The sequence below is a fragment of the Onychomys torridus genome, chromosome 1 (genome assembly GCF_903995425.1).
Source record: "Onychomys torridus chromosome 1, mOncTor1.1, whole genome shotgun sequence".
NCBI lineage: Eukaryota > Metazoa > Chordata > Mammalia > Rodentia > Cricetidae > Onychomys > Onychomys torridus.
The window spans coordinates 117,937,102-118,225,459 of NC_050443.1; the positions used below are offsets into that span (position 1 = coordinate 117,937,102).

Sequence of the window (288,358 nt, forward strand, 5' to 3'; positions counted from 1 at the left end):
TCCAAACAGTGCGAGGCTTGCTTTTTCACTCAACAGTGAACTCACAGTCAGGTTCAGCTCTCTGCTTGGCTCCTTTTCCTTCAGGTCAAGGCTTGCCCTTACTCCACCTCACAAGTCTGTCAGGAAGCATGTTATATCATCAAGAACACTTCCTGTTTTATGTCACCATACTGTCCTTTATGGGATACCATGGAAGAAAGCCAGAATCCAGTAGATTTTTATTGTAATTTATATCCTGAGGATTATGAAAGAATACGGATCCTTTAAGGGCAAAAGTCTTTGCTGTTGACACCAAGGGAGGCATTTCAGTTTTTCAGAGACAAACCCGGGTGACTTTATGGGAGAAACAGGCTTGCCAAGGAGGTAGCCAGGAGGATTTGAGCTGCTGGGGATGGGGCTCCTTCATGGTGGAGAATTGGCCTGACATTTCTCCTAGAGCTTTAAATTTAAAATGTGGGCACACCCCACCCCCCCTTTTCTTTTGAGACAATATTTCACTCTGTAGTCCAGGCTGGCCTTGGACTTTCTATTCTGCCTTAGTCTCACAAGTGCTGGAGTTACTCTGTGTGTGAGTGTGTGTGTGTGTGTGTGTGTGTGTGTGTGTGTGTGTGTGAGAGAGAGAGAGAGAGAGAGAGAGAGAGAGAGAGAGAGAGAGAGAGAGTTAGTTAGTTAGTTACTGGGATTAAACCCAAGGCTTCCTGCATTCAAGGCAACCATTATAACATTGAGTTACATGTCAGCCCTTTTGAGATAGGGTCTCTTTTAAGGTAGCGCCCTCCATCATTAGCTGGTATCACAGGTCTGTTCTAGGAGCAGCTATGTTTACCTTTAGTCTTGCATTGATGAACACTTCAGTTTCACTGTATTAATGGGATTGTAGTCAGTACTTGGAATAGTTACATTAAAATGTGTCACACTTGAAAAGAAAATGAAGGCATTACATACATAAAGTGGAACACTTGAAAGTTCTTAGAAAGGCCCTAGAACTAAGAGGGGACAACTAAATTTCATTACATTGATTTATATGAGGGAAAAATAGAACTTTGTTTTTTTAGACAGGGTCTCATGTAGCTCAGGCTGGCCTTGAACTTCTGACCTCCTGGCTTCCATCTCTCAAATGCTAGGATTACTATGATTCCATCATACCTGGTAGAAACTTCTAATTTAAAGTTTTCTTTTTAGTTTTTGTAGAGCAGGCTACAAAGTGAGATATGGTCTTAAAAGGGGGGGAAAAAACCAAAGAAAAAAAAAGGGGCCCAGATTTTAAAGTTTACATTCCTAGGCTCATCAGGCCAACTTCCCACTGTGGAGGAATCCCGTTTCCTACTGCTAGCAGCTCAAATCCTCCTGGCTTCTCTGCGAAAACCTAGAATTGGGGGCATGCTAGGATCCTCCACCCTATATCCTCAAACCTGAAATATTTGGAATGTAGTGAAAAATCTCCAGATTGGGACTGGAGAGACAGCTTGGAGGTTAAAAATGCTTGCTGCTATTACAGAGGACTCAAGTTCCGTTCCCAACACCCAGTCATACCACTCAAAACCACCTGTAATTCCGGGTCCAGAGGATCCACTGTCCTCTGGCCTCTAGGGGTACCTGAATGCGCGTGGCATACACAAACACTTCAAATAAACATAAACAAAGTTAAGCCTCGTTGCTGTTGTTTTTCCGGTCTCACCATGTATCTCTGGCTGACCTGGGATCCTCTCTGTAGACCAGGCTGGTCTCAAACGCAGAGAGCCACTTGCCTGCCTTTGTCTCTCCCGTGCTGGAATAAAAGGTGTGTGTCACCACATCTGATGTAAGAAACAAATATTACAAAAACTCAATAATGTCTCCTCATAAAAGAAAAAAAATATTCAAATTACTCAAAAGAACCTCATGTAACCCCAGGAATCCAGAGAATGGGACAGCATAGGGCCGCCTAGACACACCGGTCCCGCCCACCCTGCGAGCTCCGACTCAAGCGCATGCGTAGTCGCGCACGGAACCCTAGAGCACCGGAACTCTGAGAACTGATTCAGGTTTTCACGGTGTCGGTCCGTCAGAGAGCGCTTCCGACACCAGCGCTACCAGCACTATGAGGTTGTGGCCGCAGGCATGGGGTGCCGTCCGGACCGCCTGGCGCGAGTGCTTCCCTCTGCAAGGTCACGACGTGGCACGCTGGTTCCCCGGCCACATGGCCAAGGGTGAGGCCAGCGGGAGGCGCGGGCGGCCAGGACGCTGGCTCTGGGAGGCCTCTTTGGTCGCCTTCCTGGCCTCGGGTTGGAGAATGTTCTGTGCTTGATATTTTGAATCGCACTGAGTGGTCTGTGAAGGCACATGCACGCTGTTACACCTGATTAATGTCTGAGTTTAGAGATCACAACCTGCCCCCAGAGAGACACCTGGCATAGTGCGTCCCTAGGCTGCTGGTTGCTGTGGTCCTGCTGCCGCTGCTATGCGAGGTGGTAGTGTGGCAGGAAGGCGCCAGGCGGGTGGCTGTTGTGTGTGTGTGTGTGTGTGTGTGTGTGTGTGTGTGTGTGTGTGTGTGGTAGTGTGGCAGGAAGGCGCCAGGCGGGTGGCTGTTGTGGGTGTGTGTGTGTGTGTGTGTGTGTGTGTGTAGTGTTCTGCCCAGAGCTACTGTTGTGGGTGTGTGTGTGTGTGTGTGTGTGTGTGTGTGTGGTAGTGTGGCAGGAAGGCGCCAGGCGGGTGGCTGTTGTGTGTGTGTGTGTGTGTGTGTGTGTGTGTGTGTGTGTGTGTGTGTGTGTAGTGTTCTGCCCAGAGCTACCTAGGGTACCCCAAGGCTCAGTATGCTGCCTTCTTTATCTCTGTGTGCCCTGATGGGTTCTCATATGTATTTCCTTAGGAACACTTAAATCTGCCTCCTTGGGCTATTTCCTTAGTGCACTTCTACCTTCTAGGACTAAAGAAGATGCAGAGCAGTCTCAAGCTGGTGGATTGTGTTATCGAGGTTCATGATGCTCGGATATCCTTTCATGCAGTAGGACAGCACTTCTGCTAGGCTGTAGATGCAGCAGGAAGATTTCCTGCTCTTCATCCATCTCCTTTGGGCAATCTAGTCTGTTCTGCCTCTGGTCCATTCATATGTCTACAGCTGCCAAAAGCGTCTTTTGTAATTACTGATCCCTAAAGGGGGGCTTTCCAGCTCTCATTATACATCACAATTACTGGGAGGCTTTTACATCAATCACTAAGCCCCCTTTAAAATCAGAATCCATGGGATGGGGTCCAGCCTATATGTGTGTGTGTGTGTGTGTGTGTGTGTGTGTATGCGTATGTATGTATGCATGTATTTATGCATTCATTCATTTATTTATTTATTGGTTTTTTGAGAGAGGGTTTCTCTGTGTAGCTTTGTGCCTTTTTCCTGGAACTCACTTGGTAGCCCAGGCTGGCCTTGAACTCACAGAGATCCGCCTGGCTCTGCCTCCTGAGTGCTGGGATTAAAGGCATGCACCACCACCGCCCAGCACGTATTTTTATTTTTAAGTCCCCGTCTGATACATTATTTGTTTTAGCCTCTGTCTGATTTACTTTGATATTTTTAGGAATAAATTATGAAACCTGAGATTAAATGGTCCTGCCAACTTGGGCTTTTCTCCTGTCCTTAAGTGAAGAATTGGCAAATCATTATCATGTCCATTGATACTTGCTTCTTGGACCATTTTGTTGCATTTAAGCTGTGTTTAGTTTCTGTGATGCAGTCATTGGCATGTGAGTTCTTCCTCTTCCTGCCTACTCAGCCTGAGAAGAGCATGGGGATGCCAGACCAAGAGGCCCAGGCCCTTGCAACAGCTGGTGGTGGGTGTGAGGCCCTTCTGCCACTGGTGGGAGTCTCTGGAAATAGTAATGGAGTATGAGGGACTATTTCAGCTTTCGGAGTTGGAACTTTAGCAATAACACATCTAGTGTATTTGTTTTCAGCTATAAATATCTATTAATTCACCTAATATCACATACTGCCAGATGTGATGATTATTATTGTTGTTATTGTTATTTTGAGACAGGGTCTTGCATTATAGCCTTGACTGGCCTGGAGACTCACTATACATAGTGATGACCTGGAACTCACATAGATCTGCTTGCTGGGATTAAAGGTGTGCACTTCCATTCCTGGCTATATTTGATTATTAAAAAAGTGAAACATGGTTATTTTTCAGCATAGATGATGAGAAGACTGTTCTCCTTTAGTCTCTGGAACATTCAACTGCATCTAGGAGGTGGCAGCAGGTCTGTGTTGCACAGTGGTGTCTGTAGCATTTTAGGAGAGGAACCTGGAGACTTGGGTTTATGAGAGAAGGACCATTTGGGTGGAGATAGTAGCTTACCTGGGTGCCCAAATGGGGAAGGTGGAGGCCTTGGGACTCTTGTACTAGACCTTACTGGGAGGGCTGAAGGGGCAGCCTATGTTAATGTCACATGATGTAGCCCCATATTAGCTGGGGTAGCTGAGGATAGCTGGAAGGAAGTGGCATCTTCAGAAGCCAGGATGGGTAGTGTTCAAGGTAATTCAGTTAGGAATTTACTGGAATCACATTTTCTTAAGTGTTTAGGTCATTTCATTTTAAATTTAAATTCCTTGGCATCTAAACAGTGGCTTTTTTTCCAAATTATTATTTATTTATTATATATACAGTGTTTTGCCTGCATGTATGCCTGCAGGCCAGAAGAAGGCACCAGATCTCTTTATGGATGGTTGTGAGCCACCATGTGGTTACTGGGAATTGAACTCAGGACCTCTGGAAGAGCAGCTCGTGTTCTTAACCACTGAGCCATTTCTCCAGCCCCCAACAGTGGCTTTTCTTAGAACTTTGCTTTTATTCTTCCCACCATCTGTTTGGGTCACAAGGGCGACATCAGGATTGGCCTCCCAAGTCTGGGGACAGGAAGATGGGTTGTATGGTCGTACTTGCTCTGAGATGGGGTTTCTTCTTTGGCTTTAGCTCTTGGCTGAATGACGACTGGGAAAACTCAGTAGGAATTTTGCCTTAACATCAGCACATCCCACTTTCAGGTCGAAACCCTCTGTTCCAAGAGCTACTTGGTCTGAAGCCTCATTTGCTTGTCCTTAACAAAATGGACTTAGCGGATCTTACAGAGCAGCAGGTGAGTACCTTCTCACAGATGCCAGCAGCAGTGTGACCGTCACCGATACAGGAGTTTTGGTACGTCCCTGGGTAGGCTGTACTTTAAAACAGCCCCTGGCTTTGCAGGAGGCTTCTGGTCTGGCTTCTCAACAACAGCTGTTTTCCTCAAGTGTGAACTTATGGCCCAGATGCTCAAGATGGACATACCTCATGAGGAGAGTGGTTTGGTGTGAGTGGGAGCCCTGGTGACCACAGTAGCCACTTTGCACCCTGAGACTTTCTGGTGGATACTCTGTCTATTGTGTCCCATGTGGTCACCTTTGGCCACATGTGACCACCAAAGCAAAGGGACTGATTACATTTATTTAGCTTAAACTATTTGGGAGATTCACAAGGCAAAGGCTTGTAGCCCCTGGTCATCTTTGGTGTAGCCAGAGTTCCCTTGTGGTGGCTGCAGTGCCCCAGCTGGCTATGTATCCAGCCTGACCCCAGGTTTTCTGCTGCTAGTTATTTCTGCACACCCTGTGATCCAGAAATTGGAAGGGCTGAGTGAGCGTGGGACTGGGATATGAAAAGCTCTGACGGTCTCTCTAGAGCCGTGCTTCTCAACCTTCCTGATGCTGGGACCTTTTAATACAGCTCCTCATGTTGTGGTGACCCCCAACCATAACACTTTTATTACGACTTCATAACTGTAATTTCGCTACTGTTAGGAATTGTAATGTAAATACCTGTGTTTTCCGATGATCTGAGGTGCCCCCTGTGAAAGTGTTGTTCAACCTTGGACGGGGTTGTGACTCACAGGTTGAGAACCATTGCTCTAAAGCCAGGCAGAATTGGGCCCCAGGGCCGTGTATTTTCTATGTGGCCCAGAAGTAGAAAGTGATGGCAGGAAGTGTTACTTGAAGTCTTGAATCTACTTTTATGGCTGTGTTGTCAAATTCTTTGGAAAGAGGAATGTCAGGGTCTTGACTTCAAGCCAGTGTTTAAAAAGTTGTTAATGGTGCAGAAACTTTTCCTTTACCAAAGAACAGCAGAACTTGTATGGAAGGTCAGAAGGATAGCCAAGGCAGTGAGTGTCCCGTGGCAGCACCTGCCTGAGGCCTAGGGAGCTGATCCGAGCTCCCCTTGCTGTGCAAGCTTCTGGGCTTTGCCCCGTTCAGTTGTTTATCTTCAAGTGCCTTCCCGTTTTTTACTAGTTGAGACTTGATCTGTTAGAGATTGCTTCTCCACTTCAAAGGCTAGCCACAGACTGGTGGACACTGCCCTCTACTGGGCAGGTCCAGGAGGTGAGCGAGAAGTGCCCAGCTTCTGAAGAACCTTGGGCTCCATCCCCCTGGCCTATACCAGAGGGACATCTGAGTGAATCTTCACCGAGACCAGAGATCAGTGTGTCTCTGTCTTAACTAGTAACTTTTTGTCCCTCAAAGATTTATTTTATTTTATGTGTTTGAGTGTTTTGCCTGTGTATGTGTGTGTTTGTGCAGCACGTGTGTGCCTGGTGCTCGAACAGGGGCCCAAAGAGGGTGTTGGATCTCCTGGAATTGGAATTGAGAGTTGTGTGGGTGCTGGAAACCAAACTTGCAAGAGCATCAAGTGCATTTAACCTTTCCACCATCCTTCCAGCCCCGAAGGCAAGTGTCTTAATTATATCATATTAATGATATGAAGTATAATAACAAATAACTAAAAGTAACAAAAACTGCACCAATGAATTACTTTTGTTTATTTAAGCATTGACTATATTTTGTGGCCAATAATGACCAAAACACAATATTGATTTTTAACATGTATTGATAGATACAAATATAAATAAAATATGTACACTGATTATACTGAATGTTAAGTCTAATGACTTGATGTCAGCTTCAGTTTATATTGGGTTTATGGTGCTACTTGTTCTTTGTAATCAGACTGGGTTCAATATCATTTCACTTTAAAATGAAGTCTCATGCTGGGCGTGGTGGCACATACCTTTTATCCCCAAATGTGGGAGGCAGAGACAGGCAGATCTCCATGAATTCCAGGACAGCCTGATCTACATGGTGAATTCCAGGCCAGCCAAGGCTACGTAGTGAAAGCCTGTTTCAGTTTTCCCTCCCCCCCAAAGGGAGTCTCATATGACAGAGCACACGAAAGTGATGGCATTCCTCAGAGAAGCCAGCACCTAGGAGCTCAGTGCTGAGGCTCCAGAGTGACTTGGTTCTGTCCCATTTTATCTCCAGAAGCTTTGAAGTTCCTGTGAGCAGGCTGCATCTCCTCATCTTCACTCTGGCAGAGCTGAGGTACACAAGCAGCACAGCTGTGTCTGCCCTAGGGCTCTTCCCTCTTGCTCTCTGGGAGCCCCTGTCCTCTTCACTGTGTTTGCACCCACGCTTGTCGCCCAGCACCTGGAGTTTAAGTTGACTCTGAGCAGACGCGTCCGCCTGCAGTGTCCGTTCAAGCTTAGAGTCCTACTTAAATTTTTATTTATTTTTGAGACAGGCTCTCACTCACTGTAGTCCTTGCTGGTCTGGAACTTGCTGTGTTGAGATAAGGGTGGCCTCAGACTCACAGAGGTCCACCTCCGGCGCCTTCTGAGTGCTGAGAGTAAAGGAAAGTGACACCATATTCCTTTTTTAAAAACATTTTTTTTACATTTATTACTTTTTTACTCTGTGTGTGTGTGTGTGTGTGTGTGTGTGTGTGTGTGTGTGTGTGTGTGTGTGTGTGTGTGTATGTTCTATGGTATATATTTGGAGGTCAGAGGACAACTTGGGGGTGTCAGCTCTTTCCTTCTATTGTGTAGATCCCTGGGACTGACCACAGGTCGTTAGGCTTGGCATCCAGTACCTTACCAGCTGAGCTGTCTCACTGTCCCCAAGTTCAGATTCTTGAGTTTTAGTATCACACTGTGTTTGTGTGTGTGTGTGTGTGTGTGTGTGTGTGTAAGCATTTTTTTGTTGTTTGCTTGTTAACTTTTGTTTTTATTTTATGTATATGGGTGTTTTGCCTGCATGTATGTCTGTACACCACACTTACGCAGTGCCTATGGAAGCCAGAAGGTGGCATTGAATCCCCTGGGACTGGAGTTATAGGCTCTTGTCAGTTGCCATGTGGGTGCTAGGAATCAAACTCTGAAAGAGTAGCTAGTGCTCTTAATCATCTCTCTGGCGCTGATATATACACACAAACTCACAAACATGCACACATACCTACATACTTGCCTGCATTCATTCTCTCCCCCCCCCCCCCCTCTCACACACACACCCTAAAAATTTTATTTTATTTTATACAGGGTCTTTGTGTAGTATTGAGTTTAAAGGCATGTACTACCATGCTGGCATACCATTCATATTTTAATTTAGTGTTTAAAATAGAAACTAAAATTCTCTTTCAGAAAATTGTCCATCACTTAGAAGGAAAAGACCTGAAAAATGTCATTTTTACAAACTGTTTAAAGGATGAAAACATCAAGCAGGTGAGCCTCTCTACAATGTTGGTTGATAAATAATTGGGATAAAATCCTGAAATTGTATTTTGCTGCCCAGGGGTGCAGGATCTCCTGGGCCACCTGTCTGCTGTGTGGATGCTCACAGCCTGAGTCAGTTTTGAGGGAGTATTCTGGGATTCTAACTAATAAGAGCCTGTTGTAGAACCCAGTAACTTATTTTCCCAATTGTTTTGATGGAACTTCATGAGTTGATGTAGATACTGTCTAGTAGGTCATTACAGTTGCTGTAGAAGCCCTCCTGAGGTAGCCACCTTACTGTTTCATGGTGTGTGTGGTCAGTTGGGTTGGGTTGAGTTGGGAGTACATGGGTGAATCCAGTTAGCTGTGGCTCAGGTGGACAGTTGGATACCTATGATCTGGATGTCCAAGCTTTTATTTCTGCTCCCTAGTGAGGTATGTATGAGATCTTTGCCCTCCTAATCAAGGGCTAAGTATAAAGACAGAGTCCCTGATCGTGTTGTTTGGAAGTGGGTCAGTGCCAGGTGTGTGACCAGAAGATGTGGCTTGTTTGTTGCAGATCATCCCGAAAGTCACTGAACTGATCAGGTGCAGCTACCGCTACCATCGGGCAGAGGTTGGTTGGATGTAGAGCTGGGGGTGGGTATGTGGAGTTTCCCAGTCCCTTCCTGCCTGTCCATTCTGAGCCTTCTTCATTACAGAGGACTGGACTGTGTCCCAGCCAGGACCCAGGCTTTGTTCTTGCTTTCCTTTAGTGGGAAAGCTGGGCCAACCCTTTGGTCAGCACAGGGCCTCTGTGTTGATGTCCCCTTCCCCTGGGTTGTGGGTTCACAGCCTGGGTGGGATGAAGTTGAAGGCCCCTCCTCCCCCGCTGAGGACCGAACCCAGGGCCTTGGGCTTGCTAGGCAAGCACTCTACCACTGAGCTAAATCCCCAGCCCCAGTTGAAGCTCTTCTGCCTCCACAGAATCTGGAGTACTGCATCATGGTGGTTGGTGTCCCCAACGTAGGCAAATCCTCCCTCATCAACTCCCTGAGACGGCAGCACCTCAGGACAGGTAGGCAGTCACTGGTGTACTGACTTCCACTCCTAAAAGGCAGTGTAGGAGAGCGTGGCAGCTGTATGTTGCTCAGAGGCATTCCTTCCATAGCTCATGTCCTGTTCTGCTTGCTAAAAGGACAGTTAATGGTGTGAAGGAGGTCTATGTGGTAAAAAGCCATTGATTACACAGTGTATACTTACCACACTTTTTTTTTTAAAAAGATTTATTTATGATGTATACAGTGTTCTGCCTACATGTGTCCCTGCAGGCCAGAAGAGGGCACCAGATCTCATTATGGATGGTTGTGAGCCACCATGTGGGTGCTGGGAATTGAACTCAGCGATGGAAGAGCAGCCAGTGCTCTTAACCACTGAGCCATCTCTCCAGCCCAACTTACCATACTTTCACGTGCTCTTGGCTTTTATGCATTTTAGACTTTGGGATAAATTTGTATTGGCTTCATTTTTCACATCAACAGTACAGTGTTTATTTAAAAAATTTACAAATTGAGGTGTACTGGTACATGCCTTTAATCCAAGCACTTGGGAAGCAAAGGTGAGGCAGGTGGATCTGAGTTTGAGGTCAGCCTGAGCTACAGAGAGTTCCAGCACAGCCCGGATTACAATAAAAGCCATTTATAGCTGGGTGTGGTGGTGCACGCCTTTAATCCTAGCACTTGGGAGACAGAGGCAGGAGTATCTCTGTGAATTCAAGGCCAGCCTGGTCTACATAGCAAGTTCTAGGCTAACCAAAGCTACATAGTGAGATCCTGTCTCCAAAAGACAAAACAAAACTACAAAATAACAGTACCACCCATTTGTACTGTAAAGGTTGAGAGTTTGAAATCATGTTGTACTTTATTTTAGAAAGGGGGTGTTTTGGACATTAATTGGAGAACTGTCAAAATCATCTAATTTTTAAAGTTTATTTTCCTTTAAAGTGTGTCTCTTCTTTGTTTAGGGGTAGTAAGTTGTTTATAGGGTTGTTCAGGCATTCCCACTATCCAAACTTTAAATTACCCGAGACTGAAGCTTCAAACATATCGTCTTGTTCTGTGCCCCAGTGCTTGTCAGCCCTGTTCCATTTCTGTTCACCTGTGTCAGTAAAGCATGCTGGGATGGGCTTGTCTCACTTACTAATGGTTCAGGTCTGTCCATGTTGGAACAGTTCCCTCCTCTGTAGGTCCAAGTTATTCCACTGTCTATACCTCATTCCTTTGGTCATCTGTGACAGACACTTTGATCGTTTACTCCTGTGGTGTTTAGCAGTGACTAGGTAGCCTCTCTGGGGTGCCCTGGGCTGGGTCCCATGCCAGACAGCCACAGTGCTGGGATCAAGGGTGGTGCTGGCCTGCCTGCTGTGGAGTAGGTGAGTCCAGTAGAGGCTCTGAGAGGGAGGAGCAGGTCTGGGGCACCTTTCTGCACTGGGAGGTGAGCTCTGGGCATTTGTTAGCCCTTGGCCACTGTGCCTAGCTCTTTAAAACCCTTGCCATGTTTCTTTGGGACTCAGTAAGGAACAGATTATAATTTGACAGCTTATTGACCTCTGGTTTCTATTCTGCTTGCTGGATATGTTAGTTAAGTACATTTCATGACTGTTCTGTTGCTGTGTAAATATTTGATGGCCTCTCTCCTGTCTTTTCAGGAAAAGCTGCCAGAGTGGGCGGTGAGCCAGGGATTACCAGAGCTGTGACATCCAGAATCCAGGTAAGATCCTTGGTTGCTGAGCCCAGAGCTTTGCTGGCTCTACTGAGCCTGGCACCTTCGAGTACTGCCTCTGCCCTCCCTGCTTTCCCACCTTTCATGGTACTGCCAATGTTCTTACGGGATCTGTCAGGAAGGCAGCCTTCTCACCTGCCAGAGCCACACTCACATATGCCTTTCGATTTTTTATGGACCCTGGACTTTTATATGTCCTTCAAATTAGGCAGAAATTATACCCAATGGGGACTCTAAACCTCAGTGCAAAAGACAACTTATGTGGTGCGTTTATCCAGAGGCCTGCCTCAGAGTCTCTGACTTGGCTGTTGGGCAGAGGCTGCCTGCCTTGATCCACCTTCTGCTGCACAGGTATGTGAGCGTCCACTGATATTCTTGCTGGATACTCCTGGGGTGCTGGCTCCTCGGATTGAAAGTGTGGAGACAGGCCTGAAGCTGGCCTTGTGTGGTAAGCCCCTGCTAGGGATCGGTGTCCCTCTGCCTCACTGCTGACTTGGACTGTCCCCTAGGCAGGTGGAATTGTTACTTTCTCCACCTTTCCTGCTACCAGATGCTTTTCACAGTTTTGAGAGGAAGACTGGCTCACAGCATGCATGTGCTGGCTACCATGTGCTCTGTAATGGGGACGGACGGGGAGGTCATGCTTGGCAACCAAGTCGAATACCACATAGGAAGAAGGCCACAATTGTGAGCCATCCTGCTGGGATGTTCCTTAGTAGCTTGAGGTCGTCTGCCTTCAACTGGGAGGCATTTGGGCTTGGTGGGGTACAGATGTCCACTGTTCCATGGGCTTGCCTTAGCTGCTTGTCTTTCAGGAACTGTGTTGGACCACCTTGTTGGGGAAGAGACCATGGCTGATTACCTCCTTTACACCCTCAACAGGCATGGGCTTTTTGGGTGAGTGGCAGTGGGTGTGGGGGTTGCAGCCCCCTGCTTGCTTATCCTGTCTAGGGTTTAGAAATAAGTCATTAAAGTGTTAAATAGTCTTACATAATTACAAGTATGTGACTTGGTAAGTTTTGACATATGACCGTGTCATATTGTCAGACAAGATAGTGGGCACTCTGCTGGGTGTGGTGGGACATGTCCCAAATCCCAGTACTTGTGAGGCTGAGATAGGATCATAAGTTTGAGACCAGTCTGGGCTACATAGTAAGACCCTGGTTCACTTTGTCTCTTCCTTAATTTCTTGTGGGTGAGGAGAATTAGATGAGCATTCTGTCGATGAAATTGTACAGGATACATCCTCTCTCTCCCGACTTCCTCTACTGGGCATGATTGTTCTTAGTTATCCATGCTCTCCATTCCTTTTGGTGGCTGAGCTCTTTGTATATCACCCAGACATCTTGCACTTGGTTTATCTTTTCACTGGAGTGTGTGCCGTTCTTGGCTGTCACAGTCAAAGCTTCTGGAAACATGTGCAGTCTTTATGCGATGTGAGTTTCTACTTCTGGGTAAAACGCAGGAGAATGTCTTGACCACTTTGTAGAGGTGAGCTTTGGCTTCCTACAGAACTGCAGCACTGGTTTCCAGAACAGCTGCAATGGGCTACACTTTACCTAGCAGAGAACGGGGCCCAGGCTTTTCTGAATCCTCTTTACATTTGTGGCCAGCCTTTTATTTTATTATTTTAAGATTTTGTTATTTTATTTAGTGTTTGTGAGTTTTGCCTGCATGCATGTCTGTGCACTACATGTATGCATTCCCCGTGGAGGAAGGCATCCGGTTTCCTAGAACTGCCATCATAGATGGCTGTGGCAGTCATGTGGCTGCTGGGAATCTAACCTAGGTCTTCTGTAAGAACAGTAAGTGCTTCTTAGCCACTGAGCCATCTCTCAGCACTGGCCAGTTTTAATTTTAGTCTCACAGGTTGTGGTGTTTGCTGTACATTCCTAGTAGGTGATGCTGAACATCTTTTCCTGTGTTCGTTGGCCATCTGGGAAAATTTCTGTTCCTATCTTTTTCTCATTTAAAAATTTTGTATTTTATTTTATGTGTATGGGTGTTTTTCCTGCATATATACATGTGTGTGTGTGTGTGTGTGTGTGTGTGTGTGTGTGTGTGTCTGTGTGTTTGTGCACCATTGCATGACTGGTGCCCATGGAAGCCAGAAAAGGATGTCCACTCCCCTGGTATTACTGATGGTTGGACCATCATGTGGACACTGAGAATTGAACACAGATCCTCTGGAAGAGCAATGAGTGCTCATAACCACCCAGCCATTGCTCCAGACCTCCCCTCCCTTTTTGTTTTTGTTTTTTGAAACAGGGTATCTCTACAGAACTGACTACATGTACCAGGTTGCCCTGAAACACACAAAGATCTGTTTGCCTTTGCCTGCTGCATGCTGAGATTAAAGGCATGAAGCACCACGTTCATCCTCTTTCTTTGGTTTTTTTTTTTTTTTTTTTTTTTTTTCTTTCTTTCTTTTTATGCTGGGGATTGAATATAGTGGGCACATGCTTTACTGCTGAGCTACCTCCCAGTCCACTTTCTTATTTTCAAGTTACACTTCCTTACTTATTCTGAGGGATAAGTCTAGGCCTTGTCTTGTTATCACCATGTTTTAGGGAGTAATTTTGGAAGTCCGATTTAGTAACTAGATGCTTTATAATGGTGGTGGTGCTTCAGATCTAGAAATATGCCTAGCCTGAGGTCATCGAAGTTTGTTTTCTTCTTGAAGAGTGACAGCTTAGAGTTTACACTTAGGTACATGGCCCTCTTCTGATATGTATTAATATGCGCTTTGTGTATAGCACAAGTATGAAGTTCTTATTTTGCACATAGATGACCGGTTGTCCAGAAACATTTGTTGAAGATTTTTCCCTACTAATTGTCCTTCTGCCTTTTCTGGGAATCCGTGTTGTCTGTCTGTCTGTCTGTCTGTGGACTCTTCTGTCGCATTCTGTCGTGGTGATGGTACCTTTGGTGTACCTCAGCCTTGATTGTCTTTGAAGCAGTTTTATCTGTTTTATTTCCTCCATGTTCACAGATGAACTTTACAAATTTATCAGCTTCTACAAAGACCTATTTCTAGAGGTGAAGTGCTCATAGGTTTAAAAAAAAAAAAACTTGCCCGGCAGTTACAAGGACATAGGTTCAATCCTTAGCACTACCAAAAACCCCAAAACCAAACCAAAACTAAACACTGCTTTCCTTGGGAAGATCATTAAATTATAGGTCAGTTTGGAGAAAACTTGACAATATCATAACACTATTGAGTGCTGCATCTCATGAAGACAGTGTCTCCCTCCATCTACTTAGTTCATTTTTAGTTTTCAGCAAACAGATCGTTTACATCTTGCATATGTTTAATTCTTTCATGCTATCATATATGGCATTGTTATTAATTTTAATATTGTAATTGATATTGATAGTATATGAAAATTGTTGAATTTTGAATTTTTGCTGATTTTTTAAATTTTTCTTTGACGATTCGGGTGCCTTTCCTTCTCTTTCTTGCCTTACGTATTGCTGTAGCAGGACCTGCAGCTCGGTGTTGAGTGGAGTGATGAAGACGACTTTGTCTTGTCTCTGTGTCATGCAGAAGAGACTCTTGGGTAGGATGTCAGCTGGGGTGTTTCAAAGATGTCTTCCCAGGGTGAGGAGGTCAGTCTGGCAGGAAGCATATTGCTTTTATTCCTGAAAGGATCAGCTTAGTTGGTGTCCTCGGTTTTCTTTATTTTGAGTTTTTATTTTGCCAAGACCTGCTCTCTTGCCTCTGCTGCCTTAGTGCTGGGGTCACAGCAGGCCTCACCCCACCTGGCTTGATTCCCTCCCTCCTCCCCTCCCCGGCATCTTTCACATGTGGAGCAAGTACTCATTTCTTGAACTGTGCTCCCAGACTTTAGTTCCCTTGAGACAGTCTTGCATGTAACCCAGGCTGTTCTCAAACCTGTGTTCCTCCTGACTCAGTCTTCTGAGTCCTAGAAATGACTGCCCATGTTCACCAAGCCCAGCTGCCACTTCACAATGTCTGTTGGGTCTTTACGGTCTTTTCCTCATTTCTGTGTTGCTGGTTATCTGCCCATCTGTGCTGTGAATCATTAAGAAGAACATTTAAACTTCCAGCCATTACTGGATCTGCCGGCCTCCTGTTGGCATTTGCAACTCTGGTTTTTTATACTTTGAGGATGTTGTTAGGACACTACCACTGTGTAGTCCTTTTTGGCCTGTTACCTGTGACATTTTGTGAACAGGGTTCCCAGGGCACCTCAGTTATCATCCTGCAAGAGCCAGGTCCCATTTCCCTCACCCTACTCTGTGCACCACTATCATCATATGCTGCCTTGGCATGTTCTATGAACCCCAGAGACACTGCTGTTATCTCCTGCTATGTAGACAGTTATCATTATAAGAAGAGAGAGCCTTCCATACTCAGCTAGCATGTTACATACATGGTGTTGACTGTCTTTGTGGAGACCCAAAGAAGTTTCTACTTATGTTTCCTGAACATGAGATTTTCCTTACTATTAACTGTGGTGCAGGTCAGCACCGAATTTCCAAATGACCGAATTTTACCTGTGCCATAGTGCACAAAGGTCACCTGTGACCTCTCACCTCTGTGGTGGTGTAGGGTGGCTGTGACCTCTCACCTCTGTGGTGGTGCGGGTTGTCCGTGATCTCTCACCTCTGTGGTGGTGCAGGTTGTCTGTGACCTCTCATCTCTGTGGTGTGGGTTGTCTGTGACCTCTCACCTCTGTGGTGGTGCAGGTTGTCTGTGACCTCTCACCTCTGTGGTGGTGTGTGTTGTCTGTGATCTCTCACCTCTGTGGTGGTGTGTGTTGTCTGTGACCTCTCACCTCTGTGGTGGTGTGGGTGGCTGTGACCTCTCACCTCTGTCCTATGCAGGTGCCTGATTCACTAGTGGCCAGGCCCCGATGCACTCACTGCTCAAGATACTTTATTTCTGGTCTGCATTTGTAGTGTCCAGTCAACCATCTTCTCTGGCTTGGTGTCTATCTGTCTTTCTATTCCATTGTTCTTCAGCAATTTCCCCTAGAGAAGTTCACTTCAGGCCCTTTGCTCCTGGGCTTTGTCATAGCTTTGACTGTTCAGTGTGCAGTTATAACAACTGACTGGTTATTGCACTCACCATTTAACATCTGGCCACTGATGGGTCAGCTGAAGTTGACCGACTGTTCTCAGTTTGGTCTGTTCTACTTTGAAGGCCTGGTCCCTTTTGACTGGCTGTCAGACATTTGAATTTTACCTTGTTGGGTGATAAGTCTTTACTTTGTAAGAATTTCTGAGCCTTGTTCTGGAGCCCTGAGTTTCCTGGAAGCAGTCTGGTCCTCGCAGGAGCCCAGGAGCTGGCTCTTCTGAGGTGTGTGAGTGAGGATCCTCCTCAGGTGTGGAGCCTCACAGAAGTCTGACTGAGCTGTGGGCTTGCAGGTATGTGCAGCACTATGGCCTGGCCAGTGCCAGTGACCACATAGAGTGGGTGCTGAAGAATGTGGCTGTGAAGCTGAGGAAGACTCGGAAAGTGAAAGTACTCACGGGCACAGGTGAGTGAGGCTGCGCTGTATGCCATGGGCCCTTACTCTGCCCCCGCTGTGACTCTTGGCCCTTTCTGGAGGCCAGGAGTGAGACACAGAAGGGAACCCATGGGCAGCTGTCCTAGTATTAGAGCATGGGAATGGGAACTATGGAAATTTGAGGAGGAAGGACTTTGTAGTACAGGCCTCAGAGGGTGGTCCTAGCTCCGGACAGTGCTGGGTGGATATCCTGCCTGTGTTCTTTCTGAACATGCCTTGTCCCTCAGGTTTCACTGATGGTGCCCCGAGTGGTCTCTTAGAGCTGGGCTGTCCTTCGAGATCCCTTTCTCATCAGACCCTCTGTCCTCAGGTGATGTCAATGTTATCCAGCCTGATTATGCCATGGCAGCCCGGGACTTCCTCCGGACCTTCCGCAATGGGCTGCTGGGCCAAGTGATGCTGGACCGAGATCTTTTGCCTGCTTGCTGATGACACTGACCCCTGAACTGGCTAGCTGGAGTATAGTCTCCTGCATACTCCATGGAACTGTAGCTGGAGTGTTTAATGCTTGGAACTGTTCCTCTATCCAGACCTCTATGTGTGTTGGTACCCAAGACTCAGGCCCCAGCCAGAGGGCACTCTGTTCTCTTATCCACTAGAGCTGGATCAGTCCTGGTTACTACCATGGGCTCCCAGGAGTCCTGCAGCTCAGGAGGTTTTCTCTCAGTCTCAAGGAGAGGTTAATGCTATCTCAGAGGAGTCAAAGCTATAATCTGTAATTTAAGAAAACTGGGTTAAAAATTTTAAAGAAAATCTTTCTGTCTCTCATTTTATTTATTTATTTATTTGTTTGTTTGTTTATTTTTTTGTTATTTTGAGACAAGGTTTTGTTATATGTCTCAAACACAGATTCCTCCTGCCCCAGCCTCTAGAGTGCTGGGATTATACACATGTGTGCCATGACACCAGGTTAAAGCCCCATTTTCTGATGGCTTTTCATTGTGCACTTAGTACTTTGAGCCCATAAGTTAAGTCCCCTCCCACCAGTGAATGCTGAGGATTGGTAGATGAGGGACTGGGGTTCCTAATTCACATTCTCAAGACCTGCAATGAGGAAGAAGCTTGCTACCAGCAGAGGGCTTTATTTCACAATGAATTCTTCACTGATACATGTGTGCACAGACATCAACAGGAGGTTTGGAGTAGAAAAGCCCAGGAGTGTCCTCTCCCCTTGTACTTCAGAGCCTGTACCTCAGGAGGTCATCTGCTGTAGGCTCGACTTTGCACAGGCCAGAGGATCACTGGAAGGGGATTACCATCTAGCCACTGGACCCATGCGTTGCAGGATGTGGTGCCAAGGGTGTCCCAGCCTGGTTGACCTCCATATACCTGTAGGCATCTAAAGGATGTTGTTGCCAGCAGCTTGCTGTCTAGAAAGGAAAAGGGAAGGGACTGGTTGATAGAGACAGGAGATGCTGTTGGGCCATCTGGGCTGCACCCGCTCAGTAGTTCTAGTTTCTTCTGTCCGGTACTGATCTGGCCTTCCCATAGTTGCCTGAACTAGTGCTTGCGTGCTCAGTGGGCTCTCGGCTTCTTCTGGACAGCTGATAGAGGGCTAGCCTTCCACTCTTGCCTCTTGTGGCTATAGTATGATAAGCCTCCTCAGATTCTCCCTTAGCATCTTATGGTTCCTGCTGGTGGAGAAAGTATTCGAAGATGTGTAGCTGTGCCAAGTGCTAAACACTCTGGAGAAGTCAGATTGGTGTGTGAAATAATAATCAAAAGGCAGTGTTTCCCTTATGTCCAGAACTAACACATGGTGCTCTGGTACATGAAGGTCAGGTCCACATAGCACGTCCTCATAGGTGTTTGACCAGCTGAAGGGGCCCTAGTGGGTTTTCCTATACCAGACATGATGATACTTGCCTTTGAGGCCCTGAGTGGGCTTGGCCCTTAGCTTGCTGGTCTTGGTATTGAGCTTGGTCTGTAAGAGACAGAGAAGCATCTGGGCTGGCTGTGCCTAAGAGCACCGGCAGTGTGGAGAGAGGGTGCAGGGAGCTGCACCCTGCACCTTGTTGGTCAATAAATTGCTTGGCTAGGGTCCTGCCAATAGCCTTGAAACCTGAATACTAACCAGAGGCTAGCATTGTGTATACTGACTGAGCCCAGAGAGCCATCACTCCATGGGGCAAGGATGTGCTGGTGGGCCTTGGAGCAGTAAGGAACCTGTCTGCCCCAATGTAGATCCAAGTGAGGACTGTAGTGTATCTCTTTGAGGCCACCCTGGGCATCAGCTCTGTTATCAGGATGGATAGAGATGGTCAGAGAACTTTTAGTAGTGTTAACCCACACCCATAACCTGCTGAGGCTGCCTTTGCTGTGTCTGTTAGCTTTCCTCTGGCATCAGTGGGCCCGAAGAATTGTTGCCTTCTCCAATGTGCAGGCTGCCAGCTGCCAATTGTGCCATATTCGTTTACCTCCCTGGTCCATCTGTTTCCAAGGGAGAAAGAGGGTCTCCCAACACAAGATGTTGCTATCCACTGGCATTGTGTGAATCTTGCAGTTTGGGTCATGTACAAAGAAGGCTCCAGCAGGATTGGTATTGTATCCAAGTGACCCTCACTCATGAACCTAAAGTCAAAGGAAATGGAATGTTTCTGAATGTGGAACCCCTATTCTCAGTGGATCTTAGGAACAGTTAAGTGGTGCTTATGGTCAAATGGCTCCAAGTGGGGAACGCTTTTGACAGAAGATGTCTCAGGCAGTCTGTGAAGAAGAAACATAGTACCTTGGCCTTGGTAGCATGTTCAAGGAGGACCACAGCGGGTGTCCTGGGATGGGTATTTTCTGCTCTGGATGTTCCTGAGCTGTGACATCATTAGGACCTGCTCTGGGCAGGTGGTTAGCACCTGACATTTCTCACACTGCAGTCCAAGTGAATGTTCTCTTCTCCAAATTGTGAAGTCCAGAGGGAAGTGGTTCATTCCTTTTGCTTCCATAGAAGGCGCAAGGTCTTTTGAGCTTTAGTGGCAGAATCAGGCAGGCCCACCTGAGAATGGCCTCTTCCTGGTGGTCAGCATTAATTCATGTTCGTGTGTCCAGGGCAAGCACATAGGCATGGCCCGACACTTCCTCTTGGGCAGCTCTAGAGAGTGAAGGGCAGCCTGCCTCTCTGGCAGTGGAACTGTTCCTGCCAGGGTGGAAGATTGGGAGACTGGGATGGGCAAGAGAGTAGACAATGTCCACAAATTGCAAGAGAGCTTGTGGGTTCAGAATGCCCGGACTGTCACCTGGACTGGGGAACCATAGTCAGCAAAAGAAGTGGCTCTCTGGGCTAGCAGCCACTGGGATGGCCCCTAGGGCTCCTGATGACTCGGGCTAGGAGCCAGATCTGGGGCGGAGCTCAGCTTGATCTAGGGCCAAAGCCGTTCTAACGCACCAAGGGTGCCGCCCAGAAGCAGGCAAACACGTGGGCTGGGAATGGACCCGGAGCCCGAAGTCCAGGCCCAGTAGCTGTAGACTCCTCGGTCAGTTCCGTTGCCTCCAGTTGCCCCGTTCTCATCATCCTCCAGGCCTAGCTCGCCAGGCCCCGAGGTCCTCCTCCAGCCAGAGCCGGTGGCAAGGCCCGCAGCCACACCTGCCGCAGCCCCTGCGGCTGCCCCTGCAGCGGCCACACGCACCGAGGAGCCGTAGCGGGGGGCCGGCCTTACGCGCACTCTCGATGCCCCGCGCGCGCCTCCGCGTACCCCGCGGGCGCTGCCCCGAGCACCTCCCCGGCCGCCCTTGGCCGAACAGCTGTCACAGAGGAAGGCGGCGGCCAGCAGCAGAGCCCAGCACGTGGCAGCAGTCCAGTTCATCCTACTGGGCAGAATCTGTGAGAAGAGGGTGGAAGGGGCTTCAGCTTCTGTGAAGGGGGTGGAGCTTGGTTTAGGGCCTGGGCAGGGGGTTAACAGGGCCTGGGAATAGGCTCATCCGGTCCTGGGAACACGGACATCAGCCTGAAGGCAGAATGAGCCTCTGATTTTGTGGTAATCTGACAGTGGGCTCCCAGCATTTTGGAGGACTGTGGGCTCAGGGCTGGGAAAGGGGCTCTTTAATCTCCAGCACCAGGACTTTGGTTTGGGGTTCCTGCTATGTAATCGGGGGGGGGGGGGGGGGGGGGGGTGAAAGGGCTTAACAACAGGGCTGCCGTTTTACTGTTGTGGTAGGGTGGAGATGGGGTTCGCTGAGCTCCCTCAGTGGGGTTCAGGCCTTGGGGGGTGGAGGGCACAAATATCTCGCTCTGCACACGGGTCTCTGGAATGGCTGGGGATGGATTAGTGTATGGAGGACGCTAGTTAGGAACTGAGAGCCCTCAATACACCCAGATTAGGGTTAGAATGGGCAGCCTTGTGACTTGCTCTGGTATCCTAGATCTCCTGATGCCTCGCTTGAGCCTTTCAGCCAGAGGCTGCGTCTGCACGCACTGGTAGTGGTGGTGGTGGGGAGGGGGAACAGAATCTAGATCCGCGATCCTTGCAGCACAAACAACCAGCGCTGGGTGAAACGCCCGGCAGCCAGGACCCTGTCTTTCTCTTCCCCGCCCCAGCTCCACCCTTCCTGGGTTTGCTCAGGCCGTCAGTCTCGGCAGGTCATTGATCAGGATGGGTTCCGGCTGGCTGTGGATCAGCAGTATGGGTGGCGACTCCATCCTCCTCAGATCCTCTCTCCCCGCCCCCTCTCCTTTCCTCCCTCCCAACCTCACTGGGTTCATCCACCTCCCCGACTTACTGGTCACAGGTCTAGGTCGGAACAGCGGTACAGCACATAGCGCATAGGGGCGGTGGCCAGCCAAGCGGAAAGGTGCGGCGGCGAGGACCCTCTAGATCCTAAGGCAGAGCTCACGACTGGATTTTGCTGAAGCCTCCGCCTGAAGATTAGGGGCGGGCTGCCGCGGAGGCTCAGCCCCTAGAGACGCGAAGGGAGGAGGTACTGCAAGCTCAGAAAGGCACAGCCCCAGTCCTTCTGTTGCCCGGCCCCCATCCTAGCCGTGCTGCATACTGCTTCCTCCCACCCCATCTTCCCCCAACCCTCCAGCCCTGCCCGATCTCTCCTTTCCCTATGTCCACTAGCCCCACCACCCAGGACATCCAGCACGTTCTTGTCCCTGTTGGTCCAGCATCTTTGTTCATGGCCTCTCCCTCTTTGGTTCTCCCTGCCTGCCCATCTCATGAATTTTCTACCCCCTTTCCCATTCCTTTGATGTAACCCCAGCTCCACTGACTCCTCTTCTCCAGCCAAAAGGACCACGCACTGCCCTTCTAGGTATGTAGGGCTCCCAATAAGTTGGGGTGTGCCCAACACCCTGCCATATGGCCTTCCAGGCAGTTTGATCCACAGCTATGAGTGTTCCAACAGCACTAGAGTCCCTGCTGATCCGAACTTTTCCTGAACCTTCTGGAAATACGCCTCTGAAAAACCATCCCTCCTTAATTTTCAAGCTGACTGCCGTGCCTTTGTAGGGTTAGGGTAAATTCAGCTCCAGACAGCCATGAGGGTTTTCATCTGCACTGGACTTGCTTTCCAAGGCCCAAGATTACAGTCTGAGCTGCCAGGGGCAGCCCTGTCCTGGCCGAGGCTTAGTAGAGAACATTGGGAATCTGAGATGGATCTAGAGAGAAAGGGAGGTGGTCCTGGTAATCTGGGCTCAGCAATCCCTGGTTAGTGTATGGAGCTCCTCTAATTGAAGCTACTATGGTTTTGAGCTTTCTTTCACGTGTAGTTGAAAGGCTGTTAGCCCAAAGGCTGGCTGACGACCCCTTTTAGTTCAGGCAGGGAGAGCTCCCACGTGTTTCTTCCCTCCCCTACTTCATGTTAAATGTGAAGGACAAACACACTTTGTTAGACAGCCAAGGCCCACTGCAACACACAAGAAGAAGGCCAAGTATAAAAAAAGAACACAAGAGGTTTGAGGAAACAGAGGAAATCTTAAAATCCACCCCCCTTCTCTCTCTCTCTCTCTCTCACACACACACAACACACATACTCATAATGACCATGATGTTGATAACTAAGAAGAGGATGATGTAAAACAGGAATAAAAGCAACTAAAAAGGAATTTTCAGATCAAAACATTTTGTTCCCCTCAAAAGAAGAGAGGGGTTGAGTTTACAAAGCTAAGGCCATATCCTGCAAAAGATGAAGTCTGTGAGAGGAAAGATCATCAACCCAGGGGTCCAGTTTTGGGTTCTGACACTTGACGGTTATTCCAAAGATGAGAATGGAGAAGAAAGAGGATCAGAGACACAGTAGGAAACACGTGGTGGCTTCCCACTGGACTAGGCTGCAAGATGTGCATGCATGGAGGCAAGAACAGCATTCAGGACTTGATATTTGAATAGACATGGAAGTTCTTAAAATATTAGCCAAAAAAAAAAAAATCCTACTGGGCATTAGAAAGTGTTATCATAGAGTCAAAATCTGCCAACACCTGCTCCTGCTTGTGGACTAAGGAAAAAAAATGACCTTAATTGTTTCGAAGAGGAAGATAAAGCATTTGATTTTAGTCAACACCCCTCTATGGGGGCGGGGGAGCCAAGAAAACTAGTCATGGAAGTGAATTATTTACTTGAGAAGGGCTGTCTTAAACCCTGCAGCAAATATGCATCGTACAGAACCATTAGTCATGGACCACCAAGTTTGGTTATGTGGTACTGGGGGTAGAATCCAGAGCTTTGTGCATGTGAAGCAAATGCTTTACAAATAGAGCTGCATCCCTAGCCCTAAACTGGTTGTGCTGCTCGAAAAAGTATAGAAAAGCTAAGGAGGAGGAGGAGGAGGAGGAGGAGGAGGAGGAGGAGGAGGGGAGGAGGAGGAGGAGGAGGAGGAGGAGGAGGAGGAGGAGGAGGAGAAGAAGAAGAAGAAGAAGAAGAAGAAGAAGAAGAAGAAGAAGAAGAAGAGGAGGAGGAGGAGGAGGAGGAGGAGGAGGAGGAGGAGGAGGAGGAGTAGTAATACATTAGGGGTTAGAAAGATGGCTCAGTGGTTAAGAATGTTTTATTACTCTCAAAGACAGGCAGGACTGGTTTCCAGCACCCTCCTTTTGGCTCATAACCATCTGTAAATCTAGTTCCAGGGTAACAGCTGCATATAAACTTACACAGGCAAACACACATAAAAAGAAATCTTCAAAAAATACATTATAGGAACTGGAGAGATTGCTCAGTAGTTAGGAACACTCGCTGCTCAATCTTGCAGACTGGAGTTTAGACATCAACACCCACATCGGGCTCACAGTCTCCTATAACTGTAATTCTGAGAGATCTGACACCCTTTCCTGGCCTCCTTGAGCTTGTGTACACAAATGTGCACATGAGCACATGCATGCATGCATACATGCATGCACACAGACAGACACATATACCACAAATAAATCATCATAAGCAAAGTGGAGGAATGTACTGATTGTAAAAAAGAGGATAAGATTCTAGTCCTTACAGGGGTTGGTCATATGGAGAGCAGTGAAAGATGTTGACTGATGCTCTTCTGTGACCATTTGGACTCATACCACCTGGCGAGAATGGAGGCTGTGTCCTGTATGTCTTCATTTTATTATCTTGGTGGTGTTTGCTCAGCTACCCTGCATCCCAAGATAGGGCAGACTGCAGACTGCCAGCTGGTCCTAGTTTTTTGCATCTTCAAATGCCTGGTTGTGGGGTGGGGAAGTCCTATGGGGATGCAGCCTTTTGAACAAGCCCCCCTCTCCCAGACCTACGATTTCCCACAACTCAGCTCCCTATATAACGGTATGCAAGTGCTCCTCCCTCCTCTGGGAGCTTTTGCAGCAGCTTCCTGATTGAAGGCTCAAACCCATAAGTAACTGCCACTTCTCCCTTGACCTAAAGCAACTCCCTACCGTGTTTGTAATTCAGCCTTTCCTCTGTAGCTAGACCAGCTCTCCAGGTTGGCATTCCATGGCCCAGAGCAACTGTTCTTGGAGTTCTTGGAGATGGGATAACGCCAAGAACCTTTGACTCCTAAGGTGGCAGACTCAGCCCGACCCCAGATGGTTTCTCACACTGCATCATGTTGTATGTGCTGCTTGGAGTCTACAGTCCCTGATCTGAGTTAGACTGCAGTTCTGCATAGCACTGACAGTGTTAATTGTTTTTGGACTTTCTGTCTCCATTCTCCTACTTCTGCTTCTGGGAATATTCCCAGTGTGGAGATGGTCTTTCTCCATGCTTTGGTGCTTAAGTCATTGTTCTTCGACAGCTCCATATTGAAACTCTAGTGCCCGCCTATTGGCTTTACTAAGGCTAATACGGTGGCTGTTTTTCAGCTGTCCTGTCCTATTCCTAGAGGTGCCAGTTAGGGGGGTGCTGCTAGTCCATCTTCTCTGGACATTGCTAAGAACATCATTCATTTTTGACTCACATGTTTCTGGAAGATTCCATTTCTTGCCTGGAACTATTTAGATAAGACTAATAGAGATCCACTTGCTTCTGCCTCCCAAGTACTGGGATTAAAGGTGTGCCACCACGTCCAGTTTGGCCTATGAGTTTTTAATGCTGCCTCAAGAGTCAGATCTGTTCAGAACTTATCAACCTTTCCCAGAATGTCTCTAAGAGGCACTTGTTAGAAGTTGAGTTGCCCCATATGTATGTTGGATCCTAATCCCAAGCACCTCAGAATGTGGCTGTATTTCATAACAGGATATTTAAGGAAGTAACAGGGTCACAATCCAAGGATATTAGGTCACAGATTGTATAGAGACAAAGGGACCACTATGCATGGCATCCTTAAGGGAAGAAAAGGGTCCTTAGAAGATCCCAGTTATTAAGTTAAAATGAAAATTAATTTCTGTTGTTTAAACCACCTTGTTTATAAAATTGTACTAGAAAAAAAAAAGGCTGGGTGGTGGTGGTGCACGCCTTTAATCCCAGCACTCGGGAGGCAGAGGCAGGCAGATCTCTGTGAGTTCGAGGCCAGCCTGGTCTACAGAGCAAGATCCAGGAAAGGCGCAGAACTACACAGAGAAACCCTGTCTTGAAAAACCAAAAGAAAAAAAAAAGTACTAACAAGCTAATAAAGAATACAAGAGATCTCAAAGGTGACAAGGATAGACTTGGAACACTCAAGATAACTTCTAGAAGACCAAGGAGGAGGAGCTTATGCAAGATAATAAAGCTTTGGTTGGAGACATGGCTCAGCAGTTAGGAGCATTTTCTGCTCTTGCAGAGGACCTTGCTTCAGTTCCCAGCACCTATGTGGCAGCTCACAACCATCTATAGCTCCAGTTCCAAGGGATCTATTGCCCTCTTCTGGCCTCTATGGGCACCAGACGCTCACATGGTATGTATACATACATGCAGGTAAAACACTCATACACACAAAAGTAAATAGATCTTAAAGATATTAGGCATCCGCATATGGTTCTAGAAAGAACTCAGTTCAGTCTGGGTAAGGGACAGATAGTTCAGGAGACCCAGGGTACCACTTACAGACTCCTTGCCCACTGTGTCTCTTCATCTGTATCCCTTGTGATTCTTTTTCTATGCTGTGTGTGTGTGTGTGTGTGTGTGTGTGTGTGTGTTCACAAGTATGCAGGCACACATGCAAGTGCGTGTGTGTATGTGGGTGCATGTGGAGGCCAGACAAAAAACCTCAGGTGATGTTTTTCAGGAGTAATCATTTTGTGGTTTTGAGACAGAGTCTCTCCCTGTCCTGGAGCTTGCCAAATAGGTTTAGCTGGCTGACTAGTGAGCTCCAGGCACATGCCTATCTCTACTTCTCCAGCTCTAAGACTGCAAGCGTGTAGTACCATGCTTGGCTTTTCTTTTAAATGTGGGTTTGGGGGACTAAATGTATGTGTTTATGTTTGCAAGGCAAGAGCCTCACCAGCAGCCTTATCAGTCTGGTGCGGTTCTTTTAATAAGCTGGTACATGTAAGCAAATGCTCTAGAAAATTAGAAGATCCCAAGGAAGGGATTATGCAAAGCCCCATTTATAGCTGTTTTATGAGAAATATAGGTAAACTTCTTGGGCTTGAAGCTGGATTCTGAATTGGGTAGGACCGTCTGAGCATTCAGCTAAGACCTGTGGGAACTGAGATATGTCCAAGCAGTCAGTGTCAGGGTTGAACTGAATTAGAAGACCCTACCTTATATTAGCTGCAGAATTGCTTGATTGGTAAATGAGGACACTACCCTACACATTTGGTCACAGGTGTGTTCTGTCATGATCGATGATTATGAAAAAAAATGAGGGTTTTTTCAACTTGAAAAAGAACAAAATGAGAATTCTAGAATAAACAAAATAAAACCAAATATCCAGAATATTAGATATAGTTGGAGAGAGACTTGGGAACCTGGAAGATTGGAAGAAAGTATCCAGAAAAGGGAGTCTAAAGCTCAGAATATGAGGATACAGAGGGGCTGTAGGAAGAAGATCTGACACACATGTAGTTTTGGAGCAAACAAAGGGGAGAACAAGGCAGATGCAGTATTTAAGAAAGTTATGCCTGATGTGTTTCAAAAACTGATGACAATGCAAGCCGTGAGTTCTGGAAGCATCACACACACCAAAGGCAGCAAATACAAAGGGAAATACACACTTAAGACAGTTCCAAACCAAACAAAGCTCAGAGATTATCTGCAAAGCAGAGTTCTCAACAGAGAGCAGTTGGTGTGGCAGAAGCATGGTCTGTGCAGTCCCTGTGCAGCCGGCTGCAAATGGTGGTCAGGAGTAGAGAGAGTAGATTCAAAACGGGCAAAAAGAAAGTATGTATCCCACGGTTACCGAAAGGGAGATGATGAGGCTGTAGTAAATCATAGCAGAGTTCAAGCTCTAGGTGTCGAGGCAGACGTGCCAGAGACAGAGGGGTGCTTCCTCATCGTGAAGGGCTACATTTATGAACAAAACAGTCCTAAATATGGGTGCATCTTGATGTAACTTCAGAAGTGCAAGATAAAACACTGAGACACAGGCTACAAATGCAACACAAAACATTTACACAGACTTGAAGTATCTGTTAAATTCTTCCAAAGACACATGTGAAGCCCATTATTCTAGGTGGCTGTCCCGAAGGAAAAGGACAATCACAAAACCAAGAAAGAACTTGGCCAGGTTAACAGTGATAACTGCTGGGAAGGGAAATGCTTGCTTTACTGTTTCTACCCTCATGTCCCACAAAAGAAAGAAAAGGCAGATGCATGTGTGCCATTTACTCATCAGACCTACCAAGCTTTGTGCAAGAAGCTGCAATAAGCCATCCTTGTTTCTGAGAAATGGGAGCATCTGCATGTTCAGTAACGCTGCCTAGATTTGCTGGAACCCTCCCACCTGGCCGGGAGCTGGGACCTTATTCGAAGAAGGCCAGTCTTAGGGCCTCAGAAGTGGGGCATTCAAGGCTGGTCAGATCCTGACAGTAGACATGGAGCTTCCTTTGGGTTCTGTACTGAGATTTTAAGAACAAAGGACTTGCCTGGGATGCTAAAAAGAACAGCTGAGTTTTCTAGAAGGGCCCAGAGTCTCTAGGCTGTGGTCACCTTTCCTTCTTGTTTGTTGCTGGCTAATGGCCGTATTGTGCCCTTGGACACTCTGAATTGTCCACACTGATGAGGAAAAGCACACAGCCTTGACTGGCTGGTGGGCATGTCTGAGAGCAGAGAAGAGGGACCCATGGGTCCAGCAGGACATAACAACTGGTGTTCAGGAGAACCTGGGGTTCTGGAGGAGCTTGGTAAGTGCCTCCCTGATGTCACGATTCCTCAGGCAGTAGATTATAGGGTTCAGCAGGGGAGTCACTACCGAGTAGATCACAGATACCAGCTTGTTGAGGTCGAAAGAGCTTATGGCATGAGGCCGGGCATACATGAAGGTGGTGGTGGTATAGAAGATTAAGACTACCACCAAGTGGGAGGCACATGTGGAGAAAGCCTTCCTGCGGCCTGCTCCTCCTGGAATCCTCAGGACCGTGGCAAGGATGCGAGCATAGGAGACTGAGGTCACCATCAGAGAGGTTGCAAGTACTGCCAGAGCTGCCACAAAGTCCAGCATTTCAATGGCAGTGGTGTCTGAGCAGGATAGTTGCAGCAGGGGTGAGACATCACAGAAGAAGTGGTTGAGGGCATTGGGGCCACAGAACCGGAGGCGGGAGATGAGAGCTGTGGACACAAAGGAGGCCAAGAAGCCCCCAAGCCAGGCACTGAGAGCCAGATGTAGGCACAGTCTTGAATCCATAATAGCTGGGTAGTGCAGTGGGCGGCAGATGGCCAGGTACCGGTCACAAGCCATGGTGGATAGTAAGAAGCATTCAGAGGAGCCCAGTGAAAGAAAGAGGAACAGCTGGGTGAGGCACCCAGAGAAGGAGATGGCTTTAGCCCCTGCCAGGAGACCAGCAAGCAGCTTGGGCACTGTGACTGTGGTGTAGAGGGTTTCCAGCACAGACAGATTGGCCAGGAAGAAGTACATGGGTATGTGTAGCTGCCGGCTAGCACTGATGGTGCCCACGATGACCAAGTTCTCTAGGACGGTCACCACATAGATGATTAGGAATAACCCAAAGAGCAACCCTTGCAGGTGGCACAGCTCTGGGAAACCCAGAAGAACGAACTCTGTCACCAAAGTGTTGTTGCAGTTGCTCATGGCCCTTTCTGGCTGCAAGGCCACTTCTGAGGACCGTGGAACAGCAGGGATTCAAGCGCCCTGTGTGATGGGCCCAGGCCACTGTTCCATTGGTCCAAGCTGTTGGAGGCTCTGAGGCCCCTGCTAGGGTCTCAAAGGCAAGGGCTGCCGCAGTGTCTCAGGACTTCCCTGGGGGAGCTCCCGGGGCTGACCAGCCTTGTTTTCAGGGAGAGGTCAGTCTAGCAGAGAGGGCTCACTGTGTACTTTCAGGGTCTGCTGTGGTGCTTACCTGGCACGTCCACTGTGAAGATCACTTCCTCATTTACCAAGAGCTAACAGCTGAGCAACGGCTTAGGATCTGTGAACATCAACATGAGCAGGAACACCCCTCTTACATATTTATGAGTATGTGCTACCCTTCTTGACCCAATACACAAGTACACGCTTTCCAGGTGAACATGCACACATACATACTTCAGGTGTGTGCATGCATACACATGCACACTTGTACACACATGCTTATACCATGTTACATGCACACATACAGTTCCAAGAAAGCTTGCTTTGCCTTATATGTTGCTCAGAGGCTATAGGCTTGGATTTTGCATGCTATCTTGTCTGAAGACTCAGGTACCTTGGCAGGTTCATGCTTTTTTCTGTGGCTAGAGGATCCCTCATGCTGTAGGAAGGTCAGAGTGAAAGGCCACACCTTCACTAGTCACAGGACCACCAAATGGAGAGGGGAACAGAGCAAAGGGTTGCAGAGGAGAAGGCTCATCCTACTTTGTAATGGCATCTTCTTTCCTTTCTTCTCCTCTCCCTGAGACAGTTTCTGTAGCCAGGCTGACGGCAAACTCAGTATCTTCCTGCATCAGCCTCCTGAGTCCTGGGGCTACAGTGTGTGAGTCCGGCTGACTTCACCTTCACGTTTGATGTCCTAACATGGCCCAGACTCTGCTTAGCCAGAATTCATCTTTTTTCCAAGGAGCAAACTTATTGTTGGAGAATGAGTGGAAGGTGTCATCACCAATCTTCAAGTGAAATAAGCAGTTTGGGAATTTCCTGAGGGACATCTCTGTACCAAGGTGTCTGAGGGCACATGGGGTGACCTGGAGCAGAAGCCAGGCAGGGGTACCTATGCAGAAGTACTTCCTGGTTTCCTTGACCCATCTTGGAAGGAGTGCAGCCCCTCGATCACATTTAGCACCAGGCTGTCTGTTCCTGGACAGGCAGAGGAGGTTGGTGGAGGAACACAGTTCTTGGCACACTCAACAAGCAGCGCTTGCCACCACTGGTTCTCACCTCCTGGGTTGGGCAGTTGGCTCTTCTGGTTAGGTGAGTTCGCTGGCACCAGGCAGTGGCCCCCGATGAGTGCCAAAGCTGGTAGTTGGCGGTGGAGTCTGGAGTCGGCTGAGGGAGGCCCCACAGCTCAAGGTCTGTGGGAATCCTGGCTGATGGGAAGAGCTGAGCTGGGGAGGAGCCCAGGGGCTGTCTCCAGTCTCCTTTCAGCACTTCGGAAAGAGAGTGGGCCAGCCAAATAAGAAGGGGAACTGCTCGCAAGCGGACGGTGGAAGTCTGTCAGCCTGATCCCACACATGCTGGTGATGGGGTACCTGAGTGCCATCTAAGCCAGGGCAGCCTGGGACAGGATGGGTGCCACCCCTGCCTCTGGGCTGGGGGCTTTCCAGTTCTCAGGTCTGGTGTCATGGACTGGCTAGGCTCGTGGCAGCAGCTGAGGGGAGGCCCTGGAAGGTCTTGCTTGCCCTGGGCCCTTTGTCTCAGGTCTCAGCAAGCCTGGCAGGGTCCCTGCAGTGTCTCTAACTGCAGGTCTGGGGGAAGTGTTCCCCATCTCACAGGGCCTGATGCTTCGGGCCTCCCTGATCTCTACGCTCTCCTTAGTGGCCTTGCTCTCCCCAGTCCCGGGGACTGTAATTGTTCTCAGGACAATTTGTGGAGTTCTGTGGAGGTTCCTGCAGGCCCAAGGGGAATTGTGCTCAGCTGGGAAGCCTTCCTCCTTCTCTTCAGCACCAGGCTTCCCACAGGGTAACCTACACCAGAGAAGTCTGAGAATCAAGGCCCTCTCCCATCAGATTTCTCAGTGCCCTTTCATTGTGTTCCCACTCATTTGTTTTGCGAAGTGATAGGAAGAACGCTCAACACAAGAGGAGAAAATTGCGAAGTGACCCAGGCTCCCAGCCCCAGTCCCCGTGTCCCCTCAGAGAGCTGCTCACTGCTTAGCATACCTGACCTGTTGACAGCATAGGGCTCGGCTTGGCTTGAGTGGCAGAGGGTGTCACTCTGTGTTGTCTTTCAGTTCTTGCTTTTTGCTACCGAGATTCTTGTCCTTCCGGCCCACTCACTTCACTTTACCTTGTGTGCTGTCTGAAGTGTGGCCGTGATACACTTGGATTGTTTCCAGACTGTTACTGTTGGGAACAGCATTGGGTGACATCCCAGCACATAGATCCTGTTTGCTGTTTGAATCTTGCTCTTGGATACCTGAGCTGAATTTTGTCTGAAATTTTGCAAGAAAATGCCAGAGTCTTTCCCCAAAGTCACCACATTAGTAGTAGTGACCACATTAGTAGTAGTGACCATGTTAGGCCACACATCTACTATTGATACTTGCCCAGGTGGCATGGCCATATTCTGAACCTTTGCCAAGTTGGTGGGTATCAAATATCTCATTGTTCTGAGGCCTGGAGAGCTGGCCCAGTGGTTGAGAGCACTTGTTGCTCCTGCAGAGGACCCGGGTTCGGTCCCCAGCACCCACACAGTGGCTCACAACTGGAACTCCAGTTCCAGGGAATCAAATGACCATAACTGAGCTCCCTGAGCACCAGACACACGTGTTGTGCCTACACATATGTGAAGAGAATAAACTTCTATATGTAAAATCAAGCAAATAAATCTGAAAAATGTTTTTAAAATGTGTCTCATTGTGGTGATTTGTAAGTTCCCACTTCATGTTTTTGGTTTCTGTGAGATGTATCTTTTTTTTTTTTTTTTTTTAAAGATTTATTTATTTATTATGTATACAGTATTCTGCCTACATATATCCCTGCAGGCCAGAAGAGGACACCAGATCTCATTACAGATGGTTGTGAGCCACCATGTGGGTGCTGGGAATTGAACTCAGGACCTCTGGAAGAGCAGTCGGTGCTCTTAACCTCTGAGCCATCTCTCCAGCCCAAGATGTATCTTTTGCCCACTGCTTCCAGGAGCTGTCTGTCATCTTTTACGCATCATTTTTTAAAAGAGTTTTTTCTCATGTTTTCTAAGTGACTTTTTTATTAACATTTTTAAAAAATTGATTCTTTGGGAATTTCACATCATTCACCCCAATTCCCAGTCTTTCTATGTCCACCCTCCACCCTTGTAGCCTTCCCATACCCCAAAAGAAAAACAAATAAAAAACCAAAAACAATAACAAAACACTTTATTCCTCCATCTTTCCTGCTTCTCTGTCACATATTCATTTGTGGTAGTAGCCTTGGACACTTCAGTATGTCACACAGTACATCCTTTGGCCCAAACAGCTTTACTTGCAAATGTTCATTGCAGTGGGTTGTTGGTCTGGTTCAAGGCCTCTGGCTTCTGCTACACCATCAATACTAGACCCTCACCAAAACTTGTCTAGGATATACTGCTGTTGCCCTGAGTCATGGAGCTCCTGTGGCTATGGCTTCTCAGGACTGGTCCCTTCATGCACTCCAGCAGGTCATAACTGGGGTAGATGTTGGGGTGGGCCAACTCAAAGCCTTGGATGTTGGCCTGGGTAGTAGCTGAGTTGGTCAGTTCCGGCTTCCACTGGGACCACTCCTCTCAGGCAAGGGTCAGGGCCAGATCTCCTGTGAGGAGCAGGGCCAACTCTTCCAGGCCCACACCATCGGGGCCAGCTCTCCACCACTCATGGTGAGGGATGAGGCCAGCTTCCCTTCATGAAGGGCCAGTTATCCCAGTGGGGGGCAAAGGGGCAGTTTTCCCACAGAGGCAGGACCGGCTAGCTCCCTGGTGCCCAAACCTCCCAGAGCCAGCTCTTCCATGGCCCCCATAGTAACATAGGCCATGGATATCAACACAGACCTTGGCTACAGTAGGACCACAGACTCAGACATGGCCCTGAGCCACAGCTCTGGCCTGGACATTACCATGGCCCTGGTTGGCTGCACAGGTCATGCATTTCAGTATGGCCCCAGCAGCAGCATGTTCCTCAGACCTCAGGCAGTGGCCTAGTCCACTGGCATCTGCATGGCCCTCAGTGGTAACACAGCCCATGAACATCAACACAGACCTTGGCTGCAGTAGTGCCATGGACCCAGACAAGGTCTTTGGTGGCAGCACAGGCTTGAACGTCACATGACCCCAGGCGGCAGCATAGGCCACCGTGTCAAGCTGCTCCTCACTGCCTATGCATCTTCAGCTCTGTGTCTCTTCACAGTGCACGAAGCACTCCACTTCTCTCCCATTTCTCCACCACGTACCTGTTCATCATTTAGTGCCTGCCTGGCTTCTGGCTGGCTTCCACTCACCCAGGCTGCATGGTGCCAGGTGGGCCTGTGTGTCCAAAGTCACTCTTTAAGGTTGTATTCGTCTACTCTTCTTGTCTATGTGACCAAATATCTGACAAAGCAAAACTTGAGGAGGGAAGGGTCTCTTCTTGCTCAGTCCAGAGGAATGTAGTCTATTATGGCCTGGGCAAGGAAGCGCAACCCTTTGATTCAGTGTGTAACCAGAGCCCATGGGATGGTACCACTGACATTCAGGATGGGTCTTCCCTTCACAGTTCAATTTCCTTGGAAAGATCTACAAAAACACACTTAGAGGTATGTCTTCTAGGTTAAGTTGACTACTTTAGTCAAGGTTTTATAGAAGAACAGAACCAAGGACTGGATATACATATACATATTCATAAATATATGATATACACATCATATATATATATATATATTTATATGATCGCAATTAATGAAGAGACTCATTATTGATGTTCAGAGAACAAGAGACTGGAGTGTTTAGCTATAAGTGGGACATCTATATCACACTCTAAGTCTCAAGGATCATGTAGGAAGAGGAGTCAGAAAACATTGAAAGATCAGAGGGAGTAGACGTCTGTTGGGGGGACAGTATTTGCTGGCCATGACAGTGCAGTCAAGCGTGAACTCACAGTGCTGGGACTGTATGGGCAAGACCTGCACAAGAACAGGCCAGCCAATGATATAGCATGGTTGGGGAAGGGGCTGTTGGTAGCAGCTTCTTCCCAGATTGAAACATTCCATCCTGCAATCAAGCTCATTAAGACAGGAAATAAACAACTCAAAATAGCTTCAGGAAGTCCCTGAAACTGACCAGATTTACTAGGTCCCTCCCTCCCAAAGGGTGTGTGTGTGTGTGTGTGTGTGTGTGTGTGTGTGTGTGTGTGTGTGTGTGTATACATATATACACTGCTGAGAGATTCAGAAAAACCAAACTGTAAAGAAGACTTTTAGACAAGCCAGACAGCCTAGAAGTATAGACCAGCAGAGCAACCTGAAAGCTGCAGAGACCAGCTGAACTGCCTAGAAGAAAGAAAAGCCAGCCAGTCTACCTGGAAGAGGTTCAGACTAACTGTGCTACCTGGAAAGGACATTCTCCAGCCTGTTGAGTTGCTTGCAGGCTGTACAGTGTGCTCCATGTTCCAGCTTTTGTGAGTTGCCACACATGCTAGAGTGGACTTTGGTGATGAAGCTGCCTTTGAGTAATTTCTGTTTCCGTAAGTAACTACTCCCCCATATACCTGTGAGTAATCCCAGTGAAATCCATGGGTTCATCAAGGTGGACTTTGGTCTGTTTTGGGCTCCCTTTCTCAAGTAAGTAGACATATATTTTGCATCTCCCCAGGAAAAGTCTGTCACACAAGATCTGCATGAAATCCCAGCATAGATGGGTAGAGGCTCATGAAGTTCATCCTATCTCAGGAACTCCTGGAAGTTGATTGCTGTTGGAAGGAGAGTCAGTTTTCTTCAGTGATGCAGGCTCTGAGGGACTATCCATGCTCTAGTGATCGTCCTACACCCATGTACACACATTTAGCATTAAATGGATTCAGTGGGCATTAAAAAAGCTCATAAAGTTGAGAGGAAAAGTGGTGGGGGGATAGGAGAGGAAGTAGAGGGAGGAAATGTGAGGTGGATTTCATTCTCACTGGCAAAGATCATAAAGACTGAATGTGAAAGGATTCTATGCAATGCAATCACAAGCCCAGAATAAGCAGAAGCAGCTGTACTCAAGTCTGCAAAAATAGAATCCAGGGAAAACTCAGCCAGAAGAGAGAAAGAACATAACTACATACTAATAAATGTAGAAATCCTTTACAAAGATTAAAACAAATATTGTTCCTTGAACATTGGGACACCCAATGTTTATAAAGTTTCATAAAGTGAATACTATTGGACCTAAAGGGACAAATAATCCAAGACACATCAATCATAGGTGGCTTCAATACACTAATGTCACCAGTAGATACATTTTTTGGGCAAAAAAGTCAATAAAGAAACCACACAATTGAACTGTACCACAGACCAAAAGGCTGTAACAGGCATCTAGAGAATATTCCTCCCAACAACTGTGAATATTCATGCTTCTTAGTAGCCCATTGGTCATGAATTCTTTTAGTTTGTGCCTTCATTAGAAAGTCTTTATGCCTGCATTCATAGATAACTTGGCTGGATAGCATAATTTGTGTTAGCAGGCACTCACACTCAGGACTTGAGCTATATCCACCCACTCTTTTCTGATTTTTAGAATATCCACTGAGGGATCTGGTAACATTCTGATGGGCTTGCCTTTGTAAGCTGAAATTATCTGGAAGCTTTGCATACTGTTCCTTCGTTTTGTAGTCTTAGCATTTAACTACAACACAGAGAGTTCTTTTTGGTCATATGTATTCAGGGTTCAAAATGTTTCTTATACTTGAATGTCTGTATCTTACCCTAAATTTTGGAAAATTTCTTCTATAATTTTACTAAATAAGTTTCTATGCCTTTTATTATTATTATTATTTTGTTTTTTTGCAAGACAGGGTTTCTTTGTATAACTGCCCTTAGTGTCCTGGAACTCACTTCGTAGATCAAGCTGGACTCAAACTCACAGAGATCTGCCTGTGTCTGCCTCCTAAGTGCTGAGATTAAAGGTTTGCACCACCATGCATGGTTTATAATGTTGTTGTTATTGTTATTGCTATTATTACTATTATTATTGACATAGTCTCATGTGTCCCACACTGGTCTTGTACTCTCACTATGTAGGTAAAATGGCCTTGAACTTCTCCTGCCTCCATCCCCCAAGCCTGGGATTATAGGCAAAGGTCACTATGTCTAGTTTATGTGGGGCTAGAGATTGAGCCTGGGATTTATACATGCTAGGAAAGCACTTTGATCCTTAAACTATAGTCCCCGTTCATATTTAGCTTGTATTTTATTTCCTCAGAAGCCCATAGATTATTTTAGGTTTGGTCTCTTGAGAATGTCTTAGAGTTACTGAAAGTTAAGGCTATGCTTATTTATTTATTTATTTATTTATTTATTTATTTATTTGGTTTTTCGAGACAGGTTTTCTCTGTGTAGCTTTGCGCCTTTCCTGAATCTCACTCTGTAGCCCAGGCTGGCCTCGAACTCACAAAGATCTGCCTGCCTCTGCCTCCCAAGTGCTGGGATTAAAGGCGTGTGCCACCACCGCCCGGTGGCTATGCTTATTTTTTAAAAATTTTAAAATTTAGGGGCTGGAGAGATAGCTCAGAGGTTAAGACCACTGACTGCTCTTCCAGAGGTCCTGAGTTCAATTCCCAGCAACCACATGGTGGCTCACAACCATCTGTAATGAGATCTGGTGCCCTCTTCTGTATATATAATAAATAAATAACTCTTATAAAATTTTTTTTAATTTAAAATTTTAGTGTGTGGGGTTGGAGATTTAGCTTAGTAGTAGAGCACTTGCCTAGCAAGCGCAAGGCCCTGGGTTTGATCCTCAGCTCAAAAAAAAAAATTTTAGTGTGTGTGTGTGTGTGTGTGTGTGTGTGTGTGTGTGTGTACCACAGAACTTGTGGAGGTCAGAGGACAACTTGTGGGAGTCAGTTCTCTCCTTTCTACCACGTGGACTCCTGGAATTGAATTCATCTAGTCAAGGTTGCTGGCAGGTACCTTTACCGTCTGAGCAATCTCATGGATGCTTCTTTTTTTCCCCCCTTTGTCACTGTCTTTTTGTTCCTTTGTCAATCATTTGAGTATAATATTTCCTTGATTTAACCTCAGTCCCTGTCTTAGTTAGGGTTTCCATTGTTCTGAAGAGACACCATGACTTTTGAAACTTCTTTTATTGCTTTATTTAAAAAATAAAACTCAGGAGTTAAATATTAGAGAAATAAACTTGAGAGATCCATTTGGCAACAGAGAAAGGATCTCTCTTCTTCACCTTCCACACTCGAAAATGGACCACACATCTCCTTAGGCACCCCCCCCCCCTTTCTCAGTCCACCAGAAAACTCTATGGTCCACTCTGGCCAGCCTAGTGTGGACTTCACTCTTTGAGGACCAACTCTATTGGCAGTCTCAGAGTGGCAACACAAACAAATCTTCCATAACATACCCCCCTTTTTGTCTAAATTAAAAGGAAGAACTTTAACTTTAACATAGTAAAACTTTATACAATAAGAAATACCTTTACGGGGCTGGAGAGATGGCTCAGTGGTTAAGAGCACTGACTACTCTTCCAGAGGACCCGGGTTCAATTCCCAGCATCCACATGGCAGCTCACAACTGTCTGTAACTCCAGTTCCAGGGGACCGTCACACAGATATATACACAGGCAAAATATCAATGCACATAAAATAAAAATAGATAAACTATTAAAAAATAAATACCTTTACAATGTCCAGTCCATTGGTATTCTGCAAATTCAAAGAAAATACTACATTATCTATCCTATCTTGGTGAGTCCAAAGTTTTGTACCTAAAATTTACTTTCTATCATAACTATGGAAAAGTGTAACTATAACTATTTAATCTTCAATTCCATCAGAGACCCAAGAATAATATAATATTACCTGAGTAAACAGCAAGTGCAAAGCAAGCCACTTCCCAAACTCAGAAACAACAGAGACATCTGGCTGCCTGAACAGTCACCCCAAGATTCCTCTGCAGGCCTAGAATATCTGACATACTTTTCTATGAAGCATGAATTTTGAAGGACTGTCCTACCTTGTCTTGGTAAAATTCAACACTTGTTTTCTTTTGAGTCTTCCTTGTCCAATTGGAACAGCATACTGTCAGCAGTCGAGGCAAGGGTAGTTGCATGAGATTAGTGACAATAGAATAATCCCTTAATTTTTGTTTCCTTTTGTCCCATACCAGGTAGCTCTTTTGACATGAGACAGAGACTTTGGATTTTCTTTTAACAAGCATGCTTAGGCTTAGAGAAGAAGAGAGAGAGTCATGCTCCAACTCCAAAGCTAGATTTAAATTTTAATTGAGTTAGGACTACGAAAAGACCATTTGCCTTATATATCTATAGAGAACAGCAGAAAAAACATTTGGACTGATTTATGATTTTTTTTTTGTTGGAAATAAGCTATACCATTAAGACAATTTACTCTTTTTCTTGGAACATTTTTCTCTGGATGATTTGTTCTCTTTTTTAGATGTCTTATTTGTCCAGTGGTCTTCAAATTCTTTAGTTGGGTGCTTTTATTTTCCTGGAAAGACAAAAACAAAACTCTGCCCTTACCCTATCATTGGGGAGTTTCCTTTTGTGATCAGGTTATGTCTGATCAAATGAGAGACATTTGTTAGTCTTAAAAGTTAATTTAGATGGAATGCCCATGCAGTTTGATGAACTATCTTCTTCCTAATCAAGAGGGCTCTCCAGTTTGAATCTAATCTTTATCAATCTTGATGGTTTCCCTAGCTTTTCTTCTCCTATGGAAACAAAAGCAAAACCTCTTCCCCAACATAACACATACCCTAGTTTCCATTCTGAGGTCAACACATCTTTAAAGTACACAGGCTGATTTAATTCAGCAGTTTTTTTCTACTATCCAATGTCTCTCCACAGCTGTCATTCCTTTCTCATTAGCATTTGAAAAATTTAAAATTGATAAAGCATTGTACAATCTATCTCTAGGGGGTCTTTATTACCCCTTTCTGTTTATTAAGTGTATCTTTTAAAGTGTGATTTGTAACACAAATTGCTAAATGGTCTTTTTAATAAAAAATTCCAGATCCAGATATTGGGGTAAATGCTGAAAGATCAGAGAGACAAAGGAACTAGCCACTGCCACGTCTTACCTCTATGACTCCTCAGTTTGAAAAGGTTTCAGTTCCTGTCTCCTCTTACCTTATATACCTTTCTCCACTCAGCCATCACTTCCTTCTTAGTGCTAGCATTAGAGGAATGTGTGCTTCCTAAGCAAAGGCATGAGATCTCAAGTGATGGGATTAAAGGAATATGACTCTCAAGTATTGGGATTAAAGGTGTGTGTCACCACTGCCTGGCTCTCTTTTTCTCCTAGACTGAGTCAATCTCATGTAATCCAGGGTGGATTTGAACTCACAGAGATCCAGACAGGTTTCTGCCTCCAGAGTGCTAGGATTAAAGGTGTGTGCCACCCCTACCTGGCCTCTGTGTTTAATCTAGTGGCTTGCTCTGTCCTCTGATTTTCAGGCAAATTTTATTAGGGTACACAATATATCACCACAGTGATTAGATCTTTCTATAACTGCTTGTCCTGTAGGATTGTGTGCTATACTTGTAATATGCTTTATATTGTAACATGCAAAAAACTGTTTCATTTTACTAGAGACATATTCTGGAGCATTGTCAGTCTTAATTTGTACAGGTATACCCATCATGGCTATAACTTCTAACAAATGTGTAATTATAGAATCAGACTTTTCAGAACTCAAAGCAGGTGCTCATTGAAATCATGAGTAAGTATCCATGGTATGGTGCACATACTTTAAATTTCCAGACTGTGTAAAATGAAACACATCCATTTGTCAAATTTCATTTCTTTGAGTACCCTTTGGGTTACTTTCTGCAGACAGTGGAATTTGGTTATATAAAGAACAAGTAGGACATTTTCTTATAATTTCCTTGGCTTGTTGCCAAATGATAGAAAAATCTTTTTTTCAAATTTTTGCCTATTAACATGGTGTTTCTTATGAAATTCTGAGGCTTCTAGCACATTTCCTACCAATAGCTGATCAATTTCATCATTACCTGGTGTTAGAGGGCCTAGTAGGCCCTTATGGGATCTGATGTATATTATATACTAGGGATGATTTATATTCCTAATTATTTCTTGTAATTGAAATAGTAAAAAAATTAATTCTGAATCATCTGGAATAAATTCTGTGGTTTCACTCTGTAAAACAACTTTTTCTACACATTGAGAGTCAGTAACTGTATTAAGAGCTTTTGGGACATCTAATAATACCATGAAAATGACTTTTGAACAGAATTATAAGGACTTTGAGCCAATTTATAAATTTCCTGACTTATACCCTGTTTTTCCTGTTTTATTTGGCAGTCTAGGAGTATCAACAAAAACAAATCTCCTGCAACACATGACCACGGCAACTCTTATAAAGGAAAATATTTAATTGGGGCTAGCTTACAGTTCAGAGGTTTAGTCTATTGTTACCATGGCAGGATGTGGTGGTATTCAGGTGCTAGAGAAGGAGCTGAGAATTTTACAACTTGATCCTCAGGCAGGAGGAAGTTAACTGAGACACACTTCCTTCAACAAGGCCACCCCTACTCCAACAAGGCTACACTTCCTAATAGTGCCATTTTTTTATGGGACCCAATTACATTCCGACTACCACAGTTCTCAATGATCTTTCTTTTGCTTGATGTAGTCACTTGCTGGGTTTTCATCATTCTATAATATCTGTTTGAATTTTTATTTTTATTTTATTTTTTAAATTTATTTATTTTTATTTTATTTGCATTGTTGTTTTACTGCATGTATATAGACTGTGTGAAGGTGTCAGATCTTGGAATTACAGACAGTTGTGAGCTGCCATGTGGGTGCTGGGACTTGAACCCAGGTCCTCTGGAAGAGCAGTCAGTGCTCTTAACCACTGAGCCATCTCTCCAGCCCCTTGATTTTTTATTTAAAAAATTATCTATCATTTGTCTCTCTCTCTCTCTCTCTATTTTTTTTTTTTTTTTAATAGGGTCTCTCTATAGAGCCTTGTCTGCCCAGGAACTTGCTATATAGACCACGCTGGCCTGTACTCACAGAGATCCATCTGCTTTTGCCTCCCAAGTGCTGGGATTAAAAACATGTAACATCATGCCTGGCTTGGTTTTCTTTGTTGTTGTTCAGAATCTTACTTTCCTTTCTGTAGTTCTCATTCACGTTGCTATCAACATTGAGCCATCCTGAGCTGGGTGGGAGGCCTCTGGCTCACAGACATTGTTCTTAACTTTAAAACTGATTTTTTTTTTCCATTTTATCATAGAACTTGGGATGGGTTCAGGATAAGACTTGTTCTAATGCCTGTGGCAGGTGTGTTTGTACCCTAACACACACACATACACACACACACACACACACACACACACACACACACACACACCGTTAAAGGACATTTATCTGCACTGTTGTGTACTGTTCTTTACAAAAACAAAGCCAATGTGTGGTAGATCTCTTGGTGTTCTGTTACTGATCCTTGGGGCTGAGATTTGGGGAGGGCCCCATCTCATTTTATGGAGAATGGAATTCCAAAAGTTTGAGTGTCCTGTGAGTGCCAGGCTCCTTGTTCCCCAGCTTTCCCTTACATGAGAATAGTTATGTTAGTGGAGAGCTATGGACTTAATTCTAAATTAAACGATTCAACTGTCATGAGGGAATGTGTAGGAGCACCAGTCACAGCTAGGAAAATCAGTCTCCCATTGCCAATGTGTTCTTAAGCCACTGAGGTAACTGCAGCATGTTGCCTGAAACTTCATGTGAAAGGCTGGGTGACTCATGCTTTGTGTGTGTGTGTGTGTGTGTGTGTGTGTGTGTGTGTGTGTGTGTGTGTGTGATGAACCTTGAAAGCTGACATGGGAAAAATAAACCTAGGTCACGTGGAAGCAGCATCGAAAGTTCTGAGCTGTCTGCTGAGAAACCTTCCTTCTACTTCTTCATCCTTGAGAAGCCAGTATGTCATCATGGTGGGGGGATAGCATGTCCAGCCTAACAGAAGGCAGTCCTGCGTTTCCCCAGACCAGGCAGCTCCTGTGGCACGTGCCAATTGATGGGGCCTTGGAGAGACTTTGCAACAGTTTTTTAATGAGGTACCAATTAGGGCGTCCAGGGTCCTGTGTGGAGGTTGCATCCCCAGGGCAGTGTGACTCTTGATTGTGGCCCATTGAGGTCTCCATATCTCCTGAACAGCCTGAACTCGCTGTCCTGGGATCCCAGAGTTGTAGGGAAGAAACAGATTTCAGGTGGCAAGGGCATTCACACTACTCCAGGGTCCAACTTTGTGCAGCTTAGTCCCTGACACAAGGCCCAGATCCCATGTGATCAACTCCATACAACTCTGTGGCTATAAGCCTTGTGCTGGTTCTGGGTACCCTAAGGGAGTTCTAGAGGTATGGGTCTCGGGGTGGGGGTGGGGGTCTCAATGTTGATGCTCACAGAGCTCAGAGTTGGGCCATGTCCCAAGCCACATGCTCATCAGTGGCAGCTCCTTGCCTGGATCACAACTTAATTCCTGTACCCATGAGCAGAGGTATTCTCCCCTCAGAGGAGTAGCCCCAGTATGGACCAGGCAAAACCAATCTGGATTGCTGTGTGTTGCAACAGCTCTTTCTAAAAGGCTGTAGCCATGCTAGAAGAGGGACAGCTCACAAACTGTTTCCCAACCTGCAGGATGTCACTGCCCTACTTACACAGAGGGAAACTGAGGCACAGAAATCTTCCAGTGGCACCCAGCATCTGGTGGGCAGGTAAACTGCATCCTATGTGCATAGATCTGGCCACTGATCCACAGGTATGTAGGCACCTGGCCTGGATTTCAGTGTCAGGAGACATCCAGTGTGGGTGAGAAGTGTGGTGCAGCCCAAGGGCAGGAAGTCCGCCCTCGGGACTCTTCTAAGCCTCCAGGGCCTGGCTGTTGCCAGATACATAATTGGCAAAAGTGTCCTCACAGGCCTGGATTGGGGAAAGGCATAAAAAACCAAGTGCAAGAAGCTCTGTCTGCCAGGGCCAGGGCTGGCCTGGATCTCACGGGCAGGTAGAGACAACTACCACCTTATCCGATGCTTGCTGGCAAGGCTAGAGAGGATCACAGCAGCCTCAGGGTGGGTGCTGGCCGCTACACTACATGGCTGATGGCTGGAAGAGCTTGGTAGAGACACTATCTGATCAGGCCTCTTCCTTGGAAGAGCTATGTGGCTACTGTTTGAAGTGAGGCTGGAGGACAAGGAGCAGAGCATTGGAGATACAACAGCTCCCTTTCATGGTCCTTCATGCACTAGGCCTGACCTGGGTGGAGCTAGTAATGGTCACTCTCCAGTGATCACAGCCAGGGCTGCTTGAGCAGGGTAGTCTTGTGCACCAGGGGCCAGGCAGTCTGCCAAAGGGATATACTCAAATGCCAAGTAGGAAGCACTTCCCAGTATTTTTATTGGTAGGTCAAATCTACTATTGGTCACAGCAATGGATGGCTAAGGCAACAGGAGGAATTTAACTGCTCCTTAACTATCCAGAGTGGCCTGTGACTATGGCAGGTAAGTCAAACCCATAGAAAACCCCAGAACAAGTCAGAGGTCAGCTAGGCTCGAGGCTGTTCTCAGTGCACTTGGCCCGGGTGTATCCATGTCCAGAGAGTTTGGCATTGTTAATGCTGATCTTTATGGACTCTAGGATGCCTAGCGGGTCATGCTGAAGACCTGGGTGGGTAGTCCTGCATCCCTTACCTCCATACGGACTGAGGCCATCCCTGAGCTAACTTGGACAAGGGAGTTCTCAGGCTTGCAGGCCCATCCCTGATCCCTCAGGAACCAGGCCACTTTAGGATATGTGGTTGGTTAGTCATACTGCCTCTTGACCCATATGCACTATGCATTAGGTGATGGCCTCTACTCTGGCTTGGGACCAAGATCTGCAACTTCAAGCTTGTGTTCTGAGCCTTAGGGAACACCTGCCAGCTGCAATTGTGTGGGATGATGGCCAGGGTGACTCTAATGTCTGGGTGTCCTTCCGGTACAAGTAAGTAAAGCCCCCCTCCCCATCCACACATGGCTTTAGGGTGGGAGGGAAAGGAGAAGGCCTGAAACCTATCATTGTGTTTTGGATATAAGAAGAGGGAGACTATAAGAGTGCAATGTCACACCAGAGTCTCACCTTCCAGGAGCAGGGGTTGTCAGTGTCTTCCTCTTTTTGGACCTTGCATTATGATTGGCAACTGTGAAAAACACTTTTCTAAATGAGAAGCTTGTCTGAGTTTGGGCTAAGAGAAGATGACAGCATCATGGAGGTCAAGACTGACTCCCTGAGCTGGCATGCTGGAGGTACCCATGGGCTTGCCGGGGTGATGGCCAGGGAGGCTACTGGGGTTTCTCTCGAGCAAGAATGTAGCATGAATTGTTAGAAGGTCTTATTAATAAAAACAAACCCGGGAGCCAGATATTGGGGTGAATGCTGAAAGATCAGAGAAGCAGAGCAAGCCACAGCTAACCTCACTTCACCAATTCCTCAGCTGATCCTGTTTCCTCAAACTGGAAGCCTCTGTGTCCTCATCCAGAATGGATCTCAGCTGAACTGTTGCTCAAAAGCTTAAAAGCTTAACAAACCTAGTTCCTGGTCCTCATGTCTTATATACCTTTCTGCTTCCTGCCATCACTTCCTGAGATTAAAGGCATGTGCCACCATGCCTGGCTGTTTCCCGTGTGGCCTTGAACTCAGGGAGATCCGAATGGATCGCTGCCTCCCAAGTGATAGGATTAAAGGTGTGTGTGCCACAATTTTCTGGCCTCTATGTCTGTCTAGTGGCTGTTCTGTTCTTTGACCCCAGATAAGTTTATTAGGGTGCACAATATATTGGGGGACATAATATCACCACACAAGTATCTGGAATAGGCCTAAGATGGTACAATGTGTTTTGGTTGCAGATTTGTGCTGATTATGGACAGCTATGTAGGGCTGCTGTGACTATGGGGACAAGACTGCAGCCAAGGCACCCAAGGCATCTTGAGGTCTTCTGGGTGAGGAACTGTTGGCTTGTTGTCAGTAAGAGGGTAAGTACAGGCAACAAGAGCATGGTGGTCCAGAATGTGGGGCACGGGTCAGAGGGGTAGTTTAGGTGAATGCATGTGCGCGTGTATGTCTGCATAGTGTGCATTTGTGCATGGCTAGAAGAGGGAGAAATGACAGGAAGATGCCTCTGGGCTCTGAGCCAGAAGATTAGCCGATGTCTATGTAGTCAGCCCAGGAGCAGCTGGCTCTGGGAAGGGGTTGGGGGAATGTGCTGATACCCTGGGCTTTTTGGGTTGCAGGACCCATTAAACACCCTTTTTACCCACCAACACATCCATGCACACTGAAGCACCCAGGCCTTACCCAACAGCCTCTGGCCAGAGAAGTGAGAGCGACAGCTCAAAACTTATTTATTTATGTTATTCATTTGTGTGTGTGTGTGTGTGTGCGCGTGCGTGTGTGTGCGTGCGTGCGTGTGTGTGTGCGCGTGTGTGTGTGTGTGTGCGTGTGTGCGTGTGCGCGTGTGCGTGCGTGTGCGTGTGTGTGCGCGTGTGCGTGTGTGTGTGTGCGCGCGTGTGTGTGTGCGTGTGTGCGTGTGCGTGTGTGTGTGCGCGCGTGTGCGTGTGTGTGCGCGTGTGTGCGCGTGTGCATGTGTGTGTGCGTGCGTGCGTGCGTGTGTGTGTGTGTGTGTGTGCGCGTGCGTGCGTGTGTGTGAGTGTGTGTGTGTGTGTGTGTGTGCGCGCGTGCTCATGAGTCAGTTTTCTCTTTCCACCATGTGGGTCCTGATGATTGAAGTCAGGCTTGGCAGCAGATGCCTTTACCCACTGAGCCATTTCACAGGCTCAGAGTGACAGCTTTTTAAATGCAAATTTTAGGAAGCCTGGCTCAATCCTTTCTCAACTAACAGTTTAAGGTTAGAGCCTGAGACAAAGAGGAGGTAGAGGAGAAGGAGGAAGAAGAGGAGGTTTCCTGTGGGCTCTACTACTGAAGGTATTGTTCTCTGTGTGGGGCATTTCATCTGTTTGTTGGACGACAATGCTGGAGATCAAGCATTAATAACTTCACTTGTGGAAACTCAATAGTTCCTGTCTTTTTCTAGGTTCCTTGACTCTGGAATTAGGACTTCTCTCCCCCAGGTGACAGACACTGTAGGATAAGGACACGGTGTCCCCTCCTCTCCTAGGCGACAGGCAATGGCTAGAAGGCATGCACACCTGGCTGAGGGGCTCCCTGCTGCATGGACATCGTTTATGCTGCCTATCAAGTTACTCTAAGGGGGGTTGGGCTTACCTGGGTCCTGGGATTGTAGGACAAGGTGAGTAGACTCCACAGAGAACAGAAAAGGGCCAGACCCTTCACTTCCTGAGACCCCTTCTTGGAAGCTTGGTAGTCCATGTCCCCCAAATATTCAATGGCTTGGGGTGCTGGCCAAAACCTGTCCACACCTGGACCTTTCATCTTGCTGGGCTTCCCTGGGCCACGGAGCCTGCGCATTGGGCTTTTCCTACTTTTCCTGGTCATGTATCTGCTCACAGTAGCTGGAAACCTAGCCATCATCTCTCTGGTAGGAGCACACAGAGGCCTGCAGACACCCATGTACTTCTTCCTCTGCAACCTCTCCTTCCTGGAGATCTGGTTCACCACAGCCTGTGTGCCCAAGACCCTGGCCACTTTTGTTCCCCTGGGTGGAGCTGTCTCCTTGGCTGGCTGCGCCACACAGATGTACTTCGTCTTTTCTCTGGGTTGTACCGAGTACTTCTTGCTGGCTGTGATGGCTTATGACCGCTACCTGGCCATCTGCCTTCCACTACGCTATGGTGGCATCATGACACCTGGGCTGGCAACACGGTTGGCTCTGGGATCCTGGCTGTGTGGCTTTTCTGCAATCACAGTGCCAGCTGTCCTCATTGCCCGCCTCTCCTTCTGTGGCTCACGTGTCATCAACCATTTCTTCTGTGACATTGCACCCTGGATAGTGCTGTCCTGCACTGACACACAGGTGGTGGAGCTGGTGTCCTTTGGTATTGCCTTCTGTGTCATTCTGGGCTCATGTGGTATCACTCTGGTTTCTTACGCCTACATCATCACTACCATCATCAAGATTCCCTCTGCTCAGGGCCGGCACCGTGCCTTCTCAACCTGCTCATCCCACCTCACAGTGGTGCTTATTTGGTATGGCTCCACCATATTCTTGCATGTGAGGACCTCGGTAGAGAGCTCCTTGGACCTCACCAAGGCTATCACAGTGCTCAACACCATTGTTACACCAGTGTTGAACCCTTTCATATATACCCTGAGGAACAAGGATGTGAAGGAGGCTCTGCGCAGAACAGTGCAGGGAAAGTGAGCCACTGCCTGCATGCATTTCCCCTCTGAGGCTGCTCTGCAGGACTTGCATTGACTGTCCTATGGGCCAGTGTCAATGTTCAGTACATTTCCCTCTCCACGGCTTAGAACAACAACCATTCCAGTTTCTACTCTCAGGGCTTTGTCCAGTAATGCTTGCTGTGATGCTCCTCCCCAACCCCTGCCCCCCAGCTTCAGGAATATTCTGGAAGGGAAAAAGAGAAACAGGGTTCTGGGTTCCTAGGAGATCCCTCTCAAGGAATATAAATATTGGACACTGCACCAGACTGGCCAGACTCCTTACTAGATCTTCCTCTTGGTCCAATAAAATCTTCACCAACCTACAGATGTCAGCAAGCCGTATCTGGGTCTCCAAGAAGGATATGCTAGGCTATCATGAGTCCATGCTTGCAGAAATTAACCATAGTGGCAAAAACCAAAACCAAACCAAAACAAAAAAGCCCCCAAACCAAGCATAGAAAGCTGAGAGGAAGCTGGCATCCTGCAAGGACTCTCTGGGCTCACACTAGGGTCTCAGGGCACATCCATCACATGTCATACCTTTTTGGGAGTGGAGGTACAGGAAGGGGTCAAAGGGATCATGGGGCCCTGGATACCTGTGTGGCTTCAGGCTCTGGTTGGAATTGAGGAAGGAACTGGGGTAATTCTCTCGTACATTGGTACTCATTCTTGGAGCAACACAGAAGGGATTTGTCACATCACTATTCTGAACCTGTGTCTTCATCCACAAATGGGACCATGACAGTACTGTCCCAAGGAACCCTTGTGAGTATGAATGACTGAGTGTGTCCAGAGTGCTTTGAGCAGGGGCCAGAAAACGCCTTTGATATTGTTTCATAATTTAGTAGATAAAGCCGTGTAGACTGTTTTATTTGTTTATTTAGAGACATTGACTAATGTGACTCAGGCTGGCTTCAGACTTGCTGTGTAGCTTAGGATGACCTGGAACTTCTGATCCTCTTGCCTCCAGCTCCCAATTGTTGAGTTTACAGGGGTGCACCACCAATGCTCAGGTTGTGGTGCTGGGACTTGAAGCCAGGGCTTCGTGAATACTAGACAAGTGCTCTACTGACCAAGTTATTCCCCCAGCTTGCAGACTGTCCTGTTCCCTCATTTTATCTTAGACAACCAATAGAGCCTGTGAGCTCTATCTTGTCCACCCTCATCTCTCAGCCCTGAGGAACCCTAGAGAGAGAGAGCTGGACTCCTTGGGGGGCTGCATTGAAAACAAGCGGTCCCTCATCTGAATTTGGAGAGGACCAGTGGCTCTGAGAGAGTTCGCACTTTCGGCTTTTTGAGGGCTGTGGCCAGATCATCTCTTGTCCACGTTGAGACATGAGCTGCCTGAGCCTGCCTGGCCTGTATATAGGGCTCAGCTATATACTGACCCCTGCCCAGAATGGAGCATAGGTGCAGACACCACCCACCTAGAATCCCCCATCATCCAAGATCTGGAGCCAGAGGATGTGCTGACCCTATGGCTTACACACACTCAACTGGACTTGTGCACACAGGCATCTCTGCTGCTGGCACTTGCGTGTCTTGTTTTTGTGGTTACTTTCTAAATGATGAATTAAAGAGCATCGGGTTCAGCCATTCATGTGTAATGGGTCCAAGCTCAGCACGCAACTTACTCAGGAGGGACTATTGGGTAACAGGGTGCTGGAGCAGGTCTACTGACTGGTAGGCCCTCCATATCCTCTCCAATATCACTTCTGGGCCTAATCACAGGCTGCCTCATTTAACACTCATCTGGCCCCATGTCCTAACTTCTTTTTTTTTTTTTTTTTTTTTTTTAACTTAAAAGACTTGTGGTTTATTTGGGGCCATGGTTTACAGAAGTCAGTCTATGGTTACTTGGCCACATTGGTTTGGGCCTAATAACAAAAGAACATTATGCCGGGCATGCCTTTAATCCCAGCACTTGGGAGGCAGAGGCAGGCAGATCTCTCTGAGTTCAAGTCCAGCCTGGTCTACAGAGTGAGTTCCAGGAAAGGAGCAAAGCTACATGGAGAAACCCTGTCTCAAAAAAACCCCAAAAAAACCAACCAAACAAACAAACAAAATTTCATTATGGTGGAAACACATGACAGAGAAAGGTGTTTGCTTTATAACCACAGAAACCCAAAGGGAGAGAAGGAGGCTCACTACCCCTTCAAGGGCATACCCCCAATGTCCTAACTTACTTCCCCTAGGCCCCACCTGCTTGAGGTTCCACCAGCATCCTATAGCAGCACCTGGGAACCAACCCGCTAACAGTGGGTGTTCAGAGGGTGTTTCAGATTGAAGCTATAACACACACTATTTATAAAACACTTTAGGAAACAGGAGCTGTAAAGAAATATTGGAAAGGTCATAAATTTAGTTTCATAAGAAGTCCCCGATATAAGTGGATATTTTCACCCCCAGAGATATCCTTGCCTACTCTAAAGTGTAAAAACAGCAAGGACAGGAAATTAGAATAAGAGGACACCAAAACCCACCCTACACTGCCCATGGAGTCAACCATGTGTTCCGTGGCAGCACAATGGCACATACAGCCAATGGTGAACTATACGATAGGGCCTCTTCTCAGAGATGGCTGTGTTCAAACACCAACACAGTTGATCATGAGTTTTTCAGCTGTGGCCACACTGTTTGCCTAGGGGCCATATCTTGTTTCACGGCAAATTGTACCAGAAGAAAACACTTCTGTGTCAATATTGAAGGTGTCTTAAGTGATTTGGTTACAAAATTCAGAGTAGGTTTGTGGAAAGTGAACTCTCCCCATCAGTGGGTGTTGCTGTATTCACAGGTGTCTGGGTGCATGCTTTGTCTGTGTATCCCATCTCTGGCACAGCTGTGGACACAGACCAGATTTTACTTTGCTTTTCCGAACAACAAGCTGGGCTGTGACCACAGCTCTACCTTTTTCAAGGTTTTCTAAACAGGACATCGTGTTTTGATTTTGTGCTTATTTATTTTGCTACTGTAAGAACTCCTGTCCTCTTAAGTTGTCAAAGAGTAACCCTTGGGCATAAATAATATAACGTGGAAATAACCACATGAGCTGTCTTGGCTGTGGTCCTGAAGTCAGGGACACAAGATGAAGCAGCTAAGTATTATTCTCCCTTTGGTGAAGTAGCTGCTATAGAACAAAGAGGAACAATCTCTATGGGAAGAAGCAAGATCCCAGTTGGCCAGCTAACCTAGCAATGTGGACCACCAAGGCCACCCAAAGACAGAAAGTGTCTAACGTGAAAGACTGGAACACATAGACCACCAATCACTTGGTTACTCTCACATGTCTCTTCTAGGTTCCTGACCATGATAGTCTGATGAGACCCAACTATCAGGGTAAGATTAGACCTACTGGGGAGGTACCCAGTGAGATATGGGGGGTCTTTAGACCACAATGAAGGTCTGATAGTCATGGAAGAAGAAATAGACTGGGGAAGAATTGATCAGGAAGGCCCATGCCGTAACTTTTATGCTTCCCTGATCTGTCCAACCCAAGGCCAAGGCCTGTATGATCCACTCTGACTTTTCTCTTTACTGTCTTCCAGAAGGGAAGCTCAAGGAGGGCATAGAAGCTCTTCTCTGCAGTGACCCCTGCCCAGAATGGAGCATAGGTGCAGACACCACCCACCTATAATCCCCCATCATTCAAGACCTGGAGCCAGAGGATGTGCTGACCCTAAGGCTTACACACTCAACAGGACTTGTACACTCAGGCACCTCTGCTGCTGACAATTGTGTATTTCATTTTTTGTGGTTACTTTCCAAATGATAAATTAAAGAGCATCAGGTTCAGCCATTCATGCTTGATGGAGACACCAATCACACACTACACCAATGTGGTTTCATGACTTCCAGCCTCTCTCAGGGGATAGGGGTAGTGGCAAGGATAGAGGGGGCTGTTCAGTGTCTGTGTTCTGCTGTGCAACAGCCTCTTTGCTGCTGGCTAACTAGACACTCTGAGATCCTAGTGATACACCTGAGGCATATATCAGGAATAGCGCCCGGGGACTCCTTAGTCCCCTCCTCCGTCATTCTGACATGGAACTGCTTTCACGGACTTCTTTACCAATTCCTCTCCTTGGAAACTGTGGCCACTAGTGGGTGGCCCCAAGAGAGACAGCATAGGTGATTGGGTGCAGGGAGGCAATCAGTGCCTTCCTGGCCACCTCACTTTGGGTCAAGGTGCTGGATGTAGCCTTGGGTGGAGGGTCCCACCTTTGTGCTTAACCTGGCAGAGGTCATCAAGTACCTCTCATCTTTGATAATGTTCTAGATTTTTATGGGCTGTGACAAGAGGCCACATTGTGCAGTGCTCAGGGTTTTGAATGGGCCCTGCAGTGTGCTCTGAACAGTAGTTCTGGGGAGTCCAGAGCCCCCTGGGACCTGCAGGTCTGTGCTTCCTGGGCCTCACATTTCCCAAGAAAGCATTTCCTGGAAATTCAACATTTTGGCACAGAATTTATTTCCTAGACTTAGAAATTACATGATTTTTGAATGGTGAAAGGGAAAACCCATTATTTTCTCATGACTGATTTTCCCCATATGATGAGTGTATTAGTCAGGGGTGTCTCTAAAGCAGATGTTCTCAACCTGTGTGTTGTGACCCCTTTGGTGGTCAAACGACCCTTTCACGGGTGTCACATATCAGATATTCTGCATATCAGATATTTACATTATGACTCCTAACAGTAGCAAAATCACAATTATGAAGTAGCAATGAAAATTTATGGTCGTGGGGGTCACCATAGCATGAAGAACTGTATTAAAGGGTCACAGCATTAGGAAGGCTGAGAACCACTGCTCTAAAGGAAAATAGCTGACAGGATGAACACACACACACACACACACACACACACACACACACACACACACAGGATTTATTGGAGTGCCTTGAATTTCCACATCACAGTCCTTCCCTAATGTGTCCAGGGCAGGAACTCAATGCAGGAAACTGGAGACAGGAACTAAAGTAGAAGCCATGGAGGAGTGTTGTTTACTGGATTGCACTTTCTCATTTGCTCTGTTTGTTTTCTTATCTATCCTAAGACAACTTGCCCAGGGGTGACATCACCCATAGTGGACTGGGATCTTCCACATTAATCCTTAATCAAGAAAATGTCTTACAGACTTTTCCATAGGTAATCTGGATGAAGGCATTGTTTCAATTTCAGTTCCTCTTCCCAGATAACTCTACCTTATGTCAGGTTGAAAAAAAATCTAACCAGAACAAAGAAAAAAATCTCATAGCTGTGTTGTTTTAGGCCAGTGGGCAGGAGCCATATTTCCATGGCAACAAGGAGGCTGTGTAGTGATTGATGGTTTGCATTTACTGATCTTCCTTGGTTGTCTGTTCATTCATTCATTCATTCACACATAAATACTTACTTATATTTTCAGGTTTTATTTACTTTTATTTTTTTAAAGATTTATTTATTTATTACACATACAGTGTTCTGTCTACATGCCAGAAGAGGGCACCAGATCTCATTATAGATGGTTGTGAGCCACCATATGGTTGCTGGGGATTGAACTTGGGACCTCTGGAAGAACAGCCAGTGCTCTTAACCTCTGAGCCACCTCTCATTTTTTTGAGAAAGGGTCTCATTATGTAGCCCTGGCTACCCTCAAACTCACAGAGATTCACCAGCGTCTGACTCCATGTGCTGGGATCAAAGATGTGTACCACCACACCTAGCCCCACCATTTACAATTTTTAAGCACTTATTTACTAATATGTATCTTTTAATTTATTTCTGATTAATAATAATTGTGTGTACTGTTGAAGCTCAATGTAATACTTTAAGGACATGTTCACAATTTCAAATGAGCAAGATATGTCAGTATTCTGTTGGGAATTTTTGTGTCTGTGCCCATGGGAGATGCTCACATGTAGTCCCCCCTCATAAAGTCCTAGTCAGGATTGAGTGGTCAGGTGATACTGGTCTTGCAGAATGAGTCAGGAAATGTCTCTTAGAGAGATTTTTACAGAACTGTATAACTGTATAACTTAAACATGTTTGGCAGAATTCACTAAGGAACATGGCTGGGTCTGGGGCTTTCTCATTTGAAAGATTGTTGATTGGTTCAATTTTTTTCAGGGGACATGTGAAACTTTTAAAGAATTTGAGAAACCCTAATTGATTTGCATCATCATCATCATCATCATCATCATTATTATTATTAGTAGTAGTATTTGTTTTTTTGAGACAGGGTTTCTCTGTAGCTTTTGGAGTCTGTCCTAGACTAGCTCTGTAGATCAAGCTGGCCTTGAACTCACAGAGATCCACCTGCCTCTGCCTCCCGAGTGCTGGGATTACAGGCGTGCACCACCACTGCCCGGCTTTGCCGTATTATTAAAGCACACATGTCCATGCATGTTAGTAGTTTAGTGTATGTTTAGATGGTTTAGAGACATTTCCTTATTCACCCATAAAAATGTAATCACAGTGCTAGAATTTTGTACCCTCCTAGAAAATACTGATGTTTATTTGCCAGTATCAATTCTTCCTAGACAGAGGATCCTGAGAACAGATCAGCAGTTCTTATCTGTGTCAACCGTTAACACTGTCATCCAACCATCCCCCAGCTCAATAAGTCAGCTACCCATCCAGCCACCCACCCATTTACCTATGTCTCTGTTTGTTCACCCACACATCCATCTATCCACTCACCAACTCATCAATGGATCCAACGATCCATCAGTCCATCCATCCATCCATCCATCCATCCATCCATCCATCCATCCATCCACTCACTTACCCATTCATCTGTCCACCCATCCATTCACCCACCCATACCTCCCTCCACTAATCCAACAATCTATAAACTCACCCACTTACTATTTACACACCCATCCATTCACCTGCCTATTCATCCATCATCCATCCATTAATCTATCCACCTATCCACTCTTCCACACATCCATTTGTTTATCTATCTATCTATCTATCTATCTATCTATCTATCTATCTGTCTATCCACCCTCCATTCATCCACCAACCCACCCACTCTTTGAAGGTTAAATCTTTTAGTCTCTAGGACAGGGTTGAAGTAAAGAAAGATTCTTCCTGCAGGACCCATAGACTCTGGATGCTGTTCATCTGCATCTGTTATTCCAGTATCATTTCCTTTAAGTGTGATATAGTCTTAATCTTGATCTCATGTGTTCCTTGTCAGTTCTTAATTTAAAAGGGTATTGTTGGTAGGCTACTTTCTCTCCTAAGGTTTATGTGAGATTTGCTTGAACAAACACTAATATTGAGATCTAAGGAAGCTGTGTGCTCCAGTTCAATTTTATTTATGAGTTGTATCTTTGTCTTTACTTTAATTATTGTTTATGGACATATCCAGTCAATTATCAGTCAATAAAGACTTGAATAACCCTGTGTTTGCCAGAGCCTAGGTTAAGGGAATGGGTTACTATTGCTCCAATTCCATGGTTCTGGCTCTGGATTCCTGTCTCATTATGGATGTGTGGGATGAAGGTTCACAAGTCAGTTTGAGAATGTGCCTTTGCTCCCGTTGAGATACAGAATATACTCATATTTAAGATAAGAATTCATAGTGTATTGGCACATGTCTGTAATTCCAGCCCTTGGAGGGGCTAAGGCAAGAAGATTGTCCTGAGTTCCAGGCCAGCCTGGGCTATGTATGAAGACCTTGCCTTAAAACAAAGCAAAACAAAACAATGAAACAGATCAGGATCCATATTAAATGTTAAAATTTCCATCTTTGTTCATTGTTTTCTTTATTCTAGGTGTAGGAATGTTCTGTCAGGTTAGTGCTCACCTTGCTTTGGGACACTGTTCCTCCCTGGGACAAAGTGGTCTTCCTTAGGTTGCTCAGGACTGTGGTTCCTGCTCAGGCCTGTCCAGCTAACCTGCCTGGCTGTGGACATGGTTGAGAGCTCAGCCCATCAGAAGGCAGCATTTCTCACTTCTGTAAATACAGATTCACAAGTGGAGTTCAGAATTCACAGGCAACTCAGGCCAGGCTCAGGTCAGGTTCTCCACAGGACATCAAAGGCCCAACTCACCTCCAGTGGTGTTTTGTGGGCAAAGGGTGGAGATTCTGAAGCCATTCTGCGGACAGAATCTTCAGGTGGCCCCATAAGCAGGTGGGAGGTTGGCATTAGTTAGGCCTTTTCTCAGAGGTATTCATACAGTAGGAGGGTGCCAGGGGCTGCCCATTTCCTTCTTGACATGCTGGTTTGCTTGGATTTGCTCCCAGAGTTAAGTAAGTAAACCCTTGTTCAGTTTATTAGGACCAGTAACTGTCCACACCCGTTTCTTTCCAAAGCCTTACCCCAGACGAAACAGAAAATGAACAAAAGAATTAAGGATGCTGGCCTGCTGGGTCTGTCTCTGCTCTTTGGGAACAGTTGTGATCTGGCCATGGCAGACCCCATGCTACTACAAAAGTCCCTGCAGGGTCTGGAGAGATGGCTCAGCAGTCAAGAGCACTGGTTGCTCTTCCAGAGGACCCAGGTTTGATATCCAGCACTCACATTACAGCTTACAACTGTCTCTTAGTCCATTTCCAGGAGATCTGGTACCCTCTTCTGGCCTCCATGGGCACCAGGAATGCAAGTGGTACCCAGACATATATGCAGACAAAACACCTATACACACTGAGAAATAGATACATAAATAAAAGAACCACTGCAAAGGCGGCACTTGCATTGTTGGAGACACAAGAGGATACTCCAGGTGCTCTTCCTGACAGGCCCCACAGCTTAAACTTCTGTGGGGGTCTCACCAAAGGGTGGGCCAAGTTTGCTCTTTTGACAATGGTCTGACAAGTGCCTATGGAGTTTTAGAGTTGGTCTGGGGGTTGAACCCTTGAACTGAGGCTGAGCCCGTGACCTTTCACATGTTGAGTGAGTGCCGCACCACTAAGGTACATATCCAACCTCTCTTCCCAAATTAAAATAAAGTCATCTCACAAAGTAATGGATGTCTCTGTGGTGTTTTCATGTGTACATGCCATTCTATTTTGTTCTGATGTGTATCCCGAATCCCTCCCTGTTGCCTCTGTTCCTCTCATGTTGGTCCATTGTCTCTCTGCAAATAGTTGATGCTGTCCTGTGACATGCACTCAACTCCGTAACCTCCGCTTAAGAGCTGTCTTAAGATCATGTCTTAAGATCAAGATGGCTTCAGCTCCTTACATTTATTTTTTTATTTAAAATTTTATTTATCTTTTATTTATGTGTCTGTGGATATCCCCCTAACAGTGTGTGTGTGTGTGTGTGTGTGTGTGTGTGTGTGTGTGTGTGAATGTCCGTGCATGCGTGTGTGAATTTGAGTGTGTGTATGAGCGAATCTCTCTCTCTCTCTCTCTCTCTCTCTCTCTCTCTCTCTCTCTCTCTCTCTCTCTCTGTGTGTGTGTGAATGTCCATGCATGTGTGGGTGTCAGTGGAGGCCAGAAGAAGGTTGGATTTCCTGGAGTTGGAGTTACATGCAGCTGTGAGCTGCTTCTGTGGGTGCTGGGAACAAAATTCCAGTCCTTTGGAAGAGCAGTGAATACCCCTAACCACTTGACAATATCTCCAGCCTTCTAAATTTATTTTAATTATTACTTTGAGACAATGATTTTTTTTTTCTAACTTGCCCATTCTGAGTTTGAACTTTCTCTGTAAACAAGACAGGTATTAATTTACAACCTTGCTGCCTTGGTCTCTGGAGTAGCCAGATTTCAGGTCTGTACTACCATGCTTAGCCAGAACACTCACTTTGTGGCAGAGATTTGAAGGTAGAGTTTGAAGGGACAAAAACAGGGCCAGGTGTTACTTGGGAAATAATCCAGGCTGGCAGAGGAAGGCACAGGATCTGCTGTCTTCTGGATCCCAGGAAAGACAAGGAGTACAGGGGAAGATATTCTCAATACAGACTCTGCTAAATATATCCTTCTGGATGTCATCAGTCATGGTAGAGAATAAGCCATCACAAACCCTTTGAACCATATGCTTCAGTAATTATGAACAGTAGATGTGAATACTGCTCCCCTCTGTCTTAAGCGAATTGATATATGATAAAGCTAACTTACACAGGGAACTCTGAGTCAAGGGCATGTTTTGAAAAGACAACAATATCATTATTGCTTCTGAAGTAATTGTGGTGATCTAATGGACCACCATTATTCATATTTCTTCAGCACTGAGACTGTTTTTCACGGCAGAACCTTCTAAATCAGGATCAAAGCATAGTCTGTGTACAAGAACCTTCATGGCCCTGAGCATCTGGGATGTGTGGTGTGTCAGCTAGGGCATGGAGAGATGCTGGGTGACCCATCTGGGAGGCTGGGGGTGCCTCACACTTTGCAGATGGCAAGGACTCCTACAGACTTTAGGGCCTGCTGGCCACTTCCAGAGTTTCCCCATGCAGCTGGAAATGTGAGCTGCTGACGTCCCATGTGAATGACTGGGCAGTGGGTACGTTTGGCCACCTGCTGGTTGCTCCTGGTGCCAGACCACTTTTATATATTTTATATAAAAGTCCTTTTCCAATTTCTCTACTGCCCAGCAAGTGGGTGCTCCTTAGCCCACAAAGCCAGTGATGGGTTACAGTTTCTTCCCCAAGTGGTCTATGGGCCAAAAGGGGCACCCACTGACGGGACTCTTGCTAAGGGGCAATCCCCCCCGCCAAGGGGATGCTTGTTGAGAGATCTATACCAAAAGACATTTGCTGAGTACATACTCACTAAGGGGACACTTGCTCAGGCTCACTCTTTGAGGAGACATTGGCGAAGGATACTTGCTGAGCAGGCGTTAGCTGAGGGGACATTTTTCTCCCGGGACAGCCTCTCAGGGGATGCTGGCTACGAAGGCACCAAGGGGCCCATCTTCTCTAAGCACTTGTTGAGGGACTTCTGCTGAGACCCTGCCCCTGACTGCTAGAGGGCCCTCCCCACACCTAAATCTAGCGACTCTTGCGCTAAGGAACCTCAGCGTTCCTGCTGCTGCAGCTAACAGGCCTGTGTAGGCAGCAGGTGGCAGTAGTTCACCTCTGGGGAGCGTGGGAGAGCAGCTCTGCTCCCTGTGCTCAAGCCCCTGCTATCATCACTCACACAGGGGAAGCCTCACTCTTGTCTCTTCCTTAACCTGCTCTCCCCGAGGGACTGGCAGCACTGTATGAGGAATGCTGCTTTTATTATGATTATTTTATTTTGAGCTTTGTTTCTGATAAAAAGTTCATGGGCTTTTGGTAACTGGGGAATAATGTACAAACCTCTTGGTGCCCAATCAGACTTACAGCGTGCAAAGGTTTCAGCCAACTTCTGTGAGAAGTTTTAAGAGCCAGGGGACTACCTGCTGCTTTCCCTGGGGCTCCATTAAAAAGCAGGTGGGAGGGGCTGTGGGAGGCTGAGCAGCCATGGGGCTGGCCACCTTGCCAGACTCTAGGTCCATCAGGAAATCAGTGCTTCTGGCTCGTTAGGCAAAAAGAGTTCCGGGTACCATCATGGATGGCGAAAACTATTCCAACTAATAATGTTTCAAATTCATCAAGGAATTAATTATTTCAGAGCATTTAATTAATTTTAAACAAGCAATTATATATCAGGCAACAAGCCTTCCTGAAGGGAAATGGCAGATTGAGGTGAACTCATTTATGTAGAGGTTGTTCCTCTCAAAATGCCACCCAGGGGAGGGGCAGTGAGAAGATGGTCCTGGCTTGGCAGCCATCTTGCTTCCCGTCTTTGTGGAATTTGCCTCCTGCCTGCTGGCTGCACTGTAGCTCACCTGGAGTCTCCAGTATGTCACAGAATAAAGCATGCCCTCATGTACGTGGAATCTGGCCTTTCCTGGACACAACCAAACCATAGAAAGGGCTCTACACGCTGCTCTTCAGGATGTTGGGGATTTCCAGCCATTTCTTTTACGATCCATATTTTAAAGGAACCACATCCTTTTTCTAGGTGTGCAAACTATTTATTGAAGTGCATCATACACTTAGCAAAGTGCCAGAGCTGTAAAGGTAGGATTTGATAAGTTTCATAAACTGAGCATGTGGACGTATCCGGTCGAGAACTGGCGGAGCAAGCTGCTGGCCCCAGTCTCCCTTGTCTCCATCTGTGTGGTCTGCAGGTTCTCTGTGTTGTTCTGTGGGATGTTGACCACTTCTCACTGATGACTGTATCTGTTGCCTTGGCTGGGAGCAGTTGCATTTCCTCCATTATTTGGCTATTAAACATGATATTTTGGGCCGGGTGGTGGTGGCGCACGCCTTTAATCCCAGCACTCGGGAGGCAGAGCCAGGCAGATCTCTGTGAGTTCGAGGCCAGCCTGGGCTACAGAGCGAGGTCCAGGAAAGGCTACACAGAGAAACCCTGTCTCGAAAAACCAAAAAAAAAAATGATATTTTGATGGTAACTATATGAATGGGGGAGATGTGCATGTTGGCTGTGTCTGAGAGCACAAATATGTGGCCATTGGGATGTAAGTAGTTATCCAAAGTCCTATTCTGTTGTCCAGGCCTTTGGGAGTGCATATGTTCTTATCCTCTCACTGACCTGGATCTTGCAAATGGTAATCCATGCAGTCATCACTTCATACCTTCCTCTTGTTGACCATTTGAAATGAATGTATCCGTCTGACAAGCTCCACTGAGGTCTTCAGACATGCTGTGTGGGGCCATCCATGAGTGTCATGAGCCTTACTATGAGTGTCTGCTCAGAGGCTATGAAAACTTTCTTCATGCATGGATAGCCTGGGTAGAGTCGAGGTTCTATGGCCCTGAGCAAACCTACAGGCTTTAGTTTCTCATCTGGACTCCAGTGTGGTTATCATACTATATAGTCTTTGTATTGATCCAGTGAGAGAGATGGAATCCCCTTGCAGTGGAATCTCAGGGTCTGGGGTCCAAGCATCTGTGCACACATCCATTCCACCCACATAGAGCATTTCCTTTATGGCTGGCTTTGGCTGAGAGGAGGAATTGATGGAGACACATTGCTATGTGGTCCCAGCTTGGCGATGGGAGGATCATGATGAGTTTTCTTCATTCTGGGGAAAATTCATGACCCTGGCTGCTTAGTGATTTGAGAGCTTGTCTGGGGATACTGTTTGCCTGATTTGTTGCTGGGCTGCTCTGCACACAATCTTTTATGTAAAAATGTTCTTTTTGGCAGAAACCCCCATTTAATCTATGCTTACTCATTAGCCATCGTGATCACTGTTGCTATGATTCACACCTACATTAACCATTTTCTTTATGTTGCTGTGCATGTGAGCCTCTGTGGGGAGCAGGCTGGTGAGTTTAGATCTGGGCTGAGGCTTTTGATATGCAGGGGTCTTGGGTCACAGGTACCAGAGTACTGGGTCAGACAAGTACCAGAGCCTCTCCTAGGCAGGAAAAGAAATCCCTGCTTATCTCTGTTGCTCAGATATCAGTTTATATAATACACTTTGTGATGGACAGATAAGTTCTCCAGTCCTTAAGTGAGCTGGAAGTAAACTATCTCTGGCCATAGTGGCTTACTTTGGAAATACAGCATGGAAGTGTCCCACATAAGCATTTAAACACAAACTTAATGTGACCCAGCAACTCCATAGCCAGGTATTTAGCTCTTATCCTTCTGTGCAAAGACATTATGTATGTTTTAAAATTATATTTTAACTAACAATAATAGCTAATGTGGATATCATAGAGTGATAGATTAGGTTGATTAAGATATTAGTCATTACAGCTACAAGCCAAATGTAGTCTACAGCACTCAGCCTGTGAGGTGAAACACTCACAACATAGGTGAAATGCAAATAGCCTGTTAAGTGAAACATGAAGGATGCTGTGTCAGTCAGTCTCTTTGTGTGTGAAGAGGAAGATGGAGGGGGAGAGGCAGGACAGAGCTTGTGGGCAGAGGAAACCGGGTGTTTAGCTACAGGGGGTTGTAGGATCAGGGACAATCCTGATTTGATTACAGTGCACACATTATATTTTACTCAGTGACCAGAGTCCATTACACTATACATTTCACAGAGTGAATTTTATTGCATGCCAATAATACATTAATAAGAACTGGGATGGCTTAAAGATGCCATTGCAATCTCATAAAATGAAATCCTCCAGTTTGCTGCAGAGTCCACCAGCCACCACAGGGCAGCTTGGCCACATCCTGGGAGCTCAAGCCTCATTGGGCACCTGCAGGGCAGAGTTGGCTGCTATCAAGTGTGGTCTTTCTTCTTCTCAGCCTTCAGGTTATTTGTGACCCTGGATCTATCCAGTTAGTCTGTCTCTTCTCATGGTGTGGTTGGGTTCTAAGCAAATGGCAAGAGAACAAGTTCATAAATGACAAATGGAAACACTCACAGCTCTAATCTTCTCCCCAAGGCACATCTGTAGACTTTCTGTTGGTCAAGAACATGCTGTGCCTGCACACAGAATCTGGTTGGAGGGGACTCAAAGTTTAGAGACTCAAGGAAGTAGGTCTTGGGTCATGTCATTGATCTTGACCCAAGGATGACAAAGAATACTTGGAAGCAGAGGTGGGACTGTAACATCTCCACTGCCACTTCAGGGACTGAGCAGCTGGAACCAATCACCTGCAGCTGCTGTTGCTCCTCAAAAACACTCAGTCTTTATCGACTTATGTTGAGCTGTGCCAGACCTCACAGCTCAAAGGTCCTGGGTGTGGCAGGAGATGACCCCTTATAGACAAGCAGATCCAAATACCCCAGTGTTGACCTCCTCCCTTATGAACCACTCATTTTCTTAAGATGATAATCTCATAAGAGATAGATATTCTCTCAAAACATAGCATGCCCTCAGATAAGAGGAAAAGGCAAGATGCATGCCAGTGTCTCAATTCTTCTGCAGACTGCTTTCACACAGAATATACTTGAAAAGTTGGAGTGGTGGCTGCCACATCCAGGTTTTTGGAGACTATCCGTGGCATTTGCTAATTATAGCCCCATGATTCCTCTGAGTTAATGCTATTATCATCCTTGCTTTGCAAGTGGAAAGTGGAAGAAGCCATGCTAGGTGCTGTCTGAGCAATGTACAACCAAGATTAAGTTGTCACAGCTGAATGACAACGGATGTGACCCAAGCAGGCTGTCTTCCACACTGCCCTTATGCTATGCTGGAAACACCATGACTGCTTAGGACTCTGTAGTAACTAAGTACATGGCATTGTTTCCCCTGGAGGTCACAGAGGCCACTGTTACTGTCCTGTAGATCAGGAAGACGAGGCTCCATGGAATTATGGAGGAAAAGATAGTATAATAACAGGAAGTGCAGATGGCTTTTGCCAAGTGTTCCTTGCACACCAGTTATACCAGTGCACAGTATTATTTAATTCCCACAATGCCCACACCTATCCTCAGCCTGGCATCAATGCAGTGGGTGGGAGTTCCTTATGTTGCTGATGCTAAGACAGCAGAGGCTTCTCCCATGTGAGGCCAGGATGGATAGTCAGTTATTGCCCCTCTAAGAGCGGGGTTAATTTGGTGTGATGCTGCACTCCGTGCCCTCTGTGTTCAGTTGAGCATGGTGCTGTACCTCAGGGTGACTCTTCAATGGTTAAAAATGGATTTGCAAGAAAAGTGATTAAAGGCATGTTAGGGTCCTTTCATTTTTTTGTTTTTTTGTTTTTGTTTTTTTTTGATAATCATAGGAATTGATCTTCCCATGCTGAGAAATCTGGAAGATCCAATAGCAGCCATAAAAGCCCGACTTCTCAAAGGCCTCAGAAGCTTGCAGTTTCTATGTTCTAAAGAGCAAGAATACAAGAGAGGGAAGCCCTAAATGAGAACCCTAAAACCCAGGGCCACTTTCCCCTGGAGGTAACTTCTGACTGTCTGAGACAGGTGGGGAGGGCAGAAACTGGGACTCAGAGCCTGGGATTATCCCTGATTTGGTCTTGACAAGGAGGGACATGTACCTAGAGGGAGAGGAAACTGGAAGTAGATTAGCCTTTTGAGACAGGGCCAGCTTTGGGTTACCTCAGCTGCTGAAGGTCCCTGGGGATTTGGACCTGTCAGTGATCCATCATAGTCACTGTCCAGGAACCAGGAGGAACCTTCTTTAGAGGATGACAATCCATTCAGAGCCTCAAATCATCTCTACAATAAAAAAATGCATGCTGTCTGTGATATTAGTGGGGGCACGGCAACTGGAGAGAGCAAATGGTGTGAGTCCCTCCATGTTCAAGTATGTGTTGACATTTAGGCAAGGCGGCCCTTGAGGTGTTGCTCACAAAGGGTTTGTTGGGGACCAAGAAATATTTTCTGATATTTGTTAAGATTGGCAGGTGTTTATGGAGACATTGCCAGTTAAACCCATGATGTGCCAATTTAATCAAGAATATCTTGAGATAAATGCATCATACAACTGAAATGTGCCAGTCTGCCACTTTTCTACCTGGAAGATAGCTTGTATTTGGAAGACTTCTGCCCCTTAAATACGTATGTTATCAAATGAACCACACCATGGTTTAATAAGTTGCATATAATTTCCTGTATGTCCCTTCAGAAACTAAGTAATTTGCATATTATTGATTTTTAGAGGATCTTGAAGCTAGGGTTTGTCTGTTATTAAGATCAAAGTATAAGCATATGTGTATTTGTATACACATGTATTTGCATATTTGTATGTATCTGCATATGCATGTATATGTGCATATATGTGTATATGTATATGTACTGTATCTTTAATTTTCAAATGGAAATTTCCTAAACATTTATTAAAGAAAATGTTGTTTTGCCATGTGGTTTATTACAAATGCATATTTAATGCCAAACCCCATTACAATAGCCAAACTGATGAGCAAAGAAGACACATTGAAAACTAAGAAAACAGATGGTAACAGGATAGTCCTCCACAATGGGGCTAATCAGAGGGAATTTGACGCACTTGTGTATAACACATGTGGAGGGTTGAACAGACACAGGTATAACACATGTGGAGGGCTGAACAGACACACATATAACACATGTGGAGGGTTGAACAGACACACGTATAACACATGTGGAGGGCTGAACAGACACACGTATAACACATGTGGAGGGCTGAACAGACACACGTATAACACATGTGGAGGGCTGAACAGACACACGTATAACACATGTGGAGGGTTGAACAGACACATGTATAACACATGTGGAGGGCTGAACAGACACACGTATAACACATGTGGAGGGCTGAACAGACACATGTATAACCCATGTGGAGGGTTGAACAGACACACGTATAACACATGTGGAGGGTTGAACAGACACACGTATAACACATGTGGAGGGCTGAACAGACACACGTAGAACACATGTGGAGGGTTGAACAGACACACATATAACACATGTGGAGGGTTGAACAGACACACGTAGAACACATGTGGAGTGTTGAACAGACACATGTATAACACATGTGTAGGGTTGAACAGACACACGTAGAACACATGTGGAGTGTTGAACAGACACACGTATAACACATGTGGAGGGTTGAATGGACACACATATAACACATGTCTAGGGTTGAACGGACACACGTATAACACATGTGGAGTGTTGAACAGACACACGTATAACACATGTGGAGGGTTGAACAGACACACGTATAACACATGTGGAGGGTTGAACAGACACACGTATAACACATGTGGAGGGTTGAACAGACACACGTATAACACATGTGGAGGGTTGAACAGACACACGTATAACACATGTGGAGGGTTGAACAGACACACGTATAACACATGTGGAGGGTTGAACAGACACATGTATAACACATGTGGGGGGCTGAACAGAAATAACACATGTGGATGGTTGAACAGATACATGTATAACACATAGGGAGTGTTGAACAGACACATGTATAACACATGTGGAGGGTTGAATAGACACACATATAACACACGTGGAGGGTTGAATAGGGAATTGAAGAAGTTAGCAGAACATTGGAAACAAAACCAAAAATTAAACAAACTCCTTCATGCCTTTAGAAATCATAGAACTGAAAACCACAGAAGTTGAAATAAAGAGCACAATGGATAGGTTTGGCAGAGGACCTAGCTAAGCAGTGCATCAGGGAAGAGGAAGATGGATGAAAAGGAAGCACCGTGACGGCGGCAGAGAGAAACACAAGAGTCATGGGAGGTCTCCCGAGATGGGTCAGCAGGCAAGGCACTTGCTGCTGAGGCTGGTGGCCTAAGTTTGGTCCCCGAACATTGTGACAGAAGGGAGGACCTGGTTCTGCAGGTTATCTTCTGACTTGGGTATGTACACAGTGACACATGTGTCTCCCCCAAATAAATAAATGTAGTAAATATGAAAGGAAAAATCACAGGTGGTGCATCCATCACCCCTGTGAGCCCAAGAACACACTTTCTTTTCCTTTTTGGTGTTTATCCAACCATTTGGTGTCTACAGTTCATCTCTGCCTTGTCTATGTTTTAAACATCTGTATTCTCTCCTGCCACATGGCACCCCCTCCAAGTGTATAGACCCACAGTGAAAACAACTGATTATTTCTCTGGATTCTGCAGACTGATGGGCATTTCCTAGGTTGCCCTCTCCTGGCTTCACCTCTGACATGACCTCTGGGCATAGGCTGGGGTAGAGGCAGCCAAGCTGCTCTTACAGTCTCTCACCTGGACACTTTTGTGGCATGGTGATCTCAGGTCTTTCTAGAGTGACAGCTCCTAATAGAATGCCACTTAGTGCCATGTCACAGCATGCCCAAGACCAGTCCAGAATGCAGTGTGAAGAAGCAGTTTTCACCTCTGGGTATATGAGCATCCATGTTACCCCACAGAGGCATTCAGTGTGGTAACAGAGCTCAGGACCATGTCTGGAACTGTATGGCTCCTCCATTTAGGCAGTTGTAGCTACCATGGCCAGCTTCCCAGGTTCTTGTGAGTCAAAGCTTTGCTCATAGCTACCTTCCCTCAGTGTTGGGCCTGTGGAGTTCATCTCTTAGATGTCACTGTCCTTGACTCTTCATTGACACAATGGCTATCTACTGATGAAACCCCAGCCTGATGGGCATTAGACTGTTTCAAGTGCAGCTGTTCAGATGCTGAGACCAAGCGTCCTTGTGTTTGGTGCCTGAGGTTGCATAGGATAGATGGCCTCTTGCTTGGGAGCCCAGCAGGACGAGGCCTTGCCTGTCCATGTTTATGGCGCCTGACCACCTCCTGAGGAGCACTAGTTATATCCGTGTGGCAGAGAGGGAATGTCCTTATCACTCTGTAGATTTGCCCCTGCTTGGCATTTCTGGTCTTTTTGCTTTTGTTGGTCACAGAGTCTTTGAACAGTTTCCTTCCTATTTTCTCAATTCTCAGTGAGGCTGAGGACCTTCAAGTCTGTTGACCTTCAGCTACCATCTTCTGTGAACTGTCTTTTTTTTTCTAACAGATCACCTCTGTTAGAGATAATTCTATCTTCACACATCCTAGATTTTTGTCAGTGAGGCAGGTAATTTCTTCTCCAACTTTGTGTTTGCTTTCAGACTTTTTGGTGTTTGTGGAAGTAGAGATGTTCGTAGTTCTATTTTTATTCATCTAATTTCTTTTAAGGGTAGTGCAGTCCCCCTGCCCCAAGATATAGTCACATTTTGTTTATGCCACAAACCTCACTGTGCCCATGGGTGCAGCTAACACACCACCAGGCTAAGCTCTGGTGTTTGAAAATGAGCTCTTTCCCCTCTGTTCTCAAACCCAATCTCCTCTGAGCATGGGGTTCACAGCATTAGGTTTCTGCACCATGACAGCACCACCGCACTGGCTTCTGACTTCCCAGGGAGCTTTCCTTTCTGTCTCCGGAGTTTCTTCTTGGACGTAGTGCTCTGCATGCCAAATGAGATGCTGTTCATCTTAAGTATGCAATGCCTCCAGGAACCTATGAATTTGTTTTGTGTCAATTCTGGAATGTTTTCATTCACCATCAAACATTTCTACATTCTTACATTCCAACAAAGATTTTTCTGGAGAAGGTTGGCCAGATAATCGCTATTTTCAACATTGGGCATCACTCACTTGCATTCCTCTCTACCACAGGATGGACATTAAAATGTTTTCACCTTCTGCTTTTCCATCTTCTGGCTGTTTCTCTGTGGTTATGTGAGCTTCCAAATAAAAAAAAAATTAAAGTGTAGATGATGGGGTAAACTGAATATAATTAAAGGAATTGTTCTAAGTCTCGCCAGTGAAACTGTCATTAAAATGAAGACGATGAGAAGTCTGTGTCCTGGGTGGAAAGCTGGGTCCTCAGTCTTCTTGTCACCTACCCCCAAACAACCACAGGCAGCTACTGATCTGTCACCATCTCTGCTGATCAGATTGTACCTCTTAGAGTTTTATATTGATAGAATCATGCACTGTCTGTTCTCCCTTCAACTATTTCTTCCTTCAGTATAGTTATCCTGACTTCACCTCTGTTGTGTGAATTGATGGTCCATTCTCCATGGCTGAGTGTTTCACGAGTTGCTCATGGTAAGGATACATCAGGCTTTGCTTACTCAGCCCCCTTCTGACGGACGTCTGAATTTTTCCACTTTCAGATTATTCTGCATGAAGCTGCTACGGTCTCACAACTTTACAAGGACCTATGTCCTCATGCTTCTTACAAGAAAAATGGCTGTGCTCTATCTTGGTTGTATGTTTAGGATTTAGAAAACTTCTACTCATTTTTCCAAGTGGCCGTTCTGTTTGTTTTCTGACAGCCATCCTGTGAGGCCCAGGTCTCCCAGAGCCTCACTCAAACTTGAGTGGTCAGCCTGTAATCTAAGCCACTGTACCAGATGTTAAGTGGTTTCTCGTTATGGTTTTCATTTGTGGTTCCTTAACGACTAGAGATGTTCATCATATTATTGTGTCTCTATTTTCTTTGTAAAATGCTCATTCAAATTGTCCATTTAGAAACACTTGAATTTTGCTTAACTCGAGATAGAGTCTTTTTTTCATGCGTATTTTATATTGGAAGTTTAGATTTTACATTTAGGCCTATGATCACATTTTTTAAAAAATATATGTGAATCTTTGTATGTGTTCGTATGAATACAGTGCTCACAGGGGCCAGAAGCTAGAGTTACAAGTGATTGTTAACCACCTAACATGGGTGCTGGGACCTGAACTTGGGTCCTGCTGAACCATTTCTTCAGTTTCCTTCCCCACCCCATGTAATGTGATGTAACCCAGACTGACCTGGAATTCACTATATAGCCTAAGCTAACCTTAAACTAACAGCACTCCTCCTGCCTCAGCCTCCCAAGTGCTGGGGTAAAAATCCATCATGAGCTATCATACCTTTTACACCTACTGACTGTTCTGGGGTGCTATTTTGAATTTACTTGTGTAGATGATGTGAGGTATTGAAGCCCATGTTTTGCAATCTGGGTATTTGTTGATTTTTTTTCCAGCATAATTTTTGGAAAAAGAAGTTCCTTTCTATACTGAATGCCCTTGAACCTCTGTTCAAGCCTATTGGTCTTGTTGGTGTGGTTCGTTTGTGCAGCCTCTGCATGGCTGTGGCTCATTTGTCTCCTTTACACCTCACTGCCTTGGCCATCACCTTCCCCAAAAGTCTGAGAACAGTCCTAAAAGTTGTCTGACTTTGTTGATGCTTTGGAGGTTGTTTTCAACATTCCAGATCCTCTGCTAAGGGTTTCTGAGAGAAGTCTGATGAGATTTTGATTGATGCTGTGTTTATGCCAGAGACTAATGTGGCATCGTGATAATATGAGACTTTTGATCATGAAGACAGCTTACTGCTTTACTCTTGTAGGTCTTTTGTAACTTTCTCTGCAAAGAATCACGTGAAATTAAATTTGATAAATCAATTAAAAATAAAATCATGAATTTAATTTTTATATGAAATAGGTTTCATTATAGGTTTTGAATGTCTTTTGTGAGATTTATACTTAGCTATTCTATGATTTTGGTTCTAGCAACAATATTTAAAAATTTCCTATTGCTTGTTGGTGATATGTAGACACATTTGAATTATGAGCATATGCCTCGTATCCTGCAAACTTGCTGAACAATCTGTTATCTCTACCAGCTTTAGATTTTATTTTAGATTCTGTTAGAGCCTCTGCATGGCTTATCTTGTCAGCCATGACAAGGGATTGTGCCTCTTTCTTTCCTATCAGAATTCCATTTCTGGCCTTTCTGGACTGTCGGTAGACTAGTGTAGTGTTGGAGTGGTGAGTACTGTTTTGCTCTTGACATTGAATGAAAGTGTCTGGACTCTCAAGTGTGGAGTCAATCAGGCTTCCTGTAGGAAGAGCACCTCTCAAGGTCTTATTTTGAAGCGAACTGTTTTTTTTTTTTCAGGCACAGATGTTATATTTTCTCTGTTTTTATGCATTGAATGAGACATCAAAGCATTTGTCTTTTAAAATTTGTTGCTTTGATGGATTGCACTGAGTCTTTCTGAGACTTAAACAATGTGTCTCTGTGTGGGTATGTGTATACAGATGCCTCTGGAAGTCAGAAGAGGATGCTGACTCTGGAATCCCTGGAGTTGTGAGCCACCCATTGTGGGTCAGGGGAGCTGTCAGGAGAGCTGAACTGTGATCCTTTGCAAGAGCAATAAGTTCTCTTAACCAATGAACCCTCTCTCTAGCCTTCAAGCCATGATTGATTGATTGATTCTTTCCTTCCTAACTTCTTTCCTTCCTTCCTTCCTTCCCTCCCCCCTCCCTCCCCCCCTCCTTCCCTCCCTCCCTCCCTTCCTTCCTTCCTTCCTTCTTTTCTTTCTGACAGGAAGTCACTATTTAGCCCAGGCTAGCCTGGAACTCACCAGGTAGAATTTGAACTCACAGAGATCTGCCTGCCTCTGCCTCCTAAGTGCTGGGCTCAAAGGGCCATAGCCCCATGTACTGATTGGTTTTCAAATGTTAGTCCAACCTGACATCCTAGTACAAACTTTACTTGATCGGGTGTATTATGCTTTCTACCTGTGGAATTTACAGACTACAATTTACCTAGAAATCTTGCACCTATAGTCATGAGAAATATGGCTTATAGTTTATTTTGCAATTTTTTCTTTTGAATCAAAGTAGTGCTTCCTTAGGATGGCTTGGGAAGTATTTTCTTCAATTATCTCAAGAGGTTTGTGTGTTATTATTTCTTGGATTAACTAGCAAAGCTACCTTTCCTAAAGTATTTTCCAAGGGGTAAATTTATTTGCTTACAAATTTAAGGTATTTAGATTTCATATTTGTGTCTTCAAGCAGTTTTCTACTTAATCTAAGTTGTCAGTTTATTGTCTTAAAGCCATCTATGATATTTCCTTAGAATCTTTCTAAAGTCCATGGGGTCTGTGGTGATGTCTCTATTTCAACCTTATCCCCAATCATTTGTATGTGATCTCATTTAATTTTTAATTTTTCCTGATCAGGTTGGTTAGAGATTTATTGGTGTCTCTGACTTTATCAATGAACACCATTGGTCTTAATTAATTTGGTGTATTTTCATTTCTGTTTTATATTTAATTGCTTTCTGCTCTGACTGTTAGTACTTCATTTTTCTTGTCTTCTGCTTATTGGTATATTTCTTACAGTAGAGGCTGAGCTTACTGATTTAGCCCTTTTTGCTTTCTATTGGTCTGTGGTACTTCCTTTAAGTACTGTTTTTGTAGTGTCTCATTAATTAAAAAACTTTAAAGTTTTATTGATTTTTACTTTGTCTGTATGGGTGGTTTGCCTACTTGTAGGTATGTCTGCACTCTATGCGTGCATTATCAATGGAGGCCAGAAGAGGGTGTCAGATTCCCCTGGAATTAGCATTACAGATGGTTGTGAGCTGCCATGTGGGTGCTACGAATTGAACCTGGGTCCTCTGGAAGAGCAGCCAGTGCTCTTAACTGCTGAGCCTTCTCTCCAGCCCACATCTCATATCATTTACTTATTGTTTGTTTGGACTTTTACTGATTCTTTGTGATTTTCATATCATGCACTCCGATCCCACTTATTTCTCCATCTCCTTGCATCTGCCCTCTATCTTACAATGCCCCCCGATCAAAACCAAATGTAAAAGAAAACCCAAAACAAAAGAAAACAAAGAAATAAACAAGACAAACAGCAAAAGAAGAATCTCACCATGAAAGCTGTGGCGTGGCCTGCTGAGTCACACAGTTTATTTATCCTTCAGTCCATTCATCTTCCAAGTGTTCATTGCCTGGAATCATTGGTCTGGCTCAGGCCTCAGGCTTCTGCTACACCACTTGTAATGGGCTCTCCTGGGACTCCTCCTGGATATCCTGCTGTTGTCCTGTGTCATGGAGATCCTGCCATTTGGGATCTGTAGGTTCATCCCCTTCACACACTCCAATTTTCTTTATTGTAATTTCAAATCATGTTCTAATTTCTTTTTTTTAATTTTTGTTTGCTTAAAAATGTGCTGTTTCTGAATATTTGGAAAATTTCTAGAAAGATTTCTCTTTCATTGTTTTTTGTTTGTTTATTTTGATTATGTGGCAGTCAGAAAACACACGATGGACTACTTCTAATTATTTTAGATTTGAGATTTATTTCACAGCCTAGAATGTAGGTTTGTTTTGGTAAATGCCCCATGAACACCACAAAAGAATATGTAGTTACATTAGGATGGAAGATGAACAACACAGGATCCAACACTTGTGGACCTAGACCCTGCCAACCAGAGACCCTAGCCTAGCCGTCTACCCTGTGTGTGGCAAAAGTCCAGTCATGTGACTTCATGTTTAATTGTGTATCTTAGTATTCTAACTAATGATCCTAAGTTATCCTGGATCCTGGCTTACTGGTTTTGGGGTTTACATGGGTCAGGATTGGGCTTTGCCAGGTTCTAGGATGGAGAAGGAACTGATTTGATGTGTCCAGGCATCAGACCAGATCCTCCATTCTCTGAGAAGCTTCCAGGACAGCTAGCTACCCCTGCTATTCACCTCCTGTAGCCGGAAGTTTTTCTGGTCCTGCCAGGGCTTGTGGTTGGGAGGAATCTCTCCCACCTGCATCCCTCAGCTGCTTGGTCCCAAGTAAACACACAGAGGCTTATATTATTTACAAACTGTATGGCTCAGGCTTCTTGCTAGCTAGCTCTTACAACTTAACTCAGCCCATTTCTATTAATCTATGCATTGCAATGTGGCTTCGTGGCTTACCAGTACTTTCACATCTTGCTTCTCCTGGTGGCAGCTCACAGTATCTGCCCTACTCTATTTCTCTTCTCCTCGATCTCCGATTGGAATGTACTGCCTCATCATTGGCCAAACAGCTTTATTTACCAACCAATTCAAGCAACACATATTCACAGCATACAGAAAGACATTCCACAGCAACCTCCATTCTTTGAGAAACTTCTGGGATAGCCAGCTGTCATTCACCAGTCTCTCTTCTCTTTCTGTACCATGGACTCTCACCACCCATTTCCCCATCCTCACAGGGTTCTGCTTTCTATTAGGCATATCCATCCTGGACAGCAGGTGAACAGATTGTGTGTTGCCAGAAAAGCTCATGGGCTCTGAAAGTTTGGGAGACCTGATACTCAGTGGAGTCAGGCTGATTTATGGGATACATCTTGTCATGCCACTTGGAAACAAGTTGGTGGAAGGAAATCCAAGTGAAGGAGCCTCAGATATGGATAACTGGGGACAACAGAAACAAATGGGCCAGACTGATACCCAGTGAGTGATGTATGCCATATGGGGAACCCAAGGGGAGTGCTGGGGTAACTGTCTGGATAAGAATTGTAGGGTTCCTCCTATGCACAATTGGAGGCCTGGTAGTTCATGGTAGGTTATGTTGTGGGGGTGAGCCGGTAGGTGAGGAGCAGGGCTTTCATCCCAGTGGTGGTTTGGGGCAGAGAAGAGGGTCTCTCACTGGAGCCCAGGCTATGGAGTGTCATCAATTGAAGAGAACCAGAGTCTGCGCACACCAGAAAAGGTTTCAGTGTGTTGTCTGGTGATCATTGTTTGGGGTTCTGTAGCTGATGAATTGTAGGCCGGGACAGAGTCAGAGAAACCCCAGGGTCTGGCTCCAGGGTGGGTCTGGGTTAGAAATGAGGTTGTTTCTGGGAGCCCTTAGCTTCTTCGCAGAGCCTGTCTTGACCCTGTCCTTACATCTTCAGCTGCTTCCTGAATCACCAGAGAATGAGCTAGCATCACCATCTCCCTGAGCAGGGCTCCCTACCACCCATTGCTGAGTTGATTCTTGGCTGTCATTTATAGAACTGAATTCTCTTTTCTTTCTTTCTTTCTTCCTTCCTTCCTTTCTTCCTTCCTTCCTTCCTTTTTTTTTTTTTTTTTTTTTTTTTTTGTGAGACAAGGTCTCATTGAATAGCCCTACCAAGTCTGGAACTTGCTTTGCAGACCAGGCTGGCTTTGAACTCATAGAGATCCACCTGCCTCTGCCTCCTGAGGGTTGGGATTAAAGGCGTTCATTACCATGCCTGGCTCATAGATTTTAATTTTTACTCCCTTTTAACAGTCAACCAGTGCTGGATGGCGCTGCCTCTGCATCTTTCTCTTTGTCTCCAGTTCTGTCTTCCTTTGGTCCTCACTCCATATCTTTTTTTTTTTTTTTAAGATTTATTTATTTATTATGTATACAGCGAGTAAGACTGCCAGCCAGAAGAGGGCACCAGATCTCATTAGAGGTGGTTGTGAACCACCATGTGGTTGCTGGGAATTGAACTCAGGACCTCTGGAAGAGCAGCCAGGGCTCTTAACCTCTGAGCCATCACTCCAGACCCCTCACTCCATATCTCATATCTTGCTTCCTCCCCTCCCCTCCCTTTCCTCCCCTACCTTTCGCTCTCTTCCCCTTTGCTCTCCTTCCCTCCGCCTCCCCTCTCCTCTCCTCACAGGTGTTTTTCTAGAAAGAAAACTTGACCGTGTCTCTGCTTTGTTCAGCGTGACTTGGTGACTCTGTATTCAGTGAGAGACTAGATCAGCTCTGGAGAATTCAAAGACTCAGCCTGAGCCCAAAGTCTTTTGGCTCTGGGATGGCACTGTTCCTTCTGTGGGCCTGTGGGCCTCTATGTTCAGTTGTTCTGCTGTACAAACACCTGTCCACCCCCAAGAACACATGTTCCAACCAGGGGCCTGGCACCCAAAAGAGCCTACTGGAGGCAGGCACCAGGCTCTGGCTTTCAGTGTTGGAGCCAGGCTGTGGGCTGCCTGATTCTCTGGTCTCCATGGGCAGCACCTACACAGGATTGGTACTTCACATACTTTACTAATGAAATGATGCCTCAGCAAGCCAGTCTCCACTCTGCACATTTGGAAGACTAGTTTACAGGTATTTGGAAGAGGGTGTGCTTGTGAATTTTGAACTAGAGGTGTTCATTGATCAGTCTGTAGGGCAAACTGTCTGTGCCTGGACATGTAGAGACAGGGCCCTGACCTCCCTATTGCAAATACAGAAATGGGCCTTTCACCAGCCAGGTGCTGACCAGCAGAATACTTCGGGACAGTGCCTACCTAGAGCTCCTAGTTTGCCTGGCTTTGCTCCTCTCTTCCTTTCCTCTTGCTTAAATCTCCTATCAAAAGCCCTTCAGGTGTCTGCCCTGAAAACTTTCTCCTAGAGTCCAGGGAAGGTGTACAAGTGGCAGAAATCTAATCTGGTGGACATCAAATGAATCTGCTTATCTGAGGGCATATCCAAAAATCTACACACACCACGCTCTTTCAGTCCATCACTTCATTGTTCTAAGGAAGCTTCAACTCTGCCTCTGATCTCTCTGCTGTTCTCTTTTTCTCCTGCTTCTCTAAGTCTACAGCTTTTTTTCAGCTCTCATTCTTAGCTCCTTTCTTGCCTGACTTCTTACATTTCTCACAGGAGACTCCTTGCAATCCTGAGGGAAGTTTCAAAATCTTCAAGGTCATATAGCACATTTCTAGAATAGATGATAAGGAGCAGAGCCATTACCATGGTAACACAAGGTTTCAAGGTCTGAGGACCAGAGGGAGGGGGTACAGTGCCCAGTGCGACAAACTCTGAGATATAGCTTTTTATTAGCAGACTTGGCAAGCAAAGAATTGTCAGGCTTTTCTTCATTTGTGTGTGTGTGTGTGTGTGTGTGTGTGTGTGTGTGTGTGTGTGTGTGTTAGTAGACTTGGTGAGATACCTGTGACTCTGACCTTGTGTGTAACTGTAAAGTTTTAAACTTATGATCTATTTATATAGGACTTTAGTTTGAATTTGCTCTGAGGTAAAAATGAGCTAAATGTGTGTGGTTTGTGTTAGACTGAGGAGAGATTATTATTTTCTGTGTTAGTATGAGCAAGAGGAACAAAGCAGGCTTTAAGTGTCAACAGCCTCATGGGACAACAGACCTGGCTACGAAGCATATCCTAGTGTATTTTCTATATATCAAAATTATACAGCTAAATGAAAAATCATCTTCCTGACCACCCACAGATAGATGTGCCCATAAGAATGAAATGTAATCTTGAAATTACATATATACATTTTATGAAATGCATGGTAATGGGGAGCGCATAGCTGTAATTGCATAAGAAATTTGCAACAAGAAATAGCCAATTCATTCAAAAGGCAATAACTCCCACACGCCCTGAGTGATGCCCTAGCCCTCTACCAGAAGTCTTGGTTCTGGTAGGTTGACCTTTTGTACACTAGTTGTCACCTGCTGTATACGCCCATGGCCTTTTACTGCCAGCTCTTAAATAATCTCCCTTATAGACAAACAGCACCTCAGACTCTCAGGCCATGTGTCACCTTCAGAGAAATTGATACCACCTTCCCAGGACTTGGAAGACTGTCTTCATATGCCCACACTCCATGTACATGTGACTCTGTGAGTCCCCTGCTCCAGGAGCTGGCTGTCATTTAGCATACCTGTTTTACACAGCTGAGCAGAGTATCTAGGTGCTGACTGAAGCTTTGATATGTCTTGTGTGCTTCATGACGGTCTTGACTGTGACACACAGGGCTTTCAAGTGTCTGTAGTTCAGGTGGATCTCTAGGTTTCTGTGGCTTTGCCAGCACTGCTAATAATCATCATCAGAAAAAAAAAAAACCAAACCACAGAATGCCATACAACTTCTGACCCACATAAAGCTGGACTAAGGGCTGGAGTGAGGGTGACCTGAGTCCTCAGAACCTCTGATCCCTGTAGAAACATGGTGGCATTAAAAGGTACATATTGCCTGAAGTCCTTTGCACATTTGGTAGGAATTTGGAGCCATGTGACAGATGGAGTCTGGGATCCCCACTGTCCTTAGCCCTCAAGAGGAGAAGACCAAAGTCTCCTCCAACAGAGACTGAGGTTTTGTGATCCCTGGTCAGCCCCTTGAGCCAGGTCTGTAACCAGCATGGACACTAATGGCTAGACCCTGGTTGGGGTCAGGGTCTTCTGAAGACACCTGCCCCATAGCAGGCAGCCTAGATCTTTCAGGGCATAGGTGCTGTGGTCTGTTGGGTGGTAGGCTTCAGGAATGGTCTGAAGGTTAGGATACTGAGTTTAAATCTCTGTGGGAAGGTTATTCCCCAGCTCCTGCCTTTTGTCAGTGTCCAGAGGTGTGTGTTCTGGGTCCCCTTTCTGCCCTGGCTTCATTTTGACTCCTTAGGCTCCTGGCAGAGCTGGAGGCCGGGTGGTGCTCATCAGGTGGCTGACAGGCTGCTTCTCCTTAGCAGTATGCTCAGTCTCTCCAGGTGTACCTACTTTATCTTCTTTCCCAAGCCGTTTGTTCTCCTCTCCTATTACCCTCTGCAACCATGAGGCCCCTTCTGCTGGAGGACAAACCTCTCAGCAAAAGCCACTGGAACTGGGTTATGTGTGTGTGGGTCAAGGCTGCTGCTGGTTGTTCTCAGAGCTAGAAGATCTGTGTGTGTTGGCATCTTCTTCTGGAATCCCGTGTGCCATGCTATGCTCTGCTCTCCTCAGGTGAGAGAGGATGCAGCTATAGGTTGGCCATGGTTGGTTGGAAAGAATCCTCACATGAACGTAGACTTTGCATCGGGCAAGGGCATCCTGAAAGGGTCCTGGCCTGGGACCCGAGAGCCATGTTGTGGCAGCTGTCTGTGTTGTTCAAAGCAGGATTCAGGGACTGGAGGGAGGGCATGCCAACCTATCTGCTCATCCAACTTGGTTCTGGTGAACTGGTTAGCAGGCTCAGGTCTGGAGAAGTGTGGTTCCTCCTAGGAGGAGGCTCTCAGAGCCTGGCCTGTTCTCTGCAGCACCTTGTGCAGTGCCTGCTTGACCTCCTGGTTCCGCAGGCAGTAGATGATCGGGTTGATGAGGGGTGTGAGCACAGTGTAGACAACCGACACAAGCTTATTGTAGTCAAAGGAGTAAATGGCACGTGGCCGGGCGTAGATAAAGAGGGATGCTGAGTAGAAGATGACCACCACGGCCAGGTGCGAGGCGCAGGTGGAGAAGGCCTTCTGCCTGCCACCAGCCGATGGCATGCGTAGCACAGTGCTGAGGATAGCTGTGTAGGAGAAGACAGTTAACACCAGGGGCCCCAACAGGATGAGCAGTGCCAGGAGGAAGTCGACAAGTTCTGCAACTGACATGTCAGAGCAGGCGAGGTTCAGTAGAGGGGACACATCACAGAAGAAGTGGTTCATGATGTTGGGGCCACAGTAACCCAGGCGAGAGATAAAGAAGACCTTCCCCAGGGAAATGGTGAAGCCTGAGAACCAGGAACCACCAGCCAGTAGGCTGCAGAGACCAGGGCTCATGATGACTGGGTAGCGAAGGGGGTTGCAGACCGCCACATAGCGGTCATAGGCCATGACACCCAAGAGTGCGCACTCGGTGCAGGCCAGCGCCAAGAAGAAGTACAGTTGTGCCATGCAGCCTGTGAAGGAGATGCGCTGGAACTTGGGTGATACCAAGCTGAGCAGCATCTTGGGCACTGTGACAGAGATGTACCAGACCTCTAGGAAGGACAGGTTGCTGAGGAAGAGGTACATAGGTTTGTGCAGTGAGGGACTGGTGCGGATCACTGTGATGATGACCAGGTTCTCTGTGATGGTCAGCATGTAAGCCAGCAGGAACAGCCCTAGAAGGCTTAGGTGGAGCCCCAGGGAGCCTGGAAATCCTACCAGGATGAACTCAGTCACATCTGAGCTGTTGCTTCTGGAAGACATGATGTCCACAACTTCACCTGAGGGAGCAGAGGGAGAAGAATTAGGAGAGGCCAGCAGCCCCTTGAGCTGAGTTCCCTTGGATACAGAAGAGACCTCATCCTCATATGCCGGTTCTCCACCACTACTGCCGAGAGCTTGGCTCACACTGGGTGTAGCATCTGGGCTTGCTTCTTGGGACTGACAATTCAGCTCAGCATATATCAGACAAATACCATGCACCCTGGAGGACATATCTGGGCATTGTGAGGCTATCTCTGAGGCCTGGCTATAGGAAGTAGCAAATAACAACTGGGATGGTAGCCTGGGACACTCCCCAACTCCAGGCTGGCTTTTCTAGGCTCAGGCCACACACCCTGAATTAGGGAGAGGCTATGGCTGGGGTCACTTTAGGCTCAGGAATGAGTGAACAGAGGCCATCAGTATCAGGAGAAGGGGCTCGGGACGTCTCAGGGCAAGTGGCCAGGCTTGAGGAAAGGTAACAAGGAGGGAAGTCTGGGGTCACCAGAGGGCATATGTGGTCAGTAGAAAGGGCAAGGCCTCACAAGAGTGATGGTGGTTAGCAGGATTTGCCCCCCCCCCCCCGCCCCGGGTTCAGCTCACCTTGCGGCACTGCTGGCCCTCAGAGACCCTGCTGAGGGGGGAATTGCTAGAAAGACCATCATACAGAAGTCAGCTTCCTTTTCTGCCTGGCTGAGGAGAGGGATCATCCCTCTTTTCTGGCTCAGGGGCTTCCCAGGCTAGCCCAGGCCTTCTGAAATGTGGCTGCATTTAGTCAGGGCCTTTGCAGCTATGGAGAAATACATGTATTGGGGGTTGAGGAAATGGTCTAATGAGTAAAGTGCTTGTTGAATGAGCACGAGAATCTGAGTTTGGATCCCCAGAACTCGTGTAAAACTGGACACAGTAGCATGTACCTGTAATCCTAGCATTCTTGTGGCGAGATGGGAGGCAAAGATGGGAGACTCAGAAGCTCACAGATTGGCTAGTCTGGTAAGTGCGGTAGTGAAAAGGAACTCTGTCTCCAACAAGGGGAAGGAGAAGACTGGCATCGAGGCTGTCCTCGGATGTTTATCTATACGCCACAGCATGTATGTGCCTGCACTCACACACATGGACACGCATTCACAAGGATTAAGATACAAATACGTAAATAAACCTATTCACTTGGAGTGGCTGGAAAAATGTCTGCTTGTTTCCATAGCTAGAGTCGTGGCAGTCCTTGCTGCATCCTCTCATGACTGCACAGGAAAGTGTGGCTCGTTTGCTAAACACACAGGTTTATTTCACAGAGAACACATTAGACCAGTGTAGCTGAGGATCAACCTCCAGACTTTTCTCCATTTGTATTCTGTCTCTAGAGTGCTGTTAATAAACACAGCCAGTGACCAGCACAGAACCCAGCCGCTCCATACTCTGCAGTCCCCAGGTGTCCAGGGATGGTGTTCTCAGACTAGGGCCCAAGCTAAGCCTCGGGACTGAGCCTGGGGTAGAGAGGATGCTGCTGTAGGGGCCTCTGGTGCTAGTCAACAAAAAGATCTTCCCAGGGCAGCTCCTCTGTTCTACAACCCATGAAGTGGCTTTTGGAGTAAGAATGCATTACAAGCTCCTGAGAAGGTGGCTTTTCAGCCTTGCTAAAGTACCCTCTCTACTGCACCAAGAATTTTGCACCTCCAACATATCTCAGCATGCTGCTCAGTGCCTGAGCAAGGAGGATAATTGATATGTAGTTTTTTCTCCCAGAGACCACAGATGTAGCAGAATTCTGGGACAGGAGCTGGGCTCACATCCCACCCTTTTTTTTGGAGGGGCTGTGACTTTGGACAGGACACCTCCTCCCCACAAGCCCCAGATTTTTCTGTCAATCAGGGTTATGACAGGATTCCTACTGGGCTACCTGGACATCCATAGCAGACACTACAATCCCCACCACATCTGCTCACAGAATCCCCCTCCACGGAGCAGGGAAAGTCAGGACTGAGATGTCTGAACAGGACAACTTCACTGCCAGCATAGGTACAAAAGGTCAGTCTAAGCAGGGTTAGGTCTGGTTGTCTGGGAAGATCTTAGAAGGTCAGATATGGTGGTCTGGGTTGGTACAGAGACCCTTCTTTTGCACAGCTGGACCACTGATACTGCTATCTCTAAGTGGCCTGTCTGGAAGCTGAGCTAGGAAAAGCCAGGCATTTCCCTGATGCAGAGTCTGTGACCCACAACAATTGCTTTCTGCTTAGATCTGTTGCCCATCAGCTGTGGGCATGGGACAAATACCTCCCTCTTCCAGCTGTTTCTTTCTCTGAAAGAAGCAGCAGCTGTCATTTTATGTGATGGGAAGCAATGCTGGATTCATGGCAGCAAGCCTAAGTTTCTGCCACAGTAGACAGGTAGAGATAAACTGGAGGCTGCTGATACCATGGACAGGTGCCCAGGAAGTTTGCATGTAACATACATGTTCCCCCAAACCTAAGACCTAATCACAAACCCTACAGTTAAACTTAGGTTCGCATACAGGACATCTAGTCTTCCTTCATGCCACATGTACACATACTGAGCACAGGGCCTCACAAGGGTAGCAGACTCCTGCCGCATAGATAGACATGCCTCCAGGCAAATCTGGCACACACAGATAGCCTAGGACAAACACCAAGCTCTCAGACTCAAAACCACCACCACCACTTCCCACAGAAGCCAGTGGACAAACACAGCTTTGAAACAGTGATGATCTTAAAAACACAGATATGTTGCCCCTTCACATGGACTTCTGCTCAGGAGGAGCATGGTCACCAGAAATCAGCCCCAGGCTTACTGCTCAGCTAGGCTACAGCTCAGACTCAAACTATGTATGATACACACACACACACACACACACACACACACACACACACACACACAGGTATACAACCAGGGTGAGGCAAATGCATGAGGCATCTGTACAGGCTCATGCAAATGCACACACAGACACATACAGGTGCACATGCAGGTGCACACATAGACAGGTGCATACATAGACAGGTGCACAGAGGCACACAGACACATAAAGACACAAATACAGGTGCACACTCAGGCACATATATAAGCACATGCAGATACATACACACAGCCGTATGCAGGCACACACAGATTCTCATGTGCATACATGGGTGCACATAGACACACTCATGAACACACATACTTGTACACATGCCTCCCAGCTCTCACCTGCATGGGTGGGATTAGGTGGTAAATCTGGGGGTTTGAGTCTGTTCTGACTGCCAGCTCACCTAGAAGGTGCCAAGGGCTTCATGGCTTTGTTCAGGATTTCCTAAAGAGTCAGTGTTGCTTCTGGGAACTTATCCTTGAAGATGGAGAGGGGCTCAGTGTGAGAGATGGTGGCTCGTGGTTCTGAAGGAAGATGGGGACCAGGACTGTGGTAGAGATGACTGTGTGTCTGACTGTAGGCTCCTGGGACCCCCTGAATCTCAGCTGAAACCCCGGCACTGCACTCCAGGAGAGGGAGCGGGGGTTTTGTCCTTGGATGGCGCTCAGCTTCTCCGTGTCTATCTAGGCCTGTTGCAACAAGATCAGAACACAGAAGATTCAAACCCAGAGTTTGGCTGCACATGTGACCCCACTCAATAAAAGAGACCCCTCACATCAGAGACAGTTATCAAAGGCCAGAGATGAAACAGGAGCTCCTGTCACTCCACACGGGTGGGAATTGAGACCTTGTGTTCTCAGGTCCCACCCCACCCCACACCCTCAGCATGGGGAAGGCAGCTGAGAGCTGGGAAGCCGCAGCCATTGCCCCATCATGTCTCAGCCAAGTGTGCTTCTAGGGAAGAGATAGGGCATGTGTGTGGGAAGCCCTTCTGGCTCCTGGCAGAGAAGGTCCTGCCTAGCTGGCGCTTTGCAGAGGGCTGGAGCTAGAAGGAAGAAGCAGAGGCCACTCCCTATGCCTGTCCCTGGGTGGTTTCTGGTAGGTTGCTCTCACCTTATCCTCATGTGTCCCCCTGAGACCATGCTTGTCAGCCAGACTGGCTGTACCAGGAGAAGATGGACACTTACTCCAGCCAAAGACCTCAGGGGGCAGGGCAGGCATGGGAGGCATGATATGAGCAAATAGACCATTTAACACCCAGTATGGAGCCTAAAGGGCAAGTTATCTGGGGGTCCCTGGGTCCCTTGCCCCTCTGCTCCACTTCAGGATCAGGGTCATGGGTATGGGCCTCTCTCAAAGCCATTATGTCTCACCACCACTTTCTTGATCCCTTGACAGTTTGTTTTGAGGATTATAGCATTGGATGAGCTATTAAAGGAGACACAGGACCCTCTTCCTTAGCACTGGGACCCTGGGAGGACCACATTCATGGCTCTGCCCTTGCTGGGGGCTGAGGTGCACTGTCTCTGTCCCTAGACCATGACAGGCATAGCAGGTCTCTTTTCAAGTGCACCCCATGAGTAGGTTTGGCTTGAAACTCCATGGTGATAGTGTATATAAGTTAAGAGGCCAGAGGGCTGTGGGTAGTGAGGGGAAGGTGTCTGGGTCTGACAAGGAGGCTCCAGCCCCAGCATGTACAGGCAGGAGAGGCCATTCCACTTGCAGAGGGTAGTGGACCAGCTTCCTGTAGCTAGGGTTCCTACCACTTATCTCGTTATCTCTCTGATTGCTGATGCAGTCCAAACCCTGGGGACTGCCTAGGCCCTCCATCCTTGGCTCCATAATGCCTGCCTCAAAATCGTTTTACAAATGTTAGTTGCTCATTTGCTCCTCAGACACGTCTGCGGGGCTCCAGATCCCAGATCCAGCACATTCTTGGTTTCTTCAGGGTCTCGGGTGTGAGGATGAGGTGCGATAGGTTTTGATAAAGGGCAGCTTTACAGTGTGGGTAGGGGTGGTACACGTAGGGGCTGTTTGGAACTGGGCCTGCAAGTGTAGAGACTGGGGTACCGCCTCATTCTCAGACCATTCTCCCCAGTCGAACCCCCTCCCACTGGGAGTACAGCCTCCAGCATCCTATTACCCCCTTCCCACCATTGCCCCAGTCTCTAGGCCTACCCCAATGTGCTCTCTCACTCTTAGCCAACCCCATTTTTCAGAAGGAAGCCACAAGGTGGGGAGCAACTTCCTGATTCCAGTGACCTTATCTTTGCTAACAGGCCCCCTGCAACTCTGCACGGTGTCCTGGTCCTTCCCAGTTCTCTCTAGAGCCCTAACTCTTCCTCTGCTCTCCTTGTCCACCAGTTCTCTCTTGGCTTCTAAGATCAGCACTGAAACATCTCTGCCCTTCTATCTGAGGAGCAGGAATGCTGAAGTCCCAGCTCCAAGACCTATCCTCTGTCTTTGTCTCTTTCTAGAGTCTAGAAATGTTCTAGACTTGCATGTTCTTCTTCATGCCCATGTTAGGGGAATACCTAGGAAGGCAAGAAGAGGCCCACCCCAATCTGTTCTCTGCTAGCTACCCTCTCTACTCCTGGGAAGACCCCAGTGAACATACCAAATCTCAAACATGCTTCCACATTTAGCTCCTTAGGCAAAGAGGCTATTCCTTCACATGTAAATTCTCAGTTTGTGGACCCATAATTCCACATCTGTGTAAGTTTGTAAAATTGAGACTTCCAGCCCATCACCTTGATGCATTTCCACATTTATTTACACTCCTGTTAGTGTCTCTCAGCTTTCTGAATAAAGATATCTCACATATTTGGGACCAGTTCTCACATACTGGCTATTTTTGTGGACCTGTTGGAATTAATTTTCTGTGTGGCTCATGCAAAGATGCATGGCTGGCTCCCTTTGCTTGGTCTTCTGCAGGTTGAACTCTGTGATGCCATCTGGCTTTCATGCATATTCTCCTGACATTTCTACTTCAGTGACATTATCTGGTTGTGACTCACTGCCTAACCCTCTGGTATGTGTTTTGCTCATCTTTCTGGACAGGTTTCCAGCTCTTGGTGCAGAGTCGGTCAGATCTGGAAGAGCAAGAAGCATGCTTGTGTGGGTGGGTGTGAGGATGAGTGAGGAGCTTCCCTCTGCCCTCTGGTTTGCAAGCACCTGGTTGTGTTTACTTATGATCATAAACGGCCATTGAATTTTATTTGTTTGTTTTTTGCACTTCTTAAGATGGTAACACGATTTTCCTGTGTTGGTTTTTCCAATGTAGCAAATTACCAGTGACTGGTTACTAGGGTCAGCTTTGCCCAAATGCTGGTCAGAGGAAGCAGTTAGGGTGTTGCTGCTTTGTGGCTCGGAGTCTGGAGTTTCCTTGGGTGGCCTTTTCTTTCTTAAAAAGAGCTTTAAGCAGATTTGTTTGACGTTTGATAACCACACACAGTTAGAGTACACAGTTTAGTGTACTCTAGAACACACCCATGGGCTCCTCACTGCCGTCCACATAGTGAGTATCTCAGGGTTGCACACTTGCCTCCTTTCTCCCCCAGGAAACCACTGGGGCTTCCTGGTACTAAAGCCTAATTTGCATTTCCTAGAACTGCAAAACGTGCAGTGTGAGTGAAATCAGGCAGTCTGAGCCTTTGATTATCCATGTTACACACACCTGCAGCACACTGGAAAAATTCATGACAATTTTCCATCATAACCTGTGGGTGATTAATTCTCATGCCAGTGCGTAGACACTGGACATATCTCAGTTATTGGCAGTTATGAGCAATTTGGTCATGGACACTCATGTACAGTTTTTTCATATTCTCAGCATTTTAATTTCATAATCCAAGTAAACACTTAAAAGTAAAATAAAATGTGGCAGGTGGTAGGTGTATGTTTAGCTTATGAAGCTCCCAGGCCGTCTTCCCTCAAGACACTCAAAGTAGTGAGGATGAAGATGAAATATATTAATCTGGGGAATGTAGATAATGTAATGCCTGGAGGGAAAGCCATAGCTTTGGGGTGTTCATTTGAACAAAAGACAAGCTTAAGAACCAGAGAAGTCTTAAGAAACTAGAAAGAGAAGAACAGATCAAATTTAAATCATAGGAAGACAGAAATAATAAACAAATGTGAGCAAAATATGGATTATCAACAAGCCTGGAGGTCAACTGGATAAAATGTTAATAAAACAAAGTCTGCTTTATTCAGACTAGTTAAGATAAAGGAGAAAGCCCACAAATTATCAGTAGGAGTTGAGAGATTGAAGAGGGGTTTCATGTGGATTTCACTAATGATTAAAAGTAATATAAGGAATTTACAAATAGTTTTATTACAATAAATTCATTAATGAGGATTAAATTTATACTTTCAGGAGCACTGATATAATCACAAATACATTATTTGAATATTCCAGTATTTATCAAAGAAATTAAATTTATAATAAACAATTACCACTATGGAGGTTCCTCAGAAAAACCAAAAAGAGAACTTCCATGTGACTCAGCTATACCACTCCTGGATATTCACTCAAAGGCTTCTGAGTCAACATTTCACAGAAATTCTTGCACAACAGTTTTATGCAGCAGTGCTCACACTAGCCAAGCTGTTGGTCAGCCTAGGGCCAAAGATATGAAACATACACAAAATAGATTTATCCAGCTATAAAGAAGAGCAAAATTCTGTTCTTTGCAGGAAAATGGATGCAGCTGGAGACCATCACTTTACATGAATTAAGTCAGAGTCAGTTTCCTTTCACTTGTGGATTCTAGACTGCACATGACAAATTATTCATGAATATATGACATGAAAGCAGAAATGAGACTGGGGAATGATGATGGCTAGCAAGCAGTGGATGGAGAAAATGGAGAGAGTGAGGGTGAATATGGCCAAAGTACATGTTTTACCTATATGAAAGTATCTTCATTAAACCAAGTACTATGTGCAATGAGTATGCCAATAAACTATTTAAAAAACTTCCCACACGTGTCCCACAGGAAAACATCAAACATGGAAATGGAGGGAGGTTACTGGGATAGAAGAGTCTAAATGGGGAGGGCATGAGAGGGTAGAGGAGAGTGGGGGAGGTGGGGGAGGAGTATTGGAACTAAGGATGCTGAGATCGAGAGATGGTTCAACTTTTAAAAGCAGTTGCTGTTGCTTTTCCAGAGGACCTAAGTTTGGTCCCCAACACTCATGTTTGAATGGGACACTCTCTATGGATAGATAATGTTTTTCCCAGAAGCCATGGGTTATTAAATGAAAATCCCAGTACCACCAAGGAGGTTCCAGAGACTCCCAAAACAATATAAGTGATTGTCATTACTCTTGGTTGTCCACTAGAACTTGATGATAAGGTCCTATAGCTGGAGATACCACTTGCTCATAAAACATAGATAAATCAAGCTGTAGCAAAGCCAGAAGCTTCTTCCTCAGTGGCTAGCTTCCATATGACCAGAGGTGCTAGTCAGGCTCCTAGGGGAGAAAAGTCATCAGTAGTTTTACCTAGCTGAGAACCATGTGAACTATAATAATGACCTGCCAGACAAAGTACGCCCTCTGGTAGAATAGTAGCATGATTGTTATGGGGTTAACCAACCATTTTCTCATTAGATCTGAGGTCTACTCCAGAGACAAGAGTCTGTGGCTGGGGAGACCATAGGCCCTTGGAGGAGCTTACTACTATTTTTTTTTGCTATATGGTCACATTGTCTAACTGCCTTCTAAACACTCATGCATATGCCCAAAGGTTAGCGATCCATCCAGTCTCCATCAGAGAAGCTTCTTACTGTGGGAGGTTATTCACAGACCCATAACTGACCAAAGCGCCAAAAATCTGCAATGGTACAGTGTTGAGGGGTGGAAAGGGGACTGCTGGATTACCCTCTCTAGTGCTCCGGAAGTATCAAGGAAGAGGGGGCAGAAAGAATGCAGGAGCAGGGGGATAAGGAGGCATGCAGCAAAAAGATGTCTTCTGGATAGCATGCAACCATTGCATTTGTGAAGTCACTACTGATGCAGTTATCTACAGACCTGTACAAGATTTAGTCCCTCAACATGTCATCACAGATGGTGGAGAGCCCCATGAGGCCCATTCTTCCTTCCACAAGGGACTATTGATAATGAATGATTGTTGGTGTGTGTGTGTGTGTGTGTGTGTGTGTGTGTGTGTGTGTGTGTGTGTGTGTGATTTCCTTCAATGTGGGCACTGATAGTTTGCCCTTGCTCCAGTAGACAACCTCCACTCATGAAACTCTAACTAAACTCTGTGGTCACACACAAAAAGAAGACGGGAAAGCGTAAGGGAGATTTGCTGAGAAGAGCTTCGGAGGGAGAGGGAAGGGAAGAGAGAGGGGATATAAGAGTGTGTGTGTGTGTGTGTGTGTGTGTGTGTGTGTGTGTGAAAATGACTAGAATTCATTATATAAATGTATAAAACTGTCAAACAATAAAAATTAAAAAAAACTTTGCACAAAGAAAAATTCAAGTCCAAAGAATTTTTACTAGTGAAATGTATCAAACATCCAAGGACACATGATGTGAAATGAGAAAGAGAGAGAGAGAGAGAGAGAGAGAGAGAGAGAGAGAGAGAGAGAGAGGTCTTAGATCTTTCACGACCAGCACAATCCTGATATCAAAATTTGTCAAGAAAACAGATTTACAGAACAATATCCCCTGTGAACAGAGAATTTTTCTTTTCATTTAAAAATTATTTTTATTCATTTTACATACCAACCACAGATCCCCCTCTCATCCTCCCATCCCTATCCCCTCCTCCAAATGGGTGAGTCTTCCCATGGAGGGGACAGCAAAGCCTGGTACATTCAGTTGAGACAGGACCAAGCCCCTCCCCTGAACAGAGAATTTCTAACAAAATCTTAGCAACCTATAAAAGGATAACATATTGTAAGTACCATTTCTCTAAGCTTAATATTAAAACATCATCTCAGCTGATAAAACCACTTAGTCTGATGTCCTGCTGGGTTAATTTCCTGGAGCCTATGGTGTAAGGAGAAAACAGATTCCTAAAGGCTGTCCTCTGACCTCTAGGCACTATATGATTGTGTGTGTGTGTGTGTGTGTGTGTGTGTGTGTGTGTGTGTGTGTGTGTGTGTGTTTATGTAATATTTTCAATAAATTAAATAAAATAAAAAACCCATCAACATAACTCATCATTACTTGATGGATACATGTTTCTGTGACTGATGTAGAAAGTGAGTGATGGGAAGGTCCTTCAGGATCATTGTCACAGCCTGTGTTCCACACTGACAGTTTTCAAAACCATTCTGCCTGGACTCTGCATTCCTCATTCCTAGCCTCGATGCCATAAAATGCTACAAAGCATAACACGACCCACTCACGTGATGTCACTCTTGAGACATCAGCTTGTGTTTAGGGAAGTCCAGTAGAGAGTGCAGCTGTAAGGACCTGTTGGCTAAATTCTGGGGACCTGTACAAGCCCTGTCCCCATTCTGAATTCAATGGGCAAAGAGACAGTGGAGGCAAACAGGATTCAACTGAGATACTATATTATGTAATACACATATCTATTTACAAAATACAGTAATTATTTTGTATTTAGTTTTTCAGTATTGAGGCTTAAACCTAGGGCCTCATATATGGTAGAGACATGCTGTACTACTGTGCCCCAGCCCCAGCAATCCAGTACCTAATTACAGACAATTACAGTAATCCAGTACAGACAGAGAAAGGACCTAGATGAGCCACAGAAGAATGATGAAAAAGAACAAAATGTCAAAATGTAGATTTGTTTTTGTCTTTTTAAGACACCAAGGTTCATCTCTGTATCCCAGGCTGTCCTGGAACTCACTCTGTAGACTGCACTGGCCTCAAACTCACAGAGATCCACCTACTTCTGCCTCCCAAGTGCTGGGATTAAAGGCATGCACCGTCACTGCCCAGCTACGATGTAGACTATTTCATCTTCATACTTAGAGCTGCAATAAGAATAGTAGTGAGGCATGGGTATAAAGATAGAAAAGCAGATGAATAGAACACATGGGGACTCCAGAAACACTCCTACACACTCAGCTGATGGAGCCAAAGGGCAAAAATATCCTAACCAGGCATGGGAAAGACAGCAGTGTTAATATCCACTTGGGAGAATCAAAAGCCCCACTCTCTACCTTACTCCATCTGCAGAATGAGTTTGAGATGGAGCTGGGACCTCAACAGACAAGTAGAAGCTACATAGCATCCTGAAAAAACAAAAGCAAAACCCTGGAGACATTTTTACAACCAGAGCAGGGATGTTCTGAAAGAAACAAGGAAGCAAGAACAGCATGAACCCTGCTGTGTGTTCAGACGCATCCCCCCTGTTCTGCATTGCCAGAGTTGCACATTTCCAAGCAGGAACACTTCTTATATTCTTGTTCTTCCTGCCTCCCTGTATCTCGCTGCTCTCAGAGATTCTCTTCTGCCTGATTTTAAGGCTTAAGGTTAATTTGAGGCCATGGGCCTGCAGGACTCTGATGTGGTGAGTGTATGAATGTTGCCTAGTCAAGGGCAGATGTGTTTGTGGCTGCCAGATGCAGTGACCACAACGTCTTTTTGCATGTTGTTAGTCTGTTAGTCTTGTTGTTCAAATGTTTGGATTTCTTCAGTGATTTTTTTCTGTGATTGTGGTATAACTTGTTGACAGATATGTTAAAATCTACCAGCTACACTTCCGTCAGTTTTGAGCACCCACAAAATTTTTTAGGTCATTTCCTTGTGTGCTTGCAAAATTAAAATTCTTGGAGAATTAGACATTTTTATGATGATAGAATAATTTATGTTGGTCTCCAATAATGCTTTTTAAATGATTTTTCAAGGTATTAACATCTATACAGCATAACAGCCACTCAAGTTGTATGAGTCAGATAATCTACTAGATCAATATCACTGTGACCCCTGGCAGGCTGGCTAGCATCTCTGCCTGCTCTATGTTCCTCTTGCTCTGCAGTGACAGTCCATTCACCACCCATTCCTGATGGACGATCTATTTCCTGCATTTTAAAATCACACACTTTAATTCTCTGGGTTTTTAAACCCATGATACACAAGATACTTTTCTTGTCATTTTTACTATGATTTACTTATAATCTACAGAAAAAGGGAAAGCTGAATATAAAAGGCAACCGCCTCAAACAGGACATCTTTGGGTCATGAGAGCAGGTGCCTACAGCAAGCTTGGAAGCAGTGGTCTTGGTCTTCCTGTGGCTTTGGTGTTCCTGCTCCTGTATCTGCTCCTAAGGCCTTTGAGACTATATTCCTGGGCTACCATCCTGGGCCTCTGTGTCTGTGACTTATCTTTATTTACTGGAATGTGTTCTTTGTAGAGCTAAAGTTTTGAATTTTGTTAATTTTTTTGAGGGGTGACTGTATCAACTTTTTTACTTGAAGAAATAATTTTGTGAATAAAGCTGCAATGAACATGGTTGAGCAAGTGTCCTTGTGGTAGGATGCAGCATCCTTTGGGTATATGCCCAAGGATGGTAGAGCTGGGTCTTGATGTAAATTGATACCGAATTTTCTGAGGATCTGACATATTGATTTCTATCGTGGCTGTACAAGATTGCACACCCACCAGCAATGAAGGAGTGTTCCCATTGCTCCATATCCTCGCCAGCATGAGCTGTCACTTGTATTTTTGATCTTAGACATTCTGAAATATCTAAGATGGAATCTCAAAATAGTTTTGATTTGCATTTCCCTGATGGCTAAGGATGCTGAATATTTCTTTTAGTGCTTGTCAGCCATTTGAGTTTCCTCTATTAGGAAACCTTTGTTTAGATCTGCATTTCATTTTTAATTGGATTATTTATTTATCTTTTTTGATATTTAGTTTCTTGAGTTCTTTATACATTTTGGATGGGGAAGGTAGAGAGAAACTGGGAGGAGTAGAGGGAAGGGAAACTATAATCAGGATATATTGTATGAGAAAAGAATCTATTTTCAATAAAAGGAAAAACATAAAATGCACCAACATTATTAATCAACAGAAAAAAGAAACAATTTTGTAAAGCTTGCATTACTGAGGAAACAACACACATATTAGAAAAAATTCCTTCCAAATACTCCTCTAAATAGAATTTTTGCATGCCCATGTAATGTGATGGTGCAAAACACATTGCTACCAACAAGCAAATTAAATTATTCAATATTTTTCTGACTTGTTCTGGACACTCAATTTATATTAAATCATTCCACCTTCCAAACACCATCATAGCTCAAAAAATGTCTCACTTACCTGTTTATACTTTGAAGGACTCAGCTATTAAAGCTAGTGTAGCTTTAAATTAAATCATATGTTCCTTGCATGAACTTACTGTGGTTTTTTTCTTAAAGTTTTCTTAATATTTTTTTATTAATGAATAGCCATTACAAAAGTGATAGATTTCTTTATGATAGTTTTGTGCAAGTGTATAAGCTACTTTGGTCTTGTTTCCTCTCCATCACCCTCTCAAGTGACCCCCCCCCCCCCCACCCAGTGATCCCCTTCTTCTTCTGAGGGATCCCTTTTTACTTTCATGTCACAGATATGTATTTTCATGTATATGCATATTGAAACACATGAATGCATATTCAAATATGTGAGTGCATCTGTATATGTGTGTGCAAGTATGTGGAGGCTCAAGGTCAATGTGAGACATTTTTCTTGATCAAGCTCCACTTTATGCCTTGAAGTGAGGCTTCTCAATTGAACCCAGATATGGTCTCTCTAGCCGGATTGCTTCAGGGCCCTTTGTCTCCATCTTCTGAGGGCTGGGATTACAGACAGACCTTATGTCCACCCAACATTTATGTGGATTCCGGAGATCTGAACTCTGCTCCCTGCCCCTTAAATATTTTAAAATGCAGATGCTGCACATGAGAGAAGACACGATACTTGTCTTCCCATGGTGGGCTGGTTTTATTACATGTTGTCTCAATTTCCATCCACATTTCTGAAGATGACATGGCTTTGTTCTTTACAGAATAATACTCCACTGTGTTTGTATACATCTCGTTTGTGCATTCATCAACAGACAGCTGTCTAGACTGGTTCCTTATTCTTGATTATTATGAACAGTACAGCAATAAGCAAGGGTGTGCAAAGTCTCTCTGTGATGTGTGGCTCACATTTATTCAGATGTATTCACAGGTGTGATCGAGCTAGGCCAGATGGTAGTTCTCGTTTTCAGACAGAGGCTGCACTAGTTTATACTCCTGCCAGCAGTGTAGACTAATCCTTGCCCACACTGTCACTAGTACATACTCCTGCCAGCAGTGTAGACTAATCCTTGCCCACACTGTCACTAGTTCATACTCCTGCCAGCAGTGTAGACTAATCCTTGCCCACACTGTCACTAGTTCATACTCCTGCCAGCAGTGTAGACTAATCCTTGCCCACACTGTCACTAGTTCATACTCCTGCCAGCAGCGTGTACTAATCCTTGCCCACACTGTCACTAGTTCATACTCCTGCCAGCAGTGTAGACTAATCCTTGCCCACACTGTCACTAGCTCATACTCCTGCCAGCAGTGTGTACTAATCCTTGCCCACATTGTCACTAGTTCATACTCCTGCCAGCAGCGTGTACTAATCCTTGCCCACACTGTCACTAGTTTATATTCCTGCCAGCAGTGTAGACTAATCCTTGCCCACACTGTCACTAGTTTATAATTTGGCCAGCAGTGTAGACTAATCCTTGCCCACACTGTCACTAGTTCATACTCCTGCCAGGAGTGTAGACTAATCCTTGCCCGCATTTTTATTTTTTGCTGACAGCCATTCTGACTGCGGTGAGATGGGATCTCAGCATAGTTTTGATGTGTATTTCTCCGAAGGCAAAGGATGCTGAACTATTTTCCCACATAAACAAAGCATGACAAGCAGAACTCAAAGCCTTCTCTTCTATTGTGCTTTCTTTCCTGTGAAGGAAGAACTGGCTCCTCCCCTTGCTCATCACTGCTAGGGTAAAGCAGCCAGGGCAACGCTGGAGTGCTCCCCCTGGTGGTGAAGGCAGGGGAACTGGTGGGCTGACCAACCTTGCAACTACCCAGGGCCAGAACTAGGGTTATGTGTTGGCCCACCCAAACACTCACCCCATCTGTGATCTGTTGGAACATGGGTCGGGTGGAGGTGGGATCCCGTGGATCCAGGACTGCACACACACACAGGGTAGCAACAGGATGTCCAGGAAGACTCCTGAGTGGTGTAGTAGAGACCAGGGACCTCTAACCAGATCAATGATTCTTTGAGATGAACACCTGCATGTAAAAATGAATAGATAAAGGGGTTTACTGTGTGACTCACTGTGTCACACTGCAGCTTCCATGACAAGATTTTCTCTTTCTTACTTCCCCCCCTTTTCTCTTAAATTTTAATTTTTTGGGGGAGGGAGATGGGTGGGATCAGAAGGCATGATGTAAAAGATACAAATAATAAACAAAAAGAAAGTGAGAGAGAGAGAGAGCGCGCGCGCGAGAGAGAGCGAGCGCGAGAGAGAGCTCTTCCTCCAGCATGGGCAGGGCTCTGCTGGGCTTTTCATCTGAGTTTCTTCACCCAGCATCTCTCACCTAGCAGTGCACTTTGCTTAGGTGCAGGCTTTGAGTTGGCTGATGGCTGTCAGAGGAGAGGTTCCCTGTCATCCAGTTCCTTCACAACAACGGTTCTCAACCTGTATGTCATGACCCTTTCTGGGGTCAAATGACCCTTTCACTGGGGTCACATATCAGATATTCACATTACGATTAATAGCAGTAGCAAAAGTACAGTTATGAAGTGGCAATGAAAAAATACTTTTCTGGTTGGGGGTCACCACAACATGAGAACTATGTTAAAGGGTCACAGCATTAGGAAGGTTGAGAACCACTGCTTTACAGGCAACATAGCCTTTTTGTGTAGCTATTTCAATGAGGTTTTCCCAGAGTTGCATTGTAATGTAAAATTACAGTATGTCTTGGTGTTTTTGGATTTATTCCATTAAGGATTTGCTCTTGAATCTGTAGGCTTGTGCCTTTTGCCACATTTGGGGAGTTTTCAGCCACGATATCTTTAAGGGCTTTTTCAGACCAATGGTCTATTCTTTCCTTTCTGAACAAAAATTCAAAGACGAACAGTAGGTCTCTTGCACCAGAGACCTTGGAGATTCCGTTTTCTCTCTGTTGTTTAAACTGAGCAAATTTTGGTGATATTCAACTTCACTGATGCCATCCTGTTGATCTATCACTGAGTTTTTCCACTTTGATTTTGGCTACTTTGTTTTTGCTTGTATAATATCTATTTGTTGTTTTTAAGTAATAGCTTTATCGAGATATAACTCACATACAGCAAATGTTCTCTTCATAGTGCACAATGCAGTAGACTTCGGTGTGTTCAGAATTATGCCACTATCACCAGCATTAATTTTAGCACGTTGTCACCTTCTCAGAATGGAACCTTGGGCCTTTTGTGGTCATTTTCCTTTTTATCCTCTTGTGGCCCATTGACAACCACCAGTCTGCTTGCTGTGTGGGTGGATTTGCCCGTCTGGGTGTTTCAGATAAAGGAATCACACACACTATGTGGCCACTTGTGTCTCTCAAGGTCCATCCACATTGCTTTGTGTTGTGTCTCAGTGCTTATCGAGGATGGTGTTTCACGCATGGACATGCACTCCTTGTCATCTGCTCCCTGACACACACTTGGGTTGTATCAACTTTGTTTCCTGTGAACAGCTACCGTGAACATTTATTCGTGGATTGTCTGGTGGGAACATCTCCTAGACAAACATACAGGAGTAGAATTCCTGTGCACCTTTTTGTTTAACTTCTTGAAGAACTGATTCATAGGATGAGTGGTTCTGAGAAACCATTGCAGTAGTTGCATTAATTTCCACACCAATAAAGGATGAGCATCCAGATTTTTACCATGTCCTCACATTCATCTTAAGGTTGTAATTTTTTGCCAAGATTTTTAAAAAAAATTTTTTATTATGTGTTTTAATTTTATACATTAGCCATGGGTTCCCCTGTTTTCCCCCCTCCTGCCCCCACCCTCACCTTCCCCTCAGCCCCTCCCCTCCATTCCCATCTTCTCCAGGACCAAGACACCCCTGGGGACTCATTTAAACCTGGTGGATTCAGTGCAGGCAGGTCCAGTCCCCTCCTTCCAGGCTGAGCATGTGTCCCTGTGTAAGCCCAAGGTTCCAAACAGCCAGCCCATGAACTAAGGACAGGTCCTGGTCCCACAGCCTGGGTGCCTCCCAAACAGATCAAGCTATTCAATTGTCTCACTTATCCAGAGGGTCTGATCTAGAACGTGAATGGTTGAATCCAAGATTGCAAAAAGCACAGGGACAAATAGCCAATCGAAAGAAAGCACATGAATTATGAACCAATGGCTGTAGAGCCAAGATGTTTTAAAAACTAAAATTATTTTCTATTTATCCTGGCCATATTTCCCCTCCCTCCTCTCCTCCCAGTCTTCCCCCTCCCCACTGCTCCCCCATTCCTCCTCCATTTCTATTCAGAAAAGGGCAGGCCTCCCATGGGTATCAACAAAACATGCATATCAAGTTGTAGTAAGAAAAAGGACCTACTCTTGTATTAAGGCTGAGCAAGGCAACCCAGTATGAGAAACAGGGTCCCAAAAGCCAGTAAAAGAGCCAGAGACAGCCCCTGCTCTTGCTGTTAGGAGTCCCACAAAAGACCAAACTTCACAACTGTAACATATATGCAGAGTGCCTAGGTCAGTCCCATGCAGGCTCTCTGGTTGTCGGTTCAGTCTGTGAATCCCTATGAGCCCAAGTTAGTTGGTTCTATAAGTTTTCTTTTGGTGCTCTTGACCTTCTGGTTCCTACAATCCTTTCTCCTCCTCTTCAATGAACTGACCATCTCCTGTGACCAGATTGGTGCCTAGCCCAGTTGTCATCAGAGAGGCTTCCCCCCACCCCCAACTGATGGAAACAGATGCAGACACACAGCCAAACATTAGGAGGAGTTTGGAGATTTTCTATTTGTTTTCATTTGTTTGGAGAGAGTTGGCAATGATAGAAACATTTTCAAAGTGTTTGTTTTAAGATCCTTGCAGATAGCCCTAACATTTATCATTCAGTTGTGAGTTTCCTGGTTTTTCACAGGATGGGTGGTTCTCTGCAGATCTCAGCTATTGTGGTTTTGTGTTATGAGACTCTTGGATCCCCTACATCCAAGCAGGTAAGTAGGTGAACACCTGTCTAGCTTGGTGTGAGGTGTTGCTCTTTCTGTGGATTGATTTATCTATGGCAGCTTTCTTTCCAGAGCTCTGACAGAGTTATCTGATCTGTCTGATTTTTCTGTTTCAGTTGGGACTCCCTGAGTCCCCAAGGATGCCACCTGCATGATGGAGATGCTTCCCTTGGGTGCATTCTCTCTGCTGGTGATGGGATCTGGGTAGGGGACACAGACACAGGCCTTCATTCCACTATGCTAAAGTCAGATGAGCCACCTGTCTGGTGGTAGGGTCCGGGTGAGGCTCTACCTCAGCCCTTATCGGTTTGGGAGGAAACCACCCCAGTCTGTTGCTCATGTTTGGTGGTACTCAGGGCCATAAAGGTCATTGGTTGCTTTGCTACAGACTGAGATGCAGAACTGCTGATGTGCTGTGAAGAGGCCCTTGCTGTGTCCATTGGACATGGGCTGGCAGTTCTCTTACATCTTTACAATTAACCTAAGACAATATCTCTTTTATTGCCACAGCTGAAATTCTGGCCACTGTGGAGGCATGAGGCAAACTCTTTGAACTGCTGAGTTTGGGGCCCCTCCTCACTCTGAAGGCCACTCTTTTGGTAAGTTTTTCCCCATATTTATACACATAACACCGAGGAGGCAGTAGCTCTTGGGTGTCCAAGTCCTGCAGCATGAGATTCTCTAGCTATGACCAGCTGTCCCGCTCAGTTTGAGGAAGGTTGGACTTTCCTGGGCTGGAGAGCTGTGAGGTGCAAAGATCTTGACCCTTGAAGATGCTTCCTCTCATATCAAAAGTGCGTGCATAGTCCAAGCCTGGACATGGGGAATGCAACCCAGTTTCTGATTCCTGTGATCCAAATGGACACTAAATGACATGGGTCTATGGGTCCTGCAATGTCTCCTGGGCTGTGCTGGGGCCACAGGATAGTGGGAGAGCTTGGTCATTGAGCAGTGTCAAGTCTTAGGGAGCTGCCACTCTAGGGTAGGGATATGGAGGGGCTGATAGAAGGGCATGGAAGGTAGCAGTGAGCTCAGGCTGAGTGTGTGTATGTGTGTGTGTGTGTGTGTGTACCTAAAAGCATGGTAGGGTTTGTGGCAGGGAAGGATAACAAATTGTGGGCCCTTGAATTTGTGAGAAAACAGCTTCTCTCACTGTTCCAGGGGCCACAGAAGGAGGTGACCATGGTGCTGAACTGAAGTCACCTGGTAGTAATGGGACAGCTTCAGAGTGAGACAAGCTGGGACCTGAAGAAGACACGAGTGTGGGGCTGCGCATGGAGGTTCAGGTCCTAATGACTTGCTTGTATGCTACTTCCAAGGAGGAGCAGGCTAAGGGGGATGAGGAGGCTTGGGAAGGGGGAGCTATAATGATGGACAACCCCGAGGGAGGCCCATGCTTCCCTCAGGTGTCAGAGAAATAAACGTAAGGGGTCCTGTCTTTCTCCTTCCACTGCCATATACAATCCTTTATCAGTGGCTCTGGAGGTATCTCTTTTGCCCAGGCTGGGACCATGTAGTCACACTTCCTCCTGGGGAGGTGCCTCTTATGCACTAGCAGGGGTTACGGTGGGTGACAAGAATGGGCTATGCAGAGGCCTGGAAGCAGTACTGGGGTGGTAGCACTGGTGGATAGTGGCATGTTGGCTGGCCCAGGCAGTCAGAGGCTGCACAGTGGAGATGGAAGTGCCAGTGAGTGGGGTGGAACTGGAGGGACACTGGACACACTGCAGTTGCTGATCACGTGGGTGTAGGGGTGAGTAAGGAAGACTGGTAGGGAGCTGGGAGGACAGGGTCTCCAGGGGAAGTGGGGCTGACATTTGGGAGCAGTGTTGGACATGAGCCATTCCAGCAGGACCAAGACATGCTTCAGGGGCTGTAGAGATGGCTCAGCAGTTAAGAGCGAGTACGACTCTTTCAGAGGACCTGCATTTGAATCTCAGCATCCACACAGAGCAACTACTAACTGCCTATAAATCCAGCTCTAGGGAGTCTGTTGCCTCTGATCTCCACAGGCACTTGCTTTAAACTTTAAACCATGATGGTCGATAGAACACAGGAGGTTATTCCAATTGTTTTGTATCTGTTGAGATTTACTTTGTGGCCGAGTATGTGGTTAATTTTAGAGAAGGTTCCATGGGGTGCTGAGAAGAAGGCATATTATTTTGTTCGGGTGGAATGTTCTGTAGATATTGATTAAGTCCATTTGAGCCATAACATCAGTTAAGACCATTGTGCCTCTGTTAAGTTTCAATTTGGCCGATCTGTCCAGAGGTGAAAGTGGGGTGTTGAAGTCTCCCACTATTAATGTGTGGGGTTTTATATGTGATTTAAGCTTTAGTAATGTTTCTTTTACATATGTGGGTGCCCTTGTGTTTGGGGCATAAATGTTCAGAATTGAGACTTCATCTTGGTGGATCTTTCCTGTGATGAGTATATAATGTCCTTCATCATCTCTTTTGATTCATTTTAGTTTGAAGTCTATTTTGCTGGATATTAGGATGGCTACACCAGCTTGCTTCTTAAGACCATTTGATTGGAAAGTCTTTTCCCAGACTTTTATTCTTAGGAGGTGTCTGTCTTTGAATTTGAGGTGTGTTTCTTGTATGCAGCAGAAAGATGGGTCCTGTTTTCATATCAATTCTGTTAGTCTTTGTCTTTTTATAGGTGAATTAAGTCCATTGATATTAAGGGATATAAATGACCAGTGATTGTTCATTCCTGTTATTATTTTTATTTTTTGGTAGTAGTGTGTTTGTACTTCTCTTCTTTGGGGTTTACTGCTGTGGTGTTATCTATTGCCTGTGTTTTCATGGGTGTATCTGCTTTCCTTAGGTTGGAATTTTCCTTCTGTGCTTTCTGTAGGCCTGGGTTTGTGGATAATTATTGTTTAAATCTGGTTTTGTCTTGGAAGGTCTTGTTCACTCCATCTATGGTGATTGAAAGTTTTGCTGGGTATATTAGTCTAGGCTGGCATCCATGGTCTCTTAGTGTCTGCATTATATCTGTCCAGGTCCTTCTGGCTTTCAAAGTCTCCATTGAGAAATCGGGTGTTATTCTGATGGGTTTGCCTTTATAAGTCACTTGGCCTTTTTCCTTTGTTGCCCTTAATATTCTTTCTTTATTCTGTATGTTTAGTTGTTTAATTATTATGTGGCAAGGGGACTTTTTTGGGGGGTCTAGTCTGTTTGGTGTTCTATAGGCTTCTTGTATCTTCATAGGCATTTCCTTCTTTAAGTTGGGAAAATTTTCTTCTATGATCTTGTTAAATATATTTTCTGTGCCTTTGCATTGGTATTCTTCTCCTTCCTCTATCCCTATTATTCATAGGTTTGGTTTTTTCATGGTGTCCCAAATTTCTTGGACATTTTGGGTCATGACTTTGTTGGTTTTAGTGTTTTCTTTGACTGATGAATCTATTTCTTCTAACATGTCTTCAACACCAGAGATCCTCTCTTCCATCTCTTGCATTCTGTTGGTTATACTTGCCTCTGAAGTTCCTGTTTGTTTACTCAGATTTTCTATTTCCAGCATTCCCTCTGCTTGTGTCTTCTTCATTTTTTTCTATTTCCTTTTTCAGGTCTTAGACTGTTTCCCTCATCTGTTTCATTGCTTTTTCATGATTTTCTTTCAGGGACTTATTGTTTTCTTCTGCTTTAATTGTCCTTTCCTCTAGTTTTTAATAGCGTTCTTCCCATTTTTTTGTTTGCCTGTTCCTCCACTTTTTTTTGATTTCTTCTATATAAGGCTCTAGCCTCTTCATGATGTTACTTATAAGGTTGTTTTCTTCTTCTTCTTCCATTCTGTGATGTTCAGGTCTAGCTGTTGGAGAAGGGCTAGGTTCTGGTGATGCTGTATTGCTCTTTATTTTGTTGTTTGTACTTCTGCCTTGACGTCTGCTCATCTCCTTGTGGGTTCGTTTTTGGTCTTATCAGTGTACTTGGTCCAGACAGAGCTGACAGATTTAGGGAGCTTCTCTCTAGTCCAGATGGAAGCTTTGGGCCAGATGGGAGCTCTGGTCCAGATGAGAGTGCTGGCCAGATAGGAGCTGGGGGGCTGGACTCTGAGTCTCAAGAAGTCCCTGTGGTCTCCTTATCTTGTCCAGATGGGAGTTCCAGGACAGGATGGATGCTCTGATACAGATGGGAGTTCTGGGGCAGGATGGGAGCTGGGGGCTGGTCTCTGAGTTTCAGGAAGTGGCTGGGGTCTGGGGCAAATGGGTGTGGGGGCAGGGTGTGGAGACTGCAGGGTCTGCCTGCAGTCTTGGAAAAGGGGAGCCTTCCCGCAGGGCCCACCGATTGGCTGGAAACTGGGGCCAAGTTGGGCAGGTCCTCCTGGGATGGCTGGTGTCCAGGGGTGGGACCCAGGGGCAGTTGCCTCTCTGACTATAACCCCAGGTAGTCACCTCTGGTCCAGATGGGAGTTCCAGGGCAGGATGGAAGCTGGGGGCTGGTTTAACAATAATTTTTTAAAAAAGAAAAACACTTCATTTCTCCATCTTTCCCACCTCTCCATCACCCCTTCATTCATCTTAGTGACACTGGGAGCTGCTGTGTATCCTACAGCAAACCCTTTTGTCCAAACAGCATTACTCGTAAATGTTCATTGTGTAATAATTTATTGGTCAGATTTAAGGCCTCTAGCTTTGGTACACTATCAAAACTGGACCCCCACTGACATTTCTCTCCAATATCCTGCTATTGTTTGGAGTCTTAGAGATCCTGCAGCTATGATTCCACAAGATCAGTCCCTTTGAACACTCCAGCAGATGATAGATGGGATGTACCAACTCCAGGCCTTATATGTATACCTGGGTAACAGCTGTATTGGTTGGTCCAGGTAGCTAGGGCCACTCCTCTCAGGTGAGGGATGGAGCCAGCCCTCTGAGGCCTATGGTGAGGAGTGGGGAGAGCTGTCCCAAGAGTGTGGGTTGCAGCTCTCCTATTAGGGACAGTGCCAGCTTTACTGTGCAGAGGTCTAGACCCCAGGCATCTGCATTGCCTTTGGTGGTAACTGGAGCCTTGGACATCGATGCAAACACTGTCATGGGGCCATCGCCTCAGATTTGGTGCTCAGTAGCATCTAACTGCATTCTTAAGACTTATCCTTACACTCATAAATAAATGTAGCTCTCACACCTCGTCCAAGAAGTTTCTTTTTGCAGTAAACAGAGGCTATTACCAAGATCCACATCTGATTAAAATGCACAGAATAAATGACCCTGGGGTCCTCCAGTCCCTCATCTACAGTGCAACCCCTATACCTGAGGCTGAGGAAACATCCTTGAAGAGAAGATGGAAAGACCGTAAGACCAAGATACCTGCCTGGATAATGTCCTCAGTAAACAACAGGAATGCTGCACCCATGAGCTCTTAACAATATGGCTACCTAATCAAGACCTGTGTGAAAAACAACACCAGTCAGTATGCCAGCTTGGATGAGGGATTCTCAAGGCTCCACTCCTAGATGAAGAGCTACAGGTGATCAGTGGCTACAGAAAGAGGGAGGATCAGTTTTTTCCAGGAGCAAGCCTCTACCACTGAGCTAAATCCCCAACCCCCAATTCTTTGTTGTTGTTTTTTGAGACAGGGTCTTTTTTTTTTTTTTTAATCATCCTGGCTGTGTTGGAACTCTCTTTGTAGACCAGGCTGGTCTTGAACTCACAAGGATCCTCTTGTAATCCTCTGCTTCCCGAGTGCTGGGATTAAAGGCATGTGCCATCACACTCAACTGATATCTCCAATTAATTTTAATTTTGTCTTACTCTGTCCAGAACTTTCTTCAGATCACCCTGAGGCTATTTTTATTGATCAGATATTGTCTGGGGCCATCATTCTTGAGTCTAGTGTTTTGTTACGGTTCTCAGGAGAACCACCAGGATTTCCCAGCTGCTTTAGCAGGTGTTCCTGCTGCTTTAGACAGTGGGATCTCCATCTTTGTGCAAATGTATTTCTGCTCACCACTGTTAGCCAGTTAGTTCATCATGCATCTATATATCTGCCCACTCATTTTAGTTCATATTTTGCTTTTTTCAATTAGCCTGTATTAGTGACTCTTCAGTCACAGCTGTGATAAAAACCTCATAGAAACAACCTAAGGGAGGTAGGGTACACTTTAATGTATGGTTTCAGAGATGTTAGTTCCAGCAGGGTAGAGCACAGCTATTCACATCATGGAGGGTCAAAAGTAGAGTGAAACATATCCCATAGGATATATCCCCATGACTCTTTCCTCCAAATAGGTCCCATTTCCCAATAAAACAATCACATTATGAATCCATCAAGAGATCAGTCCATTAACTTCTTCAGAGCCAGCAGGATTGATTTTTCCCCCCGGAAACTCACAGACACACACAGAGCTGCACTTCACTAATTTCTTAGGTGTTTCTTATTCCAATCATGTTGACCATTCATATTTCTTATCACAGTCTTAGATTATTAATACATCTACTGTAGTTACTGCTTTGCTTTCTAAGAAATGTTGTTTTCCTTGGATATATTTTTTCCATTTCTTTCTCTTTGGGAGCTTACCAGAGTCTTGGTCCATGTCCCACATGTCCCTGGATTCTGGTCTTCATATTCTTTGACCCATTGTCTAACCTGTCATATTTCTGCAGCTTCCTCACCCCTATCTTCATGTTGTCCAAACCTAGTCCCTGGCCTTTTACTGGATTTTTCAGATCAGTATGTTTCTCCATATGATGCTATCTTTCCTTTTTATTTTTTCCATCTCATTCTAGAACTTTCTTTTAGTGTCTGTGGGCAGTGACTCCCACTTTCTCTACTCACCTGGCTTTGTGCCTTCTTTTGAAAAATACCCATTGAGAAAGTTTGATCTATAGTTTTCTTCCCCCCGCCTCTTTCTTTTAGATTTTTGCAGTTTCTTAGACTGTAAAATTTCAAAGCCCTCTCTAATGATCCTCTGGATTCCAGTGGTATCCACTGTAATGTTCTCCTTCAACTCTGATGTCAACATTTTGCATCTTCCCCCCCTTTATTTTGGTTAGTTTGGCTAAGCCTGGTTCATCTTGTTTATCTGTTCAAAGAGTGAACTGTTGCTTTTACTACTTTATTTTTATTGCTGTTTTAATATTTATTTCAAATACTTCTGCCTTGTTCTTTGTTATTTCTTCCCATGTGCTGATTTTGGAATTGGTGTGTTCTAAGATTTTGATGATCGATATTCTGTATTTATTGATTTGCCTATGTTATAGTGTTCATGTATCCCTCAGACAGATCTCACTTAGTTATGGCATTAGATACATGTGTGATGTTCTGTTGGGTTGGCCTGTGTTCAGGTGAGGATTTTGTATCTATGTTCATCAGATTTATTAGTTTATATAGTTATACCATTAATTCTGATGTTCTTTTGTTGATTTGCTTGTCTGGATGATCTGCTCACTGATGAACTGTTACTGCACTGTACTCTGTCTCTTACTTTAGATTTACTAATGTTTTATAAAACTGGCTTCTATCCTATTGTGTGTATGTATATCTATGAATTAATCTATTAATTATTACATAATGAATCTTTTTTTTTTTCAGAAAGTTACTTTTTCAGTATAAGTAAAACTACTCCTCACTTTTGGCTTCTGTTTTTGTGGAATGATCTGTTCTACTCCATCCTTCATTCTTTTCTAATGGATGAGTTTCTGGTAGACAGCATATCATAGGTTTTAGATTTTAATCATACACTCAGGATATGTATGTATTTATTTATGTCCATATATCATATATATGGGGTGGGTTTTTTGTTTTTTGTGTTTTTTTTTGAGAAATGGTCTCACTAATAGTCCCTGCTAGTCTGGAGCTTTCTATGTAGCTCAGGCTAGTTTAGAACCACTTGATTCCTCTGCTTTCACCTTCCAAATTCTGGGATCACTGGTGTGCAACACCATATCCAGCTCAAGTTCTACCTTTAACTTGAGAAATTTAACACAGTTACATTTAAGGTCATTATTAATAAATAAGCATATACACATTCCTGCTGTTTCTTTGATGTTTTATGGTTGTTAAGTCTGTTCCTTTTTCCTTCTCTCTTCTCTTTTTCATATCTCTATTCTACTGGTTTCCTCTAACATTAGATTTAAATCTCTTTCTCTTTTGTGTGTTGGCTATGGTGTGGTGTATTGTCCTACTGTGTGTTTTAATACCATTTGTCAACCTTTAGATCTGTCGTAGATTTCCTTGAGCCATTCTTATAGGGCTGGTCTGGTGTTGATGAAGTCTTCAGTGTTTCTTTGTGTTAGAAAAATATTTATTCTTTTCTGAAGGAACTTAGTGGGTCTGGTATTCTTAGTTGCTTATTTATTTTCTTCAGAACTTTGAATATACCCACTTTCTCCTGGTCTATGATTCAGAGCATAGGTCTGCTGGTAGCCCAATTCCCTTGTTTATGACTTGACATTCTTGCTGAATTTGATTTTTTCTCCCAAGTGTGCATCTTTGACAGATGAACTCTAATAAGTCTGAAGAGGATTTTTTGGGTTAAATTCACAAGTATCTAGAGCTTGCATGAACTGGATGTCTTACTTCCCTAAGGATTGGAGAAAGGCAGCAGTTCTGTAGCTGTATATGTTTTCTATGTCTTTATCTTCCTGAATATCCATGAGTGAAAATTTCCTTGTGTCAGGGTTTCCTTTAAGCATCAGCATTCCTTCTGTCTTATCTCTCTGGATAATTTTAATAGACTTATTTTCAAGTCTCAAAGTCATCAGCTCCACCAACTCCATTGTTTAGATTCTCAATAATGTTTTTAAAATTAAAAAATTATTTGACTATTTCCACAGTGTTTTAAAAAATTCAATTGTTTTTTGAATACCAAATGGTCAGCCCTCAAAACATATATACAAGAAACATTATATAGACTGGGCACATTGTACTTCTGTACTTAGGAACATATGTGTAACAATCATTAATGAAAAAAGAAACCATGAATTTGACAAAGAGGAAGGAGAGAGTACCTGAGGGAGGAGGGGAAGAGGGAAATGATGTAATTATATCATAATCTCAAAAAGAAAAGAAATACTTTTAAAAACAAACAAATTTGGGGGCTCCACAGCTTTTGGTTCATAATTCATGTGCTTCCATTCATTTGGATATTTGTCCCTGTGCTTTTTACAATCATGGTCTCAACAATTCTCGCTCATACAATCCCTCCTCTTTCTCGACAATTGGACTCCTAGAGCTCCACCTGGGGCCTGGCCAAGGATCTCTGCAGCCACTTCCATCAGTTATTGGATGAGAGTTCTAGCATGACAGTTAGGGTGTTTGGCCATCCGATCACCAGGCTAGGTCAGTTCGGGCTTTCAACCATTGCCAGTAGTCTGCAGTGGAGGTACCTTTGTGGATTTCAGGGGACCTCTCCAGCACTCTGCCTATTCCTGTTCTCATGTGGTCTTCATTTATCATGGTCTGTTTGTTATTCCTTGTTCTCCCTTTCTGTTCTTGATCCAGCTGGGATCTCCTGCTCCCCTAAGCTTTCTTTCCCTCAAACCTTGCCCTTCATTACTCCCACTGTCATCCAGGTTGTTCATGTAGATCTCATCCATTTCTCTGTCACTGGGCGATCCCTGTGTCTTTCTTAGGGTCCTGTTTTCTAGGTAGCCTCTCTGGAGTTATGTAGCAGTCTAGTCATCTTTGTTTTACATCTAGTGTCCTCTTATGAGTGAGTACATACCTTGTTTGTCTTTCTGAGTCTGGGTTACCTCGCTCTTGATGATTTTGTCTAAATCAATCCATTTGCCTGCAAACCTCATGATGTCATTGCTTTTCTCTGCTGAGTAGTACTCCAGTGTGTATATGTAAGACATTTTATTTGTCCATTCTTCAGTTGAAGGGCATCTATGTTGTTTCCATGTTCTGGCTATTACAAGCAATGCTGATATGAACATAGCTGAGCAAATGCCTTTATGGTCCTTAGTGCATGAGCTGGCTGTTTGGAACTTGGGGCTTATGTGGGGACACTTTGCTCAGCCTGGAAGGAGGGGACTGGACTTGCCTGTACTGAATCTTCCAGGTTGAGCTGAATCCCCGGGGGAGTCTTTGCCCTGGAGGAGATGGGAATGGGGGAGAGGGGCTAAGGGGAAGGCAGAGGTGGAGGCGGGAGGGGGGAGGACAGGGGAACCCATGGCTGATATGTAAAATTGAAACACAAATATCTGTATAAAAATAAAATAATATTCGAAATAAAAATCAAACAAATTTGCTTTTACATGGTCTTGATTTTTTTCTGTTATGTGTATATCCTGAATTGCTTTCCTAATTTTCATTTTATCTGCTTGTTTTCTGTAGACAAATATCTAAACAGTCTTATTAAATAAGAAACACAGAGCCAAATACAGGGATAATAGCTGAAGAGATCAGAGAATTAGCGAAGAGCCACGACTACCTTATCTTACCACCTTGCAGTTGTCATTTCCCTACAGAGAAAGTTTCTTCCTGTCTGATTTGTCTTTTTATTGCCTCTCTGTTCTGCTTTCTCATTGGCTCTAAGCCCAGTCACATGACTTCCTCCTCACTGCCTGTCTATACAGACCTCCAGGTCTCTATGGTTGGTCCTGGGATTAAAGGCTTGTGTCACCATGCTTGGCTGTGTCCTTGACCACATAGAGACTCTGCCTGTCATGTGATTGGATTAAGGGCATGTGCTATCACCACCTGACTCTGCTTATGGTTTGCTATGTGACCTCTGATCTCCAGGCAAACTTTATTTATTAACATACAAATAAAATCACATTTCAGCACAATTAAAATATCACCACAGGACTGGACATCAAGGACCTTCTGTGATAGTTTGCCCTATAAATCTTTTTTGAAAACTAATTTATTTATTTTTATTTTACATGCATTGGTGTTTTGCCTGCATCTATGTCCGTGAGAGGGTGTTGGATCCCCCAGAACTAGAGTCACAGACAGTTGTGAGCTGCCATGTGGGTGCTGGGAATTGAACCCAAGTCCTCTGGAAGGACGGTCAGTGCTCTTAACTGCTGAGCCATTTCTCCAGCCTCTGCCCTATAAATCTTTAGACTATCTCCCACAATCAGCAGCCAGCCAAGGTTATTCTGGAGATCCAGTTGTCCTGGGTGCCCCACACCCTTCCTGCAAGGCTGAGGTCATTTAAACCTAGGATCAGTTCATTTCATACAGCTAAGGCACAGCTGTCTCCATGGCCACACAGCTCCTTCCCTGGCCCCTCCACCCATTGCTGAGGTCTGGAACCTGCTTGAGATTGCCTGCTTGGTGTTTGGCTGCCTCCTGGGCATTGTCTTCCTGGTTATGGCTGCTCGGTGGTGCCACAGCAGAGATGCTTGCATGGGTATGGCATGTGCTGGTATGGCTTTCAGGGGCAGCATGACAGGAAGCTGGAGGAAGTTCTACGAGATCCTGACCTCAGCAGGCATATCTGTTCTTGTCACTGCCCCACATTCTGGCAGGTCTCTAGTAGCCACTGCTGAGTTGGATTCTGGGGAACCCTAAGGTGTGGTCTGGAGGATGCTAGGATCTTTTTCTCTGGGCTTCCAGGTTGGCTAGATAGGGACATTCTGCATACTTAGGACTTCCTCATGTCTCCTTCCATCTCTTATGCTGTCTTATGGAAGTCAGTGATCTCAATGAGCAGTTTCAGAACACACAGGAGGCTGCAAGACCAGGAGGGGTGGAGAAGGGGCTTAAATTAGAGCAATGCTTGTTCTGCAAGGTTTGGGGGTGGTCTCCACCGGTTCTGGAATGTTGGGGCATCTACAGTCAGGTGGCATCTATGAGGACATTGAAGTTGTCCCTGTGCAGAAGAGACTAGCTACTGATGCAGGAAGAGGGTCATGATGATGCTGAAGAGCCTGAGGACCAGCCCACAGATGATGATGATGAGCAGAATGGGCACTGCTGAGCTTGGTAGGTGTGCTCCTTTGTGTCCAGAGATCCATCATACTTCTGCTTCATTGCTTACTTATGGTGACTCTGCTACAGTTGGCACTTGCATTTAAAGGACCAAAGAGTGACTTCTTGAAGGGACTCTAGCCAGCCTGGCTCTGGCAGGCCTTGCCCTTCCCCTGTTCCCTAGGCCTTGCTAAAAACCATTAGATTACATTCTTTTTTTTCATTTATTATATTTGTGTTTTAATTTTACACATCAGCCATGGGTTCCCCTGTCCTCCCCTCTCCTGCCCCCATGCCTATCTTTCCCCCAGCCCCTCCCCTCCATTCCCATCTCCTCCAGGGCCAAGACTCACCGGGGGATTCAATTAAACCTGGTGGATTCAGTACAGGCAGGTCCAGTCCCCTCCTTCCAGGCTGAGCAAAGTGTCCCTGTGTAAGCCCAAGTTAAAGCTAGCCACCAAGGTCTATTCTATTATTTGGACACTTCTTCCTCCTGATACTGACTACTAAGGTCCAGCTATCAAAGTTTTGAAGTTCAGCAATCAAATCCCTCTTTGGTTACCCTAACCAACATGCCCAATTAAAATTAAAGGACTTATCCCAACACAGAGTTCCCCTTTGCCTTTATAAACCACAATTTTCCTATGAACCACATCCATCTCCTCTCTATCCAGAGTCCCTCCTACAGCCACCATGGACAAGAGTATGAAAGGACATTATGTGTAGCACATAAAGGAGCCAAAGGAACAGCAAGGACTACTCTGTCTGTCCTTAAGGGACTCTAATCTAAGGACCAACCTTGAAAGGGCAGAGGCATAGCTTAGCGTCCAGGACAGATATAGGAGCAGGGGTCAGAGACACTGAGAAGAGTAAGAGATCGGTGTCAACTCAGGACCCTCAAGACCAAATTCTCAGCACAAAGAAGATTTGTTTGTCCCAGAGGGACAGAGAGTAGAGAATAAGAGACAAAGACAGGAGACAGAGAATAAGGAAGAAGAGGAAGGGAGTCATTACCTTATTACCCCTTCCCATGGTCCTTCCCTTTGTGGCTTTGATCTTCAGTGGAAAACCTAGAGTAGATGATGCCCGTGAAATGCTTGAGTATCAGTGTTTATCTCTTTCCTTAAACAGGGAGGAGTCTTTGCAGATCAGTGCTGAGGCTGAGAAGGAAGAATATGGTAGTTCCCATCCCAACACCTGATGTCCTTGCCTGACCTTAGATGTCACAAGATTAGCCTATTCCTGGGAGACTAAGGTCTTCCTAACCTTCTTTTATTAAACAGATGTTATTAAACTTTGAATTCACAGACTGTTACTCCTTCCAGAAACTGTTACCAGATTCTGCTATGGCCCTCATTATATATTGGGCCTAATTTTTTCTGACCTTTTACATTTGCTCTTTGTTCTATAGGCTTTACAGTATTCTCATCCATGATTCTCATAGTTCTTTTGAGAGGTAGCTGGCTTTCCAGTGAAGCATGGTGTTGACTCTCTTATCAACTGAAGGCATAGCTGTCTTCCCTCTGTGAGAGGTCAATGGCCATAACACCATGGGTCTCAAGCCTGTCCTGTCTTGATCTTAGAACACACTGGAAACCTGATGGTTGTTGTGTGACAAAACTTTTGCTGGGGAGATGCACTACACATGCCTCTTCCCTCAGGGAACCCATGCTAGAACAAAGTGCAGATACCACCAAAGTCCAACTTGGCAAACCAATGAGTTTTACTGGGGCTACTTACAGGAATATGAGTGAGGGGTGCTGTGGGATAATGCCCTTGTACACTGGTTTAATAAAAAACTGATTGGCCAGTAGCCAGGCAGGAAGTATAGGTGGGGTGAGCAGATGAAGAGAATTCTTGGAAGAGGAAGGGCTGAGTCAGGAGTCACTAGCTGGACACAGAGGAAGCAAGATGTGAAGGCAGAACTGAGAAAAGCCACTAAGCCATAGCTAAACATAGATAAGAATTATGGGCTAATTTAAGTGTAAGAGCTAGTCAGTAATAAGCCTGAGCTAATGGCCAAGCAGTTATAATTAATATAAGCCTCTGTGTGCTTAGTTGGGAGACGTGAGTGGAAGAGATTTGTCCCAACCACTGGCTGACTGGGACACAGGAAAACTTCCAGCTACAAATGGCGCCCAATGTGGGGCAAGAATTTCTACCCAAAACCTGAGAAAGCTTTAAAAAGGGGTTCTAAAATGGAGCCAAGAGCAGTTTCTGAGTTGTGTCTCTCAGGAAAGCTGTGATACAGAAATGCCAAGGCCTGTGGGATTGAGCTACAGTATGCTAAGTTTGTGGCATATGGTCTTGAGTGCAGCATGGTGGATTCCTGCTGCTGTACAGAGGTGAAATCCACACAGCATGGTGTGTGATGGATATAGCTTTTACTAGTACAGACAAAAAAAAAAAGGTTGCTGGGCTACATGCTTATTGATAGAAGCATAAACCACTGCTTCTGAAAGTTGGTGGTACACATGGTTCTCCCAGAGCTGGCGGTAAATGTAGTTCTGCCATGTTGGGAAGCTGAGATGGGTGTAGCCAGCAGCCAAAGCTGCCAGTTTGGTCCTAGTTATACTGCAGTTTAAAGCAATAGATTCACAATACAGATTTGGATAAAATAAACCCTAAACAGTTTACAATGTGTGTAAAAATGTACATAGGTTTGGAAGACAGAGAAAAATGAATATAGACAGTTATATAAAGAAATAATTTAAAAAAATAAAGTCTTTTAAAGAGACGGTAAAAGTAATATCTGCCTGGCTCTGCCTCCCGAGTGCTGCGATTAAAGGCGTGCGCCACCACCGCCCGGCTATCTTTGGGATTTTTAACTGCAGAGAGACATTCGACTGTAAAAGCTGCTGAGAGATATCTTGATTTCAAAATTTGGATCTAAGGATATATTGCTTTGGAAAGGAAGCTCTGCCTTTGTTTCCACAGGAAGCAAGAAGCTATGGATTTGTTCCATGTTAAGATGGATCAGATTTGATCAAGTCAGACCTCCTGAACCTTAACAGATGTTACCTATCAACAAAGGTTAGAGCTGGTCTTCCCAGGACTTGACTATTATCTTGAATTTTCTCAGGGTCCCTATAAGCCTACCAGCACCCCCTATCAGCAGGAAGTAGCCTAAAACACTACACCCATATTCCCCCAAAACAGATTATGGGCATTTTTCTTTGTTTAGAGATTGGTTACAAATTGTTATTGGTCATAGTCAATATCTTTCTAAATAAAAAAGGGAGATAGAATATAGATATGATAGGATAAAAGGGTAGATTATTGAATATACTTTTAAAGAGCAACAACTTGTTTAGAAATGTTTTACATTGCTATGGATTTTAGTTTATTGATACAAATTTAAAGTTAATTTTGTTATACTGTATGTATATTTTTACTCTTGTTTAAGGCATTATGTTTGTGCAGTTCATTTAAATTGTAATGGATAATTAAGAAATACAGATTAGTAATCAGTCTTCTATGATAGTCAAACTTATAGTCATGTTAGTTTTCTAGGTATACAGAGATATAACTCAATTAGGTAGGTAATCTTCAAACACTTCAAAGACCTACAGAATATGGTATTTAAAATGTTTTAAAAATTTAGACTTTCTGGACAGTGAGACACGTCTGTTCCTGGCAGCACCAATTTACTTCAAAGAGAAAGATGGGCATTGAAGACACTCCATATGGAGTTTATCTTCTTCATGGCAAAAGTTAGCCACTGGGCAAAAAAAAAATGCCATTATATCAGTTGATTGACAGTATATCGTATAGACTGGACATGCAGGACCCATGATGACCACTGAACTTTGCAAGGTGAAATGGTCCTTCAGGTTCCTGCTTCATAGAAGAAACTGCCAGACAGTCTACAGGACACAGAGAAAAGTAAATGAGAGACTCTAGCCTGTGGGCTGAATATGGATTCCCCAACATTGCAGAGGAATTTTGGGTGACTGTCCAGGCGACTGCTGTCTCTGTCATTCTAGATTTTTTGGAGGATGCTTACAATGTTCTTCCTGTTTAATTAGATAATATTATATTCTTCTGGGGTCTTTGATGTAGTTGAAGACTAGATAGTTATAATTTTCGTTGGTTATGATAAAAGATAAATTAGATGTAAAATTTTAGACTCATAAATATAGATAGAATATTTTCTTTTAATTTGCCAAATACAGACTAGATATTATAACTATAATTCTTGCTTGATAACTGTTTTGTTATATGTAATTTTACTATGTTAAAGTTAAAATATTCCTTTTTGTTTAGACAGAAAAGAGTAAATGTTGTGGGATAATGCCCTTGTACACTGGTTTAATAAAACGCTGATTGGTAAGGCTCCAGTGGCAGTGTGACACTTGGACACCCACCTGGCCCCAAGTGATGGCCCAGACCCCTGGCATCTACATGGCCTCTGATGGTGTCATGAACCACAGACATCAACACAGAACCTGCCTGTTGTAGAGCCACAGACCCAGATATGGCCCCTTACTGCAGCCCAGGCTTAGATGTCACCATGGCTCCAGGTGGTAGCATAGGTCATCCTGATTAGCATGATTCTGGCAGAAGCATGGTCCTTGGAGACCAACATGGACTCAGGTGTTTGACCAAACTCTGGTCATCCACACAGCCTTCAGTGGTTACTGAAATCATAGACATCAACACAGACCCTGGCTGCTGTAGGGCTATGGAGCCAGACATGACCCCCAACAGTGGCCCAGGCGTGGATGTCATCATGTCCCTGAATGGCAGCATAGGCCACTCAGATAAACATGGCTTCTGTGGAGGCATGACTTTTGGACATCAAAATGGCTACAGGTGGGAGACCACATCTTGAGCATCCCTGTGACCTCAGTGGCATCATGGGTCTTGGATGCCAACATAGACCCCACTGTTGCAGACCCAGATATGGCCATAGGCCCGAATATTGCCATGGTCCTGAATGGCAAGCAGGCCACCACCATCAGCCCATCTCTCACAGCCCTTGCTTCCTCAGAACTGCCTCTTACCACAGCACGTGAACCATTCCGTTTCTCTTTCTCTCCCATTTTATCACCACATCCTTGCTCATCATATTGGTACCTGACCACTCTGTGCCTCAAGGAACTGGGAAGACATGTAGATGCTTCAGACAGACTGGACCATAAGGACCCAGACTACCCTGTCTTTTGCAAGCCTGAGCTGCATGACATCAAGGGGCTTGTGGATGCTTCAAACAGCCCAAACCATTCACATCTCTCTTTTTAAAGAATAGATTTATTGGGCTTAATATAGTTGCATGCACCTATGATCCCAACACTTAGGAGGTGTAGACAGGAGGGTCAGGAGTACAAAGTCATTTTCAGCTACATAGCAAATTTGAAGTCGGTCTGAGTTTTGAGACCCTGTCTCCACAAACCAAAAGAAAAAAAGAATTACTATTATTACTAGTAATCACAAAGGTGATACATAGTATAACAATATAACTTTGGATATTTTATATTCAAGCATATATATACAATCTACATCTATAGTATGTGTGTCCATGTATAACATAGACAAAACAGTATGAAATTTGGGGATTTTAGAAGAACACAGAAATAGCCACCATTAATTATTCTATATGCAACAGTCCTGAAATATATGAGTATATGTGTATTTTTGAGCTCATACTATGTACAGCTGTGTGGTCAGCTGTTTTTCATTCAGCATTATGGTGTGGACATTGTGACATTTGTTTTTGAAAACTTATCATTTAATTTCTGCACACTGTCATTCCTTCTTAAAACCAATTGTTTATTCTTTGAAAAGTTCATATATGTATGTATATATACATAATATATTTTTATCCTATCCACTTCCTGCCCCTCCAACAACCTCCAGACTCCATTCCCCAGTGACTCTCTCTCCCAACTTCATGGTCTTTTAAAATTTTTCTTTAACTCCTTGGGTCTAGTTAGTGCTGCCACTAAGTCTGTGGATATGAGGTCATTCACTGGAGTGTGAGCAACATATTGGTGGCCAAACCCACAAAGAGAAAAATTACTCCATCTCCCATCAGCCATCAACCACCAATACTTGCCCAGGTAGGGGATGTGGCCTGGTGGGCCCCTCGTCCACTTTGTTATTCTTAATAAGTTTACATTAAAGATCTTTGAATTTTTATTTTCTTCTAGACCTTGTACATTTTATTGTGGGTATATGTTTTTATTTATTGAGACTATTTTGTTTACACAACTGATGTTCACTTTTGGAATCTGGCCTGCGCTTTTCTGAAGGGAGATGGAGTAGTGGATCTGGTGGAGACCAGACGTGCGAGTGGGGAGCCTGGAGGAGTGGAGGGAGGGGAAACTGTGGTCGGGATGTAATGTATGAGAGAAGAATGAAAAAGAAAAGAATCTATGTTTGCAGACAATGCATGAAAAGAAAGTGAAAATCATCCCACACTTGACCGCTTATAAATGAATTCCTGAAATCGTGTGGTGTAGATTCATTGAGAACTTTCTGTGCAGTAAATGCAGACTTGAACCCAATGAGCAAAGTTCATCAGTATGCGTTGCCTGTTTTCCCTTTGGCAGAGCCTTATCAATAAGTAGACGTTTGAACCATGATGACATCATGTCCTCTCGTCTACACATTCTTTAGTTTGTCTACTGCCCTCATAAAGTGGACTTGCTTGTGTGGCCATTTATTAGGTATCACATCCCCTCAGAGAGAAATGCACTCTTCTTAAGGCTGGGCCCAGGGCAAACATGTTGAGAGCACCATAATTAAATTGCCAAGTCTGTCTATTGACAACAAACTGCTCTTGGAAGGAATCTGGTCTTTAGTCAGATCTGTCTGAGGCAGAAGGCCTTTGATGTCTTTTCTGACACTGGCCTTGGCAGCTACAGACATACAAGCCTTTCTGGGAGGAGACTCCTTGCTCTCCACACCTATAGGACTGCTTTGGGCACCAGCTGCAGGAAGCCCCGCACTGCCGGCGGCACTATCTGAGCTCTGGCATAGTGGGTGAGTGCTTGCCTTGGGTGAGAGATGAGAGCTCTAATGTGGGGGAGGAGCCTATGGTGCTGAAAGGGCTCTGGCTCCACAATATTGTCACCCTGAGTTGGAGTTCACCTTCTTCCTGAAGGCAGAGACAGGTACCTGTTCTAAGGTCATCAGCCTGGGGAACTGCACTTACAAGGAGATCCAGCATGGAACTGTCTTCTCTTGGGTTGTGGCCTCTGTTACTACTGGCCTGTGGGCCTCTTCCTACTGGTGAGTGTGTGCTGCTGTGTGAAGGCCTGGGTGTCAGGGACACAGGTGTATACAACATTAGTGACTGTGCTCAGGGATGGCACAGTGCTGGTGGTGTCTGATGCCTTACTTTGTGTGTGTGTCCTAAACTAACTCTGATTTCACCAAAGCAACTGTTTGGATTCTGTAACAATACAGAGTATTTATGGGATTGGGATGTGTAGTGAAGATAAACTGGCTTCTTCTCCCTCTCCTCCTCTTCTTCCTCCTCCTCCTCCACCATCTCCTCCTCCTCCTGCTCCTGCTCCTGCTCCTCCTCTTTCTTCTCCTTCTTCTCAGATATGCCCTGGGTGCTGTCCTGGAACTTGCTCTGTAGACCAGGATGGCCTTGAACTCAGAGATGCACCTGCTTCTACCTTCTAGTGCTGGGATTAACGGTATGCACCACCATGCCAGTCTGAAGATGAGCTTTCTAATCATGAAGAATTCTAAATAAAACCCAGAATGTTCTCTCTGTGTTTTTGTTCTTATTCCTGAAGGTCTGGCTGGTGAGAACTTGGTGAATTTCCTGGGTGGTGATAATAAATGTGAAGGCCAAATACAGTTGCTGTATGATGGGCAGTGGGGCCTTATGTGTGGGGACAGCTTGAACATGCAGGAGGCCTCAGTGATCTGCAGACAGCTTGGCTGTGGCTCTGTGCATTCTATTTCCCAGTATATTTTGACACCTGAAGAGATGAAGCAACCTTGGCTGTATGGTGCCCAGTGCCATGGTGAGGAAGCCACCCTCTGGGAGTGCCTCCTGGGACCCTGGGGGACCCTCAGCAGCTGCAAATGCCAATGTGTGGCTGTGATTATCTGCTCAGGTAGGTTAGATGGAGACCCCGAGATCCTTACTCTCTGGGACTTCTCTATCTGTCTTGGCCATGGAAGCATAGAGGTAAATGTTCAGGGGAGGGTCTGGCCAGGTATGAACACATCCTAAGCTTAGAGTCTTAAGGCTACTGGGTTCTCACCTTTTGTAGACACTTTCCCAGTAACTTTAAATAAGATCTCCAAGTTTTCAAAGTTAGCTACTTCCCTTGTTAATGTTGGCCACTAGAGAATGTTCCCATTCTGACTATGCATAAGGCAAAGCTCCAACCAAGGAGTTAGCCACATGATATAGAAGGCAGGAGCCCTGTCCCACTTCCCCTGGAAGGATGGGGTTTGTTACTTTAGGAAAACAGCAATTGGTGGGAACACCTCCAGGGGTACTAGGGACAACGACTCAACATGGGGCAGTCAGTGCCCATCCCTTGTGTTTGCCCTAGGGACACAATATCAAGACTCGGTTTCTCTTCTATGCCACCAGGTGGTACCACGCGACAAATCGGGCTAGCTGATGGTAGCAGTCCTTGTGCTGGGATTCCAGAGGCCACTGGCCTTTCAGGCCTTGCCCTGAGATGTGACTTGCAGAAGGAGGAGGCTGGTGTTCTGTGCAGACAGCTGGAATGTGGCACTGCTCTGCAGTGGTCCAGAGCCCATCATGGAGCAGATAGGAAGGAAGAAGAGAAGTACGTTAGATGCCAGGGAACAGAGCCTGACATTTTACATTGCCAGATCAATGTGAACTTCCTAGAGCAATGTGACCTTCTGACCTACACCCAGGTCATGTGCACAGGTAGGAACACCCACACAGAGTATTTCACTCTTTGTACTGTATATACATACACGAAGAAAGGAGAGCCAGATATTTGCTCCATGGTAATGTCAATGGTCTCCTTACCCCAGATACATAGCTGAAAATAATCTGCTCTGCCACCAAGATGTAGTTGTGGGAGACCCCAAGGTGTCCCCTGAAATCAGTGCTCACTGCCCTTTCCAAGACACAGATGGCCATGATTCCCTAGAAGCCGAGTGGTCAGAAGGAGTGTTTGTGCTCAGGGTTTGTGTGGAGTCCAAGGTTCAAGGCAGGACAGAGCAGGGATCAGAGTATTTGGTCTGTAGTCCCCAGTGTTGTGGTCCTCTGTGTCAGGGCTTATGAAGGTGGTCCTGTATCCTCCTCCCACACCATTCATTTCTGGGAACCCAAAAGCAGCCATCAGGTCATGTCACCTAGTGCCTGTGTGGAGGCATCCCTGACCTCAGTCGCTTCAGTCTGGCCTTTATCCCAAGGACACCTAGAAGTCTGGCTGGTGGGTGGTGAGCACCTCTGTGAGAATTCCCTGGAGGTTCAGTGAGGACTGACCTGGACTTGCTCATAGATTACATGGTTTGCTGGGAGTTGGTATGGTGTGGCTGTATCCACATTTGGGAGTTTGGCTGGGGCTCAGTGCCTGGGTAGAAGCAGGCCTTCCACTGTGTGGGCAATGTGTCACCAATATTCCATTGTCCATTAGAGCCTGGACACTGCTGTGGCCATGACCAAGATGCTTCACTGACTTTTTCAGGGGAAGTGAGTGAGGTTATGGACTGGTAGGGTGTGATGTGTTGTGGTCAGAGTCTGGGATTTGGGGGTCTGGGCTGTGATGACCATGGATAGCTAGGCAGGTAATTCAGGGCCTGTGTTCTCTGACGCAGAGGTTCCTCGGCCTTCTTCTCATCTTCTCTAGCCTTTCAGGTTTGTTCACCTTTGTCAACCTTTGAACAAATGTCTCCTCAGCTCTGTTGTGGATTTCAGAAATAGCTGGTCTGTCTTTTTTGAGTGGCATTGATGGTTTTGCGTATTTTTATGGCAGACTTTAAAACTTGACATTGCAAGTCCAAAGTCCTGCAGCATAGCCTCTAGCTTTCCATGTCCTTTAGCATCATGTCCAGGGCTTTGATGGGCCTTGAGTTATTTTGTTTCTGGTGTGTGTGGGGAACCTGGCTCACATGTTCCATATGGATATTCAGTTTCTTCAGAATCTTGTTTGAGACATTCTTTTTCCTATGTGAATGGCCATAGTCCCTTTAAGAAATTTGATGACTGTAAGTGTGTGTGATGATTTCTGTACTATTATTTCTGTTCCACTGGTCTCTGTGTCTAGCCTCATGCCATACCACAGTGCTTTGGTCCACATAGCTTTGCTGTAAGTTATGAAATGAGGAAGTGAGGATCTAGCTGCTTGTATGGTTGTGGGTCTTTGGGAATTCTCATCTCTACAAGAATACTAGAATTAACTTTCTAACTTTCTGAGAACCTGCTTGGGTTTTGATAGGCATTGCACTGCATCTGCCAACTGCTTTGGTTGAGGGCGTCATCTTCTTAGACCATGTCCTCAGCCCTTGATATAAAGCCTGCTCCCACCTATGTAGATCTTGTGCAATTATTTTTTTTCTTGATAAATTTAACTTATTAGAAATGAAACAACTGGTATCATCTGTCTAGCCATCTGTCTAGTTCTTGGTCTGATAATGGTTCCTGGTATGTATTTTGTCTTGTACAGTCAGCCTTAGAGCCAACCAGAAAGTGGGTGGTTACTCCCATACCATTCATGTCATTGTTGTGCTGATGGTCATGTCTTGCCAGGCCAGTCATTTTTTTTTTTTCATTTTTCTTTATTAAGAAATTGTCTACTCACTCCACATGCTATCCTCAGACCCCCTCCTTCCTCCTCCCATCCTCAGACCCCCTCCTTCCTCCTCCCACCCCCAGCCCTCTTTCCCAAGTCACCCCCACATCCCCACATTCCCCAGATCAATGTCTCCCATGGGGAGTCAGCAGAGCCCAGCACACTGAGCCTAGGTAGGTCCAAGCCCCTTCCCACTGTACCAAGGCTGTGCAAGGCATCACACCACAGGCACTGGATTCTAGAAGCCTGCCCATAAACGAGGGACATATCCTGATCCCCCTGCCTGGGTGCCCCTCAAACAGTTCGAGCCAAACAACTGTCTTCCATATCCAGAGGGCCTAGTCCAGTCCCATGGGGGCTCCACAGGCACTAGTCGACAGTTCATGGGCTTCCACTAGTGTGGCCAGTCATCTCTGCACATCCTCCCATCATGATCTCAACATCCCTCGCCTGCAGTATCTCTCCCCTCTCTCATCAATTGGATTCCTGTAGATGTAACCATCTTGTTAAATAAGAAACAGAGCCAAATACAGAGTTAAAAGCCCAAGAGGTCAGAGCTAAAAACCTTATCCTTCACTGCTGCTGCTGTCTTTCCCTTCAGCAAGAGGCCTACTTCCTGTGTCTCTGTCTTTTTATTGACTTTCTGTTCTGCCTTCTCATTGGTTGTAAACCCAACCACATGACCTTCTCGTCACTGCCCGTCTATACAGACCTCCAGGTCTTCTTTGGTTGGTATTGAGATTAAAGGCATGTGTCTCCATGCTGGCTGTATCCTTGAACGTACAGAGATCTGCCTGTCATGTGATCTGGATTAAAAGTGTGTGCCACCACCGCCTGTCTTCTGCTATGGCTTGCTATTAGCTCTGATGCCTAGGCAACTTTATTTATTAACATACAAATAAGATCACATTTCAGTACAAATAAAATATCACCATATTTCCCCTTTTCTATTTTAATAAAAAGAAAAAAGGAAAAAAAGTTGTAACTAATATAAGAAAAACTATATACAAAAGTACAATAACTATATACCATATATATAAGCAATAAATACCTGAAAAATGTCTAGTCCATTTGTATTTGACAAATTCAGAGAAAATAATTGCAGTATTTATCCTATTTTGCTAAGTCCAAAATGTACCTGATTCACTTTCTATCCTAACTTATATTACTAACAAAACTATCTTAAACATCTTTCAAATTTATACACTTACACCTCTTAGTGAGTTTCTTTTCTGAAATTCTTAACAAGGAAAATTATAACTATAACTAACTAATCTTCAACTCCCTCAGAGATCCAAGAAGGAAATAATATTATCTAATAAAAAATAAAAACAGGAAGTGCATGCAAGCAGCTTCCAAAAAAAAAAAATGTGAGTTGACAGAAACAGCCAGCTGCCTGGACCTGAAGTTTCTCCACAGTTTTGGGGCATCATCTTCAGCCTATAGGCTTAGCGTATCTGACAGACTCATTTGTGAACTAGGATGTGAGTTCGACCTCACATTTGGTGAGAGCAGTCCATGTACCAGAAACACCTGAATTCCACTAGTGTCATGTCATGATTCAGGATTTTAAATTCTGGAAATTATTGATGTTTTTTCAATTCAGCTGTCCATTTTTCTTGGCTGTGTATATGTGGCTTCATCTCGGCATCCCGTTCTTCTCCACATACCTCTATTAAATGCCAGTCTACTATTGAGAGGTATGAGCTTAGTTACTCTTCAAGAATAACTATTTCAGCTGCTGTTCCACTGCACATCAGAAGCCATCAGCCCACTGCGTGTTCAGCTGCCTTCGAAGAAAATGGCACTGTACCTTTTCCGGATTGCAAAGGACACTTCAGGGATGGTGCCATATTGTCCTGGCCTCAGAAGATGCCTTTTGTTAAAGGCACAACCACATTTGTTTTGGCAAGAATTGGTAGTCCTTTGTTTCATGTCCTTTCTGTCCTGTTTGTCAGCAGTTGATTTGAGGATACTTTGTTGTCCAGTGGCTAACTTTTGCCACAATGAAAGTTAACTCCATATGCAGTTGCTTCAATGCCCATATTTTCTCTGAAATAGATTGGTACTGCCAGGAGCCGACATATCTCATAGTCATAACAAAAAAGAAAAATTTTTCTAAGTTATAGAAACATTTTAAATGCCATATTCTGTAGATCTCTGAAGGGTTTGAAGATGACCTGTCTATCTAAAATATATCTGCTCAATCTTGAAAACACACCTAATATGACTACAAGTTCAATTGTAGTGTCTAATTACTAATTTTCATTTCTTTATATCCTAACAGTTGGTAATAATAACATTCTTGAACAAGATTAGAAATATATGTATGGCATTTTCTAACAATCTCAATCTCAATATATATATATATATATATATATATATATATATATAATTTGTATATAATATAAAAAATCTAATCCAATGTAAAGTATCTAAAACTAGTAATTGTCTTTTTCTTTTTTCTTTTTTAAAAACAAGCACCTTAAATCTAATCTCCTTTGCCTAGACCTTTTCCTAACCCTTAACAACAACTTGTAACCAACCCTCCTAAACAATGAAAACTATCCCAGACCCAAAACCCATTAAAAGACTAAGAAACCACCCACCCCACACCACCTCTTTGGGAATGTGGGCATCGTGTTCTTAAAATTGCTTTCTGCTGGGTATGGGCGAAGGTATCTTTATTCTGAAAGAAAAATTTTGGTTTAACTGTCAAATTCTAGGAAAGGTAGCTATATCCTGTGTTGTCCTGTTTGAGCATAATGCCAAAGTTCAAGGCATTTCTCAAGTCCTTATTCAAGTAGTCTTTGAAACTGGATCATCTCAGCTAGCCCTCTCAAAATTGCTCTGAGCACTTTGTAGTCCAAATCTGATCTGTAGATGATGTTTGTCAGCTTAGTGATATTATTATTGTCCACATGGAATTGTTGTTGTTGTGGGGCCCCATCTTCTTCCTGGAGATTTCAGTTGATGTTAGGCCTGGCCATGATTTCCTGCAGAAAACTGATAAGAGACTCGAACACAAAGACATGTATAGGCAGCTAATTGAAGCCTTTTTAAAAAGAATTAGTTAGTACTCTAAATGACCATTAATACCTTAACAAAGTTAGCTACATCTGGCGCCCAATGTTCGTGGTACAAATTCACAAAAAAGCCTCTTGCCTGTGGCCTTGTGAGCCCCAGCTCAGGCCCGAGCTACACTCGGCCGGTTGTGGTGATGCACACTGGATGGATTTACTGAAGAAGACAGAGGCAGGAGGATCCTGAGTTTGCGGCCAGCCTAAGAGGCTTTGGCTGGGGCCTAGCCACAAACGGTGGCAGCTGTGGGACTATAGAGGCATCGGCTGCTGCTCCAAGTTGCCGACTTCTTCTTATCCTGTTGGTGACTGCGGTGATGCTGCTACCTCGGACAAAGAGTTTACTGCTGCTTGTTCAGAGAAGAATTGCCAGGACCATCGTGTTACAAGAAAGCATCGACAAAGGTCAGTTTGGAAAAGTTTTGCAAGACAAATGGTGGGGAGAAATTGCTGTGAAGATTTTCTCTTCTAGGGAAGAATGTTCATGGTTCCAAGAGATAGACATTTATCAGACTGTGATTGCTCCAAACCACAGAGGAGGCACACACACACACACACACACACACACACACACACACACACACACACACACACAAAGTCTTCAGAGAACCATGACCACACTTAACAGCAACTTTGAAATCTTCAAAAGGATGACAGGATCCCACAACAACGATTTCACATGGACTATGGTAAAGCCATTAAGCTGATTAACACTATGGAAAGATCGACTTTGGACTACAAACTGGTCAGGACAATTTGAGATGGCTAGCTGAGATGATTCAGCCTGACAGACTACTCAAACAAGGACTTGTGAAAATCCCTGAACTTTCTCATTATGCAGAGCCTGGACAAATGATACAGGACTTGACAATTAACCCAAAAATTTTGTTTTCAGGATCCCTTAAAGATGTCTTTACCCCCAGAAAGCAGGAAGTAATTTTAAGAAAATGACGCCCACATTCCCAAGAGGTGGGGTGGGTAATTTTTTGGTCATTTAATGAGTTTTGGATAATGTTATTGTTTATGATGGTTGGTTTCAAATTATTAATTGTTAATGGTCAGGAAAAAAGCTGAACAAGGAGATTATATTCAGAGGTTTTGTTTAAAAAAAAGAAAAAGAGAAAAGAGAATATAGATATGAGGTAGATATGAATATACTCTGAGAAAAAAAGATAAAAAATAATAGGATAAATGGGTAGATCACTGAATCTACACTAAAAAGAAAAAGGGGAAGATATAAAAATGATAAAAGGTAGATTATTGAAACTTTTATGAAAAGAAAAAAGAGAGAATATGGATATGATAAGATAAAAAGGTCAATTTTTGAATCTACTTTTAAAAAGGAACTACTTGTTTTAAATAGGATAAGTAATGAAATTTCTTTTGTCTGAGTTTATCAAATGTTACTGGACTGGACATTATATATATATACATAATGGAGTTTTTGTCTGAATCTGTCAAATGTTAATGGACTAGACATTGTTAATGTAATTCTTGACTATATATTGTATATACTTATTGGATAGTTTTTCTTGTATTAGTTAAAAGCTTTTTAAAATTTTAGACAAAAAAGGGGAAATGTGGTGGTATTGTGTTCCCAAAAATATTGTGCACCCTAATAAACTTATCTGGGGTCAGAGACAGAACAGCCACAATATTAAACATAGAGGTTAGGCAGTGGTAGCACACTAGCACTCCAGAGGCAGAAATCCATCTCTTCAAGGATACAGCCAAGCATGGTAACTCACGCTTTTAATCCCAGAAAGCCAGCCTTTAATCCCAGGGAGTGATGGCAGAAAGTAGAAAGATATATAAGGCGTGAAGACCAGAAACTAGCAGCTTTTGGCTGGTTAAGTTTTTAGGCTTTTGAGCAGCAGTTCAGCTGAGATTCATTTGGATAAGGACTCAGAGGCTTCCAGTCTGAGGAAACAGGATCATCTGAGGAATTGGCATGGTGAAGTAGCTGTGGCTTGTTCTGCTTCTCTGATCTTCCAGCGTTCACCCCAATACCTGGCTCTGAGTTTGATTTTATTAATAAGACTCTTTAAGATTCATGCTACAGATTCCCAGAGTTCAGCTTGGAGCCTGGCCATGGATCTCTGTATCTGCCTCCATCTGTCACTGGACAAAGGCTCTATGATGACAGCTAGGTTATTTGCTATGCTGGTCACCAGAGTAGAACAGTCCAGGCACCTTCTAGACCACTGCCAGCAGACCAAGGTGGCGTCAACCTTGTGGATTCCTGAGAGCCACCCCAGTACTCTACCTCTTCCTATTCCTATGATGTCCTCATCTATCATGGTATCTTCCTCCCTGCCCTCCCACTCTGTCCTGTTCCAGCTTGACTCGCCCATTTCCCTATGTTCTCATCCCCTACTCCTCACCCTCTGCCCCCCCCCCCAGTCCACTCATGTAGATCTCATCCACTTCTCCTTCACAGGATCATCCATGTGTCCCTCCTAGGGTCTTTTCCTGTTAGATAGCCTCTCTGGAGTTGTAGGTTGCATTCTGGCCCATCCCTTCCCTCCCATTTAGTATCCACTTATGAGTGAGTACACACTATGTTTGTCATTCAGAGTCTGGGTTACCTCACTCAAGTTGATATTTTCTAGATCCATCTATTTGCCTGCAAATTTCATGATATCATTGTTTTTTACTGCTGAGTAGTACTCCATTGTGTATATGTGCCACATTTTCTTTATCCATTCTTTGGTTGAGGGGCATCTAGGTTGTTTCCAGGTTCTGGTTATTATGAATAATGCTGATATGAACATAGTTGAGCATGTGTCCTTGTGGTAAGATTGGGCATTCCTTGGTTATATGCCCAAGAGTGGTATAACTGGGTCTTGAGGAAGACTTATTTCCAATTTTCTAAGAAACCGCCACACTGATTTCCAGAGTGGCTGTACAAGTTGGCATTCCCACCAACAGTGGAGGAGTGTTCCCCTTTCTCCACATCCTCTTCAACATAAACTGTCTTCAGTGTTTTTGATCTTAGCCATTCTGACAGGTGTATGATGGTATCTCAGAGTTGCATTTGATTTGCATTTCCCTGATGACTAAGGATGTTGAGCAATTCCTTAAATGCCTTTCAGTCATTTGAGATTCTTCTATTGAGAATTCTCTGTTAAGCTCTGTAGCCAATTTTTTAATTGGATTGTTCAGTATTTTGATGTCTAGCTTTTTGAGTTCTTTATATATTTTGGGGATCAGCCCTCTGTCAGATGTGGGGTTGGTGAAGATCTTTTCTCATTCTGTAGGCTATCGTTTTGGTCTTATTGACCATGTCCTTTGCTCTACAAAAGCTTCTCAGTTTCAGGAGGTCCCATTTATTAATTGTCGCTCTCAGTGTCTGTGCTACTGGTGTTATATTTAGGAGTGGTCTCCTATTCCAATGCATTCAAGACTACTTCCTACTTTCTCTTCTATCAAGTTCAGTGTAACTGGATTTATGTTGAGGTCTTTGATCCACTTGAACTTGAGTTTTGTGCATGGTGACAGATATGGAACTGTTTGCAGCCTTCTACACATTGACATCCAGTTATGCCAGCACCATTTGTTGAAGATGCTTTCTTTTTTCCAGGGTACAGTTTTGGCCTCTTTGTTGAAAACCATATGTTTGTAAGTGTGTGGATTAATGTCAGGGTCTTCAACTCGATTCCATTGGTCCACATATCAGTTTTTATGCCTGTACCAAGCTGTTTTTATTCCTGGAGCTCTATAGTAGAGCTTGAGGTCAGGGATCATGATGCCACCAGAGGCTGCTTTATTATACAGGTTTCTTTTAACTATCCTAGGTTTTTTGTTTTTCAATATAAAGTTAAGTATTGTTCTTTCCAAGTCTGTGAAGAATTGTGTTGGGATTTTGAAGGGTATTGCATTGAATCTGTATATTGGTTTTGGTAAGATTGCCATTTTTACTATGTTGATTCTACCTATCCATGAGCATGGGAGATCTTTCCATTTTCTGATATCTTCTTCAATTTCTTACTTCAGAGACTTAAAGTTATCACACAGGTCTTTCACTTGCTTAGTTAGAGTTATCCCAAGGTATTTTATATTATTTGTGGCTATTGTAAAGGGTGATGTTTCTCTGATTTCTTTCTCAGCCCCTTTTTCATTTGTATATGGGAAGGCTACTGATTTTTTTTTGAGTTAATCTTGTATCCTGCTACCTTACTGAAGGAGTTTGTCAGCTGTAGGAGTTCCCTGGAAGAATTTTTGGGGTCACTTATGTATACTATCATATGGTCTGCAAATAATGAAAGTTTGACTTCTTCCTTTCCAATTTGTATCCCCTTGATCTCCTTTTATTGTCTTATTGCTCTAGCTGGAACTTCAAGTACTATATTGAATAAGTATGAGGAGAGTGGACAGCCTTGTCTTGTTCCTGATTTTAGTGGAATCGCTTTGAGTTTCTCCCCACTTAATTGATGTTGGCTGTCAGCTTGCTGTAAATTGCTTTTGTTATGTTTAGGTATGTTCCTGTATTCCTGATCTCTCTAGAACCTTTATCATGAAGGGGTGTTGGATTTTGTCAAAGGCTTTTTCAGCATCCAATGCGATGATCATCGGGTTTTTTCTTTCAGTTTGTTTATATGGTGTATTACATTGACTGATTTTTGTATGTTGAACCATCCTTGTATCCCTGGGATGAAGCCTACTTGGTCATGGTGAATAATTTTTTTTGATGTGTTCCTGGATTCGGTTAGTATTCGATTGAGTATTTTTGCATCAATGTTCATGAGGGAGATTGGTCTGTAATTCTCTTTCTTTGTTGCATCTTTGTGTGGTTTGGGTATCAGGGTAGCTGTAGCCTCATAAAAAGAATTTGGTAATGTTCCTTCTGTTCTATGGTGTGGAACAATTTGAAGTGTATTGGTATTAGCTTTTCTTTGAAAATCTTGTAGAATTCTGCCCTGAAACCATTTAGTGCTGGGCTTTTTTTTGGTTGGGAGGCTTTTTTGTTTTTGTTTTTGTTTTGGTTTTGGTTTTTGTTTTTGGAGACAGGGTTTCTCTGTGTAGCTTTGAGCCTTTCCTGGAACTCACTCTGTAGCCCTTGAACTCACAGAGATCCACCCACCTCTGGGATTAAAGGCGTGCGCACCACCACCCAGCTGTGGTAGGGAGACTTTTAATGACTGTTTCTATTTCCTTAGGGGTTATTGGTCTATTTAAATAGTTTATCTGGTCTTGATTTAACTTAAGTATGGGATACCTATCCAGAAAATCGTCCATTTCTTTCAGATTTTCCAATTTTGTCGAGTACAGGTTTTTTTTTAAAATATTTTTCTTTATTATTATGTGTTTTAAATTTTATACATCAGCCATGGGTTCCCCTGTCCTCCCCCCTCCCGCCCCCACCCCACCTTTCCCCCAGCCCCTCCACTCCATTCCCATCTCCTCCAGGATCAAGGCACCCCTGGGGATTCATTTAAACCTGGTGGATTCAGTACAGGCAGGTCCTGTCACCTCCTTCCAGACTGAGCAAAGTGTCCCTGTGTAAGCCCAAGGTTTCAAACAGTCAGCTCATGCACTAAGGACAGATCCTAGTCCCACAGACTGGGTGCCTCCCAAACAGATCAAGCTATTCAATTGTCTCACTTATCCAGAGGGCCTGATCCAGCTGGGGGCTCCACAGCCTTTGGTTTATAATTCATGTGCTTCCATTCGTTTGGCTATTTGTCCCTGTGCTTTTTACAATCTTGGATTCAACAATTCATGCTCTTACACACCCTCCTCTTTCTCGACAGTTGGACACCTGGAGCTCCACCTGGGGCCTGGCTGAGGATCTCTGCATCCACTTCCATCAGTTATTGGATGAGAGTTCCAGCATGACCGTTAGGGTGTTTGGCCATCTGATCAGCAGACTAGGTCAGATCAGGCTTTCTCTCGACCATTGCCAGCAGTCTACAGAGGATATATCATTATAGATTTCTGGGGACCTCTCGAGCACTCTGCCTATTCCTGTTCTCATGTGGTCTTCATTTATCATGGTCTGTTATTCCTCATTCTCCCTTTCTGTTCTTGATCCAGCTGGGATCTCCTGCTCCCCTAAGCTTTCTTTCCCTCAAATCTTGCCCTTCATTACTCCCACTGTTGTCCAGGTTGTTCATGTAGATCTCACCCATTTCTCTGTCATTGGGTGATCCTTGGGTCTTTCCTAGGGTCCCGTTTTCTAGGTAGCCTCCCTGGAGTTGTGTAGCAGTCTAGTCATCTTTGTTTTACATCTAGTATCCTCCTATGAGTGAGTACATACCATGTTTGTCCTTCTGAGTCTGGGTTACCTCACTCAGGATGATTTTTTCTAGATTCATCCATTTGCCTGCAAACCTCATGATGTCATTATTTTTCTTTGCTAAGTAGTACTCCATTGTGTATATGTACCATATTTTCTTTAGATGGCTGGGCTGGAGAGATGGCTCAGTCGTTAAAGGCTAGGCTCACAACCAAAAATATAAGAGTACAGGTTTTTGAAATATGACCTGATGATTCTCTGGATTTCCTCATTGTCTGTTGTTATGTTGCTCTTTTCATTTCTGATTTTGTTAATCTGCATGCTCTCCCTCTGCTTTTTGGTTAATTTGGATAAGGGCTTATCTATGTTGTTGATTTTCTTAAAGAACTAACTCTTTGTTTCATTGATTTTTTGTATTGTTGTCTTTGTTTCCATTTTATTGATTTCAGTCCTCAGTTTGATTATTTCCTGGCATCTGTTTCTCCTGGGTGAGTCTGCTTCTTCTTGTTCTAGAGCTTTCAGTTTTACTGTTAAGTCACAAGCGTGAGACTTCTCTAACTTCTTTATGTGGACATTTAGAGCTATGAATTTTCCTCTTAGCACTGCTTTCATAATGTCCAATAAGTTTGGGTATGTTGCACATTTGTTTTCATTGAATTCTAGGAAATCTTTAATTTCTTTCTTTATTTCTTCCTTGTCCCATTGGCAATTCAATTGGGCATTATTCAGTTTCCGTGAGATTGTATGCTTTCTGTAATTTTTGTTGTTGTTGAAATCTAACTTTAAGCCATGGTGGTCTGATAAGACACAGGAGGTTATTTCAATTTTTTTGTATCTGTTGATATTTGCTTTGTGACCAAGCATGTGGTTGATTTTGGAGAAGGTTCCATGGGTGTGCTGAAAAAAAGGTATATTCTTCTGTGTTAGGGTGGAATATTCTGTAGATATCTATTAAGTCTATTTGAGTCATAATGTCTGTTAGTTCCCTTATTTCTCTGTTACGTTTCTGTCTGGCAGACCTGTCCATTGGTGAAAGTGGGGTGTTGAAGTCTCCTACTACTAGTGTATGTGGTTTGATGTGCAATTTAAGCTTTAGTAATGTTTCTTTTATGAATGTTGATGCCTTTGTATTTGGGGCATAAATATTCAGAATTGAGACTTCATCTTGTCAGATTTTCCCTGTGGTAAATATGTAGTGTCCTTCCTGATCTCTTTCAATTGATTTTAGTTTGAAGTCTATTTTATTAGATATTAGGATAGATATACCTGCTTGCTTCTTAAATCCATTTGATTGGAATGTCTTTTCCTAGCCTTTTATTCTGAGGTAGTGTCTGTCTTTGAAGTTGATGTGTGTTTCTTGTATGCAGCAAATGGATGGATCTTGTTTTCATATCCATTCTGTTAGCCTGTGTCTTTTTATAGGTTAATTGAGACCATTGATATTGATGGATATTAATGACCAGTTATTGTTAATTCCTGTTATTTTTTGGTGGTAGTGTTGTATGTTTCCCTTCTTTGGTATTTGTTGGTATGGGACTATCTATTGTCTGTGTTTTCATAGGTGTATATAACTTCCTTAGGTTGGATTTTTCCTTTGAGTGCTTTCTGTAGGGCTGGATTTGTGGAGAGATATTGTTTAAATCTGGTTTTATCATGGAATATTTTGTTTACTCCATCTATGTTGATTGAGTGTTTTGCTGGGTATAATAGTCTGGGCTGGCATCCATGGTCTCTTGGTTGGTGGGCTCTGTCTCAGGGAGTAGCTGCAGTCTTACCGTGTAGTAGCTGGTGGTTGTCTGACCTGTGTGCAGGATGTCTGCCTGCCAAATGGCCTCTTAGTCCAGTTGGGTGCTGGCAGGCTCTGTCTCAGGGAACAGTTGCAGTCTCAGAGGGTGGGTGGGATTTGGGGGAGGTGGGACTTGGGTTACAGGGTCTGATGGGGGATGGTTGTGATCTTTCCTGTGTGCAGGAAGTCTGCCTGAAGCTGGAACTGCAATGGGTGGTGGTGTAGGGGTGCAGGGTTGTACCTCTAGGCCCAAAGCCTAGGGACTGGGGTGTTCGGGTATGAGGATAAAGATTCACCTCTTAGTCCAGTCAGGTGCTGGCAGGCTCTGTGTCAGGGAACAGTTGCAGTCTCAGAGGGTGGGTAGGATTTGGGGGAGGTGGGGCTTGGGTTACAGGGTCTGATGGGGGATTGTGGTAGTCTGACATGTGTGTAGGAGGTCTGCAGGCAAGTCATTTTTATAGCTCTCAGGGTTCATGGCTGGGTAAGACTGATGATTATTTTTCTTCTCTGACAGTATTCATCACACCTTTCAGCATTATGAAAGCTGGATGGTAGGGATGAAATTTCCAGATCAATACCCATTTGATTTCTTCATGTTCTATAACTCAAGTATATTGTGTCTTCAGCAATAGGGCCTTACTGTCAAATTCTGGAGGCTAACCAAGAGCATTGGCAATAACAGGTACTGTTTAAGGGTCTTTGTAAACTCAGTGACCAACAACTCTGAAAGAAGAAGCCCATTCCTGGCACTGGGCTTTTTTATTTGTTAGCCTGTGGTATCTAATATATGTCCTGGTTAGACTTTTGTCAACTTGACATAGCTAGAGTCATTTGCAAAGAGGCACCTCAATGGAGAAAATCCCTCCATCAGATTTTCTGTAGGTAAATCTATGGGGGCATTCTTGATTAATGATGGATGTAGGAGGGTGTAGCCCACTGTGGGCAGTACTACTCCTGGTCAGGTGGTCCTTGGGTATATAAGAAAGCAAGCTATGGAGAGTAAGACAGGAAGCAGTATTCCTTCTTAACCTATGCTTCAGTTCCTGCCTCCAGGTTCCTGCTTGAGCTCCCACACTCATTTCCCTTCATGGTGGACTGTAATCCACTGCCCCCCATCTCCCATATTCTTTTGGTCATAGTATTTTATCACAGCAATAGAAACCAAATTAGAACAAAGAATTGGTACCAGGGAGTGGAATGGATCTGCTGGGACAGACCTGGCCATGTTGTTTTTGGGATGCTTGCAGAAGGATTTTGACAATTTGGGCTAGAACAGTCACTGAGTACTCAGAGCTTAATAGGCTGTTGTAGGAGCTTGGAAGCCAGGGATGCTGAAGGAGATGCAGACAATGGAGGCCTGGCTTGGAAAGTTCCAGAAGGAAGCAAAGACTCTGTCTGGGATGTTTATGTAATATTTTGAATTAAGAATTTGTGGTCAGCTGGGGTTGAAGAATCAGCTATGATCAACAAGCAATCAGAACCACTGAAGACAAACCTTGCTTTATTGGGACAATTGATTCTGATTAGTTGGGACTGAGGAATCAGCTGCAATAAAAAGAGTCCAGCATCCTTGAGGCAAAATTTTCTGGGCAGTATTTCTTCAGGGTCAGCACACAGAAGCTGTGGTCTGGGAGTAGGGTAGGGGGTAAGGCTGTATTTCGTGCTGGCTTCTAGACAAGGTAATGTGTAAAAATCTCCCCAGGTGGTACTGGTTTTGGCAGTGTGAGAAATCTAGGATTTAAAGGGTCATGGAAAGAACTCGAGGCCTGGCACCATGTGGCAGGGTCAGAGCTTCTGAAGAGAGCCCAGGACATGCTACTGGTGAAGAAGATCAGTCTAGCTGTGGAGTGGAGCTGGCTTAAGCCTATGAGGAAAGCTTTGTGTGCTGTGGAGGGCAGATCTTGACAAGTGGACCGTCCTGAGCCCATTGGAGCCAGAAGATCATGAGTGAACCCCAGCTGTCTTACCCCACTCAGAATGGCTAAGGGCAGCAAGAAAATGACAGAAAATCCCGGTGAGGTAGGGAAGAGGAACACTCAGTCACTGTTGGTGGGAATGCAAATTGGTGTGGCTACTATGGAAATCAGTATGGGGAATCCTCAAAAAGCTAAAAGGAAATCTATGATATGACCTAGCCATACTACTCCTTGGCATATGCCCAAAGGACTTGACATCCTACTCTACAGATACTTAGTCAGCAATGTTCCCTGCCACCCTGTCTACAACAGCCAGGAAATGGAAACAACGTAAATGTCCTTCAGTAGATGATGAAAATGTGTGGTAAGTAGACACAATGGAATACTATTCAGCTATAAAGAAAAATATAATTATGATATTTGCAGGTAAATGGATGGGCATAGAAATGATCATACTGAGTGAGGTAACCCAGACCCAGAAAGATAAACACCATATGTTCTCTGTCACCTGGGGTTCCTAGCTCCAAACCCTCAGATGTGAGTAAATAATGAGTAACCATAGAAACCAGGAAAATATAAAGGATTATAGGTGGTGGCAAGGGGAGGTGCTATTGAGGGGAATAACAGGATATACGCAATATGAATCTGGAAATAGAAAAACTGGAAGGAGGCTCCAACTGGACAGGCGAGAGGGAGGCCAGTATAGAAAGACATTGAAGGATGAAGGATAAGTAACATTAAAGTCATTTGATAGAGCCTCAAAGAATTATATTATATTTACCTAATATTATACTATACATTTTCAAGGAAGTCACACCACTTGAGTTGATAATGCTCCCCACAAGGACCATAGACTAACAAACACCAGAAACCTCCTTTTCAGTGGTTGTTCAGGGTACTTCAAGTGATTCCCCAAACAATATATATAGGCCACTGCCATTGTCTTTGGCTACCTCTTAGAAGTTGAAGGTAAGCTCCTATTGCTGAAGACACAGCACATTTGGGATACAGGGCTAGATTATTTGAGTTGTATCTAACCTGAAAGCCCCTTTTCTGAATTCTAGCCTCCATGCTACCAAAAAATACTATACATGCTGCCAACTAATAGTCCACTGAGCTGTGACATCCATGAACCACAACAATGACCTGTGTGATAAGCCATCTGTAAAGGTTCAGAAAGTGGCATTTACATGTATCCCACAGTTCTCTAACTAAATTTAAGGCCCACCAACAGGAGGGAACCCAACCCTGACAATTGCCTGGGGCTAGTGAGGTCATGGATATTAGAAGCAAATCTACTGAAGGGGTGTTCCCTTCTGGACTCCAGATCAGGCACAGACCATCACCCAAATACCAATTTTCAACACAAAGAAATCTTTCATTAAGCAAGATAGAGAGACAGGGTGGCTGAATCTCAATAGGGCAGAAACAGCAGCAAGTACTCTGCAGGAGTGGTTTTTAAGGAGAGAGAAAAAAGGAAAGTCCATGCTGGGATGAGTTGGTAATTGGACATGTTAGTCAGTGTAGCCAAATAAGGGATTTTGATAGCTGGACCTTGGTGACCAGCCTCAGGAATGAGTCAGGCACGAGGAAATGTTCAAATAAGGAATCTAGTGGTTTAGCAAAAGAGAAGCAGGGTTTGGGGAAGGGGGTTGGGGGAGGGGGAGGGCAGGGCCTGTCCCCGCCAGCACCGTGGTTACCATTGTGGGCCTGTTAGAGCCCTTCATTTACTACCACTACTTGCTAGACCATACACTCACGTACATCCCAAACCTTAGCCTTATGCACACAGCCAAGTACAGTGACTACCCCTTATCAAAAGCCTCTCTTTGTAGGGAATGGAGACCGTCATAGAAAACCACCAGAGGACACACTAGAATCAGTGGGTAGTGGGAGCTCAGCCCCAGTGAATTCACCCACATCTTAGCTCCAGCATCTATGGCTCAGAGAACTGCAGCAGAGGGGAGTGGGAAGACTGTAAACTAGAACAGCAGAAGTCTGCTATGAGACTGTCTCTCCTAGAAATGGAGAATGCATTAACAAGACTGGGAGAAGGCCAACATCAACAGACATGGTAATGCGGAAGGGGGAAATTTTCACAGTGCTCCATCTCTAGACAAAGAACCACTGGCAACTAAGGACTGCAGGAAGGGAGAATTGGACTCTCCCAGGTATAAGTCTCCTAATTAGTTATCCAATACAACTGGTCGGTACTGAATCCATGTATACACCACCAACCAAAAATACACTCATCAGGTGATATATGTATGTATGTGTGGATGTATGTACACACGCACACACACACACACACACACACACACACACACACACACACACATATGTATGTAACAGTAATAAAGAAAAAGAGGCTATCAGTTTTAAAATGGGGGGGGGCATGGGAGGAGTTGGAGGAAGGAAAGCGGTAAGTGATGTAATTCTATGTTAATTTAAAAAGATAGAAAAAAGATTAACCATCATAGTAGTTATTTACTTTCAGGGATTTCCTGGTTTTTAGAGTTTCTGTTTAGAAATTTAGTATTAGCAGATGCATTTGTTTCTTTGCTTGAGTTGGCATTTCCCCTTTATATATGTATTATATATTATATATTCCCCTTTTAATATTGTTCCTTTGTTTTGTGTCTTTGACATCATGACTCTAATGTGGTTTGGAAAGGCTCTTCTGGTCACATCTATTGTGCTTATAAAAGTCCCGTCCTTCCCCTAGATGAGGGAAATTTTCTGCTATAATTTAACAGATATTGTCTTTATTTAATTCAATTTATTTTAAATCTCAATTTCTTCTATTCCATAAATTCTGAGGTTAATTTCTTGACCGTATCACTTCAGAAACTGTGACCTGTTCATTTATTTTTTTCTTTTTTGGAGTATGAATGTGTCCTTTGACTTGGGGTTTTCAGGGTTCTTTCTTCTGCTTGGTCTAACCTGTTGGGACCCTTTTCACTGTTTCTATATTTACTTCTCTCCGTTTTTCATTTTCAATATTTCTATTGCTTTTTTCAAAATATCAGTTCCTTCTGAATTCGAGTTTCCCATTGATGTTGTGACTTTCCATCATTGCTGCTCGATTTTTCACCCACTGAGTTAGAATTCTTATCTATTTCTGTTTTTCTTCTCCAGGTACGACTTCCTTTTCTTACTCCATTACTGTGTTTGTGTTTCACCCATTTCAATAGCTTTCAACTCAGTAGTTGAGAATTAGGATTTTTGGGTTATGTTGCCTTTCGTTTACAATTTTTGGTGTTTGGGTGTTCCAACCTGTTCTTCTAATGGTTTGGATTCCTCTTCTGGTTTTATTGGGGAGCTTCTTAGTGAGCAGACTACTGTTGTGGACTAAAACCCCACTACCCATCAAGAAGGAGAAAAAAACTCATTGTAACAGAAACCACATCAAACTGAACAAGATATAGAATATTACTGCAATAGAAACCCTAAGCAAGACATATCCCCAGCGCTGGGTTAAAAGCATGCACCACTGCATGCAGCAGTTTTTAGCCAGGCTTTGGGGGATTCAGAATCTGGTCCTCATGGTAGAGTTGCTGGCCTTTGTATACTAAGTCATCTCCTTTACCTAGAATTACTATTTGTCAATTTTTTCTTACACTAATTTGAATATGTTTTCCCATGTCCAGCCTTTGATGAAAAGTTGACAGCTCATCTTTTATTCCTGACTATGTCAATAGCCACGTCCTTGCTGCTGCTTTAAATACTCTGTCTTTTGAAGACTGGTCATAGTGCAGTCTTTTTTAAAATTAAAATATAATTACATCGCTTTCTCCCCTTTTCTTCTTTCCTTACTTCAACCCCTCCCATGTGCCCACTTTACAGCCCCACGATTCTTCAACAATGTGATTCCCTACACAAGACCTAAGCAACAACAGTATTGATAGGTCTACTCTCCTTTTGAACTTCTCATGTTAGCATTTTCAATTTAGTACATTTTGTTACCATTGCCAAATGGCCAATAAAAATATGTATTTAAGGTAATATATCTCTATATCTCTATATCTATATATATAGTGCAATGTCTAATCAAGGTAATCAATATATTAAGCCACATAATTATCATTTATTTATGGTGAAAACAGTTAAAATCTACTTTCTGGTGTAATGATAGTAACTATGTTGCACAATAGAGCCCTTGACCTTACCTTTGTAATTAAATTACTGTGCTCTTTGACCAACACCCCTTCTATCCATGCCAATGACCTTCCTTGTGGTGATATGTTGTGTACCCTAATAAAATTTGCCTGAAGATCAGAGAACAGAACAAGCCACTAGATTAAACATAGAAGCCAGGCATTGGTGGCACATACCTTTAATCCTAGCACTGGGGAGGCAGAAATCTGTCTGGATCTCTGTGAGTTCAAAGCCACCCTGGACTACATGAGATTGATTCAGTCTAGGAGAGAAACAGAGCCAGGCAGTGGTGGCACATACCTTTAATCCCAATACTTGGGAGTTATATGCCTTTAATCCCAACACTAGGAAAGCTGAGACAGGAAATGATATGAGTGGGCGGAGAAAGGTAAGAAAGGTGTGAGGAGACAGGAACTAAAGTCTTTTGGCTGAGGAAAGCTTTTCAGGCTGAGGAGTCCTAGAGGTAAGAGGTGTTTTGTTCCTTTGTCTCTCTGATCTTCAGGCAAATTTATTAGAGTACACAATATATTACCACACTTCCTAACCCCAGGTGGTAACCGAAGTGCTACTCAGCTCCTATAAGTACATAGAAATATGGTCATGTGGTAAATAGCCTTATGTCCCTGGCCTCTTGACATAACACTGTCCTTCCAACTCACCCATGTTCAAGATGACAGGAGTACGTACCTTCTTCTTAAAGAGTAGAACACCACAGTGTACACATAGACCAGTTTCCTTATTATTCATTCTTGAAACACAGACAGGTTGTATATTGTGAACAACACAGGAATTAATGTTGGAGTATACATGTTTCTAAACAAATCAATCATCTTTCATTAGAGTATTCACAATGACTATACTGTGTTTTTAAATATATCTCTGTGCTCTTGCCCTGGCTCTCTCCTTTTCTTCCCTTTCTCTCTTTTTTCGTTAAAATTTTTCTTGCAGTATATTCTGATCATATGTCCCCTCCCCTCATAACTCCTTTCAGACCCTCTCTACCTCCCCACCTACCCAACTCTATGTTCCTCTTTCAAAAAACCAAAACACAAAATACAAAACCAAAAACCAAAAATAAGACAAAAAATGCCCTCCAAAACCAAATGGAACAAAAAAATCTGTCCCCCCCCCCAAATTTATAGAGTTCCTTTCATGTTGGCTCATACTCCTGAGCATGGGCCCTGCCTGGGCTGGACTTGACACACTCAGTGAATCTCCACTGGAGAAAGACTATGTTTCCTTTCCTAGCGCTGCACTGTTTCATGGTCTCGGGTTTGAACCTGCGCATGCTGCCACAATCTCTGAGTTAATACATGCATCAGTTCTGTTCCTTCTGGAGGACGCTATTTCCTTGGAGTCATATATCACTTCTAGCTCTTATATAGATCCCTTACTTAGCCTTGAGGCGAGGGCTTTGATGAAGGCATCCCATTTAGGACTGAGTGCTCCAAAGTCACACTTTCTTTGCTTTTTCTAGTTCTAGATCTCTGTGTTAATTACCATTTACTACAAAAGAAGCTTCTCTGATAAGGGTTGAGCAACACACTGATTGATAGGTATAGCAAATGCCATTAAGAATCATTTTATTGCTACATTTCTTCAGCATAACAATAGCAGTAAAATTTCCCCTAGGTTCATGACCTATCTAGTCTTAGGTTCTTGGTATAGAATATCAGGTATAGATTGCATCTCATACACACACACACACACACACACACACACACACACACACATACACACACACACACACATTAAACACGGTATTGTGACCAGTATTGTTGCCCTGATTTCTTTCTCAGCCTGTTATTTGTATATAGGAAGGCTATTGATTTTTATATGTTAATTTTATATCCTGCTATTATGCTGAAAGTGTTTATCAGCTGTAAATATATCCCAGTTGAATCTCCAGTGTCTTTTATGTGTAAAATCATATCATCTCAAAGATTTTCAAATTCTTCCCCTCCTGTTTATATCCCCTTGATCTCCTTCAGTTGTCTTGTTGCTCTAGGTAACACTTGAAGTACTCTATTGAATAGATATGAAGAGAGTGGACATCCCTGTCTTTCTTCCTGAATTTAGTGGAAATTCTTTGAGTTTGACCTCTGCTTAGGTTAATATTGGTTGTGAACGTTCTGCAAATTGCCTTTATGATGTTGTGCTTTGTATTTATGCTCTCCTCAGGACTTTTATCATGAAGGGATGTTGGATTTTGTCAATGACCATTTTTTTCATCTGATAAGGTGATCATGTAGTCTGTCTTTAAGTCTGTTTATAGGGTGGATTAGGTTTACTGATTTGTGTATGTTGAACCATCCTTACATCTCTGGAACAAAACTAACTTGACTTGGTGGATAATCTTGTTGATGTACTCATTAATTTGCCTTGGAGTATTTTATTGAGAAATTTTGCATCTATGTTCATAAGGGATATTGGTGTATAATTTATTCTTTTTTGGTTACGTCCTTGTATGGTGTTGGTATCAGGGTAATAGTAGCTTTGTATAAAGAATTGGGAAGTGTTCCTTCAGTTTCTGTTTTGTGGAATCTTTTGAAGAGTATTGATATTAGCTCTCCTTTGAAGATCTGATGGAATTCTGAGCTTAGCACATCTGGTATGGGCCTTTTACTTTCCTCTTTCCTTTGTTCCTTCGTTCCTTTGTTCCTTCATTCCTTCCTTCCTTTCTTTCTGTAGGGATATTTTTAATTGCAGCATCTATTCACTAGGGGCTATGGGCTTGTTATTTTCCTTCCTTCCTTCCTTCCTTTCTGTAGGGATACTTTTAATTACAGCATCAATTTCACTAGGGGTTATGGGCAGTTATTTTCATCATGATTTAACATCAATAGGTCATACATATTTAGAAATTCATGCATTTCTTCTAGGTTTTCCAGTTTGGTGGAGCACAGAATTTTTAAAGTATGTCCTTATGACTCTCTGAATTCATCAGTGTCTGTTGTGATGCCCCCCTTCATCTCTAATTTTATTAATTTGGACTCTCCTTCTTTTAGTTAATTTGGTTTGTCAATCTTGTTGATTTTTTCCCCAAGAACCAACATTGTTTCATTGATTCTTAGTGGTTTTGTTTGTTTGGATGTTTTGGTTGTTGTTTGTTTTTATTTCATTGATTTCAGCCTGGAGTTGGAGCATTTTCTGCACCTCCTATTTTTGGGTCTTGTATCTTCTTGTTCTAGAGCTTTCAGTTGCGCTGTTTAGTTACCAATACGACATCTCTCCAACTTTTTATGTTTTTTGTTTTTTTGGTTTTTCAAGACAGGGTTTCTCTGTGTAGCTTTGCGCCTTTCCTGGATCTCGCTCTGTAGCCCAGGCTGGCCTCGAACTCACAGAGATCCGCCAGCCTCTGCCTCCAGAGTGCTGGGATTAAAGGCGTGCGCCACCACCGCCCAGCCCAACTTTTTAATGTAGGCACTCAGTGCTATGAACTCGCCCTTTAGAACTGCCTGCACTGTGCACCATAGGCTTGGGTGTCTCAGCTTTTCACTTGCATTCAATTCTAGAAAAAGGTATAAATTTCCTTCTTGACTTCTGTCTTCAGCCAGTTGTGAGAAGACTGTGGAATTTCCACCCCTTGCTCCGACCGTTCTTTTGAGAGGTGGTTTTGTCCTCAAGAAACATGGTGTGAACCCTCATGTCAGCTGCAGGCATAGTTATCCCATCTCTGTGGGAAGTCACCTAACGTTGTTGCTCTCACACCTGTCCTGTCTTGAGAATCCTGGAAGCTTGATGGTGTGACTATGCCTTCACAAAACAAAACCTACCACATTTGCTCAGGACCACATCTTCCACTAGACAATTCTGGGCTTCCTTTCTTTCTAAATTGGCCCTCGTCATTCTCATGTTGTTCTCCATCATTGTTCCACTGATGACCCTGTGCATGATCTTCCCATCAAAAGAAGCCCTGTGAACACATGCATCCAAATCCCTGCAATCACATGATTTCTGGGACACGTATTTCCTCCAGTCTTGCTCTCTGTTCCACATGGAGCAAGTTGTACATGTGTGTTAGCATCCATGGTCAGATCCTAATGAGTCCTCATGGGGTTCTGATGAACATCGGATTCACCTAGGATTATATGGTATTATTGTAGTGTCACCGTGGAGAGTAGAACCTCCTGGTCTGCCTGGAGGATGGGTGTTCCTCCTGGTGCCTATAGGACCTCCTGGCATTCTGGTGAAAAGAGTCTGCTCTAATCTTGCTGAATGATGGAACCTTCTTTTATCTCTGAATACCAGACTTCCCTTGAGGCAGTTCAGCCTTCCATCCATGCAACACACACTGTTGTTTTTCTTTTCCTGGGCAGACGTGAGCAAAAATTTATTCATCACAAACAGGGGACAGAAACAACAGATCAAAGAAATGGTTCAACAAGAGTCTAGTTCAGTGAACCAGTGAACTCACTGAGATCACTCACAGGAGCATGGATGAAGAGTTACTTCCAGGAGCATCTGTGACACTAGGCAGATGCATCACCAAAAAGCTCACTCGAGCATAGAGTCAACCCATGAGAACTATATCCCTGGAACTCCCTGAGCAACCTAGTTTAACAGGCAGGAAATATCCCAGCATTGTTAGTGCTTAATAACCTTACAAAGGAGCTGGTTACCAGAAGAGGGCAGCTTAGCTGAAAGCCTCAGATCCAGTGGGATTCCCAGGCAATGTAGTAGGCTATAATCTTCTTGGTTAAGGGCTCCAGGCCTTATTTTCTACCACTCTCTGCTGTCCCCATTCTGACTAGTTCTTTTTCTCTCTGGAAGCTCCATAATCATCCCAAGCACTTTGCATGGTTATGCTAGGTAAGGAACTAACTCCCATCAGTAAAGTTGGAAAATATGCAAATTTGTTTTATTTGTGAGAAATCCTGTGGACACTTTGTGCTGGCCTCATAAGATGGGACTTTTGGGTCCTAGGCACTGGTCTTAGCAAGTTAGGGCATGGTCATGACTGTGGTGGAAAAGGCTAAGGGGAGGGGTGGTCATGGGTGTGAGAAGAACCTCCTTCTGTGACCAAGGCCCCTTTCTTGTTCAGGGAATTGGAATCCCACTCTCATGAAGCATGGCTCTGGAACACACTCTCACAATGGCTGACTCTGAGGTAATTTGATACTCTGTCAATATCTACTTAGGAGGGTTCCTACAGCCTTACACTCTGTGCCATTCTGTCACTCTTAATAAATTTTTATTAAAGAACATCATCTTTTAATTTGACTCTGAATACTGAAATTTATGCCATGGGTTCTCATATGTCTTTTGATTGGCTGAGATAATTATATCAGTATAACCAATATGTTATGAACTTTTAAAGGATGCAAATACTAGAAATGGTTGCTTGAAACCATGTGTTGTTTGTTAGGTTTGAGAACATTTCTTTCTTTCCTCCTTTCCTTCTTTCTTTCTTCTTTCTTTTTTGCAGACATAAACGTACCAGACAAATGGGCAAAATACATCTCAGTATAAATTCCATGTAGCCCTTGACACACAATAATTTATAGTGGCCCATCAGTAAGCAGACAGATGAACTGTGATCTTAAAGGTGGTGTGTCCTCTTGTCTACACATTTGTTAGATATCTTCCAATATCATGATGTGGACTTGCTTGTGTGGCATTTCTTAAGTAGGCATGTTACTACCATGAGGCATACACTCCTCTGACATCTGAGATCAGGGAAAATATGTGTTTCAGTACCGTGATCAAATTGCCAAGCCTTTCTACTGACAATAAACTGATCCTAGAAGGACTCAGCTCTTCATCTGGATCTTCTTTTTGAGGTAGAGAAAGGCCCTTGATGTCCTCTCTGACACTGGCCTTGGCAGCTATAGCCAATTGGACCTTGTGGGAAGGAGACTCCTTGTCCTTCTCAGACCTGGGACTGCATTGGATACCAGCTCCAGGAAGCCCCACAGTACTGGTGCCGTTTGTGCTCTGGCATGGTGGGTGAGCTTGTTCTGGGTGACAGATGTTAGCTCTGATGTGGGGGAGGATCTTAAGGGCTCTGGTCTTAGAACAGTGTTACCCTGAGTTAGAACCCACCTTCTGCCTGAAGGCAGAGTCAGGTTCTTGCTTCGATACTCTCAGCCTGGGGAACTGCACTTACAAGGAGACCTGGCATGGAACTGTCCTTTCTCGGGCTGTGGCCTCTGCTACTAGCTTGTTGGAGTCTCCTTCCTGGTGAGTGTGTGCTTGGCCTGGGTGTCAGGGACACAGGCGTATAGAACATAGGCAGCTGTGCTCAGGAATGGCACAGGCTAGTGACGCCTGATGCTTCATCTTGTGTGTGTATGTGTGTGTGTGTGTGTGTTTGTGTGTGTTCATTTCTGCTTTCATTTTATCAAAGCAGCTGTCTTGATGTTATCACAATGAAGTGTTCATGGTAGGGAAGTTTGAGGCAAAGGAAGATTGTGTTGAATGGTGAAGATGAGCTTTCCAATTAAGGAGAATTCTTTTTCTTTTTCTTTTTCTTTTCTTTTCTTTTTTTTTTTTTACCTATATCTATTTATTGTGAAGACATTTAAAGATATTTCCCTTGTAACTGTCACTGCTCAAGTATAGGTAGTTATATAATGTACAAGCATCTAGAAGATTGCAGGTTAAAATATGAATACATCTGAATGAAAAGCTCAGAATTGTCTTCCTGTGTTGTCTTCTTGTCTCTGAAGGCACAGCTACAGAGGGCTCCATGAGTCTCATTTGGGAGTTCAGTTTTCTGCAGTGGCAACTTGTATATGCAGTATGGTGGACATCAAGGCCTGGTTTGTGGGGACCCAAGTTGGAGTCTGAAGGAGGCATTAGTGATCTGCAAACAGCTTGGTTGAGGCCATGCATATTATACCTACCAGTATATTTTGAGACCTGAGGAGATGGAAACACCTTGACTTTATGGTGTCCAGTGCCATGGTGAGGGAGCCACAATCTGGGAATGCTCCTCTGGGTCCTGGGGGCCCACTGATGCCTGTGAATGCCAGTGTATAGTGTCAGTTTCCTGTTCAGGTGAGTCAGCTAGGGGTTGGTAGCTCTTGGGTCCCCAGGTCCTCCTTCCCTGCTTTGGAACCAGAGGAATTTAGACAAATATCCAAGTGGAAAAGGGAACGTCTGGCTAGGTGTGAGGACTTTTCCTATGGATTTCTCTGATGAGAGACTAGGAGAGAACTTTCCTTCCACATCCAAAGGGAGCTCAGCTCTCATTCTTTTTGGACTCTTTCTCAGTAACTTTTTCTGGGGTCTCCTGGTTGCCAAAATCAGCCACCAAGCTCTTTTATTTTTGTCTGCCTTGGAGCACTTAGGGAACACCTTGGGGCTTGTACATACCATCTTGGTGTTCAGGGAACAGCTCCAATTAGGGAGAGTAACATGGTGCTTGAGACAGGAGTCCCTGATCAGGCACTCACCTTGGCACCCATTCTATTAACTATGTATACTCAAATCATGACACTATATCCTGGGAGGATGACTGTGTTGCCCCATCATCCCAGGGAACAATAAAGGGTTGGTGACAGTGCCTGGAGTCCTTTGATTCTACATCAGGTTGGGGAAGTCAGTCTATCTATCAGTCATTTACCATGTGAACAGGGTCCTAGGAACAGTTTTTTTCTTCTGTGCTATTAGGGGGTTTCATACCAGAAGTCAGGCTGGGAAGTGGTGGCAGTCCCTGTGCTGGGACTCCAGGGGTGCTGAGTCAAAACATCCTGGTTCGGAGCTGTGACTTGCTGAAGGAGGAAGCTTGTGTTCTCTGCAGACAGCTGGAGTGTGGCACAGCTCTGCAGTGGTCCAGAGCCTACCATGGAGTGGACACTGGGAGTCAGGAAGAGAAAGCTGTGGCATGCCAGGGAGGAGAGTCTGACATTTTTCATTGCAAGATGAATGTGAACTTCCTAGAGCAGTGTGACTGTCCAACCTACACCCAGGTAGTGTGCACAGGTAGGAACATCCTTTGCTAATAACTATTTATATCTAGGTGTTGGATATCTCTCTATAAAAAAACAGATTCACCATCTACCCCAAAACAACAGTCAATAGAATGCTTTCCTGTGTGTCATGGATCAACCCATGTTACCACTGAGAAATGGTTCTAAGAGGCCCTGGAATACCCTAGTGAGCATTGCTGAAGCTGGTTCTTGTGTGTTCATGGATCTTGTCTGCTCTGTGGCCTGAGTAAAGTGGATTTAAGACAGTGTCCATTATTCTCTGTATTTTAGGTGCACAGAAGTCCTCATAATTCCAGAAGCCAAGGTGCCAGAAGGAGTATTTGTGTTCAGGATCGGTGTGGAGTCCAAGGCTCGAGGGAGGACAGAGCAGGGATAGACCCCAGCACTTGCCCTGGGGTTTCCTGTGTCAGGGCTAATGGGAGGGGTCCTGTATCCTTCCACACCATTCCTTTCTGGGGACCAGATGGCAGCCACAGGTCACATCTTCCAGTGCCTGCGTGGAACCTGCCCTGACCTCAGTCACTTCAGTCTGGCCTTTGTCCCAAGGACACCTGGAGGTCTGGCTGGTGGGTAGAGAGCACCCCTGTGAGGGTTCCCTGGAGGTTCTGTGAGGACTAACCTGGACAGGTTGACCTGGACTTGCTCATAGCTCACCCAGTTTTCTGGGAGCTAGTGTGGTGTGGTTGTACCCACATCTGGGAGTATGGCTGGGCTCAGTGACTATGTAGAAGGCCTTACAGGGTATGAGCCATTGATGTTCCCTTGCCCATGGGAGGTACCTGTGTGGCCATGACCAAGATACTTTGATAACTTTTTCAGGGGAAGTGAATCACATTATGGACTGGCAAGATGTGATATGATGTGGTCAGGGTTTGGGATCTGGGGTCTGTCCTGTGATGACCATGGACAGCTAGGTGGGTGACTTTCATTTTCCTCTAACCTCTTATGTATTTGTTCACCTTGGTCTTTTGGATAACTGTCTGCTCAGCTGTCATCACCTTCAGAAATAAGTCGCCTGTCTTTGGGGGACAGTATTGATAGTTTTGCATACTCTATATGATGGTCCTTTGTTAACACATGCCTCACAGCTGAACAACAAAGATTGTTCTTTCCATTTGTAAACCCACACTTTCAACTCACTTGATTCTGGTATTTGCTTTCTGTTTTCTGCCTTGTGCTTGTGCTTTGGTGTCCTGCAGCATCACCTCCTGCTTTCTGTTAAGACATCATAATCCTGGACACAGGGTCTTGAGTTCACGTTTGTTCTGGTATGTAGAGGACCAGCTTTACCCACCCTGTGTGTGTTTAGTTTCTCTAGTACTTGGCTCAGGACATTGTTGTCCCTGAACAAATATGGCCATGGCCACCTTCAGGAACTTGATGAGTGTGAGTGAGATGATTATTGCACTTTAGTTTTGGTCCACTGATTTCTGAGTCTCTCCTCAATCTGTAGCTTTACTGTAAGTTTTGAAATAAGGGGGTGTATATCTAGCTGTTTTTATGGCCCTTTGGGAATCCTTCATGAATACTAAGATTTGTCATGCAAATCTCTAAAAGGTCTTATTAATAAAAAACACTGAGCCAAATATTGGGGTGAACACTGAAAGATCAGAGAAACAGAACAAGCCACATGCAACCTCACTTTGACAATTCCTCAGCTGATCTTGTTTCCTCAGACTGAAAGTCTCTGAGTCCTCATCTGAATGGATCTCAGCTGAACTGCTGCTCAAAGCCTAAAAGCTTAACAAGGGTCTAGTTCCTGGTCCTCATGCCTTATATACCTTTCTGCTTCCTGCCATCACTTCCTGGAATTAAAGGTGTGTGTCACCATACCTGGCTATTTCCAGTGTGGCTTTGAACTCAGAGAGATCTGGATGGATCTCTGCCTCTAGAAGGCCAGGATTAAAGGTGTGTGTGCCACCATTTTCTGGCCTCTATGTCTATCTAGTAGCTGTTCTGTCCTCTGACCCCCAATAAGTTTATTAGAATGCACGTAATATATCACCACAAAGATTAACTTTCTAAATTCCCAAAGTGCCATGTGGATCTTTCATTGCTTTAAAATTCTCTCTCTCTCTCTCTCTCTCTCTCTCTCTCTCTCTCTCTCTCTCTCTCTCTGTGTGTGTGTGTGTGTTATGAATTATTAATGTAGGTACACATGGGTCACAGCCTGTGTGGGAACATCAGAGAATGCTTTTCAGCAGTTGGTTGTCTTTTTCCACTTTGTTTTGAGGCAATGTCTCTCCTACTATGTCTGCACTTGCGCTGTGTGCTCCAGGCTAGCTCCAGGCTAGCTCCTAGTGAGATGTATGCACATGCATGTTCTTTGCTGCTCTATTCATAACAACCAGGAAATAGGAACTGTCTAAATGTCTTTCCATGGATGAATGGATAATGAAAATGTGGTTCCTATACACAATGAAACATTATTCAGTTGCAAAGAAAAGAATGAGCTAGAAGCAATCATTTTAAAAGAGTTAATTTAGGATCAAGGATGACAAACACCACATGTTCTCTTTCACATACAGATGATAGTTTTGAGTTTGTAGATATGTTTAAATTGGAATACTCATGGAAAACAATAAACTAGTAAGGGGTCACTGGGTGAGGTTTCAAATAAAGGGATATAGAGTACAGATGGTAATCAGTGGAAATGAGACTAATGGAACAGGAAGTGATGACAGGTTGATGGATGGGAGGTCATGGTAGAAGATATATATCTTTATATAAGAAAAAAATCACACATACACATCTAAAAGGTATTTAAGTGGAATTATGTTGTTGGTAATTTTTTACTCTTTACTCTTTGGGGACCCGCCACCCAGATCCCAAATAAACACACAGAGACTTATTCTTATTCATGAATGCTCAGCCTTAGCTTGGCTTGTTTCTAGCCAGCTTTTTGTAACTTAAATTAACCCATCTACCTTTTGCCTCTGGGATTTTACCTTTCTATGTTTCTGTATATCTTTTCTCTCCTTCTTATTCTGTGTCTGCCTGTGTGGCTGTGTGGCTGGCCCCCAGCTTCCTCCTCCCCTCTTTTCTTTTCTTCTATTTATTCTCTCTCCCTGGCAGCCCTGCCTACCCCTCTCCTACCTAGTTATTGGCCGTTCAGCTCTTTATTAGAACAATCAGGTAATTTAGACAGGCAAAGTAACACAGCTTCACAGAGTTAACCAAATACAGCATAAAAGAATGCAACATATCTTTGCATCATTAAACAAATATTCTACAACATAAACAAATGCAAAATATATTAAAATGATATTCTACAACAGAGTTACTCTCAACAGGGACATAATGCCTCATCCAAACATCATTCCTATCAGAGAAAAAGCCTCGTCCCAGGTATAGGATATTTCTTTTCTAATTATTGATCACTGGGGTCTCATAAGCTCATCCAAACATTATGGTCTATCGCTATTGCTCTTGGTTACCATCCAGAACTTGAGGATATGATGGTATTGCTGAAGGCACCACATACTTGGGTCACAGAACATGGAAAAACCAAGCTGTGATTAACCTGGAAGTTTTCTCCTGGCTAGCTTTCATAGGCCTTAAATGTTTTTTAACATTTTAAAATGCCAGTTTTTTCCCTAATGTTCACAGCATACAGAATTCATTCCATTTATTTATGTTTTGCCCTTTATTATTTATTTCCTTTGTAGGTATGGCTTACTGCTTTTTTAGATCCTCGAGTTACATGCTTAGGTTGTTTGGGATTTCTTGCTATAGGCTTTCTTGATAGACTGCTTCCATGGTATCCATTGGTGCTAGTATTTCTTTTTCTGTTTTAAAGAATTATTTATTTTACTTTATGTATATGAGTGTTTTGCCTGTATGAATGTATGTGCACCACATGTGTGCCTGGTGCCCATGAAGACAGAAGAGGATGCTGGGTCCCATGAAGTAGATGTGCATATACCACCATATGGTTGCTGCAACAGAACCGGTGTCTTCTGCAAGAGCAACAAGTGATCTTTACTGCTAAGCTTTTTTTTTTTCTGACCCCAGTTTTGTTTGTTTCTGTTTTGAGTTGGGGTTAAAACCCAGGTCCTTATGCTAAGCACATACTCTAACACTGAGCTGTATCTCTGCCCACTGCAGGCTGTTTATAACATTTTTTTCATGTACTTTTAGGATTTGTAAAGCATGTCATGCTGCTGATTCCTAGCTTTATGCTATCGAGTCCATTGAAAATATTAGAAAGGGTTTTCACCATTAGAACTTGTGATTTCATCCCTGGTGGCTTTTCCTATGATCTATCCTGGACTTCATCCCATGTATAACAAGAAGAAGTGTTCTGTGAATCTGTTGAGTACATTTGTCCATAAATACATGATGTGACCATTGGTCTATCTTTTATGTTTATCTGTAGGCTTCCTGTGATGTCTGATCATTTGGATGAAAGTAGAATATTGACATCCTCATTATGATTGTATTGCTGTCAATTTATAATGGCTCTGTGAGTAAAATCAACTGGTATTGGATGTATACACATTTTTTTTCTGATAATAACTTTCTCTTTTACTTCAGCTTAAGAATGGTCTCTGACTCTGTCTCCACACAGCTATATATCTCTACACTGCTACATACAGCTACAATTTTTTACAAATGTACATTTTTCAAATGGCTACAAGTTTTTCTTTCTTTTTAAAATTATATTTGTGTTTTAATTTTACATATCAGCCATGGGTTCCCCTGTCCTCCCCCCTCCCGCCCCCACCCTCACCTTCCCCCCAGCCGCTCCCCTCCATTCCTATCTCCTCCAGGGCCAAGACTCCCCTGGGAATTCATTTCAACCTGGTGGATTCAGTACAGGCAGGTCTAGTCCCCTCCTTCCAGGCTGAGTAAAGTGTCCCTGTGTAAGCCCAAGGTTCCAAACAGCCAGCTTATGCACTAAGGACAGGTCCGGGTCCTACTGCTTGGGTGCCTATGTATACACATTTTAATTGTTATAACTTGTTGTGGGCAGTTTATTAATTATCTTTGTTTCCTTTTCATGCTTTTGGCCTAAAGCCTACTTAATCCAGTATAATTTCTGTGATGACTGCTCACTTTTGTTAAGTTTTAAAAAAATAATTTCTCTGAATTCTCTGTCGGAAAGTTTACAGGCTTCTTCATATTAGGGCAGTTATGTTCCCTTGGTGGGTATCAGGTTAACCTCATGTGCTCCTCTTATATTTCTGCCTCTGGTGGGTTATTCATCTCCATCCTCTTTATTGGATGTTTTCACAGTGAGTAAGATGTTGTCCTGGCAGAGTTGCTGTTACAGTTGATTAGGTTGATTAGGCTTTGCTACAGGTGGGTACTTTTAACTCAGCATTCATGTCCAATGTTGGCAATTTCTTCAAAGTCTGATTGATGTGTAAGATGGCTGTGTTTGGGAATTATATCACTGCCAGCATGTGATTCTTTCAGGTGGGGCTGGTCTGGGGAAACTCTGGATGTGGTACATCTGCCTGTGGCTATTGAATCTTTAGTCTTTCTGAAGGACATGGAAATCTTTATGAGCTAGTGGGTTTTGGCATAACACATCCAGAAGTGGAGGGGGGTCTCTGCCAATATTTCATAATCCAGATTTTAAGTTCACTGAATGGTTCTATGTGGGCACCTGTTAGAGTCTGAGGCCTGCACCTACCCCTCACTATTGAGTGTGAAGTGGCCCCTGCGAATACTAAACACCCAACCAGTGGTGCTGTTGTAGATTAGAAGGTGGAGCCTGGTTGGATAAAATGGATTGCTAGAGGAAGGTGGATCTTGAAGCTTCATAGCTCAGGCCTGCTCCCTGTCTTCTCTTGGCTTCCTCATATGTTAGGATGCAATGAGATTGCCTTTATGACTTTTCTGCTGTCATGCCTTCCCCTCTATGGTAGACTGTATCTCCCTGACTTATACACAAATAAAACCCTTTCTCACTTTACTTTCATATCAGATACTTGGTCACAGCAACAAGTGAAATGTTAAATAGTCATGGAACGTCTAAACGGTTCCCAGTGCTGAATGTTGGGTGGGTGTTTCTAAGTGTTTGTTTTTAGGGCTCTGTATGAAAGGATTCTGAAAATGGGGCCTCAACTGCTTTTGATCGTATGCTTGTTCCCAGAAACCTGTGGGCCAAGACACCTAGAAAGGCTGTTGTGTATCTCCAATGTCACAGGTGGCTCATGGTTTGCCCTTCTCTCTCCCTTGAGTCTCTTGGGCAGGGCTTCTTAGTCAGCTAAATTAACTGACTAGGCTCTAGATTTATTTAATTTTGTAAAGCAAAGCTTGATTTTTTTAAAAATAATTCTTCCATATTTGGAGTTAAACGTATTGCTAGAATTTTTTTATACATAATAAAGTTCTTTTCTTTTTGACTATTCAGTGCTGACATATGAAATAATTGTTATCTAAATAATTCACATGTCTGTGTTGATATGTATCCTGCAACTTGGTGGGGGTAATGTGTTATCTCTGTTACTTTCTTTGTGAAGACCTCAGGATTTCCTATATGTGAGATTCACTGAATAGAGCTTGGCTCTGCCCACCTGGGCAATGCTTCTTCTCCCCCACTTTTTTTGCTCTGATATATATATATATACATACATACATATATACATATATATATATATATAATGCATACATATATAAAATGAAAATATAGATAGATAGTATGAATATATAGTGCCCAATTTTTGATTTTGATAATGTGGGTCTTTGCTCTCCATTTTTTATTGGTCTATCCAAAGTATTACACAAATACTTTTGATGTTAAAAAATACTATTTGTTGGTTTCACTAGTTCTGTAATTTTTCAAGTCTCTATATTATTTATTTCATCCATAATTCATATAGTTCCTTGTTCCTAGTAGCTTTGCATTTTTCTTTATTCCAGTGTCTTTAAAGACACTAGTGTAAAATTTTGCCATTAATTTGAACTCATTTTTGTTTTAAAATGTTTACAGATGAAAATATCCCTCTAAGCACTGTATATTTGTTATTTTTTATTTGGTATGTCATGTTTTTACTTTCCAGTGTGTTTTCATTTTCTTTTTGACTTGTTTGCTTCTTAAATATTTACTTTATTTTCAAATCTTGTGCGTGTGTGTTTAGGTGCCCATGGAAGCCAGAAGAAGGGCTCAGATCCCCTGGAAATGAAGTTCCAGGTGGTTATGAGCTGCCTGATGTGGGTGCTGGGAACTGAACTCAGGTCTCTGCAAGCACAGTAAGTGCTTTAATCACTGAGTTATCCCTCAGGTTCTATCTATGATTTGATTTTTTCTTTTTTTCTTTCTTTTTTATTATTAATTTATTTATTTTTCTATTATCAGCTTGATACAGTAAAAATTCTTATCGTAATAGTGAAATGTTTAATTGAGGCTTGCCCATTAATTGAGTAAAACCAAAACTTATTATAAGCCACAGTCATACTAGGGTCCCCCTGCTATATAGCCTCCCTGGTTCTGTGGGTTGCAGTCTGATTGTTCTTTGCTTTATATCTAGAATCCACTTATGAGTAAGTACATACCATGTTTGTCCTTCTGAGTTTGGGTTACCTCACTTAGGAAGATGGAGAAATCTCATACCAATGACTTAACAGCACAACTGAAAGCTCTAGAACATAACGAAACAAACTTACCCAGGAGAAATAGACACCAGGAAATAATCGAATTGAGGGCTAAAATCAATGAAATAGAAACCAAGAGAACAATACAAAAAAATCAATTAAACGAAGAGTTGGTTCTTTGAAAAAAATCAACAAGATAGACAAACCCCTAGCCAAATTAACCAAAAGGCAAAAATTAACAAAATCAGAAATGAAAAGGGAGACATAACAACAGACAATGAGGAAATCCAGAGAATCATCAGGTCATACTTCAAAAACCTGTACTCCACAAAATTGGAAAATCTGGAAGAAATGGACAATTTTCTGGATAGATACCATATACCAAAGTTAAATCAAGACCAGATAAACCATTTAAATAGACCAATAACTCCTAAAGAAATAGAAACAGTCATCAAATGTCTCCCAACTAAAAAAAAGCCCAGGACCAGATGGTTTCAGTGCAGAATTCTACCAGACTTTCAAAGAAAAACTAATTCCAATACTCTTCAAATTGTTTCACACAATAGAAACAGAAGGAACATTACCAAACTCTTTTTATGAGGCTACAATTAACCTGATTTGATTTTTTTAAATCTCATTAGTTGTCTGAGTTATTTTGAAAAATCTATATATTTCTTCTCATGTATTTTTCTGTTATCAATGAATTTTTCATTATGTTTAAAATGAGTGTTTTCATTTAAGCCAGCTTTTAACTTTATTCAGATTTGTCATGTGGTCTAGCATATGATCCATGCTGAGAAGTCATCTGTGTGCCAGTCAGCCTCAAATGGTTGTGAGGGTTACTACAATTCTCTCCTTCCTGACCACATTCCCTATGGTTGTTCTGTCTACTGGGATAGCAGCTTTCTAAGTTTCCAATCACTATTGCGGAACTGCATACACTTCCCAGTTCCCTCAACAGAGTCTGTCTCTATTTTTCAAAGTTCTGCTGTCTCTGTGCTGAGCAGTGTCATTTATGATTTGTGAAATGACACTTTGATCAATTTATAATGGTCCTTTTGTTCTCACGTCACAGTTTTTCCTTACAGTCTTTCTGATCTGGTGTCAATTCAGTACTCAATGTATAAGGACACCTCTCTGACCCTTGTCTGTCCACCTATACATGTGTTGAAGTGAATCTATTGTAGATAATACATGATATTTTTGTAATATTCTGGGATTCTTTTCCTTTGATAATAGATTTAATTCATTTTTATTCTAAGTAATTACTCACTGGGCATTGATACTTCTGCCATTTTGCTGTATATTTCTGTGTGTGTTTTACAAGGTTTAATTTTTCTTCTAGATTGAGTTTTGTGTTTATTGATTTTTTTGCATGCTGCTTAGTTTTAGAAATTTACTTTTCAGCATATTACATTTTCATTTTTTATTATTTAAAAGCTATTCCAGTGATGTTTAGCATTGTATGTATTTTGTGGCATACTATGTGGCCTTTTAATACATATATATGTGGTATAATGTTCAAATCTGATAATCATATGTACCTAGTCAGAAATATATCATTTTTTAAATGCATTTGAAAATTGTTCCTATGGCTTCTTTGGAAATATACAATACATTATATATCTTCTCTTTATTGTCCAGTAGAATAGCAGAACTTATTTTTCCTTCTGTTTTGTTGTTGTTTTTGTTTGTTTGTTTGTTTGTTTTGAGACATGGTTTCTCTGTATCGTTTTGGTGCCTGTCCTACATCTTGCTCTGATACCAGGTTGGCTTTGAACTCATAGAGATCTGCCTGGCTCTGCCTCCTGAGTGCTGGGGTTAAAAGTATGCACCACCACTGCCTGGCTTATCTTTCCTTCTTAAATGTAACTTAGTGTCTATTGATCAACTTTCCCCCATCTCTCCATCTCCCGTGCCTTTTCCAGTCTTTGGTACACACCATGCTATCATAAAATTCCATGAAATAACCTCCCAGATTCTATGTATGAACTATACCTTGAATGTTTGTCTTTCTCTGCATTTTTTCATTTTTTAAACATAACAACCACCAGTTTCTGAATTGTTGAAAATGACAGGATTTCATAATTTTATGGCGGAGTAGTGTGTATACACTTTTTGATTTATTTGTCAGATGATAGGTAGTTATGTTGGTTAACTAGCTTGGATCTTAGGAATAACATCGTAATAAACATTGTTAGTGTGGATTCAATATACTTCAAAATTGTTTTCCTAGCTTTGGCACTACAATTTATGCCTTTAATTTATAATGATATGCTTTGAGTTAACATCAACTTCCACAATTGACTTTCATAATTACATATATATATATATATATATATATATATATTATATAAATTCTTTTCCTATATTGTTTCCTCATTTGAGCCATTTTCACAAATTATTATATTTTTTTGTACATTGGTGTTTTGCCTGCATGAGGGTGTTAGGTACTTGGAATTGGAGTTACAGACAGCTGTGATCTGTCATGTGGGTGCTGGGAATTGAACCTAGGTCTTCTGGAAGAACAACCAGTACTCTGAGCCATCTCTGCAGCCTCTATATTTTACATCTTTTAAATAGAGTTCATCTTTTCTATCATGTAGGAAGAGAAGAAGAAGAAGAAGGTACATTTCAAAACCACAGCATCATAGCATCCATGTTTCCTTATGTATATTCCAGTGTTCTTTTTTCTTCATGTAACTTCAGGATGCTCCCCATGACCTGTGGTGTCATCATGGAGGATGTGATGCTCCCCATGACCTTTGGTGTCATCATGGAGGATGTGATGCTCCCCAGGACCCTGTGGTATCATCATGGAGGATGTGATGTTCCCCAGGACCCTGTGATGTCATCATGGAGGATGTGATGCTCCCCAGGACCCTGTGATGTCATCATGGAGGATGTGATGCTCCCCATGACCTTTGGTGTCATCATGGAGGATGTGATGCTCCCCAGGACGTTTGGTGTCATCATGGAGGATGTGATGCTCCCCAGGCCCCTGTGGTGTCATCATAGAGGATGTGATGCTCCCCAGGACCCTGTTATGTCATCATGGAGGATGTGATGCTCCCCAGGACCCTGTGGTGTCATCATGGAGGATGTGATGCTCCCCAGGACCTGTGGTGTCATCATGGAGGATGTGATGCTCCCCAGGACCCTGTGGTGTCATCATGGAGGATGTGATGCTCCCCAGGACCCTGTGGTGTCATCATGGAGGATTTCTTTCAGGGTCGACTGTAAGCAGTGGACTAACAAGGAGCTTCCTCAGCCTTCACTTGCCCCAGAACGTCTCAATTTCTCCTTTACTGGAAGACGAGCATTGCTGGAGATAAAATTATTGCTTGACTATTTTTCCCACTGCTTTGAATATATTTGCCTACTTCTGGTTTCTACTATTATGACTTTGATGAGACATTGGCTCTCAGTCCTTTGAATCTGGAGTTAAGGTGTCTAACGTGACCTTTCTTCTTGTTCTTTTGAGACAAGGTCTCATGTAGCCCAGGTTAGACCTGAACTTTATTGAATATCCTGCCACCACATTCTAAGGGGTGCTACAGGCATGTACCACCACTCCTATCAAAACCATGATGTTTTCATATGTATATACATTGTGTAAATAATATATGTGCTACCTCATAAGCCTATCATTTGTTTGTGGTGAGAACAGTTTAAATCTACTGTTTTGTTAAAGTGCAAGGAGAGACTATGTTGGTGTAAACTAAAGTCACCATGCTGTAACACAGAGCTCATGAATTTTCACCTCTCACCCCATCTTACTGACAAACCCTCTCTAAGCCCTTGCAGTCCCACTTGCAAAACCAAAGTTCCTGGTGACCATGGTTCACGCAGCTTCCCTATTCCTGCTTTATTGCTTTCAGTAGGGCCTTCATGACGACCAGTGCCTACATTTTATAGACCCAAATGCCACTCCCCTGTGTCCCTGACTGGTACTTACATATCTAGGCTGGGATATTGGATTGTATCTGATTTCTTTCAAGGCTGGTCCTTAGACTGGGTCCTTTATTAAGCAGGTAAAGCCTCAGAGTAAGTGGTCCTTGCTCTTCCTCGGGGTCCTTCTGAGGTGTGCACACAATCCCTTTAGCACCTGATTCCTTATGGCTATCCTTGTTAGTCCTTTCCAGAAACTGTTGTGGTTCCACCATGGCCCTTGTTCTGGGCCTCTCTCCTCTTCCTAACCTGGAACATGTGTTCTCATTTGTGAACAAGGATTTTGGGTTTTCTACTCATCCTTCTTTTCACAGTTCTTTCGAGGAGAGGCTGACTCCTGATGAGGCATAGAGTTGACCTTCTTGTCACCTCCAGGCATGGCTTTTCCAAGGTCAACAGCCTGTTGATGTACTTGAGCTTTAGCATTTATGTCCACCTTGTCTTTTGTCCAGCACCCACTGGAAGATTAATAGTGACCAATGTGATAAAGCTTTCTCAGATCAATTGTGATCATATTTATTCAGGACCACATTCTGCATGTCCAGAATATTCTTGGACCACAGTTCTCATGAGACCAACCCATGAGAGTCATACCCTGTCTTCATCTTTCCACAGACTTCCTACTAACGACTGCTGTATGTAATCTTACTGAATGAGAACTCCATGAAAAATACATCAACCTTCCTCCCCAAACACAGCTATATCCTGTCTGGGAAGTATATTTCCTGGAGTCTTGTCGCTGTGCCATGTGGGCCAAGTTGCACATTGGTGTTAGTATCTATTGTCATATAAGCATGGGCCTGCATGAAGTTCTGGCAAAGTTCAGACTCTCCTGACATTCAGCTGCAACATTGACCCTCATGGTGTGTCACAGTAGAGAAAAGAATCTCTTTGTGATTTGGGATAATAAATTGTCATGGGGCCTGGTTCATACAGGTTCTTCCAAGAGTCTTGGTCCCAATTTTCATGGAGTGTTAAGCACTGTTAAACATCATATTAGGACAATGGCAAGTAATATGAGAGTTGGTGACCAGGATATGGCAGCTCAGTCAAAAGCCTGAGAGTTCGCTGAGGATTCCCAGGTAGAAGAGGGTCTGCCTCTTTGTCTGTCTTCACTGTGGCTGGGTCCTGTCTCCTTCCTGGGAGTATATATCAGCCTTCACTTCCCTTGTTTGTCTCCCTTTCATTTTTTCCCACCCAGAAGCTCTATATCCCCATTCAGCACCTTGTTGTGAGCAGCTCCAGTTCCTTTTATAGAGTTGGAAATTTTACAAATATCTTTCATTTGTTATCTGTATTTGTGGGAACTTTATGTGGACCTCTGGTCAAGTGAATGGGTAGGGACCCTATGAGAAGCTCCCAGAGAGGGAGAGAAATGTGAAATGAAAATTTTAAGTCTATTTACTAATGACTAACACATCTTGGAAAGATCCTGGTCCTTGTCCAGATCTTCTTTTTGAGGGAGAGGAAGATAATCACTCTTTCTGCTTGACCCCGATTTCATGAGGCACAGGCACAGAGCTTTCTGGGAGGCTTCTTGTCCTCCTCACACCTGGGGTTGCACTGGGTACCAGCTGCAGGAAGCTCCACACTGCTGGTGCTTTCTGGGCTCTGACACAGCGAGTGGAAGCCTTCTTTGGGTTACAGATGACAGCTCTGATGTAGGAGAGGCTCCCAGGGTGCTTATAGGCTCTGACCCTAGAACAGCATCATTGTAAATTAGAGCCCACCTTTTGCCTGGAGGCGGAACAAGCGCCTAAACTGAGACTGTCAGTTTGGGGAGCTGATGCTGCAGTGGGATCCAGAATGGCACTATCCTCTCTGGCTCTGTGGCCCCTACTGCTGACCTGCTGGACCCTCCCTTCTGGTGAGTGCACACTGCTATTTACTGTGTGTGAGGGAGATAGGTGTGCAAAATATTGGCAACCAAGGTCAGTAGTAGTGCTGGTGATGTCTGATGCCTCGTTTCTTTGTGCTAGTTTCTGCTAACTTAGGTTTCATTAAAGCAAACTTTTGACTCTAAGTCAGACTATTCATTGTGAGGGAATCTAAGAAAAGGAGTAACTGATAGAAAGCGATGATGAGTTTTCTAATCAAGGAGCATTTTGAATGAAATTCCCAGTATCTTCTCCATCTAACTCATGTCTTATCCTGGAAGGACTGACTGGGGAGGATTCCCTGAATCTTATAGACGGTTCAAACCGGTGTGATGGCCGTCTGGAAGTGGAGCACAGTGGGCAGCGAGGCCTTGTGTGTAGTGACCACTGGGGTATGCAGGAAGCTTCAGTGATCTGCAGACAGCTTGGCTGTAGCCATGCACGTTCTACCTTCCAGTATGTTTTGAGGCCTGAAGAGATGACGGCACCCTGGCTGTCCGGTGCCAAGTGCAGTAGTGAGGAGGCTACCCTCTGGGAGTGTTCTCTGGGGGCCTGGGAGCCTCTCAGTGACTGCAAGTGCCAGTGTGTGGTGTCAATTTTGTGCTCAGGTGAGTCAGATGGGGGCTGCTTAAGTCCCTATTCTCCCCGAGTCTTCTTTCCTTCCTTGGAACTAGAGGCATTGAGACAAGTGTACAGGGGAGGAGGGGGTGTGGTCAGGTGAGAACATCTTGCCCCTATAGAGTGCCATGGTGAGAGACCATGGTAGAAGCTTCCCTTCTCGGTTCTAAAGAATACCAGATCTCCCTCTCCCTGTTTCTCTCCTCAATAACTTTTTCCTGTATTTTTTTTTTTAAAGTCAGCCATCAGCTCTGAATATCATTGCTGAACTTAGCTCATCTCAGGGGATACCTTGGGGTCCCTATACACTATCACTGTGCACCAGGCACAGCCCAAGTCAGGGAGACTTGACAGATTGGTTTATGAGGAATGAGGCTTGTCCCAAGCTCTCCTGTGAGTCACCATCTCTCCTGTGCACACCCAGTCTGTGATAGCACTCTGGGAGGATGGACTCTGCCTGTTATTCCAGGCTAGTAGTAATGGTTGGCGACACCAGCAGGGATCCTGCACACATTGCTCCAGACTAAAACGGTCAGTCTGCAGACCCCGATCATCTACTCTTGGCAGTGGATTCTAAGAGTGGGTTCTTCTGCTGTACCACCAGGTAGCAACTTTCAGCAAGTCAGGCTGGCCAGAGGTGCCAGTCCGTGCGCCGGGTCTCCTGAGTTGTTGAGCGGGTCTTCCCCAATCCTGAAGTGTGACCTGCAGAAGAAAGAGGCAAGTGTCCTGTGCAGATACCTGGAGTGTGGCACCGCTCTGCAGTGGTCCAGAGCTCATCATGGAGCAGGGACTGGAAGTCAAGAACAGAAATTTGTGTCTTGCCAAGGAACAGAGCCTGACACTTTCCACTGTAAGATCAATGTGAACTTTGCAGAGCAGTGTGACGTTCTATCCCCCACCGAGGTGGTGTGCACAGGTAGGAATGTCTTATGAAGAGCATGTTAGTATGCATAGTGGGAGTCTGTATATGAAGAAATGGGACCAGGCATCTGCTCCATAGTACAAGGTCTATAGAATCTTTGCTACATCATGGTTGACACCATTCCACATTACTACTGGGAGCCACTGGGATATCCCTGGTAGGCAAATCTGTAGTTGGTGCTGCTTTGCCCAGGATTTCTATCCAGTCTGGACCTTGGAGTTAAGGGGCTGTTAGGTCAGTGCCCATCTACCCTGCCTACTGAAACACAGGTGTCCATTTCTTCCTTGAAGTAAAAGGAGAATGTTTATGGTCAGAATCGGTATGGAGTCCATTCATGATTTGAAGGAAGGCAAGAGGAGGGGTTCTTGTCTGGAGGCCCCAGTACTTGTCCTGTTGATCTCTATGTCAGGGCTGGCCAGATTGCCCCATGTCCTTCTACATCATTCCCATTCGGGAATTGGATATCAGCTAGCAGGTCACTTCATCTCAGTGGCCTACATGGAGCCCACCTGACTTCAGTCACTCTGTTCAGTGTCAAGAATATATGAAGGCCAACTAATGGGGTGTGGACACTCCATTTGTCATGCTGAACTCAATATTCTCATGGCTTGCCTGCTTTTCTGGGAACTGGGCTATGGAGTGGCCATGTTCACATCCAGAAGTTCCTACATTGGCCTGTGTAGTGAGGCCCTCCACTGTGTTGTCATTGAGCTGCTGTTGTTCCACCGTCTGAGGGAGCATGGGACTATTGTGGCCATTACCAGAATGTTCTACTCACCTCCTCCAAGAAAAGTGAGTCAGATTACAGCCTGGGGAGATAGGGTATAGTGTTGGTTAATTATGGGTCTGGTTGATGGACTGTGGTCATCATGGACAACTGAACAGCCAGCTCAGGGTGAGCATTTTCTGTCCTAGAGGGTTTCTGACCTCCCAGTCATCTCCTCAAACCTTTCATGTTTGTTCACCTTTGGACACCTTGAGGAAACTACTGCTCAGCTCTGCCACAGATTTCAGATGGTTTGGCATATTTCGTATGGCAGACCTTGGTAACACATGCTTCACAGACCTACCATGTACATTGTTTCCCCTGGTGATGTGGTCCTTTTGTATATATAGTTCACTTCATTCCAACCAGTTTTCTGCCTTGTGCTTATGCTTTGGTGTCACGTCTAAAGCTTGACTTTGCAGGTCCAAAGTCCTGCAGCATCACCTCCTGCTTTCCGTTAAGACAGTTGTCCTTCAGCACCATGTCCAGGACTATGTTGGGTCTTGAGTTCACCCATGTGGATGTGCTGTTTCTCCAGCACTTTGAGTCATTATTCTTCCTACAAGAGTAGCCACGCCCCCTTTCCAGAAACTTAGAGACGATATGCATGTGAGATGATATCTGCACCTTTAGTTTGACTCCATTGATCTCAATGTCTAACCTCATGCCACATCACAGTGGTTAGTTCATATAGCTTTGCCATGCTGTAAGTTTTGAAATGAGAAAGTGAGTGTCTAGCTGCTTATATGGTTGTGGGTCTTTGGGAATCTACATCTCTACAAGAATGCTAGGGCTTACTTTCTAACTTTCCAAGTACTTTCTTGGGGTTCAGTAGGGATTGCATTGCACCTGCAGGCTTCTTTGGGTGGGGTCATCATCTCCCAAGACCATGTCCTCAGACCCTGAATGTAGGCCTCCCCCCTCTATGTAGGTTTAGTGTGATTTATTCTTTTAAGAGGTGTATTCTGTAAAGTACTTGTGTGTTTAATTAACATGTACTTAGTATCTGTATTTAATTGCCAGTCTGACATGGCAATTCATGTTATAATGAGCATCAGTCAGTTATAATGGGTAACTGGCATATCTGTCAGCTCAAATACAACTTCTTTGTTGAGAACATTTAACATCTTATCCACTGGGTATTTTGAAGCCTTCCACTAATTGTGGTCAACTATGTCTGTCCTACCGTTCTAGTGAATATTAAAAGTCATTCCTCTGTATAGCTATCCCCTGAATCTTTAACCATTCATTTTCATTTCCCCAATCCTCCCTTCTTGGCACTGGTAGCTGCTCTATGATTCTATCCTGCTGTTTGATCTACTATTCATCTTTCTCATGTAGATCAACTTATATTCTTTGTCTTTCAGTGGCTGAGTTATTTTACTGACCTTAGTTCTGTGCATGTAGCCTCAAATGGCAGAATTTCAGTCTTTTCAGTGAGTGGCTGAGCCACCTATCATAAAGAAAAAACATATTTTATATATATATATATATATATATATATATATATATATATAAAATACAACATATATATATATATGTATATGTATATATATATTCTTTATGTAGCCATTCTTCAAGGGATATCTAGATTGGCTATATGCTGGCTACTGTAAATTTTGCTGAGATAAACATGTGATATCTTTTCCACATGCCAATTTAGTTCCTACAGATTGACAAGCCATAGTGATGTCACTGAGTATTTATCATCTTAGGAAGTTCCTCTTTGTTTTTTGTGTGGCTCTACATCCACATCCTAACCAGTCCCTACATTTTTAATGTTTTTGATAATAGTCATTCTATGTGAGTTTAATGACATGAAATTGTTTTGGCTTATATTCTATGATGATTCACGATGTTGCATCTTTTTCCATTTATATGTTGTTCATCTGTGGGTTCATTGTGGCAGGTGATGGAAAGTTTATGCTCATTTTAAATATTAGATTATTTCATTTACTAGAAGAATAGATTGGATATTGTTTTGTTCTATGGCTTGTCTCTTCATTCTGCTGACTGTTCCCTGGCTATGGAGAGATTCTTTGCTGGATATAATTCTGTTTCACCCTTTGTTTTAATTGAGTTTTGCGGGGTTATTTCTATTGTCTGTTTCATTTTTCCATGAATATTTAATAATTTTCATCATAGTGATCATTGATATCCTTGATTTAATTTATTGTTGGGTATTTTGTTTCCTAACTGTTGTAACTGACTTGCTTTGTTCATTCCTTTCTTGGTGTCTTTGTTATAGTTGTATAAACAGATATTAATTTCTGAATATTGATTTAATGACCTGCTACTTTACTGAATTATTGTCTTAGTTGTGAAGGTGCTTTGGTGGAATGTTTAGAAACTTTATCATAGTAAATCATGTCTGCACATGAGATCTGTAACCTCTTCCTTTTTGACCTTGATGTCTTTATTTATTTCTTTTTTAATTTGCTTTGCCTTAATACTCAGTCATACATCTGGCAAGAGGTAAAAGTCGCCATCTCTGATTTATTCCTGTTGTTGGAAATGATTTTATTCTTTCTCTGTTCAGGATGCTATAGGCTGTGGAACTATCATACAGATCCTTTACTATGCTGTGGTACATGCCTTATATACTTAATTTTTTAATTCCCCCAATGAAGACACTGCATTTGTTTATTTTAGAAACATTGAGGAAAAATTGGTTTTGAATTCTTTTGAAAATTGTTTAGTAAAATTAGGAAAACAGGTCCGGGTCCTGTCCGTAGTGCATGAGCTGGCTGTTTGGAACCTGGGGCTTACACAGGGACACTTTGCTCAGCCTGAAAGGAGGGGACTGGACCTGCCTGTACTGAATCCACCAGGTTTAAATGAATCCCGAGAGGAGTCTTGGCCCTGGAGGAGATGGGAACGGAGGGGAGGGGCTGGGGGGAAAGTGGGGGTGGAGTGGGAGGGGAGAGGACAGGGGAACCCATGGCTGATGTGTAAAATTAAAACACAAATATAATAAATAAAAAAATTAGGAAAACAACCCAGCTCTGGGCTTTTCTTTGTTGCCTGACATTTTATTGTTATTCAGTCTCAGCACCTGTTATTATCTTGTCCACTTTTGGTGGATTTTATGTATGCATAGATCATCTGTAGTATAGTTGTAGAAATATTTCATAAGGTTCCCTGTTTTTATGTGGTAGAAGTTACATCCTTTGATTCTTCTCTGATTTTATGTGTTTGGGATTTTTCTGTATTTTTTCTTGGTTAAGTTATAGAATAATAATTTTTTAAACTTAAAATGCCAGTATATTTCACTGATAACTACTTTCAGTCTTCACTTTATTTCTGTTTGATTCTTTATTATGTCTTTCTTTATACTAGTTGTACGTCTGGTTTATTCTTTTTTCTAGTTCCTTGAGTTATACCATTAGGTTGTTTGCTGGGATTGCATGCTGTGAGCTTTCTTGTCAATATTGTCTTCACACTATTCTACAGGTGTTAGAAGTTTTATTTGTTTGTTTGTTTTGAAGTTAGGATAAAACTTATGGCCTTGTACATTACTCTAACACTGAAGTATATCTAGCTTTGTTCCATTGTGTTTAGTGAATAGACAAGGAAGGATTTTCAGTTTTAGAGTTTGAGAGTCTTCATTTTTGCCACATCTTATGATCTACTCTGTCTTAATTGTATGATGAGAAGTGCTTTGTGAAGCTATTAGTTGAAACAGTCTATAAATCATGTCAAAACCATTGGTCTCTCCCCTGCCCCTAGTTTATCTGTAGATTTCCTGTGTTGATTTCTTGTCTGGATCTCTGTTCTCTGATGAAAGTGGCATCCCCTACTATGATTGATTTGAACCTGTCTCCATGTCTTAGTCTCATTGACAATTGCTCTGATAAAATACTTGACAAAAGCCCCATCGGGGGAAAGGGTTTATTTTAGTTCCCTATTCTGATTTTAGTTTGTCATTATAGGGAAGTCAAGGCAGGGACTTCTAACAACTGATTATATCACATCCACAGTCAGGGAAGAGAGAGAAATGATGATCGTCTAGTGCTCAGACTGGTTCCCTCTTTGTATATAGTTCAGGATCCAGTCCATGAAACGGTGCCACCCACATTCATAGTGGTTTCCCACCCCTATTAACCAACTAAGAAAATCCCTTACCAGGGTAACCATCAGCCAACCATTCCCGGTCCCCACTGAGACTCTTCCTAGGTGGTTCTAGATTGTGTCAAGTTGGCAAAAGTGACCACCACAGTCTGGCTGTAAAGTTTGTTTCTCTCATAAATTTGGATTATCTGGTTTGCTGCATACACAAGTATAATTGCTGTATTAATTAATTAATTAGGTTTTTCCAGACAGGGTTTCTCTGTGTAGCTTTGCACCTTTCCTGGAACTCACTCTTTAGCCCATGCTGGCATCAAACTCATGGACATCTGCCCTGCCTCTGCATCTCAAGTGCTGGGATTAAAGGTATACACCACCACTGCCCGGCAATTCTTTTAAATTTTCAAGTAGATTTTAAATTTTTGTGTGTATGAGTATTTGGCCACATGTATGTCTGGTGCCTGTGGAGGACAGAAGAGGGGGTCTACTATCCTGGGACTGGAATTACTGACAGTTATTAGTAGCTATGAGTGTGTTGGGTATTGAATGGAGGCCCTATGCAAAAGTAACAAGTACTTTTAACATTGAGACAATTCTCTAGATCCTGCTATATCTTCTTGTTTAACTCTCTGCCCATTCATTATTTAGGGTAGGGACTTATACTTCATTCTTTTGACTTAAGGTCCACTTTATTCAGTTTAAGTCCAGTAGTTTTGGCTTCCGGCTAGTTAACATGCTTTTCTCTTCCTTCATTCTTAGTCTACCTGTTAATTTTCTGATAAAGGGAGTGTGTTGCAGGCAACATATTGGTATGCCTTAGTTTTAACTCATTTAGCCATGATACAGCTTTTAAATTTTATTGTTTATTTAGTTTTTTACATTTTTATTTTTTACTAGATAAAACACTTTTAATTTTAAAAATATTATGAGCATTTTTCTCCCTTCCCTCAAGTTCTTCCATATCATCTCTTCTTCCATACCCACCTAACTTTAAGTTCTTTCTCAAAAAACAAACAAAAACCCAATACAACAAACAAACAACACCCCCTGAAACCAAGAAAACAAAATAAATTCCACCCCCCCCAAAACCAAACACTAAGCCATAACCAAATAAAAGCACATATACAACAACTGCAGAGTCCGTTATATGTTTGTTGGTCAACTACTCCTGACCATGTGGTGGTTGATGTATCCAGTGTCACTTCTTTGGAGAAACCTGATTTCCTTCTCCCAGCAGGTATATATGACAGTTTGGCTGTTAAACTTTACCCTTGTGGCTAGGTTTTCATTTATTCATTAAAAAATATCAAAATATAATAAGATACAACAAAAACTATCACATTGAAGTTGGACAAGATAAACCAACAGAAGGAAAAGAACCCAAGAGAAGGCATAAGAATCAGAGACTAACTCATCCACACACTCAGAAATGCCATAAAGACACTAATCTGGAATTCATAACATATCCGCAGAGGACCTGCTGAAGACCCTGTGCAGGCTCTCTGCTGCTTCAGTCTCTGTGAGTTCCTATGAGCTTTGTCATGTTGATTTAGATGGCTTTGTTTCCCTGGTGTCCTCTATCACCTCTGGCTCTTACACTCTTTCTGCCTCTTCATCTGTGGGATTCCCTGAACTCTGAGGGGAAGGATTTGATACTTTTTTTTAGTAAGAGATTTTCTATTCATTTTACATATCAACCACAGATTCCCCTGTCCTCCCTCCTCCCACCCCCAGCCTAACTGATTTGATACATTTTAAAATAAAATATAATTATATCATTCTCCCTTCCCTCTTTCCTCAGCTCCCTCTATATACCCCTATTCTAATCCCTTTCATACATTCTTACTCTCAAATTAATAACCTATCTCTATTTGATTATTATTGTTACATATATAAATAGATGAATGTACAAGTAAGACCTATTGAGTACATTTTTTGTCTGTGTGTATGTAGTTTCAGGGCTGAGCAGTTTAGTTTACACTGGATAACTAATCAGGGCCTCATCCCTGGGAGTGGTCAATTCTCCCTCTCTTCTGCAGTAATTAGTTGCCTGTCATTCTTTGTCTAGGGGTGGGACCCTGTGTCAATTGATATTGCCATTGTTCAGGTATTGTTTATGTAGACCTTTCAAGAGAGGCAGTCATACAACAGACTTCCAGGCATTCTAGCTTGTACCATTGTCCATCCCCTTAATATTTCCTGAGTCATAGACATAGGAACTGTGCTGCAGATGTATCTACTGTGGCTAGACTCCTCACAATCCATTGTATCCAGTTGTGGTTTTCTATAATGGTCTTTATTTGCTATAGACGGTAGCTTTTTGGATGACTGGTGAATGCTACACTTGTCTGTGGGTATAAGGATAAGATTTATAATGTAGTTGAGGAATTATGTTAGTCTATCAAAGCAGATTCTCTTCTAAGATCCATGACATCACTAGCCCTGAGTAGTTGGCTAGGTTTTTAGTATTATGTATGAATTTCCTCTTGTTGAGTTGGGCATAAGTCCAATTAGATAACTATTATTACTATTAATGTATGAGTGCCCTCTCCCATACCTTTATAGATATCTCACCCTGCTAGTCATTGTTATGGCCACATGTGTCACATATGGGTAGGACTTTTTTGTTTTATATATTTTAATTACTTTTATATGGTTGACTATCAAGTACAGAAAGAGACATAAGAAGAGAGAGCTTTCCCAAAAAAGGTCCAGGGTCCACACTGCAACCATTCATGCATTCTTGGCTGAGGATGTGGTATCCATGTGCAGGATGGCGATACCTTTGGACATTCTTTTATTATACAGGATTGTTTTGGCTATATTGTTTTCATTTTTCGTATGAAATAGAGTATTGTCCTTTCAGGGCCTGTAAAGAATTGTGTTGGAATTTTGATGTGAAGTTCCTTGAATCTATAGATTGCTTTTGGTTTGATAGCCATTTTTATTATGTTAATCCTACTGATTCATGAGCATGGGAAATCTTTCCATTTTTTGATATTTTCTTCAGTTTCTTTTTTCAAACACTTCAAGTTTTTGTCATACAGGTCTTTCACTTGCTTATTTAGGATTACCCCAAGATATTTTATATTGTTTGTGGCTATTGTAGAGGGTGATGCTCCCTTGTTTTTTTATAAGTCCATTTGTCATTTGTATATATGAGAGTTACTGATTTTTTAAAAGTTAATCTTGTATCCAGCCACTTTACTGAAGGCATTTATCAGCTATAGGAGTTAACAATTTAAGTAGACCTATAACCCCTATGGAAATAGAAGCAGTCATTAAAAGTCTCCCAAACAACAAAAAAAAAAGCCCAGGACCAGATGATTTCAGTGAAGAATTCTACAAGAATTTCAAAGAAGAGCTAATACCAATACTCCTCAAATAGTTCCAAACAATAGAAACAGAAAGAACACTGCCAAACTCTTTCTATGAGGCTACAGTTACCCTGATACCCAAGCAACACAACAATGCAACAAAGAGAACTACAGACCAATCTCCTTTATGAATGCTGATGTAAAAACACTCAATAAAATACTGGCAAACCAAATCCAAGAACACATAAAAAAAAATCATCCACCATGATCAAGTAGGCTTCATCCCAGGAATGCAGGGATGGTTCAATATATGAAAGTCTATCAATGTAATCCATCATATAAATAAAATGAAAGAAAAAAAAACCACATGATCATCAGAAACAAGACAAGCTGTGTTCTTGTTCCACATCTATCAATATAGTACTAGAAGTTTTAGCTAGAGCAATAAGACCCCAAAACAAGATCAAGGAAGATACAAATTGGAAAGGAAGAAGTCAAACTTTCACTTTTGCAGACAATATGATAGTGTACATAAGGGACTCCAAAAATTCTACCAGGGAACTCCTATAATTGATAAACACCTTTAGTAATGTGACAGGATATAAAATTAACTAAAAAAAATCAGTACCCCCTATATATAAATGATAAGTGGACTGAGAAAGAAATCAGAGAAACATCATTCTTTCTGATCTTACTGTAAGTACTTAGGCTAGACCTTCCCTCTTAGGACTCCTGTATCCCAGAGGTTTTTGTGTTTTCATAGTTCTAAGAATACTTTCCCTTTCTTTTTGGCCCATTCATCATCCAGTAATGAGCTGTCCAATTTACACATGTTTATGCACTTACTAGAGTTTTTTGCTGTCAATTTATGTTTTATTACATAATGGTCAGATACCATACCTCAAGTTATTTTAAGCTTTTTGCATTTCTTAACATTTGTTTGTTTCTCAGCATGTGGGACACTTCTCTGTTTTAGAGAAGCTTCCATGTGTTGCTTAGTGGAATGTATTTTCCTTGGTGTTTGGGTAGAATATTTTGTAGGTTTTTGTTATGTCCATTTGTTGTAGGATTCCATTTAATTCTGAAGTTTCCCTATTTTTTCTTGTTCAAATGATCTATCTACTGGAAAATGTGATGGGTGGAAATCACTTATTATGCTGTTTGTGTTCATCTGTGTCTTCAATTCCATTTGTGTGTTTTGTATGAAATTAGATGCCCCAGACTTTTATATATATACATATATACATATATATATATATATATATATATATGTATATATGTTTAGTATTGTAATATCTTCTTGATTTGTTGATTCCTTGATTAGAATGAAGTGTCCTTCTTTGTCTTTTATGATTAGTTTAGTTTAATATCTGTTTTGTCAGATATTAGGATGGGAACAAGAAGATTTTAAAAACTCATGGGGACACCTGCTTTCTTCTTGATCTCATTTGCTTTGAATTTTTTCTCATCCTTTCACTTTAAAGTGGTGCTTATCTGAAAGCTAAGATGGGTTTCTTGCACACACTAGAAGGATGGATTTTGTTTCTTAGTTATTTAGCTAGCCTGTGTCTTCTGATTGGAGACTGAGGCCATTAATATTCAAAGTTATTATTAAATGCTGTGCGTTGATTGCGATCACTGTTTTTTTTTTTTTGCTGTTTGTATTCTTCATACATATACTTTGTATTTCATAAATTATAGCTTCATTTGTTTTCTTTCTAGAGTCCTCTGGTTGTGCCTATAACTCATTTCATTCTGAAGAATTACTTCCAGTAGTTTCTTGAGTTTGTGTGTGTGGGTATGAATTTTTAAGGGTTTTTATATTGTGGAATGTTTTTCTTTCTCCTTCAACTCTAGCAGATATTTTTGCTGCATACAGTTGTCTAGGTTAGCAGTCATGGTCTTTTATAATTCAGTGTGCCTTGCTCCATGGTCTTCCAGCTTTCAGAGATTCCACTGAGCAATCAGCTGTTATTCTAATGGGTTTTCTATTTATTTGACTATTTTTTCTCTTATAGCTTTCACTATTTTTCTTAGCTCTTTATGTTTAGTGTTTTAGCTATGATATATCTTGGCAAATTCCTTTTCTGGTTTTGTCTAGTGGGGTTCTCTGTGCTTCTTGTATCTGTATGGGTATATATTTTTCTTAGTTTGTGGGAAGTTTTCTTCTATGATCTTGTTAAAGATCTGGTTTATGCCATTGTCCTGAGATTCTTCTCCTTCATCAATGCTTATAATTCAAAGAGTTACTCTTTTGATAGTATCCTGAATTTCTTGCATGTTCTTTTCCTGTGCTTTTTAATATATATATATATATATATATATATATATATATATATATATATATATATATATATTCTTCTCATATTAGGTCTAGATTCCCTGATTCATCTTCGAATCCTGATGTCCTGTCTGCTTTAGTCATTCTGTTTGTAAGGCATTTTCATAAGTGTTCTTATTTAGTTTAGTTTTTTTTTTTTTTGAAAAGCAAACAACATTTATTTTGGACTTGGTACAGCAAGAGTCACCATCATGATAAGCAGTTTGGCAGATACTCAAAGGTGGGAAAGAGTGGGAAGCCTCCTAGAGGGACGGGTCCCAGTGGGAAGCCTCCTAGAGGGACAGGTCCCAGTGGGAAGCTGTTGGTGTGGCAAAGCAGCAGCTGGAACAACTAGAAGGGTACCATATATGACTGGTTAGGGATGCATATTTATCTTTCTCTGGTTGATCCCAAATTGGAAGCAGGAGCAAACAAAGAACCTGTCAATTATTAATCATGTCCTGGCCACTTGAGGCCAATTGCCGAAGTTATTGCTTATCTCCCTGGATTACCACAAGAGAACAATCTAATTTTCTGACCTATGTCAAGCTATGTATGTATGTATGTATGTATGTATGTATGTATGTATGTATGTGTCTGTCTATCTATCATCATGTATGTATGTGTGTCTGTATCTATCTATCTACCTACCTATCTACCATCTATTTTTATCTGTCTATCTATCTATCTATCTATCTATCTATCTATCTATCTATCTATTTATTTCCTGTTATTGAAAATAGATTCTTTTCTCATACAATGTATCCTGCTTATAGTTTCTCTTCCCACTATTCTTCCTAGTTCCTACCTTCCCTCCCCTAACCTCCAGATCCACTTCCTTTCTGTCTCTCATTAGAAAATAACAGGCTTCTAAGAGATAATTTTCAATTCCATCTTCATTTCAGAGTTTGTTCTCTTCACTATTTCTATTTCCTTATTGAAACTGTTTTTCAAATACTGAACTATGTGTCTCATTTTATTTGACTATATATTTGTATTTTCTTGGGCATCATTCAGGCACTCATCAATGAAGTGTTCAGTCAAGCATTTCCTTAAACTCCTTGAATTATTTGATAAAGCTTGTGATTTTTCTTTTAAATTATGTGCCTTGGAGTTCATCTAGGTAATTCTTGTTATAGAACAACCTCTCTAGAACAAATGGGTTTGATAGGCGACATTCTATCTTGTCCATTCATGTTGCTTTTGTGTTTGTGATTTGTCAAGGGATGTGGGCTTCTTTCTTTGGTTGTGTATCAGTTGTGAGACTCTAGTATGCAAAGGGCCAGAATCTATGTGACTGGAGCTAGGCCAGGCAAAGCTGGTGAATGAACTGTTTAATTGGACCAGGCAAAGATGACTCCCAAGCCATGGGTCTGGAGGTTGGCCTGTGGGTGTGGAGATAATAGCTGGTGGAGGGAAGGATAACAGAGAAAGGAGCATCTCATCAGTCAAAGGTGGTTCACAAGGTAGGTCAGAAGGTCACAGATCAGGGAGCTAGCTTCATGGGTGTGCATATGGTGGTGGGCAGTGGGGGAACTTCAGCTGCAGAATCTTTAGGATGTGGATCCTTGCTGCAGGAAGTATGCTAGCAGGGATGGGTTTTGAAACTTTGTACCCTGGATCCACTTCTTATTCTCTCCCCACTTCTAGACCATCTCCCCAATGCAGTGTGACAGGCAAGTCATACTTCTGCTACCATGCCTTCTTTGCTACTGCAGTCTTTGAGAACCAGCTCCAAGATCACACCCAGAGTATGCAAAGAAATCCATGATATCAGTAAGAACTAAACTTTTCTCTCTGAGGAGTAGGAAAGGAGCACACATGTTCTGATGGTAACTTTCTTTATTACTGCATCTTGAAACCTCTTCTTCTTTGTTTGTCTTCCATAGTACACATGTTCCTAACAGAAAGTGCTAGACAATATATGAGTTACATTTGAGGATCACATTATATTTCTTGAATAAACAATAAGAAGCAGAGCCTTTCTGATAACACACATGAAATCACATGATTTCTCTCACACTTGGAATGTTGCCCTGACCTGGCAGCTGGCACAGCTGGGAGTGAGTAACCATGGCAACACTTAGCTATCAGCCAAGCTCCCAGGCTGAGCAGGCTGTAAAGCAAAGATAGGAGGCACATAGCCCCAAGTGCTTCAGCACCTCCTAATGGAGAGGAACAATGAAGGTGTCTCAAACCTAAAAATTCTCCTATCCTGCATGCAACCCCAGATCACAAGGAAGGAAATTTGTAACTCTTTATTCAAGGATATGAGGTTAGATTATCTTTTGCAGCCCTGGCTAATTGTGAATGTTTTTCCTGTGTTTTAGCTGGTTGCAAAGCTGTGTCTCCCTGGACTTGGTTAATTGATTCATTGCTATTCTGTCACCCACATAAATTTCAGAACCTAGACAATGAACAGTTAGTTGGCCGAACCTTGAGTCTTGTATCACAAAACTAAGCTTAGGAGTTTGTGCAGAGAGTCAATTGCTGACAGAATTTGTGCAGTGGATTATTTCTTTAAAACAGTATCAGCCAGACTTTTGCAAAGGAAGAACTGGCACTAAAGTTGCTTTATAGCTTGACCTTGGTGAAACAATTAGACATCTTGGAATTTGCCCTTGTACATTTTCTGTGAAGATTTATATTATGAATTCATTTGCAGGGGCAACTAGTCTACTTTGAATTTGCTCTGAGGTCTTAAGTCAGTTAATTGTATGAAATTGTCTAGTACTGGGTAGATACTGTGGCTTTTCATATGTCAGCCTGAGCTAATTATATAAAAGATATTTCTAAGTTTCTCATAGTTTCCGTGGGACAAAGTCCTGGCTATGAAAGGTATCCTAAGATATTTTCTATTTATCAAAATTATACAGCTTAAGGAGAAATCATCGTCCAGACAATCCACAGATAAATGTGCCCAGTATGTTCATGGTGAGAACACACTACCAATCCAGACAGTGGGAAGAATCCCATAGCCATTTTAAGGGAGAATTGTGGTAGTACATAAGAAAATTACAAACAGAAGCAAACAACATTCATAGTCTGTGGCCCTGTAAATCTTGCTTGATGAGGTTTCTCCATCAGAGACTTATTCATTTGGTAGGTTGACCTTGTGAATATCAGTTGTCATTTGCTGCATATTCTTATGGTCTCTGGCCTTTGCCGTGGTGGACTGTATTTCCTCTGGAAATATAAGTCAAACCTTTTCTTCACTACATTGCATTTGTCAGGGTATTTTGTCATAGGATCAGAAGGAAACTAAGATACTCATTAATGGTGCTAATCCCTTCAACAGCCATGGCAGCTTTGTATGCACCCCATTTTCTACAGCTTTAAACTTTCACGTGTTCCTATCCCCATGAAATGGAACGTTTTTTGTATCTTTTTTCTCTTTTTCTTTGGTGATCTGAATAAAAGCAGTGGGAAATAAATAATGCCACAGTTTGGTTACTATACTGTCTTGAAATTTCTTCCACCAAAGGAATCATTCTGCTGAACTCAATCTCTCTCAAGATCTCAGAATGAAGCTGATTCTTTGCCCAAATAGAACAAAAGCAGCCAGTATCTCAGTTCCTAGAATAGTCTCTGTTTACGTCTGGAACTTCTTGACCAGAACTTCCTCCACTATCTGTATTTCTTTAGTCATTCTGGTCTCCTGAATTCCCACCAGAATGAATATTTATGCTCTGTTTAAAGAGACCTAAAGCTTCATATGATTTCAAATTCCTTCCAAAAGCCAATATCAAATGACCTCAATCTCCCATTGATGGAATGGTGTACTTCAGGAGATGTTAGCTTCTGTGCTACCTGGGTAGGCAGCTACATATGGAGGATATCTTAAATTATAAAGGACAAAACTTCCCAAATATAGAGCTTCAAGTGTTTCTACATTCTGCCCACATAGCAATTCCAAATGACCTCAATCTCCCAGTAACAGGGTGGTGTACTGCCAGGAGATGCTGGCTTCAGTGCTACTGATGGTAGGCAGCTACTCTTGGAGGATGACTTAAAATTTAAAGGGAAAAACTTCCCAGGAAATCCAAGGTGCTCATGTTGAGGAATAGAATAAAGATAACATGGGAGGCCATGGGGTAGCACAGACTGGAAAATGTAGGCAGGAATGTCCAGGTGAGGACCCAGGCAGACAGAAAGGAGAAAAGACACAGGTCTGGCATCAGAGCAATCATGGCCTTGTCCTCAGCACTGCTTTGAATACAAGTGGCACTTTCAGAGAGGATACAACAAAGGCAAGCCCTAAAGCCCCTGTTCAGAGGCCTTGAGTAGCAGCTGTTAGGACATGGGGCCTCTTTCCTCGTGGTTTAACCACACAGGAGGCACAGATAGAGGAGCTGTTTCCACCTCCAAATGGGCCATCTATCCACAGCCCTGTTCTTTGGATATGACTATAGTTTCGAGTTCTAAGGATCTCAAGGGCAGGTCCCAACATAGATCAGACATGATCATTTCCTTGGATCTTCTTGGCAATGATGCACAGGAAGTGAGCTTGGCTAAAAAAGATCCATCTACCTGATGCCATGGGTTTGAGGTCACCTTCAAGAAAAATGTTGGGTGGGGAAGTATCAGACATGCACAGCATCAGAAAACGTGGCAGCACTTCCCAGGTGTCAACTTGACCGGATTTAGGGTTGACTTGGAAACGCATTGTTGGGCTTTTCTATGAAAGTGTTTCCAAAAACGTTTCACTAAAGAGGAAGAAGGAGCCTGAATATGGGTGAAACCTTCCATGAAGTATCTTCCTGGATTAAATAAAAAGGAGAATGCAAACTGAGCACCAGCATCCATCTTTCCATACTTCATGACTGCGGGGTCACTGTGACTGGTTGTCTCACACCCCTGACATCACTCCTTGCCCACTACAATGGACTGTATTCCTTTTTACACTGCAAGCCACCATCAACACTTTCTTAAGTTGCTTTTGCTAGATGTTTTATTTTATTCATTTATTTAAAAACCTTTTCATACAATATATTTTGATCATATTTTTCTTCTTCCCAAAGATTCACTTCTTCCAGGTCCTCCCCACCTCCCTCCACCTAACTTCATGTTGTTTCTATCTCTGAATCTCTCTCCAACAAAAACCACAAAAAAATTAAAATTAAAAAAACAGTAAGACAAAAACTACTTAAGCAAAACAAAATGAAACAAAAAAGGTCACAAAAATCTCCATGAAATCAATTTTATGTTGACCAATTACTCCTGAGCATGGGCCCTGCTCTAGAATATGCTAGACATATCCAGTGACACTCCATTGGAAAAAAACATGATTTTCCTTTTCCCAGCAGATTACAAATAGCTTCTTGGTTAATGTGGGACACTGTGTGCACTTTCCCTTCTCAGTGCCAGGATTTTGCATGGTTTGAACCTATGTAGGTGCTATACATGCTGTCAGAGTCTCTGTTCATGTTTCTATCAGTAAGTTGTTCAGAAGGCACTGTGTCCTTGGAGTGAACTACCACCTCTGGCTTCTACATTCTTTCTCTTCCTCATCCACATAGACCCTTAAGCCTTAAGGAGAAGGATCTGATGAAGACATGCCACTTGAGACTCAGTGCTCCAAAGTCTCTTATTCTCTACATTTTTCCAGTTGTAGGTATCTGTGTTAATTACCATTTACTGTGAGAAGGAGTCTCTGATGAGGGTTGAGCAATGCACTGATCTATAGGTATAACAACATGTCATTGAGAGTCACTTTATTGATGTGTTCCTTTAGCAGAATAACAGTAGTAGGTTTTCTCCTAGGCCCAGGTCTTATCTAGTATCCACTTCCTAGCCACGTTGGCAGTGTGAGGCATGGATTTTATTTCGTGGTGGTTCTACAATCCAATCAAAAGATGGTTGGCTAGTCCTAACATTTATGTCATTCTTGCACCAGTTATCTTACAGGCAGGCTGCTGTTGTAGGTCACAAGGTTGGTAGCTAGTGCTATTGATGATTACTTTTGGCCTCGGGTAGCATGCAGAGTACCTCCCAGGTCCATGAATGCTAGTCAGTGAGAGTGGAGCTTCGAGTTGGGCAACAAGTCTATTTCTCTATGTTTGAAGATATAAGCAAGCAGTGTCTTTAGCAATACATCTTTATTGTCAGGTTGTGGAAAGTTGTCAATACCCTTGCCAATAGCCTGTGATGTTTGAGGGTGTCTATTGGATCCCTTTGGTCAAGTGCTTAACATGATGTAAACCATTCCTGGTACTGGAAATTTTACTTGGTAGCATAAGACATCTAGTTGAGGCATTGTCTTACTCATTTTATGGTGACTTCATTTAGATTCTTTTTATATATACATATATTTTAGAAAGATTTTATAGTAGTAAGCTTCTATATGGCTGTTCAAAAGGTCTTTAGTTTTCTCTCCCCATATTCCCCCCTCTAGCATGTTATCTCCCAACCCCCACTTAACCCTTCTATTCTAGTTTCCTCTTTATCTCTTCATAACACTATATTATATTTCCTCTCCCTTGGAAAATTTTCCTTTTTCTCCATTGTGTCTTACTAGGTACCTAACCTTTATGCTTATTTGGATTGTAGCACACACATTGAAAGCTTAAAGTGTAGAATCAACACATAAGAGAAAATATGTAGTATTTATCTTTTGGTGTTTGTGTTAGATTACTCAAGATGATTATCCTAGCTCCATCCATTTACCTGAAAATTTCACAATTTCATTTTTCTATCAGTTGAATAATATTCCATTATGTACATGTCCAACATTTTTATTATCCATCCATTAGTTGATGAACATCTAGGCTGTTTCCAATTTCTAGCTATTATAAATAGAACAACAATGAACATGGATGAGTAAAAATCTTTACAGTAAGATGTGGAGTCCTTTGGCATATACACAAGAGAGGTATAGCTGTATCTTGCACTAGACTAATTTTCAGATTTTTGAGGAACTGTCACGTTGATTTTTACAGCAGCTATTCCAGTGTACACTCCTACTAGCAGTGAAGAAGTGTTCCTTTGCTCTACATGTGCTATCATTTGTTTTTCTTTTTTACCTTGGCTACTCTGACTGGGGTAAGATTGTCTTAGGGTTTTATTGCTGTATTAAAACCCTTAATTAGGGTTTTATTACCATAACCATGGTAACTCTTATAAAGAAAAACATTTATTTGGGACTGGCTTACAGTCCAGAGGTTTAGCCCATTATCATCATTGTAGGAAGTTTCATCATTACAGAAGTATAGTGGCATGCAGGCAGACATGGTGTTTGAGAGGTAGCTGCAAGTTCTACATCTGGATACTCAGGCATCAGGAAGAGACAGTGAGCCATTGGATCTGGCTTGAGCTTCTGATTTTTTTTTTTTTTTTGAGCTGAGGATCGAACCCAGGGCCTTGCACTTGCTAGGCAAGTATTCTACCACTGAGCTAAATCCCCAACCTGGCTTGAGCTTCTACAACCTGAAAGCCCACCCTCCAGTGACAAACTTTCTCCAACAAGGCCATACCTCCTAGTAGAGTGACTCCCTGGTGACCAAGCATTCAAACACATAAGTCTATGGGGCCTATTCCTATTCAAACTACTGCAAAGGTGCAGTCTCAAAAGTAGTTTTTATTTGCTTTTCTCTGGTGACTAAAGATATTAAACCTTTCATTAAGTGGTTCTTGGCCATTTGTGGTTCATCTTTTGAGAACTCGGATTCTATATAGCCAATTATTTTTCTAATTTGAGTTGTTTTCTTGATGTTCAGTTTTTAAAATTCCACATATATTTTAGAAACTATCTCTCTATTTGGAGTAGAATTGGTAATGATTTCCCCCATTCTGTAAGTTTCTGCTTTACTCAAATGATGGTGTCTTTTGCTATACAGATACCTTTTAGTTTCATGAGGTCCCATTTATTAATTGTTGTTCTTAGTGCCTGCACTATTGGTATCCTGGTCAGAAAGTCATTTCCCGTACCAATAAATTCAAACCTTTTTTTTCCAGCTTCTCTTCTGTGAGATTCATGGTATCTTGTCTTTGATCTATTTGGAGTTGATTTTGTGTCAAGTGATCAATATGGATCTATTTGCACTCTTCTATATGCAGCCATCCAGTTTGACCAGCGCCATTTGTAGATACTGTCTTTCCTTGGCTTCATTGTATAAAAATCAGGTATCCATAGGTCTGTGGAATTATGTCTAGGTCTTCAATTCAATTCTATTGAGCAATGTGTCTGATTTATGCCAATACCATGCTGTTTTTATTACCACTGAATTATGACTTGAAATTGGGAATGGTGATACCTCCAGCAGTTCTCTTATTATTCAGGATTGTTTTTTTAGCTATTCCATTTATTTTATTCATCTATTTATTTTACATCCTGGCCACCAGCCTCCCTTGCCCATCCTCCCCTCCTGGTCCCTCTCCCCCATTCCCTTTCCCATCCCTAATCTCTTCTCTTTCATCTCTATTCAAGATATTATTTAGTGTGTATATGTTTCCATATGAATTTGAAAATTGTTTTTCTATTTCTGTAAAGAATTTTATTGGAATTTTGATGGGGGTTGCATTGAATTGCTTTTGGTAGAGTGCCTATTGTCATAATATTAATCCTACTGATCCATGACCTGATTCTGCTGTCTTTTTCAATGTATTTAGGTTTTTATTTTACAAGTCTTTCACTTACTTGGAGTTATCTAAAAATGTTTCATTTTCTTGAAGTTATTGCAAAAGGTTCTGTTTTCTTGATTTCTTTCTCAGTATGTTTGTCATTTGTATTTAGGAGGGATATTGATTTTTGTGTGTTAATTTTGTGTTTTACTACTTTGCTGAAAGTGTTCATGAACTGTAGAAGTTTTCTGGTGAAGCTTTTAGGGTATTTTATGTGTAAAATCATGTCATCTGCAAATAGAATACTTTCATCTCTTCCTTTCCTGTGTATAGTCTCCTTGATCACCTTCAGTTGTCTAATTACTCAGTTTATACAGGTGTCTATTAGGGCCATTTGATTATGACGTTGGTTTACTCCAGCATTTCTGTTTAGTTTTTGTCTGGATGACCTGTCTATTGGTGAGAGTTGGGTGTTGAAGTCACTCAGTATCGTCAACATGTGACTTTAGCTGTAGCACTCTTCTTTTTGTGTGTGAATTTAGATTCCTTTGGTTTTGGTGTATAAATATCTAGAGTTATTATATCCTCTGTGTGGATTTTTTCTTTACGGAGTGTTTCATACCCTTCCCTAGCTCTTCTGTTTAGTTTTTCCTTTTTCTTCCTTCCTTCCTTCCTTCCTTCCTTCCTTCCTTTCTTCCTTCCTTCCTTCCTTCCTTTCTTTCTTCCTTCCTTCCTCCTTCCCTCCCTCCCATCCTTCCTTTAAGATTTAACACTTTCTTTGAATGAGGTATCTTTGTCTTCTATTTATCTTCAAGACCTTAAATTCTCTTTCTATATCTTATAATCTGTTGGTGAGACTTATCTCTGAAGTTTTTGTTTAGTTTCTTACATTTCCCAATTCCAATTTTATTTCACTTTGGGGTTTCCTTAGTGGTGGTATTTCTTTTTCTTTCTTTCTTTCTTCCTTTCTTTCTTTCTTTCTTTCTTTCTTTCTTTCTTTCTTTCTTTCTTCCTTTCTTCCTTCCTTCCTTCCTTCCTTCCTTCCTTCCTTCCTTTCTTTCTTTCTTTCTTTCTTTCTTTCTTTCTTTCTTTCTTTTCAAGACAGGGTTTCTCTGTGTAGCTTTGTGCCTTTCCTGGATCTCACTCTGTAGCCCAGGCTGGCCTCGAACTCACAGAGATCCGCCTGCCTCTGCCTCCTGAGTGCTGGGATTACAGGCGTGCCCACCACCGCCCGGCTGGTATTTCTATTTTCATGTCTTGAATTCTTTTCGTTATTCACTCAACTGTTTCTTTGTGTTTTCATGGTTCGCACTGAGGAATTTATTCATATCCTCTTTAAGGTCCTTGGACATATTCATAATTGCTACCTTAAGTCCTTGTCATTTGCTTCAGCTATATTGCAGTTCTCTTGGTCCACTGTAGTGGGGTTACTGGGTTCTTGTGGAAGCATATTGTCTTGGCTGTTCATGTTTGAGTTTCTGTGCCAGGGTCCAGGCACCTGGAGTTGATGACTGAGCTGATTCTAGGGGTTGATATCTGGTCTTGTCTTCATTGGGTGTGTGCTCCATTCTTTGGTTTTTGTTGCTCCTTCTGGATCTTAGGAAAGTATAATGACAGAGAGTGCTTCTTCAGGTCAAGTGATAACTGAGGGGAATAGAGATGATCTAGGAGAAAAGGCTGAGAGGGGCTTTGGGAAAGAGCTAGGGGATCCTCCCCACACCAAGCTGTGAGATCCCCAGGGAGTTGGTGGTGTGGTTGGAGGAGTGGATGGATCCTGCAGGTACGCTGCAGTAACACAATGGATACATGTGGAAAGACAGTGACCATAAGACTAGGAGGACCTAAGGGCTTGTACCATGAGTTGGAGTTTCTAGTGAATGGAGTTCAGTTGGGGGGATGGAAACCTGTGAGCCAGCTGCTAAAGTGTCTTAGTTAGGGTTACTATTGCTGTGATGAAACAACATAATCAAAAGCAAATTGGAGAGGAAAGACTTCATTTCACTCCCAGTTCCATACAGCAGTTCATCATCAAAAGCAATGAGAGCAGTTCCCATTCAAGCAGGTCAGGAACCTGGAGGCAGGAGCTGGTACAGAGGCCATGGATAGGTCTGCTTACTAGCTTGCTCCCAGTGGCTTGCTCACCCTGATTTTTTATAGAACCCAAGACCACCAACCCAGAGGTGGCTCCAATCACAATGGCCTGAGCCCTCCCACATAAATCACTAATTAAGAAAGTGCCCTACAGGTTTCCATAGCCAGATCTTAGGGAGACATTTTCTCAGTTAAGACTCCTTCCTCTCTGATGACTCTAGCTTGTGTCAAGTTGATGTGAAACTAGCCAGCACAGTGAGGATGAAGAAATGGAGAACAAGAAGGATGATGAGAATTGCCCACCTGACACTATGGTTAATTATTTTGTCGGCACACATCCTAGTGTTCTTTGTAATTTTTTGGAGAATTTCATGTATGTGTGCTGCATTCATCATTCTTCCCCTCCCATCACATCCCTTTGTCCCTTACACTCCTTCTCAGATTCATGGTTTCCTATTCCTTCATTATAATTGTTACATATATGAATACACATTTATAAATAAAACCTGCTGAGATTATTAGTGTTACTCGTATGTGTCTAGGGCTGACTTCTTGGGATTGGCTAACTCATCAGGAGGCTTGTCCCTATAGAGAACTGATTCTCCCTCTCCAAGCAACCAACAATTGCCTGTAGTTTTTATTCTAGGGGTGAAGCCCAAGAGAATCCCCCTATCCATGCTGTCATGTCAACTGGTGTTGTTACTTTTTAGGTATTCTTTTGTGATCTCCTGGGTACAGCTTTCCTGTCATTTAGAGAAGACACTATCTGGCAGCTCTATCCTGGTCCTCTTAATAGCTTTAATAAGGAACCCTAAATTTTTATTTGACTCTAGATTCTGCCACTTATGCAGAAAGTTCTGGATAAACCTCTTTAATTGGCTGGGACTTTTGTCAGCACAACTGAAGTTCATTATCTATTCCTTGCACATGAAACAATCAGTTCAAAAGGAAATGAAAATCATTTGCATACTCCACCTCTTAGAAACAAATGCTTGAGACCATATGGTGTAGATTTATTGAGAACTTTCTTTGCAGAAAAATAGACACAAACTTACAGGGTAAACTTCATCAGTGTGTATTGTGTTCCTTCTGACATTCAATTGGTCATAATGGCTCACCAGTAAGTAGACATACCATGTTTGACATGGTGACATCATATCTACTTACTCAGTTGTCCTTTAGTTTTTATACCAGCCTCCTAGTATGGACTTTCTTGTGTGGCTGCCTTGTAGACAGGCATGTTTCCATAGGGAGTTATGCATCCCTGATGGCTATGCACAAGACAAGTATTCAAAAGAAATTGCTAAGTCTGTCTATTCATAATGTACTGATCTTAGAAGAACTCAGGTGTTCAGACAGAGTTTCTCTTTGAGGCAGAGAAAGGTTCTTGCTGTCCTGCCTGATTCTAGACTTAGTAGCTGCAGCCACGGTGACCTTGTTAGGTGGAAGATCCTTGACCTCCTCATATCTGGAGCTGCATTGGGCCCTGGCTGCTGGAAGCCTCAGGCTGCTGGTGCTGTCTGGGCCCTGGCAGTGGGTGAGTTCCTGCTGTGAGTAACAAATGACAGTAACAGATGAGTAACTGGTGTGCGGGAGACACTCAGGGTGCTTATGGTCTCAGGACCCGGAGCACTATCACTCTAAATTAGAATTCATCTTCTGCCAGGAGGCAGAGACAGGTGTCTGCTCTAACACTATAATCCTGGGGAGCTATAGCTACAATGGGACCTGGCATAACACTACCCTCTTTTGGGCTGTGGCTATGGCCCCTGGTACTGTCCCATGGTACTCACCTGCCATCTGGTGAGTGCATACACTGTCTGCAGGTCCTGAGTGTCAGGGACACAGGTATAGAGAACATTGGGACCATGTTCAGGGATGGCACAGTGCTGGTTGCACCTGATGCCTCATTTTTGCTAACACTCATTTCATCAACACAATGTACTCTTTTGCATGCGTGCGTGCGTGTGTGCATGCGTGCATGTGTGTGTGTGTGTGTGTGTGTGTGTGTGTGTGTGTGTGTGTGTTACACATTCAAGTGTATATGCATGTTTGTAGGCACATGAGTACATGCAAGGGAGGTGGAGCTAGAAGTCAAATTTGTTGTCATCCTCAATTGCTCTCCACCTTACTTTGGTGGCATGATCTCTCGCTGAACTTAGAGCTGAGTGATTGGCTAGGAAGGTAGCTAGCAGGTCCCAGGGAATATTTCTGACTTCATTTCCCCACCACTGAGATTACAGGCATGCGTCGCTATAATTGCCATTTTATGTGGGTGCTGGGGATCTGATCTTGGGTCCTTGTACTTGTTCAACAAACACTTTACTCATTAAGCTATCTCTCTGTCCAACCCAACCATTTTAATGCATCATGAGGTACAGTATTAATAGTCGAGAAAGTTGTGAAAATGGGGACTTGGACTTTTCAGTGAGGACAAGATTTCTAATCATTGAGCATTCTGAATGAAATTCTCAGTATCTCCCCCAACCCCCATCCTGTGTCTTGGCCCTGAAGGACCAGCTGGGAATGATTCCCTGAGTTCCCTATATGTTACAAACCAGTACGAGGGCCACCTTCAAGTAAAGTATGACGGGAAGTAGGGTCTGGTATGTGGAGACAAATGGAGCCTGCAGGAGGCCTCAGTGACTTGCAGACAACTTGGTTGTGGCCCTTGCATTATGCCTTCCAGAATATTCTGAGGCCTGATAAAATGGAGATATCTTGGCTGTATGAAACCCAGTGCTATAGTCAAGTAGACACTCTCTGGAGTACTTCCTGGGGGCCTGGGAGCCTGACAATAGATGTGTGGTGGTGGTGGTGATCTGTTTAGGTGGATCAACTTGACAGCATGAGCTTCTTATTCTCTGGAACTCCCTTCTCTGTTTTGGCCCCAAGGTCACTGAGGCAGATGCCCATGTTTTGGGGGGAGGTTCTGGCCAGGAGTGAGTATCTCATCCCCTGGGAAGCCCTAGGTAAGAGACCAGGTCGGGGATTTCCTTCTCTGTCTGAAGGCAGCTCCATTTTCACTCTTGTCCTCACTGGGCTTGTTCCCGGTAACTTTTCATGGTGTCCCTGGTTTCTAAAGCCGACCACCAAGCTCTGCATCTTTTTGTTGTTCTCAGATCATCTCAGGGGACACCTTGGGATTTCCATGCTGTCACTCTTCACAGTGCTTTTCAGTGGTTGGGGAGAATTAACCAAATGGGTGCTTGAACCAGTATCTTGACAGAGGCTCCCCTGGCCATTTCTCTCCCTGTTCAGACCAAGACATATCTAGTCCTAGGAGGATGTCTGTATTTCTGTTAGTGCTCAGGGACACAGAAAGGGCAGTGATGATACCAGACACCCTGTGCATGTTTCATCAGGCTGGGGAGAGTTAGCAGTCAACCCTGGGCATGAGCCTGAGGCAGAGGCAGTCAGGATTTGCTTTTCCTTCTCTGTCATCAGATGGTATCTGACTGGGTGACTGGAAGGGTCAGTCCCTGGGTTGGGTCCCCAGATATAAGAGTCACACACGGCTCACTTCTGAAGGGTCCCTTGCATAAGGAGGAGGCGAATGTTCTGTGCAAGCGACCGGAATTTGAACTACTCTTCAACAGTCTGGGTCCACTATGGAACAGGCACTGCAAGGCAGGAACAGAAATTCATGTGCTGCTGGGGATCAAAATCTGATACAATGCAGTGCAAGTTCAACATGAACTTCCAAAATCAGTGTTTCCTTCCAACCAATACATCAGGGACTGTGCAGAGGTGGGGATGCCCCACCCTGAGCACTTTAGTCTAGATGTTGGATATCTTGAGATGAACAAAGGAGACTTATCTATCTGCCTTCAAACATGGAGTCAATAGAATTCCCTCCCTTGCAGTGCTTGTCACCATTGCTACTGAGAGGTGATCCAGGGTGGCCCTGGGGTATCTTTGCATGGTCACTGCACTGGGTGCTCTACCCATAGCTCATGTCTAGTCTGTACTCTGAGTTTGAGGAGCTGTTGGGGTAGTGCCCATTTGTCTTGCCTGTGATGACATGGGGACCCATGTCTCTCTAGAAGCAAAGATACTAGGAGAGTATTCACAGTCAGAATCTCTGAGGGTTCCAGTTCCCAAGTGAGGTATGAGGAGGAGCTTCAACATCCTTCATCTGTAGATCTCAGAACTTGTGGCCACTGTGCCAGGATCAAGGCAGGTTGTCCTTATCCTCCTACACCATTCCTCACTGGGGGACTGGGTGGCAGTCATCAGGTCACTTTACTCCAGTGACCTGCAAGAAGCCTGCCTTGACCTCAGTTGCTTCACCCAGTGTCTGTCCTCAGGTCACGTGGAGGCCCGGCTGCTGGGTGGTACACACCCCTGTGAAGGACGCCTGGAGGTTCTTCGAGGACTTACCTGGGGCACCGTCTGCTATGATGACCTGGACCTGCCCATGGCCAATGTGGTTTGTCAGGAACTGGGGTGTGGCACCGCTGTATCTATCCTCGAGAGTTCCCACTTTGGCCACGGATCAGGGCCTGTGTGGACAGAGGCCTTCCACTGTGTGGGCAATGAGTCACTGCTGTTCCACTGTCTGAAGGAGCCTGGACACCAGTGTAGCCATGGTCAGGATGCTGCACTAACCTGCTCAGAGAAAAGTGAGTCAGGTCACAACCTGGAAGGGTGTTGTGTTGTGTTAGCAGGAGCAATGATCTGAGAGATGGGTTGTGATGACCATGGATGGACAGCTCGGGGTGGGTGCTCAGGACTTGTGTTCTCCTCCATCCCAGAAGTTAGTTCCATGATCTTGTTCTCATGTTTTTATCCTCTCATGTGTTTGCTTTCCTTTTCCACCTTTGAGGAAATGATTGCTCAACTCTACCAAAGATTTCAGAATAGGTGGTAGTATTGACATTTTTGAATATTATGTATGGCAATCTTTGTTGACATGCCTCACAGCCCCACCATGTATATTGTTTCCCCTGGTGACAAGGACCTTTTGTATGTGTAGCTCAACTTCACTTTGTTCAACCAGTTTTCTTGTGCTTGTGCTTTACTATCACATCTAAAACTTGACTTTATAAGTCCAAAGCCCTGCAGCATCACCCCCTGCTATATGTTAAGACAATTGTTCTTTAACATTGTGTCCAGGCCTATGTTGGTTTCTGATGTATGGAGTACTGGTTCCATGTAACCAATGTGGATGTGCTGTTTCTCCAGCACTTTGTGACATTATTCTTTCTACAAGAGTAGCCACGCCCCCTTTCCAGAAACTTAGAGACCATATACATGTGAGATGATATCTGCACCTTTAGTTTGAGTTCATTGATCTCATTGTCTAGCCTCATGCCACACCACAGTGTTTTGGTTCATATAGCCTTGCTGTAAGTTTTGAAATGAGAAAGTGAGTGTCTAGCTACTTATATGGTTGTGGGTCTTTGGAAATCTCCATCTCTACAAGAATGCTAGGATTTACTTTCTAACTTTCCAAGCACCTGCTTGGGTTTTGATAGGCATTGCATTGCATCTGCTGACTGCTTTGGGTGGGGCCATCATCTTCCAAGACCATGTCCTCAGCCCTAGAATGAGGCCTGCTCCCCTCTATGTAGGTTTAGTGTGATTTCTTCTTTTAAGAAGTTTATTCTATATTTAAGGGGTACAGTCTGACATGGCAATTCATGTTATAATGAGCAGTGGTTAGGTCTGGGTAACTAGCACATCTGTCACCTCAGACATGATTTGTTTTGTTGTTGAGAACATTCAGTATCTTATCCACTAGTTATTTTGAAGTCTTCCAGAAGTTGTGGTCAACCATGTTAGAGAACATTCTAAGTCCAGTCATTCCCTGACACCTTTGACCATTCACTCTCCTTCCCCCAGCCTTCCCTTCTTGGCTTTGGTAACCAGTGTGCAATTCTGTCCTGTTCTATCAACTATTCACATCTTCCTCATGAGGAAGAGAACTTGTGTTTTGTGTCACTTGTGGCTGACTTATTTTACTTAGTGTCTTCTTTTCCATGTATATTACTTCAAATGGCAGAATTCAGTCTTTCCAATGGCTGAGATACCTATCATCTTGTTCATACACACTGTCTTAGTTAGAGTTTCTATTGTTGTGAAGAGACATCATGACTACGGCAACTCCTATAAAGGAAAATATTTAATTGAGGGTAGCTTACAGTTTCAGAGGTTCAGTCCATTATCATCATGGTGGGACATGGCAGCATGCTGGCAGACATGGTGCTGAAGAAGGAGCTGAGAGTCCTACACCTTGATCCCCAGGCAAAGGAAGTATGCTGTGTCACTGTGAGTAGCTTGAGTATAGGAGACCTCAAAGCCCACCCCCACAGTAACACACTTCTTCTAATAAGGCCACTGCTACTCCAACAAGGCCACACTTCCTAATAGTACCACTCCCTATGGGCAAACATTCAAACACATGAGTCTCCCGTGGCCACCTATTCAAACCATCAAACATACCATGCTTCCTTTATCATGTTATTCTTTAAGAGATACCTAAGTTGACTCCATGTTCCACTGTGGGTACTGCTGAAATAAACATGTAAGGGCCTTTGTCTCATTCACATGCTCTTTTGAGGGCCTTTGGCTAGATGCCCAGCAATGGGCTTGTTGACCTGTGTGGCCAGTCTATTCCTGGTTTTCTTGGGAAACCCCACATTGCATGTGTAGCTTTAGATAGTGAATGAAATTCAGGATTTTTTTTTTTAACTGTGATTGGTTCTGTCCTTTTTTTTTCAGGACATTCTTCATAGACATGCTTGTCTGTTTAGGGGTAGCCTGGAGGTCTCCAGGGCACTGTTCATTTGGGATAACATCAATGTGTCTATCATCACATTCCTTGATTCTTCTGCTCTGCCCACATCTGCTCTTGAATCCCTGTAATCATTGCTTTAGATTTAGATGCTGTATACTTGGGCTCCATAGTTTTTGTTTTTATGGCTCACTTCATCATTCCTGTCAATTTTCTGAGGTTCAGTTTACAGAGACGTTGTCCATCATCCTCACATTCCTTAGATCTTCTCATGATTCCCATTAGCTCTGAACAGACTGAAGACCTCATGCTTAGGACTGTGTAGTGTACCTTTCTGTGTGGTGTGTTACTTTTGGAATTTCTTTTCATAGGTAAAATGGTTATTGAGGTAACACAGAGAAATTTCCTTTAGTGGCCAGAAAAAAAAAAAAAGCAATTCTTCTCTTAGTCCGTAGATGAAGGCCAACGTTGAAGGCATGTATCTCACTAGAGACACCCCATATTTGGTCCCAAGAAATTTGATGTTTCTAGTTTTCCCAGCATGATCCCCAAGTTAGGCAGGGTAGAGATGTTAGGGATGTGAGGGTTTGGGCAGAAAGGGATGGAGTTATGTAGTCAGAACACTGGGCTGCCTAGTCTAGCTTTCAGTATTAACATGCAAAGACATTCTCCCATTTAGTGTGTGTGTGTTTGCCCAGTTTGCATGTGTTCTGTAAGGAACCAACACTGTGCATGGGTGTCCACAGCTCTGGGATGTGGAGATGGCACTGACTCCAACTTTCCCTTAGAGTTCCGACTGGTCAATGGCAGCAGCAGCTGTGAGGGCCGTGTGGAGCTTCGGGTAAAGAAGAACTGGCAGCCCCTCTGTGCTGTCCACTGGGACTTAGCAGATGCCATGGTGCTCTGTCACCAGCTCAACTGTGGCTATGCGGTTGCTATACCCCAAGGAGGACACTTTGGAAATGTGAGCGATCTTATCTGGACAGATGTGTTTCACTGTGTGGGGACAGAGCCCCATTTGCTGAGCTGCCCAGCAAGTACCCTAGGGGCCAAGGCATGCACCCTGGAAAATTCAGCCTCGGTTATCTGCTCAGGTGAGTGCATGCAGCCATGAGACTGGGAAGGAGAAGGTAAGCAGGACTGATGGACAAAGTTGTGAAACGGTTGGTAGGGTGATAATAGGTGGGCCTGTTCAGTGCAATGGTCCTCTGCTCTTCAGAGTTTCTCTCTGTCAGGTCTCCAGGATGCCCTACGGCTGAGGGATGGACAGAGCCACTGTGATGGGCGAGTAGAAGTCTTCCTGGATGGTGTGTGGGGGCGTGTGCTGGACAATGCCTGGGACCTGCATGATGCTGCTGTGGTGTGCAGGCAGCTCGGGTGCGGAAAGGCACAGCGAGCCTATGACGCTCCAGCACCCGACCACAAGACAGTCCCTGTGGGGTTGAGCCTGGTGCGTTGCTTGGGCTCTGAGACCCATCTGGCCCAGTGCAATGTGTCAGTGTCCCAGGTGGTGCCTGTGGGGACTTTGCAGGATGCAGGCGTGGTATGCTCAGGTGAGTGTGGGGTGTCCTCTCCTCCGCGTCCCACCCTGGTTCCGCCTTACTCATATTGTCCAGTATGACAATTTGAATAGGTCTTTCCTCTCTGCAGGGAGCTTGCGCATACGGTTGGCAGAGGGTAAGGGCCGCTGTGCTGGGCGTGTCGAAGTGTTCTATCAGGGCACATGGGGCACTGTATGTGATGATGCCTGGGACCTGCGGGATGCCCATGTGGTCTGCAGGCAGCTGGGCTGTGGCTATGCCCTCAGTGCTCCTGGGGCTGCCCATTTTGGAGCAGGAACTGGGCGCATCTGGATGGATGAACTAGGTTGCCTGGGCGAAGAGGCTGCTCTCTGGGAGTGCCAGTCAGGAGGCTGGGGTCAACAAGACTGTGGGCACAAGGAGGATGCAGGTGTGGTCTGTGCAGGTGGGTACCACAGGTCCAGCTTAGTAAGTCCAGTCTTCCCCAACTCTGCCTGCCTGACTGGGCCCTCTGTCTACAGAATTTACTGATATAAGGCTGCAGGAACACAGCCAGCCATGCACAGGCCGCCTGGAAGTTTTCTACAATGGAACTTGGGGTGGCGTCTGCCAGTCCTTGAGTGCTGCCTCTTTGAGGGTTCTGTGTGAACAGCTGGGCTGTGGGTCCCAAGGACAGCTGCTGGCCAGGCCCAGGAGCTCATCTACACTGGAGACTGTCTGGCTGAAGTCCATTCAGTGCAGGGACAAGCATGACAGGTCCTTGTGGCAATGCCCCTCAGAACCCTGGAACAGGCATTCTTGCCTCAGTGGAGAGGAAGCTTGGCTGGTGTGTACAGGTGAGCTGTGTTGTGGGTTTTTGTGGGGTATCACTGTGGCTCTGGGTGGGGTGTGGATCATATGGACTCATCTCAGGCTCCTGTTACTCCTGCTTCTCCTAAAGACAGTTCATGGTGGAATAGTGTGTGGAATTCCCCGGCTTTGTGAATATCCTTTGAAACCTAGAGATTTTCTCCCTCTGGTTATGGGGAGACAGCACTGAAAAGATGAATGGTGCCGTGGTGGGGCTGGTACCGGTGGAAACATCACAAGCCATGGCCACAACCACCAGAGTTACAGAGAGCTTGGAAGGAGGGAGGAGAGCCAGGCCTGGAGAGAGAGAGATGGTGGGAGCAGAGCGGGGAGGGAACAGAGAGAGAGAGCGTGGGCTCTGCTTCTGGCTTTTTAAGGTGGGTACATAGTTGCCAGTGCCCCCCTGATGATGTAAGACACAAGACCCCCAGCTGTGCACGTACAGGATCCTAACAAGCACAATGGAAAGAAAGTATTTCTTAATTTTTTGTTGTTGTTGTTGTTGTTGTTGTTGTTGTTGTTGTTGTTGTTTGAGACAGGGTTTCTCTGTAGAGTTTTGGTGCCTGTCCTGGATCTCGCTCTATAGACCAGGCTGGACTTGAACTCACAGAGATCTGCCTGGTTCTGCCTCCCGAGTGCTGGGATTAAAGGTGTGTGCCACCACCGCCTGGCATTATTTAGATTTTTGATTTCTCAGCTTCTGACATTGGTGTGATTCTTAATTTCCACACAGAAAAGACAGAAGTTTCTCAGGATATGGAGCAGATTTCCAACTGCTCATCAACACTTAGCTGCCCAGGTAACCCTCCCTCCACGAGTCTCCTAAGAGCCTATCACCCAGGAAGTATCACACATTGATTGCTGACCCCTTTTCAGAGGAAGGTGCACTTCGCGTGTTTGGGGGTGCCAATGGCTGCTCTGGACGAGTGGAGTTCTGGCACGGAGGATCATGGGGCACAGTATGCGATGACTCCTGGGACCTGGCAGATGCCGAAGTTGTGTGCCGGCAACTGGGCTGTGGCCCAGCCATAGCTGCCTTGCGTAATGCTGCCTTCGGCCCTGGTTCAGGGCCCATATGGCTAGATGAAGTGGGATGCCGAGGCAGTGAGACGTCTCTGGGAGCCTGCCAGGCCGAACCGTGGGGATATGGAGACTGCTCCCACAAGGAGGATGCTGGTGTCCACTGCCTGGGTGAGTGAGACAGCGAACAGTGGTGGAGAGAGGAATGTCACATTGATGGTTTTCGCCATTTGCCACCCTTGTTCTGTTCAGACAAATCCTTGAGCACAGGACCCCAATGTTTAGGGTCCCATTGGTGCTGCAGGGACAGATTGCCACCTCAGTCCTGTATAGCTTTTGCTCACCCAGTGGCTGCCACCCACAAACTATGGGCCTGTCTGTGCCGTCGAGGGTGCTTGATAATTCCCCAACCTGCATGTCTTTTGCAGATATCTCTACAACCGAGACACCAGGTAAGTGGCTCTTTGTTTATTCTCTCCCCCCGCCCCTTTCATCCATTGTCACCCGGACAGACTGCAGTGGCACTCTTTTCTGATCTTCCTTGAGAACCTCTGAGACTACATGCCATGAATGCACCCTTTGCATCAGGTATAAGCCTGCGGGGATAGACTCCTAGTCTGTGATGGAAACTACTCATCTGTAATGTGTCTGCTAGATGGGAAAACATGGGGGACCAAATTCCTGGGTCACCAGCAGCCCCTTCTAGGGGCCTTTAACTTGCAGACTATGTGATTTTGTCTGAGTATGCCATATCCTATTGGCTAGCATGTCCATAACAGAGCAGAGGGAAAGACAATGAGGATTCCCTCACATGGACTTTCTCCATTCTTCAAACTGCACCTGGGCACTTGGGTCCTCTTTCCTAGGGCATCTTGTCCTGTTAACACAGAGGATCTTACATGAGCAGCCACCTGCCTATGTAACACTGATGCCACACTGTCCTGGGTTGCTCATGGGGAGGGTGATGTCATCCAGGCCCAGCATCCACCTGTCCCAGGTTGCCCAGGTACATAGTACACACATTCATTTGCTACCCATTTCTGTGCCTCACAGGCAGTTCTCTGGCTCCTCCATCTGCTCCTGAGGTCTGGACTCTACCTGAAATTGCCTGCTTGGTTCTTGGCTGCCTCCTGGGCATTGTTTTTCTGGTTCTGGCTGCTAAGTGGTATCACAGCAGAGCCATCAGCATGGGTAAGGAACAAGCTGGTTATAGTTCACAAAGGTAGTGGAACAGAAGTCTGGGGGAAGCTTTGTGAGATTCTAGCCACCACAGGCTCTCTATGCTTTAATTATTGTCTTGAATGCCGGCAAGTCTCCATGATAGCCAATGCTGAGTTAGTATCTGGAGATTCCTGAGTTATTATGTTCCAGAGGACTCTGGGTTTGTCCACTGTGCTGAGGATATTCTGCATCTGCACAATGGGCTCCATTGCATCTCCCACCATCACTTGTGCTGTCCTGAGTGAGCTCTTTCACAGATGAGATGTTGGTGTAAGACCCACAAGCCCTATACCAGACCTCTGTGCTCTGTGTATTCTGAGTAGTGGGAGGTCCCATTGAGGGCACCTGCAGTCAAGGGCTTTTCCCTTATGTGGGTTCTCAGCACGCATGCACGAGAGCCACAGGAACCAGAGAGGGTGGCTGAGACTTTAGCTGTTCTTGTTTTGCAAAGTTCTGGTGTGGTGTCTGCAGGATCTGGAGTGATGGGGCAGCTGCCCTCAGATGCTATCTATGAATACATTGAAACAGTCTCTATGGAGGAAAGGACAGAGGAGCCAGCAGCAACTCAGAGCCTGGTGCAGGATGAGGATTATGATGATGCAGAAGAGCCTGAGGACAGCCCTGGGGAAGATACAGAGGCTGGGCACCATTGAGCCTGACTGGTGTGCACCTCTGTTCCCTGAGTTCCAGCACATCCTTTCTGCTGTTATGCTCTCATAAAGTGATTCTTCTTGGAATCCCTGAGGATCAAATGAGTGTCTCTCTCTTTAAATATTGATGGGGCTGTTTGCTGCCCAAATGCTGATGTTGATGCTGAAGCTGAAATAAAAAGCTGTGATGACCCCTACCATCAACAGATGACCTTGTACTGGCCTTGAGGTTATAAAACTGTCCAAAGTGTGATATAATCCTCAGGGACTATAGCCTTCCCTGTCCCCATTTAACCAAACTGATGTCATTAAATTTCTTTCAACTTAGAATTAATTGTCCACCCTTTATAGAACTGTTATCACATTCAACCATGAAACTTGTTCTCTTCTGAGCCTCAGTCACTGCCTGACCTTGGACTTCACTCTCATAGGTTTTGTGTGTTTCTCACAATGTCTTAGTTAGTGTTCCATTGCTGTGAAAAGACACCATGACCACAGCTCCCATAAAAGAAAGATTTAATTGGGACTTGCTTTCAGTTTCAGAGGTTTAGTCTATTATTATCATGGTGAAAATCATGGTGGCAAGCAGGCAGACAGGGTGCTGGAGAAGTAGCTGAGAGTTCTACATTGCTGTGGATATTGCTCTGTATAAATAAAATACTGATTGGCCAGTATCCAGGCAGGAACTATAGGTGGGACAAGTAGAGAAGAGGATTCTGGGAAGTAGAAGGCTGAGGCAGAGAGACCTGCCAGCGGCCACCAGGACAAGGAAAATGTAAGGTACCAGTAAGCCACGAGTCACATGGCAAAGTATAGATTAATAGAAATGGGCTGAATGTAAGAGTAAGAGCTAGACTAGACAACGGCAGGCCTGAGCTAATGGCTAAGCAGTTTAAATAATATAAGCATCTGTGTGTTTATTTTATAAGTGGGCTGCCGGACTGACAGGGCTTGGCAGGGGCTGGAGAGAAGGTCTCCAGCTACACTACATCTGGTAAGCAGTAGGGAGAGAGAGACTTGGGCTTGGAATGGGCCTTTTGAAACCAGAAAGCCCACCCCCCAGTGACACCCTTCCAACAAGGCCATACCTCTTAATCCTTTCAAACACTGGTGACCAAATGTTCAAATGTATGAGCCTCTGGGGGCCATTCTTGTTCAAACCACCACAGACAAACACTGACCACCTTCATCTAGCCACCATCTCATGCCCAGACCAACCTGGGGTCACTCTTCCCACCAAACCTATCACAACCTGCCAGTGATCATTGCCAAGGAATTGGAGTTGAATTTTAGACTGAACAGAACCAGGGAATCCGAGGCAGTGCAGCCTGGGGATGCTTTTACTGGCATTCTGTACAGCTTTTATTCCGGAGTGCTCAGAGTGAACTCAAAGCAGGGACAGGGTGATGACGTGATGATGAAAGGGGAAACTTGAATTAGTAAAATTGAAGCTCTAGAGAGAGGATTTGCTATTATCTTGCTTAGGAAACACTAAGTTACACAAAGTAGAATTTAGCTAAAGGAGCGCCACCTCCTATATGACTGGAAGCTAGTGGTACACTGACCAGGCTTGTTAGAAACTGTAGGAAAGAACATTCGTGCCATAATTGAAGTTTAGGGTGCTGAGAAAGTTTCTGCTAATGTTCCAAGACTGACCTGCAATTAGGCCCTGTCCCCATAAGGAGAGAAGACAGCCCTGATTTACAACCAGCCATTAGGCCCATCCCCTTATCTAAGAACATGCCTCCAAGGGGCAGCTCAAGGGGGCAGGCAGGGTCACAACCATCATTTAAGTCCTGGTCTGCCATTAAGTCATGTGAGCCATTATTGAGAATCATAATCTTCCAAGTGGGCAAGATGGCCCTGGGTAACAACTACTGGGAAAGGACAACACAGGTGTACTTAAGAAATAATCCTGGCAATATCTTTGAGTGTAAATTTCCCATCTGCCCAAGTGTCCAGACTTGCTGTCTCCTGTCTGTTTTCCTGAAATCACCCTTAATCCTCCAGGGACCTACTTTAACCCTCCCACTAAGATCACAGGCAACTTGTTCCCAGTCAATCTGGACAGCCTATATCAGCTCAGATCCCGACTCTACTCACCGTAATAGAAAATCTGCTTGCTTTTCTGCCATTTGTCTCTTCTCTCAACCTTGCTCCCCTAACCCCTCCACCCCTGCCATAGCATTGGCAGTTTTATTTCCAACAACCCTTTCTTTTCACCCAGTCTGATCTGATACTTTCTCTGCAACATGCTTATAATCTCTAAGTGTGCAGAATGATTTCTCACTGGGAAGGCATATTAATTCTATAACAACAGAAACAAGGAAAACATACAGAGTATTTCTTATTAGTTTTATCAGTTGTGCTCTGGACACAGGGTGTCTTATGGATGAATGGGGACTGTTCATACAATGCCCTTGAGAACTGAGTCTGACTGGGCCTCTGTCCCACTGAAGACCTTCTTTACAGCCTCATTTTCTCCTGGGTATAGGAACAGGGCAGCAGATTTAGACTGGTCTTGGTTGTGGACTGAACCCTTCCATAGTCCCAGAGAGATGTCCCCACCTTAGCCCTCTGTCCTGAGCCTTGCCTCATGATGCCTGGCAAGACACTACTGTGGTTTCTCTAGTCCTGTGCCTCACTGATCTGGATCCAGCCTGTATAGGGACATGATTTGCTCTTGGATACTCCACAGACAAACAATAGCACACATACACACCCTGCAAACATGCTTATCTCCCAAGTACCCCAGCTGCACCATGTACATCTTCCTCCATATTCCCGATGAGCCCCCCACCCATTACTAGAGCAATGCCAGAATTTGTTCATAGGTAGTTTCATAAGTAACACACTGAGATGGGAGGGAGAGTGCCCAATGACTATACCCTGCACAGCCAAGTGTCTTTGTGACAGTCAGATGAATCTTTCACTGGTAATGTGTGCCTAGGTGTGCAGAGCCTGGATCAGGGAGGAATGTGGCCCTGGAAAGGTCAGGAGGAAGCTTTAGTTTTGAGGAGTAACCAGGGATATGCATCCCCAGCTGAGTCCTCCCTGTTTTAGGCCTTGGCAGGTGGGAGAGCAGGAAAGGGAGCATGATAGAATGTTGTCATGTTGGTGTCTTGGTGGGTTTTATTCCTTTTATGAATTGTTCTGCAGATTCCCTACTCTTCCCAGTTGGGTTCTAGGTCAAGGTGGCCCAGAGGTTTTGGGGAAATATACATATATGGTCAGGGCTGCTCTTAGGACCAGACAATGAAGTAGGTTTTGCCCTTTGTTGCCTTCAGCTGGACCCTCTATATGGTGCCCCCCCATCTAGGGTATGATAGAGACCCCTTCACTTGGTGTGGGGACTCTGCAGGTTTTGCTGATACCTTTGTTTCTGTAAGTTCATTAACAAGCCCTTTGTCCTGTGATAGTAATCAGTAAACTCAATCAGTGATGCCAGTTGGTCCTGTCTTGAGTGGTGAAGTCATTAACACCACCTGGAAGCATCTCCTACTGGGAGCCTGAGATTGTCCCCTGCACCTCCCATGGTATTTCCTTCTCATTCTAATCCTGCTCTAACATCCCTAACATTGGCTGTATCACCACTTGGCCACGCTCTGGCCCTCCAACTTACTTATCTACAGCCATGTGATCATTTCCTCCCTTGGGTTCCTTCCCACTGCCTCAGAGCCACTGACATGGATACAGTTGCCTAGCTGAGTGAAATGGGCCAAATAATCTCACTCCACAGCTTTTGATGAGGTGCTAAGCATTGCTGTCTTTTTAATACATCACTTGATTTGGGATCTTCTTATTGTATACCTATATTCATGCCTGGAATCGTGTTCTCAAGTTTGCTTTTGTTTTCAAGGTTATAATGAGTACATTATGTAATGAGCTGGGGAGGATTTTGCAATTGTTTTGTTCTTGTATGGAGGATTAGTTTGCTTTCTGTTGCTATGATAAATATCATGACCAACAGCTACTTAGAGGAGGAATGGGTTTCTTTGATTTACACTTCTAGGTCACAAGTCATAATTAGGGAAGTCAGGGCAGGAACTCAAGTAGAAACCATAGAGGAATGATGCTCACAGTCTTGCTCTCTTGGCTTGCTCAGCTACCTTTCTTATATTGCCCACATCCATTTGCCCAGGGATGGTGCACTCACAGTAGACTGGACAATTTTTCAAAGACACAGGTCAGTCTGATACCCTCAGTTTTTCAACTGAGGCTCCCTTTTCCCAGAGACTCTAGGTTGTGTAAAATTGTCAATAAAAACTAACCTGCACAGCTTAGCTCTTTCCTGCTGACCCTGTCAACCTTCCCTTTTTAGCTAATTTCCATTCCCTTGTATCAATCACCAAAATCCACACATTTTTTTTTTTTTTTACCAGGGATCCTAGTGGTGGGTGAGCGATTCTCACCATTCTTCCTGTCCTCCATTACCCTGTGTCCAGACTTACTCTAGTGCTGTAGCAGTCTGCTTGTTGAACCTCTCCTCCCACCAAACTTCATTCGCTGGGTGAGGCCCACAGTTCCCTTAGCCCTTTCATTTTCATCTCTCCAGACTTAGTCTTTGTCCTGCTGCAGCCAGTTTGCACAAGCCCCACTAAAACCACACGTCTCCTCCCTGGGGAATCACCTCCTGGTGCAGACCCAGAGTTTCCCTCATTATTTCCTACAGCCTTTCTTCCCAGCCCATCCCCATTCCTTGCTGCCATCCATGGTCTATTGAAGCACTCTCGATGAGGGACTCTAGGCCATGACTCTTGTGTTGGATGCAGAAAGGCTAAAAAGAACCAAAAGATGGAATATCACCTAACAAAAGATATCAATAACAAGAAACACCTCAAAACATAATAACTCCAGATGCATATACAACATCACAAAACACAAACCTGAATAGCCAAGACAATATTCCTCTACCAGAACCCCAGTAACCCCATTCCAGGAGGCCCCGAGAAATGTGATTTAGCTGGAACACAAGACAAAGACTTCAAAATAGCAATTATGAATATGTCTAGGGACCCTGAATAGGATATTCATAAATTCTTGAGTAAAGTCTGTGAAAATACAAAGAAACAATGGAATGAAATAATAAAACAATTTCAAGACATAAAAGTAGAAATAGAATTACTAAGGTAAATCTAAACTGAGATAGAACTGGAAACGAAAAATTTAGGGAGCCAAACAAAACCCTCAGAGGTAAGCCTTGCCAACAGTGTACAAGACATGGATGGAGAATTTCAGATCTTGGAGACAGGTAGAAGAAATGGATATCTCACTCAAAGAAAATGTTAAATTGAAAAAAAGAATCCAGGAACAAAACATCCAGGCAATCTGGGACACTATGAAAAACAAAACACACAAATAACAGGTATAGAGGAGGGAGAAGAAGCACAGATCAGAGGCACAGAAAATATTTTAAACAAAATTGTAGAAGAAAATTGCTTCAACCTAAACAAGGAGGTGACTATCAAGGTACAAAAAACACGCAGAACTCAAAATAGACAGAGTCAGAAAAGAAATTTCTCACAACACATAATAATCAAAATACTAAATGTACAGAAGACAGAAAGAACATTGAAAGTTGCAAAATGAAAAGATCAAGTCACATAAAAAGGTAGACCCATAGAATAACACCTGACTTCTCAATAGAGAATCAGAAAGTCTGAAGGGCCTGTGTGGGTGTTCTACAAACTCTGAGAAGCCACAGATGCCAGCTTAGACTACTGTACTCAGCAAAATAGCCAGTCACAATCTACTGAGAAAGAAAAACATTCCATGATAAAATGAAATTTAAACACTATCTCTTTACCAATCCAACTCTACAGAAGGCACAAGAAAAAAATTAAATGTAAGAAAGTTAAACATACCCAATAATCCCAGAGCAGTAAATAAAAAAGGGGTAGGGCACACCATAAAAACCAAATAACAAAAATCAATAGTATCTATTGCTCATTGATGACTTTCAATATCTGTGTTCTCAATTCTTCAGTAAAAAGACACATACTAACAGACTGGATAAGAAAATAGATCTAGCTTTCTGTTGCATCTAAAAAGTATACCTCAACATCAAGGAAAGACATCATCTCTGGTGAAAAGGATGGAAAAAGTTGTTCCAAACAAATGATTCAAGAAGGAAATAAGTATGCCACTTTAATACCTGGAGCAATACATTTCAAACAAAGAGACACTACATACTCATCAAAGGAAAAATCCACCAAAGAGTATTTCACTTCTAAACATTTATGCACCAAACACAAGGACAACAAAGTCAGGTAGAATAACCACTACTAATACAGCTAAAATCATATATTAGTCCTCACACAGTAATAGTGGGTGATTTCAATATCCAATACTATCACCAATAGACAGATTATCCAGACAAAAACTAAACAGAAATGCTAGAGTTAAACAATGTCCTAATCAAATGGACCTTGTAGACATCCGCAGAACATTTTATCCTAACACAAAAGAACTTTCAAGTACGTTCAAGAACAAAAAGTACTTTCTTCTCGGGAGTTCATGGGACTTTCTCCAAAATGGATCACATGCTTGGACACAAAGCAAGTCTCTTGGGACCTCTCCAGCACTCTGCCTATTCCTGTTCTCATGTGGTCATCATTTATCATGGTCTGTTATTCCTTGTTCTCCCTTTCTGTTCTTGATCCAGCTGGGATCTCCTGCTCTCCTAAGCTTTCTTTCCCTCAAACCTTGCCCTTCATTACTCCCACTGTCATCCAGCTTGTTCATGTAGATCTCATCCATTTCTCTGTCATTGGGCAATCCCTGTGTCTTTCCTAGGGTCCCGTTTTCTAGGTAGCCTCCCTGGAGTTGTGTAGCAGTCTAGTCATCTTTGTTTTACATCTAGTATCCTCCTATGAGTGAGTACATACCATGTAATCCACAATGGTACATCCTCTGTAGACTGCTGGCAATGGTCGAGAGAAAGCCTGATCTGACCTAGTCTGGTGATCAGATGGCTAAACACCCTAACGGTCATGCTGGAACTCTCATCCAATAACTGATGGAAGTGGATGCATTGATCCTCAGCCAGGCCCCAGGTAGAGTTCCAGGAGTCCAATTGTCAAAAAAAAAAGGAGGGACTGTAAGAGTGTGAATTGTTGAGACCAAGATTGGAGAGGCACATGGACAAATAGCCAAATGAATGGAAGCACATGAATTATGAACCAAAGGCTGTGGAGCACCCAGCTGGATCAGGCCCTCTGGATAAGTGAAACAATTGAATAGCTTGAACTGTTTGGGAGGCATCCAAGCTGTGGGACCGGGACCTGTCCTTAGTGCATGAGTTGGCTGTTTGGAACCTTGGGCTTACACAGGGACACTTTGCTCAGCCTGGAAGGAGGGGACTGGACCTGTCTGTACTGAATGCACCAGGTTTAAATGAATCCCCAGGGGAGTCTTGGACCTGGAGGAGATGGGAATGGAGGAGAGGGGATGGGGGAAAGGTTGGGGCGGGGGCATTAGGGGGAGGACAGGGGAACCCATGGCTGATGTGTAAAATTAAAACACAAATATAAAAATAAATAAAGCAAGTCTCAACATATACATGAAAAATGAAATAATACCTTTCTGATCTTTCTGACTACCATGGATTAAAGCTGAATATCAACAACAACACAACCAACAGAAAGCTTACAAACACATGGAAACTGAGTAACTCACTACTGAATAAAAAGTGGGTCTAGGGGTTAGGGATTTAGCTCAGTGGTAGAGTGCTTGCCTAGCAAGTGCAAGGCCCTGGGTTCGATCCTCAGCTCTGAAAAAAAAAAAGTGGTTCAAGACAGAAATCAAGAAAGAACTGAAAAACGTTTTAGAATTTGATGAAAATGACAAATACATACCCAAACCTATAGGACACAGTTAAGACAGTTCTAAAAGGCAAGTTCACAGCACTAAGTGCCTACATTAAAAATAAATAAATAAATTGGGGAGATCTCTTATTAGTAATTTAGTAGCACATCTGAAAGCTCTAGAACCGCAAGACGATACAATACCTCAAAAGAGTAGATGGCAGGAAATAATCAAATCCAGGGATGAAATAAGTGAAAAAGAAACAAGCAAGCAAACAAACAAACAAACAAAAAATACAAAGAATCAATGAAATGAAGAGTTGGTTCTTTGAGAAAATAAAAGACTGAGAACCCCTTAGCCAAATTAACTAGAAGACACAGAGAGAAGATCCAAGTCAATAACATTAGAGGTGAAAAGGAGAGCATTATAATAGATACAGCAGAAATCTGGTGCTCAATCAGACTGGATGAACTTCTTGATATATACAACCTACCAAAGTTAAATTAAGTTCAAATAGGCAATTTAAACAGACCCATAACCAATAGTGAAATAAAAGCAGTAATTTAAAGTCTCCCAAGCACCCCCCCAAAAAAATTCTGCCAGAACTTCAAAGAAAAATTGATTGATACCAATACACCTCAAATTATCCTGCAAAATAGACACTGAAGAAAGTTTTCCTAATTCTTTTTATGAAAACATACTTACTATAGATCAAAACCACAGAAAGACCTAACCAAAAAAAAAAAAAAAAGAATTTTATAGGCCAATTTCCCTTATGAACATAGATGTAAAATTCTCTTTAAATTTTTTGCAAACTAAATTCAATACATCAAAAAGATTATTTTTACTATGACCAAGTTGGCTTCATCTAAGAGATGCATGGATGGTTTAACATATATAAATCAATAAACATAATCCACATAAGATTAGAGGTGAAAAGGAGAGCATTACAATAGATACAGCAGAAATCTGGTGCTCAATCAGACTGGATGAACTGAAAGACAAAAGTCAAATGATCATCTCTTTGGATGCAGAAAAGGCCTTTGACACAATCCAACACCCCTTCATGATAAGAGTCCTGGAAAGATAGGGATACAAGGGCATACCTTAACATAGAAAAGGTGATTTACAGCAAGAACACAGCCAACATTAACCTAAATGGAAGGAAACTCAAAATAGTTTTACTAAAATCAGGAATAAGACAATGATGTCTACTCTCTCCAATAAAGTACATGAAGTCTTAGCTAGAGCAATAAGACAGCTGGAGGAGATCAAGGGGCTATAAATAGGAAATGAAGAAGTAAAAGCATCTTTATTTGCCAATGATATAATTATATACATAAAAGACCCCCAAAGACTCCAACAACAAACTTCTACATCTGATAAACACTTTCAGCAAAGTATCAGGGTATAAAATTAACACATAATCAGTAACCTTCCTATACACAAACATGCTTAGAAAGAAGTCAAGGAAATAGCATGTGGTATTTTGAATAAGAATGGCCTCCATAGGCACATATATTTGAATGCTTAGTTATCAGGAAGTGGCACTATTTGAAAAGATTAGAAGGATTAGGAGGTGTGGCCTTGTTGGGGATTTGTGTCACTGGGGGTGGGCTTTGAGCTTTCAAAAGTCCATGGAGAGTCACTCTCACTGCCTACAGGTCAGGATATAACCCTCAGCTACTGCTCCAGCACCTGCCTGCGTGCCACCATGCTCTCCTTCCCCACAATGATAATGCACTAAACCTCTGAAACTGTAAGCAAGTAACCAATTAAATGCTTCCTTTCATAAGACTTGCCTTGTAATTGTATGAACTAGGGGGTCAAGGATATCACAAGATAACCCACAGAAACAACTAACCTGGGCTCATAGGAGCTCACAGAATCTGAACTGACAACCAGGAAGCCTGTAAGGGACTGACCTAGGCCCTCTACATATATGTGGCAGCTGTGTAGCTTGGTTTACTTGTGGGACTCCTAACAATGGAAGCAGGGGCTGTCTCTAGTGCTTTGGCTAGCTTTTGGGAACCTATTCTTCATACCAGGTTGCCTTGCCCAGCTGAACACAAGGGGAGAGCTTAGTCCTAGCTCAACTTGATATGCCATGTTTTAGTGATAGCCATGGGAGGCCTGGCCCTTTCTGAACAGAAACAGAGGAAGAGTGGATGGAGGATGCAGAGGGGAGGTTGAGGGAGGTAATGGGAGGAGAAGAGGGAGGGAAACTGCAGTCAGAATGTAAAATAAATAAATTAATTAAAATAAATAAATAAATAAATAAAATAAAAATATTTTAAAACTAGAAATAAATCCAAAGAATTTGTATTTTTTTAAAGTTCCCTTAGTTATGATATGGCTCTTCATGGCAATAGGACAGTGACTAAGACATAGTACCTTTCAAAATTGCCCCAAAAGAAAGGGAGGAAATATCTTTGAATAACTCCAAGTAAGTGAAAGACTTGTATAATAAAAGACACTGAAGAAAGAAACTGAAGATTCCTCATGCTTATCCTTGTGAAAATGGCCATCCTATCAAAAGCAATCTACAGATTGAATGAACTCTCCATCAAAATTCATCCAATGCAATTCTCCACAGAAATCAAAAGAATCTGAGATAAGATAGGCCAGAAGACTAGGGGAAAACCAGTGCTATTGTTCTGCTAAAGGAAGCTGTTGTGGAATATTAAAAATGTGTTCCATTCTTTTATGCTGTGGAATATTTGTTTAATGATGCAAAGATGTGTTGCTTTCTTTTATGTTGCATTTGTTTAACTCTGTAAAGCTGTGTTATTTTGCCTGTCTAAAATACCTGATTGGTCTAATAAAGAGCTGAACAGCCAATAGCTAGGCAGGAGAGAGATGTAGGCAGGACTGGCAGACAGAGAGAATAAATAAGAAGTGAGAGGAAGAGGGAGGAGTGCAACAAGGAGAAGGCAAGGAGGACACCAGGGGCCATGCACCCAGACACACAACCAGTCATGGAGTAAGAAGGAAAAAAGACATATACAATAGAGAAAGGAAAAGGCCTGGAGGCAAAAAGTAGACGGGATAATTTAAGTTAAGAAAAGCTGGCTAGAAACAAGCCAAGCTAAGGCTGGGCATTCATAAGTAAGAATAAGTCTCTGTGTATTTATTTGGGAGCTTGGTGGTAGGCCCCCAAAGAGTGAAAAAGAAAAACCAACTACAGGAACCTAACACTAAAATGACTCCCAAGGACGTACAACTCATTGATGAGTGTCTTGCACAGCCATCATGAACAAACAAACCATCCTCTTGCCATAGATGGGAACTAACACAGAGACACACCACTGGGTTGTACAGAGAGTGAGAGACTTGGAACACTCAGTCCTAAATGTGATGTCATCATCAAACCCCTCTCCTCAACACACATGGAGCTAGGCTGAAGGGGAGGTGGAAAGTTTTATTTTGAGGCTCCCAACAGAGAACACTACTCAGACACAGTCCAAGAGCCAATTGGAAGACTATTTCAGCCAGCTAGTGACTACACCTGTGTGTTTGGGGTCCAAGTGTAGCCCAGTGCCTTTCTCAGGGTCCATATTTAAGTGAAAAAACCACATCCTGGCTGGAGACCCCCAGGGGTCTTTTCCCAAGCTAAGCAGATAGTTATAAAAGCCATATGTGGTTAGTAAAAAATAGGTCAGGCCTCTCTTGGCCAAGAGCCCACATCCTTGAGCTGTTTTTCTTCCTGGAACTGTTTTTCTCAAGTTTCCCCTTACAGTTACTGGCACTTTCCTCAGCAAGACAAAATTTATCTGAGGTACCAAAAGGTAGTTACCAAAGTCAACTTACAGTCCCAGTTTGTAAGAGCCAGAGGTGATTGATGGATGACTTCAAGGAAACATTGCTTTCCGGACATAGCAGGACTGAAGCACAAATGAGCTCAGAGACTGTGATAGTACACACAGTTCAAGTCAGATGGGGTCCCAGTGCTGAGACAGGGAAGTGGACAAGGGCTCCCACTCCTAACCAAAAAGCTGGCTGCAATTAATACTCTCTGGAGTTTTCTCCAACAGAGTCTCACTGGGTCTATTAATCACACTTTATGGTAGTCAACACAAAATGAACTCAGTGGTATTATTATAGACTTTTTGTCTCATATTGACTTGTTTGGGTGTTTTTTCTCTTACTGGTCTTTTGCTGTTATATTTTGGTTGCTATTTTTGTGGGTTTTTTTGGAGGGGAGTGTTTCTGTTCTTTTGCTTAATTATTTTTTAAAGAAAGGGAGAAAGAAAGGGTATAGAGTTGGGTCAATGGGAAGCAAGGAATGTGACCAGAATATATTATCTAAAAAGACTTCTGCAATAAGAGGAAATAACCATCTCACAAGAAATTTTAAAATTTGGAATGTCCACCTGCAAAATAGTGTGAGTCTACTGCTAGTATTGAAGTCGAAATGGAGCCTTATTTTTCTAGAAGTTGAGTCATTCGGTGTCAGCTTGAAGTGACTCACAACACTGGGTCCTGTGCCACATCTGCACTCTCCCTTATCACACACAGTGCTGTTTGGATGTTTCTCTTGACCAGTCTTGCTAAGAACTGTGTGTGACTCCTCCAAACCAGACGTTTATACTTTTATAAACTTGACTTAATTATAAATTTGACTTAATTAAATTCTTCTCCTTTCTATCACTCACCTTTTGCATGGTGTATTGTAGTTCCCTTTTCATTCAAACTTCAGTTCATTCACTTACCTTCAGCAGCTACTTATCAAAACAGTTTTAACACAATGTGCTGCACTCTGAACTATTTTCCTGGAACCCTGCACACTCTGATACACAGAATTATGCTATCATTCAGTTCTACATATTTTAAAAATCCCACTACAATTATTTCCCCAACTCTTGGGTTGTTGATCTGTATGCACTTGAAGCTTTTCAAATATATTAAAAATTTTGTTGATTTTTCCCCTTTAATTTTGATTGTAGAAATTTGAACATATAACAGTGTTGAAACATTTTACAGTGACCATCCTTATGTGCATTGCCCGCATTTCACATTTAGCATCTATGTGCTGGCTTAGCATGTACATTCACTTATCTATTGATAAGTTTACCTATGAATTTATTTATTGTTTTTAAATGTTTTTAAATGAAATGGATTTACATCACTTCCATCCCTCTTTGTATCCTTGCCCAGCTACTTGCTCAAACCTCTCCCATGCTCCCCATTCTCAAGTTATTAGCTACTTTTAATTTGATTATATTTGTTATATATGTGCAAATTATATATATATATATATATATATATATATATATATATATATATATATTTCATCTCTTTGATGTATATGGTTTCAAGGCTGACCACTCTGCATCAGATGATCGATAAGGGGACATATCTCTGGGTTAGGTTAATTCTTTTCCTAGCAGGCAATAGTTGCCTGTAGTGCTTTGTCTAGGGATGGAATCCTTGAAAATGTTCCCTTCCATATTAACATATCCATTGGTATTGTCATTGTTTTGAACTTGTTTATAGAGCCATCTCTAGGAGAGATTGTTCAGAGAAGACTTCTTGGTATTTTGCCTCTTAAAATCTTGTTTCCACTTCTTCAGTGTTCAAAATGGAGGAAAAAGAAGAATGTAGAGTCAGAGCCACAGGTCTAAGACAGGCTTGTGGCTTTTCAGATGGCGATGAGTCGGGGGAAGGGAAAGCAAAGGGGGGAAATGAGTAGCCAGAAAAAGCTTGCTCTTGCACAGAGGGGGCTGAGTTTCAGGTCCAGCTAGGCTGGTGGGTTTGGAGATGAAAGAGGGGATTTATTTTTGTATGCCATTCAGAGTGCTTTTTGGCACTTTGTGTGCTTCCTCCTACAGTCTTCAGCAGTTACTTACTATAATTCAACCCCGCTTATGTTTTTTTTTTAGAGGTGGGGTTTACATACATTAACCTCTTATGCATATGTTCCCTGAATTTGACAAAGCGTGCAGCTTTGTAATGCAAATCACCATGCAACTGAGAACATTGCAGCCACCCCAAAAGGGTTCCTTCTGTCCCTCCCTACTCTTCCCCTGGCAACTGCAGTTTTAATTCTGGTTACATGAGATAAGCGATAACATGTATATATCCTCTGTGCAAGGCTTCACTCACTAAAGTGTGGTCTTGTGGAGACTCACTGTGGTGTGCCCATCATCTGCTTATTTACATTGCTGGCCTCTGTTCTGTGCCACCTTTTGCTTTTCTGCTCTTTTTTTAAAAGTTCCTTTGGCGTGGACCCTGTGGCAGCAGCACTTGAATGCTGTGTCACACTCCTCAGTGACACCACCTCTTCTGTGTCCAGCAATAACTGCATGCTTCCTTGCCTTACATCCTCGTCGGTCTTCCTCGAGGCAGCTGTTCCCCTGCATGTGTACTGATTTCTCACTGGTTTTAGTTTGATTTTCCCTGGAACAGAGTGAGTAAGTGTTGGGGGAACTTTGAAAGTCAGCTTACTCTGTCATCAAATCTGTCATCACATGCTACCTTTTCCAGTTGTGGTTGTGTTCTCATTTCTTGAATTAATGTTTTTTTTTTAATTTGTTTTTACTGTCTATCTATCATCTATCTATCTTCTATTTATCATCTATGTATCTATCAATCATGTCTATAGCAATCATCTATTATATGCATGTCATATTTTAAAATAGACTTTATTTTTAGATCAATCTTAGGTTCAAAGTAAAATTGAGAAAACAGGACACACACTGCCCCCATTCTTCACATTATCTTCTAAGGTAGGTCATTTGTGACTATTGCATGTTGGGTCACAGAGTTTCCCTCCTCTTATTCTATTTAAGGTCAGTGCTAAGGGGTGCCTTCTATCACTTGCCACCTCTCATTCATCTAACTTACTTGCCCGATCAGGGGCTAATTTGGAGGATGCTCACATAGTGAAACTGAGAGACTACCCAAGAAGGAGGAGGGAGGGAGGAGTAGAGGTGGGAGAGATGAAGTGAGCTAGTGAGCGGAGGTGGGTGTCTATAGACAGGAGCTCCCATGTAGGGTGGAGGGAGGACTTGTATGTATTTGTCAGGGGTGAGTTGGGTCAGAATGGGAAGAGATGCCAGTAGAGCTAATAAGCTGGAGGAGAGCAATAGCTTGGTATTCAGGATTGTGGAAAGAACAGGGGCATGGTAGGAGTAAGAAAAATTTTCTCCTAGGTCTAGTCATTCAGGGTGACAATAACTAGCCCACTGCTAGGAGAGCTGCATCAAAGTAAGCTAGCAGCAGCAACAGTAGATACAGAGCATTGAAGGAAGGGAACAAGGGGAAATAGAGGACTAATATAAAGAATTGTATCTGTCCTGAGGTAAAAGGGATGATGGTTTCTCTAGAGCATCTAAAAGATCTCTTTACAGATGTATTGGTAACAAATGGAGTTGTTATAGGGTGAGAGCCATGGAGAAAATTTATGGGGAACATTTTGTTTGGGTATAAGGGGAAGTTCAGTTAGTAAAATGTTTAAAAGACAGGGAGAAAATTTAAGTATAGCAACAATAAGGAGGAAAGAAGTGACCAAGGGGAGGAGTCAGAGTGGGTGGGAACCGAAAGCCCATACATAAGAGGCTTGTGGTTGAGTTTTTGTCTGGTCCATGTGTCTTTGGGCCCCATCTCAACCCAGTTAGGATTTTTTTTGGTGTGGAGGCAGCATTATTCATGGAAGAGGACTCATATCCCATCTTTAGCAACAGTCAGATCTCGTCTTGTTTAATTTTTGCAGCCAAAGAAGCAAGCTTATCTTGAAGGACATTAGGATGATCTGAAATTTCTTTAAGATATTTTGAGAGCTGATGGGACAGAGCAGCTAGCTGATGCATAGAAGCCTTCATTAGTGCTGCTCCAGTCCTGAGTCAACACACACACACACACACACACACACACACACACACACACACACACACACCATGGCCAGAAGGATGAGTTGGGTGACCCATGACCCATACCCTCTTCAGAGGTCGGCTGAACTGCTTTTAGGGCCTGGGGATGCATATTTCTTAATTTCTTAGAATTGACAAAAGAGGCTATGTAGAAAGGGCAGCAGTTAGAGTGCCTCACATGTAGTTGGTTATATCTACACTCACAGGATGGTCCATCTAAGGGGTAACGATACAACTTAGCAGATGGCAAAGATCCATAACACAGTCAGGAGGCAATAACTGTACAACCTGTGGAGAACGTTAAGAGACAAAGTTAATCTTTCATATCAAGATTAACAAATTCTGTTTGGTGCCCTAGTTCTGGTTACTACTGCTGTGATGAAGCATCATGACCAAAATAAACTTGAGGAAGAAAGGGTTTATTTCACCTGCAGTTCCATATAAGAGTTAATTATTAAAAGCTGTAAGGGCAGGAACTCATGCAGGGCAGGAATCTGGAGGCAGGAGCTGATGCAGGGGTCATAGAAGAGTGAGGCTTACTGGCTTGCTCCTTCTGGTTTGTTCAACCTGTTTCCTTATAGAAGCCAGGACCACCTGCCCATGGATGGCACCACCCGATAATGGGCTTGGCCTTCCCCCATGGATTACTAATTAAGAAAATGCCGTACAGTCTTGCCTAAAGTCTGATATTATGGAGACTTTTTTTTTTTTTTAAATTGAAGTTCCCTCCTCTCAGATGACTTTAGCTTGTTGTCAAGTTGACATAAAACTATCCAGCACTTAGTAAGGTTAAATTCCATTGTACAACTGGCTGGGCCATATACTAGAGTTCTGTAGAAAGATAAGGCAGCTGTAACTATCTATGGTTTACATGAGGCTCCTGCATGAGGAACAAGTACCTGGAAGCTTTGTGAAAGAAGTCAGTTAAATCTCACCATCTAACTGACAATTTAAAAGGACACCAGGAAAGCACGGCCTTCTGAATCAACTAAGCAAGGCCCATATGAACTTCCAGAGACTGAAGCAGCAAGCACAGGGCCTACACGGGTCTGCACCAGGTCCTCTGCATTTATAAGATTGCTTTCAGCTTAGTATGTGAACAAGTGAGTCTCTGATTCTTGTGTCTGCTCTGGGGCTCTTTTCCTTCTGGTGGGTTGCCTTGTCCAGCCTTGATGTGATTTTTTTGTTTTATTATATTTTATTTTGCCAAAAATAGAAATAATAAATAATAATATATTTTTTAAAAAGAGAGCAAAATAGAATTCTATTGAGTCATTTTTATAGGATTGTCCAGCAGTTTCTAATGGCACCACTTGGATAGTCTGAATAATTACTCAAAACTATAAGTTTAATGACAGAGTATCTGGCAGCCTCCTTTATCAGAGAACATGGATGGTTGGGGTATTGTCTTAGGGTTTCTATTCCTGTGAAGAGATACCATGACCATGGCAACTCTTATAAAGGAAAAACATTTAACTGGAGTGACTTACATTTTCAGAGGTTTAGTCCATTATCATCATGGTGGGGCATGGTGGCGTGCAGACAGACATGGTGCCGGAAGAGGAGCTGAGAGTTCTTACATATTGATCTGAAGGCAACAGGAAGTGAATTGTCTCACTGGGCATGGCTTGGGCATGTATGAGACCTCAAAGCCCACCTCCACAGTAGCACATTTTCTGTAATAAGACCACACATACTACAACAAGGCCATACCTCCTAATAGTGTTTTTCTCTTTGGGGACCACTTTCTTTCAAACTCCCACAGATATGGACCCTGGAATGAGCTTTTGCTAAGAGGTAGAACTGAAAGCTAGAGAAAAGGACATCACCAATTGAACTAGCATGCAGGTCTCCTACATATTGGGTGGTAGACTTAGGTACAAGGTTCCCCTGTTCATAGCATCCTCATATGTCAGTTTGGGAGAAACTGAGGGCAGCGTAATTGCTCTTTGCCTCTCTGTTGTTTAGACATTTAGGATGTGGGTGTAGACTCTAAAATCCTCCGCTGGACAAGAGAATCCACTTCCCTCTGCCCTGCCCTGTCATGAGACATGAGGAGTAATTCATCTTCCTTATAGATGAGAAAGAGGTTTTTCTGGTCTGGCCTACACAGTTGGAACTAGTTAGGCCTACATAGCTAGAGACAGGAGAAGCAGACTTCTGGTGGCTTTTATTTCCCCAGACTTTTTATCCTACAATGAGGCTAGCATGCAACTTACTCTGATGGGGTTGTGTCCCATCTAAGGGAAAAGGAACTACTTGACCCTGGGGATGTCCTGCCATGCAAATGTATTGTGAATTTAAACTATTTTTTTTCTCAAGCATTCTTTTTTTTTCATAACCAGCTTTTCAATATTCTTGATTTTAAAGTAAATAAAATTTAAGTTTACTTTAAACTTGACGTATTTGCTTTAGGCTTAACTTTGACAACATATATAAAAGACTATACAATGGGCGATAGAAATTGGTCTCTCCCTCCAAGTTTGTTCCTGTACTTAGCATGACTACAAACAATTCAGAGCATATTAAAGAACTTGATTATTTATAAGGTGACTTCATATACTCCTCTCCTTCCTGAAATTGTTTGCCCAATGTGAGACAGACTATCCTGGAAATCAGGTTGCCTCAACAAACATTCCTTTCTGGGTTGAGCAAGGTCAGTTGTGATCTCATAGGAATGTGATTTTGTTGTTTTGTTTTGTTTTGTTTTGTTTTGTTTTGAGACAGGGTTTCTCTGTGTAGCTTAGTACCTTTCCTGGAAATCACTCGGTAGCCCGGGCTGGCCTCAAACTCACAGAGATCCACCTGCCTCTGCCTCCCAAGTGCTGGGATTAAAGGTGTGTGCCCAGTTTTTACAACCAAGGCACTCATCAGGGAGCCTATGATAGACCAAAGCATGGAGACCACCAAAGTCCAACTTAGTGGAGCCAATGGGTCTTATCGGGGTTCCTTACAGGAGTGTGGGGAGGGGTTCCTTACAGGAGTGTGGGGAGGGGTTCCTTACAGGAGTGTGGGGAGGGGTTCCTTACAGGAGTGTGGGGAGGGGTTCCTTACAGGAGTGTGGGGAGGGGTTCCTTACAGGAGTGTGGGGAGGGGTTACTGAGAGGAGCAGAACTTTCTCAAAGACAGCAAAGCCCACCCCAGCTCACAAAATTGGGAACCTGGAGCACACTGCACAGCCTGCAGGCAGCTCAGCAAGTTGGAGAGTGTGCTTCCCAGGTGACCTCTTCTAGGCAGCTGGATTGGTTTCTGCTTCTTCCAGGCCTCTGGGCTGGCCTCAGAGTCTTCTTTGCAGCTTGGCTGATCTCAGTGTGACTCTCATCAGCCTTTGCTTATTCGTGGATGGGAGGAGCTAGTGAATCTGGTTAGCTGCAGGGATTTACTGAATGATCTTAATTTTTTTCTACCTTCTGGCTTAAGCAGTTTTCCTGCAAGATGGTGAAAGGGCCATTGTAAGGGAAACAAGCCCCCCCCCCACTAGCTCTGCTAATTGCAGATTCAGTGGAAAATACTGCACTCTTCCCCCACGCCCCATATCAGAAAAGTTAGCCCATCACGCTATGCTAACAGGATGCTTGCAGGATGACCCCTGGGGTTATGTTTGCAAGATAAATCGCTTGGGAAGAATGCTTGCCAAATAACCCCTTGCTAGATAAGCTTGGAATTCGTTTACCTACCCAGACTCTGAGAAAGACCACAGAGACATCTGGCGTCCAGGTGTCTGCACTCGGGGTGACCCCACTCCCCTGCCCTGGTAGAACTGCCTCATAAAAGGCCTGTGAGCCTCAAACTCAGGGTCACCAGCTTGTCCTCGCGCTGGTGCCCCACGAGCTCGTGTTATAGTAAAGCTTCATTTATGACCCGATATCGGATTGAAGCTCTCTGTTTTGTACGTCGACCCTAACATCTGGAGGTCCCACCGAGATTGATAAGGACGGTGGTGAGTCGGCAGGGAAGCAGCTGTTCAAGTGGCCCGTGAGGACCCTTGGACGGTGGGGGACAGATGTGTCCTGAACCCACAGGCTGCAGCTCTGGAGGACGCTCTGGAGTGTGGGGACCCTGAGACAGGGGCCCCGTCTGGTTCCCTTTTGTCTAGGAGATTTTTTCAGATGGCCCCGGGCCAATAGACAATTTTTTTTGGCTTCATTTTCCCTACCATTTTGCCGGCTTGTCTTGTTTGTGTGTTGTGTCTCGATTTTTGTGTCCTTCTGTGTCTGTTTATACTTGTTCGGAATGGGACAGTCGGCCGCCAAGTCTGCCTCCACCCCTTTGTCCCTAACCCTCTCTCATTGGTCAGCAGTGACGGACCGCGCGTTGAACCTGGTGGTTCAGATGAGAGAAAAAAAAGTGACAGACTTTCTGTTCGTCTGAATGGCCCACCTTCGGAGTCGGGTGGCCGGTAGATGGTACTTTTGATCTTAATATAATCAGAACAGTAAAACAAAAAATCTTCATTCCAGGTTCACATGGGCATCCGGACCAACAAGCCTACATCTGGGTCTGGAAAGATTTAATGATGGACCCGCCTAAGTGGGTCCGGTCATTTCAGGTCGGCCCATCTGCACCACCTACTGATTATACTTCTCTCCTTCTAACCAAAACCTCTGATTCGCCTAAATCTTCCCCTCCCCCATTGATTCTCAGGCTGATCTCATTTCTCTTGACCTAGACCCCCCACCGCCTTACAGATCGCCGTCACCACTGCCACCACCGCCGCCGCTGCCGCTGCCACTGCCAACGGGGGCAGGATCTGGACCTGCCCCGGTCTCCCCTTTGGGGCCTGCACAGGGCACCCACCAGAGAAGGGCACGCCCTCATGATGAATACTCCGGAAGGTAGGGAGCATCTGTTCCTCTATCGCCAGACTCTAATGGCGGGTCTCCATGCGGCGGCCAGAAGGCCCACTAATTTGGCTAAGGTAGATGAGGTTCTCCAAGGGCCTGATGAAACCCCCTCTGCCTTCCTTGAAAGGCTCATAGAAACATACAGGAGGTATACGCCTTTCGATCCACAGTCTATGGCCTTTATAGGACAGTCAGCGGCAGACATAAGACGAGGCCGGTCGGTCTTGGCCCTTGATGACTGAGGAAGTCAGGGTTCGGACCTCCTCCCCGAACTCCAAGTAACGTTTAAAATGGAGGGGACCCCAATGGACTTTGAGGTGGACACGGGGGCAGTCTATTCAGCCATCAAGCATCCACTAGGCCCTCTGTCTACCCGAAAGTCACTGGTCCAAGGAACAAATGGAAGCAGAGAGAGACCCTGGACCACTCAGAAAACAGTCAACTTGGGGAAAGAACTCCCAGCAACAGAGAAATATCAGCTGTATGGGACCACCATCCCCGTGGCCCAACTGACTATGGTCCCCACAGGACTGAAAAATAAAAAATGGACCCACAGATTCCCGGAGGCTTGGGCAGAGATGGGGGGGGACCTGGACTGGCAGTAGAACAGCCACCCGTTGTGGTCACCTTAAATCCCACAGCAGTTCCGGCTCGGGAAAAGAACCCCTTTGTCTGGCAAGAAAAACACCAGACAGCATTCGAGACGCTAAAGAAGACACTCCTGTCGGCACCTGCCCTCGCCCTTCCTGATGTGAGTAAGCCCTTCACCCTATACCTCCACGAGAAAAAGGGGGTGGTGGTTGGTGTACTAGCGCAAGCTCTCGGACCCTGAAAAAGGTCCGTCGCCTTCTTATCCAAACGACTCCACCCAGTGGCTAGAGGGTGGCCCACTTGCCTCCGGGCAATGACAACAGTGGCTACTTTGATGAGAGACGCGGACAAATTAACTTTGGGACAGCATCTGACTGTTATAGCTCCCCATGCATTGGAGAGCATTGTCCGCCAGCCGCCTGACTGATGGCTGAGCAATGCCCGGGCCACCTATTACCAGACAATGCTACTAGACCGAGACCGCATCACATTTGGGCCCCCGCCCCTTTTAAATCCGGCTCCCAATCTCCCTGAAAGAGGGTAAAAATAAACTAGTCCATAACTGCGAGGCCATCCTAGCCGAAGAGACCGGGGTCCGAAAGGACCTAACAGACCAGCCTCTAGCCCACTCTGATCTGATATGGTATACGGATGGCAGCAGCTTCCTGAGGGGGGGTGCAGAAAAAAGCGAGAGCAGCCGTAGTGGACAAAAATCGGGTAATTTGGTCTAGTAGCCTCCCGGAAGGAACTTCAGCCCAGAAAGCAGAACTGATAGCACTCATCGAGCTCTCACCATGGCTGCAGGGAACGGCTGTTCCATTCTCCAGAGGTGAGGGTTCTCCCCATCTGAATTAGTTACTCTTGTTGTGAAAAATACCGTGACCAAGGCAGTTTATTGAAGGGTCTATTTGAGGCTTACCATCCCAGAAGGATAAGAATCCATCATGGTGGGGAAGCCTGCCAGCAAGGAGCGGGATTGCTGGCAAGTGGCCAGAGCAGAAGGCTGAGAGCTTCCATCTTTAGCCAGGAGCACAACGCAAAAAAGAGCACGCTGGAGGTACGGCAAAGCTATAAAGCTCTCAAAGCTTGCCTTCAGTGATGTACGCCCGCCAGCAAGGCCACACATCTAACCCCACCCCCTAAACAGTGGCATCTGCCAGCAACCAAGTGTTCAAATACCTAAGCTTATGGAGTCATTAGTCATTCAAATCAATACACCATCTGCCCCTGCCTGATCCCCAAGAAACACCTGCTTCCGCTAGGTTCTGATGTTGCAATCAACAACCCTAGCCTTTAAGTAGCTTTCTTAAAGTGGCGTTTGCCCCCCTCCCCCAAAGTACTCTATCAAAAACTCAGTGATGCACACGAAGGAGGGGAGGCTAGTTTTATTCTGGTATAGGCTGGGTGCTCTTGCTGGCTGCTCAGGCGAGAGAGGGCAGGATGCTGAGGCTAGCGTGATTCACAGGTGGGAAGCCAGAACAGGAATGAAGTACTTAGGAACAGACGATCGCATGAACTAGACAAACGCTTGTACTGCATCTTGTGATTTTGTAACATACTTAACTCTTATGATGTCTTTGTTAATGTTTTCCTTAGCTTCCAGCAAATACAAATTTATGGATAAGTCAGGTACAGTGGAACACACTTACAATCCCAGTACTTTAGAGGCTAAGGAAAGAGGATCTGGAGTTAAAGACCAACCTGAACTACACAGTATGACTCTGTCTCAAGGAAATAACAAACAAACAACACAAGACAAAACAAAAAAACAAAAACCAAGAAAAACATAAAAACAAGTCCATAACTAGAGTCACAGAGAGCATCGGGGGCTAAGTGTAGGCTGAGTAGACCCAGAGGAAGAAACAAGGACTTTTCTTGAGAGGGATCTTGTGGGAAGAAGTTCATTTTGTCGATTTGGGCCAGCCTTCCAGTCCAGTGCAATGAGACAGATAGACAAGCTGTTGGGGCAGCACACAAGGGGTATCCCTGCAAAGGATTCCAAGCTTTGGAAATTCCAGTAAATCTATAAAATTAGATGGGCTCTGGAGACAGCTATGCATGGATGTGGGGGTAGGTTTCTACTTTTTGGGAGTGATTGTGGCCAAGATCTGATGCCTCCTTTTCTGAAGCTGTGGAGTGAGCTTAGTACATGTAACTGGATTTATATAGATGTGTTAAAATATTAATACATTTGTCTTCAGAGATCATAACTAAATGGGGTCCCAGGAGTTCTTTATGTCCAGACTTCTGGATGGGAAGGAGTCAAATATAAAGGGAACAAATTGGTCTCCAGGGACTGAAACCTGGCACTGACTAGCCCCATGTGCACCAGCCCCTAGGCAGCTCCAGGACATCGACAAGTGGAACTCCTGTATAATACCACAAGCAAAGGGAAGAGCCAATGCTTGACTATTCTATCCTACTGAACAAGGAGGATCCAGGGTCATCTTCACATCAGTTCCCATTTAATTTATGTGAGAAGGCAGCCACCAAGCTATTCCTAGTACAGTTCTCCTTAGATGTGACCCAGACAGGCATACCTGACTCTATGATGAATGTTCATACTCCCAAGACCCAGAGGGGTGACCAGCACACATATGTCAGTCTTTTTAATGCACTGGATGTATTATGGATAAGGACATATTGCCGTGTGTTCTACAGGCAAGTTCGAATGTCTTCAGAACTTGCTTTCACAGAGCTTCTGTGACCAGCTTCCCCTTGGTCTTCTTCTGAGCTCTCTTTCCTGTTTGGGGTGGAATAGGAGATAGCCCTGCAGTTGCCTCTGAAATAAAAATAAAAAAATTTGACCCATTGTGCCTTCTGATCTTCAGAAATCAAAGCCTCCTGTATTCTTGGCTGTCATACCTGAGTTGGAGTGGGCAGGCCAGCTTCAAGGGGCAGTGGACAGGCCAGATGTAGGGCTGTCCACCCCACTCATTATTGACCCTGTAGCCCTTTCTCTCTTGCCTGTTAGTGGCCTCCACTGAGTGTGACCATTATGCCAGCCCAACCACCAAGCGTTTTTCCACAGATAGAACAGAGTCCTCACCAGCCCCATGGGCAGTTGCTAGGTCCAGGGCCACACCTCATTGCTGGGCTGCCTGGGTGCCCTGATTTGTGGGATAACTGCTGCTCCAGGTCAGTGAAGGCAGATGAGCATCAATTTTGAGGCTTATATGCTACAAACATGGTCACTTGTTTTGGAACATGAGATTTCCTTATGCCATTGTTGCAGGAGCCTTTGATTACTTATTAGTTTTATAACTCAGTATTGTCCCTTTATGGAAAATTGACTAGAACGATCAGATATAGTTGAAGCACATATCATATCTTTAAAAAAATATATTTCTATTTATCTTTCATTTTATTTTCTTACTTTTTTTTAAAATACATCCCAACTGCAATTTCTTCTCCCTTCACTCCCACCAATACCTCCCTCCCCTTTCCCCCAGATCCATTCCTCTGTTTTCCTTTAGAAAACAGCAGGCTTCCCAGGGATATCAGCCAAACATGGCTAACAAGGTACAATAACACTAGGCACAAATCCTCATATCAAAGGTAGGCAAGGCAATCTAATAGGAGAAAAAGGGTCTCAAGGGCAGGCAAAAGAGTCAGAGACACCTCCACTCCCACTGTTAAGTGTCTCACAAAACACCAAGCTAACAACTGTAACATACATGCAGAGGACCTAGCACAGACCCATGCAGGCTCCATGATTACTGCTTCAGTCTCTGTGAGCCCCTGTGAGTCCAGCTTAGTTGATTCTGTGGGCTGTTTTCTCCCGGTGTTCTTGATCCCTCTGGTTCCTACAGTTCTTCCTCCCCCCGATTCTTTGGGGTTCCCTAAGCTTCAAAGGAAGAAACCTGATGGAGATCTCCAATTTGAGATCTCTCTCTGTCTAAGGTTTGGCTGCGGATCTTTGCATCTGTTCCCACCAACTAGTAATTGCCCCAGTCTTGAGTTGTGCTGAGACTGTTGCATTTGCTGTTATGTTAAGTGGGTGAAGTTTTGTGAGAGATTGAGAATGTGTGTATTGACAGAATTTGAGGACTTTGGAGGATTTGGAACTCACAGCGGCCAGTGGTCATTTTGTTTGTGAAGTGTGGGTCATTTTAGCTCCTTTGGCTTTTTTGTAATGACTGATTCTGATGGGTTACTTTCTGCACTGTTCTATGACTGCAAGAGATGATTCACCAACCTGCTGTGGACATTCTGGCTCTGTAGGGAAGCCAATCCGCTGCCATGAGCTCATGTGTCTTGTCTTCTATACCCAGTGCCAAGAACATGGTGGAATTAAAGTCTTGTTTACAGGTGCTAACCTTCATCTCCACAGACTTCACACACTCTGTCCTCATGGGAGGATTTGAAAACTGCAATGAAAAGTTGCATACATTCATGGCCAACCTCAACTGTGAGGTCCCACTTTGACTGTACTTCCCATTCAATGCAGTGAGAGTGGCCCATGCTCATTCTCCCCATACAATGATGGACCAATCAGTGTTGGTTTGTTGACAGGACTACATCACACCAAGATGATATAGGGAAGTGAGGTAAACCCATAGATTATGCTCAGGAATTGTTCATTAATGTGAAATATATCTTCCTACAGGGATCAAGTGTACATGACTCTCAGCCAAGCTGTCTTGAGAGCATCCCCAGGGTAGAAATCATCATAGGGGTCAGTGTCCTACAACTGTGTGTATGGCCTCAGGTGCCTGCTTTCTCTATGCCTTAGGGTCCTGGTGTTTCAGCTAGGAGACTATGCCCCCCCCCCTCAGGGACTCCTGTTTACCTCACAGTGTGTAATTGCTCTCTGAGGGCCACTCCCTAGCAATCTCAGTGTCCACCCCAAGGGGCAGACCCCACTTTAAGGTCAATAGCAAACAAAAGAGATACAGGGCTCTAACCTGTGGCCTCACTGCATGTTCTCCATGACATGTAGACATCTTGGACTTAGATGGACACTCAGGGATAACTTCTCTTTTCATGTGAGATGATCCTTTCTCTGCTCACTTCTTCCTATTGGGCATCTGCCTTCCCTGCTTTTTCCTTTGTGTGTGTGTGTGTGTGGGGGGGTGATTCTCAAAAGATACTTGGTTTTGCCCTGACCTATTTCAATATTAAAAAACAGTTACCAGAATCACTTTGCTTCACAGTTTCAGTTTGAAGCTAAGTTCTGGGCTTCTGTAGATCTGCTTTGTGACCTATCTGGGCTGTTGATCAGTGCTGAACAGAAATCTTGCCCTGTGGCTTGGCTCTGAAGCAGATCTGGATCTCTGAGAGAGGCATGGTGGTTTCCTGTGAGTCTGGTGCAGACTTCAGGGCTCAGAGCCACCTGTGGCCCAGAGCTGCAGGCAGACAGGTACTGGGGGCTGAGATGCAGACAATGGGGATTTGAGGGCTCAACTGAGAAGTCCTGTGTGCTGTGTGAGACCATAGGTATCTTCAGGGAATGCTGACAGACCAACCTTTGCTTTTGCAGGGACAAGTATTAGCCCTGGAGACTCTATGGGTTTCTTGATTCTTCAGTGGGAGGAGGTAGCGGTGGGGTATCAAAAGCTCAGGTCCTGCTCTCATGCTCACCCTGTTGGAGAAAGGCCTTGATCTGTGCATTTGCAGGGTAGAGGATACACTTCCTGGTTCAGGACATACCCTGGTATGAGTTCTTTGTTTCCATGTAGCCAACAGCCCACTCATGAATATCCAGGAAGGGTCTGGGACTGCTCAGTCCCATGGAGACACTGGGAGGAGCAGAGTATTTTGTTTTTGTTTTTTTTTAACCACATGCTGATCAATTAACCTGCTTCTTAGTCTGAGAGGCCCATATGCTTGAAGAGGCTGAGTGATTAGTGATTAATAGGTGTATGAGGTGTAGGGAAGATGGGCTTGAAGGTGAGTAGGGTGATAGCCTAGAAATTTGGGGCCTGGGTTGAAGCTGTGTCCATGTCTTTCATGCTGTGTTTCCAACCCTGGCACAGCCTGACACCTTCTCTGGCAGGCACAAGCTTCCACCAGGCCCAGAGAAGGGGGTGATGCCTATCTACCTCACAGGGTTTATAATCCACAAGGAGTGGCTTAGGGTGGCCAGGAAGAAATAGACAGTTGTGGTGTTCCCAAGAGATGCGTCCATTTCATTCCCCAAGAGCTAGGGCCATCTGTGCCAGACTATAGCCATGCTAGAACTGTTCCATGCTCTGAACCCCTTTGGACCCCCCAAGCATGCTTCCCCAGAACTGTTTTGCAGCCTGCTTCTGAGAAGCCTGGCCCACACCTTGATAAAGCTGGTCATCTCTAGGTCCAAAAAACCTGTGCTGGGGACCAGATTGGCCCTTGGTATTCCTTAGCAGTCTGATATACATGTTTATGGGAGCTCCACGTCTCAGGATAGCATAGGACATGATCAATGTCAAAGCTAATAGAGGCCACAGGTTGATACTGCCCACCACAGACAGGTTCTGGGTCTATTGTGTGCAGAGTGGAGAGTTCAGACTACTGCACCGTGTTGAGAGATAATGGCATCCTTTTAATTATGTGCTTTCTAGAGCAATGGTGCCCCTGACAAGCATTCCCAGGTGCAGATGGCTGGACCCTATGTGAGATGATGGCTTCTCTACACCCCATGTCTCCTTTGCTACACCCAGCAGCGTCACAGTGAGCCTCAGGGACTCACTCTCAAATGGCAATGAACAACTACACAGCTGTTGTAGAGTTTGTCCTGCAGGGATTCTCTGGGGATCCCGGCTTCCAGGGTTTCTTCTTGGCCTTTTTCTTCATTCTTTACATCCTGGCTCTGGCAGGAAACACCCTCATCATCATGGCCATCAGCCTGAATACAAGTCTTCACACCCCCATGTACTTCTTCCTTGCAAACCTGGCCCTGTTGGACATTGTCTGCACATCCACTGTTCTACCCAAGCTGTTGGAGGGTCTGGTGGGTAAGGGCAGCCGCATCTCTTATAAGGGATGCATGACCCAGCTCTTCTTCCTAACCTGGTTTCTGGGGGCTGAGCTGCTGCTGCTCACTGCCATGGCCTATGACCGCTATGTGGCCATCTGCCGCCCACTGCACTACAGCATGCTGATGAGTTGGCCTGTCTGTGTCCTGCTCGCAGGCAGTGTGTGGCTCATCAGTGCAATCAGCACATCTGTGCACACTGGCCTGATGGCACAGCTTGATTTCTGTGGCCCCAACCAAATTCGTCACTTTTTATGTGAAATCCCATCACTGCTACTGCTGTCTTGCAGCCCGACCACCCTCAACAACATCATGATTGTCATCGCAGATGTTTATTTTGGTGTGGTCAACTTCCTGTTGACCATGATATCCTACAGCTTCATCATCGCCAGCATCCTGCGCATCCGCTCTGCAGAGGGCAAGAGGCGTGCCTTCTCTACCTGCTCTGCCCACCTGGTGGTGGTCACCTTGTATTACTCCACTGTCATCTATACCTATGTGCAGCCTGGCTCTGGATCTTCCTTGGAAAATGGAAAGTTGGTTGCCTTATTGTACACTGCAGTCAGCCCTACTCTGAACCCCCTCATTTACTCTCTGAGGAATAAGGATGTCAAAGTGGCCCTCAGGAAGGTGTTTCCCTGTGTCTGTTGAGGAGGTAGAAAAACACTGGTGTGGCTTGATCCAGCTGTTGATGAATTAGTTGGAACATATGACTGAGAATCTGATAATGTAGCAAGGAACAGAAAGGCAATTTGTGTGACAGATGTACATGTAAATGTGCCTCTCTTGGAGGATCCACTGGCCATTTCCTTCTGTTAGTGTGGGCATCCAGGTTTGGGGCATGCTGCATGTCTGTAGCCTCATGTCTCTGGTGCAGGGGTTTTTGGTATCCTGTGTTGGAGAAAGTCATCCAGACCCCGATATTTGGACTAACTCCTCATGGTATAGACTTGAGGAGAGCTGTGTCTAGTGGCTTCATGGTCTCCACACCACTGAGAAGAGAGAGAACAAGCAATCTGCCTCCCATACTAGTGATGGCCAGGAAGGAGTGAGTTGACTTACTTATTCCTCTTCAGCCAGGAAGCCAGCATTTTCTTGGTTTGGACAGAAGAATCTGCATCGTGACTCAGAGTTCATTCTGCCTCTGGCTTCTGGATGCTGCTGTCCACAGCATCCTCCCGGACTCTCTTCTCTCCTCCAGGAGATTTCCTCTAGGCTGTGATAAACCCTGTATTATTATTCAGTGCTGTTGGCAGCAATGTCCAAATGTCCAGCTGCTTCTGTGCCTCTCCTCTGAACCCATTGGTGTAACTGGTTTTTGAAGACCTTAATTTCTTTGCTGTTTGTTCATTTGGGGATCAAAGACCAGGTTACAGTAACCAGCTCTTTCCTTCTACTGAGTGGGCTCTTAGACTTGAACTCAGGTCATCAGGTTAGGCAGCAAGCGCCTTTGTCTGCTGAGCCATCTCACTGGCTCTACACAATTGTTCTTGAGATATGTTTTCTGCCCTGTACCTGGGGTTTTAATGCCCACAGCATCTTACTGAAAGAGTTCAAGCATAGTGAATTGGACAGGATTTAGCAGGCCACCTGTGTGCTTATCACCACTGCTCCACTGTTGAGTTGTTACTCGAGATCTGTTTCCTAATTTATTTACCTATGTGTCCGTCTGTTTTATTCATTTCAAAGCAAGCTGCAAACATGAATTTAGTCTTCCTTAGATACATTCATATGCATATCAGAGATCATCATTTGTTTATAGGTTTTTCTGGCTTAGAGCTCTTAAAGTAAAATTTCAGACAGTGAAATGCATGGGTTAGGGTATCATTTACTGAGTTTTGGCACATACATACAAATGTGCAACCCAAACATATGGAGAGTGGAGATGGTAGACTTCAAGCTAGTGTGTTTCACCCAGGACTGCTCAAACTTGTCGGGCCTGAGGTCACCACTGTCCTTTCTGGAGATCATCACTGCTCTGATATTTCAGTTTTGTGTGTCATAGAACTTTGTACAAATGGGATCACATAGCACACATTCCTTTGCATGTATTCTCTTTCACAGACAGTGTTAGTTTCTGATTTATTAACTTTATTTTATGTGCATGAATGTTTTTGCTTTCATGTATGTATATGTACTATAAGCATTCTGGGGCTGTTGGAGGTCAGAAGAGATTGTTGAATCCCCTGGAATGGTTACCAGCCAGCCACCCAGTGGGTGTGGGCATAGAACCCAGGTCATCTGTAAGTTAAGAGCAATGAGTGCTCTTAACTACTGAGCCATCTCTCCTGCCCCACAGCAGTATTTTAAAGACTCACTCCTCTACTCATGTGTAACCAGAACTTTGTTGGTTTCTATTCATGGTGCACACCAGATTCTATGATTACTAATGCAGCTTCCTTAAATAACTGGGTGCAAGTCCTCTACTATGATTTTCTTTCTCTCTGGTAAGTGACTGTGAGTGGTATAGCAGGGATTTCAGGATGTGTGCCTGCTGGGTGCTGTAATGAAGTTTTCATATGGGTTTTACCCTGCACACTCCCAGCAACAATGAATGGGGTTTCTAACAGTCTTTTATCACCACCTATATCCATCAATAGAAAGACACTCAATCATCCCTAACTCTTGCACATCTCCTGAAAGGTTCTGTGCTGTCTCAGAGTGAAGTCTGGCTTTGGGGTTGGTCTGCACTGTTTTTCTTTACTACAGAGGGGCAGCTCTACAAACTCCCTCCTAACTATGACTCCACACTTCTGTTCTACTTTCATTTTCACCAACACCCCTTTTGATTTCTTATTTGATGTGTTACTTAGGGAAGCATTACTTAATTTCTAAATATTTATCCCAGCTGGCTCTGTTACTGACTGCAAGGAATCATGGAGTTGGTTTGGTCTAGCTACCATGAGAGGCATGTGTCATAGAACAGATGGTTCTCTCCTGCCCACCAGTTCCTGAATAACCACTCAGAGGCTTAATATTAATTATAAATGATCAGCCAGTAGCTCAGGCTTATTACTAACTAGCTCTTCTACTTAAATTAACCCATAATTCTTCTCTGTGTTTAGCCATGAGGCTTGGTACCTTTTCTCAGGGTGGCATTCTCATCTTGCTTCTTCTGCATCTATCTGGCTGGTGACTCCTGACTCCTCCCTTCCTCTTCCCATCATTCTTAGTTTGGTCACACACCTACACTTCCTGCCTGGCTACTGGCCAGTCAGCATTTTATTAAACTAATTTGAGTGACATATCTTTACAGTATACAAGAGGATTATTCCACAGAACATAGGTTTTTCAGATTAGAATCTGCTTCCTGGGCATTGTGTACCTTTCAGTTCCTGAGAAACTGAGGCACTCCCTCAGGCAGTGAAGCATTCAGGCTTCCTTCTGTTTCTCTGTGTTCCCTGGAAGTCAGCAAAGTGTACAAAAGCTTGACAGAACTATTAGTCTTAGACAGTAAACCTGAGTACTCTGTACAGCTTGAAAGCATCATTGTATCCTGGCAATTACACTTGTATTCTTCCTGGCAACCACCAATGTATTCTGTTTCTGATAAGGAGATAAAAAGTCTGATATTGTTTGGTTAATCTTTGTAAGTCTTTATTGCTTGCAATAAACTTGTCTCAGCCTCAGCCTTGCTGAAACCCCTCCATCCTGACCTGGTTTTCATTTCTCACTGATCTTATCAGGAAACCCTGACTTAGTAAATAAGTGCTGGCACTTACAATTGACTTTAATTCTGCAACATACTTTATATCATTTTTAAATGATTTTTCTTTATTATTATGTGTTTTAAATTTTATACATCAGCCATAGGTTCCCCTGTCCTCCCCGCTCCCGCTCCCACTCCCACCTTCCCCCCAGCCCCTTCCCTCCATTTCCATCTCCTCCAGGGCCAAGACTCCCCTGGGGATTCATTTAAACCTGGTGGATTCAGTACAGGCAGATCCTGTCACCTCCTTCCAGGCTGAGCAAAGTGTCCCTGTGTAAGCCCAAGGTTTCAAACAGCCAGCTCATGCACTAAGGACAGATCCTGGTCCCACAGCTTGGATGCCTCCCAAACAGATCAAGCTATTCAATTGTCTCACTTATCCAGAGGGCCTGATCCAGCTGGGGCTCCACAGCCTTTGGTTCATAATTAATGTGCTTCCATTTGTTTGGCTATTTGTTCCTGTGCTTTTTGCAATCTTGGATTCAACAATTCATGCTCTTGCAGACCCTCCTCTTTCTCGACAGTTGGACACCTGGAGCTCCACCTGGGGCCTGGCTGAGGATCTCTGCATCCATTTAGTTATTGGATGAGAGTTCCAGCATGACACTTAGGGTGTTTAGCCATCTGATCAGCAGACTAGGTCAGATCAGGCTTTCTCTCGACCATTGCCAGCAGACTACAGAGGATGTATCATTGTGGATTTTGGGGGACCTCTCCAGCACTCTGCCTATTCCTGTTCTCATGTGGTCTTCATTTATCATAGTCTGTTATTCCTTGTTCTCCCTTTCTGTTCTTGATCCAGCTGGGATCTCCTGCCCCCCTAAGCTTTCTTTCCCTCAAATCTTGCCCTTCATTACTCCCACTGTTGTCCAGCTTGTTCATGTAGATCTCATCCATTTCTCTGTCATTGGGTGATCCTTGGGTCTTTCCTAGGGTCCCATTTTCTAGGTAGCCTCCCTGGAGTTGTGTAGCAGTCTAGTCATCTTTGTTTTACATGGCTCAGAGGTTAAGAGCACTGACTGCTCTTCCAGAGGTTCTGAGTTCAATTCCCAGCGACCACATGGTGGCTCTCAACCATCTGTAATGAGACCTGGGGTGCCCTCTTCTGGTCTGCAGTCATACATGCTGTATACATAAATACATAAATAAATCTTAAAAAAAGAAATTATTTAAAAAAATATATCATTTAAACTTGTTGGGACTTGTTTTATGTTCTAGTACAGGGTAAAAGTCCCAAGGGGCCTCAAAAAGACCCTGTATCCTGCTGTGGTTAGGTGGGGAGGGGCAGCACTGTGGAGGTCTCCCTGGTCAGAAGGCTGTTAATCCTCACTGACGTCTGTCTCCTTGTTCTGTTTATTACTGAGAAGACCAAAATACCCCACTGTAATAAACTAGTTTACCTTTTCTTGTAGTTATATCAATATTCTTCATGTGATTAAAAGTTGTACTCCTAGATGAGTTTTTCTGTCACAATGGCTGCTTCTAGTTCTATTTTAGCCCTTTTTAAAATCATAAAGTAAGTTTCTTTATTCATGCTACTCGCTTCGGCTCTGAGATTGACATTGTATGAAAACAGTTGCTCAAGTTTTCATTGGCCTGTTAGTGTGGTATATTTTTTCATTATTTTGCCTTCAGTCTAATTGTATCTCTACAATTTAAGTATGTATTTTGTAGGCAACACGAATGGCTATGCCTTTGTAGTCTGCTTATGCTTTATTCTGCAAACCTGAAAAACTGCGCAGTGGTTAATTTAGATATTCTGAATGTATTTCCTGTGGCCATTTCATCTTCATCTTCAATTTTGCCTTGTATAGAAATCTGGGTGACATTTTTTCCCTCAGTACTCAAAAGTTGTTGCTTTTTTTTTCCTGTTAACTTTTGTCCTAATAAGAAACTTTACTTTATCTGTGTTCTTCTGCATATGACATGTAATGTAATAACCTTAAGACAAGAGTATATGGTGTTGTTATGTATGGTAGCCTCTCCCATGTGAGTACTAACCAAACAGGACACTCTTTAGCTTCTGAGACCAGACAAGTCTGAATGTGCTGAGGGCAGTATGGTGGTAGAATGGACTGAATATATGTTACAGGAGATGTGGTGTGACTTTCCTGGAGAGACTGTTAAAGCATCATCTTCATATATCAAATACTCAAAGGGCTTACAGACCAAAGGAAAATTCTATCAAGTCAAGCGTGGTGAATTAATGATTTTATGGGCAGCTGCATTAATCAAAAGTCCCACCCCAGCTCATTTTTAGCATCTGTATACCTTAGCATTTGTAACCTTTTGTACAAATAGATGGGAAAGAATGGTGCTTGGATTCTCAGGAGAATATCTTGTGACCTCTGTTCTCCAGTGGAGAATGTCAACAACTCCATTACCATCACCACAGATCTCACTCCATGCTCTGTTGTTCTGATTATTTCATTGCCATTACTGTAGACCAAGCTCTCCTATGGGCCATCAAAGCCACCTTGCTTCAGGGTGGCAAGGGATGTGTCCGGTCATACTAGAGGAGGCCATATTGCTGGGTAGAGCCATCGTATGATATCTGGAAAGGTGGGGTCCCTTCTTGGGTTCCAAGTCTTATTAATACATCAACTTAAGAACTGACTCACAGGGAAGAGCAAGGACAACTTATTAGAGCAGAAAAGAAAAGCCTCGCATTCAGGGGAGCTGTAAATCTCGCAGCTGCCCAGAGGAAGCTGATGGGGATGGGAGGGTGGAATGGAGCCTTTCTGTTTGAAATAAAACAACCAAACCACCTCAGAGGTCAGCCCCATGGCTAGGGGGATGGTTTAGAAAGAAAGGAAGAAGGCCTAAAGTATTAGGGAATTAAAAATTCCAGGGCAAGCAGCTCTAAATCTTGTGACTTCCCTGGAGGAACAGAATGGGAAAATAACCCATGTATGAAAATCAGCCTGAAGGAAGGTCTGTCACGTGGTAGCAGACAGCCACAAGATGGGCAGCAGAGGTTGAGAGAGAGAGAGAGTAAGGAAGCCTGGAAGTGTTAGGGAGTTTAAAGGCATATTTATGCTCTGTCCAGCCCCTGAAAGAAAAAGAGGAGAAAAGAAAAGGAATAGTCCTGTCCCTTGGAATCAGGCCTCAGAAAGGCAGGCAGGTGCAGCCAAGCCTCAGGGCATCCTCCATGGGCTGCACTAGGAGAAGAGACTCCTAGGACAGAAAGTATATTAAGGTGGACCCACCTTTCTAAGAGTGACACCCTATCCCAACCCCACCCAGCCAGGTCCTTGACATGACCAGCTGGATTAATACCCAAGGGAGGAGACAAGAGCATGTCTCCATCTAGAGGTAGATTTCATTTTTACTATAGCAGGCTCTGTTTGGACTGTGGATTTGAAACCAACTGCCAACTGATTCCCTGGTTGGTGATGGTGTATCCCGGGCACAGAGACCTGACAAGAAGAGGGCAGGCTGATTTCTGATTCATCTCCTTCTCACAGTGATTAGGGCCAACTCTGAACATTTCATCTCCTGTCTTCTCTCATTAGCACAAGCATGTCATGAAAAGACAATGCCCAAACCGTTTCCCCTAAGTAGCATGGACAGAGACTGTTCAATTTTTTAAAAAAAAAAAAAGACTATGACATAAAAACAAAAAATTCCCTATGGGCTTAGGCACTAAGGTCTTGTAACCAGCTGATGGGCTTTTGTGAAGTAGTTCGATCCTGATAATGAATCTTTGTCTCAACATACAATGACATGGTATTGGGGGTTCAGTCCTAGCCTTGATCACAGATCTAAAAGAAAGCTGAGCATTTGGAAAGAATGACTAAAGCTCATGTATACAATGCAGTCACCTGCTCACTGTGCTGGTCATGCCTCATGTTGGTTTGGAGGGTGGGATGGACCCTGCTGAGGCAGCCCAGCACTGTTTCCTGAGATTGTTGGACCACAAATATGGCGGAACAAGGCTGGAATCATGTGCACTGGGACACAGGATTCAGGGTATGCAAGTTAGTAATTGTTGGTAGTGTGGAGAATGTGGAGTAGGCAGAAGCAGGGAAGGACTGGAGGAAGATAATGGACTAATACACAAGTCTTTATTCCTATAAGCAACTCAGTGAGGTGTGATTGTGCCCAGGAATCCAAGAAGACAGTTAAGGCATGAATTCAATTACTAAGACAAGATGAGATTGTCAAGATCCAGCTCCAACCTGTAGAGGTATCCTGGCTAGAGCCCAGATGTCCACTCGAGGCCAGTAGTTTGCCATAACAATAGAAGAACTAGCTAGCCATGTTGCAACATAAACTGGTTTGAGTCCCTGAAGAGCCCCAGAAGTCATGTGACCCTTCTGGGATTGGGGCAGCCTCCTAGACCCAGACGAACACTAGTACAGCACCATTTGCTAAGGGCAGGATGACTTCAGGTCTAGGAAGAGATGTTATTGGGCTTAGGTGAAGTTTGTTCTTGCTCACTGGGTGAGGAAAATGGACACTAAAGAGAAGAATTCTGCCAGCTACACCAGCCTGAGGACATTATCCCCTTAGAGCAGAGAACACCGTGTGGTGAGCAGTCACAATCTGTGCCAGAGGACAGCCAATAGGACTGGGAAAGTGCTCTGGTCTTGGCCTCTCAAGGGCTTCTATCTGGAATGAGGGACTCTCTGAGAGTGGAAGAAATTGTGGTTTGGAGAGAGAACTGGCTCAAGGTACAAACATCTCATCTGCCTGAGTGTTCCCTTTAGCCTCTGCTATCACTGGTGATGTTGGTAGACAACAAGTCCCTCGGTGGCAGGACAGAGAACCAGCCCTTGGGTAATGGGTCCTACCACGTGTGTGCTGCATTGCCTGAGAAGAGGCTTGGTCATCTCCCCAGCCAGTCCTGCTCAAGAAGCCAGGGTGATTCTGACTAATTGGCCCCTCAGGGCCTGATTTCTCCCTGTGAGCATTTGTCTCTTCTATTATAGAGGATGCAGGGCCGCTGGTCCTCACACAGACACCTTAATCTCCCCTCTTTACTTGGAGGTGTCAGGACATGCTCTTTAAATGTTTTAAACTTAATCTAGTCCGAATGAAGTTGGAGAGAGACAGAGAGAGAGAGACAGAGAGAGAGAGACAGAGACAGAGAGAGACAGAGAGAGAGACAGAGAGAGAAAGACACAGAGAGAGACAGAGAGAGAGAGAGAGACAGAGAGAGAGAGACAGAGAGAGAGAGAGATGATAAGAAGCAAATTTCTGGAGAGGACGCCTGGGAAGATTCATTATACAGGCGTATCATGTGAGTTTTGTACTGTCTCTTCTTATCATTGCTTCACTGTCTTTCTATCTTTCTGTCGCTCTGCTTATGTCTCTGTCTTCCTAGCTCTCTATCTTTCTACCCCCACATCTTTTTCTTTTTATCCTTGTACCTCTTTTGCAGAACTCACATTGAACTACATAGCATTTCTTGTGCCAGAGAGCACATGTGTGATGTGGTCTGCTACCTTCTGGCCACCCCTACAGGGACACAATGTAACAATATTCAGATAAGGTCATCCACCTTCCAGACATTGACTGAGACAGATAGCAGAGTTGATGTCTAATCTCAAATCAAGAAATAGTTTTTTTGGTTTTTTTTTGTTTTTTTTTGTTTTTTTGCTTTTTACAATACTGGCTGTATACAGGTGCATGAAAATAACAATGCTCTTTAAAAATGAAGACCATCTAGTGGATTATATTTGCAAATGTAAACTTTGAGCTCCAGTACTCCTAAATTTAAGCAACAGTTTACATGAGAAGTCACACAGTCTGCTCTTTCCTCATAACTTGGAAGTTGGCACTCTGCATCCAGGCACATTCTGCGCAAGGCTTTTCTAAACTCAGCTGCAATTTTAACTGAGGCAAGTGTGTGGCTGCATGGGTAGAGGTGAGAAAGGGCTCAGTCCTGACTGGTGTCCTACTTCAGAGCCCTAGATCCCTAGCTCCAGTGACACACAGATGAATGACTGAGATTTGTATAGGTGAGTGTACCGGTCACCCTTGAAGACCGTGGTTGATGCTAATTATATGACCAGGTGAGAGATACCTGCCTTCTTCCTATTTCCTCTCCACGCCCACCCACTGGCCTTGAATAGAAGGGAGCCACAGCTCTCTCTGCTACCAGTACACAGCCTTCCACCTCTGGGGTTTTCCTGGGATGCTCCATGCTCCCTGGAGTCTGGGGAAGGACCCTCCCAATGGAGAACCTGAGTCCCAAGTTTTATGAGTGGACACACCAGTCTCCTAGAAGTCCTACATCTAGAAAGATACCTGCAGCATTGGGTGGCACATTGCTCTGTTTTTACCCCAGGCAGTCTGAGATTTGGGTGGTTCTCAACATATGTGGGGTGGGTTGTTAGCACAAACCGGGACTAGAGCATGTATTTCCTCTGCAGACACTATTAGAGTTGGCAGAAAACCCACTGACTCTGGATCCAGAGGCCTCTCCAGCTTTATGATGAACGGGACACTGGTCACTGAGTTCCTCATCCTGGGATTCTCAGAAATGCCTCATCTTCAGGTACCACTTTTCCTCAGCTTCCTGTGCCTCTACACAGCTGCCATCTCAGGAAACCTTCTCATTATGGTGACAATCAGTGCCAGCCCAACCCTACATACCCCCATGTACTTTTTCCTGGTCAACTTGGCTGTTGTGGACATTCTCTGCACCTCCACCATCCTGCCCAAGCTACTGGACAGCATGGTCGGGGGGAGGACCATCTCTTATGGGGGCTGCATGGCCCAGCTCTTCTTCTTCACATGGTCCCTGGGGGCAGAGCTTCTGCTCTTCTCAGCTATGGCCTATGACCGCTTTGTGGCCATCTGCTGTCCCCTGCACTATAGTACCTGGATGGGCCCCAGGGTGTGTGCATTCCTGGCTGGCCTTGTCTGGGCCATCAGCCTGACAAACACCAGCGTGCACACAAGCCTGATGCTGCGTCTACCATTCTGCAGCTCCAATGTGATAGAGCACTTCTTCTGTGAGATTCCCCCACTGTTGAAGCTCTCCTGTGCTCCAACACAGCTAAATGAAGCCATGGCCTTTGCTGCAGATGTGTTCCTGGCTGTAGGGAACTTCTCTGTGACCATCCTCTCCTATGGCTTTATTGTGGCCAGCATCCTGAGGATCCGCTCTGCTGAGGGCAAGCAGCGTGCCTTTTCCACCTGCTCTGCACACCTCATCGTTGTTACAATGTACTACTCCACTGTCATCTACACCTACATCCGCCCTTCATCCAGCTACTCACTGAACAAGGACAAGGTGGTGTCTGTCATCTACACCTCTGTGGCACCCACCTTGAACCCCCTGATCTACACTCTGAGGAACAAGGACGTCAAAGTTGCTCTTAGGAGGCTTCTGTCCTGCTACTGAGCCTGAACTTGCACTACCGCCTTAACTCTGCTGTACTAGGGGTCACAGGTTTGGTAGAGGTCCCTGTTCATTTTCCTGGGGACACACCTGCCAAATCAGAAGGGGCAATTCTTTGACTGCTTCACTTTACAGAGAAGCCCTGGGACCTGCACATGATACCCTGTAGGATCATAGAGTTTCCATTAGGCTATGAACATCAACAGTTAAGTGAATCCTCCAAAATACCAAATGTGGGTGTGGCCTATTCCTAGCCCTCTCTGCTGCAGTCACATGAGCCAGGAACCTTGGGTAGACACTGCTTTGTGCACGTGTTCTCTCTCTACCCCAAAAGCTACTCATCCTTGGTTGTGGCTGACGTACAGGTAGGGAATCTGAAAATATAAAGGGACCTGGTCATCTTAGGATAATTGATCTTTCTTGTTAGTGAAATATCTGAAAAAAATGTATTTCCTTCCACTTTGTAGTATACCTCTGGAAGAGATTTTTCAGGGAGACTCTTCCCATGCCCTGGGTGTACTGTGGCACTGTGTGATGAGAGAAGGCCTGCCTTTGCCTTCCATCTTGTCCAATGTGAACCACCAATGCTAGTCAGCAGCTTCCCTGTCAAAGCTACCACTCACCCAGGAGGGTTCCAGCAGCAGACAGCTTGCTAGCAGCAAGAGGTTTCATGGAATCCTGGGCCTTACCATTCCCACTGTAGAGTAATCTAGCAGGACTGGTGTACACTTGGGAGCTTGTTGGTTTGGAGGATGTGGCCAGAAAGGGAAGTATGAAGAGAACATAGCTGCTGTCCTTCAGGGCCTGCTGACTTTTGGAGCAAATCTAGAGACCTATGATGTCCTACCCAAATCATCACTTCTGGCCTGGGCTGTCTCAAGGTCATGAACTAACTCTGGTTGCCTTTTGACCTCTCTGTCTGCTCCTGGTTGACCTGTGTTCCTTCCAATGGTGGGTTTTTATTTCTCCTTTCAATGCTGACTCAATTAATTAGTTAATTTTTGAAAATTTATTTTCAAGTTGACATATGTGTATAGTATTTTTAAAAAACATTTATTTATTTATTTATTATGTATACAGCACGTATGACCAGAAGAGGGCACTAGATCTCAATACAGATGGTGGTGGGAATTGAACTCAGGACCTCTGGAAGAGCAGTCAGTGCTCTTAACCTCTGAGCCATCTCTCTGCTGTGGATATTGCTCTGTGTTAATAAAGTTCTGATTGGCCAGTGGCCATGCAGGAAGTATAGGTGGGGGAGGGGGGGAAAAAGAGAAGAGAATTCTGGGAAGGAGAAGGCTGGAAGAGACACCGCCAGCTGCCGCCATGAAAAGCAACATGTAAAGACACTGGTAAGCCACAAGCCATGTGGCAAAGTATAGACTAACAGAAATGGGTTAATTTAAGATAGAAAAAGTAGATAACAAGCAGCCTGCCACGGCAATACAGTTTGTAAGCAATATAAGTTTCTGTGTGTTTACTTGTTTGGGTCTGAGTGACTGTGGGACTGGCGGGTAAGAGAGATTTGTCCTGACTGGGCCAGGCAGGAAAACTCTAACTACATCTCTCCAGCCCTGTGTATAGTATTTTTATCATTTCCCCTCCTCCTTTCAACCCTTTCTATGTCCTCCTACTTCCTTTCAACTTCATGGCCCCTTTTTCTTGATTATTATCATTGTTACATATATATATGAATAAATATGTAAGTACAACCTGTTGGGCATTAATGTTTCTGATATGTGTTTAGAGCTGACTTGTTGGTCCTGGATAACCAATTTATGAAACTAGTTCATTGGGAGGTATTGTGGGATGTTCTGTATGCTGTGAAATTGTTGTTCTGATTGGTTGATAAATGAAAAGTTGATTGGCCAGTAGCCAGGCAGGAAGTATAGGTGGGATAAACAGAGAGGAGAATTCTGGGAGGACTCAGAAACCAGCCTGCCACCCAGGGAGCATCATGTAATGGCACACAGGTAAAGACACAGAACATGTGGCAACACATAGATTAACAGAAATGGGCTGAATTTAAGTGTAAGAGCTAGTCAGTATTTAGCCTGAGCAGTTTTAATTATTATAAGCTTCTGAGTGGTTATTTTATAAGCAGCTGCAAACTTCAGGGCCAGGCAGGACCTGAGGAAAGCTTCCAACTACAGGGAAGACTGATTGTCCCTCTCAGAAGTCACTAATTGCCTACAGCTCTCTAGATTTCCATCTTCCATGTTGGCATGTCAACTGGTGCTGTCATTGTTCAGGTCTCATTTATGTAACCATATTCTTGAGGGCTTATAAATACAGCTCCCCTGTCCTATATAGATGACACTGTATTATGACAGATATCTTGGTCCTCTGGGACATGATTTTTCCACTTTCTCTTCTTTGATGTTCCTCTAGGCTTAGGTGTGGGGTTGTGTTCACAGTCAGTTATAACTTTCTGAGTTGGTCTCTGTCTTCTACAAAAAGAAGCTCTGATAAAGGGTGAGAGCTACACCTACCTGTGGGTGTAATGATAAGTATGGGAATGCAGTTAGAGCTTATATTGGTTTGGGAAAGTGGCAATGAAAGGTTCTCCTCTATGTCTGTGACTTGTTCAACCATAGGTAGTTGGCTGGGTTTACAGTTCCAAGCATAAATTCTGTCCTGCTGAGTGGGCTGTAAGTCCACTCAGATAGCTGTTGGTTACTGTGAAGATGCAAGTGCTTTCTGTTGTACCTTTAGGAATATCTTTTCATGCTGCTCATTGTTGTGGCTTGTAGGTACCACAGTGGGAAAAATACTGATTGCTTTTCTTCCTTGGCAGCCTGTATGTCACCTTCTGGTACTATGAAAGTTAGTCCTCATGGAGGAGCCTTCTGGGTGAGATTCAGCTGGATCCCTCCAAATCTTGTATCTGATGTGTATGATGTCTTCATCCATAGGGACTTACCCTCCAATTCTGAGAGACAACCCAGGGCAACAGCAACAGCCCACAGTGTTTTGGGAGATGCTTGGACTGCCTTGACTGGCAACTCAAAAATTTTCCTGAACATGAAACTTCTGTTTGTTAGATAGTCATTGGCTCTTGGGAAGACATTAACATCCCACCTGGTATAAGTCCATTTAAACTCTATATCAAATACATACCTTCAAATATCCTAAGTTCTATTTATTCCTTCTCCCTGTCTCTCTCTCTGTCATGCCTTTCCTCTGCCTTGTCCATTGAAGACATCCTCCCACAATTTTGTTTATCCTCTTCATGCAGATTATTGGCTTTTGTTAGCAAGATGATGTCTTGTTCGTCTTATTTCTGCTCTAGGCACAGGGCAGGTTTCCAGCATACATCAAGGGACTGCCACAACAAACAAGAAACAAAATGATTATTTCTACCAATTAGATCATTAAACATAAATTTGGAAGAGCCAGTTAGATAATTGAAAGAATAATTCATTATTTTATCTTTAAGCTACATTGCCGTGTTTCTGTGGAAAGTGTAAAGGTGTTTTTGAATGGTACTCATTGAAGAATTTGGAATTTAAACTTGGAGTCTCTGAAGTTTGTGAAAGACACCTATGGGTATTTTGTCAGTGGAGACTTGATGAGACTAGTATATTGGCAACGAGAGTTTAGACTTCTTTATTTTCCCTCCTTTTTTTAAAAAAAATGTATTATATTTGTGTTTTAATTTTACATATCAGCCATGGGGTCCCCTGTCCTCCCCCTTCCCGGTCCCACCCCTATCTTCCCCACATCCCTTCCCCTCTATTCCAATCTCCTGCAGGGCCAAGACTTCCCTGGGGATTCATTTAAACCTGGTGGATTCAGTACAGGCAGGTCCAGTCCCCTCCTTCCAGGCTGAGCAAAGTGTCCCTGTGTAAGCCCAAGGTTTCAAACAGCCAGCTCATGCACTAAGGACAGATCCTGGTCCCACTGCCTGGGTGCCTCCCAAACAGTTCAAGCTATTCAATTGTCTCACTTATCCAGAGGGTCTGATCTAGCTGGGGCTCCACAGCCTTTGGTTCATAATTCATGTGCTTCCAATTGTTTGGCTATTTGTCCCTGTACTTTTCCAATCTTGGTCTCAACAAACATACAGTCTCTCCTCTTTCTCGACAATTGAACTCCTGGAGCTACACCTGGGGCCTGGCTGAGGATCTCTGCATCCACTTCCATCAGTTATTGGATAAGAGTTCCAGCATGACCGTTAGGGTGCTTGGCCATCTGATCAGCAGTCTAGGTCAGATCAGGCTTTCTCTCGACCACTGTCAGCCGTCTACAGAGGATGTATCATTGTGGATTTCTGGGGACCTCTTCAGCACTCGGCCTATTCCTGTTCTCATGTGGTCATCATTTATCATGGTCTGATATTCCTCATTCTCCCTTTCTGTTCTTGATCCAGCTGGGATCTCCTGTCCCCCTAAGCTTTCTTTCCCTCAAATCTTGCCCTTCATTACTCCCACTGACATCCAGGTTGTTCCTGTAGATCTCATCCATTTCTCTTTCATTGGGCGATACCTGTGTCTTTCCTAGGGTCGCGTTTTCTAGGTAGCCTCCCTGGAGTTGTGTAGGAGTCTAGTCATCTTTGTTTTACATCTAGTACCCTCCTAGGAGTGAGTACATACCATGTTCATCCTTCTGAGTCTGGGTTACCTTACTCAGGATGATTTTTTCTAGATCCATCCATTTTCCTGCAAACCTCATGATGTCATTGTTTTCCTCTGCTGAGTAGTACTCCATTGTGTATATGTGCCATATTTTCTTTATCCATTCTTCAGTTGAAGGGCATCTAGGTTGTTTCCAGGTTCTGGCTATGTTCATATCATAACAATGCTGATATGAACATAGCTGAGCAAATGCCCTTGTGGTATGATTGAGCATTCCTTTGATATACAGGTGGGTCTTGGGGGAGATGGAGTCTCAATTTTCTAAGGAAGTGCCATATTGATTTCCAAAGTGGCTGTATAAGCTTGCATTCCCACCAGCAGTGGAGGAGAGTTCCCCTTGCTACAGTCCTCTCCAGCATAACCTGTCTTCTGTGGTTTTGATCTTAGCCACTCTGACAGGTGTAAGGTGGTATCTCAGAGTTGTTTTGATTTGCATTTCCCAGATAATTAGGGAGGTTGAGCAATTCCTTAAATGTCTTTCAGCCATTTGAACTTCCTCTGTGGAGAATTCTGTTTAGTTCCATAGCCCATTTCTTAATTGGACTGTTGGGCATTTTGATGTCTAATTTCTTGAGTTCTTTATATATTCTGGATATCAGTCCTCTGTCAGATGTGGGGTTGGTGAAGACCTTTTCCCATTCTGTAGGCTGTCACTTTGTCTTGTTGATTGTGTCCTTTGCTCTACAAAATCTTCTCATTTTCAACAGGTGCCATTGATTGTTTCTCTCAGTGTCTGTGCTACTGGTGTTATATTTAGAAAGTGATCTCTTGTGCCAATGTGTTCTAGACTACTTCCTACTTTCTCTTCTATCAGGTTCAGAGTAACTGGATTTATGTTGAAGTCTTTGATCCACTTGGATTTAAGTTTTGTTCACAGTGATAGATATGGATCTATTTGCAGCCTTCTACACATTGACATCCAGTTATGCCAGCACCATCTGTTGAAGATGCTTTCTTTTTTCCATTGTATATTTTTGGCTTCTTTGTAAAAAATTATATGTTCATGGGTGTGCGGATTAATGTCAAGGTCTTCAATTTAATTCCATTGGTCCACATGTTTGTTTTTATGCCAGTACCAAGCTGTTTTTATTAAATTAGCTCTATAGTAGAGCTTGAGGTCGGGGATTGTGATGCCTCCAGAGGTTGTTTTATTGTACAGGATTCTTTTGGCTATCCTGGGTTTTTTGTTTTTCCCATATGAAGTTGAGTATTATTCTTTCCAGATCTGTGAAGAATTGTGTTGGTAATTTGATGGGGATTGCATTGAATCTGTAGATTGCTTTTGGTAAGATCGTCACTTTTACTATGTTAATCCTGTCTACCCATGAGCATGGGAGATCTTTCCATTTTCTGACATCTTCTTCAATTTCTTTTTTCAGGGACTTAAAGTTGTTATTACATAGGTCCTTCACATTTAGACTTCTAAGGATGCTACTGTGCCTGCCTTGCTACTCTGCTGTTGGTGGGGAAAAAACTACAGGAAGTGCTTTCAGATGTAATTCTGAATACAGAAATCTGCTGGGATATGGTCCCTACAATATCAGGTCTAGAGGAGGCACTCTGCTAGGGTGCATATCCATGCCAAGCATGGGGATGCAGCTCAGGGATCCCCAAGAGGCATACACTTGTAACTCCTGGTTTAGTTGCTTTTCACTTTGTCATCCCCTGAGTAACACAGGACATTTTCATTACAAGTATGTGCTATAGTCTAGTGAAATTAGAAAACATAGCTATGTGTGCAAGAGAAATTAGAAAATATCTAATTGCATATGGATACAGCCCTTGTGTATGTTAGCGTCTCAGTCCTTTTTGTGTTATGATCTTTTGCTGTTATTAACGTTCTGTGTGGTGGGGTTCATGTGGGTGATCTGCTATGGCTAATATTCTACAAGACAGGTATGTTTAGGAGAGAAGATACTGGTTTGATCTTCCATATTGTTGGTAGTTTTGTGATGTGATCTTGGCATGTGGACTTTTGCTAGTTCTGGGTCTGCTATGGACAGATCTGATTGAGCAGAAGAGAAGATGTACAGGCATGTTAGGCCTAGGCGTTGGAAATGGCTTGGGTGGAATGAAGTCAGGTGGACAGAGGACACTGACTTGGTGTACAGAATATGCTTTCTGATCTAAGACTAGGGTGTGGTTAGGTCTGGCTGTGTGGAAAGTTTGGACATGGCAGGGGAGGAGCTTGTGGATTGGGGGAGAGGCATGGAGGGTTATGTACAAAGCCTAAAAATAGGTTGTGATGCAAGCAGGAGAGGCCAGACTAGGCCAGGGCACTGGGTGTGGGACCTGGTCTAGATCTGGTCGGTTAAGGAGAACATTTGAATGGAAAGGTCAGGGAGACTCATGGGGATAGAAGGAGAGGGGGGCATCTAGATATGCCATTTAGGGCTTAGTACTACCCAACAGGCATTATAGAAATGGAAGTGGGAAGTCTGGCTGGGCATAGGGTTGTGTGTGGCACCATGTGCCTTGTTTTTAAAGTCACTGGATCTATGTAGTGCTGTGTATATGGGCATGGGCTAGAATCATCTACTAGAGCACACATAGCCTCTCCAGGATCACATCCCTGAAAAAAAAAGTGTCTCTCACCCACCATTAGCCATCAATTTCCAAAGCTACTTATCAAGGACTATGGGGGTCCACACCCTCAAAAGTCCCCTCCCAGGGTCTGGGAAGAATCTACAACCAGCTGATAATTAATCTTTGATGAGAAGAAATGAATCTATGTACATGAAACTCATTAGTCCATTCACTTTATTATTCTGAGTCAGTTCTCTCTCCACAAGGTTCTGCTCTCTTTTAGCTCCTTTCTTGCCTGATTTCTCTCTATATTCATCCACTGCTCCCTCTAAGTTCTATCTTAATTCTCTCATCTTAATTCTGCCTCATATAGGTCCTTATCATCTTGTATTTACCCAGCTAGTACTTCCCATCTGACTCTTCCTCATCTTCCATCTCGTCCACACATTCTCTCTAAACAAAATCCTCCTTGTCCCTCTCCATTCTCTGTCTCTCCATTCCCCCCAAGTCTCTCTGAAGTCCAGTTATAAACCCAAGCAATAGCAATCCCCTGGTTGAGCAAGGTCACCAGGCTTGAATTCCTGTGTGGTCATAAAGGCAGGTAAGAGTTTCCTCAGGCAGTGATTGTCAGGCTTCCAGGATCAAATGGGTGTGGGGGTGGGGGGTGGGTGATAAGAATCACATAGAGGGGTAGTAATTGTTAATTATCATTTGCAACCCAAAAGGAAAGTGACTAATAAATTAACTAAAGGATAAATTTGAGTGATATCTAATAAGAAGTGGGATCTTATGTGCTCAACTACATTCTTAAATGTGATTGGTAGAAAATGTTAAAAAAAAATCTATAAGTTGCTAGGTCAATGAGGGAAAATAAGACTGTCTTCTTTTTTCCTGTGGCTCCTATCTGTCCAAGCTATCTGCCATTTTTCTGCAGGGTGGGGGAAAGTGTACTCTGTCACTAGGCAACCTGTATACAGTTAGATGCCTCTGGTGAGGTAAAGGGAGATCTGGAACTAGATGTAAGATTTGGGAAAGGAAGGAGTTAAGCTTAATTTGTACATCTGCCAGGCCTTCTCAAACAGATAGTCTGGATGCTTAAGTCTGTAGTTGGAGAGCTTCTCCCCAGCACCCGCCAAGCCCTAGTAGTCCAACAACCCACTTACAAAATAAACACACAGACATTCATATTATTTAAACTGCTTGGCCATTAGCTCAGGCCTACCATTGTCTAGCTCTTACTCTTATATTTAGCCCATTTCTATTAATCTATACTTTGCCACGTGGCTCGTGGCTTACCAGTACCTTATATCTTTTCTCTCATGGCGGTGGCTGGCAGCATCTCCCCTCAGCCTTCACTTCCCTGCCTTCTCCTCTTCCTTGTCCTGCCTAACCTATGCTTCCTGCCTGGCTACTGGCCAATCAGCACTTTATTTATTTTAACCAATCAGAGCAACACATTTGACATACAGAACATTCCACAGCACTTCCACTTTTCTTTTCTTTTTTTTTTAAAAGCAAGGTTTGAACTTTTACATAGTACAATTACATATAACAAAACAATTATCAAGCAAGAATTACAGTTACAATATTAAAGAAGATATCCTATCTATCTTATATTTGTGAGTCTAAGGTTTTATATCTAACTTATCTTTTATCATAACTGAGGAAATTATAACTATCTAGTTTTCAACCACATCAAAGACCTCAGAAGGATATAATATTACCTGGGAACTGGGAGAAGGATGCAAGCAACTTTCGGGAGTCTTGTAGGGTAGACAGAGACAGCTGGCAGCCTGGACAGTCACCTAATATTCCTTTGTAAAGTTGGGGCATTTTTCTTCAGTCCACAGGGCTAGAGTCTCTTGGTCACTTATTTCAGTGTCCTGTAGAATGTCTGGCAGTTTCCTCTGCGAAGCAGGAACCTGAAGGACCATTTTGTCAAGCAAAGTTCAGTGGTCACCTTTCTATGGGTCCTGCATGTCCACTTGATCGAGCAGTCCAGGCAAGAACAGTTTCTTGCCCAAATGGCTATTTTTGCCAAGGTGAAGATAAACTCCATATGAAGTGTCTTTGATGCCCATCCTCCTCTCTGAAGTAAATCGGTGCTGCCAGGAGCAGACATGTCTCACTGTCCAGAAAGGCTAAATTTTAAAAATATTTTAAATGCCATATTCTGTAGGTCTTTGAAGTATTTGAAGGTTACCTATCTATCTGAAATATCTCTGTGTGTACCTAGAAGACTTAACTAACATGGCTACAAGTATGATTATCATAGATGACTAATTATTAATCTATTTTTAATTATCCATTATAATTTTAAATGAGCTGTACAAACATAATCCCTTAAACAAGAGTAGAAATATACACACAGTATAACAAAATTAACTTTAAGCTTATATCAATAGACTAAAATCTATACCAATGTAAAACATCTTAAACAAGTTGTTGCTCTTTAGAAGTAAGTTCCTTAATCTATCCTTTCAGACTATTATATCTATATCATATCCCCTTTTCTTCTTTAGAAAGAGATCGCATTTATAATCAACATGCTTTAAATAAAAATATTGATTTTTCTCTGTCCCACACCGTAAGTCTGTTCTTAGAGAGTACAGAGGTATCTCTGATAAGATACTTTCTTCCGTCTGGGGTTGGACCTGGCTGGATGCTGCTAACGATGGTAATTACAGGGAGGCTTGAACTGGGGTTCTGGCTGAGCATAGCTGTTAGCACAGTTTATCTAACTAATCCTTTAGTAGAGGGGAAATGGTGCCCAATAAATGATGGAAAAGCTACAATAGCACACAAGAAACTCATAGCAGGAAATGGCTGATAATCAAGAGCCAAATATCACCAAGGTTCCTTGAGCCTCCTCTTTACCTCTGGAAGGGCCCTGGCTTCTTCCAGGTATTAGCTTTGTCATCAACAGCTGAATCCTGCTTTGTATATTTTCGCAGCTTGCAGCAGCTCCTCAGCTGGGAATGAGTCTTTATGAGCTCTCTGCCTTTTCAAGCTGGGATGTTGGCTGTGTTGATCTTTCCCAGGCCTTGAGCCTGCAGTCACAATTGCTGTGAGTTCAAGGTTGCCACAGCTCTGTCTCGCTGGGAAATGCTGCTTCACTGCAAGTATCTACTACCTTCAGCTCTTACAATCTTTTTGTCTCCTCTTCCAAAATGTTTCCTTGGTCTTGGTGTGTGTGTGTGTGTGTGTGTGTGTGTGTGTGTGTGTGTGTGTGTGTATGAGTGTGTGTGTGTGTGTGTGTGTGTGTATGAGTGTGTGTGTGTGTGTGTGTGTGTGTGTGTGTGTGTGTAGCGTGTGTATAGTTTTCAGCTAAATATTACTCTACAGTCTCTTGGTCTCTGCATATCAACCAGCCATGGGTCTCTACTAATTGTCATCTATTGCAAAAAGAAGCTTCTCTGATGAGAGTTGAAATATGCTCTAATCTATGTGTATAAAACTAAAACCTTAGTGGGGCATCTTATTACTATGTCTACTTAAATAAAATAATAATATTAGATTCTCCCTAAGATAGAGTTTTGGTCTAATTAAGAAGAGTATTAGGTATGCATTCCATCCTGTGGAGTGGGTCATAAATCCAATCCTAAAGTGGTTGGTTACTTGTACAACGTTAATGTCATTATTTCAGCAATGGATGTCTTGCCTGGACATTCATCATTGTAGCTCATAGACTTCTAAGCTAGGTAAGACATTTGTTTATTTTTCTTCCCTGACAGCATCATAGAAACTTCTAGCACCTTGAAAGCTAGCCAGTAGGGATAAAGTTTCTAAGTCAGTACCACCTTGATTTGTCCATGTCCAATGACTCACACATATTGTCTTTGGTAATAGGGTCCATCAAGTTCTGGATGGTAATCAAGAGCGATGACAATATTCTATTGCTTGGGGAGTTATGGGACCCCACTGACCAACAACCTGAAAAGAGATTACTCCATACCCAGAACTGGGCTTTTTCATTTGAAAACCTATGGTATCTGTGAGAAGAATTACCTCTCTGTTCTAAAGTAACTCCATTTGAACACCTTTTATGTGTGTATGTGTCCATATTTTGGGAAATTTTTGCTGTAGTATGCTTCTGTATAGCTTTTTAAAATGTCTTCATTGTTAGATATCCTTCCCACACTCCCTCTTCTACCTGGTCCTCTCATACCCCACCCTGTTCAAGCTTCCTTTCCATTACTTCTGCTTCCTCCTCCATATTACATTCATTCTCACCCCTCTTTACCCCATGCCCCCTAACTTGTTCCCTGACTTCTTTGAGTGTTCTAATTTAAGTATATATAGATATTCATTCAAAGATGACATCCATCTATGAGAGAAAACATGTGGTATTTGTATTCTGGGTCTCTGTTACTTTAATAAAATTTGTTATTTCCAGTTCATCCATTAACCTGCAAATTTCATAATTTTGTTTTTCTTCTAGTTTAATAATATTCCATTGTGCATATGTGCCAAGTCTTCACTATTTATTAGCCCATTGATGGACATCTTGGCTGTTTACATATCTCAACAATCTGTATTTCTTCATTTGAGAATTCGGAATTTAGTTACATACAACATTTTTTCCTTTAGGATTATAATATAATTACAACATTTCTCCCTTCCTGTTCCTCCCCTCGTACTCTACCACAGATCCCTCCCACTTGCCTTCAAACTCATGGCCTCTTTTTTCATTAATTGTTATTACATGATATAATATAGCATATATGTATATTACTAAATATAATCTGTTCAGTCTGTATAACATTACTTAGATGCATGTTTTCAGGGTTGACCATTTGACACTGGACAACCAGCTGGTATGGTCTTTTTGGTCCCAGCATCTTAGGCAGCATAGAGAAGGTGCAGACAATGTCCATGATGGCCAGATCACACAGAAAAAGGGACATGAGACTATGAAGCCCCATGATGGAGTTGACAAAAACAATGATCACAGCATTTCCCATGAGTGACAATGTACAGGGATAAAAAGTAGCTGGTTAGAAATGTCAAAGTGGAGTGCTCTGAGAACCTTTGTAGCAGACACTCAGTTACCAGTGTCTGGTTGGAGTTCAACATCAGTATGAACTATACCCAACCTCAGTATGAACTATACCCAACACACTGTGAAGTCTGCAGGAATCTGAAAAGATCACAGGTCATGATTTCCAAGTCTGGTTTTCATACTTGATCACTTCAAAACTTACCCTGCTGTCAGAAAGATGAGGAGTGTCTGTATTTGATTGATGGCATCATTTACTCACAGAATTTCTCTCTGGTTTCTGCTTGGATGACCAGTCTTTTGGAGAGAGTGAGGTGTTGAAGCCACCCATTTTAGGTGTCTGAGGGTCAATATATGATCTTAGATGTAGCAGTGTTTTTTTTTTTTTATGAACTTGGGTGCCCTTATTTTTTGTGCATGAATGTTTATGATTGCAATAACCTGATGGTGGGTTTTTCATTTCATGGCTATGTAGTGTCCTTCCCTATGTCTTCTGATTAGTTTTTGTTTGAAATTGGGCTTGCTTCTTGTGTCCATTGCTTGGAATTTCTTTTTCCATTCTTTCATCCTGACATGATGTCTATCCTTAATAATAAGGTGTTTCTTTGATACAACAAATGAATGGATTGTGTTTTCTAATATAACATGTTAGACTGTGTCTTTTTTTTCTTTTCATCCTACAAACCCTCCCATATATCCTTTCTTGCTCTCTCAAATTCATGGTCTCTTTTTCTTTCATTAATTACTGTTTTACACACACACTCACTCACTCACTCACAAGTATATTCCTAGATGTGAGTGACCTGCTCAGTCTGTATAACAATACTTGTGTGTATCCTCTCTGGGCTGGCCTTTTGGTATTTGTTTTGTTATTTATTATATTTGTGTTTTAATTTTACACATCAGCCATGGGTTACCCTGTCCTCCCCACTCATGCCCCCACCCCCATCTTCTCCCCAGCCCCTCCCCTCCATTCCCATCTCCTCCAGGGCCAAGACTCCCCTGGGGATTCAATTAAACCTGGTAGATAACGTACAGGCAGGTCCAGTCTCCTCTTCCCAGGCTGAGTAAAGTGTCCCTGTGTAAGCCCAAGGTTCCAAACAGCTAGCTCATGCACTAAGGGCAGGTCCAGGTCCCACTGCCTGGGTGCCTCCCAAACAGTTCAAGCTATTCAATTGTCTCACTTATCCAGAGGGCCTGATCCAGCTGGGGCTCCACAGCCATTGGTTCATAATTCATGTGCTTCCATTTGTTTGGCTATTTGTCCCTGTGCTTTTTCCAATCTTGGTCTAAACAATTCATACTCTTACAGTCCCTCCTCTTTCTCAACAATTGGACTCCTGGAGCTCCACCTGGGGCCTGGCTGAGGATCTCTGTATCCACTTCCATCAGTTATTGGACGAGAGTCCCAGCATGACCGTTAGGGTTTTTGGCCATCTGATCAGCAGACTAGGTCAGATAAGGCCCTCCCTCCACCACTGCCAGTAGTCTACAGTGGAGGTGTCATTGGGCATTTCTGGGGACCTCTCAAGACATCTGCCTATTCCTGTTCTCATGTGGTCTTCATTTTTCATGGTCTGTTATTTCTAACCCTTGTTCTCCCTTTCTGTTCTTGATCCGGCTGGGATCTCCTGCTCCCTTAAGCTTTCTTTCCCTCAAACCTTGCCCTTCATTACTCCCACTGACATCCAGGTTGTTCATGTAGATCTCATCCATTTCTCTGTCATTGGGCAATCCCTGTGTCTTTCCTTGGGTCACGTGTTCTAGGTAGCCTCCCTGGAGTTGTGAGTAGCAGTCTAGTCATCTTTGTTTTACATCTAGTATCCTCCTATGAGTAAGTACATACCATGTTCATCCTTCTGAGTCTGGGTTACCTCACTCAGGATGATTTTTTCTAGATCCATTTGCCTGCAAACCTCATGATGTCATTGTTTTTCTCTGCTGAGTAGTACTCCATTGTGTATATGTACCAATTTTTTTTTATCCATTCTTCAGTTGAAGGGCATCTAGGTGGTTTTTGACAAAGAAGCCTAAAATGTACAATGGAAAAAAGAAAGCATCTTCAACAAATGGTGCTGGCATAACTGGATGTTAATGTGTAGAAGGCTGTAAATACATCCAAATGTGTCACTGTGCACAAAACTTAAGTCCAAGTGGATCAAAGACCTCAACATAAATCCAGAAACTCTGAACCTGATAGAAGAGAAAGTAGGAAGTAGTCTAGAACACATTGGCACAAGAGATCACTTTCTAAGTATAACACCAGTAGCACAGACACTGAGAGAAACAATCAATCAATGGGACCTCTTGAAACTGAGAAGATTTTGTAGAGCAAAGGACACAATCAACAAGACAAAGTGACAGCCTACAGAATGGGAAAAGGTCTTCACCAACCCCACATCTGATAGAGGACTGATATCCAGAATATATAAAGAACTCAAGAAATTAGACATCAAAATGCCCAACAGTCCAATTAAGAAATGGGCTATAGAACTAAACAGAGAATTCTCCACAGAGGAAGTTCAAATGGCTGAAAGTCATTTAAGGAATTGCTCAACATCCCTAATTATCTGGGAAATGCAAATCAAAACAACTCTGAGATACCACCTTACACCTGTCAGAATCGCTAAGATCAAAAACACAAAAGACAGCTTATGCTGGAGAGCATGTGGTGCAAGGGGAACTCTCCTCCACTGCTGGTGGGAATGCAAGCTTGTACAGCCACTTTGGAAATCAATATGGCACTTCCTTAGGAAATTGAGAATCCATCTCCCCCAAGACCCACCTGTATATCAAAGGAATGCTCAATCATACCACAAGGGCATTTGCTCAGCTATGTTCATATCAGCATTGTTTGTAATAGCCAGAACCTGGAAACAACCTTCAACTGTAAAATGGATAAAGAAAATGTAGTACATATACACAATGGAGTACTACTCAGCAGACAAAAACAATGACATCATGAGGTTTGCAGGCAAATAGTTTGTGTCTTTTGGAGGAGTGAGACCATTGATGCTGAAAGTTATCAGTGTGAACAGTTTGTTGTTTCCTGTTTTTTGTTGGTTTGGTGTAAGTTTCCACCAACTTTTGATTTGATATTCTGGGATCATTTGTTCCTTGCATTTTCTTGAGGGTGGTTAACCTCTACAGACTGAAGTTTTCCTACTTGTGTCTTCTGTAGAGCTGGATTAGTACATTGATACTACTTCAATTTGGTGTTTATCATGGAATGCCACTTTTTCTCCATCAATTAGTTTCGAAAGTTTTATTGGGTGTAGGAGAATATGATGGCATCTGTGGTCTCTCAGAGTTTGTAGAACACTGTCCAGGACTTTCTGGCTTTTAGAGTTTCTATTAGAAATCAGATGTTATTTTGATGGGCCTGCCTTTTGTGTTACTTGATCTTTTTCCTTCACAACTTTTAATATTCTTTCTTCATTTTGTACATTTGGTGTTTTGATTACTATGTGTAATGGGGAATTTCTTTTATGGTCCAGTCTATTTGGTGTTATATATGGTCCTTGTACCTTGATTGGCACTTTCTTATTTAGGTTAGGGAAACTTTTGTGTATGATTTTATTGAAAATGTTTTCTGTACCTTGGACCTGGATTTCTTCTTCCTACTCTATTCTTATTCTTCATAGATTTTGTCTTTTCATAGAATCCCAGATTATCTGGATTTGTTACATCTGGATTTTTCTACACTCAATATTTTGACTGAGGTGTCCATTTCTTCTATCTTTTCTTCAATGCCTAAGATTCTCCCGTCTGTTTCTTGTACTTCCAGTGAGGCTTAGCTTTGAGGGTTTTTGTTTGTTTGACTTGCCAAATTTTTCATTTCCAGTTTTACTTCAATTTTAGTTTTCTTTAGTGACTATTGGTGTTTTCACAAATTTCAGTGAGGAATTTCTTTCCTATCCTCATTAAGATCACTGAAAATGTTGGGTAGTGGTGGTACATGCCTTTAATCCCAGCACTCTGGAGACAGAGGCAGGGGATATCTGTGAGTTTGAGACCAGCCTGGGCTACCAAGTGAGTTCGAAGAAAGGCACAAAACTACACAGAGAAACCCTGTTTCAGAAAAAGAAAAAAAAAAGAAAAGAAAAGAAAAAGGAAAAAGAGATCACTGAAAATATTCATAACAGCTGTTTTGGTGTCCTCATCTTCTACTTCAGCTATATTGCATTTCTCAGGATCTAATTGGGGTTACTGGGTTCTGGTGGAGACACAATGACTTTGGTGTTAATAATTGCATGATTGTGCTGGTGTTTTGACATCTGGATTTTGGATAATTGTAATTCTGTAGCTTACATAGCAGTCATGAAACTAATAACAGAAGGAGTGGTACAAAATATGGCTTAAAGATGAAGCAAACAGGGTGAAAGAATCCAACAGGTGAAATGGGTCAAGGTGGAAATCTTTCTGTCACCTTAACTGAATCCAGAATCACTTAGGAGATCATCAAGGGACACTTCTTTCCATAGGTGAGAGTGTTTCCAGAAAGGATTCACTGAAGCAGGGGATCCACGCTCTATGTGGGTCGCATCATCTCAGGGACTGGGGACTAGAAAGCCTGGACTAAAAGAAAAAGGAGAAAGCCAGCTGAACACAGGTGTTCCCCTAATATGTGTTCTGGGCCACCACATGTAAGGAAGCTTGTCCACGACATTCTCCCACTGCCATGAGTCCCTGCCTTATAATAGGCCAAAACAAAGAGCCAAGTGCCCATGGACTGAGTCCTCTGAAACCATAAGACAGAATAAATGCTTTAAAAAGGTATTTTGTCCACAAGGATTAAGAACGAATTACCACAACATACCTGATTTGTATCACAAGTCCTGCTGTGGTACAGAATTTAAGAAGAATAAGGAAGTAAGTACATGAAGAACATGTTCAGTCTGAAAAGGATACAGCATCATCTCAGCAGCACTTGCTGGAGAGGCTGCCCTTTCTCCATTGAGTTGTCTTCCCACCATACCTTAGCAGTGGTCTCAGATGCACTTCCCTTCCTCTTCCTGTCCTCTTCCTACAGATGCACTTCCCTTCCTCTTCCTGTCCTACTCTCCTTTTGTGTTCTCAATGAGTTTTAAGAAATTCAGCCACGAGCAGATGGTCAACACAATTGTGTGTGTGTGTGTGTGTGTGTGTGTCTGTGTGTGTGTGTGCTTTTTTGCCTTATTGGCATTTGTTTATTTTGATTTTCAGTTTTTGTTTATTTCAGAAACTGAGATGGGGATGGGGGAGAACATGATATTGGTTTGGGAGGTAGGGAAGCTCTGTGAGGGCTTGGCAGAAGGGAACAGATATGGACAACATATAATAAATGAAGATAAGAGTTTAGCCTTTGAATTTTTGTCTATGAGCTATTTTCTTATTGATTTTTATTTATGGTGTGCAGGAAACACTCACCTTCACTGTTTGTGAATAGATATTCATCTAATTATCCCCCAAACTGTTGAAAATAATTAATCTTTCCCATCTTTTCATTTGTCTCATCATGGTGAAAAATAAGGTGGGCTAGCATACATATGTGGGTTCACTTTTGAAACATAAGCTTCATCTCTGCTCTGCCAAATGCCTCTCTCTCCATGCCAATGCCACCAGTGTTGCCTACCACAGCCCAGAAGGAAGCTGTGAAATGGAAATCTTGTGTCAGTCAACTTTGGTCTTCCTACGACAAGGTGACCATTTAGGCCCCCGAGTCTCTGTATGAAGTTTAGATTCATTAGCTATACTTCTGAAACAAGGTCCTGTGATGGTTACAGGGTGGCACAGGATGAAAGGGCTTTGTTTTGTGACTATCACCATGGTTACCCACTGAAAATCGTCCAGTCCAGGAATATGAAATCTCCATTTAGATAAATTTTCATTACTTTTTGAAATGGTTTGTACTTGTCAAGAAATGAAGCTTGCATTTTTATATTGCCTCTAAGAATGTTGTTGTTTTTGAGGTTATAGTAAGAACTGTCCAGTGCTTGGATCAGGGATGTTTTTCTAAAACAATAATAGGTACACCCCACTCCACAGGGCTGCTTTCAGGAGGGCATGTGTAGGAACAGTCAAAGCCAGGAGAGCAGCCTGCACATCTCCACTTAATGTGAGGAAGAGGGCAAGAGTCTCCCCAGAGCGAGCTTGACATCCTTGTTCCTCAGTGTATAGATGAGGGGGTTCAGGGTTGGGCTGAGCACTGAGTACAGCACCGAAGTCACTTTGCTTCTTTCTGGGCTGTAGCTGGAAGCAGGACTGATGTAGGCACAGAACACAGATGAGTAGTACACACAGACCACAATGAGGTGGGAGGAGCAGGTAGAAAAGGCCTTCCTCTTGCCCTCAGCAGAACGCATGCGCAGGATGCTGGCGATGATGCAGCCATACGAGAGTAAAGTGAGGATGAAGTTGATACCTCCATAAAAGGCATCTGCCATAAGAGTCATAATGCTATTCACATATGTGGAGCTGCAGGAGAGGAGGAGGAGTGGGGGGATCTCACAGAAGAAGTGGGTGATGACCTTGGGGCCACAGAATGACAGCCGTGTCATCAGACCAGTGTTGATAGATGCGTTCAGAGCACAGATGGACCACACACCCATGGCTAGGGTCCCACACAGGTGTGGGCTCATTCTAGAGCTATAGTGCAGCGGATGGCAGATGGCCATGTAGCGGTCATAGGCCATGACTGTGAGCAGCAGCAGCTCAGAAGACAAGGACCAGACAAGGAAGAACAGCTGGGCCATGCACCCCTTGAAAGAGATGGTGTTTTCATCAGAGATTAGACCAAGCAGTGCCTTGGGCAACACAGAGGAGGTGCAGACAATATCCATGGTGGCCAGGTTGCACAGGAAAAAGTACATGGGACTGTGGAGCCCAGAGCTGGAGGTGACCAAAGCAATGATGACAATGTTGCCTAGTAGAGCCATTGTGTAGAGGGATAGGAAGCAGCCTATCAGGAGCAGTCGTAGACCGGTGTGCTCTGAGAACCCTTCCAGCACAAACTCTGTCACCATTGTCTGGTTGGGCCTTGACATCTTGATGGAGAGTATTGGGTCCATTGATGTGTCTGTTGGCTTCTGAGAAAATATCACAATTTACCACTTCAACATCTGATTTTCAAACTTGTTCATCTCAAAATTCTCTGCTGTAAGGAAAAGGAGGAGTGAATGTATTTCTTTAATGGATATTTCTTGTTCCTTATTGTCTGTACCACACCATTTGGAAATCACAGCTTTTAATTTTCTACCTAGAAACTCTCACCCTACTAATTTGGATCAAGAGGGATATCTCTTCCTTCCTTATCTTCTTGAACCTGTGGATTGAGTGGAGCATCCTTCATTCAGGACCCACATATGCTTTACTTTTCCATAGCCACAAAGCACTGTGCTCTTCTGCCAGTGTGTGGAGACACAGCCATACCCCTAACAACAACTATACCCCTCACCTCCACAGCAAGTATTCTGCACATGATGGCATCTTTTGGATGGTTACACACTGAGATGGTCCTTATACCTTACTCTAAGACCTGGTCTTCTGACTTCTCAGTCACCTTGTCTTTGATATTTAGAGTGGGTGCTCTATTACACGTGTCAACATTATAATTGTCATTCCCCATGACCAAGTAGCCATGTATTTTCTGAATTTGATTTCCTGTGATCTGTGACTTCTCTTGTTGTTGATAGTGTCCTGACTCTAACCAACTTCAAATCTATTGCCCCAGAGATCATTTCTCAAAACTTTAGCCTGTACATCCAAAGTAATTCTATGGCTTTTATGTCTCCACAAACCACAGACAACATCAAAGCCATCAATCCAACAGCTAAATTCTTTGCCACTTTCCACAGCTTTTCCTTGCGTGCTGTTAATGACCTTATGTGGAAGCTCATTCTCTGCTACAACTACATCTCTAGTGTTTCAAGATGCTTAGTCTATGGAGCACAGCTGCATCTCTCTGAATCATTGTCTTACCTCAAGCCTATGCTCTTGATAGATCTTTAGAAGATTCTGTTCTACAAGCCTAGAACAGTGTTCTGCATCCTCTTTACGATATGTAACTGGTCCTCAAAACCTGCAACTATAGCTTTTCCAATACTATACCTCATGTTCCTGATGTCTTCAGCTCTTTCACAATTTTTGACTTCTTGTCATTTATAACATTTCCAGTTTCTTCCTCAATCATCCAAGGAATACAGAGTGTGGCCTTCTTTCCCCAAGTCCAAATCTACAGTGACTCTCTCAAGTCCTTTAGCTTATCAAGCTCTATAGCTTGACATAGAATACATATCTGACATCACCCAGTTGCCTTTTCTATAGGTTCCTTCATAAGTGCATATGTGAACACATTCTACTCCTACATAAATCTCTATGTGGCAATTTTATGCAGCGCTACTTATCTGGAAATATTTTTTTTTTGTTGCACCTCTCCTTCAGTGCCCAGCGTAAAAGATATTGTTCTTTATGACTGAACACAGCCATGACATAATAGTCAGTGAATTGTTCCAAGGCTTACTGAATACAGTGGTGCTCGCCACTCCTACTTTGTGTTAGTGTTTGTTCAGTCTTACAACACTTCATTTTTTATTACATTTTATCTCACATATGTTTTCCATAATATGGCTCACAACCTCTATTATTCCCAACTTAGTAGTAAGTGTTGAAGTTTAAACATTACTGTCTCCATTTTTTACTACAGACACTCAAATATCATGTTTACACCTCTGCAACCATGTTACAATGTTATACCTCACCATCTTTCTCCCTATTCTGTATCTCCCCTCTCTTTTTCTATTCCACTAGAGAACCTAATTTATACATTGGAAAAGTTAATGGTTCTACAGAAGCAAACTTACAAATGTTAATTCCTCTAATAGTCTTGGCAGTTTCTCAATCTAATTCAGCCACATTTGAAATTTGAAATACTCTCCTGATAGTATTGAAATACTCTCCTAATAACTGATGGGTTATATTAACTCCCACCTTCAGGATTCACCTTTGCCAAGCACAGGGAGTGTTGATCAAGATTGACTCTAGGCTGAGCTAGAGGAAAGAATTTTTTAAAAAATTGAAATCTGTCAAAAAGTTTTGCCATTGATTTAACTATCTCCATATTAATAACACATCCACAAAAAATACATTGAGACGATTGAGAGGACAGCTTTCCCAATGACAAACAAAACAAGGGAAACCTTGAACTTCTTTGTTGTATCACAGCACCCAAAGACCAAAGAAAAAGCAAAGAGAAAATGATGTAAGCTACTGCAATTGACTCACCAGTAGGAGCACATATTATTGTATTTTTCCCTTCCTCAGCAGGCAGAGCAAGCTCCAGTTGGTAATTTCTTGGTTTCAATGGGCTGTTCAAATTATTGGAAGACGCTTCTACAAAATAGAGGGAACAAGGTTACCAAACGGCCAGTGTTCTAACCACTGTTCAGTGGACATGAGTTCTGACTCTAGCAACAAGGGCCCCGTTTTGAAGGTATGCAACCTTGCCTCTTATCAACTGTCCCACTTCCCCCATTGATTTGGAGCACACACTTGTCTCTCAGTGATAAAGAATCAACAACAATGAGACAGGAAAGGCCAAAGTGAATTCTTTCTAAACCATGAAAACTTGATTAAGAAAAAAAGGGAAGCAAGACTGGTCTAATTCAAAGCAAAGCAACTCAGAACAGAGATGCAACAGACTCCAAAGCCAGCTGAGAAGAACTGTGCTGCCGGCATCAGGTTCTCCAAGCAACTTTTACAAGGAGACACCGTGCTGGACGCTTCTCAGGCTTCCAGATTGATCAGTGCAATGGGAGGTTTAATGATCTGAGGCCTCATCTCAATAACAGGTCAACAAACAAAATGTCAGGAGACAGAAAAGACTGAAATCACCTCATGTGTCCAATCTCCCCACTGTAAAGAAAGAGGCTTTCAAGAAAATCAGCTTTGCTTAAAAGACATGTATGGATTACTGTGGGTCTGAAACATTTAAAGCAACCAACACTGTGTCACTCTGGAAGGACAGAAACTTTGTGTCATTCAGTTGCTGACATCATTAATGTTCTAAAACAATTACATTTTTCTTTTAACACTAAAAAAATATAATTAGATAGAATGTAAGTTGTAGATTTCTAAATGACACATCTAAAAAGAAATAACAGAGAAATGTAATATATTGAGTGATTTGAGGACCCAGACATCTGTCCACACATCTACATACACATGATTTATTACAAGAAGAAAAAAATACACCAAAGGACAGACTGGATGTCAACATGTAGAAGATTGCAAATCGATCCATATCTAACTCCATGCACAAAACTCAACTCCAAGTGGACCAAAGACCTCAACAGAAATCCATTTACACTGAACTTGATAGAATAGAAAGTAGGAAGTAGTTGTGAATGCATTGCCACAAAAGACCACTTCCTAAATACAGCACCAGTAGCACAGACACTGAGAGCAACAATTAATAAATGGGACCTCCTAAAACTGAGAAGCTTTTGTAGAGCAAAGGACATAGTCAATAAAACAAACTGGCAGTCTGCATAATGGGAAAAGATCTTCATCAACCACACATCTGACAGAGGGTTGATATCCAAAATGTATAAATAACTCAAGAAACTAAACATCAAAATATCTAACAATCCAATTAAAAAATGTTCTACAGAGCTAAACAGAGAATTCTCAACAGAAGAATCTCAAATGGCCAAAGGAAATTTACAGGATTATTCAACATCCATAGTCATCAGGGAAATACAAATCAAAGTACCTTACACCTGTCAGAATGGCTAAGATCAAAAACATGGATGACAGCTTATGTTGGAAAGGATGGGGAGCAAGTGGAACACTCCTTCACTGTTGGTGGGAGTGTAAACTTGTACAGCTACTGTGGAAATCAGTATGGTGGTTTCTCAGAAAATTGGGAATCAATCTTTAAGACCCAGCTATACCACTCTTGGGCATGTACTCAAGGAATGCTCAATCTTACCACAAGGACACATGCTCAACTATGTTCATATCAGCATTGTTCATAATAACCAGAACCTGGAAACAACCTAGATGCTCCTCAACCAAAGAGTGGATAAAGAAAATGTGATATATATATATATATATATATATATATATATATATATATATATATATATATACAATGGAGTACTACTCAGCAGCAAAAAACAAAACAAAAAAAAAAAAAAAAAAAACAACCAGTGAAATCATGAAATTTGCAGTCAAATGGATGGAACTAGAAAATATCATCCTGAGTGAGGTAACTCAGATTCAGAAAGCCAAACATGGTATGTACTGAGTCATATGTGGATACTAGTTGTAAAACAAAGGATAACCAGACTACAACTCACAGCTCCACAGAAGCTAGCTAACAAGGAGGACCCTAAAAGGGACATAGAGCACCTTGGGAAGTGGAAATAGGTGAGATCTCCATCAGTAAACTGGGAGAGGGTAGAGGGGAGGGGATGGGGGAGGAGAACATGAGAGAACTGGATGATAGAGCTGGGGGAGGGATGGAGTGGGAGAGCAATGAAAGAGATGCCTTAATAGAGGGAGCCATTATAGGGTTATGGAGAACCTGGTACTAGGGAAATTCCCAGGAACCCACAAAGACGACCCCAGATTAGACTACTAGTAATAGTGGAGAGGGTGCCTGAACTGGCCTACCCAGTAATCAGATTGGTGAATGCCTTAACTGTCATCATGGAGTCTTCATCCAGTAACTGATGGAAGCAGATGAAGAGATCCACAACCAACCACCAGGCCAAGCTCCAGGAGTCCAGTTGAAGAGAGGGAAGAGGGATTATATGAACAAGGAGAGTCAAGATCATGATGGAAAAATCTATAGAGACAACTGAACCCAGTTCTTGGGAACTCACAGACTCTAGACCAACATCTGTGAAGCCTGCATGGGACTAAACTAGGCCTTCTGCATATGGGAGAGAGTTGTGTAGCTTGGTCTGCTGGGAGGGCCCCTGGCAGTGGGATCAGAATCTGTCCTTGGTGCATGAACTGGTTTTCTGGAGCCCATTCCCTATGATGAGGTGCCTTGCTCAACCTTGATGCAGGGGAGAGGTGCTTGGTCCTGCCTCAATTGAATGTACTAGGCTTTGTTCACTCCCCATGGGAGGCCTTATCCTTTTGGACAGGTGGATGTGGGGTGGGCCAGGGTGATGCAAAGGTCGGGGAGGGAGGAGGGATGGGAGGAGGAACTATGGTTGGTATGTAAAATGAATAAAAATTTTTTTTAAAAATTGGAGTAGAGAGGTGGCAGTGTATCTGGGAGTCGATGGGGAGAGAGCACAAACATGATCAAAATACATTGTATGAAATTTTCAAAGAATTATTAAAAATGATTTTTAAAATTGTAACATTTCAAAATTGGTGAAAATCTGAGTGTGACAGCAACAGATCTTTAATCCCAGCTGTTGGGATACAGGCAACTCAAAGCCAGACTGATCTAGACAAATGATTTCAGATCTTCCAGAGCTATACAGTGAGACTCCACTTTTAAAAATAAAACCAAAGCAAATCATACTCAATGGGAAGAGGGACAAATTTATGGATATTATGTCTATCAAAAATAAACCTATGTAAGAAGATGAGAAAGGTTATAAATCAATAATTTATGCTTCCATATTAAGGAACAATAATAGACAATTAAATCCTAAGTTACAAGGAAATGATGAGGTAAGAGAAGAAAATAATGAAATGGAAAATAAATGTTGGAGAAAATAATCATGTTTAAATACTGCTCCTTTAGTAAGTTTGCAATACTGATAGCATTCTGGAAAATCCATCAAAAATAAAATAAGAGAAATGATCATAAACAAGACTAGAGGAAAGAGTTTAAATAACCAGTAGGTTTTCAAGAGATTAAAAGTAAAGATTTTTTGCTTTACAACTAGTATCCACTTCTGAGTGAGTACACGCCATGTTTGTCTTTCTGAATCTGGGTTACCTCACTCAGGATATTTTCTAGTTCCATCCATTTGCCTGCAAACCTCATGATGTCATTGTTTTTCTCTGCTGAGTAATACTCCATTGTGTATATGTACCACATTTTCTTTATCCATTCTTCAGTTGAAAGGCATCTAGGTTGTTTCCAGGTTCTGGCTATTACATATAATGCTACTATGAACATAGACTGCAACTCACAACTCCAGGGAGGCTACCTAGTAAAGAGGGCCCTAAGAAAGACACAGAGATCACCCAGTGACAGAGAAATAGATGAGATCTACATGAGCAAACTGGGGTGAGGGGAGTCATGGAGGGCAAAGGTCAGGGGGAAGGAGAGCTTAGGGAAGTGGGAAATCACAGCTGGATCAGGAACAGAGTGGGAGAACAAGGGAAGAGATACCATGATATATGAAGACCCGATGGGAATAGGAAGAAGCAAAGTGCTAGAGAGGTCCCCAGAAATCCACAAAGATACCTCCACTACAGACTACTGGCAATGGTCGAGAGAGTGCCTGAGCTGACCTATTCTAGTGATCAGATGGCAGAACACCCTGTCATGATAGAACTCTCATCAGTGACTGATGGAGGCAGATACAGAGATCCACAGCCAAGTCCCAGGTTGTGCTCCAGGAGTCCAATCGATGAGAAAGAGGAGGGATTGTATGAGTGAGAGATATCGAGACCGTGATTGTCAAAAGCACAGGGACAAATAGCCAAACTAACAGAAACACATGAACTGTGAACCAATAACTGAGGAGCCCCCATGGAACTAGAATAGGCCCTCTGGATAAATGAGACAGTTGATTAGCTTGAACTGTTTAGGAGGCCGCCAGGCAGTGGGACCAGGACCTGTCCTTGGTGCATGAGCTGGTTTTTTGGAACCTAGGGCCTATGCTGAGATGCTTAGCTCAGCCTTGGTGCAGGGAGGAGGGGACTGGACTTGCCTCAGCTGAATCTACTAGGCTAGGCTGACTCCCCAGGGGAGACCTTGCCTTGGAGGAGGTGGGAATTGGGGGGATGGATTGGGGGAAATGCTGGAGGGTGGGAGGAGAGAGGATGGGGTGGCTGATATGTAAAATTAAATTAACTATAAATAAAAATATTTTTTAAAAGTAAAGATTTTGATAAATGTGTCAATTATATTTAGAAACACAAAAATGGTACAAGTTAATTGAAAACAATCACCACAGGAAAAACCAACAGAAAATCAAAACCATCTGTATCTGTAAGAAATTAATTGTTATTTTAGAAATTCACCCAGCAGTTACATTGAGGAGATTTAGGAAACATTTAATGGAGAATTATATGGTAATGACCAAAGCTGGGGCCATATAGCTCTGCTCAACTCCAAGTTTCACTGAGGTTTAAACAGGAAAAAACTGTGTTCAATCCCATTCTTTTATGAGACCATTCCAAGATACTAAAAACATGAAAAAAGCATGTAAAAGAAAATTTTAATTTAAGCATAATTATACAAATACTGAAGACAGTCTAAAACATCAAACTATATGAAATAATAAGCCTTTCTGATTATAAAGGCTTTATCCCAGGAGTTCAAACCCCATTTAGCATTCAAATATCTTTTAATGAATTGAGCAAGGTGATGGCTAAGATTCACTAGTGATAATCTACCACAGATGTTCAAACTGCAAAAGCCATTTATACATCAAAATAACTTCACGAGAAGAAAGGAAGCTGGAGAGATGCCATAGATTTTAGTACCTTGTAAGTCACTATAGACTAAATATGGCATAGAGGAAAGTGCTTCCCATGACCAGCAAAAGGATTCCTATTTGAGAGATGGAGAGGAATCAAGCCCAGGTCTTTAAACTTTAGCTCAGGACCATACTACACCACTGAAATCCAGTAGAGCTCAGAGTCATATGACCCCTGCCCTCAGCCAGTACCTAAAGGCTAAACACTGGGACCACTAGTTCGGGAACCACAGGACTGTCACTATTACGTGTCCTTAAACATGAAACAACATAATGCAGACGACAACAGTACCAACTGTGGAGCAAGACAGAGAAACAAGCACATATCTGTGCCTTGTGTCTTATTTACGGTTCCTGTTGTTGTGATAATACACCATGACTAAAAGCAACCTGGGAACAAATAGTTTATTAGACACCTCTGACACACACATACTATTGTCCATCATCAAGGGAAGTCAGGACAGGAGCTCAAGGAAGGAACCTGGAGGCAGGAACCGAAGAAGGGAACATTTTTACTTTTGTTCATTTATTGAAAATATTTTTTTCCTCACATCATGATTACAGTTTTCCTTCTCTCTACTCTTCCCAGTTCCTCCCCACCTCCCCTCCCATCCAGTTCCACTCCCTTTTTGTATCTCATTGGAAGACAGAGTTCTAAAGGATAATAAGATAAAATAAGATAAAACAAAACTAACACATCGGAATTGGACAAGACAAATGAACAAAAGGAAAATACCTAAGAGAAGGCACAAGAATCAGAGACCTATTCATTTGCACACTTAGGAATCCCATAAAAATACTAAACTGGAAGCCATCATATATATGAAGAGGACATGGTGCAGACCTGTACAGGCCCTATTCAAGCTACCTCAGTTTCTATGAATTCACATGAGCTTTGATCATATTGATATAAAGGGCTTTGTTTTCTTGGTGTTCTCCATCCCCTCTATCTCTTATGCTCTTTCTGCCTCCTCATCTATGGGATTCTTTGAGCCCTGAAGGGGAGGATTTATTTGATAGACACATCCCATTTGGGCTGAATGTTCCAAGTTCTCTCACCCTCTGCATCATGTCTGATTGTGGGTCTCTGTATTTGTTCCTATCTGATGCAGGAGGAAGCATCTCTGAAGATGGCTGAGCAAGGCACTGATCTATGAGTAAATCAGGATGACATTATCAGCCTGTTTTCTCACAGCACTCAGGACCACCAACCCAGGTGTGCCCACAGTGAGCTGGGCCCTTCCACCTCAATCCTTAATTATGAAAATTTACACCAGACTTGCCTCCCGGCCAATCTAATGGAAGCATTTCTCAGTTGAGAGTCCTTCTTCCAAAATGACTCTAGTCAACACACCTTGGAATTCAATGCCAGATCTTCTGATTTGAGGCCTAATATCAGGCAGAAACCAAGGGCTTCATACCCAGGCCACAGATTCCATACACAATTTCTAGTCTTGTCCAAGCATCAGGCAGAGACCTTTGTACAGGCTCATGTTTTGCAATTGTAAAACATTAAGACTATAAAATAAAGGTCAAGTCATAGAAAATATACCAAATGAAATAATGCCAATAAAGTCTTGATGTTGGGAAAGACAGACATCTAATTAGGTACAGTAGATGTAAGCAGACATAATGAGAAAATAGCCTTAGTAGGCACCTTGTACTTCAGTTGTTAAAACCTCCAAATACTAAGAGAATTCTAAATTAGCATGAGAAAAAAGCCAAATTAGATTTAAGGGAATCCAACTAGACTGGGAGTAAAACCTGCAAAGAAGAATATGTTCAGAAAATGTTCTTAAGAAATAACAGAGACTTCCCAATGTATGCAAACCTTAAAAAATTCACAACCACCAGAGAAGTCTATAAAATGTTTTTAAAGGAGTCCCCCATCTTGAGATGAAGAAAAGATAATATCTATGAAAAATTTTTCAAGAGTGTGAAATACAGTAAAGGGCAGATACACAAAAGGAAATAAAGAGCATAAGACCTTGTCAATCAATATACTAAACTACCAAGACACACAGGTAAATGACAGAGAAAGAAAATAAGAAATATTCAAGACCAACAGAGAAAAATGACACAGCACAGAATATACTGATGGTGATAGTCTTGAACATAAACATAGCAAATAGTGTAGAGAAAAAGAAACAGCACACAAAATTCCTACAGGAAGTGGAGAATAGCTTGAGGACACAAGATCAACACAAGAAATGAGTCACATCTTCACACACCAATAAATGTCCTTGCAATAAAGAAATTGTGAGGAAATCTTGTTCACAATAGGTAGGAAAAAACTCCAATAGATTAGGAATAGATTGAGTTAACCTCTTTAATAAAAGTTGCAAAACAAGCAGGGTAGTGGTGGCTCATAACCTCATCATACCAGCATTCAGAAGGCAGAGGCAAACAGAACTCTCTGAGATTGACGCCAACCTGGGCTACAGAGAAAGCTTGTTTCAAGAAAAAAAAAAACAGAAAGGAAGAGGAAGGAAGGAAGGAAGGAAGGAAGGAAGGAATCAGAGATCCAAGAAATGAACAAAGAAACCTGCCCCCAGCTGTTTTTACATAGACATCAAGAACATACAGGAAAGAAAAGACAAGTCCTTCAATATGTGTGCTGTTGAAACTGATGTTCACATGCCAAAGAATGAAACAAGATCTTTTCCTTGCTCTATACAAAAGTCGATCCAAAATGGGTCAAAGATCAAGTATAACGCCTGAAAGACAAGAAGAAACATTTCAAATCATCTGAATAAGCAATGATTTTTTTTATCAGATAAGACTCCCAAAGCACACACAACAAAACCAAAAATAGACAAGTAAGGTTATGTAACACTGAGAAATGTCATCACAGCAAATGAAAATTCACAAATATTTTCAAAGTAGTCATCTGACAGGAGATTATTATCCAGAATAAAGACTTCAAAGTAAAAAAATAAACAATCTTATTTAATAAGAGAACAAATAATCTGATTTTATATTTCTAAAAACTACAAACCGTTACAAAATATATAAAAATAGTCAAGTTCATCAGCCATCAGGGGAAAGCCAATCATACAACAATGAGATGTCATCTCTCCAAGCACAATAGCCATTAGGAAAATACAAAGACAGCAAATGTTAGTAAAAAAAATCAGAGAAAAGGGAATTCCTACACTGATGGAAATTAGTGTAGCCATTAAGGAAATTATATGAAGGTCCCTCAATAAACTAGAATTAAAGATTCCATGTAGGTCAGAACTCTACTACAGTATATAGAGCCCAAGGAAATGAAATCAGCTCATCAAAGAGATACCAACACTCCTCTCTGGAGAAGTCACAATAGCAAATAAACAGAATAAGCATAAGAATCCATCAGGGTATGAGAGGACAAAGGAAAGGGATATATATATATATATATATATATATATATATATATATATATATACATTATTCAACCATAAAAGTATGATACCCTTTCATTTACAGCAAAGTGGATAGAAGTGGAGAATAATATGAGATAAATAATGATGAGACAAATAAACCTAACCCAGGCACAGAAAGACAGATACATTAATCTCTCATGTGTGGAAATCCAAAACTCTATGTTAGTAGAATAATAACCAATAGACATGGTAAATGGCAAAGGTGAGGAAGTGTTGAGGGAGACAGGACAATGGGAACCAAGCACAGACAGACAGAAACTAGGGCTTTGCATCATGGAGTGACTACACTCCACAACAATCTCTTATGTGTTTACAAATAACAAGAAGGGAGGAGCTCAAAGCTTGAGAAGACAGAGATGACAAAGTCACAGAAACACAAACATCTACTGAGAATGTGTGTAAACATACTGACATATCAACCCATGTCCTGTCAACATATGCAGTTACCTTCTGTTTTAAATCACAACATTGATTGACAGAATTCATGGTAGCTTTATTCATAAAACCAAACCAGAAAAATATATCACAGAAAAAACAAATGTAAGCAGACAACACTATGGATGGAGCCCAAAGTGTAAGATGTGCACAATAACTGTTGACAGTGTAGTTATGTGCTTTCATTTGGAGGCAAATGCATTCACAACCTGATCGGTAGCAGAAAACATACATCTGTGTTACCTCCTAATTATTATGACCTGAGCAAGACAGTGTGAGAAGACTTCTGGGATCATAAAAATGTCCTGCACCTTCATGGAACTGGGCTATGTGGAAGAAAGCATTCTATAAAACACATCAAATGGTTTTTAAAAATGTAATCCTCCTCCTTAAGTGTACTTTAAAAACTATAAAGAAAGATTATTTTCACTTGTTAAGTTTACTTTAATCAAAGCCTTCAAAATGTTTTAAGTGTGTTAGAGCAAATGAAAACTATATTAAGGGCAATGGGAGCTTCATATCTTTAAGTGGAGATAGGAGATAGCCAGTGAGAAAGGGGAGAGAGAGTGGCCTCTGACCTCCATGAAGTAGAATTATTATGTGAGAAGTCAGATGGAGACATGTCTTTTGAACAGCATAAGTCCATGTCCTTGCAACTGGAGTAATTCAATGACAACATCTATACTCATGCATTTGCATTATAACACAAGAAAGAGAGAATGTGAGTGTTTGCACAGCATCAAACAGGTCTGAACTGAACACATGAAAATAGCAACCAATGATTCCACAGCATGGGCACTGAATTTTCTGATCAAATCTATATCAACCATGTTGAAAAATACCGTGTTCTTCTTGAGTCTACTGAGAACACTTAGACGTAAGAACAGAACAATTACAATGAACATCTGAAGCCTGGTAAACACGACCTTCAGCAAAGGGAATAAAAGTTGGTCAAGGCCAAGGCATGGCCAATGTGGTGAAAACCTGAAAGATCCTGTAGTCTGTGATGAAAGAAGTAACTGAATAAGAACTGGGTATCACCATGAAGACCTCCTGTTTGTGAACCTTGGAGCACCTAGAGCAGGAACATCTAATGACATCAGACAGGTGCCCAATTCCAGGATTTCCCACTCCACATTGAGACTGCCTAGTGAACTAGAGGGAGCTTTGTTCTTGAAGAAAAAACAGTGTGAAGGAGATTAGAAGATCATCATGATGATGAATCTGTGATGAACAAAGGCTGGATTAGACACAGGACTTTCACACACTCTCAGCTCCCTGCAGAGAATGTACCTCTTCAGAGGAAAAGTACTAACTTCACCCTGTGCTTCTCACCAAATGGTACCAATTATTGCTTCTCATCAGGACCAAACCAGGTGTATAGTACTGGTACTATCATAGAAGGTAAACAACAGAGAGAAGAGGTCTATGAGACTTTGGTGGCCAATGATTGCCATTTTGTCTGGACTGGCCACCTGGGGTATGTAATACACTGGTGCATCCAACAGCCAAATGTACAGATTTTCTTTGGGATATTTTATATGCATGACAGAGATGAGACTAGAACTTCTGGAAAACTATAAATCAATACTTATTCTTTTCATACACACTGGGTTTAACAAGCAATATTTTGATGGCTGTCATTTCTATAGGCCAGGTAGACAACATTATCTTACTCAGATGTGATTCTGCTGTATGTAGGAAAAAATCAATGTTTCCCAACTGCTCACCCCCATACATGTGAAGCAGAGAGGTGAGCTGAATCTACTCAAGCCCTGTTCCATGATTCCATTGCTTTTTCTGTGAACTGAGTTTTCGTTGTTGGTGGTTCCATTTGTGCCTGAGTAGACATGGAATAATATAGTATCCATGTGGGGGTATGTGAGGAACAAATTCACAACAACCCCATATAGCTACAATTCATTTAAAAGTTAGTCTGAGTACTGTGGGTGATGAACAAGGAAGTCAGGTTTGAACATAAGGAAAAAACCAGATATAATAAACTCTCTGATCATGATTAGAAGCTAGACATTCTGCCATTTATACAGTAGAGTATGAAACCAAAGCTTTCTATCATAATCTGTTTTCTGATCCAGCACTCTTTCCTCAAACTCAGGCCTCATTGAGAACATGAGCTATCACCCCTCTACACTGACATCCAAACACTGAAACAAATGTCACCTTTATAGTGAGACTTGTGCCTTGGACTCCACTGTTAGTCAGAAAATTCACATAGTGGAAAATTAGCCTTCTCTCACCTTTCCTTGTCACAAGGAATTGAAGTGACAGATGGCTCCCACAAAAGTGCACACTGTGCTGAGCAAGACTCCCCTTTCCTGAAAGCACCAAGTCTTTGGTGTCCCTCTGAAGCTCTGTTTTCCTTTGTTTAGAGGTCATTTGTCTTCAGATATACCTGTGATTTTCTGAGACCCGGGGCAGATCCTTGTCCTGGTGCCTCCTGGGATAGAAACTGAAGGAGAAAGCTCTAAGGATCAATTAAAGGGGACTCATGGCTTCATGACCCAAGCTCCCTGCAGACTGGTGTGGAGGACAATGGTCAGGGGAGTCACATTCTGTTGGCAGGAGCAGCTCATCATCCATACTCTCCCTTCACTAACCCTTTGCATGCATCTCCCAGAGTGTCACTGGGATTCTCATGCCCTGAGCAGAGGTCCCACCATGATGGAAATTGACTCCTCTGTTCTGCTGAGAGTGCTTATCTGAATTGGACACATATGCAATGGGTTTATTCTAAGCACCTTGTACTTTCTTTGTGACATCTGATCCTTCATAAATGAAAAACTAAGTAAAATCTTTTCTTTTGCTGGGTGGTAGTGGTGCACACCTTTAATCCCAGCACTCGGGAGGCAGAACCAGGCAGATCTCTATGAGTTCGAGGCCAGTCTGGTTCACAGCGCGAGATCCAAGACAGGCTCCAAAACTACACAGAGAAACCCTGTCTCAAAAAAACAAAACAAAACAAATCTTTTCTTTCTTTCTTTTATTTTATTTTGTTATTTATTTATTTATTATTTTCAATACATCCTGACTGCAGTTTCCCCTCCTCCACTCCTCCACTCCTCCCATCCCCCTCTCCCTTAGATAAATTCCTCCTCCTTTTCTCTGCAGAAAAGAGCAGGCCTCCCAGGGATATCAGCCAAACAATATATAACAAAACTAGGCACAAACCCTCATACCAAGGGTCAGAGGAAAAAGGTCCCAAAAGTAGGCCAAAGAGTCAGAGACACCTCCACTCCCACTGTGAAGAGTGCCACAAAACACCAAGCTAAAAACCACAGCATAGAAGCAGAGGACCTAGCACAGAGACATTCAATTCAGGTTCAGTGATTGCCCTTTCAATCTCTGTGAGCCCCTATGAGATCTGCTTAGTTGATTCTGTGGGCTATAGGTTGTATTTCTGTTGATTTTGTAGGAGTCCCTCTGAAAGACCCCACTCATAGCAGGCTTTTACTTAGCCATAGGGATGCCATTCTGCAAGGCAAATACCAGACAAAGCAGGAGTCAGGAGTTCATCTCAAGCCAAGGAAACAAAAATAACTATGGTAGACCACCCAGCCTTGTGAGTAATGACTGTGGTCTATGGTCGGCCACCCTGCTCTGGGAAAACAACCGTTGAGTCAAAACAGGATGAGACAGTTGAGTCAAAACAGGATGGGCCACCTGGCCTTGGGGAATAAACAGTTGGGCCAGAAAAACACCACTGTGCCCTAGACAAGGCCAGGTCAGCACACACACCAAATTTCCGAGAATTGAGAGTATGTCCCCAAGTTCACCCTGGCCTTATTTGAATCGACCAATGGGAACCCTGTAACTATGCTTCTCACTTCTGTAACCGTGCTTCTGCCCCTGGAATCCTATAAAAGGTCCCCCTTTCCCTAGGAGGGCGTGCAAGTCCTCTGAGAGACTTTGTCGCCCCAGGTACCTGTGCATCTCAATAAACCCTCTTGCTGTTTGCATCTGATCCGTGGTTTCGGCGTGTTCCTTGGGTCCGGGGTCTCTCCTGAGGGAAGATCTCCCTTGGAGATCTTTCATTTGGAGGTCCCACCGAGATTGAGACCCCTCCCCTGGGACCACCGACCCACCGTCAGGAGGTAAGCCGGCCGGCCCCAATATATGTCCTCCCTGTGTTGTCTGTCTGTCTATGCGCATTTGGTAATCTGTCTGTGGCGGTGGGGGCTGAAGGAGCTGACGAGCTCGAACTTCGCCCACCGAAACCCTGGAAGACGTTCCACGGGTATCTGAAGTCCCCTCGGGGGCTCGGTTTTTTGGGGCCACTCACGAATCCGAAGGATACGTGGTGTTGGTTGGAGACGAGGGATCCGGACCCTCGCAGCAGTCTCCTTCTGAGTTTCTATTTTCGGTTTGGGACCGAAGCTGCGCAGCACGTGTCAGTCTTACTTGTGTTTGTCTGTCGTTCCTCATTTTCTGTCTAACCACTCTCCTCCTAGAAACAGCTATGGGACAGACTGTCACCACCCCCTTGAGCCTCACGCTTGACCACTGGTCGGACGTGAAGGCACGAGCCAACAACAAGGGAATGGTGGTCAAAAAGAATAAATGGATTACCCTCTGCGAGGCCGAATGGGTCATGATGAATGTAGGATGGCCTCGCGAGGGAACCTTTAACCTCAGTCTTATTTCGCAGGTGGAGGGAAAAGTCTTTGCTCCGGGTCCACATGGCCACCCGGACCAAGTTCCATACATCGCCATATGGAGACTCCTGGCGACAGAACCCCTTCCATGGGTTAGGCCATTCCTCTCCCCTCCGATGCCCCAGGCCTGCCCCCCGACGGCACCGCCGCCCCCTCTTGCCCCTCCTACCTCCTCCCTTTACCCTGTTCTCCCACGAAAAGATCCCCCTAAGACCCCTGTTCTCACCCCGACCCCAATTCACCCCTTATTGACCTCCTGACAGAGGACCCACCACCATACCCGGGGAATCGGGGACAAGGGGGACCGACAGCCCCTGCGGCGGTACAGGGGGAACCGGCAGCCCCTATGGCGGCACCGGAGGGACCAGCAGCCCCCATGGTGATGCTGGAACCGCCAGCGGCCCCCGAACATCCTCCACAGAGAGAGCGAGACAATGAGACTCTGGCCACCTCCCCAATTGCCGGTCGCCTATGAGGCAGGCGCGAGGAACCAGCCAAAGAGTCCAGAGTCTTCCCTCTCTGGGAGGGCCCTAATCACCAGCTCCAATATTGGCCATTCTTGGCCTCTGACCTTTACAACTGGAAGCAGCATAATCCCCCTTTCTCTAGGGACCCTGTTGCCTTGACTATTACTGCAGACCCTCCTGACAGTGGAGGAAAAGCAGCGAGTCTTTTTGGAGGCTCGGAAGCAGGTTCCTGGAGATGATGGAAGACCCACCCAGTTGCCTAATGTCATTGATGCAGCCTTTCCCCTCACCAGCCCAAACTGGGACTTCACGACCCCAGAAGGTAGGGAACACCTACGTCTCTATCACCAGTTGCTCTTAGCGGGTCTCCGAGGGGCTGCTAGGCGCCCCACTAATTTGGCTCAGGTTAGAAGCACGATCCAGGGAAAGGATGAGACTCCAGCAGCCTTTCTAGAGAGACTCAAAGAGGCCTATCGAATGTATACCCCATATGATCCGGAGGATCCAGGTCAGGCACCGAGCGTTATCTTGTCCTTCATCTATCAATCAAGTCCAGATATAAGGGCCAAGTTACAGAGACTAGAGGGATTGTATTCATTCAGTTTGTCAGATATATTAAGAGAGGCAGAGAAAGTGTTCAATAAAAGGGAGACTCCCGAAGAGCGGGAGGAGAGAATGTGGCAGAAGCAGGAAGAGAGAGAGAGAAAGCATCATAGGGAAATAAGTAAAGTCCTGGCCGCTGTAGTATCACAGGGACAGGGACAGGTTAGAGAAGGAATTAGGACGGGAGGTCAAAGAAGGACACCGCTTGATAAAGACCAATGTGCTTACTGTAAAGCAAGAGGACATTGGGCTCGTAATTGCCCAAAGATACCTCAAGAGTCTCGGAGAACTAAGCCAAGAACCACGGACCTCCTCAACCTAGAGGATTAGGGAGGTCAAGGCCAGGAGCCCCCCCCAAGCCTAGGATAACCCTCAAGATCGGGGGGCAGCCAGTGACCTTCCTAGTGGATACCAGGGCCCAACATTCGGTCCTGACCCATACCGGAGGCTCTTTCAGTGACCGCACAGCCTTGGTCCAGGGGGCCATGGGTAGCAGGAGATATCGATGGACCACTGAAAGAAAGGTTCAGCTGGCATCTGGACAGGTAACCCACTCTTTTTTGCATATACCCGATTGCCCTCACCCATTGTTGGGCCGAGACCTGTTGACTAAACTCAAAGCTCAGATCTATTTTGATGACAAGGGATCAACTGTTACAGGGCCTAAAGGGACCCCCTTACAAGTCCTAGCCCTAAAATTGGAAGAAGAATACCGCCTGTTTGAACCCGAGCCCTCTAAGGAACCCCCGCAGGGGATGCAGAACTGGTTGAAGGAATTTCCCTCGGCATGGGCAGAGACTGGCGGCATGGGGCTGGCCCACGACCAACCCCCACTTGTTATTCAATTAAAAGCCACCGCCACTCCTGTCTCCATCAAACAATATCCTATGTCCCAGGAAGCCCACGAGGACATTAAACCACACATCCGGAGGCTCTTGGACCAGGGAATACTTATGCCCTGTCGATCCCCTTGGAATACCCCCCTCCTGCCTGTAAAAAAGCCTGGGACAGGGGATTACAGACCGGTTCAAGACCTGAGAGAGGTTAATAAACGGGTTGAAGATATACACCCCACAGTGCCAAACCCATACAACCTCCTCAGCACTCTTCCACCAATCCACATTTGGTATACAGTGCTGGACTTAAAGGACGCCTTCTTCTGTTTGAGGTTACATCCCCAGAGCCAACTGCTGTTTGCCTTTGAATGGAGAGACCCAGAGATGGGACTTTCAGGACAGTTGACCTGGACTCGGCTCCCCCAGGGGTTTAAGAACAGCCCGACCCTCTTTGATGAAGCCCTACACTCAGACCTGGCCGAGTTCCGGGTCGAACACCCAGCCTTAATCTTGCTCCAATATGTGGATGACCTCCTCCTAGCGGCCAGAACCCAGGCTGAATGTTTAAGAGGCACTCAGGCCCTTTTAGCTAAACTGGGACAGAAGGGCTATCGGGCTTCGGCCAAGAAGGCCCAGATTTGCCAAAACAAAGTCATTTACCTGGGTTACACCCTGGAGGGAGGACAGAGATGGCTCACGGAAGCAAGGAAGGAGGCCATAATCTCCATACCCCCTCCAAGGAACCCCCGCCAGGTGCGGGAGTTCCTAGGTACAGCCGGCTACTGCCGCCTATGGATCGAGATGGCTGCCCCGCTATATCCTCTCACCAAGCCCGGGGGTCATGTTCCACTGGGGAGAGGAACAACAACAGGCCTTTCAACGAATTAAGAGGACTTTACTCGAGTCACCAGCTCTTGGCCTACCAGATCTGACTAAGCCCTTTGAACTGTTCATGGACGAAAACTCAGGCTTTGCAAAAGGAGTGCTAATACAGAGACTGGGGCCATGGAAGAGACCTGTAGCTTATCTATCCAAGAAATTAGACCTGGTAGCTGCAGGTTGGCCCCCTTGTCTGCGCATGGTAGCCACCATTGCTGTCCTGCTCAAGGATGCAGGGAAGCTGACCTTGGGACAGCCATTAACTGTGTTATCCTCCCATGCGGTGGAAGCTCTGGTCCGGCAGCCCCCAGATAAATGGCTCTCAAATGCCAGGATGACCCACTACCAGGCTCTGTTGTTAGACAGAGACCGAGTGGTGTTCGGACCAGTTGTCTCCCTCAACCCCGCAACCCTGCTGCCCTTGCCAGACCCATCTGAGGAGCACAATTGCCTCCAGATTCTGGTGGAGGCCCATGGCACCCGCACCGACCTAACAGATCAACCGCTGTCGAACCCAGATTTCATCTGGTTCACGGATGGGAGCAGCTTCCTCCAAGAAGGAGAACGAAGGGCCGGAGCAGCCGTCACCACCAAATCAGAGATAGTTTGGGCCTCGCCGCTGCCGCCCGGAACATCGGCTCAAAAGGCAGAGCTGGTCGCGCTGACCCAGGCCCTCCGAATGGCGGAAGGTAGGAGACTCACGGTCTATACCGATAGCAGTTATGCCTTCGCCACTGCCCATGTACATGGAGAAATCTACAGAAGGAGAGGCCTCTTAACCTCGGAGGGCAAGGAAATTAAGAACAAAAAGGAAATTTTAGACCTCTTAAGGGCCCTATTCCTTCCATGTCAGCTCAGCATCACACATTGTCCTGGGCACCAAAAGGATGACTCTGTCATAGCGCAGGGAAATCGGCTGGCCGACCTGACGGCCCGGACAGTCGCCTTGCAACCCCCCAGGGGTGACCAGCTGCTAGTCTTGCAGGACCAACAGCCAAGCAGGGACCCCATGCCCTACAGCCCCGAGGACCAGGAGCTAGCTAAGAAAATGGGGGCGGAATGGAGCCCCGAACGACAAGCTTACATCCTAAATGACAAGTTAATTATGCCAACCTCCCACACCAAATACATGCTCAAGTTCCTCCATGCGCTAACCCATTTGAGCAAAAACAAGATGAGGACCCTCCTGGCTGATGAGACTTCAAACACCATATTATTAAATCAGGAACAGGTCCTCCAACAGGTGACCTCTAGCTGCCCTGCTTGTGCCCAAGTCAATCCAGGAAAAGCCCATCTGAACAGAGGGAACCGCCTGCGAGGCCACCGCCCTGGAGTTCATTGGGAGATTGACTTCACTGAGGTAAAACCCGGACTATATGGATACAGATACCTACTGGTTTTTGTAGACACTTTTTCATGATGGACAGAGGCCTTCCCCACCAAAAAGGAGACTGCTACCGTGGTAACCAAGAAACTCCTGGATGACATCTTTCCCAGCCCTACCCTGGAGGCGCACCTTCAAGCCCTCCAACTGCTACAAAAGACGGTGTGGAAACCCCTGGCCGATGCCTACCGGGAGTGACTGAATCGCCTGGTGGTGCCTCACCCATTCAAGATTGGGGACTCTGTCTGGGTCTGACGCCATCAATCCAAGACCCTAGAGCCAAGGTGGAAAGGACCCTACACCATCTTGTTAACTACCCCCACTGCGCTCAAGGCTGACGGGATAGCAACATGGGTCCACGCGTCGCATGTGAAGGCTGCCAAAGAACCCGGCGAAGCTGAGAAAGCTGAGACATCTACATGGAAGGTTCAACGCTCTCCAAACCCACTAAAGATAAGACTTGTACGCGGGGAGGGATCCCAGTCCTGATATGGGTACTCTTAGTCTTGAGACTAGGAACAGTACAGGGCAGCCCCCACCAGATAAAAAGGCTAACCTGGCAGGTGATCTCGCAAACGGGGGAAATAGTATGGCAGACTACGGCACACCATACGCCCTACACTTGCTGGCCGGAGCTCACTCCTGATTTCTGTCAGCTGGCTGCAGGGTTGGATACATGGGATATTCCAGATAGAGCACACTATCAGTTAAACACCTCATATGTAACAAACCCAGAAGTACGACTAGTCCCCCGACGGGCTTACAGCGGGTGCTTGGACCCCACGTCACGCTGCCATCTTGCCCAAAGCAATTTCTACGTATGCCCCAAAGATGGTAGAACACCAAGCCAGGCATATAGATGTGGAGGATACACCCAATATTTTTGTGCTAAATGGGGATGTGAAACCTCTGGAAGTGCTTACTGGAAACCTTCCTCTTCCTGGGATTTAATTACTGTTAAAAGGAAATATGTTAAAGTCCATACATGGGCCAGCGGGTGCTATTGGAACAACATGCCAAGAACCCTCTTAAACGGATTGTCCCTCCCCCTAAATATATCCTTCACCAAGACAGGGAAGTCCTTCGCAGATTGGACAACGGGCCGCACCTGGGGGCTACGCTGGTATCTATCAGGTGAAGACAAAGGGCTGACATTCAAACTCAAGCTTAGAATAGAGGAAATAAAACAATCCATGGGGCCAAATTCAGTTCTGTCTGAGCAAAAGCCCCCCTCCCCACCAGCCAGATCCCCGGTTACAAATGATAAAAACCCTCGGGTTACGCCAGAGCCCCTAATGAACACCAGCACCTCTGGTCCAGATGACAGCAAGTCTATACTAGACCCCACCCAGAGGGCCGGCACGGGGGATAGGCTATTCCAATTGATACAGGGCGCTTACCAGGCTCTAAATGTCACCAACCCTGACCGGACCCAAGAATGTTGGCTATGTCTGATAAATACCCCCCCTTATTATGAAGGCCTAGCAATCCTTGGGAACTATACCAACCATACCAATCCACCCACCTCTTGCGCCAACAACCCTTGACATAGACTGACCCTGTCCGAAGTATCCGGGCAGGGGTCATGCATAGGATCTGTTCCCAAAACCCATCAAGCCTTATGCAGCAGAACTCAAGCCCTATCACCTGGGAATTACTATCTGGCAGCCCCAAATGGTACTTACTGGGCATGCAACACCGGACTCACTCCTTGTGTGTCCGCTGCGATTTTAAACATTACCAGAGACTATGGCCTAGAGTCACTTATCATGAGCCAGACCACGTATACCATTTCCTGGAAGGAAAAACCAGGTATATGAGAGAGCCTGTTTCCATAACTCTGGCTTTATTACTGGGGGGCCTCACTATAGGGGGCATAGCTGCCGGGGTGGGCACCAGTTCGACTGCCCTCCTAGAGACCCGCCAATTTCAACACCTGCAGGCAGCAATGCACACTGACATCCAGGCCCTAGAGGAATCCATAAGTGCCCTGGAAAAAACCCTTACCTCTCTATCTGAGGTTGTCTTACAAAACAGGAGAGGGTTGGACATCCTCTTCCTACAAGAAGGAGGCCTATGTGTAGCCCTTAAAGAAGAATGTTGTTTCTATGCAGACCATACCGGGCTGGTACGGGATAGCATGGCCAAATTGAGAGAAAGACTTAAGCAGAGACAACAACTCTTTGAGTCCAACCAAGGATGGTTTGAAGGATGGTTTCACAGGTCACCTTGGCTCACTACCCTCATCTCTTCCATCATGGGCCCCCTGATTATTCTGCTCCTAATACTACTCTTTGGGCCTTGCATTCTTAACCGGCTCGTACAATTTATAAAAGACCGCATGTTGGTGATACAGGCCCTGGTTCTAACCCAACAATACCAGAAACTAAATCAGTCAGAGGCCGGGTTGATGCAAGTACCATAAATGAAAGATTCCATTTTGGGTCCATAAGAAAATGGGGGAATGAAAGACCCCGCTCATAGCAGGCTTTTACTTAGCCATAGGAACGCCATTCTGCAAGGCAAATACCAGACAAAGCAGGAGTCAGGAGTTCATCTCAAGCCAAGGAAACAAAAATAACTATGGTAGACCACCCAGCCTTGTGAGTAATGACTGTGGTCTATGGTCGGCCACCCTGCTCTGGGAAAACAACCGTTGAGTCAAAACAGGATGAGACAGTTGAGTCAAAACAGGATGGGCCACCTGGCCTTGGGGAATAAACAGTTGGGCCAGAAAAACACCACTGTGCCCTAGACAAGGCCAGGTCAGCACACACACCAAATTTCCGAGAATTGAGAGTATGTCCCCAAGTTCACCCTGGCCTTATTTGAATCGACCAATGGGAACCCTGTAACTATGCTTCTCACTTCTGTAACCGTGCTTCTGCCCCTGGAATCCTATAAAAGGTCCCCCTTTCCCTAGGAGGGCGTGCAAGTCCTCTGAGAGACTTTGTCGCCCCAGGTACCTGTGCATCTCAATAAACCCTCTTGCTGTTTGCATCTGATCCGTGGTTTCGGCGTGTTCCTTGGGTCCGGGGTCTCTCCTGAGGGAAGGTCTCCCTTGGAGATCTTTCACCTCTGGCTCCTATAATCTTCCCTCCCCATCTTCTGTAGGGTTCCCCAATCTCCACCTAATGTTTGGCTATGGGTCTCTCTGCATCTGCTTCCATCAACTGCTAGAGGAAGCCACTCTGATGATAATGAGACTAGGAACTGATCTATGAGTATAGCAGAACATCATTAGGAATAATTTCATTCAATATTTTTTGTCAGTCATATGCTAACCTAGGTCGCTAGGCCATCTAGCTTCTCGTTCATGGCCATCCAGGCAGTGTTGGACTTGGACACACTTTCATGGCAGGAGCAGCAAGTTGTATCAGGAAGGACAGTTTGAAGGTCAAAGTTTTTTTGGCAGGGCTGTTTTCTCAGTCCCACCACTGGAAGCTCTGCCTGGTTACAGAAGATGGCCAGTTCATGCTCTGTATCCTTCATTACTAGGAGTCCTCACTAGGGCCACCCTCATAGATTCCAAGAACTTTCTACTGCACTAGGTTTCCATGTCACTCTCCCATGACCCCCAGCCAATTCTAGTCATCTCTCCAACTCTGTCCCTTTGTCCCTCCCTCCTGCACCTGATCTTTCTTTTTCCCCACCTGCCCCAGTACACACACAAAATCTATTCTATTTCACCTTCCCAAGGAGATTCATGTGACACCTCCCCTAGAGCCCTCCTTGTTACTTAGCCTCTCTGGATCTGTGGATTATAGTATGATTATCCTTTACTTAGCAGTATATACATATACTTATGTATATATGTACATATATATGATGTTTATCTTCCTGGTTCTGGGTTGCCTTGATTAGGATGATTTTTTTTTTCTTGTCCTATCCATTTGCCTACAAATTTCATAATATCATCTTTTTCCAACAGGTAAGTAATACTCCATTGTATGAATGTATCATATTTTCTTTATCCATTCTTCAGTTGAGGGACATCTAGGTTGCTTCCAGTTTCTGGATATTATGAAGAGAGCCTCTACGAACATAGTTCAGCAATTGTCATTTTTTGAGACATGCCTGTGTCAACAAAATCTTCAATTGCAATGCCATTTATCCATATTTTTTAGCTTTGGTCTTTGAACATTTATAGAAGTTTACCAAAATACTTGTATGGTGTCTCCTGAAAATTTTGTTTTATCTACTGAAGCTGTTTTGTCATTCAGTGCAGCATGATTTTTTTTGTTATTTATTATATTTGTGTCTTAATTTTACATATCAGCCATGGGTGACCCTGTCTTTCCCCCTCCCGCACCCAACTCCCCTTCCCCCAGCCCCTCCCCTCCATTCCCATCTCCTCCAGGGCCAAGACTCCCCTGGGAATTCATTTAAACCTGGTGGATTCAGTACAGGCAGGTCCAGTCCCCTCCTTCCAGGCTGAGCAAAGTGTCCCTGTGTAAGCCCAAGGTTCCAAACAGCCAGCTCATGCACTAAGGACAGGTCCTGGTCCCACAGCTTGGATGCCTCCCAAACAGTTCAAGCTATTCAACTGTCTCACTTATCCAGAGGGCCTGATCCAGGTGGACAATAGTGGGAGTAATGAAGGGCAAGGTTTGAAGGAAAGAAAGCTTAGGGGAGTAGAGGATCCCAGCTGGATCAAGAACAGAAAGGTAGAACAAGGAATAACAGACCATGAATTATAAAGACCACATGAGAACAGGAATAGGCAGAGTGCTGGAGAGGTCCCCAGAAATCCACAATGATACATCCTCTGTAGACTACTGGCAATGATCGAGAGAAAGCCTGATCTGACCCAGTCTGGTGATCAGATGGCCAAACACCCTAACAGTCGTGCTGGAACTCTCATCCAATAACTGATGGAAGTGGATGCAGAGATCCTCAGCCAGGTCCCAGGTGGAGCTCCAGGAGTCCAATTGTCAAGAAAGAGGAGGGACAGTAAGAGTGTGAATTGTTGAGACCAAGATTGGAAAAGCACAGGGACAAATAGCCAAATGAATGGAAGCACATGAATTATGAACCAAAGGCAGCATGATTTTTAACAATGGGCATTAGGTCCTTCAATTGTTCTTTGGAGGAGTTTCCCCCATGCTGACAGGGAATGATTGAACCAAATTTGACATTGGGGCCTGCAAAAGTCCCCCCAAGTCATTACCCGATGGCAAAGGGTCACCTTGCCTGTCCCTTGTTGATCTGTATTCATTAGTCCTATGTCAACCTTTGCCATACCTTCTACATACTCAAGAAGGGTGAGGCCTTCTGTTGGAATTATCTTTAAGATCCATTCTTGTAGAAGGAATCTTAAATGGTCTTATTAATAAAAACAAATCTGGGCCAGGTATTGGGGTAAACGCTGGAAGATCAGAGGGACAGAACAAGCCACAGCTACCTCACCTCGCCAGTTTCTCAGCTGATCCTGTTTCCTCAGGCTGGAATGCCTCTGAGTCCTCATTCAGAAAGGGTCTCAGCTGAACTGCTGTTAGAAGCCTAAAATCTTAACCAGCCAAATGCTTCTAGTTTCTGGTCCTCATGCCTTATATACCTTTCTGTTTTCTACCATCACTCCCTGGGATTAAAGGCTCACTTCTTGGGATTAAAGGCTTAAATCACCAGGCCTGGCTGTTTCCAATGTGGCCTTGAACTCACAGAGATCCAGAAGGATTTCTGTCTCTGGAATGCTAGGATAAAAGGTGGTGAGTGCCACCATTTTCTAGCATCTGTATCTAGCGGCCAGACAGGGTCCCAGCACTGAGAGGAAAAGTTAACATGAGCCCACATACCTAAGCCAGAAGCTATCATCAACTGACAACCACTTGCAAAGGAAAACTTAGTTTTATTCAATGGAGTCTCAACAGATGTACAAGCCAAACTTAAGGGAGGCCCCATGCCCAGCAGTACATGATCAACCCAAAATGAACTAAATAGTAATTTTGGAGGTGTTTTGTCTCAATGCTTTGTTTGACTTTTTTCTTCTTTTATTATTATTATATTTGTATTTTAATTTTACACATCAGCCATGGGTGACCCTGTCTTCCCCCCTCCCGCCACCAACCCCACTTTACTCCCCATCCCTTCCTCTCCATTCTCATCTCCTCCAGGGCCAAGACTCCCCTGGGAATTCATTTCAACCTGGTGGATTCAGTACAGGCAGGTCCAGACCCCTCCTTCCCGGCTGAGCAAAGTGTACCTGAGTAAGCCCAAGGTTCCAAACAGCCAGCTCATGCACTAAGGACAGGTCTGGGTCCCACAGCCTGGATGCCTCCCAAAAAGTTCAAGCTATTTAATTGTCTCACTTATCCAGAGGGCCTGATCCAGCTGGGGGCTCCACAGCCTTTGGTTAATAATTCATGTGCTTCCATTTGTTTGACTATTTGTCCCTGTGTTTTTTTTCCAATCTTGGTCTCAACAATTCACACTGTTACAGTCCCTCCTCTTTCACAATAATTGGATACCTGAAGCTCCACCTGGGGCATGACTGAGGATCTCTGCATCCACTTCCATCAGTTATTGGATGAGAGTTCCAACACGACTGTTAGGGTGTTTGGCCATCTGATCACCAGACTGGGTCAGATCAGGCTTTCTATCGACCATTGCCAGCAGTCTACAGAGGATGTATCATTGTGGATTTCTGGGGACCTCTTCAGCACTCAGCCTATTCCTGTTCTCATGTGGTCTTCATTTATCATGGTCTGTTATTCCTTGTTCTACCTTTCTGTTCTTAATCCAGCTGGGATCTCCTGCTCCCCTAAGCTTTCTTTCCCTCAAACCTTGCCCTTCATTACTCCCAATGTCATCCAGGTTGTTCATGTAGATCTCATTCATTTCTCTGTCATTGGGTGATCCCTGTGTCTTTCCTAGGGTCCCGTTTTCCAGGTAGCCTCCCTGGACTTGTGTAGCAGTCTAGTCATCTTTATTTTGCATCTAGTATCCTCCTATGAGTGAGTACATATCATGTTTGTCCTTCTGAGTCTGGGTTACTTCACTCAGGAAGATTTTTTTCTATATCCATCCATTTGCCTGCAAACCTCATGATGTCATTGTTTTCTCTGCTGAGTAGTACTCCATTGTGTATATGTACCATATTTTCTTTATCCATTCTTCAGTTGAAGGGCATCTAGGTTGTTTCCAGGTTCTGGCTATTACAAACAATGCTGATATGTACATAGCTGAGCAAATGCCCTTGTGGTATGGTTGACCATTCCTTGGGTATATGCCCAAGAGTGCTACAGCTGAGTCTTGGGGGAGATGGATTCCCAATTTTCTAAGGAAGCGCCATATTGATTTCCAAAGTGGCTGTACAAGCTTGCATTCCTACCAGAAGTGTAGCAGAGTTCCCCTTGCTCCACATCTCCAGCATAAGCTGTCTTCTGTGTTTTTGATCTTAGCCACTCTGACAGGTGTAAGGTGGTATCTCAGAGTCATTTTGATTTGCCAGATAATTAGGGATGTTGAGCAATTCCTTAAATGTCTTTCAGCCATTTGAACATCCTCTGTGGAGAATTCTCTGTTTAGTTCTATAGCCCATTTCTTAATGGGACTGTTGGGCATTTTGATGTCCAAATTCTTGAGTTCTTTATATATTCTGGATATCAGTCCTCTGTCAGATGTGGGGTTGGTGAAGACCTTTTCCTATTCTGTAGGCTTTTGCTTTGTCTTATTGACTGTGTCCTTTGCTCTACAAAAGCTTCTCAGTCCCATTGACTGATTGTTTCTCTCAGTGGCTGTGCTACTGGTGTTATATTTAGAAAGTGATCTCCGGTGCCAATGTGTTCAAGAGTACTTCCTACTTGCTCTTCTATCAGGTTCAGAGTAACTGGATTTATGTTATTTATCCACTTGGACTTAAGTTTTGTGCACAGTGACAGATATGGATCCATTTGCAGCCTTCTATACATTGACATCCAGTTATGCCATGACCATTTGTTGAAGATGCTTTCTTTTTTCCATTGTACATTTTTGGCTTCTTTGTCAGGGTTAAGGTCAGGGTCCTCAATTCAATTCCATTGGTCCACATGTCAGTTTTTATACCAGTACCACGCTGTTTTTATTACAGTAGCTCTGTAGTAGAGTTTAAGGTCGGGGATTGTGATGCCTCCAGAGGTTGTTTTATTGTACAGGATTCTTTTGGCTATCCTGGATTATTTGTTTTTCCATATGAAGCAGAGTATTATTCTTTCCAGATCTGTGAAGATTGTGTTGGTAATTTGATGGGGATTGCGTTGAATCTGTAGATTGCTTTTGCTTTTGGTAAGATCGCCATTTTTACTATGTTAATCCTGCCTATCCATGAGCATGGGAGATCTTTCCATTTTCTGACATCTTCTTCAATTTCTTTTTTCAGGGACTTAAAGTTCTTGTCCTATAAGTCTTTCACATGCTTAGTTAGAGTAACCCCAAGGTATTTTATATCATTTGTGGCTATTGTAAAGGGTGATGCATCTCTGATTTCCTTCTCAGCCTGTTTGTCTACTGTATATAGGAGGGCTACTGATTTTTTTGAGTTGATCTTGTATCCTGCTATGTTGATGAAGGTTTTTATTAGCTGTATCAGTTTCTTGGTTGAATTTTTGGGGTCACTCATGCATACTATCATGTCATCTGCAAATAGGGAAATCTTGACTTCTTCCTTTCCAATTTGTATCCCCTTAATCTCCTTATGTTGTCTTATAGCTCTGGCTAGCACTTCAAGAACTATATTGAATAAGTATGGGGAGAGGGGACAGCCTTGCCTTGTTCCTGATTTTGGTGGTATTGCTTTGAGTTTCTCTCCATTTAATTTGATGTTGGCTGTTGGCTTGCTGTAGATTGCCTTTATTTTGTTTGAATATGTGCCCTGTATTCCTGATCGCTCCAAGACCTTTATCATGAAGAGGTGTTAGATTTTTTCAAATGCCTTTTCTGCATCTAGTGAGATGATCATGTGGTTTTTTTCTTTGAGTTTGTTTATATGGTGTATTACATTGATGGACTTTCATGTGTTGACCCACCCTTGCATCACTGGGGTGAAGCCTACTTGATCATGGTGGATAATTGTTTTGATGTGTTCTTGGAGTCTGTTTGCCAGAATTTTATTGAGTATTTTTGCATCAGTGTTCATGAGGGAGATCAGTCTGTAGTTCTCTTTCTTGGTTGCATCTTTGTTTGGTTTAAGAATCAGGGTAATTGTAGCCTCATAGAAGGAGTTTGGTAATATACCTTCTGCTTCTATTGTGTGGAACAATATAAAGAGTATTGGTATTAAGTCTTCTCTGAAGATCTGGTAGAATTCTGAGGTGAAACCATCTGGTCCTGGGCTTTTTTTGGTTGGGAGACTTTTAATGACTGATTCTATTTCCTTAGGGGTTATTGGACTATTTAAATGGTTTATCTGGTCTTGATTTAAGTTAGGTATGTGGTACCTATCCAGAAAATTATCCATTTCTTTTAGATTTTCCAGTTTTGTGGAGTAGAGGTTTTTGAAGTATGACCTGAAGATTCTCTGGAATTCCTCATTGTCTGTTGTTATGTCCCCCTTTTCATTTCTGATTTTGTTAATTTGGATGCTCTCTCTCTGTCTTTTGGTTAGTTTGGATAAGGGCTTGTTTATCTTGTTGATCTTCTCAAAGAAGCAACTCTTTGTTTCATTAATCCTTTGTATTGTTCTCTTTATTTCTATTTTATAGATTTCAGCTCTCAATTTGATAATTTCCTGGTGTCTGTTCCTCCTGGGAGACTTTGCTTCTTCCTGTTTTAGGGCTTTCAGGTGTGCTGTCAAGTCCCTAGGCTGAGATTTCTCCAGCTTCTTTATGTGGGCATTTAGTGCTATGAATTTCCCTCTTAGCACTGCTTTCATAGTGTCCCATAAGTTTGGGTATGTGGTGTATTCATTTTCATTGATCTCTAGGAAGTCTTTAATTTCTTTCTTTATTTCTTCCTTAACCCATTGGTGATTCAGTTTAGCATTATTCAGTTTCCATGAGATTGTAGGATTTCTGTAGGGTTTTTTTGTTGTTGTTGTTGAAATCTAACTTTAAACCATGGTGGTCAATAGAACACAGGAGGTTATTCCAATTGTTTAGTATCTGTTGAGATTTGCTTTGTGGCCGAGTATGAGGTCGATTTTAGAGAAGGTTCCATGGGGTGCTGAGTAGAACGTATATTCTTTTTTGTTCAGGTGAAATGTTCTGTAGATATCAATTAAGTCCATTTGAATCATAACATCAGTTAAGACCATTATGTCTCTGTTAAGTTTCAATTTGGCTGATCTGTCCAGAGGTGAAAGTGGGGTGTTGAAGTCTCCCACTATTAATGTGTGGGGTTTTATATGTGATTTAAGCTTTAGTAATGTTTCTTTTAAATATGTGGGTGCCCTTGTGTTTGGGGCATAAATGTTCAGAATTGAGACTTCATCTTGGTGGATCTTTCCTGCAATGAGTATGTAATGTCCTTCATCATCTCTTTTGATTGATTTTAGTTTGAAGACTATTTTGATGGATATTAGGATGGCTACACCAGCTTGCTTCTTAAGACCATTTCATTGGAAAGTCTTTTCCCAGCCTTTTATTCTTAGAAGGTGTCTGTCTTTGAATTTGAGGTGTGTTTCTTGTATGCAGCAGAAAGATGGGTCCTGTTTTCGTATCCATTCTGTTAGTCTGTGTCTTTTTATAGGTGAATTAAGTCCATTGATATTAAGGGATATTAATGACCAGTGATTGTTCATTCCTGTTATTATTTTTATTTTTTGGTGGTAGTGTGTTTGTACTTCTCTTCTTTGGGGTTTACTGCTGTGGTGTTATCTATTGCCTGTGTTTTCATTGGTGTATCTGCCTTCCTTATGTTGGAATTTTCCTTCTAGTGCTTTCTGTAGGGCTGGCTTTATGGATAAGTCTTGTTTAAACCTGGTTTTGTCTTGGAAGGTCTTGTTCACTCCATCTATGATGATTGTAAGTTCTGCTGGGTATATTAGTCTAGCCTGTCATCCATGGTCTCTTAGTGTCTGCATTATATCTGTCCAGGTCCTTCTGGCTTTCCAAATCTCCATAGAGAAATTGGGTGTTATTCTAATGGGTTTGCCATTATAAGTCACTTGGCTTTTTTCCTTTGCTGCCCTTAATATTCATTCTTTATTCTGTACATTTAGTTGTTTAATTATTATATGGCGAGGGGACATTTTTTTGGCATCTAATCTGTTTGGTGTTCTATAGGCTTCTTGTATCTTCATAGGCATTTCCTTCTTTAAGTTGGGGAAGTTTTCTTCTATGTTCTTGTTAAATATATTTTCTGTGCCTTTGAGTTGGTATTCTTCTCCTTCCTCTATCCCTATTATTCATAGGTTTGGTCTTTTCATGGTGTCCCAAATTTCTTGGACATTTTGGGTCATGACTTTGTTGGTTTTAGTGTTTTCTTTGACTGATCTATTTCTTCTAACGTGTCTTCAACACCAGAGATCCTCTCTTCCATCTGTTACATTCTGTTGGTTATACTTGCCTCTGAAGTTCCTGTTTGTTTACTCAGATTTTCTATTTCCAGCATTCCTTCTGCTAGTGTCTTCTTCATTTTTTTCTATTTCCCTCTTCAGGTCCTGGACTGTTTCCCTTGCTTTTTCATGATTTTCTTTCAGGGACTTATTGGGTTTTTCTGCTTTAATTGTCCTTTCCTCTAGTTTTTTTATAGGGTTCTTCCCATATTTTGTTTGTCTGTCACTCCACTTTATTTTTGATTTCTTCCATATAAGTCTCTAGCCTCTTCATGATGTTACTTGTAAGGTTGTTTTCTTCTTCTCCTTCCATTCTGTGATGTTCAGGTCTAGTTGTTGAAGGGCTAGGTTCTTATGATGCTGTATAGCTCTTTATTTTGTTGTATGTTCTTCTGCCTTGACATCTGCCCATCTCCTTGTAGGTTCTTTCTTGGTCTTATCCATGTTCTTGGTACAGAGAGAGCTGACAGATTTAGGGAGCCTCTCTCTGGTCCAGATGGAAGCTCTGGGCCAGATGGGAGCTCTGGTCCAGATGAGAGTGCTAGTCAGACAGGAGCCCGGGGGCTGGACTCTGAGTCTCAGGAAGTCCCTGGGGTCTTCTTATCTTGTCCAGATGGGAGTTACAGGACAGGATGGAAGCTCTGGTCCAGATGGGAGTTCCGGAGCAGGATGGAACCTGGGGGCTGGTTCCAAGTTTCAGGAAGTGACTGGGGTCTCCAGCAGCTGGGTTGGGGGCAGGGCATTGAGGTTGTAGCATTCACCAGAGGGTCTTGGAGAAGGGGAACCTTCCCAGTGGGCATGGGGGGAACCTGTGGCCCAGTTGGGCAGGTCTTCCCCTAAGTGGCTGGTGCCCCAGGCTGTGACCCATGTGCGAGCCTCTCTGGGTGTGACCCCAGGCACTCACCTCTGGTCCAGGTGGGAATTCCAGGGCAGGATGGAAGCTGGGAGCTGCTCTCTGAGTCTCAGGAAGTGGCTGGGGTCTCAGGCAAATGGGTGTGGGGGCAGGGTGTGGAGACTGCAGGGTCTGCCTGCAGTCTTGGAAAAGGGGAGCCTTCCTTCAGGGCCTGCCCATTGGCCAGAAACTGGGGCCAAGTTGGGCAGGTCCTCCCAGGATGGCTGGTGTCCAGGGGTGGGACCCAGGGGCAGTTGCCTCTCTGACTATAACCCCAGGCACTCACCTCTGGTCCAGATGGGAGTTCCGGGTTGTTTGACTTTTTAACATAACTTGTCCTTTACTTATCAATTACAGTCCAATTTTGTGGTTTCTTTGGGTTTAGTGTGTACACATGTATAACTCTGGATGTGTATGTGTTTCCTGTGCTTCTTTTTTTTTCTACTTGCTTTTTTTGTTTTGTTTTGTTTTGTTGTTTTTCAAGACAAGGTTTCACTGTATAGCAACCTTGGCTGTCTTGGAACTAGCTCTGCAGACCAGGCTGGCATCAAAACTCACAGAAGTCATTGAAGATGGAAAAATCAAGCTGGTACCTACCTAAAGCCTTCACTCCTACTAACTAGGTTCATGTTACTGGAAGGTACTCTGCATGCTACCAGAGGAAAAACTAAACATCAACCAAGCTACAATCCCTGCATCTACAGTGGTGACCTGTGTGAATGAAAGGTTGGTAAATAGTGGAACAAAAGTTATGGGAATAACCAACTACTATCTGATGGGATTTAAGGTCCACTCCATGGAATGGAACCCATGTCTGGCACTGCTTAGGCAGCCAAGAATCTGAGATTAGATAGATCATGGATGTAAGGGAAATTCAAACACTACTGTTCTGCTAATAAATTGACTCCTAATGATATTGACACATTCCTATATAAGTGTCTTGCTCAGTCATCATCCAAGAAGCTTACTCCTGCAGGTGATGAGAACTAAAAAGGAGATTCATAACTAGAAAATGTGCAAAGAGTGAGAAACCTTGGAACACTCAGTCTTAATACCATGTCTCCATGAACTCCCTTCCCTCAGGTTCAAAAACCTATGTGGCAGACAAGAATGAGCAGGTGGGGATGGAAGACACCAAGGTGACAAGGCCTTTTAGACAACAGGGCTAACACAAATATGAACTCACAGAGACTGTGGCAGCATGCATGTACAAGTCTAAAGCAGATGGGGTCCCACACTGAGAGGGGAAATTGATACAAATCCCCATCCTAACCTGGAAGCTATCTCTAATTGACAGCTGCTGACAATAAAAAGACTAGTTTTCTCCAACCAGGTTGTACTTAGTATACAAACCACACTTAAGGGCAGGCCTATGACCAGCAGTAGATAACAACACAGTGGTATGTTTGGAGGGTTCTTGTCTCATAAAGTTTCTCTTGCCATTCTTTCACCTTAAAGATCTTTGTTTCTAATTTATGGTTTCTAATTTTGTGTTTTTATGGGTTTTCTCTGTGTGTGAATATGTGTGTTTCTGAGATTGAATGTGTTTTTTGAGCCTCTTTCTTTTCTAATGAGAGAGGGAGGGAGAGAGAGAAAGAATATGAATTTGGAGGGACTGGGAGAAGGAAAAATCTAGGAGGGGCTGGGAGGATGGAAACCATGTTCAGAATATATTATATGAAAAAAATCTGTTCTCAATTAAAAAGGAAAAAATTAAACAATAATTTATGAGACCAATGAGAAGTCTTGAGAATGGTGAGAATTAAAAAAAAATGCTACTGGAAAAGGTCAGGGTCAAGGTGGGGCCATTATATAATATCTGGAAAGGTGGGGTCCCTTCTTGGGTTCCAAGTCTTATTAATACATCAACTTAAGAAATGACTCACAGGGAAGAGCAAGGACAACTTATTAGAGCAGAAAAGAAAAGCCTTGGGTTCAGGGGAGCTGTAAATCTCGCAGCTGCCCAGAGGAAGCTGATGGGGATGGGAGGGTGGAATGGAGCCTTTCTGTTTGAAATAAAACAACCAAACCACCTCAGAGGTCAGCCCCATGGCTAGGGGGATGGTTTAGAAAGAAAGGAAGAAGGCCTAAAGTATTAGGGAATTAAAATCCAGGGCAAGCAGCTCTAAATCTTGTGACTGCCCTGGAGCAACAGACTGGAGAGAAGAAAGGGAAAATAACCCATGTATGAAAATCAGCCTGAAAGAAGGTCTGTCACGTGGTAGCAGACAGCCACAAGATGGGCAGCAGAGGATGGGGGGAGGGGAGAAAGCCTGGAAGTGTTAGGGAGTTTGAGGGCATGCTCTGTCCAGCACCTGAAAGAAAAAGAAAAAGGAATAGTTCTGTCCCTCAGAATCCAGACTCAGAAAGGCAGGCAGATGCAGCCAAGCCTCGTGGCAGCTCCTATGAACTATGATGGGGGAGAGAATCCTATAAAGGAAATGTTTGTCTTAAGGTTAACTCAACTTTCTAAGGGTGATCCTTCCCGCTTGACCTGGCCAGCTGGATTAACACCTAAGGGGGCGACAAGAACATGTCGCCATTTAGAGGTAGATTTCATTTTTACTATAGCAGGCTCTGTTTGGACTGTGGATTTGAAATCAACTCCCAGCTGGTTCCCTGGGTGGTGATGGTGCGTCCTGGGCACAGAGAGCTGACAAAAAGAGGGCAGGCTGATTTCTGATTCTTCTCCTTCTCACAGTGATTAGGGCCAACTCTGAACACTTTGTCTCCTGTCTTCTCACTCATTAACATAAGAATGGCATGAAAAGCCAATGCCCAAATGGTTTCCTCTAAGTAGCATGGACAGAGATTGTTCAATGAAAGAAAAAGTCTATGACAGAAATACAGAAAATTCCCTATGAGCTTAGGCACTGAAGTCTTGTAACCGGCTGATGGGTTTTTGTGAAGTAGTTCAATCCTGATAATGCATCTTTGTCTCAACATAAAATGACATGGTATTGGGGTTCAGTCCTAGCCTTGATCATGGATCTAGGAGGAAGCTGAGTATTTGGAAGAAATTATTAAAGCTCTTGTACACAAGGCAGCCACCCGCTCACTGTGCTGGTCATGCCTCATGTTGTTTTAGAGGGTGGGGTGGACCCTGCTGAGGCAGCCCAGCACTGTTTCCTGAGATTGTTGGACCACAAATATGGCGGAACAAGGCTGGAATCATGTGCACTGGGACACAGGATTCAGGGTATGTAAGTCAGTAATTGTTGGTAGTGTGGAGAATGTGGAGTAGGCAGAAGCAGGGAAGGACTGGAGGAAGATAATGGACTAATACACAAGTCTTTATTCCTATAAGCAACTCAGTGAGGTGTGATTGTGCCCAGGAATCCAAGAAGACAGTTAAGGCATGAATTCAATTACTAAGACAAGATGAGATTATGTCAAGATCCAGCTCCAACCTGGAGAGGTATCCTGGCTAGAGCCCAGATGTCCACTCGAGGCCAGTAGTTTGCCATAACAATAGAAGAACTAGCTAGCCATGTTGCAACATAAACTGGTTTGAGTCCCTGAAGAGCCCCAGAAGTCATGTGACCCTTCTGGGATTGGGGCAGCCTCCTAGACCCAGACGAACACTAGTACAGCACCATTTGCTAAGGGCAGGATGACTTCAGGTCTAGGAAGAGATGTTATTGGGCTTAGGTGAAGTTTGTTCTTGCTCACTGGGTGAGGAAAATGGACACTAAAGAGAAGAATTCTGCCAGCTACACCAGCCTGAGGACATTATCCCCTTAGAGCAGAGAACACCGTGTGGTGAGCAGTCACAATCTGTGCCAGAGGACAGCCAATAGGACTGGGAAAGTGCTCTGGTCTTGGCCTCTCAAGGGCTTCTATCTGGAATGAGGGACTCTCTGAGAGTGGAAGAAATTGTGGTTTGGAGAGAGAACTGGCTCAAGGTACAAACATCTCATCTGCCTGAGTGTTCCCTTTAGCCTCTGCTATCACTGGTGATGTTGGTAGACAACAAGTCCCTGGGTAGCAGGACAGAGAACCAGCCCTTGGGTAATGGGTCCTACCACGTGTGTGCTGCATTGCCTGAGAAGAGGCTTGGTCATCTCCCCAGCCAGTCCTGCTCAAGAAGCCAGGGTGATTCTGCCTAATTGGCCGCTCAGGGCCTGATTTCTCCCTGTGAGCATTTGTCTCTTCTATTATAGAGGATGCAGGGCCGCTAGTCCTCACACAGACACCTTAATCTCCCCTCTTTACTTGGAGGTGTCACGACATGCTCTTTAAATGTTTTAAACTTAATCTAGTCCGAATGAAGTTGGAGAGACAGAGAGAGAGAGAGAGAGAGAGAGAGAGAGAGAGAGAGAGAGAGAGAGAGAGAGAGATGATAAGCAAATTTCTGGAGAGGACGCCTGGGAAGATTCATTAAACAGGCTTATCATGTGAGTTTTCTACTGTCTCTTCTTATCATTGCTTCACTGTCTTTCTATCTTTCTGTCGCTCTGCTTATGTCTCTGTCTTCCTAGCTCTCTATCTTTCCACCCCCA

At 43.8% G+C, this 288,358-nt stretch overlaps 9 protein-coding genes across 11 annotated transcripts; 5 read left to right on the forward strand and 4 right to left on the reverse strand.

The window, feature by feature from the left end:
- Positions 1 to 2,044: 2,044 nt before the first annotated feature.
- Positions 2,045 to 17,593, forward strand: Mtg1 (mitochondrial ribosome associated GTPase 1). Of its 2 annotated transcripts, XM_036198309.1 has the most exons (11): positions 2,045 to 2,189; positions 2,904 to 2,968; positions 5,005 to 5,109; positions 8,470 to 8,550; positions 9,101 to 9,157; positions 9,508 to 9,598; positions 11,228 to 11,289; positions 11,653 to 11,749; positions 12,117 to 12,198; positions 16,696 to 16,808; positions 17,149 to 17,593. In XM_036198309.1, the coding sequence occupies exons 1-11, from the start codon at positions 2,081 to 2,083 to the stop codon at positions 17,265 to 17,267; spliced, it is 981 nt and encodes a 326-aa protein (XP_036054202.1). In that variant the 5' UTR covers positions 2,045 to 2,080; the 3' UTR covers positions 17,268 to 17,593. The 2 variants fall into 2 exon arrangements, with proteins under 2 accessions (XP_036054202.1, XP_036054211.1); XM_036198318.1 differs by lacking the exons at positions 16,696 to 16,808; positions 17,149 to 17,593 and adding an exon at positions 14,782 to 16,045.
- A 311-nt stretch (positions 17,594 to 17,904) lies between these two features.
- On the reverse strand, positions 17,905 to 21,722 carry Sprn (shadow of prion protein). The gene is made up of 2 exons (XM_036198329.1): positions 21,549 to 21,722; positions 17,905 to 20,650 (listed from the first exon to the last, which is right to left on the reverse strand). The coding sequence occupies exon 2, from the start codon at positions 20,633 to 20,635 to the stop codon at positions 20,192 to 20,194; it is 444 nt and encodes a 147-aa protein (XP_036054222.1). The 5' UTR covers positions 20,636 to 20,650; positions 21,549 to 21,722; the 3' UTR covers positions 17,905 to 20,191.
- A 6,744-nt stretch (positions 21,723 to 28,466) lies between these two features.
- On the reverse strand, positions 28,467 to 29,402 carry LOC118575462 (olfactory receptor 226-like). The gene has a single exon (XM_036176013.1). It carries the CDS (start codon positions 29,400 to 29,402, stop codon positions 28,467 to 28,469), a length of 936 nt encoding a protein of 311 aa, XP_036031906.1.
- A 17,579-nt stretch (positions 29,403 to 46,981) lies between these two features.
- LOC118581526 (olfactory receptor 287) lies at positions 46,982 to 47,959 on the forward strand. The gene has a single exon (XM_036183739.1). The coding sequence runs from the start codon at positions 47,006 to 47,008 to the stop codon at positions 47,957 to 47,959; it is 954 nt and encodes a 317-aa protein (XP_036039632.1). The 5' UTR covers positions 46,982 to 47,005.
- Positions 47,960 to 78,056: 30,097 nt separating this feature from the next.
- LOC118575105 (olfactory receptor 226-like) lies at positions 78,057 to 79,013 on the reverse strand. Its single transcript, XM_036175784.1, has one exon. It carries the CDS (start codon positions 79,011 to 79,013, stop codon positions 78,057 to 78,059), a length of 957 nt encoding a protein of 318 aa, XP_036031677.1.
- Positions 79,014 to 96,978: 17,965 nt separating this feature from the next.
- On the forward strand, positions 96,979 to 192,840 carry LOC118577472 (scavenger receptor cysteine-rich domain-containing protein SCART1-like). Its single transcript, XM_036177671.1, has 14 exons — positions 96,979 to 97,053; positions 115,856 to 115,925; positions 116,693 to 117,019; positions 117,508 to 117,816; positions 185,149 to 185,463; positions 188,366 to 188,671; positions 188,813 to 189,130; positions 189,228 to 189,542; positions 189,619 to 189,933; positions 190,680 to 190,745; positions 190,823 to 191,137; positions 191,395 to 191,418; positions 192,020 to 192,157; positions 192,659 to 192,840. Exons 1-14 carry the CDS (start codon positions 96,979 to 96,981, stop codon positions 192,838 to 192,840), a joined length of 3,075 nt encoding a protein of 1,024 aa, XP_036033564.1.
- Positions 192,841 to 220,625: 27,785 nt separating this feature from the next.
- Positions 220,626 to 221,555, forward strand: LOC118596203 (olfactory receptor 13A1-like). Its single transcript, XM_036206950.1, has one exon. The coding sequence runs from the start codon at positions 220,626 to 220,628 to the stop codon at positions 221,553 to 221,555; it is 930 nt and encodes a 309-aa protein (XP_036062843.1).
- Positions 221,556 to 231,052: 9,497 nt separating this feature from the next.
- LOC118597234 (olfactory receptor 13G1-like) lies at positions 231,053 to 231,970 on the forward strand. The gene has a single exon (XM_036208615.1). The coding sequence runs from the start codon at positions 231,053 to 231,055 to the stop codon at positions 231,968 to 231,970; it is 918 nt and encodes a 305-aa protein (XP_036064508.1).
- Positions 231,971 to 250,221: 18,251 nt separating this feature from the next.
- LOC118573224 (olfactory receptor 13A1-like) lies at positions 250,222 to 258,649 on the reverse strand. 2 transcript variants are annotated; one of them, XM_036173461.1, is made up of 2 exons: positions 258,638 to 258,649; positions 250,222 to 251,136 (listed from the first exon to the last, which is right to left on the reverse strand). In XM_036173461.1, exons 1-2 carry the CDS (start codon positions 258,647 to 258,649, stop codon positions 250,222 to 250,224), a joined length of 927 nt encoding a protein of 308 aa, XP_036029354.1. The 2 variants fall into 2 exon arrangements, with proteins under 2 accessions (XP_036029354.1, XP_036029346.1); XM_036173453.1 differs by lacking the exon at positions 258,638 to 258,649 and having other exon boundaries at positions 250,222 to 251,178.
- Between the last annotated feature and the right edge of the window lie 29,709 nt (positions 258,650 to 288,358).

What these genes read in the sequence shown, in the direction of transcription:
- Mtg1 (XM_036198309.1), top strand. Translation starts at nt 2,081, where the DNA reads ATGAGGTTGTGGCCGCAGGCATGGGGTGCCGTCCGGACCGCCTGGCGC. An exon ending in AGGATGAAAACATCAAGCAG is followed by an intron (nt 8,551 to 9,100) that starts GTGAGCCTCTCT and finishes TGTTTGTTGCAG; the next exon opens with ATCATCCCGAAAGTCACTGA. An exon ending in CCTGAAGCTGGCCTTGTGTG is followed by an intron (nt 11,750 to 12,116) that starts GTAAGCCCCTGC and finishes CTTGTCTTTCAG; the next exon opens with GAACTGTGTTGGACCACCTT.
- Sprn (XM_036198329.1), bottom strand. Translation starts at nt 20,635, where the DNA reads ATGAACTGGACTGCTGCCACGTGCTGGGCTCTGCTGCTGGCCGCCGCC.
- LOC118575462 (XM_036176013.1), bottom strand. Translation starts at nt 29,402, where the DNA reads ATGAGCAACTGCAACAACACTTTGGTGACAGAGTTCGTTCTTCTGGGT.
- LOC118581526 (XM_036183739.1), top strand. Translation starts at nt 47,006, where the DNA reads ATGTCCCCCAAATATTCAATGGCTTGGGGTGCTGGCCAAAACCTGTCC.
- LOC118575105 (XM_036175784.1), bottom strand. Translation starts at nt 79,013, where the DNA reads ATGTCTTCCAGAAGCAACAGCTCAGATGTGACTGAGTTCATCCTGGTA.
- LOC118577472 (XM_036177671.1), top strand. Translation starts at nt 96,979, where the DNA reads ATGGGTGGTTCTCTGCAGATCTCAGCTATTGTGGTTTTGTGTTATGAG. An exon ending in GATCCCCTACATCCAAGCAG is followed by an intron (nt 97,054 to 115,855) that starts GTAAGTAGGTGA and finishes CCACACCTATAG; the next exon opens with GACTGCTTTGGGCACCAGCT. An exon ending in ACTAACCTGCTCAGAGAAAA is followed by an intron (nt 185,464 to 188,365) that starts GTGAGTCAGGTC and finishes ACTTTCCCTTAG; the next exon opens with AGTTCCGACTGGTCAATGGC.
- LOC118596203 (XM_036206950.1), top strand. Translation starts at nt 220,626, where the DNA reads ATGGCAATGAACAACTACACAGCTGTTGTAGAGTTTGTCCTGCAGGGA.
- LOC118597234 (XM_036208615.1), top strand. Translation starts at nt 231,053, where the DNA reads ATGATGAACGGGACACTGGTCACTGAGTTCCTCATCCTGGGATTCTCA.
- LOC118573224 (XM_036173453.1), bottom strand. Translation starts at nt 251,178, where the DNA reads ATGGACCCAATACTCTCCATCAAGATGTCAAGGCCCAACCAGACAATG.